General features: G+C 41.4%; 2 protein-coding genes, 1 long non-coding RNA gene and 1 pseudogene across 6 annotated transcripts; 3 read left to right on the forward strand and 1 right to left on the reverse strand.

The window, feature by feature from the left end:
* The first annotated feature begins 34,011 nt into the window (after window positions 1-34,011).
* Window positions 34,012-156,588, forward strand: MFSD14B (major facilitator superfamily domain containing 14B). 4 transcript variants are annotated; one of them, XM_065908300.1, is made up of 13 exons: window positions 34,013-34,488; window positions 34,810-34,999; window positions 70,001-70,096; window positions 104,306-104,368; window positions 125,125-125,252; window positions 127,543-127,657; window positions 131,558-131,776; window positions 132,638-132,751; window positions 136,954-137,025; window positions 150,530-150,642; window positions 152,114-152,211; window positions 153,961-154,103; window positions 154,815-156,588. In XM_065908300.1, the coding sequence occupies exons 3-13, from the start codon at window positions 70,088-70,090 to the stop codon at window positions 155,064-155,066; spliced, it is 1,326 nt and encodes a 441-aa protein (XP_065764372.1). In that variant the 5' UTR covers window positions 34,013-34,488; window positions 34,810-34,999; window positions 70,001-70,087; the 3' UTR covers window positions 155,067-156,588. The 4 variants fall into 4 exon arrangements, with proteins under 4 accessions (XP_065764369.1, XP_065764370.1, XP_065764372.1 ...); XM_065908297.1 differs by lacking the exon at window positions 34,810-34,999 and having other exon boundaries at window positions 34,012-34,488; XM_065908301.1 differs by lacking the exons at window positions 34,013-34,488; window positions 34,810-34,999 and adding an exon at window positions 60,647-60,831.
* An 8,551-nt stretch (window positions 156,589-165,139) lies between these two features.
* LOC136148736 (coenzyme Q-binding protein COQ10 homolog B, mitochondrial pseudogene) lies at window positions 165,140-167,004 on the forward strand (annotated as a pseudogene).
* A 189-nt stretch (window positions 167,005-167,193) lies between these two features.
* LOC136148640 (uncharacterized) lies at window positions 167,194-234,741 on the reverse strand. The gene is made up of 4 exons (XR_010659534.1): window positions 234,560-234,741; window positions 229,429-229,509; window positions 228,839-228,935; window positions 167,194-167,305 (listed from the first exon to the last, which is right to left on the reverse strand). It is a non-coding gene; the product is annotated as an uncharacterized lncRNA (long non-coding RNA).
* Window positions 176,384-252,061, forward strand: ANXA10 (annexin A10). Its single transcript, XM_065908302.1, has 12 exons — window positions 176,384-176,512; window positions 211,675-211,756; window positions 220,773-220,867; window positions 230,790-230,903; window positions 232,747-232,837; window positions 233,807-233,886; window positions 241,721-241,774; window positions 241,863-241,956; window positions 243,860-243,955; window positions 244,460-244,518; window positions 249,344-249,466; window positions 251,993-252,061. The coding sequence occupies exons 1-12, from the start codon at window positions 176,495-176,497 to the stop codon at window positions 252,059-252,061; spliced, it is 975 nt and encodes a 324-aa protein (XP_065764374.1). The 5' UTR covers window positions 176,384-176,494.
* Window positions 252,062-288,358: the final 36,297 nt, after the last annotated feature.

Below are 288,358 nucleotides of genomic sequence, written 5' to 3' on the forward strand. Positions count from 1 at the left end.
TGGACAGGGAGGCCTGGCATGCTGCGGTTCATGGGGTCACAAAGAGTCGGACACGACTGAGAGACTGAACTGAACTGAACTGAGTCTCAGTTTGGTCTTCCATGATAAATATCAATTTGGATATTTTAGAGGTAATTAGAAACTTTGATACTAAGTTACTTTTCTTTGAGCATACATTGAGATCAAGCTTATTTTCTTATATTTCTTCTTTGTAATAAAAGGAAAAAGAAGACAAATTCACACAGCCTCATCAATTTTGAAAAAAAAAAAAACAAACCCTCCCTATTTTGTGAATTACTTTCAGCCACAAATGTCTCTTTTGACATTTTTTTTTTAAAGACCAAAAGTTTCTCCTGAGAGAAAGACAACACTCGTACATACAAATGCTCTTCTTCCTTAGGAGTTGACTTCCACAGTTTCATCAACAAGTGTTTTCTTCTAAAGGAAACCCAAGTCTTGGGCAGACATCAAAGAGGATATTTCATTTGGTGTGGGCTAAGAAAGTATTTCATTATTGTGTATACATGTCAGCTTCATCCAGTTGGAGCAGAGTTAGACAGGGTCCTCTACTTTCCTTTAAATTGTAAAAAGTGTAGAGGCTTGGAAAAGGAGGGTTATGGAAATGACCGACAGTACCTCTTAACCTATTTGGTTGTAGAAATCTTCCCCTGAAAGTTGGAAGACCCAGAGTACCTGAATGAGTGAAGCAGACCTTCAAAAGTGCAGTCTCTATTCCTTGGGGAGTTAATTCCTAATATTCCCCAGACATGACTCTTCCAGGTTCACTGACCCTCAAGGGTGCAACTGTGATTATAAAGCTTCAATTAGAAAAAAAAAAATAGCCTATAAAGTCAAAGGTAACATTAGGTATTATTTTAAACTAGATAATGTTGTGAAGTAATTAGCCTTCAATTAAAATAGATAACTTAATTTTTAAAAATAAGAAAAAATAAACTAAAATGATGTCATCATGAAAACACTAATCCTTGATTCAGTTCAGCTCAGTCACTCAGTTGTGTTCAACCCTTTGCAGCCCTATGGACTGCATGATGCCAGGCTTCTCCTATCTGTCACCAACTCCTGGAGCTTACTCAAACTCATGTCCATCCAGTCGGTAATGCCATCCAACCATCGGATACTCTGTTGGTCCCTTCTCCTCCCACCTTCAATTTTTCCCAGCATCAGGGTCTTTTCTAGTGAGTCAGGTCTTAGCATTAAGTGACCAAAGTATTGGAGTTTCAGCTTCGCCATCGGTCCTTCCAATGAATATTCAGAACTGATATAATTTAGGATAGACTGGGTGGATCTCCTTGCTGGCCAAGGGATTCTCAAGAGTCTTCTCCAACACCAGAGTTCAAAAGCATCAATTCTTCAGCTCTCAGCTTTTTTTATACTCTAACTCTCACATCCACATATCACTACTGGAAAAACCATAGCTTTGACTAGAAGGACCTTTGTTGGCAAAGTAATGTCTCTGCTTTTTAATAAGCTGTCTAGGTTGATAATAGCTTTTCTTCCAAGGAACAAGGGTCTTTTAATTTCATGGCTGCAGTCACCATCAGCAGTGATTTGGGAGCCCCCAAAATAAAGTCTCTCACTGTTTCCATTGTTTCCCCATCTATTTGCATGAAGTGACTGGACCAGATGCCATGATCTTAGTTTTCTGAATGTTGAGCTTTAAGCCAACTTTTCACTCTCATCTTTCACTTTCATCAAGAGGCTGTTTAGTTCTTCTTCACTTTCTGCCATAAGGGTGGTATCATCTGCATACCTGAGGTTATTGATGCTACTCCCAACAATCTTGATTCCAGCTTGTGTTTCATCCAGCCTAGCATTTCTCATGATTTACTCTGCATAGAAGTTAAATAAACAGGGTGACAATATACAGCCTTGACGTACTCAATTCCTGTTTTGGAACCAGTGTGTTGTTCCATGTCCAGTTCTAACTGATGCTTCCAGACCCGCACACATGTTTCTCAGGATGCAGTTCAGGTGGTCTGGTATTCCCATCTCTTTAAGAATTTCCACAGTTTGCTGTGATCCACACAGTCAAAGGCATTGGCATAGTCAGTAAAACAGAAGTAGATGTATTTCTAGAACTCTCTTGCTTTTTCTATGATCCAATGGATGTTGGCAGTTTGAACTCTGGTTCCTCTGCCTTTTCTAAATCTAGTTTGAACATCTGAAAGTTCACAGTTCACAAATATTTGAAGCCTTGCTAGGAGAATTTTGATCATTACTTTACTAGCGTGTGAGGTGAGTGCAACTGTGTGGTAGTTTGAACTTTCATTGACATTGTCATTCTTTGGGATTGGAATGAAAACGGACATTTTCCAGTTCTGTGGCCTCTGCTGACTTTTCCAAATTTGCTGGCATATTGAGTGCAGCACTCTCACAGCATCATCTTTTAGGATTTGAAATAGCTCAATTGGAATTCCGTCACCTCCATTAGCTCTGTTCGTAGTGACACTTTCTAAGGCCCACTTGATCTCACTTTCTAAGATGTCTGGCTCTAGGTGAGAGATCATGCCATCATGATTATCTGAGTCATGAAGAACTTTTTTGTATAGTGCTTCTGTGTATTCTTTCCACCTCTTCTTAGTGTCTTCTGCTTCTGTTAGGGCCATACAATTTCTGTCCTTTATTGAGCCCATCTTTGCATGAAACTTTCTCTTGGTATCTCTAATTTTCTTAAAGGGATCTCTAATCTTTCCCATTCTAATGTTTTCCTCTATTTCTTTGCACCTATCACTGAAGAAGTCTTTCTTATCTCTCCTTGCTATTCTTTGGAACTCCGCATTCAAAGTGATGCATGTTCCATTTCTCCTTTGCCTTTAGCCTCTCTTCTTTTCACAGCTATTTGTAAGACCTCCTCAGAAAACCATTTTGCTTTTTTGCATTTTGTTTTCTTGTGGATGGTCTTGATCCCTGCCTCCTGTACAATGTTACAAACCTCCACCCACAGTTCTTCAGGTACTCTGTCTATCAGATCTAATCCCTTGAATCTATTTGTCACTTCTGCTGTATAATTGTAAGGGATTTGACTTAGGTCATACCTGGTCTGGTGGTTATCCCTACTTTCGTCTATTTAAGTATGGATTTGCTAACAAGGAGTTCACGATCTGAGCCACAGTCAGCTCCCAGTCTTGTTTTTGCTGACTGTATAGAGCTTCTCCATCTTCCACTACAAAGAATATAATCAATCTGATTTCGGTATTGACCATCTGGTGATATCCAAGTGTAGAGTCTTCTCTTGTGTAGTTGGAAGAGGGTGTTTGCTATGACCAGTGTGTTCTCTTGGCAAAACTGTATTAGCCTTTGCCCAGCTTCATTCTGTACTCCAAGGCCAAATTTGCCTGTTACTCTAGGTATCTCTTGACTTCCTACTTTTGCATTCCAGTCTCCTATAATGAAAAGGACATCTTTTGGGGGTGTTAGTTTTAGAAGGTCTTATAGTCTTCATCAGTTCAGTTCAGTCAGTCATGTCAGACTCTTTGCGACCCCATGAGTCGCAGCATGCCAGACCACCCTGTCCATCACCAACTGCCAGAGTCTACCCAAACACATATCCATTGAGTTGGTGATGCCATCCAACCATCTCATCATCTGTAGTCCCCTTCTCCTCTTGCCTCAATCTTTCCCAGCATCAGGGTCTTTTCAAATGAGTCAGCTCTTTGCATCAGGTGGCCAGAGTATTGGCGTTTCAGCTTCAACATCAGTCCTTCCAATGAACACCCAGGATTGATCTCCTTCAGGATGGACTGGTTGGATCTCCTTGCAGTCCAAGGGACTCTCAAGAGTCTTCTGCAACACCACAGTTCAAAGACATCAATTTTTCGGTGCTCAGCTTGTTTTATAGCCAAATTTTCACATTCATACATGACCACTGGAAAAACCATAGCCTTGACTATACAGACCTTTGTTGACAAAGTAATGTCTTTGCTTTTAAAAATGCTGTCTAGGTTGGTCATAACTTTCCTTCCAAGGAGTAAGCATCTTTTAATTTCATAGCTGCAGTCACCATCTTCAGTGATTTTGAAGCCCAGGAAAATAAAGTCATCCACTGTTTCCACTGTTTCCCCATCTATTTGCCATGAAGTGATGGGACCAGATGCCATGATCTTAGTTTTCTGAATGTTGAACTTTAAGCCTTCATAGAACCATTCAACTTCAGCTTCTTCAGCATGACTGGTCGGGGCATAGACTTGGTTGTTTTTTTTTTAATTGTGATATTGAATCATTTGCCTTGGAAGCAAACAGAGATCATTCTGTCATTTTTTGAGATTGCATCAAATACTGAACTTTGGACTCTTGTGGAGTATGATGGCTACTCCATTTCTTCTAGGGATTCTTGCCCACAGTAGTAGATATAATGGTCATCTGAGTTAAATTCACCCATTCCAGTCCATTCTAGTTCACTGATTCCTAAAATGTCGATGTTCACTCTTGCCATCTCCTGTTTGACCACTTCCAATTTGCCTTGATTTATGGACCTAACATTCCAGTTCCTATGCAATATTGCTCTCTACAGAATCGGACTTAAATTCCATCACCAGTTACGTCCACAACTGGGTGTTGTTTTTGCTTTGGCTCCGTCTCTTCATTCTTTCTGGAGTTATTTCTCTACCAATCTCCAGTAGCATATTGAGTACCTCCAACCTGGGGAGTTCATCTTCAGTGTCCTATCCATTTGCCTTTTCACACTGTTTATGGGGTTCTCAGAGCAAGAATATTAAAGTGGTTATCCTTGATTGTGCATGTCCAATTCAGTTCCTTGAAACAAAGCAAGCAAAAGAAAAAAAAAAAAGGTAAACTATTTAAATATCCCAACTGTTTCTGATGCATTGTCATCATTTGTTTACATCTGTCTCTTCCATTCCCTGTGACCTTCCTAGTTGAAAATTATTTGTTTTATATATACTAACTGTGTTTTTCACCTAGATATTGTAAATCATAAGTTGTTTTCTTTATTCTTTGCTATGTGTAGACTTAAGAACAATAAATACCCTCTGTCTACATCATGTACCATTAAAATTCAACTTTTAAAATTACATCACATTAATTGGTTGTGTGACCTGTAGCAAGAATCTAAGCTATTATTTTTCCACACAGAGAGCTAATTTCTCTAATACTATTAATTAAATAATTCATCTCTTTCTTATTAATTTATAATTAACAAGACTTTAAAAATATCACTTTATTTACTAAAATATCTTAATAAAATTCATGAGTTTAGAGTTTTAGAAAACTTGATAGGTATTGGGCATTTTTATATATGCTTTACTTTATGAAAAGAAAAAATTTTTTAGAACATAAATAAAGTATAATTGACACCTGAACAACACGGGTTTGAATTGCATGGATCCGCTTGTATGCCATTTTCTTTTCAATAAATACTACTACAGTCCTACTCTATCCAAAGTTGGTTGACTCTTCAGATGAAGAACTGCATATCTAATGCAAAGTTAAGGCAAATTCTCCAACCAGTGGGGTTCATGTCCCTAATCCTACATTGCTCAAGGGTCAAATGTATATGTATGCATCATAAAATTTGATATAAGAAAAATATGAAAAATATACAGTATAAGTCATCCACTACAGGTTTGTACTCTTTAAGTTTGAAGACAATTCATTTTCCTTCATATTTTATGTACTTTATTAAAATATGCTCTTATAGTATATGACAATTTACTACTCATACTGCCTGTCCGCCTTTTTTTTCCAGCAAGTCAGTAGTTCATCAACATTCAGGGGGGAATGGTTCTAGGACACCTCTCCTCCCTCCCCACCAAATGCAGGGGTGATAAATTCCCTTATACAAAACAGCATAGCATGCACAGTTGTCCTTCCAATTCAGAAGTTCTGCATCAGTGGATTCACTAACCATGGCTCCTGGATGAATTGCCAAATTCAGGGCCCACAAATATAAAAGCCTGATGATATATCAGGATTCTGGGCTTCCTTGGTGGCTCAGATGGTAAAGAATCTGCCTGTAATGCAGAAGACCTGGGTTGAATCCCTGGGTCAGGAAGATCCCATGGAAAAGGGAATAGCTACCCATTCCAGTATTCTTGCTTGGAGAATCCCATGGGCAGAGTAACCTGGCAGACTATAGTTCACAGAGTTGCAAAGAGTTAGACACCAGATACTAACACTACTATTACTACAATATCAGGATTTTATATACCATGTAAGATTATTTCCAAAATATGTTTTTAATACTCTGTAATATATCCAATTTTAATATTCTGTAACTTTTTCTAATTAGTAAAATGCTTCCCTGGTGGCTCGGTAGTAAAGAATCCACCTGTCAATACAGGAGATGCAAGTTCTATCCCTGGGATCGATCCCAAGGAAAAGGGAGTGGCAGGAAGACCCACTGGGGAAGGTAATGGCAATCCACACTGGGATTCTTGCCTGGAAAATTCCATGGACAGAGGTTACTAGCTGACTACAGTCCATGTACATGATTTGTGACCAAAAGAGTCAGACATGACATAGTGACTAAACAACAACAAATTAGAAAATACTAATCCTATCATAAATTCTCTTACTGAAGATTAGCTTAGAATGACCCAATATTTTTAAGATTAAGTACTGAAAAATAGAAATGTTGAGTAAGACAGTAAGTCTACTTTAGCATTTTTGATGCTGTTGTTCAGTCACTAAGTTGTGTCTGACTCTTTTCAACCCCATGGACAGCAGCATGCCAGTCTTCCTTGTCCTTCACTATCTCCAAGATTTTGCTCAAACTCATGTGCATTCAGTCAGTGATGCCATCCAACCATCTCATCCTCTGTCACCTCCTTCTCCTCCTGCCCTCAAACTTTCTCAGCATCAAGGTCTTTTCCAATGAGTTGGCTCTTCACATCAGGTGGCCAAGGTATTGGAGCTTCAGATTAAGCATCAGTTCTTCCAAAGAATATTCAGGGTTAATTCCCTTTAGGATTAACTGGTTTGATCTCCTTGCAGTCCAAGGACTCTCAAGAATCTTCCCCAGCATTACAATTTGAAAGAATAAATTCTTTGATCCTCAGTCTTCTTTATAGTCCAACCATCTCATCCGTACATAACTACTGGAAAAAACAAACAAACAAACAAACAAACATAGCCTTATACTTACTTTACTGCAAAATTATCTTTTTTGCAGCACTATTCTTTGCAAAGTTGTTTGTATTTGTATGCTACCTCCAGTGTATGTCCTCCCACTCCTCATGAAATCATTCCAGTCATCCTTTTATTCCCATTATTCAATATAAAGTCCACTTAATAAGATCATGCTATTTAATCTATCACCATATTTGCCATAGTTTTTCATTCCTTGATGAATTTTCTCACATTTGAATTTTCATGCCCCCCCCCCCCCGAATTTCTTCCTGAATGTTCATCCTGTCTCATTGCTGGTTTCTCTTCATTGCCTTGACCTCTAAATGTTGGACAGACACAAGTTCAAGTCCTTGTCAATTTCATCTGATTATATATACACATTTTCCTTTACTTGTTAATTTCATTCAGTCTTATTCCATTTAACAGTGTCCATATGCAAATTGGTCCCAATGTAATTCTTCACCTATGTGCATTCTGAATTCTAAACTCTCATATTCAACATCAGATTGAAGTCTTTACTTGGTGGTACACTAAGCATCTTAGATTTAGTGTCCAAAACTGAGTTTCTAATACCATTCCCTTTCCTTTCTCAAGTCTGTTCCTCTCAGACTCCTCTGAATCCTAGGCAAATACCTTGAGTCGCTCTTGACTTGGAGGAATTCAGATTGGTGTTTTGGCATTCAACTTATTTTGCCAGCTAGACTGCTACTCCATGTTTTTATCCATCATCCTTTCAGCGAGGTTCCCTGTTTCCATCCTTTCTCTCTTCAGTCGATTGTAAAGCAGAGTAATTTGTTTAAAGACTAAATTAGGTTATCTCACTCCCTGGCACAGAATCCTCCAGCAGTTTCCCATTTCACCCAGTATAGGAATCAGATTCTTTTTTATGGCTTTTTCAAATTTATTTTGAATTGGAATATAGTTGCTTTACAATGGTGTCTATTTCTGCTGTACAAAATGTGACTCAGCTTTAAGTAGACATGTATCTCCTTCTCTTGCGTTTCCCTCCAGTTCCCCTCCATCCCATCCCTCTCGGTCATCACAGAGCACCAAATGAACTCCCTGCCCTCTACAGCAGTTTCCCACTAGCTATCTATTATACACATGGTGGTGTGTACATGTCAATGACACACTCTCAATCTGCCCGCTCTCTCAGATATGCAGATGACACTGTTCTAACGGCAGAAAGCAAAGAGAAACTAAAGAATCTTCTGATGAAGGTGAATGAGGAGAGTGAAAAGGCTGGCTTAATACTCAATAATTAAAAAACTAAGGTCATGGCATCCAATCCCATCACTTCATGGCAAATAGATGGGGGGAAAGTGCTCGATTTTATTTTCTTGGGCTCCAAAATTTCTGCAGACTGTGGCTGTAGTCACACAATTAAAAGATATTTACTCCTTGGAAGAAAAGATAATAAATCTAGACAACTTCCTAAAAAGCAGAGACAAAGGTCCGTATAATCAAAGCTATGATTTTTTTCAGTAGTCATGTAAGGATGTGACAGTTGAACCATAAAGAAGGCTGAGTGCTAAAGAATTGATGCCTTAAAATTTGGGAGCTGCAGCAGATTCTTGAGAGTCCCTTGGACTGCAAGAACATCAAACCAGTCAATCCTAAAGGAAATCAACATTGAGTATTAATTGGAAGGACCAAGGAAGAAGCTCCAATGATTTGGCCCCCTGATATGAAGAACAGACTCACTGGAAAAGACCCTAATGCTGGGAAAGATTGAGGGCAGGAAGAGAAAAGGGTGACAGAGGATGAGATGGCTGGATGGCATTACTGACAATGGACATGAGTTTGAGCAAACTCCAAGAGATGGTGAAAGACTGGGAAGCCCGGCATGCTGCAGTCCACGGGTCTGAAAAGAGCCGGACATGCTGAGGGGCTGATCGACAATGCCTTCCCTTCCTGTGTCCACAAGTCCCTTCTCTGTGTCTGTGTCTCTGTTCCTGCCCTGCAGTTAGGTTCATCAGCACCACTTTTCTAGATTCCATATATATGCAGTAATACATGATATTTATTTTTCTTTTTCTGTCTTACTTCATTCTGTGTAACAGGATTTAGGTTAATCAATATCACTTCAAAAATTTTACAGGGGTCAACAGAACTGAGAACAATTAGGCTGTTTATGGCTTTCTGACTACATTTATCTTAATTCTCCCCCTTCCCCCCATTCCCTTCTTTCTATCCATATATATATATTTTAATAGTTCTTGGCATGCCAGCTTGTGTGTATGTGTTCTAGGCTCCTCTGTCCATTGGATAATCCAGACAAGAATGCTGGAGTGGGTTGTCATGCCCTCCCTCAGGGGAATCTTCCCAACCCAGGGATTAAGCCCATGTCTCTTATATCTCCTGCATTGGCAAACTTGTTCTTTACCACTAGCGCCACCTGGGAGACCCCATGTTTGCATTTGCTCCCTCTGCCTAGGATACCTTTCTTTGACATCTCAATCTTTCACCCCCTGGACACTTTCACAGTGTGAAAGATGAGAACTCTAGAGTTAGATTATCTAGGCCCAAATTCTAGCTTTGTTGGTATGAGCCATGACAATACTTATTCACATAACACCCTATGTTTTGCTTTCAACATCTTTGAAACAAAAATGGACAAACTGCCTCTGGTGTGGCTTTGAGGATTGAATGTGTGTGTAAACTATGCAAATATAAAGGATGTAAACTGTGTAAAAGATCTAGAATCATGTCTGTTTTATCATAAATACCACATCAGCATTAATTGCTAGTACACTACTTCTCTTCCCTAACTTACTTTTTTTTCCCCAATATCATTCATCATTACACCAAACTTTTATGGTTTGTTCCTTTGTCTTCTCTGTTATATATCATATGGGAAGAAGTTTTGGTCGCTTATCAGCCTCTTTATATGTGTTTGTTGATACAAACTGGAGACTCAATAAAGATTCTCAACAGAGTTGTAAGAGTTTACATTTTTTCTGCATTAACATTAATAATTATATATATAGTTTTCACTTGCCAAGCTCATTCTTTAAAAATATTTTTTCTTTTATGCCTATTAAATCATTGTTTGTTGTTTAGTTACTATGTCATTTCAAACTCTTTTGCAACCACAAGGACTGTAACCCACTAGGCTCCTGTGTTCATGGGATTTTCCAGATAAAAATATGGAGTGGGTTGCCATTTCTTTCTGCAGAAGGTCCTCCTGACCCAGGGATAGAACTTGTGTCTCCTTCATTGGCAGGCAGATTCTTTATCACTGAGCCACCAGGGTAGCATTAAATCTTTAGTAAATTGTATGTTAATTATTAGTAAAATTTAAATTTTACTAATAATTAACTAAATTAACATAAAAGAGGAAACATCTTTTGAAAATAATAAGATTGGTACTTTTGGGAGTCAAACTGCCAAAACTTTTTGAGAAATTCATTTATTGTTCAACAATAATTTATTAAGACCCCAGTTGTGTCAGGAAATACAGATAAAGTGGCTAAAAAATGACTCCATTTAATTATGTTTTCTTTTTCGTTGTTGTTATTTTTTTAATTCCTAAATCAAGTTACATAAGGCTTTTTATTTTCTTTACCCAATTTTTGGTACTTAATTTCTAATATACCTAGTTTCAATCTTTCTTACTTAACTATGAAGGAGGATACAGCTATTCGTGATTAATTTTCTACATATACCTTCATTTGTATTCTTTTAGCTTTTATTTGGGCTTCCCTGGTAGCTCAGATGGTAAAGCCTCTGCCTGCAGTGTAGGGGACCCTGGTATTAAACACACACACATACACAATTATTTCTCTGATACTTTTAAGCTGAAAATTTGACTTATTCCTTGAAGCAAGTTTTTTATTTATTTTCACAGAGTAAGTTAATTTGAGGACTTCCCAGGTAATGATAAAGAATCTTCCTGCCAGTGCAGGAGACGCAACAGACACAGCCTCAATCCCTGGGCTGGGAAGATTCCCTGGATTAGGAAATGGTAACCTACTCCAGTATTCTTGCTCGGAAAAGTCCATGGACAGAGGAGCTTGGCAGGTTACAATTCATGCAGTAATGAAGAGCAGGACACAACTGGATGCTGGGCACTGGTGCTGACTGGACTTCATTTGATGCCTTCATATCTTGTTTCCATCGTGATGAGATTTTTGTGCCCTGTCTAATTTCTAGAAAATGATCAAACCATAAATATGAGCATTTAAATCATATTCTGGTTCATAATTTTTATTCTAGAGTTATGAAGAAACCAAAACCTTGTCTAATTATTGCAGCTCACACACTATCACCAAATCCAAACTATGCACAAATGGTATATGGCATCTCACTTTGGTAGTACATATATTTTACATTAGCTATTTCAATCTTATCTCCATCTGAGTTAGCTTTTACCTAGCTGACTCTTTGGGACTTTTTTCTTAATTCAGGGAAATATTAAACCCAATGGTATCCTTTAATGCATTCTAGCAATACCTTCCCTCATATGTTAAAAATCTGAATTATGAAAAAAAAATAGTAGCAGCATTGAATTTGAAAAAAATTAACCAGTAATTCTATTACCAAAGTATTTGATGTTAGTGAATATGAAGTATCTCTCCAGAAAATTTAAAAGTTCCCCAGTGCCTATTGCTTGCCCATAATATATAATATGAAAGAAATTAGGTTAATATTTTCATTTCTAGTCAGGTTGCAAAAATTCAGAATATCTGGGAAAACTAAGAAAAATATAATTTTTTGTAGCCACCATTCTTTACTTATCTATTTTAATTGAATAATTGCTGATCATTAAGTAAAGAGAAACTGAAGTGAGAGTGTGCTTACGTGTCAGTGATGAAACTGTCTCTCTGGGTCTTATTACAAAACTCTTCCCTGCAAACAGAATTCCCTACTGTAATTGCTAAAGGTAGATTTACCTTTTAATCAGTTTCAAGGAGACTTACTAAAATGATGTTTCTCAGCTTTTTCTTGGGGATATATTAACAGAAACCAATTTCAACAAACAAAGTTTCAACTCAGGATTAATGAATATGGGGTGCAGTTTGAGTGTGTTGAAGTAATCATCTGATTCCTCAGGAATGACTCTGTTCTCAGCCTTGAAGCATCTTCCTTTGGGAGATCAAACTGCAGACTGCAGTGGGAAGATTAGAGGTTTTGGAGCAGGATGTAGCTGTGACTCAAGCTCATCAATTACCTCCCCACATACACAGTTGGGAAATCATAAACTCTGAGTCCCAATTAAGAAAGAAAAATATTACTTATAACACCACGCACTTTTGATGAGTAAACCTTTAATGGACAGTAAATGAATTTGCAAACTGCAAATTGATGCTGCTATAATAATTGCAAGTAGAATGATAGTAATGATAACTGTGACTAAGATTTATTGGGTCCTAATTGTGTGCCAAGAAAGGTACTAAAAAGATCCACATACTTTATATTGTTATTCCTTACAAAACACAATAGTACAGGAAAAATACTCACATATTTTAGATAAGAGAAACTCAGATAATTTAAATAATTTGTCTCAAGTCACAGCTGATTAAATCATTAGCTAGTATCAAGAATCAAGGTCTAACTGCAGAAGGGCTATATATTTCAAAATTAATGCAATCTAAAATTCTCAAGAACGTACTATTATTGTGTCCCTTTCAGAATGTCTAACAAAATTCTTGTATACTTTTGTCATTTGTAGTAGTAGTATAATAGATGATAGATAGACAAATACATACTTGCATATATACATATGTATATCATTAAATTGTTTTAAATATCTCAACCAAAGAAATTATTTTTCTTTCCTCAAATAAGAATCCCACTATAGAATCCCTTATCATACCAACATAAACCAAAGAGCAATAAACTATGAAAGTACATCTCTAAATTCATTTGTTTTTGAAGTACACACACATCATCTATAATATATATTTTTTACTTTTTGAATTCCATTTTTTCTATCACATTCAGAGGTAGCAACTGTAAAGGACAGTTTGAAGGTATATAAGTATATTTTTTTTTCTCATGTAAAGATTTGCTGACCTGTATGATAGTAGTTTTAATAAAGACATATTAGTATTTCAAACCACAAGCTGAAACAACTACTTACAGACTTTCAACGATTTTTATCTTTTTATTAAAAAAAACTAATTTTCAGGTAATCAGGTTTTTTACTATGGAAATTTTCAAACCTATACAAAATTACAAGATTTGATACAATAATGTCCTCCATAAAACCTGCCAGCTTTAACATGTCTCATTGTCAGATATGTTCCAGCCATACTTCTTGTGGTTCAGTGACTCAGTTCATCTCTAGGTCAATTCATGTTGCTGCAAATGGCATTATTTCATTTTTTATTTATGGCTCAGTAGTAGTATTCTATTGTATATGTTTTCATTGCAAGGACATATAAGATGGATAAACAATAAGGTCCCACTGTAGAGCACAGGGAACTATATTCAATATTCTGTGATAAACCACAATAGAAATGAATATGAAGAATATATATGTATATATATAATGCATGCTCAGTCACTCAGTCATGTCATTGTAACCCCATGGACTGTAGCCCTCCAGGCATTATATATATATACATATATATATAATGTATATATATGTATACACAGAGATATGAATCTCTTTGCAGAAATGTCAACTATCCTTTAATAAAAAAATTTAAAAAAAGAAAAGGTGGCATATACATATGTAGGAATATTAGCCTTAAAAAGAAAGAAATTCTGCCATATGTGACAACATAAATGAGCCTGGAGGATATTATAAGTAAAATAAGCCAGTTAGAGTGGGATAAATTGCTCATTACTCCACTTATATAATGTATCTAAAATAGTCCTTAAAAGAATTAAATTTTCTTGAAAGTATGATTTATTAATTTAACAAAATAAATTGTAGAAGTACTAGATTTTCAAGAATATGCTTAGAATGTAAATATTCTGATGAGTTTAATTTTTTTGATGCTTATGTATAAGTACCTCATATTCCCTCAATTATATTTCTTATTTACATATTAGTTCATAGAAGTCCATATTTTAATATAGTTTGACTGCTTCATAGTAACATTACAGTGTTATCTATGAAGAAAAACCATTAGTGATTATATATTTATACACAGATTTTTTTCCCTCAGACCTTCTTCTTGTTACTTAATTTGGTTTTTAGATAATTAATAAGCATAGATATTGATATTTTACTGTATAATTAATAACCCAGGCTGAGGACCATTAGAGTTCATTTTTCCTGAATATCTTTTCCTGAATAGCTTTTCCCCAATGTGGTGACTTTTCCCTTCATTTTCTTTTCCAGAGTATGTGAGCCCCATGAAAGATTCATTCACTTTGCCAGATTCAGGCTCATCTATCTTTCAAATTATTTTTCTAATTAAACAAATAATTTTCCCAGCACTGCCCACGTGAGAGTCGCTAAGCTATTCTGTGATGACTGCACAGAGAGAATACTTGTTCACTCGCCCCTCCCAGGATACATGGTTCTTATGGGCAGGTGCCTCCCAGGATATGGGGCTCACCTGGGCAGGTATTCTGCAGGGCTCAGCCCCCAGGAACTGTGCACAGAGCCCTCATTGCAAAGAGCCCCCAGCTCCTCTGTTGGATAGATCTGACTTTGAGCCCCTCAGAGCAGGACCTGAGATAACAGACAGCAGCTTCTGGACAGGTCTGCGACCCTGGGCTTCACTGTGTGCGGCCTCCTTCCAGCAGGTTTTCCAGAGGCTTCCATAGTACCTGGGCATTGAGCCTGTCTCCACCCCCACCCCTCCTCTCGCTGACCCCTGGGTCTCTCTCGTTAGAAGAAGGCCTTCCTGAAATTCTCTCCCACTTGTGGGCCAGATAAAATGATTAGAAAACAAGTCAGAGCAGCAGCCCCATATCCATCCTGACCCGCAGGACCCACACCTGTTCCTGGAACTTTGGCCAGCACAACGAAGCCCATTTTCTGAAACCACAAGCCCAGATGGACAACAATTGGCTGACCTGGCTGGCCCACCCTTTGCATGTGTGCCTGGGTTGAGGTCTATATAAACCTCTTCAAGGCAGCAAGAGGGCCTGAAGCTGTAGTTGATGCTGTCTCCTCTGCCTAGAAGTTGCGGAGCTGGCCTGGCAAAAGAAAGCAAGGGGCCCTGGTGTTTCAGGGGATCCCGTCTGTGTGGGGCTCTGCTGGACCTTCTGCAGGAAGTGTGAGGCTGCCACTTGCTAAGGATGGGCCGTGTCACCTGTTTCTGCTGTTGGAAGTCTTCCCAGGCAGAAGTGAGGAAGCAAGAAAATAGGCAGTGGGAGCAAAACAGGAGGGGAAACTCAGGTAGGAAACTGGAAAGCTTCCAGAGGATCACCCAGGCCAGGCCCATCATGCCTGGCCTACAATAGCCAACTCAGCAAATGTGCTGTCGCTGGAGTGGCTCTGAACACTTTTCTCCAGCCTGTGAAGTCTTTGCACATATTCAAGTGTTTTACCTGGGAAGGGTGGATGAGGTTCGGAAGTAGTTAGCCTGGTTTGGGGGTCAGCCAGCATTTACTTAGAGATGCCTCCATGGGGTCTCCCACTTTCCCACTGAGGACCCTCCTTGTGAGGACTGCTGGCTGCACGTGACTAAGTTCCCACCACTAACCATCTTCAGAATTGCTCATCCCTGTAGCAAGCGTCCCAGTTGGGTTTTCACCTGTGTAATTAGTGGCTTCTTAATTAGCAATGTGAACATTGATATTAAATGTCCTCAGTCAGGACTGAGATGTTACACCACATGCACTGGTGTAAGAACCTGGGGAGGCATGTGCAGCCAAGTACCCCTAGAGACAGGCTTCAGACTTGACCCCTCAACATTCTGGAGCCCAGCCACTGCTTTAGCATTTCTGAGGGTCCAGTGCTGATTTTAAGGGTTCTGTAATACCCCCTCCATCTGCCTTTACTGAGACCCACACTTCTAGGATCCTACAGAGCAGGGTCTGTGTGGCTTCTCTGTGGCTTCTCTAACAAATGATCACAAACTGGGTGGTTTAAAACAACAGGAGTTCATCCTCCCCCAGTCCTGGAGACCAGACACCTGAGATCAAGGTGGAGCAGGCCTGAGGTCCCTCCAGAGGCTCCAGGATAGGATCCTTCCTGCCTTTTCCAGTTTCAGGGACTCCAGGGGTCCCTGGGCTTCTGGCCCCCTCCCTCCCATGTCTGCCTCCACCTTTAAGAGGCTTCTCTTCTGTGTCCTCTTTCATCTCTTCTAAGGATTCTTGTCAATGGGATTGAAGGTCACCCTAACCCTAAATGACCTAACTACATCTACAAAGACCCTTTTCTCAGATATGGTCCTGTCCCCATGTTCTGGGGGGACACATCTTTGGGGGCCACCATTCACCCCATTCTCTGTGTGTAAAATAACCCTCATTTTAGGAGATCACCACAGGCCCATATAGACCGGCACAGACAGCAGCCACACCAGTGGAGTCTGGAGAGAATGAAGCCCTTGGAGTCACCTGGAATGGATGACGGCCTGGCTTCATCAGGTGAGGGAACCACAGGGAGGAGAGGGGCATGGTCTTGGTTATGTTTCAGAAAGGCCATGTTGGGGTGGGATGTGAGATGCCCCGAGGAGGCAGGGAGCTTTGTCAGGGCCTGATGGAGGGGCTAGGCCTGGGCCAGGGCTGTGGGTGTAGAGGGGAATTAGTGTGGGGCTTGGCCGTATTCCCTGGAGGAGGAGCTGACAGTCACTGGGACCCAAGGAACTGGGAACCTGGGGGGCCTCTGTGTTACTGAACCTGAAGAAAAAAGGTAAAATTTTACATCACCTCCTGCTCCTTCTGCTCCTGTAACTCAGCTTGCTCCTGCAGAGTCTGGATCACATAGATCACATAGCCAGAAAGTGGGGGCTTACAATACTCGGAACTGGAGCTTATCTCACCCACTATTGTCCTCTGCTTTGCAATTGCCCGGCCCCTGCAAACCTGCTTAATCATGCCTGTCCTATGTGCAAAGTTCAGATATCCCCTCCCCATCTTGACTGCTGTCCTGCACATATGTTCCCTTAGTTTAAACCAGCCTATAAACAACTAGTGTTGCCCACTGTAATCTGTCTATAAAAACTCTGTAATTCCTTTGTTCAGGGCTCAGAGCTTGGAGTGTTAACTCCTGGGCCCGTCAGTGTAATAAATCTGAGTTCTCCAGCTCTCCAAGTGCAGTGCTTGGTTGCTCAATTACTGGTTTCTGCAACAAACCGAACTTGAGTCTACACACCTGAGCTCAGTAAAGCCAGTCGCCTGATACCAGTTGTGACAAAGGAAAGTGCAGCATTAATTGTAAAGGCACCAATACGTGGAGAACCATTGGCTCCTGCTCTAAACCCTGAAATCCCTGAAGGGTTTCTGCGAAGCAACTATACAGGCCACATGAGGGAGCGGGTCACAGAGTGTGTGATCCCCTGGTGCATGGTTCTCTGGTTGGTGAGGTAACAGGCAGCTAACCTCACAAATCCTCAGGCACTAGAAGCTCTGGGGACTATGTGTTCATGCTAATCAAATAGTTAACTTCTTCCATTCAGTGAGGGTTTTCGTATCTGTAAAAGAACTCAGGGAGTGTGCATCAGGTACACTCCATACGTCAAAGAGGAGCTACAGCAGATGATATGGGATGGGGTCTGTCCTGGGATGCCCCATAGGCTCCTGCTTGATTACACCAGGTGTCTGGGCTCAGCAGCTGGGAATGGTGGGGTTGCCTCCTGGGTGTGGGGAGCCGCAGGAGTTCAGTCCTCTAAGGGGCCTGTTAGCCCACAGTGTGAGATGGGGAGGCAGTGGATGGACAGATGCATCTGGCCTGGGAGAAGGGTCCAGGCTAGAAATGTCACTGGAGTCATCACCAGGAGGAAGAGGGAAGGCCAGGAGGGGGCAGTGGGTCACAGCTGACCCCACACAGGTGATGGTGGTCTTTTGGAAGCAACTCAGAGCTGGAAGGACTGGCCCTTAGGAGCCCAGCTTCATCTCTTGTTCGTTTGTAAAATACAGTCTCAGAGTTTGAGACACCATCAGGAGACCTCTGAGCCCAGTGCTGCTGTGGCTTCATCAGAGGGGCTCAGCCCTGCCCACATCCCCAGTGGGGATGCAGCCCATCAGGGCACTGGGGTTCACAGACTTCAGGGAACCCTCTGCCCTCAGGACTGGTCTCCCTTCTTTCAACCAGCTGCTGGTCAGAGGTCCACATTCTCCCATCCTGATTCCAACCCCCAGAGCCAGAGGAGTAGTCCAGCGTATAGATGGGCCACTCAGTCTTCATGTTTCCGTTGCTGGACATTTTGGTGGGCTCTCTGTCTTGGCTATTGTAAATAGTGCTTCCCTGAAAATGGGTGCACGTGTCATTTCAACCTGTGATGTTCTCCAGATCAGAGCCCAGGAGTGGGGTTCCTGGATCCCACGGCTCCTCTGTTTTTTTTCCAGGCCCCTCCATGCTGTTCTGCATCATGACTGCACCCTTGTGCATCCCCACTCAAGAGTGCAGGGGGATTCTGTTTTCCCTATGTCCTCTGCAGCATTTATTCTTTGGAGATCTTTCCAATGATGGCTGTTCTGACCAGTGGGAGGGGATTCTTCAGGATAGATTTGATTAGCTTTGATTTAATAATGAGTGGGTCTCCCCTGGTGTGGCTCAGCAGTAAAGAATCTGCCTGCAAGGTGGGAGATGTGAGAGATGCAGGTTCAGTCCCTGAGTTGGGAAGATCCCCTGGAGAAGGAAATGGCAACGTTTTACAGTATTCTTTCCTGGAAAATTCCATGGGCAGAGGACACTAGCAGGCTACAGTTCATGGGGTTGCAAAGAGTCAGACACGACTGAACAACTGAGCACAGTAATGAGTGAGGGAGATGTCTTTGCAGGTGTTTGATTCATGTATGCTGCTGCTGATTCATGCATAGCTAGACATATATATGTTCTTTTTCAGGTTCTCTTCCCATATAAGTTGTTATGGAGTGTTGAGGGTTCCTTGCGCTATGCAGGGGGTCCTCATGGATGATTTCATAGAGTGGTGTGTGTATGCTAATCTGAACCAGCTCATTTCTCCTTGCCCTCCTCTTTTCTTCCTTGGGTGTTTCTCTCCCCCCCCCCCCCGCCATTGATTTTTATTAGTTGGAGGCTAATTACTTTACAATATTGTAGTGGTTTTTGTCATACATTGACATGAATCAGCCATGGATCCATATGTGTTCCCCATCCCGATCCCCCCTTCCACCTCCCTCTCCATCCCATCCCTCTGGGTCATCCCAGTGCACCAGGCCCGAGCACTTGTCTCATGCATCCAACCTGGGCTGATGATCTGTTTGACCCTTGATAGTATACTTGTTTCAATGCTGTTCTCTCAAAACATCCCACCCTCGCCTTCTCCCACAGAGTCTAAAAGTCTGTTCTGTACATCTGTGTCTCTTTTTCTGTTTTGCATATAGGGCTATCATTACCATCTTTTTAAATTCCATATGTATGTGTTAGTATACTGTATTGGTCTTTATCTTTCTGGCCTACTTCACTCTGTATAACGGGTTCCAGTTTCATCCATCTCATTAGAACTGATTCAAATGAATTCTTTTTAACAGCTGAGTAATATTCCATGGTGTATATGTACCACAGCTTCCTTATCCATTTGTCTGCTGATGGGCATCTAGGTTGCCTCCATGTCCTGGCTATTATAAATAGTGCTGTGATGAACACTGGGGTGCATGTGTCTCTTTCAGATCTGGTTTCCTAGGTGTGTATGCCCAGAAGTGGGATTGCTGGGTCATATGGCAGTTCTATTTCCAGTTTTTTAAGGAATCTCCACACTGCTCTCCATAGTGGCTGTATTAGTTTGCATTCCCACCAACAGTGTAAGAAGATTCCCTTTTCTCCACACCCTCTCCAGCGCTTATTGCTTATAAACTTTTGGATAGCAACCATTCTGACTGGTGTGTAATGGTACCTCATTGAGGTTTTGATTGGCATTTCTCTGATAATGAGTGGTGTTGAGCATCTTTTCATGTGTTTGTTAGCCATCTGTATGTCTTCTTTGGATAAATGTCTGTTTAGATCTTTGGCCCATTTTTTGATTGGGTCATTTACTTTTCTGGAATTGAACTGCAGGAGTTGCTTGTATATTTTTGAGATTCTCCTTGGGCGTTTCTCTTCGGTAAGGAAGTTCATCTCCATTTTTAGATTCCCCCTAGAAGTGATACCATATGATTCTTGTCTTGCCCTGTCTCCCCTACTTCACTTACTTTCCTCCCTGTGGCTATAATATCATTATTTGATCCTTTTTAATGGCTGAATAATATTGTATTATGTCTAGGGACCCCATCTTTACCTGTTCATCTGTGTTCTGCCCTTAGAGTGCTGCCGTGTCTTGTTTATGGTCCTAGAGCAGCTGTGATCATAAGGTTGCAGGCGTAGTTTCAAATTTTGTTTTTTTCCGTATCTATACCCAGATGTGGGATTGCTGGATCCTATGGTACTTCTATGTTTAGTTTTTTAAAAGAAACTTCATACTCTTTGCCTAATGGATGTACTGATCTATATTCCCACCAAGAGTGCAGGGGCATTCCCTTCTCTCCTCATCCTCTGCAATATGTATTGTTGGAAATTCTCTGAGACAGACATTCTAACTGGCGTGAGGTGATAGCTCACTGGATTTTTTATTTGCCTGCCCCTAACTATTAGTGATACTGGGCATCTTTTCAAGTGCTTAACGGCATGTGTATGACTTCATGAAATGTCCATTGAGGTCTTTGGCCCATTTCCTATTGGGTATTTTTTTTAAATTGAGCTGCTGGAGCTCTCTGTATGTTTTAGAGATGAATTCTTTGTGGGGATCTTTGTTTTAAAATATTTTTTTTATGGTTTTTCCAGTGGTCGTGTATTGATGTGAGAGTTGGACTATAAAGAAAGCTGAGCGCGGAAGAATTGATGCTGTTGAAGTGTGGTGTTGGAGAAGACTCTTGAGAGTCCCCTGGACTGCAAAGAGATCCAACCAGTCCATCCTAAAGGAGATCAGTCCTGGGTGTTCATTGGAAGGACGATGTTGAAGCTGAGACTCCAATACTTTGGCCACCTGATGTGAAGAGCTGACTCGTTGGAAAAGACCCTGATGCTGGGAAAGATTAAGGGCAGAGGAGAAGGGGATGACAGGATGAGATGGCTGGATGGCATCATTGACTCGATGGACATGGGTTCGGGTGGACTCTGGGAGTTGGTGATGGACAGGGAGGCCTGATATGCTGCGGTTCATGGGGTCGCAAAGAGTCGGACACGACTGAGTGACTGAACTGAACTCTTAAGCTTGTCTTTTTCATTTAGTTTCCTTTGCTGTGAAGATGCTAAGGTTATGTCCTTTGGCCTATTTTTATTTTATTTTCTGTTACTCTAAGATGTGGATCCAAAAAGAACTTGCTGTAGTTTACAACAAAGCATATTCTGCCTAAACTTTCCACAAGGGTTTTAGATTGTCCATCCTCACACTGAGATCTGTAAATTATTTACAGTTAATTTTTGTGTATGGTGTTAGTGAGAAATGGACTGTTTCCTGCTGTATCAGTTAACAAGGATGTCCTAGTCATCAGCAATTGCAGCCCTCCAGTGTGAGCTGGTGAGCCCTCAGAGAACTCATGAAGGAGAATATCTGCTCTCTAGCAGCCATCAGACTGCGGCTGCTGCTAAGTGGCTTCAGTCGTGTCCGACTCTGCGACCCCATAGATGGCAGTCCACCAGGCTCCCCTGTCCCTGGGATTCTCCAGGCAAGATCACTGGAGTGGGTTGCCATTTCCTTCTCCAATGCATGAAAGTGAAAAGGGAAAATGAAGTCGCTCAGTCGTATCCGACTCTTCGCGACCCCATGGACTGCAGCCTACCAGGCTCCTCCGTCCATGGGTCCATGGGATTTTCCAGGCAAGAGGACTGGTGTGCGGTGCCATCACCTTCTCCATAGACTGCAGATATGCCCTAACGTGAGCCCTGAGGAAAGGAAGCTCAAGATGTGAAAACAGGATGCTGGTCCCACATAGGCGAGGTGCATATGAAAGGAATGATTTCAGTGAACCCCGACTCTTGCATCTTCCAGTACACAGAAAAGCACTAAATTCCTTGACTCAGGACATCTGGTTTTCTCTAACAATAATCTTTTGATATTCAGACTACCTGCTCTTTGTTACAAAGTTCTCTGTAACCTGGCCCCTCCCCTTCACCTCCTGGGAGCAGTTCCCAGGGTTACTTGAGATGGTGTCTCCTGGGCTTAAAGCCCTAAAAATTCCCACCAAATAAAACATAAATCTCAACTTTTAGGTCGACTTTTAAGTCAACAGAAATATTTTAATTTCGTTCCCAGTTTCATTGTTTAAGGAACCTCCACACTGTCTCCATGGGCTTCCCAGGTGGCGCTAGTGGGCAAGAACCTGTTTGCCAAAACAGGAAACGTGAGAGCCCGGGCTTTGTTCCCTGGATGGGGAAGATCCCCTAGAGGAGGGCACGGCAACCCACTCCAGTATTCTTGCCTGAAGAATCCCAAGGACAGAGGGGCCTGGCAGGTCCATAGCGTTGAAAAGAGTCAGGCACGACTGAAGTGACTTAGCATGCACACACACTGTCTCCACAGTGGCTCTTCCCAACTGACATTCAAGCATTGATGGAGGAGGGTTCTTATTTCGCCACACCGTCGTCTCCAGCCTTGGCTCTTTGTAGAGTATTGACAATAGCCATTCTGACTAGTGTGAGGTGATAACTTCATTGTAGTTTTGATTTGGATTTCTCTAATATTTAGCAAGGTTGACATCATTTCCTGTGATTTTTTTTGAAGGATATGAGTGAAACATCTTGCAAGGGACTCTTGAATGTCTGTGCTGTGTCTTGATGAACACTCCTAGAACATTCCTTGAAGACAGGTGTTATTCACTCGAAATGTTGCAGAAACCAGTACTTGAGAAACCAAACACCACACTCGGAGAGCTGGAGAAACTCGGGTTTATCACGCCCGTGGGCCCAGAGGAGTTAACACTCCAAGCTCTGAGCCCTGAACAAAGGGGTTACAGAGTTTTTATAGACCTACTATAGTGGGCAATACTGGCTGCTAATAGGCTAGTTTAAACTAAGGGGTTTCCCACACGTGGGAACAGTGGTCAAGGTGGGGAGGGGGATGCCTGACCTTTACATGGACAGGCATGATTAAGCAGGTTTGCAGGGGCTGGGCAATTGCAAAGAGCAGGACAAGGGTGAGTGAGATAAGCTCCTGTTCCTAGTATTGTGAGTCCCCACTTTCTGAGACTGTGGGACCTACATGATCCAGACTTTGCAAGGAGCAAGCTGAGTTACAGAGGCAGAAGGAGCAGGAGGTGATGTAAAATATTAACTTTCCTCTTCATTCCCCACTCTTGATGCCTCTATTACTTGTAGAAAGCATCATCTCATGTTTTGGTAGGACATTCAGAGCTCCCCATCATTTAGGGGGCTATATTGAGCTATTAATATTTGTAACTTTATGGATTCAATCTGAGAGGTTATGAACCAGGTAACTGCTTTGAGAAAACAAGAGCCCAACAAGAGTGCTGTCAAGAACATGGAGAGGACCTGTCAAAGGGAGAAGCCACGATTCCAGTTCCAGATATTATTCCATTTATGCCAGGAATTAGCTAGTTTCTCCTCCTTTTTGTGATTTGTCCCCTTAGCTTTTGGGCCATGTCCCTGACTATTTCTGATTGGCTTATATAAAAGCAGCATTCTTTGTTTAAGAAGAGGCAGAGCCCTCCCTTTTCAGCTGTCAGTAGGTCTAGCCCTCTCCTATTCTGCAAAAACACCTCAGCCAGCGAGTCTAGCTGTCCTGTGAGGCCACTAAGGATTTGGTTACTCTCTCAATATCATCTGTGAAGTCCTTGGATAGTGTATGCTAAAAGGTGGCTGATGAAGCAATTCCTCCTATTCCCATACCTACCCCAGCCATAATTCCCAGACCAACGAGTAGGGGTATAAACTGGATGGCTCTTTTTGACCACAATGTGCAGCCAAAAGTAGGGTGAGATTCTGGTTGTTAGGGACAGTGTGTGTCTGGGGAGTGAGGAAAGCTAAGGTCCATTCATTTGACTGGTAGACATAAGTAAGCATCTGTCCCACAAACAAGGAAAAGGCCTTGAAGGGGGCAGCACCATATTGTTTGTGGGAAGAAGAATGGGCCACTCACCTTTTAAAGTTTTATTCCATTGGTCCCTGGCTAAATTGCCTACAGGTTTGGACTTCCCTGGTGGCTCAGATGGTAAAGCGCCTGCCTGAAATGCGGGAGACCTGGGTTCGATCCCTGGGTCGGGAAGATGATTTGGAGAAGGAAATGGCAATCCACTACAGTATTCTTGCCTGGAAAATCCCATGGATTGAGGAGCCTGGTAGGCTACAGTCCATGGGGTCGCAAAGAGTCGGACACGACTCAGCAACTGAACTGAACCACAGCTTCTGACCCAAATCCCAGTCTCAGGGTGTGACTGAAGATAGTCCTGTAGTGACAAACACAGCAATAATACCAATCAGGGAAAGAGGCCAGGGTGGACAATGAAAATCCATTGCTGTTTTCATAGCTGGGTCCTCAAGCTCCTGCCATGTGTTGGTTACTCAGCTTCTGGAGTGACTGGAGCATGGCTCAGCATCCTTCGTGGGTGGGGGCTGTTCTTTTTGGAACCAGACCTTGAGGAGGTTTTCGGGGCCCCAAAATGTTTTCCAGGTGTCCTCATCACAGGAAGCTGCTGCCTCCTTGACTCTGGTGTGGTGGATCCAAGGGGTGACACCTATAACTTTAACAGCAGTAGGGGTTCCTAGGACAACCACGTGAGGGCCTGTCCAAACTGGCTTAAGTGGTTCCCTTTTCTAGTCCTTAACCCATGTCTCATCTCCTGGCTGATAAGGATGAACCCCGTTGCCCAAAGGAATGGCTGTCCTTTCTGAGGTTTCTCTGGCGATATGGTGGAAGACTTTTCCCAGGACCTGGAGGTGTCAGGACATCTCCAGGTCAGTTAGTTTCTGGGGGGTTTCCCTTGAGTTTTCCTATCACTGGGGGTGTTCTCCCATATAAGATCTCAAAGGGAGAATAGCCTGAGGACCTTGGGGTGCATCAGACTCTGAGTAAGGCTAGGGATAACGTGTTGACCCAAGATAACTGCGTCTCCTGACAGAGTTTAGCTAATGTAGTCTTGAGGGTCCAATTCACGCATTCAGCTTTCCCTGAGCTCTGTGGTCTGTAAGCAATGTGAAGCTTCCATTTGATTCCCGGTATCCTGGGTAAAGTTTGGATTCTCTGAGACACAAAACCTGGCCCATTGTCAGATCATATGGAGAGAGGCAGCCCATATCTCAGGATCATGTCTCTTAGTAAGGCCTTGGCCACTTCTTGTGCCTGTTCAGTGCGTGTGGGGTAGGCTTCAGCCTGTCCCGAGTAGGTGGAGACTACCACAAGTAAATACTTAGAGTCCCTGCAGGGATTGACTTCACTAAGTCCACTTCTAGATCTTCAAAGGGCAGTGCCCCAACTGCCCCCCTGGGTTGGGTCTTGATCCTTGGCTGGCATTGCTTTGTGCACAAGTCACACATGTAGCATGGTTCTGGGCACACAGGGCTGGGAGCCTAGGAATGAAATAGTAGCGGCTCAGTAAGCTCTCCAGGCAGTTTTTCCTGAATGAGTTGTGTCATGATGCTGTTTTACCAGCTGGACTGCATTATTGCTGGGGACAAAGAGTCTCTGGTCTGGGAGCTTCCACCAGCCCTCCTTTTCTTTTATTCCTCCCTCATTTAGAGCCCACTGATCTTCTTCCTTGGTATACCTTGGGGATGGAGGCAATTCTGGCGCCAAGAGGACCTTAAAGATTGACTCGGGGCCCACCGTGGGGCTTGGTTGGGTCTCCACCTCCTTGGCTGCCTGGTCAGCCAACCAATTCCCTTTGCTGACTGTTCAGTTCCTCGCTGATGGCCTTTACAATGGATGACTGCCATTTGGGAAGGCTTCCAGGCTGCTTCTAACAGCTGAAGGACTTATTTTCTGTTTTTAATCTCCTTTCCCCCTACTGTCAATAGTGCCCTTTCTTTATAAATGGCTCCATGAACATGTAAGGTGGCAAAGGCATACCTTGAATCAGTATAAATGTTGACTCGCTTCCCTTCAGCGTGCCTTAGCGCCTGGGTGAATGCCCACAGCTCAGCCCGCTGTGCTGACCACCCTTGTGGCAAGGCCTCAGCCTTCACTGTCTCGTCAGTTGTTATGGCAGAGCCTGCTTTGCCCTACCCGTCTTAGATGAAACTGCTTCCATCAGTGAACAGTTCCCGTTCTGGGTTCTGGAGGGGAACATCTGTCAAATCCAGCCTGCTCAAGTAAATTTCATCTATGACCTCCTCCCACTTATGATCCCACTTCCGTAGGTAAAGTGTTGGTGGGGTTCAGTGCCCACACAGTCTTGAGTTGGGTCCGTGGGTTTTTGCAAAGCAGTCCTTGCTAGTGAGTCATCCTGGAGTTGGTCAGCCACTTATGTTCATCAGGGCAATAACAGTATGGGAAACCTTTACATTTATATTTTGTCCTAGAGTAAGCTTATCTGCTTTTCTGACCAAAACCACAGTGGCAGCTAATGCCTGGAGGCCTGGCAGCCACCCCACGGCCACTGGATCCAGTTGTTTGGACAGGTATGTGGCTGGGCGCTGCCACGGCCCAGCTGTTTGTGGACAGGTATGTGACCAGGCGCTGCCGTGGCCCAGTTGTTTGTGTGAGAAGCCCCAGTGCAGTGGGGCCGTACATTTTTCTCATGTACAAAGAGGTTAAAGTCCCATGTCACACCTGGCAGCGCTAATGCTGGAGCGCTGGTCAAGAGTCTCTATCTCCTCGAAGGTCTTTCCCTGTTGAGGTCCCCACTCTAGGGGTCCTTATCAGACCCTGCTGTGGCTTTAAACAAAGGCTTGGCAATTTCAGAGAAACCTGGTATCCAGATACAGCAGAATCTGGCAGCCCCAAGCAACTCACAGACTTCTTTCTTGGTGTTCCGCTGAGGTAGTGAACAGATGGCTTGCTTCCTCTTGATGCCCTTTTGAGATGACAAACTCCAAGTACTTGACCTCCTGTCTACAGATCCGAGCCTTTTTCCACGACACCTTGTACCCTGTGGTGGAGAGTAGAGCCAGCTCTGGCAGTTTGGGGTCTCCAGCAGTCCCCCTGGGTGGGACTGGTGAGCAACAGGTCATCACGTACTGAAGTGGGGTGCAGTTTAAAGTTTCTCTGGGAAAGGCAGCAGGGTCCGCAGCCAGGGCTTCACCAAACAGGGTAGGTGAGTTTTTGAAGCCTTGTGGCAGTCAAGTCCAAGTCAGCTGTGTCTTTCCCCCAGTGTGTGGATCTTTCCATTCAAAGGCAAACAAGGGCAGCTGGAGGCAGACGAATGCATCCTTGAGATCAAGGCAGGTGAACCAGCTTGCCTGAGCAGGTAAAAGACTCAGGAGAGTGTAGGGATTTGGGATCACTGGATGGGGGTGATCAATGAACTGTTAATAGCACAGAGGTCCTGGACAGGGCAGTAATCATTCCCTCCAGACTTCCCCCCCCCCCAATTACTTTTATTAGTTGGAGGCTAATTACTTTATAATATTGTAGTGGTTTTTGCCATACATTGACATGAATCAGCCACGGATTTACATGTGTTCCCCATCCTGAACCCCCCTCCACCGTCCCTCCCCATCCCATCCCTCTGGGTCATCCCAGTGCACCAGCCCCGAGCACTTGTCTCATGCATCCAACCTCCCTCCAGACTTTTTGACTGGTAAGAGCAGAGTGTTCCAGGGAGACTGGCATTAGGGTCTGATATTAGGATCTCAGCATCTCGTAGGTGCTGGATGTGGTCCGGAATTCCCAGGCATGCCTCCCGTGGTACTGGATATTGTTTCTGTCCAACAGGAGTGGCTCCTGGCCTCAGGTCCACGACAATGGGGGCATGGTTTTTGGCCGAACCAGGGGGTCCCTTCTCTGCCCAGACATTAGGGAATTAATTAGCAGGCTGGGAGGATTTATTTGTTCCCTCCCTGCGGAATAGATAAGCCATTCAACTTCCCTGGGCATGGGCACAGCCATCATCAGAGCTGATTGGCTCCCCAGGGTGAGGCTCGCAGGCTTTCTGGGGGCAAGGGTGACTTGTGCCCCCAGTTTTGTCAGTAAGTCTCTACCCAGCAGGTAATGGGGCATTCTGGTGAGAACCTAAATTCAGAAGTCACCAGATGGCTCCCCGGCTGACATGAACGGGCCTTGCAAAACGAGCGGGCTGCCATGTCCCCCGTGGCCCCAACAATGGTCGCTGTTCGGCCTGTGAAGGAGCCACAGCTGTGGTTACCACGGAGTGTTCAGCTCCAGGATCCACCATAAAATTTGTTGACTGACCCCCTACTTTCATCGTGACCATGGGCTCCCAGGGTCCCAGGATCAGGGAGCCCTGTCTTCCCTGGTCTGATTCTGCTCCGGCCAGGTCGATGAGGTTCTGGACAGCGAGATTTCTTTGTTGGGTTGACTGGACCTCTTTGACCCTTTAGATGTCCCTCTTCGATGGGGGCACTCATCTCTCCAGGGCCCGGTCTCCTTGCAGCAGGCCCACTCGTCATAGCGTAGTGGTGGTCTCTGCTTAGCTTCCCCTTCCCGCGTGGGAACAGTCTGCCTCTCTGGATCTGAGCTCCTCAGTGCCGCTGCTAGCAGGGCTGCTTTCGGTTTCATCTTCTCATCTGTTTCTTGTTGGGCTTCACGATCTCAGTTCATGAAGACTTTATTTGCTACCTCCAGGAGCTGTGTAGCATTCATCCCAGTGAAGCCTTCTAGCTTTTGGAGCTTCTGTTGGATGTCTGCACCGGATTGAGCCACAAAGGCAGTGTTAATCATCCATTGATTATCGGCCGTCCCAGGGTCAAACGGGGTGTATGTCCGGAACACTTCACATAGTCTTTCATAGAAATCACTGAGGGTCTCACCTGCTTTTTGGATTATTGTTCTAACTTTGGACATATGGCTGGGTTTTTTGGCTCCCGCTCGAAGTCCATGTAGAAGGGCATCATGGTAGCGACTCAGGGTTTCTTGTCCTTCTCTGGTTTGAAACCCCAATTAGGTCTTCTGGTGCCCATTCTTCCACATCTAAGACCTCTGTGGGGCTTGTCCTCAGAGCCATTTTGGGGCTTCTGTTGAGAGGCATCACCTTTCCTCAGTGAAGAGAGACATAAGGAGCTGGCGACAGATGTCCCATGGGGCTGATGGGTGTGGAAAGTGGACTCTAGGAGGTTAGTCATAGGCTATGGTTTATCAGAGTATACTGGGTTACACTGTTTCCAGTTTAGGAGATCAGTAGTCCTGAAGGGCTGGTAATAGAGGATGGAGCGACCAGGCTGGACTGAGCTGTCCTTGTTCACTTGTTGAGGACCTTGAGTTTCTTGCAGTGGCATCTGATGGGCTGTGGCGAGCTGGTTAAATTGTTTGGCTGAGCAGAGCTGCTTCCCTACTGACTTGGGGCTGGAGTCTTGCTCATGAGGTGGTGCAGGGGACACGGGGGTGGGGGGTGGGGTGGACTGTCTCGCAGTGAGTCTGGCGCTGGCTGTGCCAGGGCTTGTGGAGTCAGGGTAACATATGGCGGGGGCAGTAGTGGGTCTTCCACTGGATCTCCCTGGAATATGGGGTTTTTTCCCTTCTTCTTTCTTTTTCTGAGTGATTGTGCCACAAATATCCTACTCTGTCCCTGTCTGTTCGTGCAAAATCTTACCCATAGGGGAAGGGTCTGTGCTATTAGAAGCCGAGTCTATGTATGGAAACTGATCTGGATGTCCTGGAGTCCCAGCGACTACCTGGCACACTGCTTGGACAGCGGCAGGTGGAGGGCGCCCTCTGGCGGCCACCCAACGTTAATGGACAACCAGTGGAGCTCACGGAAGTTAGGAAGCTTCCGGGGGGGTCATTCTGACTCCGTAGTCTCCTACAAAGCCCTTCTTAAAGTTCTTTATCATGCGATCTAAAACTGTTGGCTTAAGGAACTCCCCCCCTCCATCATGTTGACAAATGTAATCTACCTGGCAGGGTTTTGAGGAAAACCTAATCTCTTAGATGTCAGCTCAGTCAGTCAGTCCACAGAAGAATAACGGATAACCAGTAATTTCTCCCTCCCTGCGTATCCCGCCCTGAGTCGGTGACAGACAGACAAGGGTAGGGCCCCCTCAAAACAGGAGACCACTCAGGTGCCCACTCGGCCGCGCTCCCCGCGTGAACTAAGGCGCCTCTTAGCATTGGCGGATCAGTATAAACCCCTGATCCAGATCTGTCTCGCAGGGAGGGACTGGGTCCCCCAGAGGCAGACACCACCTTGAGCTGTATGAAGTCACCAGGGAACCGCAAGCTAAGGCCCATAGCTTAGCTTGGGCCCATAGCTACGGACTCCGTAGCCATGAAGGCCGTGAAGCCACACAATCGAGCCTGAAGCGCAAGCCAATCAAGCCGCACACTCATTCACGTTCATTTTTCTTCCACCTGGCCGCTCTCCAGAGGGAGATCTAAGACACCTCTTAGCTTTGGCAGTTTGGTATAAACCCCCGACCCGGACCAGCCTCACTGGGAGGGATCGAGTCCCCCAGAGACTGACACCATCTTTCAGTCTTATGAGGTCATCACAGAACCGCATGTTTTGGACCCTCTCAGGCTCCCTAGTCTGAGGACTGTGGACCTCACTGTTATTTCCTTCAAAATCGGCAATCATGTATACACAATCACTCGGAGGTTATCACAATACCTCCCTTTTCCAGAGTCCCCAGGTCTCCCTATCTGATTCTCCCTTCCTGGGAGCTCCAAGGAGGTGATCAGTCTCCTCTTCTACCCGGTAGGGTAGGATTTCCTGCTTGGGGATGGGCCCTGGGGTCTTACCTTTTCCTGTGGCCAATCCTGGTCAGTTGGCCGGGTCCTCCAGTGAGTCTGGTCGGGGCTCAGCCCTCCGGAGAGTCAGAATGCCAATCCAAAAGAGAACCCAGAATACCGTCAGGTGGTGCGCCTCCTCGTTCATCTTGGGGCTCCTCTGCTGAGCCACCAGTCCTGCGGCTCAAGGGGCCAGCATGGGTGGAATCTCGCTGGGGCCTCCAGAAATGTTTCAGAAACCAGTGCTCAAGAAACCAAGCACCGCACTCAGAGAGCTGGAGACTTCAGGTTTATTACGCTGGCAGGTCCAGAGGAGCTAACAATCCAAGCTCTGAGCCCCAAACACAGGGGTTACAGAGTTTTTATACATGGACAGGCATGATTAAGCAGGTTTGCAGGTTAGCAAGGGCTAGAGCAATTGCAAAGAGCAGGACAAAGGTGAGTGAGATAAGCTCCAGTTCCCAGTACTGTGAGTCCCCACTTTCTAAGACCTACGTGATTCTGGACGTTGCAAGGAGCAAGCTGAGTTAGAGAGGCAGAAGGAGAAGGAGGTAAAATTTTAACTTTTCCTCTTCACTAAAAGAGACTTCAGTCAAGGATTTTTTGTTGTTGTTGTTTTGTTGACTCTTTGTGACCCCATGGACTGTAGCACACCAGGCTCCTTCATCCATGGATTTCCCAAGCAAGAATACTGGAGTGGGTTGCCATTTCCATCTCCAGGGGGTCTTCCCAACCAGAGAGAGATACAATTGGTGTCTCTTCCAAGTCTCCTGCATTTCAAGCAGATTCTTTACTACTGAGCCACCTGGGAAGTCAAGTTAATGGATACACTATAGCAAATCAAACAAAAATCTTTTTACTATTGATTTGCATCTTATATTGTTAGTGTTTCAAATAGGTTTTCTACAATCCTAAAGATTTTTGTTTGATTTGCTATAGTGTATCCATTGACTTGGCTTCCCTGGTGGCTCAATAATAAGGAGAAAGATGTAAGTTCTTCAGAGTCAAAGTTTTTGTCTTCATTCAAGGAGGCATTGAATGCAGGCGACTAAAAAATATTTTCACAACCTGAAAGTAGAGTGTTATTTTAATTGGTGGAAATGTTTAGGACTCCAAAACTGGGAGATGACACCTCAGTAACTCTGAGAAAACTGCTCAAATGAGGCAGGAGGGAAAGTCAAGCTGTATACAAGTTTGCACCAATGGGAGCAGGCAGTCTGAATATCAAAGACCAGGTATCAAATTAAGGAATTTAGCATTCTCTGTATTGGAAGAGGCAAACCTCTGGGCTCACTGAATTCATTCCTTTCACGTACACCTCAGCTGTCTGGGGTCAATCATGTTTCCTTGTTCACCTTGTTTTTTTGCATTCTCCCAGCTCCTCAGCAGTCACCATGGGTGGAGCAATCACCCACGTTGGCAGCATTCACTGGATTGCAGTTTGGGGAGCCCTCATTCACACTTGGAGGCCAGAAATCACTGATGCCTGTGACATTTGTTGCTTACTGATATTCAGGAGATATTTTCATTTCACTGCTCAAATAGCTAATAAAAATATTCTGACTATATTTGTACCCCAAATTTGTGGAGATTTTGTCTGTTACATTAGCTCTTTAACTAACCAAGCCACTTTGCTTTTGAAACTTGGGTTGGCATCTGCAAAGTAGGATGTAATATCTCACAAGGTCCTTTCCAGCCAGTAATCATAACAATAGCATTTATGGAATCACAATTAGTGTTACCTGGTCTCTGTACATCAGCATTTTATCCAAAGAGGATCTGAGACTTTGAGTAATTGTTTCAGTGGGAAAAAAAAGAGATGAAATAAGTTTTTTGTTTCCTCTCCTAAGAATAATGAAGATAAAGAGAACAGTGAGCAGGCCTGAATATTCTTTCTTTTCTTACTTTAACTGATCCTAACTCTTCATGCCTGTAAGTAAGTTTGCTTTTCTGTCCCCTAACTCTGCAGGAGCTACATTTTGCACCTATTATCCTTTGACTGTATGCTAAATACAAACTGTATCTGGTGCTCATCTTTATAGCACACTCTTCCCCTTGTAGTTCTTCTTTCTTACGTATCAGAAAGAAGGCCACAGAGCCACAAATTGTCAGACTCGATTACTGGGTTACTGACACCAGCCTATGACTGATTATGAAACAAAGCAAGAGGAAGAAAACAAGCTCCTCTTTAATGGCTGAGCATTAAAGCCATTTTTCTGTTTCCTTCAAACTCCGTCTCTGTATTTTTTATTCGGCTTCAGTGGGTAAAGAAAGCCGAGTGTTTGGCCAGCAAAATAATCAGTTCATATTCAAAGTGTTGGTACCATCAAGTAGCTCTGAACTGGAACAGGGACCTGTATGTCCTCCCATGAATCCCACAGTCCAGGTAAGCTCTTGTCAGCTTCAGATTCTGAACAGGAACAAAATATGGTAGTTATAGTTCCCATTTCAGGATTTCAGAATCAGCAGATAGTTCCATATTGGAATGATCAAATCAGCGAATCCTAAGGGAAATCAGTCCTAAATATTTGTTGGAAGGACGGATAGTGAAGTTCCAATACTTTGGCCACCTGATGAGAACTGACTCATTGGAAAAGACCCTGGTGCTGGAAAAGTTTGAAAGCAGGAGGAGAAAGAGGAGACAGAGGATGAAATGGTTGGCTAGCATCACCGACTGTATGGACATGAGTTTAAGCAAGCTCTAGGAGTTGGTGATGGACAGGGAAGCCTGGCTGTGCAGTCCATAGGGGTCGCAAAGAGTCGGATACGACTCAGCGACTGAACTGAACTGAGAACGTGCCCATCCACATAACTGTTGGCGGCATCAGAAAAAAATTAGCTCGGCGGTTTGGTTTCCAAACCAAGAACAAAAGTGCAGTCACTAACAATAATTCACCTGACACTCTCACTTGCCCAACCAGTTCAGGAAAAAGAAAATACGATTGGAGGCCTTAGGAGATGACGCATTTCCGGCGCGCTGCGGAATCCGGAAGACAAGGAGGCCCCGGAAGCGTGGAGGCGGGGCCTGAGGTGGGCCGGCGCCGCTGAGGCTTCGGGCGCTGGCGCCGAACTTCTGCGGGGAGCTGAGATCTGGGGCGAGGCCTCCTTCCCCGCGGCGGCCTGTGGGGAAGCGGGGGTCGGGCGGGGCGGGCGTTCGGCCTTCTGACTACCCAGGCCCGCCGAGGAAGAGGTGGGCAGCTACCTGAGTTGTGTTCGGTTCGGCGGCTGTGGTTGCGGCCGCTGCAGTCGCGCTCTTGCTGCCTCAGCATCCCTCACGGCCAGCGGAGGCCGCTGGCCTGCCGCTTGACCTGCGGCCGTTTTGGGCCGCAGAGCCCATGAGAGCGCGGGCCCCGCCGCCGCATTTGCAGCTGAGCTGTAATCCCGGGGCGCCCGGGGCCGACGGAGGCATGACCGCAGCATGAACGCGGAACCTCCGGAGGAGAAAGCAGCGTCGGAGGCGGAGGCAGGAGCCATGCCAGAGAAGCGTGCGGGCTCGCGGGCTGCGGGCGGCAACTCGGTGAGCGTGGGCTTGGAGGCTGGTCGCGTTGCTCATCCCGAAACCCGGAGTCAGGGGAGGTAGGGTCGTGTTGCGGCCGGAGTCCAGGGCCGCCCAGTGCGGGACTGGGGTCTGGTTCCCCTGGGGATGAGACAGTGACCGTCGGCTCGGCGCAGGGGCTCTGGCTCTCGGAAAGCTTTTCCTTTTCCGACTCAGCCAGCCGACTTCATCACTGCTAGGCTTTCCTAGCGTTGCTCACCGCTAGATTAAAATTTAGGCGACTGGTTGTTTCAGAAGACGCCCGATGTGGGATTGTGAATATAAGTAATTTGATTTTTTCAGAGTTCTCCATACACGTGACAGCCGGTACTGCTTTCATGGTGCATTTCTGGCTTGAGCCAACTTAGAAGATGTGCGGAGAGCATTCAGAATCTGCCTTGGGCCCTGGATCCTGGACCCGGAAGGTGGCGTGGAGGCTGGGCAGCTCCTTCCTGTTCCTTCTTGATTCTCTAGGCTGTCGCTGCAGCGTTTGGTGAGCAGGATTTCGGAGGGAGCTGCCGATCCCAGGGCCCGGCTGAGGAGTTTATTCAGGCCAATCCCTTTAACCGTTTCACGTGAGATTCAGATGACTTCTGAAGCACTGGTTTTATTGGCCTGGGTTGGCAGAACAGGCTATGTCCGTGGCATTTAGATGACTGATGGTGGAACTCTGAGCATACAGTGTTATTTCTTAAAATATTTTTTTGGAGTCTATTTTAGACAGGAAACATAGAAATGGTACAATGAATACAAACTAATGCCAACGAGACTTTTTTCCAAAGAAAAATAGAAACTTTAGGAAAATTAAATTATATGCAATCGGCTTCGGGTTTAATTTGCTTTCAAAAAATGCTAAATGATGTTGAAGACCCCTTCCTACCCAAATGACTTTTTATTTTTGGAAAAACAAAAATCCTTAAGGGTTCCTCATTTCAAAGATAAGATTTCTGAAAAGTGGAAAGATTTTTTGGTAGGAGGAGGGAAATTCTTTGGAATTGGGTTTTCTCGTTTTGTTTTTGATTACATAAAAAGTAAGCTTGTCTTCCTGCCACTTAAAGGAGACCACATTGCCGGCCCCTCCTCCTGTCTTTGAATCAGTGGACATAATGGACATAATTACTGACCATTGGCCAAGGTACTAACCTTGGAGGTAGCCTCCTTCATCCTTTTCCATCTTTTCATCTAATACATTAATAAGTCTATCTAAATTTACCAGGTAAAGATTTTAGGTTTGTTTGTTTGTTTATCCTTTCTGCATTCCTGTGGTTCAATTCCTCAGCATTTTTGAGCTAGATTTTGACTTCAATACTATTGCTTTACCATCAGGTTGCTCTCCACCTTATTGATTAGTGGAATCAAGAATGTAAATATGATCATTACTGCTGTCCTTAAATAGACTTCTTGTATAAAAAAATAACCTGACAAGTTGACACATTATAGCATAATGATTAGGTGAGTATGCTTGGAATTTCCCTTTCCATCTTTTATTACCTATATAAATTACGGCAAGTTATACAACCTTTCTCAATATTTTGGACATAAATGATTGGTCAGAATGTGTAAATGATCCCTGACTGATAAAAAACGTTCACTTCTCTCCCATGTACTAATCTATACAGGAACTAGACCCCAACCTAAAAATTAAAATTGCTAAGTTTATGTGCTTAGAGCAGAAACTTTTGAGAGATGTGTATTCAATGAAACTGAGACAGTTGATTCCCTGATAGGAGTCTTGATGCTAATTAGGAATAAATTGATTCCTGTCCAGTCTTTCCCTGTCTCTGAGGGTGCATCTAGTCAGTGTTGATACACTGCAGTGAATACTGACAATGAGTGTTGGTGCTTGCTCTGTTTAGTGAGATCAGTAGAATGGGCAGGTAACAGAGTTCATCACGTTTTGTAATGTGTGTGGCCTGGGAAAGAAGCGTATGCCTTTAATATGCTTGTGTCATATGCCAGTACCCCCAAATCATGAGTCTTTCCTGCTTGTAGTTTCTTTCTAGTGTTGCTAACTGGTGCTACATTCTTTGCCTCCACCCCCCACCCCCAGTTGTTTAGCAACTAAATAACAACAAGAATTGATTCATTTTAATATGTTGGCACTTCCTTATACCTTGATTCTATAATAGTGTATTCATCATTTCAGGTTCTTAGATGCTACTAATAATCACAAGCAAGACTGCCCATGTCCAGGGATTTGGTTGAACCGTTTTCTATCTTGTTTGACAAAGAGATGTATTGACGTGGATAATAGAAGGGAATCGAGTGTTCTTTCTGAGAGATTCGGAATCGAGTGTTCATTCTGAGAGATTCTAGAAAAGGGAGGTCTGTGTGTAGCGAACAAGTCCTTGTTTTAGGGTCCTTTCTTTGCTCTTTGTCTCTCCTCCGTTGGGTGTGTATCTAACACCTTGAAACATTGTGTCAGAATTATTTGCATTATCTTTGAAAGCATATTTCCTATTACCAGGTAAAGGCAAATTCCTTTTGGAGTCATTTACCTTTGAGCATCTAATGAGAAAGATCTGCGGCAAAGAAAATACAACTGAATTTAGCATACTAGGTATTTCACAGTGTTCATGAACTACATAGACGAAACCTTTATGTCTACTGACAGATGAATGGATATAGAAATTATACATATGTATGATGGAATATTACTCAGCTGTAAAAGAACACATTTGAGTCAGTCCTCATGAGGTGAATGAACCAAAAGCCTGTTGTGCAGAGTGAAGTAAGTCAGAAAGAGAAAGAAATATTGTATATTAACATATGTGTATGGGATCTAGAAAGATGGTACTGATGAACCTATTTGCAGAGCAGCAGTGGAGATGCAGACATAGAGAACAGACTGGTGAACACAGTGGGGGAAGGAGAGGATGGGATGAATTGAGAGAGCGGCGTGGAAACACGTGCATCCCCATATGTAAGATAGATGGCCAGTGGGAATGTGCCGTGTGACACAGGGAGCTCAACCCGGTGTTCTGGGACAGCTAGAGGGGTGGGAGGTGGGAGGCAGGGAACACACGTATACCTGTGGCTGATTCATGGTGATGTACCAGTACAATGTTATAAAGCAATTATCCTCTAATTAAACTTAAAAAAAAAAAGCCAGTACTAGGATACCACTTAAGATCCCTGATGGACAGCTTCCTAGGATCCGTGCCGTTCTGGTTAAATTTGATGTCTGTTTACTTGATTTTCCTCAGATTGTTTCAGAGAGGCCCCTGTAAGGACTAATTTTGATTTATAGGAACAACGATGTCATATGGGCAAAATGGAAATAATATCAAAGAGCAGTTTGTTACCAAAACAAACAAACAACAACAACAAAAAAAGGCTGACATCACTAGATATGTTTTGTTTGTAAAAAATTAAAGAGGGGACTTCCCTGGTGGTCCAGTGGTTAAGACCCCTCGCTTCCACTGTAGCACTGGTTTGATCCTTAATCAGGGAACTAGGATCCTGTATCCCACATGCTGAGTGGTACAGGCCAAAAAACAAAAAGTGAAAGAGGTCCTAGGGACATTTTAGGGGAAATTTATTTTAAAATTAGCCTTCAGTTCTTAACACTATTAGGAATCCGTATGTCATTTCAGTAATAAAACAGTACTGGGACAGTGGTGCAACCAAACTCTGTTGAATAAATGACAACAGAGAAAAGATTAAAAGCATTCATGAGTAGCTGATCTATTGTGATTTATGAGTAACCACATCATGCTTTCATAGCAGAGACATTTATATTTCATACTTAGAATTATGCAGATGTCTAGATAGCTTTCAGTTATTAAGCCGTCTTTTTCAGAACACAGACTTACAGTTGTTTTGTTGTTCTTAGGCATGGTAAAGGCAGGATTTTTCCGAATTTGCTTCTTTGAGTATCTGAGCATCCTTTCCCTCTGTTTGTCTTACCAGATTAAGTCTTCGAAGACAGGGACTACAGCAGTGTATCTTTTAATCTAAATATTTAGGCAATCATCAGTAAATGTATTAGAGAAGTAAATCAGTCAAGTTTAAACCAATAATTGTGATTGTCAGTGAAATTAACTTGTTGCTGTTATATGATGTTTTGGTTGACCTTATAAAAGATTGGAGGGTTCTGTTTCATTCTCTGAAGAGTTTGTGTAAGATTGATAATACAGTTATAGAACTTTGTAGTTCTTCACTTATTTGGACTAACGTAGTTTTAGAACAATTCAGACTTTCTGTTTGGTTTTTTATTTTTTTCTGTCAGTTTTAGTAAGTTGTATTTTGCTAAGAACTTGTCCATTTCATCTAAAATTTCAGATTAATTGACATAAAGTTGTTCCTAACAGCCTCTTAGGCTCTTTTTAATTACTATTGGATCTTTAGTCTTTTTTTTTCTTGCTGACATTGGTAATTTTTAGCTTTAAAGTACATTAATTCTCTGATGTCTTCTGGATAGTCACAAGTTTTCTAAATGGCAGTAAATTCATATCTTATTCTTATATTTCTATATTATATGAACTAGACTATGGAGGAAAACATTCAATAGTAATGACAAAAGTGTACAACCTTCTCTGCTTAACCGGTGTATATATATTTTTCCACTGTCATGTATGGATATGAGAGTCAGACCATAAAGAAGGCTGAACACTGAAGAATTGATGCTTTAGGTCTGTGGTGTTGGGGAAGACTCTTGAGAGTCCCTTGAACTGCAAGGAGATGAAGTCAGTCCCAAAGGAAATCAGTCCTGAATATTCATTAGAAAGACCAATGCTGAAGCTCCAATACTTTGGCCACCTGATGTGAAGAGCTGACTCATTAGAAAATACCCTGATGCTGGGAAAGATTGTAGGCAGGATGAGAAAGGGGTGACAGAGGACAAGATGGCTGGATGGCATCATTGACTCAATGGATATGAGTTTGAGCAAGCTCTGGGAGATGGTGAAGAACAGGGCAGCCTGGCGTGCTGCAGTCCATGGGTGCACAAAGAGTTCGACATGACTGCATGACGGAACAACAACTACAAAGTGTTCAGTTATATGGATATGTCACAGTTTGGTGTTTCGTTTAGCCCTTGTTCAACACTTGGTTTATCAGTTTTGGGCAGTTACACATAAAACTGCACTGAGCAGTCATCAACCAATCTTTGTATGAACTATACCTTATTTTCTTTTAAGTAAATATCATACTTAGGAGTAGAATGGCTAGAACATATGGTAGGTGTATTGTTTAACATTTTAAGGAACTACCAAACTTTTTAAAATTTAAAATTTTAATTTAAAATTTTCTATTGCCACCAGCACCATGAGAGTTCATCTGCATCCTCATCAACCCTTGGTCAGTCAATTTTCACCCTTCTGTTAGATCTGTAGTAGTGTGCTTTTATTTTGCATCTGTCGATGGCTAATTTTGTTTAGCATCTTTCCATAAGCTTACTTGCCATCTGTATATCCTCTTGGTGAAGTGTTTATTCACCTCTTTTGCCTTTTTATTTGTTATTTTTGTGTTATTATCTTATAATTGAGATATATTATAAGGTAATATTTATTTTTTTTTATTTACTTGGATTACAAGTCTTTTATCAGATATATGTTTGCAAATATTCTGAGCAGAAGTTTTAATTTTGATGAAGTTTTAATTTTATCAGTATGTTCTTTTAAGGATTGTTTTTGGTTTCATATCTAAGAAATCCTAACTCAATATCACAATTATTTTCTTTTATATTTTTAGAATCTTTTTAGATTTTACAGTTAGTTTTATGACCCATTTTGAGTTAATTTTTATATGGTGCAATGTATGGATGGGAGTTCTTTTTTTGTATATGGCAACGAATTATTGTATCATCTGTTGAAAAGACTTATTCATTGAATTGCCTTTGTACCTTTGTCAAAATTCAGTTTTCCCATATATGTGTCAGTCTGTTCTGGATTCTCTATTTTGTTTCATTGATCTGTTTGTCTTTATATCAATACCATTCAGTCTCTATTACTGGAGATTCATAATAAGATTTGAAACAAGTTGAGTTTGTCCTACATCCTTGTTCTTCTCTTTTAAAATGATCTTGGCTATTCTCTTGTCATGTCTGACTCTTGCGACCCCGTGGACTGCATGCCAGGCTTGTCTGTCCTTCACTGTCTCCCAGAGTTTGCTCAAACTCATGTCCATTGAGTTGATGATGCCATCTAACTATCTCATCCTCTGTTACAGTCTCCTTGTCCTCCTGCCCTCAATATTTCCCAGCATCAGGGTCTTTTCTAATGATCAGGCTCTTTGAATCAGGTAGTCAAAGTATTGGAGCTTCAGCATCAGTCCTTCCAGTGAATATTTAGGGCTGATTTACTTTAGGATTGACTAGTTTGGTCTCCTTGCTGTCCAAGAGTCTGTCAAAGTCTTCTACAGTGCCACAGTTCGAAAGTATCACTTCTTCGGGGCTTGGCCTTCTTGATGGGCCAGCTCTCACATTCGGACGTGACTACTGGAAAAACTGTAGCTTTGACTATATGGCCCTATGTCAACAAAGTGATGTCTCTGCTTTTTAATATGCTGTCAAGATTTGTCATAGCTTTTCTTCCAAGGAGTAAATGTCTTTTAATCTCATGGCTGCTATTCTGAGTCCTTTGCATTTTAGAATTATAAAATCAGCTTGTCAATTTCTACAAAAAAGTTGGCTGATATTTTCATTGGGATTGTGGCGATCCAGAAGATCAGTTTAGAAAGAGTTGAAAAAGTATAGATCCATAAACAAGGTATCTCTGCATTTGTTTTATATCTTTCTCAGCTGTGCTTTATAATTTTTAACAGTTCTTTTGTGTGACTTGTCACACTCATACCTTACATGTAATATAAATGTACTATGAAAGTGAAGTGAAAGTCGATCAGTTGTGTCTGACTCTGCAACTCCATGGACTATACAGTCCATGGAATTTTCCAGTCCAGAATACTGGAGTGGGTAGCTGGTCCCTTTTCCAGGGGATCTTCCCAACCCAGGGATCAAACCCAGGTATCCCACATTGCGGGTGGATTCTTTACTAGCTGAGCCACCAGGGAAGCCCAAACGTACTATAAATGTAAATTATTAAGAAATTTAAAGTTCACGGTTGTTTTTTACCAACATATAAATACAGTTGATTTTTTTTTTAATTTAATTGTGATATATGTGACAAACTTTACAATTCAGTTATTTTGATGGTACAGTTAAAACTATAAAGCAGATGACCTGATTGACAAAAGTCAAATGTCCTCATTCATCTGAACTTTTCAGGTCATGTTGGGAAAGCAGTTGAAGGGGTTGGTGGAAGTAATCCTTCACCTAGGTACACACTGCCTAGGGCAGACTTCTTAGTGCTGGGAAGGAAATGGGTGAGTAAGTAAAGGTCTATGCCTTACTTTGCCTGAGAAACTACCTTTGACTTCTATTACCCCTTAACTGAAGTTGTAATCCAGGCTACCTGCTATATGTATGTCCTGATTCTATTTGTGGAGAAAGAAAGGCAGTATAAGTAATAGAAATGTAGCACATATTCTGGAGGTATCTGACTCTCCAGATGTAATACCAGCTTTGGCACTTACTAATCATGTGAATTGGGAAAGTATTCATCTGAGCTTTGTCATCTATGAAATGGGGATAAAAATAATTCCTATCTCAAAAGATTATAGTTAGGATAAAATGATAGTAATGTGCTTTTATCAGGGTGTCTGTTACTGTAAAAGGATAATTTTTGCCTGTTTATATCTCAGGACCTTTTGTAATAGACTGTCCCTGACCTGTGCTCCTGTCCTTCAGAGTGTTTATTTCCATTTTAAATTGTATATTACATGAAATGGGAGCAGGGATAGTTTCTTCTATTGCTGCTATTATTCTAAGAATCTAGCTGACATATAGCAGAACTCAACAAACATGTGTTGAATGAATTGATCTCTTGGAGATTGATGTTTTTCTTTTGGCTGTGGCGCTTGGCTTATGAAATCTTAGTTCCCCAAACTGACTAAGGGCAATAAAAGTACCAGGTCCTGGACTGGGGCAATAAAAGTGCCAAATACTGGACTGCCAGGGAACACCCTGGAGTTGAATATTTTTATTGTTAAAGAGTGCTGGTGGAGGTGGGTAGGAGGGAGGCTCAAGAGGGAGGGGATATATGTATATTTAATAACTGATACACATTGTACAACAGACGCCAACTCAACAATGTAAAGCAATTATCCTCCAATTAAAACTAAATATTTTCAAATTAAAAAAAAAGAATCCTGATAGAGGTAGAATATTTACAAAAGAGTTCTTGGGATCTTTGTTTGCTTTAAGTTGGGTGGCAGTTGGTAAATTAAGTTTGAAAACTTGAATGAGGAAATAGTTATTTTATAAATATTATGACTTCTTGATCTTACCAGCGTAATAGCTATGTCATTTATTCAGCTGTTTAATGTAGGACCAAGAAAATTTTTATAATTTCTGTGGAAGTTATTTCAGTTGAAGAAATAGGCAGTAAAACTGCTTTTCCAACTTGCATTCCGATATTATTAGGTAGGAGAAAGAAAAGCACACTTTTAGGTAATAGTCATTTATTTGTTTTTTAAAACCATTTGCGTTCTTCTCCTTGTGTTTGTATTTTAAAAGCTTTCTAATAAAAATTTTATTTTTGATAGGGCATTTTACTAACCAGGTAGGTATAAATACAAAGCACATGTAAAAATTATTAAAATATTGAAGGTTCATGGTGAAACATACTTTTCACATATGTCTTTTATAGTGATGCAGAGATGGCTGACCAAATCTTATGGCAGTAATTTCCAACAATGGAGTACCAACTTTTAATTAGAATATATTTGTTTAGAACTATAATAGAGACAATAGTTTACGTAGTTACAGACTTGGTTCAAACTCAAATATTTTCATTTTTAACAGGTTAACTGTGCATGATGCAATAATGTATTTGATAAAGGGATTTATTATTGAACATAAGTCCAGGAACAGTGTGCTTAGCTTAGCAGTTTAATATCACCCCTTGGTGTGCCTCGAAGGCTCGTTACTTTCACAGACTTTGCTTTTCTCAATATGTTGACTTCTGGTCTTTAGGATCAACTCGTTGTGGTTTCAAGATGGCTAACTGCTCAGGTAACATATCCTTACACAATAATGCCCCTAAACTGGGTGTGAAGAGGTATTTCACTATGGTTTTGATTTGCCTTTCCCTGATGGTTAAGGAGTTGAACATCTTTTCATGTGCTTATTGACCACTCATTTGTCTTCTTTTGCCCGTTTTTAAATTGGGTTGTCATTTTATTAGTGAGCTCTAAGAGCTCTTTACATATTCTTACTTTAGGTCCCTTATCACAGGAATCCCCAGCCTTCTGACATCTAATAATGCCTGATAATCTGAGGTGGAGCTGATATAGTATTAATAGCAATAAAGTACACAATAAATGTAATGGTGCTTGAATCATTCCAAGATCAACCCCCCCACCATGGAAAAATTGTCTTGGTCCCTGATGCCAGAAAGACTGAGTACTGCTGCCTTATCAGATAGGAGTTTTGCAAATATTTACTTCCATTCCATTTTCATTTTATAGAGCACAAGTTTTAATTTTGCTTCAAAATTTTTTCTTCTAGTTTTATTGAGATATAATTGACATACCTCTGGGGTAGGGTAGTTCCTCTTGGCCGCAGCCCCTGACCTCAGGCGTGTGGTAGCTCTTCTCCACCTCCCTGCTTATTTAACTTATATGTAGAGTACATCATGAGAAACGCTGGGCTGGAAGAAACACAAGCTGGAATTAAGATTGCTGGGAGAAATATCAATAACCTCAGATATGCAGATGACACCATCCTTATGGCAGAAAATGAAGAGGAACTAAAAAGCCTCTTGATGAAAGTGAAAGAGGAGAGAGAAAAAGTTGGCTTAAAGCTCAACATTCAGAAAACTAAGGTCATGGCATCTGGTCCCATCACCTCATGGGAAATAGATGGGGAGACAGTGAAAACAGTGTCAGACTTAATTTTTCTGGGCTCCAAAATCACTGCAGATGGTGACTGCAGCCATGAAATTAAAAGACGCTTACTCCTTGGAAGGAAAGTGATGACTGACCTAGATAGCATATTAAAAAGCAGAGACATTACTTTGCCAACAAAGGTCCGTCTGGTCAAGGCTATGGTTTTTCCAGTGGTCATGTATGGATGTGAGAGTTGGACTATGAAGAAAGCTGAGCACCGAAAAATTGATGCTTTTGAACTATGGTGTTGGAGAAGACTCTTAAGAGTCCCGTGGACTGCAAGGAGATCCAACCAGTTCATCCTGAAGGAGATCAGTCCTGGGTGTTCATTGTAAGGACTGATGCTGAATCTGAAACTCCAATACTTTGGCCACCTCATGCGAAGAGTTGACTCATTGGTAAAGACCCTGATGCTGTGAGGGATTGGGGACAGGAGGAGAAGGGGACAACAGAGGATGAGATGGCTGGATGACATCACCGACTCGATGGGCATGAATTTGAGTAAACTCTGGGAGTTTGTGATGGACAGGGAGGCCTGGCGTTCTGCGATTCATGGGGTTGCAAAGAGTCGGACACAACTGAGTGACTGAACTGACTGAATTGACATACAGCATCTATAAGTTTAAGGTGTACAGCATAATGATTTGACTTATATATGTATCATGAAATAGTTATCACAGTAAACTTAATGAGCATCCATCATCTCATGGATACAAAATTAAAGAAAAAAAATTTTTTTTTGTGATGAGAACTCTTAGGACTTACTGTCTTAACTTTCATATATAACATACAGTGGTGTTCATTATATGTATCATATTGTACATTGTATTCCTAGTCCTTATAACTGGAAATTCATACCTTTTGACCTCCTTCATGCAATCCCTCTGCTCAATCTCTGGTAACCACAGATCAGATCTCTTTTCCTATGAGCTTGTTTCTTTGTTTTTGAAGTAAAACTGACCTGCAAAACTGTGGAAAGATCCCCTGGAGAAGGGAATGGCCACCCACTTCAATATTCTTGCCTGGAGAATCCCACAGTCAGAGGAGCCTGGCAGGCTACAGTCCATGGAGTTGTAGAGTTGGAACAACTGAGTGACTAACGCTTTCTTTCTGTATTTAAGTTGCTGATCTCTTGAGTTCAAATGCATCTTAACAACCCTGCATTTTTACTCCTGCTACCCTACACTTAACCATTTCTGACATTCTATTTTACATCTTTTTGTTTTCTATATCTCTTAACTGCTTATTGTAGATAGAGATGATTTTGCTAATTATTGCTACCTAATTTTGCTAATTATCCCTACTGGCTTTATACATGGTTTATTTATTAGCTGTTGTGTGTTGGTCTTTACAGATGAGATTTTTCCTTTTACATTTTCTTGTTTCTAGTTGTGGCCTTTGTTTTCTCGCTTAGAGAAGTCCCTTTTAACATTCTTGTAAAGTTGATTTGGTGGTGCTGAACAAGCTTTTGATTCTCTGTAAAACTTTTGTTCTCACCATCAAATCTGAATGAAATTCTTTGTAGGTCTTTTTCCTTTCATCATTTTAAATATTGTGCCACTCCCTTCTCATCTGCACAGTTTATGCTGAGATGTCAGCTGATAGATAGCCTTATGATAGTTCACTTGTACTTGTAGCTTTCAGTATTCTCTCTTTATTTTTGCCATTTTAATTACTACTTATCTTGGTGTGGTCCTCTTTGGGTTGACCATGTTTCAGATGTCCATGATTTCTGGACTGTTTGGGATGTCTGTTTCCTTTCCCCAGTTAAGGAAATTTTCAGCTATTGTGTCTTCAAGTAAGTTCTTTCTTTTCTCCTTCTGGGGCCCCTGTAATACTTGTGTTATAGTATGCTTGATGTTGTCCTAAAGGTCTTTTACATTATGCTCCTTTCTTTTTGTTCTTCTTCCTTTTTTCAGTTGTGCTTTAGTTTTTTCTATTTCTCTTTCAGCTTGCTGATCCATTCCTCTGTACCATTCAGTCTATTGTTGACTCCTTCTAGTGGGTTTTTCATTTCATGCATTGTATTCTTCATCTCAGGTTGGCTCTTCTTTATATTTACTTGCTGTTATATATGCATAAAAGTTTAACTCTTTGTTAAACACAAATTTTTTATTTTAATGGAGTCCACCATAACTTTTTCTTGCATGGATGGTGATGATAGTGTTATGTATACAAGCTCATCATGAAACTAAGGAACCTAATTTTGAGGTCTGTGATCTATTCTGAATGACTTTTTTAAAAAAATTAATATTATATATATACATAACATAAAAATACTGTGTTGGCCATTTTTAAATGTATGGTTCAGTGGCATTTGAGTACATTAGAATGGTTGTGCAACCATTACTATTGTCAATCTCCAGAACTTTTCATTATCCCAAACTGAACTCAATCAGTACCCATTAAACTATTAACTCCCCATTTCCCTCTCCTCCCAGCCCCTGGCAACCACTATCTACTTTCTGTCTTTATGAATCTGACTACTTTAGGTATCTAGTATAAATAGAATCATACAGCATCTGTCCTTTTATAACTGGCTTATTTCATTTGGCATAGTCTCTTCGAGGTTTATCCGTGTTGTAACATGTCAGAATTTCCTGTCTTTATTGCTGAAAAATATTCCATTCCATTAATATAGCATATTTTGTTCGTACATTCATACACCAGTGGACACTTGGGTGGCTTCTACCTTTTGGCTGTTGTGAATAACACTACTATGAGTGTAGGTGTAAATACCTCTTTGAGACCCTGCATTCAGTTCTTTTGCATATAGAAAATAGAATTACTGGATCTATTATAGGAACCCCATACTGTTTTTCACAATGGCCATAGCATATTACATTCTCACTAACAGTACACCAGGGTTCCAATTTCTCTATATCTTTGTCAGCACTTGTTGTTTTCTGGTTTTAATTTTTGTTTTTCAATCATAGGCATCCTAATAAACACAAAGTAATATCACATTTTTCTTTTGGTTTTCATTTCCCTAATGATTAGTGATACTGAGCATCCCTTCATGTATTTATTTCTTCTTGACCAATTTTTAATTTGTGTTTGTGTGTGTGTGTCCTTGAGTTGTATGACTTTTAAAAAAAAATATGCTCTGGATATTAATCTCTTATCAGATATGTGATTTGCAGATTCTCCTATGAGTGTCTTTTCTGTTAATAATGTCCTTTGATACAAGGACACTAAATTCAAGAGGTTTGTTTTTGATTTTTTTTGAGCATAGTTGTTTAGAGTTGTAGGTGAGGCTATCAGCATATGGATTTCTTATATTACTGTTTAAAAAAATTTTAATTGAACAATAATTACTTTATAGCATTGTGATGGTTTTTGCCATACATGAATTGGCCACACGCACACGTATGTCCCCTCCCTCCTGAACCCCCCACTTCCCACCTTCTTCCCCATCTTGTCCCTCCAGATTGTCACAGAGCAGTGTGGAGAGGTTTGTGTTTTGATCAAGTTGAGTGTATCTGTTTTTCCTTTTTTTGCTTTTTCTTTTCGTGTTCCTATCCAAGAAATCATGACCAAGTCCAGTGTCATGAAGCTTTTGTTTTGTGTTGTCATCTAAGTTTTATAGTCTTAGCTCTTATGTTCAAGGCATTGATCCATTTTGAGTTTGTTTTCTGCACATGAGAAAGTGAAAGTCAAAGTCACTCAGTCGTGTCCAACTCTTTGGAATTCTCCAGGCCAGGATACTGGAGTGGGTAGCGTTTCCCTTCTCCAGGGGAATCTTCCCAACCCAGGGATTGAACCCTGGTCTCCCGCCTTGCGGGCAGATTCTTTACCAGCTGAGCCACCAGGGAAGCCCTTTCTGTACATGGTGTAAAGTAAAAAGGTCTCCTTCATTCTTGTGCGTGTGAATATCCCACTTCCCTAGCACTGTTCATTGAAGACACTGTTCTTTCTCCATTGAATGGTCTTAGCACCCTTGTTGCAAATTATTTGACCATTGTGCAAGTGATTATTTCTGGATTCTTTTATACTGATTTGGTCTACATGTCTGTCTTTATCCCAGCACCACACTGTTTTGATTATTTTTTGTATTGGGTTGGCAAAAAAGTTCATTCTGGTTTTTCCTAAGATGGCTTTAGTAGTGCTTAGTTGTCTTTAAGTTCATTTAGAACAAGTTTATTAGATTTTATTGTGACAGCTGTTGTATCAGCGTGCATTTAATAAGAAAGCAAAATCGGTGAATTTTTGTGTAGCCATTTTAATATTGAAGATGGGAAAAACAACATTTTGGGCATATTATGCTTTATTATTTCATGAAAGGTAAAAATGCAACTGAAATGCAAAAGAAGAAAACAAAAACGTGTGCAGTGTATGGAGAGGGTGTGGCAACTGACTGAATACGCCAGAAGCAGTTTCCAGAGTTTTGTGCTGGAGATTTCTTGCTGGACAATGCTCCACAGTCCGGTAAAGCAGTTGAAGTTGATAGCAATTAAATCAAGACATTAATCGAGAACAATCAATGTTATGTCATGCAGGAGATAGCTGACATACTCAAATATCCAAATCAAGTGTTGAAAACCATTTGTACCAGCTTGGTTATCTTAATCACTTTGATGGTTGAGTTCCACCTAAATTAAGCCAAAAAAATCTTGACTATATTTCTGCACATGATTCTCTACTTAAACATAATGAAAACACTCTGTTTTAAAACAAATTGTTATGGGTGATGAAAAGTGGATAGTGTACAATAATGTAGAAGTGAAGAGATTATGGGGCAAGCAAAATGAACCACCACCAAGCAAAATGAACCACCGGCACCAAAGATGGTGACATTGTGTGTATGGTGGGATTGGAGGGAGTCTTCTATTATGAGCTCCTTCTGGAAAAGCAATCGATTATTTCCAACAAGTCCTGCTCCCAGTTAGACAAACTAAAAGCAATACTTGACCAAAAAGCATCCGGCATTAGTCAACAGAAAACACATACTCTTCCATCATGATAACGCAAGACTGCATGTTTCCTTGATGACCAGGCAGAAACTGTTACATCTTGGCTAGGAAGTTCTGATTTATCTGCTGTATTAGCCAGACATTGCACCTCCAGATTTCCATTTATTTCAGTATTTATAAAATTCTTTTAATGGAAAAAGTTTCAATTCCCTGGCAGACTGTAGAAAGCACCTAGAGCAGTTCTTTGCTCAAAAAGATAAAAGCGTTGGATGGTGGAGTTTTGAAGTTGCCTGAAAAATGGCAGAAGGTAGTGGAGCAAAATGGTGAATATGCTATTCAATAAAGTTCATGGTGAAAATTAAGAATATGTCTTTTTATTTTTTAATTTAAAAGCCAAAGGAACTTTTTAGCTAACCCAGTAACATGTTTTCAAATCAGGAAATCTGTGAGAACTACAGGTTTGTTCTAATTTTTCTTTTGGCTATTCAAGGTTCTTTGAAATTTCCATATATGATCATGACATCTTACATAGAAGTAATTTTGCTCCTTCCTTTCCAGTATGGATTTTTTTTTTTTCTTCTCTAATTTCTCTGGCTAGAACTTTCACTACTGTGTTGAATATAAACTGTGAAAGTGGGCATCTTCCTGATCTTGGATAAAAAGTTTTTTCCCTTTTTCCCACCTTTGACTGTTTTGATGTTAGGTATGGATTTTGCATATGTGCCCTTTATTATATTGAGATACTTTCCTTAGATGCTTGTTTTTTGGAATTTTTTGTTTTTAACCATAGAAAGGTGTTAATTTTGTCGAATGCTTTTTCTGCATCATTTGAGGTTGAGCATGTGAGATTTTTCCCCCTTCATTTTGATGTGGTGTATTTCATTGGTTGCTTTTCATATATGAACTGTTTTTGCATTCTGGGAATACATCTCACTTGGTTGTGGTATATAGCTCTTTTAGTATGCTGCTGCATTTGGTTTGCTAGTATTTTGTTAAATACTATTGCATCAACAACGTAGGAAAACTAGTCTCTAGTTGTCTTTTCTTGAAGTGTGTTTGTCTGACTTTATACAGGTAATGCTGTCATCATAGAGAGGCTTCATAACATGTGTTCAGTTGTGAGAAGAGTTTGAGAGGGATTGGTGTTCTTTAAATGTTTGGTTTGAAGTGAAGCCATCAGATTCAGGGCTTTCCTTTGTCAGGAGGTTTTTGATCACTGATTCAGTCTTCTTACTAGTTCTAGGTCTGTTATTATATTCTGTTCTTGATTCAGCCCTAGTAGATTTTGTGTTTCTAGGAATTTGTCCCCTTACAACTCGTTTATCCAATTTATTGGCATACATGTGCCTGAGTGCTGAGTAAATCCCTTGTGACATTTCTTTCATTTCTGATTTTATCAATTTAAGTCTTCCCTCTATTTTTCTTGTTAGTTTTGCTAAAGATTTGTCAATATTTTGATATTTTCATAAATATCAACTTTTTATTTTGTTGCTTTTCTATATTGCATTTACTTTTTCTATAATCTATTCTTTCTTGCTTTTTTTTTTTTTGCTTTGTGTTTGCTCTTTTCTAATATCTTAAAGTGAAAAGTTAGATTATTGACTTCAAATCTTCGCTTATCAGGCATTTATAGCTATAAGTTTGCCTCTAAACACTGCTTTAGCTGCACTCAAGGAGGTTTGATATGTTATGTTTTCCTTTTCCTTCATCTGATAGTTTGGTAACTTGCCTTGTGAATTCTTCTTTGACCCATCATCATTTTTAGGCATACGTTGATTAATATTCACATTTATGAATTTTCCAAATGTTTGTATGGTACTGATTTCTGGTTTCATTGTGGTCAAGAATATACTTTGTGTGATTTTTAATTCTTTAAAATTTATTCAGACTTGTTTTTTAGTCTTTTCATGTGCACAAGAAAAGAATGTGTATTCTGCTGTAGTGGGGTAGGATACTCAGTATCTGTCATGTCTAGTTAGTGTACAGTGTTGGTGAAATCTGTTTATTTGTCAATCTTATCTAATTGTTCTATCCATTATTGAAAGTGGATATTGAAGTCTCCAATGAATTGTTGATTTCTCTGTTTGTGTCTTTTTTAAAGGGTCTGGGTGCCAGTGGATGAGGGGTATTGACTTAATGTTGCACAATATAAATATCTTTGATATTGATTGTTAGTGAAATTGCTCAGTGATGTCCAACTCTTTGCGACCCTGTGGACTGTGACGTGCCAGGCTCCACCATCCATGGGATTTTCCAGGCAATAATACTGGAGTGGGTTGCCATTTGCTCCTGCAGGGGATCTGCCCAACCCGGGAATCAAACTCTGGTTTCCCGCATTGCAGGCAGAATCTTTACTATCTGAACCACCAGGAAAACTGTTTATATTGATCATAAAGGGGTCCTGTAAATAAATATGACATATTGCACTTTTAATGAAAAGTATAGAAGGTAAACAACTCATAGAAAAAAAATACAAATGCCTAGTAACCATAGGAAAGAAGCTCAATTTCATTTGTAATCAGGGAAATCCAAAATAAAATGAGATAATCATTTTTAAAAATCTAACAAAACTGTGAAACTTACTTGTAATATTAGAATATGAGGAGACAGGTATTCTCAAGCACTGTTGATGTGGCAAGTTGTTTTTTTAAATTTTGGTAGCAATAAATTTTTGGTGTTTTTACTATTTTGTTATGAATATACCCATGTATTCATCACCTTATTCTACATGAAACACTATCTCTTTTTTTTTTTTAGCTATAAATTTATTTAACTTTTTAGTTGAAGGATAATTGCTTTACAGAATTTTGTTGTTTTCTGTCAGTCCTCAATATGAATCAGCCATAGGTATACATATATCCCCTCCCTTTTGAGCCTCCCTCCCATCTCCCTCCTCATCCCACCCCTCTAGGTTGATACAGAGCCCCTGTTTGAATTCCCTGAGCCACACAGGAAATTCCCATTGACTATCTGTTTTACATGCAGTAATGTAAGTTTCCATGTTACTCTCCATACATCTCACCCTCTCCTCCCCTCTCCCCAAATTCATAAGTCTATTCTCTATGTCTGTTTCTCCACTGCTGCCCTGTAAATAAATTCTTCAGTACCATTTTTCTAAATTCCATATATTTGCATTAGTATATGATATTTATCTTTCTCTTTCTGACTTCCTTCACTCTGTATGATAGACTCTAGGTCCATCCACTTCATTAGAACTGACTCAAATGCATTCTTTTTATGACTGAGTAATATTCCATTGTGTATACGTACCACAACTTCTTTATCCATTCATCTGTCGATGGACATCTAGGTTGCTTCCATGTTCTAGCTATTGTAAATAGTGCTGCAGTGAACAATGGGATACATGGTTCTTTTTCAGTTTAGGTTTCCTCAGGGTATATGCCTAGGAGTGGAATTGCTGGGTCATATGGTGGTTTTATTCCTAGATTTTTAAGGAATCTCCATACCATCTTCCATAGTGGCTATATCAATTTACATTCCCACCAACAGTGCAGGAGCATTCCCTTTTCTCCACACCCTCTCCAGCATTTATTGTTTGTAGACTTTTTTATGATAGCCATTCTGATCAGTGTGAGGTGATATCTCATTGTAGTTTCAGTTTGCATTTCTCTAATAATGAGCAGTGTTGAGCATCTTTTCATGTGTTTATTAGTCATCTGTATGTCTTCTTTGTAGAAATGTCTGTATAGGTCTTTTCCCACTTTTTGATTGGGTTGTTTGCTTTTCTGGTATTGAGTTGTATGAGCTGCTTGTATGTTTTGGAAACTGATCCTTTGTCAGTTGTTTCACTTGCTATTATTTTCTCCCATTCTGAGGGTTGTCTTTTCACCTTGCTTATAACTTCCTTAGCTGTACAAAAACTTTTAAGTTTAATCAGGCCCCAGACAAATGGCAGTTGCAAATCAGGCAAATAAAAATTAAAATAATGAAATAGAAACATATTCATTCAAAAGCAAAATCAAAACAGTTCAACAAAAATAAAGTACAACAAATTGACCCAGCAAAGAAAGGAAACCAAAAATTTTATCTACCAATTAAGAATGAAACTAACTAAGGACAAACTGGAAAACAAAACTAAAGCAAGGTGCCAAGTCGGGAATAAAGCAATGAAAACAAAACTAACAAATATGTTCAGGGAAAAGGAAAGAAAGAAAAGAAAGAATAGACTTGTAAAGTTAAATAGAACTAGATTAAGAATATTTATATACATTAAAGAATAACCGCAAGAGGAAAAGATCAGTGGGAAAAGGGAACAAGGGAATAAGTGTAGAAAAAAATAATAGGTTTTTAAAAAGTTAAAATTAAAATTTAAAAAAGAGAAAAGAAAATAAAAAACTCCACAGAACTGCAAAAGCCCAATATAGAGGCAGAGGTTTATAAGAACACTAAAAAGTGTAATCTAACAAAAAAAAAAAAACCTCAAACACTTAAGTAGATCTCATCATGCCAATAAAATCAACAACTATAATGGGGGGGGGGGGGAGAAAAAGAAGAAAGAATCCAAAAGAAACTATGGAACAAGTCAAAACATAAGAAGAATAAATATATTTCTAGAGTCACTGCTGTCAGAGCCCTTTCCCTCGCTGGGAGTCACGTCCATCTCCCCTCCCTAGGATGCCCTGTGCTGATCTCTGCACCTGCTGTGGGGGCAGCTCAGATTCTAATCTGGCCCTGCCCCTTTGTGTTCTTGCCAGCAGCGTCTGCAGCTATCAGAACTAGTGCGTTTTCTTGTGTGGGAGTTCGCAATGTTCTTGTATATCACAGACACAGAGTCTGCCTAGCTGATCATGTGGATTTATCTGTAGCTTATACAGCTGGTGGGAAGGTTTTGGCTCTTCTTTCTTAGCCACAGTGCACCTGGGTTTCAACTGGTTTTATTTCCACCTCTGCATGTGGGTCGTCCACTGGGGTTTGTTCCTGAGGCTGCCCTGGAGGACCTGGGTGTGCCCCAGTGAGGGCCAGGTGTGAAGGTGGTGCCAGTGCTTGGGTCGCGGGGACCCTGGCCACGCCAAGTGTGCTGGGACGAGGACTGCCTCTGCCTCAGGAGCTATGGCTCTGTCAGAGTCTTTTTTCGCACCTCTGGTAGCTAGTGATCAGAAGGCCTCTTTGGTGAGCCTTCTCTGCAGCCCTGCCCGTTCAGGTAATTAGAGGGCTCCCTTGCTAGGGATCCTTCTGTGTTTTTTGTCGGTCAGGCACATAGAGGGATCCCCCTGGCTGGAGTCCTCCTCTGTAGACTGACATGTCAGGTACTTAACGGGGCATGCTGGGTGGGGTCCTACTCTGTGGTTCGTCCTATCAGACAGTTGATGGGCCAGCCTCTGTGTTGTTCAACTGCCGATGCTGGTGTTTGCAGGGAGAGAGGCTATGGTGATGGCTCCACGCCCAGCGCGTGACTCAGCATTATTGCCTTGCTTCCATGGCTGCATGGTTTTCCTCTGCAGGCATGTCCCACCAGTCTCCTTCCTCACATCCCCGCTATCCATCTCTGCGCAGTCAACAGCATCGCTTTCCCTGGATTGCTCCACAATCCCTAAACTCCAGCCCCCAGCCACTGTGCTTTCTAGGGCACCTGCTTCCCTGTCCAGGGTATGAATGGCTGTGGCAAGGACAGTCTGATTCTCATTCCATTTAGGCTGCCACAGATCAGGTTTTCACTCTCAGCCCTAATTGTTTATCCTCTGACTCAGACAGTTACCCTGATGTGGTGTTCGAATCCCTGCTTCAGTTCCCCCACCCGCCGAAGGCAGGTCCAGTCCTACTAACACTCCTGTTTTTCCCCCTAGTTCATTCATTCTACTGATTTTTGCATAGTTTTATATATTCTTTTCTGCTGGTCAGGTACTCCTGTCCCCTCTCAGCTGGTGTTCTGCATGCACTTCTGTGTCGAAGGTGTATTCCTAATGTATCCGTGGAGAGAGATGTACTCCACGCCTTCCTCCTTCTCTGCCATCTTGTTCCTAAAACATTATCTCTTTTTCACCTAAATTTTGTGTAAACAGGCCTTTAAATATCACCTGAATTGCTTCCAAGCTTTTGTTTGTTTCATTTGATTTTGGAAAGAATAATTTATAAGTTGTAATATTTCTTGTTCTATCACATCATGCGAGAAATAATCTTTGACTCTCTTAGTGATGTTATGAATGGTCAGGTTTCAGGTATTAGTCTGTTTCTTCCCCTGTGAAATGCTTTATTTACTTTTACCAGATGACTCTGTTGTTGTTGTTGCTCAGTCATGTCCAACCCTGGCAACCCCGTGGACTGCAGCACGCCAGGCCTCCCTGTCCTTCATTATCTTCCGGAGTTTGCTCAGACTCATGTCCATTGAGTTAGTGATGCCGACTCATCCTCTGCTGTTCGCTTCTCCTGCTGCCTTCAGTCTTTCCCAGCATCAGGCGTCTTTTCCAATGAATCGCCTCTTTGCTTTGAGTGATCAATGTATTGGACCTTCAGCGTCAGCATCAGTCCTTCCAGTGAATATTTAGAGTTGATTTCCTTTAGGAGTGTCTGGTTTGATCTCCTTGCAGTCCAAGGGCCTCTCAAGATTCTTCTCTAGCACTACAATTTGAAATCACAGAAATCATCAATTCTTTAGCACTCAGTCTTCTTTATGGACCAACACTTACATTCATACATGACTACTGAGAAAACCATAGCTTTGACTGTACTGATCTTTGTAGGCAAAGTGATGTATCTGCTTTCTGATACTCTGTCTAGATTTGTTGTAGCTTTCCTTTCAAGAAGCAAAGGTCTTTTAATTTCATGGCTGAAGTAACCATGTGCAGTGATTTTGGAGCCCAAGGAAATAAAGATAAAAACTATCACTATTTTTACTTTTTCCCCATCTATTTGCCGTGAAGTGATGGGACTGGATGCCATGATGTTAGGTTTTTGAACATTGAGTTTTAGGCCAGCTTTTTCTACTCTCTGCTTTCACCCTTGTCAAGAGCCCTTCACTTCCTCTTCACTTTCTGCCATCACAGTGGTATCATCTGCCTATCTGAGGTTATTGATATTTCTCCCAGCAATCTTGATTCACCCAGCCCAGCATTTCTCATGATATGCTCCTCATATAAGTTAAATAAACAGGGTGACAATAAACAACCTTGTAGTACTCTTTTCCTAATTTCAAGCCAGTCCATTGTTCCATGTACAGGTCTGACTGTCGCTTCTTCACTGGCATACAGATTTCTCAGGAGACATGTAATGTGGTCTGATATTCCATCTCTTTAAGAATTTTCCACAGTTTATTGTGATCCACACAGTCAAAGACTATCATAGTCAATGAAGCAGAAGTAGATGATTTTCTGAAATTTCTTTGCTTTCTCTGTGAGCCAATGAATGTTGGCAATTTGATTTCTGGTTACTCTGCCTTTTCTAAACCCAGCCTGTACATCTGAAAACTCTTGGTTCACCTACTGCTGAAGCCTGGCTTGCAAGATTCTGAGCATAACCTAACTCCTCTGAAATGAGTGTGTCTGTAAGGTAGTTTGTTCATTCTTTGGCATTGCCCTTCTTTGGGGTTGAAATGAAAACTGACCTTTTCCAGTGGCCCCTGGTAAGTTTTCCACATTTGCTGACATACTGAGCCTAACACTTTTAATAGCATCATCTTTTAGTATTTGAAATAGTTCAGCTGGAATTCTAATACCTCTACTATCCTTAGCCTTGTTTGTAGTAATGCATCCTTAGGCCCACTTGACTTCATACTCCAAGGTGTCAGGCTCTAGATGAACGACCACAGCTTCATGGTTATCTGGGTCATTAAGACCTTATTTGTATAGTTCTTCTGTATATTCTTGCCATCTCTTTTTAATCTCTTCTGCTTCTGCTAGTTCCTTACCATTCCTATCCTTTATCATACCCACCATTGCATGATCTATTCCCTTGATATCTCCAGTTTTCTTGAGGAGATATCTAGTCTTTCCTGTTTTATCATTTTCCTCTGTTCTTGCACTGTTCCTGTGAGAAGTCCTTGTTATCTGTCCTTGGTGTACTCTGGAACTCTGTATTCAGTTGGGTAGATCTTTCCCTTTTTCCCTTGCTTTTTCACTTCTCTTCTTTCCTCAACTATTTGTAAAGCCTCTTCAGATAACCACTTTGCCTTGTTGCATTTCTTTTTCTTTGGGATGTTTTGGTCAGTGACTCCTGTACAACATTATGACTCAACATCACTCATTATCAGAGAAATGCAAATCAAAACCACAATGAGGTACCATTACACGCCAGTCAGGATGGCTGCTATCCAAAAGTCTACAAGCAATAAATGCTGGAGAGGGTGTGGAGAAAAGGGAACCCTCTTACACTGCTGGTGGGAATGCAAACTAGTACAGCCACTATGGAAAACAGTGTGGAGATTTCTTAAAAAACTGGAAATAGAACTACCATATGACCCAGCAATACCACTTCTGGGTATACACACTGAGGAATCCAGATCTGAAAGAGACACGTGCACCCCAATGTTCATCGCAGCACTGTTTATAATAGCCAGGACATGGAAGCAACCTAGATGCCCATCAGCAGATGAATGGATAAGGAAGCTGTCCACAGTTCTTAATGCACCCTGGTCACCAGGGCTAATCCCTTTATTCATCACTTCCATGTATAATCATAAGGAATTTGATTTAGGTTGTACCTGAATGGCCTACTGGTTTTCCCTACTTTCTTCAATTTAAGATCTGAGCCACAGTCAGCTCCAGGCCTTGATTTTGCTGACTGTACAGAGCTTCTCCATCTTTGGCTGCAAAGAATATAATCAATCTGATTTCGGTATTGACCATTTGGTGGTGTCCTTGTGTAGGGTTGTATCTCGTTTTGTTGGAAGAGGTGTTTGTTATGACCAGTGTGTTCTCTTGACAAAAGTCTGTTAGCCTCTGCCCTTCTTCATTTTTTACTCCAAGGCCAAGTAAGTGACTGAAGTGAAGTCACTCAGTCATGTCCGACTCTTTGCGACCCCATGGACTGTAGCCTACCAGGCTCCTCCGTCCGTGGGATTCTCCAGGCAAGAATACTGGAGTGGGTTGCCATTCCCTTCTCCAGGAGATCTTCCCAACCCAGGGATCAAACCCGGGTCTCCTGCATTGCAGGCAGACGCTTTACCATCTGAACCACCAGGGAAGCTCTCCTATAATTCTGGGTATCTCTTGACTTCCTACTTTTGCATTCCAGTCCCTTTTGATGAAAAGGACATCTTCTTTGGTGTTAGTTCTAGAAGGTCTTATAGGTCTTCATAGAACCATTCAGTTTTAACTTCTTCAACATCCTTGGTTGGAGCATAGACTTGGATTACTGTGATGATGAATGATTTGCCTTGGAAATGAACTGAGACCATTCCATTATTTTTGAGATTGCAGCCAAGTACTGTATTTTGGACTCTTGTTGACTAACCTAATGTTCCAGGTTCCTCTGTGTACTGCTGATCCTGCTCACAGTGCCAGCTGTCTTGCTTATCTTGTTCATACTGTCTGCATTGTTCGCTGAACCCATGGTAGGCAAGGTGCATGCTAAGAGGCTGGAAGAAAATGCTAGGGTCCATGGGAACTGCAGATGCATTTATTCTCTCCTGGCTGGTGCAGCAGCCATAGCATTAGACAGAACACAGCGTAACTGCACACAACCCTTCAGGGCTTTCCCAAGTAAAGTTTTTACTGGTGTACCACACAGAATAGCCCATGACCAAGCAAGTACCTCGTGATGCACATGTGCAGTCTGTAAGTGATCTCAGATGTTCCATAATTGTGCAGGGTCATTGTTTACAGAACATGGGCCGATAACGTGTGAGGGAGCATGGGGCAAGAGAGCCTGACCACACCATCTTGGCTAATTTGCTCTTTCCCCACACTATGCAGTATTGTTCTTTACAGCATTGGGGTTTACACTCACCACCAGCCACCATCACAGCTGAGCATTATTTCTGCTTTGGCCCAACCACTTCATTCTTTTTGGAGCTATTTGTAATTGTCTTCCACTCTTTCCCAGTAGTATATTGGACACAATCTGACCTGGCGGGCTCATCATCTGGTATCATATCTTTTTGCCTTATATTGTTCATGGGGTTCTCGTGGCAAAAATACTGGAACGGTTTGCCATTCCCTCCTTCAGTGGACCACATTTAATCAGAACTCTCCGCTATGACCCATCCATATTGCATGGCCTTGCATGACATAAGCCCCATTGCCATGACAAGGCTGTGATTCATGAAGGGACGTAATGACTTTAAGGCCATTAGTAGTTATTGCCTGGATTTACTATTTCATTCAGCTTACAAAGTGTGAAGATAATAAGTTAATCATTCCTTTTTCATTCATTATCAGAATTCTTAAAAAGAACTTTAGCTAATCAGTGTTTGGTTATCCTAAAATGTAGAAAAGGGGGGTACATGCTTCTCTCTCACTTTTTCCCACATTTCCCAGTTTTCAGAATAATAGCTTAGTTTTCCAACATCCAACAAAGATCTTACATTTCAGCTCTGCAGATTCTGCTCTTCTTACTCAGTCCTTTCCCGGCTGGGGGGGTTGGGGGGGGAGCCCTTTAGATTGGTTCCTGAATCCTTCTGATATGACCGTAGTTGTCTACAGCATCTTTGCTTTTGGCAAAATATGTTCCAAGATCATGTATGTTTTTTGACCGAAAACCTTTAATCAACTTATTGTCCAAAAATTTCACTTTTCTTTTAGTGGGAAATGATGTTTCCAGACCATAATCTGTACTCTAGGAGGTGTTCACTCCTGTTAGGTTGCTCATTTTCTTTGTAGACCTTTTCAGTGAATAGAATTAGGAAAACTTATTTTCCTTTAAGGTAATTATACCACAATCTATATTGATACTTTTAAACCAAATTTAAGATTTCAAATTTTTACTTCTTTCATTTTACATTTGTATCTTTTTCTCTTACAATGAAAATCTTGGTTCCTAGAGATAATAGCATAGTAACTTATTTACTCTGTGCTACTAGATACATTTGAAGTTTCAGAAAATAAAACAATGTTCCTAGTACCGACATGATTACCTTAAAACAGCTTAGTTTTGTTTTTTTTTTTTTTTTTAATTTTTTTTTATCCTTAGGACCTACATTCAAATTCTGTATTTTAAAGCAACTAAAAAACACCTTGATACACAAGTTGATTTATTTCATTTGGATTTAATTTTGTTTTATGTTCAGATGGTAAAGAATCTACCTGCAGTACAGGAGACCCAGGTTCGATCCCTGGGTTGAGAAGATCCCCTGGAGAAGGGAATGGCTACTCACTCCAGTATTCTTGCCTGGAGAATTCCAGGGACAGAGAAGCCAGGCAGGCTCCATTGGATCCCAAAGAGTAGGATGTGACTGAGTGACTTTCACTTTCACTTTCAAAGCATCAATAATCCTTTGTTCCAAAAGCAATTATGTAAAACAAGATATGAAATCTAACTGCCATCTGTCACCTCCACTTCTCTCCCTCCTCATGTATGTAACTGGTTTTCTTTGGATACTGCTTTGGATGCTTCCTTCCATCTGTGTTTTGTTTTTTATTATAAGCAAATGTATGTGTGTGCATAGGTATTGATAGTATTTGATCTCTTAGATTAAAAATTACTGTACGTGCCTTGCTTTTTTTACTTAACAGCGTATTCTGATCATTGCTCTGAAGCAATATGTCGACAGCTTTTTAAAATCACTTTATAATACTCTAGTGTGTGGATTTACTATGGTCTATTCTGGTAGTTCTTTACTGAATGAACTGAGTCCCTTGAGGGGGAAGCCCTATTGAAGTGTTCCAGAGCCCTGTCTATATGACACCTCATATCATTCCTGTTTTGTCTATGGGACAAATCCCTAAAGTGGAATTGTTGCTTTGAAGGATAAATATGTAAGTAATTTTGCTAGATGTTGCCACATTGTACGATTTTTCATGCCATTAGCAGTATGAGGGAATATTGCCAAACTTTGGAAGATTTGCCTGATCTGACAATGAGAAATTATCTGAGTAAAGCTCAATTTGCAGTTTTCTTATTATGAATGAAGTTGTTGAAGGGCTATTTGATATAATGCCTTATTCTATGAACAGTTTGTCTTTTGCCCATCTTACTCTTGGGTTTTTAGTCTTTTCCTTGATTTTTTTTTTTTTTTTAAAGAAGCATTGTGTGTGTTAGAGACATTGTTGATTAGCTTATGTAATCTGAAGTGGTTTGTTTTCTTTTTTTCCCACTCACAGTTTGTATTGCTTTTTTATTTTAATTGTTTCTTATTGATTATAATTTAAAGTATGTTTAACCTTTGGCCCTACAATTCCACTTTTAGGAATTTATCCTAGAATACTGTACATTTGTATATATAAGAGGATATTAATTGTCCCAGCAGTTCTCCTTAATTCTTAGCCAAGAGAATCATGGTCTACAAAAATTGTACATCAGAGTTTATACTAGCATTATTTGTAATAGCCAAAGGTAGAAAGACCTCAAGTGTCTATTAAACTGATAAATGAATAAGCAGAATGCAGTACATTCACACAATGGAATATTATTTGGCCATAGAATTGAATAATGAACATTGATGAACTTTGAAAATATTATGCTGAATGGAAGCAGCAAGACACAATAAGACAGATGTTGTATGATTCCATTTGTGAATTCTGTTTATATATGATTCTAGAATAGGCAAATCTGTAGAGACAGATTTAGAAGTTAGATTGTTAGCAGGGGTGGGTGAAGAGAAAATGGGGAGTGACTGATCATGGCTATGGGACTTCTTTTTGGGTGATGGTTTTAAAACTTTGTGAATATATGGAAAGGTGAATTTTATGAGATATGTATTATATCTCAGTAAACATTTTTAGTGATTATCATTAACCTAATCATGAGAGAACATTAGACAAATTCAAATTGAAGGACATTCTACAAAAGAACTGGTAAAGTGTATACCAATACTTCTTAAAAGTGTCAAGATCATGAAAATATAAAATAAAAATCTTAGGAATCATCTCAGATTGGAAAAGTCTAAGGAAACATGAGAACTAAATGCAGTGTGAAATCCTTGATTAGATCCTAAACTAGGAAAAATAAATTAGTGGGAAAAAAGTGCATTCAAATAAGATTCGTGAATTAGCCAAAAGTAGTGTAGTGATGTTAGCTTCCAGGTTTGAATAATTATACCATAGTCATTTAATATGTTAACATTTGGGGAAGCACATAAGGGATATACAAAGACTCTACTGGTTTCTGTAGGTTTAAAATTATCTTTAAAATGAAAATTATTATTTCAACAACATTAAAAAAGACAAAACTCCATTGATATCCATCAACATAGAATAGTTAAAATAATGGTATTTTCATACAGTGGAATATAGTGTATTGGTTACAGAGAACAAGAATTTGTATACAGTGACATGGAAAAATAGGTTAAGGTAGTCATTAAAGGGAAAGAAAGAAGATACATATTCTGTTACCATTTATGTAAAAGAATGTTTTTACCTATAATGTACATGTGTGAAAATATTGATGCATTTCTAGCATTGTGATTGCCTATGGAGAGTAGAACATATATTAATTAATATATTCCCTTAAGGTTTTATGACTTTCGTATGTTCATGTAATAGTTGTAATGTTTTTATGTATGTCTTTTCCATAAAGAGGAATGCAGAAAGATAGTTAACTCATTAGTGATAGCTTATGGTGAATGGTGTTGAATTTGTGGTCTTCGAAGGAGAAGAATTCACTCTGGGACCAAAGATGGGGCCTCTGTCATTCAGAGCTTTGTGTAGCAGAAATTTTGCTGAAGTGAAAGAATAGAGAGGAGCTTTCAGAGAAAGGCACTGGGAGGGGGTGGGAGTAGCCACCCTCATGCTCTAGCGGGGCATTCTGTGTACCTCAAGGTATGTGTAGCTCAAAGCTGGGAAGGTTTTACCAGCCTCCTCTCCCTTCACATATGTCTTGAGATAGCATCAAAACAAGATTAACCAAGGGAAACAAGTGTCTGAACAAGATGTTGGGATATATTGTATCCATATAATCAAAGGCATAGGTTTTTGAAGAAAAACAGGTTTCTGAGTAAGATACATTGTTTTGTTGTATAATCATTAGCTCTGGGGTTAGAGTTAGTCTTAGGCAAAATAGATTGTTGCCATAGCAACTCAGAGGCCTAAGGGGAAAGAATGTAAAAAAAAAAGAAGGGTTGCCTCCTCCTCTTCCTGAAGGGCCCTGGACTCTATCAACCTACCTAAAAGTTAACTCTTATTAGTCTCTACTGTTATATAAAACATTAAGATAGAAGTACTAAGTCCAAGTATGTAATTCCCTTAATAACACCTTTCATGTATTTGATATTTTGGCTCTTTGTGTTAAGCTCATTAGGTAACTTTTAGGATTATATGTACAGTGATTCATTGGTTGATTGCTGTGTCTGGCTTTGAATGAAGTCCAGGGAGTACTTGTTTTGCATTGTGTATTGTTTTGATGACTAGTTTACAAACTCCTGTGGTCAGAAGCTAAAGAATCTGCCTGCAGTACTGGAGACCCAGGTTTGATCTCTGGGCCGGGAACATCCCCTGCAGAAGGGAGTTGCTACCCACTCCAGTATTCTTGCCTGAAGAGTTCCATGGATAGAGAAGCCTGGCAGGCTGCAGTCCATGGGGTCGCAAAGAGTTGGACATGACTGAGCAAATAACACACATACACACATACTGGACTAATGGGATGAGATTTGTGTTTTAGAATGATCACTCTTGAGTGGAGTGTCGAGAAAGATTTTGGAGGGGGTAGTGAGTTAAGAGTAGTCGAGGCAGGATCATCATCTGTGGGAGAGATGTGAATGTGTAAAGACATCACGTACTTTTCATCCTGTGCTTCAAAATATCTCAAGATGTTCCATACTAATTTATAAAGGGGCAAAATGGAGAGGGATTTAAGTTTCATTAAAACTCAACATTCAGAAAACTAAGATCCTGGCATCTGGTTCCATCACTTCATGGCAAATAGATGAGGAAACAGTGGAATCAGTGAGAGACTTTATTCCTGGGGACTCCAGAATCACTGCAGATGGTGACTGCAGCTGTGAAATTAAAAGACGCTTGCTCTTTGGGAGAAAAGCGGTGACCAACCTAGACAGCATATTAAAAAACAGAGTTTGCCAACAAAGTTCCATCTAGTCCAGCTGTGGTTTTTACAATAGTCATGTATGGATGTGAGAGCTGGGCTATAAAGAAAGCTGAGTGTCAAAGAATTAATGCTTTTGAACTGTGGTGTTGGAGAAGACTCTTGAGAGTCCCTTGGGCTGCAAGGAGATCCAATCAGTCAATCCTAAAGAAAATCAGTCCTGAATATTTTTTGGAAGGACTGATGCTGAAGCTGAAACTCCAATAACTGGCCACCCGATGTGAGGAACTGACTCATTTGAAAAGACCCTGATGTTGGGAAAGATTGAAGGCAGGAGGAGACGGGATGACAAAGGATGAGATGGTTGGATGGCATCACCGACTCTATGGACATGAGTTTGAGCAAGCTCCTGGAGTTGATGATGGACAGGGAAGCCTGGTGTGCTGCAGTCTGTGGGGTCACAAAGAGTTGGACATGACTGAGTGACTGAACTGAACTGACCGATGACTGAAAATGGAGAGGGGAGACATTGAACTGACCCAGAAAGGCTTTGCTACATCATGCTCAACTGGAAATAATTAGTTAAAAGTTTAGTAAATTGTTTCTAATTAGCTCATAATTTAAAGAAGCACGTGCTCCTTTTTTCATTAGCTTACTAGCCACGGAGAACTTAAGGAAGAATTGGAAGGAAAGCAGATTTATTTTTGTCACCATCTCCTATACAGTTGCCCATACAAAATTCCCACTATATCAAGGCCTGGCTGTCAAGCCACATTCGTATTTGCTAGACATGAATGATAATTACAGTAGTTTACATAGAGATGAAATAAAGTGTTTGCATTTTAGAAGAGATGTTAATTTAAACAGTTTCTAACTGACAGATATAAACATTTAATATTTGAACAAAAGATGGGTTGTCTTTTTTTGCAAGGTATTAAACATAATATAATTGTCTAATGATATATGCCCACAAACTGAGTGCCTGTTTTTATATTTAATTAGCATTGTAGCCACGAAGATCTCTATCCCAGTGGTCTTCATAAATAGAACTTGCCTGGGGAAAAGTACTACACTAAACCTCGGAAACTGCAAATGAGAAATAGAATGACCCTCCTTTGCTTCCTAGAGTGAGCAGTTTTCAAAGGTTTTGGGGTGTTTTTATTTGCTTTTTTAAAAATTCTTGTGTGCATGATGATTGATAAAATGAATGATTTACAAGGATAGTTGTGCAATTTGTTGACATATTCATCCACATTTTGAGAATAGATTCTTTGCAGTGTGGGAGTGGGTAATTTAAACCTAGATAATTTGGAAATTATTGGTAAATGCATATAAGCTGTTTACTTTTTAAAATTTATTTTTATCATTACTTCTGCTTTTGTTTTCATTCTGTAGATTTTAAAACAGATTACAGATATCTTCTGTTTTAAAAATTTAATACATTAGTTTGTGACTCTAAGATTTAAGGACTTAAAGAACTCTTCAGTACCATTATTATGATGAGTGTAAGTCTTGAGTATCACTTAATAACCTATTCTATTTTCAAATTTGTGTGATTGGGTTGATGGAAAATTAATTGATCTAAGAAAGAAATGAAAATTTTTGTTTGAGCTAAACTTGTTTGGTCCATACACAGTTATATCACTGCACTTCTTCAGAGGTCAAGACACATTTATATCCAGTGTTTTTGAGACAGGGCTATATATCAACTAACATATTATTGACAGCTTACACAATCCATATCTGAGAGCCATGTGACCTCTTTTCAAGAAAGAATGTTATATTTAAGGTGTGGTGTTGTCTTAGGAGAATGTTGCCATTTGTGGATGAGGGGAAATTTCTACTGATGGGAAAGGTTTGTTTGATGCATAAGGCAGATAAACTATCAACAGTGGGGAGAGGGGAGGCCAGAGGGCAGAGAAAATTTTTTATGTTTAAGTTTTTCTTATCTTGGTTTAAATGTGAATTTTACCTCACAGTTGACTCAATTTTTCCCATTAATCAAAACCCAAAGTCCACGTGTTGCTTTTGGTTAGTATTGCTCAAATTTGTTTTACTCCGTATACTAATGTAGCATGTGGTTCTCCTTTTTATCCTCTCCATACCATGTCTTTGAGGAATAGGAGTCATTTTTTCTAAATTCTAGATTTTGTGGTTTAAGAGACCAGAGAACAACCGTTATTTTTCCAAAGAGCTCCTTCTTCCATCTCACCTGCATTTTATTGAGGGCTTGTTATAGTGGGTTGTACTATTTGGAGTACATCTCTGAACAAAACAGATTTTAAAAATCCATTTCCTTCATGGCATTTATATTTCCAGTCTAGGGGAGGTAGACAGTAAACAAAAATGAAGTTTGTTAGACATCTTCTAGAAAACCATAGCAGATAACAAAGGAAATAGGGAAGTGTAGGACCATGTTGGATGCGTCAGATGTGTGACTCAGTGCAATAGGACCCAGGGAGGGTGGAGAAGAGGATCAGTTTACATTTAAATGGTTGCTGTGGCTACCTTGCAAGAGATGAAGGAGCTGGGATGAAAAGCTACTCTATAATTGGTGCAGTTACAATCAGATGGGGCTTGAACCCACCTCTGTTTTAATTGAGATCCCACACCTGGGCTCAGGACTTAATGAAGCTTGGATTCTTAATATTGTGTCACAGAAGGAATTCAGTGACAGACAGACTGAATCATGTCCGAGTCTGTGACCCCATGAACTATAGCTCTCCAGACTTCTCTGTCCTCCACTGTCTCCTGGAGTTGGCTCAGATTCATGTCCATTGAGTCAGTGATACTATCTAACCATCTCATCCTCTGCTGCCCACTTCTCCTTTTGCCTTCATTCTTTCCCAGAATCAGGGTCTTCTCCAGTGAGTCAGCTTTTTGCATCAGATGGCCAAAGTATTAGAACTTCAGCCACAACCCTTCCAATAAATATTCACAGTTGATTTCATTTAAGATTGACTGGTTTGATCTCCTTGCTATCTCAAGAGTCTTCTCTAGCATCACAGCCAGAAAGCATCAATTCTTGGATGCTCAGCCTGCTTTATGGACCAGCTCACATCCTTATATGACTACTGGGAAAACATAGCTTTGACTATACAGATCTTTGTTGGCAAAGTGATGTCTCTGCTCTTTAATATGCTGTCTAGATTTGTCATAGCTTTCTTTCCAGGGAGCAGGCGTCTGTTAATTTCATGGCTGCAGTCACTATCTGCAGTGACTTTCGGACCGAAGAAAATAAAATCTGTCACTACTTCCACTCTATCCCTTTCTATTTGCCATGAAATGATGGGACTGGATGCCTGATCTTAGTATTTTTAATGTTGAGTTTCAAGTTTTACACTCTCCTCTTTCGCCCTCATCAAGAAACTCTTTAGTGCCTCTTCACTTTCTGCCATTAGAGTGGTATCATCTGCATGTCTGAGGTTGTTAGTATTTCTCCCTGCAGTTTTTATTCCAGTTTGTGATTCATCCAGCCTGGCAGTTCACATGGTGTACTCTGTGTGTATGTAAGTTAAATACGCAGGATGACAATATATGGTCTTGTCATGCTCCTTTCCCAATTTGGAACCAGTCATTACATGTCCGGTTCTAACTTGCTTCTTGACCCGCACATAGTTTTCCCAGGAGACCTAGTTGATTCTAACCAGTTTATGTTCTATATATCCTAGGCTATGCCATTCTTCTAAAGGTTGTGCCCTCTACCCTCCTGTTTCAAAACCTGGTTTGAAGGTTGTGTTATAATAAAGATCTTCCTTTGTTTTAATTGTTTGGTGCTTAAATGGTCCTTTTTTGTTTTTAAAATTTTGTAAAGTGCTTTCTGTTTTGCAAATGTCTTATTTAAGTGGCATTTAGAACTACTTATTATTAGTTGTTGCAAAAATCTAGAAATTTACAAGTTTGGATTTTTAATAACAATTGTTCTTGGCCTGAAAATTTTGAAAATTTTCAAAGCAATAAAAAATTAGAAGAATAGTAAAATGAATAGTCATTCCCTTCATCGATGCTCAACAATTAAGAAAATTAAATTTTGTGACATTTGCTTTAGAAAATATATATGTACCTTCTTTTCTGATAAATCATTTGATAGCCATAAGTTGCAGTAACATTAATGCCATATGATTATCTAATATATATTACATATTCAAAGTTTTTCCTCTTGTCTCCTTTTTATCCATGATCCAGTCCAGGATCCCCCATTTGGTTGTCATGACTTGTCTCCTTTAATTTGTACTAGTCTCCTACCTTTACTTTGGTCTTTTACGACATTGACATTTTTAAGGAGACCAGGCCGGTTGTCTTATATATGTCTCATAATCTGAATTTGATCATTTATTCATGGTTTGATTCTAATTAAACAATGCCAGATATGCTTTTACCTTTTGAAGTATGAAAAGCATGAAATAATGGGGATTTTTACAGTCTTTTGTAAATATCACTTCCAGTTATTACAAAATGCTGATAAAGCACTTGACCTTGTAATAACCATTGTCACAGAGTCAAAGAACATTAATCCAGTAGACTTTTAGATTTTATCTCCAGAAGTCATAAATTGAAGAAAATTAGCAGAATAGGCACAGTTTTAAAACAAAAGAGAAACAGAAAGCTAGATTTTGACACCTTTATATATCAAAGTGTATTTTCAGGTTTGACCTAATCCTTATTGTTCCTCCCCCAGCTCCTATCATTTTAAATCATCTATGCTGTCCCTGAAGCTTTTTAGTGTTGACTCCCTGTCTGCCTCTCATGTAACAAGGGCAACTTCAGACTTAGGCCAAATGGCTAAGGAACCCGTAATTAGTGTGTTCAGACAGAATATTCAGGTCCTGGAACCTGAGTCTCTTGAAGAACCAGTTGATTTTCTACCAGAGTTCCAGGGATTTACATTGACAGGCCAAGTAGAAAGTCTGTAATCTTGACATCTTCCGTAAGGGAAGATGAAGATATCAGGGATACCACAGAATGAAGTTTTATCTTAAATAATATCAGTTCAGTTCAGTCGCTCAGTCAAGTCTGACTCTTGGTGACCCTGTGGACTGCAGCATGGCAGTCTTCCCTGTCCGTCACCAACTCCCAGAGCTCGCTCATACTCATGTCCATTGAGTCAGTGATGCCATCCAACCATCCCTTCCTCTGTTGTCCCCTTCTCCTCCTGCCTTCAGTCTTTCCCAGCATCAGGGTCTTTTCTAATGAGTCATCTCTTCCCATCAGGTGACCAAAGTAATGGAGCTTCAGCCTCAGCATCAGTCCTTCCAATAACATTCAGGAGTGATTTCCTTTAAGATTGACTGATTTGGTCTCCTTGCAGTCCAAGGGACTGTCAAGAGTCTTTTCCATCACCACAGTTGAAAATTATCAATTCTTTGGTGCTCAGCTTTCTTTATGGTCCAACTCATGTATCCATACATGACTACTGGAAAATAGGTAGGACCTACCCATATTAAGCAGTACGTTTATACAGTTTGTGTGTGTTAAGTACCGTTTTAGGATAATGGGTTTCTTTTACCTGTTTACTGTTTTTCATAATAATTTTCCTCTTTTTTTAGCTACAAGGCTTTGGCCGACCAAGTGTATACCATGCTGCTATTGTCATCTTCCTTGAATTCTTCGCATGGGGCCTGTTGACAACTTCAATGTTAACTGTAAGTATTGCTGAATCAGGTCCTTGTTTATGAGAGCAGAGACATCCTTAAGCATATAAGCTGTATATCTAGGTATGTGTTTGAGAGTAGCTCTTGACAGTAATTTAAGACTGTGTAATTGTGTTGTTTCCCCTGTAGACTGTGAACCACCTGCAACAAAATATCTGCTTATTAAATATTCTCAGGTAGCAGGACTACTTCCATTGAACCAAAATCTTGGGAGTGCTTGTGTGTGAACTCTAGTCTGCATAGTTAGGGAAATCTTTTAGAAGTCCTAGAGGAAACATTGAAGTTTGTAACTTACTTAGAATGGATGTAACAGCCTTTGAGTTAAGAACATAGTAATAAGAGATTGGTAAGTATTATATAACAGTGACAGTGGTGAATGAAAGAATAAAGAATTTCCATTTTTGGTAGCTGACCTATAGCCATTTATTTGCAGAGACCATCTAATCCCTTAGCAAGAACTTGGAGATTTGATATACGATGTGGTTAGAGGGAAGGAAGATGCTGAAGAAAAGATTGGGGTGCAGACTCTAAGTGCCTAGTAACTACTTAACACTCAGTTTTAATAAAGGTATTTTTTAATTGACCTTAAGAGTTGAGTTGTCTTAAATTGTTTTATAAAAATGATTGTTGGTTATCTCTTCCCGACGACCACTTTGCCTTACCAGAGAATCCTTTTGGATCCAGGTACGCTTTGTTCCCAAATTAGGTTTAGAAAACAGAGACCTTGAGAGGGTGGCTATTACCTTTACGGATTACTTTGTTATACGCTTTTTAAAGTTTCTCATTCTTCTAGCACATTTAAAATTACATCTTGGATGAAATAATAAGGTTAAACTGCCTGTGTTTTTAATCCTCTGTTTTATTCTTTTTCATTGCATTGCCTTTTTCTTCATTAATCTTTTACTGTAGAAGATTATTGGTTAATGAGGGATAAGTGGTCTCCATTTCAAGTTTCATGAGGTCCTGCCTGCTGTGTTCTTCACTATGTCCCTAGTGCCTAGGGGCTGCCTGGGACACAGGTGTAAAATGTGCATTTTCTTTGAACAAATATATGTGTTACAGGCACATGTGTCTTGAATGATTGCTTTTCTAAGACATATTTTTAATATAAATATAGACACACCAGTCTATTCATTTTAACAGAGTGTTATAATTTAATTTTTACCCATGTTTTCTGATTCTTCCCCCCCCCCCCCCCCCAGTGTCTTTAGGTTATAAAGTTCAGAGTTTCAAAATAGTGCTTTTCTGACGCAACTGGTTGTCTATACTTGTAGATGTTCAGCGGGTTTCTCAATGTAGAAGTTATTCTGTAACCATTCTTTATTTGGTAAGAATTCGAATTGAAATGAGGAATACTTTAGTGTTTTTGATATCCTGTGAGGAATTCTAAAACCACCTTCCATACATCTGGGGCATTTTGACCCTGTACCAGATTATCAGTCAGTCAGTCAGTCAATTCAGTCTCTCAGTCGTGTCCTACTCTTTGCGACTCCATGATGAAACACAGCACACCAGGCCTCCCTGTCCATCACTAACTCCTGGAGTTTACCCAGACTCATGTCCATTGAGGTGGTGATGCCATCTAACCATCTCATCCTCTGTCGTCCCCTTCTCTTCCTGCCTTCAGTCTTTCCCAACATCAGGGTCTTTTCAAATGAGCCAGCTCTTTGCATCAGGTAGACAAAATATTGGAGTTTCAGCTTCAATATCAGTCCTCCCAATGAATACCCAGAACTGATTTCCTTTAGGATGGACTGGTTGGATCTCCTTGCAGTCCGAGGGACTCTCAAGAGTCTTTTCAACACCACAGTTCATTCTTTGGCACTCAGCGTTCTTTATGGTCCAACCCTCACATCCATACACGACCACTGGAAAAACCATAGCCGTGACTAGAAGGTCCTTTGCTCGCAAAGTAATGTCTCTGCTTATTAATATGCTGTCTAGGTTGGTTATAACTTTCCTTCCAAGGAGTAAGCGTCTTTTAATTTCATGGCTACAGTCACCAACTGCAGTGATTTTGGAGCCCAGATAAATAAAGTCAGCCACTATTTCCTCATCTATTTGCCAAGAAATGATGGGACCGGATGCCATGATCATAGTTTTCTGAATGTTGAGCTTTAAGCCAACTTTTTCACTCTCCTCCTTCACTTTCATCAAGAGACTCTTTAGTTCTTCACTTTTTGCCATAAGGATGGTGTCATCTGCATATCTGAGGTTATTGATATTTCTCCCGGCAATCTTGATTCCAGCTTGTGCTTCCTCCAGCTCAGCGTTTCTCATGCTGTTCTCTGCGTATAAGTTAAATAAGCAGGGTGACAATATACAGCCTTGATGTACTCCTTTTCCTATTTGGAACCAGTCTGTTGTTCCATGTCCAGTCTAACTGTTGCTTCCTGACCTGCATACAGGTTCCTCAGGAGGCAGGTCAGGTGGTCTGGTATTCCCATCTCTTTCAGAATTTTCCACAATTTATTATGATCCACACAGTCAGTGGCTTTGGCATAGTCAGTAAGGTAGAAATAGATATTTTTCTGGAACTCTCTTGATTTTTCGATGATCCAACGTATGTTGGCAGTTTGATCTCTGGTTCCTCTGCCTTTTCTAAAACCAGCTTGAACATCTGGAAGTTTGCAGTTCACGTATTGCTGAAGCCTGGCTTGGAGAATTTTGAGTATTACTTTACTAGCGTGTGAAAAGAGTGCAATTGTGCGGTAGTTTGAGCATTCTTTGGCATTGGAATGAAAACTGACCTTTTCCAGTCCTGTGGCCACTGATGAGTTTTCCAAATTTGCTGACATATTGAGTACAGCACTTTCACAGCATCATCTTTTAGGATTTAACATAACTCAACTGGAATTCTATCACTTCCACTAGCTTTGTTCGTAGTGATGCTTCCTAAGGCCCGCTTGACTTCACATTCCAGGATGTCTGGCTCTAGGTGAGTGAGCACACCATCGTGATTATCTGGGTCGTGAGGATGGATCTCTTTTTATATAGTTCTTCTGTATATTCTTGCCACCTCCTCTTAATATTTTCTGCTTCTGTTAGGTCCATACCATTTCTGTCCGTCATTGAGCCCATCTTTGCATGAAATGTTCCCTTGGTATCTCTAATTTTCTTGAAGAGTTCTCTAGTCCCTCCTTTTCTATTGTTTTTCTCAATTTCTTTGCATTGATCACTGAGGAAAGATTTCTTATATCTCCTTGCTGTTCTTTGAAACTCTGCATTCAAATGGGAATATCTTTCCTTTTCTCCTTTGCTTTTGCTTCTCTTCTTTTCACAGCTATTTGTGAGACCTCCTCAGACAGCTATTTTGCTTTTTTGCATTTCTTTTTCTCGGGGATGGTCTTGATCCCTGTCTCCTGTACAATGTCATGAACCTCCGACCATAGTTCTTCAGGCACTATCTGACCTAGTCCCTTAAATCTATTTCTCACTTCCACTGTATAGTCATGAGGGATTTGATTTAGGTCATACCTGAAAGGTTTAGTAGTTTTCCCTACTTTCTTCAGTTTAAGTCTGAATTTGGCAATAAGGAGTTCATGATCTGAGCCACAATTAGCTCCTGGTCTTGTTTTTGCTGACTGTATAGAGCTTCTCCATCTTTGGATGCAAAGAATATAAATAGTCTGAATTCAGTGTTGACCATCTGGTGATGTCCATGTGTAGAGTCTTCTCTTGTGTTGTTGGAAGAGGGTGTTTGCTATGACCAGTGTGTTCTCTTTGCAAAACTCTATTAGCCTTTGCCCAGCTTCATTCTGCACTCCAAGGCCAAATTTGCCTATTACTCTAGGTATTTCTTGACTTCCTACTTTTGCATTCCAGTTCCCTATAATATAAAGGACATCTTCTTTTGGTGTTAGTTCTAGAAGGTCTTGTAGGTCTTCATAGAACTGTTCAGCTTCTTCAGTGTTATTGGTTGGGGCATAGACTTGGATTACCATCATATTGCATGGTTTGCCTTGGAAACGAACAGAGATCATTCTGTCATTTTTAAGATTGCATCCAAGTACTGCATTTCGGACTCTCTTGTTGACTATGATGGCTACACCATTTCTTCTAAGGGATTTCTGCCCACAGTAGTAGATACAATGGTCATCTGAGTTTAATTCACCCATTCTAGTCCATCTTAGTTCGCTGATTCCTAGAATGTTGACATTCACTCTTGCCATCTCCTGTTTGACCACTTTCAGTTTGCCTCGATTCATGTACCTAACATTCCAGGTTCCTATGCAATATTGCTTTTTACAGCATTAGACCTTACTTCTGTCACCAGTCACATCCACAACTGGGTGTTGTTTTTGCTTTGGCTCCATCGCTTCATTCTTTTCTGGAGTTACTTCTCCACTGATCTCCAGTAGCATATTGGGTGTCTACCAACCTGGGGAGTTCATCTTTCAGTGTCCTGACTTTTTGCCTTTTCATTCTGTCCATGGGGTTCTCAAGGCAAGAATACTGAAGTGGTTTGCCATTCCCTTCTCCAGTGGACCACATTCTGTCAGACCTGTCCACCATGACCCATCCATCTTGGGTGGCCCCACACGGCATGGCTTAGTTTCATTAAGTTAAGGCTGTGATCCCTGTGATCAGATTGGCTAGTTGTCTGTGATTGTGGTTTCAATCTGTCTGTCCTCTGATTCTCTCTCAGGGCCTACCCTCTTACTTGGGTTTCTCTTGGATGTGGAGTATCTCTTCACAGATGCTCCAGCAAAACACAACTGCTGCTCCTTACCTTGGATGTGGGGTAGCTCCTCTGGGCCGTTGCCCCTGACCTTGGACGTGGGGTAGCTCCTCCCATGCACTCCTTGGACGTGGGGTAGCTCCTCTTGGCCACCCTGACTTGGACGTGGGTAAGCTCCTCTCAGCCACCCCTGACCATGGACGTGTGGTATCTCCTCTCAGCCGCCTCTGCCCACTCGAGCAGCTGCTGCCAGATTATCAAATCCATTTTAAATTTAATTGATTAGCTAATGTGCCCCAGGGGCCTAGTATATCTTCTTTCTTACTGCCCAAAACAATTTTCTTAGGGTTTCTGTGTCCCTGTTAGACCCTGGAATGCAATCTTAGAAGGTAGCTAAAATGCTCTTTTTGCAGATTCTGAGCAGTTTTACTGCTTGCAAAGGTTTGGTTAAAATGACTAGTTATGTGAGGAATACAGATTTGCTAGTGTCACTCTACAGTGTCATAGACGAAGTATTGCTCAGTTAATGAAAATGAAAATCACTCAGTTGTGTCCAATTCTTTGCAACCACATGGGCGATACAGTACATGGAATTCTCCAAACCAGAATACTGGAGTGGGTAGCCTTTCCCTTCTCCAGGGGATCTTCTGGACCCAGGGATCAAGCATTGTGGGCGGATTATTTACCAGCTGAGCCACAAAGGAAGCCCATGTTCTCATGTTTTTTCTAAGCTTTTGGTGTTGCTAAATTAAGCTAAATGTCTTTTACTTTCCTGTCTCCTCCAGATTTTACCATAGTTTGGTAACTTTGTGTCTTTCTTTCTTTCTTTCTTTTTTTTTTTTGATGTGGGAGAATTGGTTTACTCCTTTTTTTGAAAAGAAAGATTTGCTCTGGCATACACCCTTCACTTTCTGCCTTTTCTGGTTGGACAGAGAAGTGATAATATTAGGTTGTTCAAAAAGGAAGGGGCAAATATAGGGTTTGTTTCATGACAGCTGGAGTTTGTTATTCTCTTCCTTTATGATGGAGTTTATTAAAGTCCAGTTTCCAGTTCTTGGAATCTTGAGTCTGTCATCTACCTTGGTATAATTTAAGGATGATGGTTCACACGTATTCCTTCCCCCTGTCCCAACTTCTGCTGTAGCTAGTAGATAGCAAGCACTCTGTTCTGTTTCCAGGGCAAGAAAAAGTCCTGAGATCAGAGTTTGAGATACAGAGCGGTATATACATAATCATATTTTGTACAGTCTGACTGCATTTGGTTTAAGTAGTGCAGAACAATTTACGTCTTTAAAAAAATTTTTTTATTTTGTTTTGGCTACATCTGGTCAAAGTTGTGGCACACGGACTCCTCATTGTGGTGTGTGGCCTTGTCTCTGTTGGTGGCATGGGGGCTGCAGAGCACACGGACTCTGTCGTTGTGACATGTGCATGCATCATCTTAGCTGTCCCATGGCATGTGGGATTTTAATTCCCCGACAGGTATTGAATCTGCATCCCTTGCACTGGAAGGCAGATCCTGAACCACTGGAACACCAGGGAATTCCCAAGAATTTACTTATTATTTTCTCTGTGAGATTTGTTGCCTCTCTCATGTGGCCATGTCCTAGCTTACAGCTTTAGTTTGTTAATTAGGCACCATCAGAAAGGTCTCCACCCCTAGTATACTGAAGCAAAACCACAAAGGTGGCCTTACACAATGGCCTTAACCTTCCAGTAGTACTATTAGCTCATACATAAAAATGACTTCTCTCTTATCTTACATTCCTGTTTGATATTCTACCCTCTCACCAAAGTATGTATCCTTTTAGAGTGCCTGATCTTATTTTAATGTAAATAAAGTACTCTGATTAAATTTCTTTAAATGTCTTAAAGTATATTTAAACAGAGGATGTTTTTCAATAAAGATATGCTTAATATTAGTCCTTATGAATGAAGAATTTTATTTTTTGCAGTTTGCAGATTTTCTTTTGTACGGTCACATTTCAGGAATCCTGCTAAAAATTCAAGGACTCAATATTTCTTCCTACCACCCCATCTTCTCTCTGTATGGTGATTACTAATCCAAAGAATGCTCTTCAAACACTTTGCTGCCACATTCAGTTTTCCTATACCTTCTTACTTACTCTCAACATATATGTTCATATAACAGACATGTAGCCTATCTCATCAGCTCCACAGTCCAGCCCTTCTGCTTCCTTTGCATAACCAGTGTTTTCTCTTGAGAAGTGAGGTGGATAGGTGAATAGAGCTGTTTGTCAGGCATTTTGGGCAGAGTACACAGGCACTTTGAGGCATGATTTGCTCTGCACTTGAAAAGGAAGTAAAGTTCTGACTATAAGCAAATTGACATTGTTTGCTTTCTGGATTTGCACTTGAAAAGGAAGTAAAGTTCTGACCATAAGCATGTTGACATTGTTTGCTTTCTGGATTCATATGGTGTTCCAGACTCATCTTATATGATTTTGACAATTTCCTTATGGTGTTTTTGACCATAGTACCCAGAACCTACTGAAATGTTACAGCTACAAGCCATGAGCTACGCTGCAAATCATGACCTTTGGAGGAGAGGATCTTCATCCAGGGTCAGAGATGAGGCTTGATCACTTGAAGCTTTTGTGTAATAAAGTTTTATTAAAGTATAAAGGTATAGACATAGGCCTCTTCTGGCATAGGCATCAGAAGAGGGCAGAAAATGTGCTGGTTTTAGCTAACAGTTATATGTCTGTTAAAGGATCATCTCAAAACTGAGAGTTGTATCAAGCCCCTCTCCCACAACATGCATTTTGAGATAGCATTTGCACAAAGTGAACATCTCCGGCCATAAAACAATTGACATGAATCTTAAAGGAAGGCAGATTTCCAAGCAAATACATAGTTAAAACTTTTTCATTTTGTATAGAGAAGGAGAAAACAAAAAAAAATCCTCCACTTGCAGTCTATTTCCTCCACTTGGGGTTCCCGAGGCTTCCTACCTGTTACCCTCTCACTACCCTTTTGTGTCATATAATTATTAAAATAAGTACTGCTCACTAAAAGTACCGGTAATACGTGATGTATGTTTGTGTGCTCAGTCCCTCCATCGTGTCCAACGCTTTGCAGTCCCGTGGACTGTAGCCCACCAGGCTCCTCTGTCCATGGAATTGTTGCAGAAACAGGGACCCCTTCCAGGGCCCAGAAGTGGTGTCTTGTCTAACACTTGGAAATGAATTGTCTGAGACACATATGCTGACAGAGAAAGATTTTCATTGGGAAGGGGTGCCTGGGCAGAGAGCAGTTGGGTAAGGGAACCCAGGAGGACTGCTCTGCTGCTTGGCTCGCAGTCTCGGGCTATATGGTGATTAGTTTCCGGGTTGTCCTTGGGTAATCATTCTGACTCAGAGTCCTTCCTGGTGGCACACACATTGCTCAGCTAAGATGGATGCCAGCGAGAAGGATTCTGGGAGGTAGTTGAATATGTGGTGTCACCTTTTGACCTTTCCTGAACTCTTCCGGTGGTTGGTGGTGGCTTCTTGGTTCCGAGTTCCTTACCAGGACCTCCTGTCTTAAAACAACTCATGCAGATGGTTGCTGTGGTACCTGGCCAGGGTGGGTGGTTTCAGTCAGTGTGCTTCCCCTAACAGGATTTTCCAAGCAAGACTACTTGAGTGGGTTGCCATTTCCTACTCCAGGGGATCTTTCTGACCCAGGCATCGAACCTGCATCTCTTGCGTCTCCTGCATTGGCAGGTGGATTCTTTACCACAACATGATCTTAAAGGAAGGCAGATTTCCAAGCAAATACATAGTTAAAAGAAAACTTTTTCATTTTGTTATACATTATATTAAATCTTTACCTTCTTTTGCACAGCTGACGGTTACCACGTCTTAGCTAATCAGATGCAATGACCTTTGTTTGGCATTTATTTCTGTCTTATTATTGTGTGTTGTATGTTGTAATCTGTAGCATGCTTTTGTATGTATAAACTTGTGAATGCTTTAAAAAAATGCTGATTTTCAACTTACCAAGTTAATATAATTTTAAGAAAAGTTGACATGAAAATATCAATGCAGGGTAACTGTTGGTGGGTCTCTTTGTCTTAGAATTTGGTATATAAAATATTTAGTGCGCATTCTAGATTTTTTAATAATTTTTCAGCACTTTTTATATACCATTATATTGCTTTCTGGCATCCATTACATCTGATGGGAAGAGAGTTGTTAGTAAGTATTGTAGTTCATTTGATGTCAGGGGGTCTGTAAACTATGGTCCACAGGCTTAATCTGGCCCACTACCTGTTTTTATGTGGTCTGTGTACTAAAAAATTTTTTTTTTGCATTTCTAAAAACTATGCTTTTGGTCACACATGAAAACTGTATGAAACTCAACTGTAAGAAACTCAACTGTAAAGTTTTCTTGGACCACAGCAGTGCCCAGTGGATGTGAAAGCTTTTGTTCTACAGTGGCAGAGTTGAGTAGTTGTAACACAGACCATCTTACCTAAAATATTTATCTTACATTTATGTTCCTTTACACAGTAAGTTTGTTTGTCCCTACTATAAGTAGTAATTCATTTTCTTTTTCGTGCTGCTTTAGAGATTTTATCTTTGTCTTCAACAGTTTCTGTTATAATGTGTCTAGGTGTGGATCTGTATTTTGTTTGTTTCTTTATTTGTTTTTTAGCCATGTCTTGCAACTTGGAGGATCTTAGTTCCCTGACGAGGGGTTGAACCTGGACTTTGGTAATGAAGGTGCCGAGTCCTAAGCACTGAACCGCCAGGGAATTCTCTTTCTGGGTTATATACTTGGGGCTTGTTTAGCTTCTGAGGTCTATGGATATATATGTATGTATATATGGCTTCCCAGGTGGCACTTTTGAAACCACTGATGCACTTTTGATGCAGCAATTCATTGATGCTTTTGAACTGTGGTGTTGGAGAAAACTCTTGAGAGTCCCTTGGACTGCAAGGAGATCAAACCAGTCAGTCCTAAGGAAATCAGTCCTGAGTATTCATTGGAAGGACTGATGCTGAAGCTTCAATACTTTGATCACTTGATGTGAGGAACTGACTCACTGGAAAAGACTCTAATGCTGGGATAGGTTGAAGGCAGGAGGAGAAGGGGATGACAGAGGATGAGATGGTTGGATGGCATCACCAACTTGGTGGACAGGAGTTTGAGCAAGGTCCAGGAGTTGATGATGGACACTACGTGTGCTACGTTCCATGGAGTCACAAAGAGTCAGACACAACTGAGTGACTGCACTGAACTGAGGTGGCGCTAGTGGTAAGAACCCCACCAGTGCAGTGGATGTAAGATATATGGGTTCATTCCCAGGATAGGAAAGGTGCCCTGGAGAAGGAGCTGGCAACCCACTCCCATATGTGTATGTGTGTGTATGTGTATATATACATATTTTTTTCTAATCCAATTTGGGAAGTTTTGGCCATTATTGTTTGAAATATTTTTGCTGCCCTTTCTATGTTTTCCATTCGGGACTCTAATCATACTTGAATTGTCACAGGTGTCAAGGGACTTGGAAGTGAAGTTCATCCCACCTGCGCCACCAGAATTTTCGCTTTTTTCAGAATTTTACCATCAGAATTTTCACTTTGGTATGACAGAACAGAAGGTCAGCAAATTCTGTCCTAATAAAACTGGACAAAACAATCACAAACAACCATTTCAGTACAACCAGAGGCACGCAACAAACTGAGAAGCACTTACTTATTAAGCTATTCAACTTCAGGCAACAACAGTGGTTTTGCAGTTCTGAGCTGTATCCTTCTGTTAAATTGTAGCTGTGAGTGTAACAGTTTCTGAGTCCTGTGACTCCTTTTGGCAAACCACAGAAATCCATTCTGTTGTTGATGGACATTTGGTTTCCCTGTGTTTGCCTATTACACATATTGGTTTTATGGTATTTCCTGTATATGTCTGTTGGTGAATGTGTATACGTTTTTTTCTTCTTTCTACCTAGAAATAAACTGCAGAGTTTTGTTCAATTTGCTATATACTGCCAAAAGTTTCCAGAGTGGTTGAATCAATTCACCCTCCCGTAAACCAGACTCTACATCTTCACCCACAATTGGTATCTCATTGTTAATGATTCCAATGTGTACAGTGTGGCCTTATTTTCCATCTTCCTGATGATCAATGAAGTTAACGTCCTTTATATATATTTGTCTTGTGACTGTCTTTGTGAAGTGTCAGCTCAAGTATTTCATCCGTTTTAAACAATTGTTTTGTCTTTTCTTTTCTTATTATGTGTAGGATTTCTTTATATATTCTGGATGTAAGTTAGTTGGTTTTTTTTTTACATGTATGTATGTTTGTTTTCCTTCATGGATCACAGCCTTGCTGTGTCAAAGGGGCTTGTGTAACTCCATGAATTTATGGCTCCTCAAGATGGACAGGACATAGTGAAGAGTGCTGACAGGATGTAGTACACTGGAGAAGAAAATTGCAACCCACTACAGTATTCTTGCCTAGAGAACCCCAGGGAAAGTATAAAAAGGCAAAAAGATATGACACAGAAGATGAGCCACCCAAATTGGAAGGTGTCCAATATACTACTGCAGAAGAGTGGAGGGCAAGAGTGCAGTAAGAATGAAGTGGTGGGTTGAAGCGCGAATGACGTTCAGCTTTGAATGTGTCTGGTGCTGAAAGTAAAGTCCAATAAATACAATAAATATTGCATAGGAATCTGGAATGTTAGATTCATGAATTAAGATAAATTGGATGTGGTTAACTAGGAGATGGCAAGATTGACCATTGACATCTTAGGACTCACTGAGTGAATGTGAACAGGAATGGATGGATTTAATTCAGATGACCATCATATCTACTACTGTAGGCAAGAATCCATCAGAAGAAATGGAGTAGCTCTCATTCAACAGAAGAGTCGGAAATGCAGCACTTGGGTGCAGTCTCAAAAACAACAGAATAATATCAGTTTGTTTCCAAGGCAAGCCTTATTCAACATCCCAGTAATCCAAGTGTGTGTCCCAGCCAATGATGTGAAAGAAGCTGAAGTTGACCACTTCTATGAAGATCAAGATCTAAAAGATCCTACAAGATCTTTTAGAACTAACACCAGAAAAAGATGTCTTTTTCATTATGGGAAATTGGAATGCAAAAGGAGCAAGTCAAGAGATACCTGGAGTAACTGGCAAGTTTGGTGTACAAAATGAAACAGGGCAAAGACTAACAGACTTTTGCCAAGAGAACACACTGGTCATAGCAAACACCCTTTCCATCAGCCCAAGAGTTAACTCTACACATGGACATCGCCAAATGGTCAATACCAAAATCAGGTTGATTATGTTCTTTGCAGCCAAAATTGGAGAAGTTCTAACAGTCAGCAAAAACAAAACACGGAGTTGACTGTGGCTCAGATCATGGGTTCTTTATTGCATAATTCAGACTTAAATTGAAGAAAGTAGGGAAAACCACTAGGCCATTAAGTTCAGTTCAGTTGCTCAGTCATGTCTGACTCTTTGTGACCCATGGACTGCAGCAGCCAGGCTTCCCTGTCCATCACCAACTCCCAGAGCTTACTCAGACTCATGTCCATTGAGTCAGTGATGCCATCCAACCATCTCATCCTCTGCCGTACCATTTTCCAATGAGTCAGTGCTTTGCATCAGGTGGCCAAAGTATTGGAGCTTTAGTTTCAGCATCAGTTGTTCCAATGAATATTCAGGACTGATTTCCTTTAGGATTGACTGGTTGGATCTCCTTGCAGTCCAAGGGACTCTCAAGAGTCTTCTCCAACACCACAGTTCAAAAGCATCGTGCTCAGCTTTCTTTATGGTTCAACTCTCACATCCGTACGTGACTACTAGAAAAACCATAGCTTTGTTCAGTCCTTGCTGTTTCTATCCTTTATTGTGCCCATTCTTGCATGAAGTGTTCCCTTGGTATCTCTGATTTTCTTGAAGAGATCTCTAGTCTTTCTCATTCTATTGTTTTTCTCTATTTCCTTGGCATTGATCACTTGGGAAGGCTTTCTTATCTCTCTTTGCTGTTTTTGAAACTCTGCATACAGATGAGTATATCTTTCCTTTTCTGCTTTGCCTTTCACTTCTCTTCTTTTCTCAGCTATTTGTAAGGCCTCAGATGACCATTTTGCTTTTCTGCATTTCTTTTTCTTGGGGATGGTGTTGATCACTGCCTCCTGTATAATGTCACAAACCTCTGTCCATAGTTCTTCAGGCACTTTGTCTACCAGATCTAATCCCTTTAACCTATTTGTCATTTCCACTGTATAACCATAAGGGATTTGATTTAAGTCATACCTGAATGGTCTAGTGGTTTTTCCTACATTCTTCAGTTTAAGTCTGAATTTGGCAATAAGGAGTTCATGATCTGAGCTACAGTCAGCTCCCAGTCTTGTTTTTGCTGATTGTATAGAGCTTCTCCATCTTCAGCTACAAAGAATATAATCAATCTGATTTTGGTATTGACCATCTGGTGATGTCCATGTATATAGTCATCTGTTGTGTAGGTGGAAGAGGGTGTTTGCTATGACTAGTGCATTCTCTTTGCAGAACTCTTGTTAGCCTTTGCCCTGCTTCATTTTGTACTTCCAAGGCCAAATTTGCTTGTTTATTCAGTTATCTCTTGACTTCCAATTTATGTATTCCAGTTCCCTGGGATGAAAAGGGCATCTTTTTTTGGTGTTCGTTCTAGAAGGTCTTGTAGGTCTTCATAAAACTGTTCAACTTCAGTTTCTTCTGCATTATTGGTTGATGCATAGATTGGATTACTGTGATATTGAACGGTTTGCCTTGGAATTGAACAGAGATCATTCTGTCTTTGAGATTGCACCCAGGAACTGCATTTCAGACTCTTTTGTTGACTATGACGGCTATTCTTTTTCTTCTAAGGGATTCTTGGCCACAGTAGTAGATACAATGATCGTCTGAATTAAATTCACCCATTCTAGTCCATTTTAGTTCACTGATTCCTAAAATGTCAATGTTTACTCTTGCCATTAAGTATGACCTAAATCAAATCCCTTATGTTTATACAGTAGAGGTGATGAATAGATTTAAGGGATTAGATCTGTTAACAGAGTGCCTGAAGGACTATAGACAGAGATTTGTAACGTTGTTTAGGAGGCCGTGACCAAAACTATCCCAAAGAAAAAGAAATACAGGAAGGCGAGATTGTTGTCTGAGGAGGCTTACAAATTCCTGAAGAAGGAAGAGAAGCAAAAACAAGAAATAGAGGGAGGATGACACCCAGCTGGATGCAGAGTTCTCTAGAGCAGCAGTGAAAGGAAAGAAGACCTTCTTAAGTGAGCAAACGGTGCAGAGAAAGAGAGGAAATAACAGAGCAGGAAAGACTGAAGATGATCTCAAGAAAACTGGAGCTATCAAAGGAACATTTCATGTTCCTTTGCAACCCCATGGATGGTAACAAAAATGGTAAGGACTTAACAAACAGAAGAGATTAAGAAGAGGTTGCAAGAGTACACACAAGAACTGTACCAAAAAGGTCTTAATGACCTTGATAACCATGATGGTGTGGACACTCACCTAGAGCTAGACATCCTGGAGTCTGAAATCAAATAGACCTTAGGAAGCATTACTACAAAGCTAGTGATTGTGATGGAATTCCAGCTGAGCTATTTATAATCCTGAAAGATGATGCTGTTAAACTGCTGCACTCAATATGTCAGCAAATGTTGAAAACTCAACAGTGATCTCAGGACTGGAAATGGTCAGTTTTCATTCTAGTCCCCCAAAAGGGCAATGCCAAAGAATGTTCAGACTACCATACAATTGAGCTCATTTCACATGCTAGCAAGGTTATGCTCAAAATCCTTCAAGCTAGGCTTCAACAGTATCAACTGAGAACTTCCGGATCTACAAGCTAGATTTAGAAAAGGCAGAGGAACCAGAGATCAAATTGGATCATGGAGAAAGCAAGGGAGTTCCAGAAAAACATGTATTTCTGCTTCATTGACTACACTAAAGCCTTTGACTGTGTAGATCACAATGAACTATGGAAAACTCTTAAAGAAGTGGGAGTACCAGACTACCTTGCCTGTCTCCTGAAAAACCTAAATGTGGGTCAAGAAGCAACAGTTAGAATTGGACATAGAACAACTGATTGGTTCAAAATTGAGAGATGAACAAGGCTGTATAATGTCACCCTGTTTATTTAACTTATATGCACACAGAGTACATCATGGGAAATGCCAGTGTGGATGGAACACAAGCTTTCATCAAGATTGCTGGGAGGAATATCAGCAACTTCAGACATTCAGAGGATGAGTAGTTAGATAGCATCAGCAACTCAGTGGACATCAATTTGAGCAACCTCCATGATATAGTGGAGAAGGAAATGACAACCCACTCCAGTTTTCTTGCCTGGAAAATCCCAGGGAAAGAGGAGCCTGGTAGGCTGCTGTCTATGGGGACAGACAGAGTCGGACACAACTGAAGCAACTTAGCAGCAGCAGCATGATATGATGGAGGACAGAGAAGCCCGGCGTGCTACAATCCATGGGGTTGCAAAGTCAGATACGACTAGGGACTGAACAACAGTAACAGCAAAATGTTTGTTTATTTTTGAACACTCACATGTTTATTGATAATGTCCCTTTTCCCTCCTTGAATTACTTTTTCACTCTCTTAATAGTGTCTTCGGATGAACAGAAGTTCATAATCTTTACACAGTTCAATTTACTGATTTTTTTTTTTCTTCTTATGTTTAGTTGCTTTTTTAAAATCTTGTTCAGGAAACTTTCTTCCATTAATGAGAACCTACTGTATAGCACAGGAAGCTCTACTCAATGCTCTGTGGTGACCTAAATGGAAAGGGAATCAAAAAGACAGGGGGCACATGTGTAGCTAATTGACTTTTTTGTACAGTAGAAACTAACAGAAGATTGTAAAGGAACTATATTCCAAAAAAATTTTTTAAAAAGAAACCTTCTTCCCCCAAGATTTATTTGTTTATTTTTCACGCACACATCTTTTATACCAATTCTCAGTCTGTGATTTTTCTCATAAACCAGTTTCATGATTTTTTCTAGCAAAATCATATTTTATAAGAGTTGATTTATTTTGGTTCATATTAATATATGTTGAACCAGTGTCATTTTATTTAAAAAAATTTTTCCCCACTCCATCTGTCAACTTAATCATAAATCAGACAGTTATATTCACATGGATTTATTTTCTGAATTTTATATTCTATTTTTGTATATATCCTATGTCAGTACTGTGCTGTGTTGATTTCTTTAACATTTTCTTGATATCTTCCATAACTTACGTGACTTGGTTCTTCTTCCTCAGGACTGCCTTGGCTATAGCTGGGAATGGAGGGGAGACTGGGGGAGGACAGATAAATGTATATGTAAAAAATAATAATAATTTATTTTTTATAAAAGATTGCCTTGGCTATTATAAGGCTTTTCTATATCCATGTAAATTGTGTAATCAACTCTTCAATATTCACAAAATGACTTGCTGGAAATTTTGAATATGATTGCATTCAGTTCAGTTCAGTTCAGTTGCTCAGTCGTGTCCGACTCTTTGAGACCCCATGAACCGCAGCACACCAGGCCTCCCTATCCATCACCAACTCCCGGAGTTTACCCAAACTCACGTCCATTGAGTTAGTGATGCCATCCAACCATCTCATCCTCTGTCCTACCCTTCTCCTCCTGCCTTCGATCTTTCCCAACATCAAGGTCTTTTCAAATGAGTCAGCTCTTCGAATCAGGTGGGCAAAATATTGGAGTTTCAGCTTCAACATTAGTCCTTCCAATGAACACCCAGGGCTGATCTCCTTTAGGATGTACTGGTTGGATCTCCATGCAGTCCAAGGGACTCTCAAGAGTCTTCTCCAACACTACAGTTCGAAAGCATCAATTCTTCTGCACTCAGCATTCTTTATAGTCCAACTCTCACATCCATACATGACTATAGGAAAAACCATAGCTTTGACTAGATGGACCTTTGTTGGCAAAGTCATGTCTCTGCTTTTTAATATGCTGTTTAGCTGGCATAGCTTTTCTTGAAAGGAGCAAGCATCTTTTAATTTCATGGCTGCAGTCACCATCTGCAGTGATTTTGGAGCCCAAAAAAAGAAAGTCTCTCACTGTTCCCATTGTTTCCCTATCTGTCCCCCTATCTGTCATGAAGTGATGGGACCTGATGCCATGATCTTAGTTTTCTGAATGTTGAGTTTTAAGCCAACTTTTTTACTGTCATCTTTCACTTTCATCAAGAGGCTCTTTAGTTCTTCTTAGCTTTCTGCCATAAGGGTGGTGTCATCTGCATATCTGAGGTTATTGATATTTCACCCAGCAATCTTGATTCCAGTTTGTTCTTCCTCCAGCCCAGCATTTTGCATAAGGTATCTCCATAACTCTGCCGTTCAAGCACTTAGAGGTCTCCCTTACCTGGAGTCCTCCTCTGTTGTTCGGCACATCAGGCACATAGAGGGGGCCCCCCTGACCGGGGTCCTACTCTGTAGATCGTTTCATCAAGAACTTAAAGGGGTGGCCTGGGTGGAGTCCTCCTCTGTAGTTCGGACCATCAGTCACTTAAAGGAGCACCCTGGGCAGGGCCCTGCTAGTTCAGTGCGCCAGGTGTTTGATTGTCCAATCTCTATCAGAGAGAGGCTATGGGGATGGCTCCCCTCCCTACACGTGACAGCACTGTTACCTTTCTCCCATGGCTGCCTAGCTTTCCCCTGAAGGCATTTCCCACCACAGTCTCCTCCCTCACATCTGCTCGATCTGTCTCTGCACAGTCAACAGCAGCCCTCACCCTGGGATTGCTCCACAATCCCTAAACTCCAGCTCCCAGCCACTGGCCTTCTAGGGGACCTGCGTCCCTGTCCAGGGTGTGTATGGTTGTGGCAAGGACTGTCTGATTCTCATTCCATTTAGGCTGCCACAAATCAGCTGTTTCACTCTCAGCCTTAAATGATTTTCCTCTGACTCAGACAATTGCCCCACTATGGGGATTGGACTCCTACTTCAGTTCCCCCCAGCTGCCGAGTCCTAGTAACACTCCTATTTTTCTCCCTAGTGTCTTGATCCTGTTGAGTTTTGCATGGTTCTGTATATTCTTTTCCACTGGTCAGGTACTCCTGTCTGCTCTCAGCTGGTGTTCTGCATGCAGTTCTGCATCTGAAGATGTATTCCTGATGTATCCGTGGAGAGAGATGTACTCCACATCCACCTACTTCTCTGCCATCTTGTTCTCTCCTTATAATCAGTTCTTTAAGACAGGCTTTCCTTACTTGTTTGATGCTTTGCCTTGTTTTGTGCTGGTCCTTCTGCAACAGATTGTTTTTAATGCATGTGGCATCCCCTTGAATCTTTTGGAGGACACTTAAACTTATTTTAAAGCTTCCTTTTGTTTCCTACTATGATTTGGTTTGGAGAAGGAAATGGCAGCCCACTCCATTATCCTTGCCTGAAAAATTCCATGGATGGAGGAGCCTGGTAGGCTACAGTCCATTGGGTCGCAAAGAGTCGGACACAACTGAGTGACTTCATTGTGTATATATTGTATGATTTGGTTATTTGGCAATGAGGTAGATTATCTTCTATTTTCTGTACTCTTTTTTTTGTGTGTCTTCCCGTGGTTTTCCTCAAATTCTTTTGATGAATTGTATGTATTTTATATTTACAAATGAGAGGGTAGTTCAGGAATTGTGAATAGAAATGTCTTTTGGGACTACGCAAGTGTTGTAAATGTGAGAAGTGGGGTAAGAATAGGTTTGTGTTATTGTTGGAATACATGTTCTTTCTATTGCAGCAGCCACTATCGACTTAGACAGTTGGTGACATGGCAGTTCAGTCCCCATGTTTTGAAACCTTATGCATTCCTATGAAATGCTAGAAAATTATTTATACTTTGGTTAAATTTCCTGTGATTTACATATTGACAGCCAACTCGCTTGGAAGATAATGGTATGAGTGAAAAAGCATATTAGTTTGTCAATTTGCCATCCATGGTCTAGACACCTGGTAGCCAGAGTATTTTCCTCCAGCTCAGGTGGAAACCCCTGCTCTGTAGCACCGCATGCTTGTCGGAGCTCCAAGAGTGTGGGTGCTCTGGGAGCTCCTCTGCAGTACTGAGGTAGTTTCTGAAGTGATGGTAGGCTTATATGCCACTCTTGGAAGCCAGGAGTGACCTGGGAGACTCTAAGTTGTATATCCCACCCCCATTCAATTCTGCATGTATCCCACTTACATGTCCCACTTCAGAGAACTACACCTGTGATTCTTATAGTGGGGACAGATGGAGAGGTCAGCAGCTGTGAGCGCAAAATACCAGGCACTTACTTTGTAACCTTTTATTAACCTATTGAATTATGGATGGCATCCTCCAGTTTTGGTTTTTGGTCCCCTTGAATCCTAAAAAATTTACCTAAAAGATCTTTTTCACCTTAACATGTGACTAGTTTTTCAATTCTAAGGGGTCCATAAAGCCTTTTCCCATCTGTTCTGTGTCATCCAGAAGTGTTTCAGTATTCTTCCAAGTAAATAGAAAATGTTGTAAATTAGATTCATATTTTTTTCTGTTCTGTCAGTGATACTTGATGTGGAAGTAGAAAACAGATATGTGTATGTTTGAATGTAATGTGTTTGTGTATAATATATACATATGTAATATACACATACCATACAGATATTTATTAGCTTCATTGTTCTGGGTGTCAATTCAGTTTTAAGTTTCTAAACTTTTCTTTTATTTTTTTCTTTTAAGTGATAAACAAATGCCATCATATTTTTTGTTTACTGTATTGCTTCTCAAAAATAAAGGCAGTATCTTGAAATTTTTAGCACAGAAAGATATTTAAAAGTAAAACTTTGATCTTATTTGAGATATTTAATGTACTTTGTTAGTTTTTTTTATTTTTAAGTTATATGATAACACATTTACAGAAGACTTGGAAAATACTGGAAAAGGTTACATATAATTCCACTATATATTGCAATTTTTTGTTTTAAGTAGATGAATTAAGATTTTTCATTGGAATTTTTATATCAAACCCTCAGAAATTAATAGAATGAATGTACAGAGGCTTCCCAAATTGTACTAGTGGTAAAGAACCCGCCTGCCAATGCAGGAGATGTGAGAGACTTGGGTTCAATACCTGGGTTGGAAAGGTCCCTTGGAGGAGGGCATGGCAACCCACTCCAGTAATCTTGCCCAGAGAATCCCATGGACAGAGGAGCCTGGTGGGCTGCAGTCTGTGGGTGGCACAGAATCAGACACGACTGAAGTGAGTGAGCACTGCCCTGCACAGAGAAGTGGAAGAAGATAATAGGCCTGAAAAGCATTATGAACCAATTGACATAATTAAGATTTATACAGTTTTCACATAACAGTAGGATCCAAATTGTATCAAGTTCCCATAGACTATAAATTAGGAGACACTGGAACATATCCAGAGACATAAGACCAGGTGCAGAAATTTCATGGTCTTAAAGGTATTGAAATAGAGACTCTGTTTTCTTATTACTGTGAAGTGGCGTTAGTGGTCAATATCAAAAGATATTTTAAAATAAAGCACATATTTTCAAGTCTAATGTGACATTTACTAAGAGAGATCTGACTTATCCATTGAACACCTCAATAAAATTAGAAGACTGAAGAAACATAGAGGGTGATTGTAGAGAAGAAAGCATTTAAATGAGAAATTAATATCACAGATACTTTTAAAAATCCCATATATTTGGAAATTAAATATCTACTTTTAACTGAGGGGTATATCCAAGATGCCATAACAATGAAAACTAGAAAATATTTGTGATAGAATAAAAATAAAAGAAAATTTACCAGAATTTTTTGCATGCAGCTTGAGCTGTTCACTGCAATTAAACACAGTATGGGGTCTTGAATAAGGTATGAAAATAAATAAGGGACACTAACATAGAATTTTGTAAGATTTGAACAAAATCTGTACTTTCGTTAATATTATATCACATGTTAATCTCGTGTTTTTTTTTAAAACAACATAATATTTCTTTACATTCTCAGAATTGGATTAGAAGTTTCAAGCCTCATTCAAAATTATTTTTTAATTACTGCACACAGAAACCTGGCAGGCTACATTCCATGGGGTCACAAAGAGTTGTACATGACTGAGCGACTCACACACACACACAAGACAATAAGTTAAACTTTTAACGGTAATACTAGATGCCAAAATATATAAACAATATCAAAATTTTGAATGAAAATAAATTAGAAGTCTAGCATTTTATTCTTACTAAGTCAAACGAGTGGACTCAAAATATCAAATTTTTTAACTGGGCAAAAATTTGTAAGTTTTCTAAAACATATATATATATACACACACACATATATATATTGTACTATACATACTGTGTGTGTGTGTGTGTGTGTGTATACAAGAGCTTTTCTACTATGATTGGTAACAGCTTGAGAAAGAACATCAAAAAAGATAGATGGAGAAATAGGAAAGCATAAACTAAATGAAATGGGAGCACTGAGCATAAAATAGAAAAAAATGAAACACACTAGATAAAAGTGAAAGATTGTAATATAGTCCAGTTGTTTTTAAGCTTGGCAGCTCATTTGAAACACATCTGAAACTTTGTAGGAAAAAAAGCATTTGAGCATTTGTAGTTTTCAAAAAATTCCAAGATAATTCTGATCTGTATCTGGATTTTTTAAAGTGATTGCAGGTTTTTCTAATAAATTATAGTTTTAGTGATAAAGAATTCTATTATTTTCTGTTAACCAGTCATGTTACAATTATTGTATTAAGCAAAAATCACAATAGTAGAAGACGTTTATCAAGTTTTTAGTATCAATAGCCAGACAAAAATAGAAGATAATTACAGTTGCGAGCCGTAATCGAAACATGATTAACCTAAAAATACTAAATAATTACATACAATTTGGAGTTGAATAGAGTGATTTGTTAAATAGAGGTTGATACATGCACATGTTTTCATCTGCCCAGCCAGCTGTGTCTTTTGGTTGGTGGGTTCAATCCCTTATCATTTAAGGTAATTATTGATATGTATGATCCCATGACAAGCCTATGCAGTGTGTCAAAAAGGCAAGACATCACTCTGCCTACAAATGTCCGTATGATCACGGCTCTGGTCTTCCTAGTGGTCATGTAGAGTTGTCAGAATTGGACCTTAAAGATGGGAGAGCGCCAAAGAACTGATGCCTTCGAGCTGTGGTGCTGGAGAAGACTCCTGAGAGTCCCTTGGACAACAAAGAGATCAAACCAGTCAGTCTTTTTTTTTTTTTATTAGTTGGAGGCCAATTACTTCACAACATTTCAGTGGGTTTTGTCATACATTGACACGAATCAGCCATAGAGTTACACATATTCCCCATTCCGATCCCCCCTCCCACCTCCCTCTCCACCTGATTCCTCTGGGTCTTCCCAGGCCACCAGGCCTGAGCACTCGTCTCATGCATCTCACCTGGGCTAGTGATCTGTTTCACCATAGATAATATACATGCTGTTCTTTTGAAACATCCCACCCTCACCTTCTCCCACAGAATTCAAAAGTCTGTTCTGTACTTCTGTGTCTCTTTTTCTGTTTTGCATATAGGGTTATAATTACCATCTTTCTAAATTCCATATATATGTGTTAGTATGCTGTAATGTTCTTTATCTTTCTGGCTTACTTCACTCTGTATAATGGGCTCCAGTTTCGTCCATCTCATTAGAACTGATTCAAATGCATTCTTTTTAACAGCTGAGTAATATTCCATGGTGTATATGTACCACAGCTTCCTTATCCATTCATCTGCTGATGGGCATCTAGGCTGCTTCCATGTCCTGGCTATTATAAACAGTGCTGCGATGAACATTGGGGTGCCCGTGTCTCTTTCAGATCTGGTTTCCTCGGTGTGTATGCCCAGAAGTGGTATTGCTGGGTCATATGGCAGTTCTATTTCCAGTTTTTTAAGAAATCTCCACACTGTTTTCCATAGTGGCTGTACTAGTTTGCATTCCCACCAACAGTGTAAGAGGGTTCCCTTTTCTCCACACCCTCTCCAGCATTTATTGCTTGTAGACTTTTGGATAGCAGCCATCCTGACTGGCGTGTAATGGTACCTCATTGTGGTTTTGATTTGCATTTCTCTGATAATGAGTGATGTTGAGCATCTTTTCATGTGTTTGTTAGCCATCTGTATGTCTTCTTTGGAGAAATGTCTGTTTAGTTCTTTGGCCCATTTTTTGACTGGGTCATTTCTTTTTCTGAAATTGAGCTTCAGGAGTTGCTTGTATATTTTTGAGATTAATCCTTTGTCTGTTTCTTCATTTGCTATTATTTTCTCCCAATCTGAGGGCTGTCTTTTCACCTTACTTATAGTTTCCTTTGTAGTGCAGAAGCTTTTAAGTTTCATTAGGTCCCATTTGTTTAGTTTTGCTTTTATTTCCAATATTCTGGGAGGTGGGTCATAGAGAACCCTGCTGAGATTTATGTCAGAGAGTGTTTTGCCTATGTTCTCCTCTAGGAGTTTTATAGTTTCTGGTCTTACATTTAGATCTTTAATCCATTTTGAGTTTATTTTTGTGTATGGTGTTAGAAAGTGATCTAGTTTCATTCTTTTACAAGTGGTTGACCAGTTTTCCCAGCACCACTTGTTAAAGAGGTTGTCTTTTTTCCATTGTATATCCTTGCCTCCTTTGTCAAAGATAAGGTGTCCATAGGTTCGTGGATTTATCTCTGGGCTTTCTATTCTGTTCCATTGATCTATATTTCTGTCTTTGTGCCAATACCATACTGTCTTGATGACTGTGGCTTTGTAGTAGAGTCTGAAGTCAGGCAGGTTGATTCCTCCAGTTCCATTCTTCTTTCTCAAGATTACTTTAAACCAGTCAGTCTTAAAGGAAATAAACCCTGAATACTCATTGGAAGGACTGATCCTGAAGCTAAAGCTTCAGTATTTTGGTCACCTGATGTGAAGAGCTGACTCATTTAAAATAAGTCCCTGATACTGGGAAAGATTGAGGACAGAAGGAGAAGAGGGCATCAGAGGATGAGATGGCTGGATGGCATCACTGATGCAGTGGACATGAACTTGGGGAAACTCTGGGAGATGGTGAGGCCCAAGGAGGCCTGGCATGCTGCAGTTCATGGGGTCGCAAAGAGTTGGACATGACTGGGCGACTGAACAACAACATGATCCTATTACCATTTTCTTAATTGTTTGGGGTTTATTTTGTGTTGGTCTTTTCCTTCTGTTTCCTGCCTAGAGAAAAGTTCCTTTAGCATTGGTTGTAAAGCTGGTATGGTGGTGCTGAATTCTTTTGCTTGTCTGGAAAGCTTTTGATTTCTTCATCAAATCTGAATAAGAGTCTTGTTGGGTAGAATATTCTTGGTTGTAGGTTCTTCTCTTTCATCACTTTAAATATATTGTGCCATTCCCTTCTAGCTGGTACAGTTTCTGTTGAGAAACTAGCTTATAACCTTGTGCAAGTTCGCTTGTATGTTATTTGTCATTTTACCCTTGTTGGCTTTAATATTTTGTTTTTAATTTTTGTCATATTAATTGCTGTGTGTCTCAAGTGTTTTCCTCCTTGGGTTTATCCTGCCCTGTGTGCTGCCTGGACTTGACAGTTTCCTTTCCCGTGTTAAGAAAGTTTTCACCTGATATTTCTTCAGATATCTTCTTGGGTCAATTCTCTCTTCTCCTTCTGGGACACCTATAATGTGAATGTTGGTGCGTTTGTTGTTGTCCCAGAAGTCTCTTCATTCTATTTTCTGTAGTCTGTTCTGTGGCAGTGATTTTGACCATTCTGTCCTTCAGGTCATCTATCCATTTTCCTGCCTCAGTTATTTGGCTGTTGGTTCCTTCTAGTTTATTGTTCATCTCTGTTCTTTTGTTCTTCAGTTCTTCCAGGTCTTTGGCAAACACTTCCTGCATCTTCTCCATTGTTTTTCCAAGATCGTGGATTATCTTCACTATCATTATTCTGAATTCTTTCTCTGGAAGGTTCAGTTCAGTTCAGTTGCTTAGTCGTATCTGACTCTGTGACCCCATGGACTGCAGCACACCAGGCCTCCTTGCCTATATTCATTTAATTGTTTTTCTGGAGTTTTATCTTGTCCCTTAATCTGGGACATAATTTTCTGCTTTTTCATGCTGATTAACTTCCTGTAATGTGGTTTTTCTTCTAGCAACCGTGGAATTGTGGTTATTGTTGCTTCTTCTGTCTGCCTTCTGATGGAGGTGGCTAAGAGGCTTGTGTAAGCTTACTGATGGGATAGACTGGTGGGGAAAACTGGGTCTTGCTATGGTGGGCAGGGCCATGCTCAGTAAAACTTGATTCAGTTGTCTCCTGATGGGTGGTGGAGTTGTGGTCCTTCCCTGGTTGTGCTTTAGCCTGAGGCTAGCCACCTCTCTGGTAGGGTTAGTGGCAACCCCCAGGACTGCTGCTGCCGGTGCCCCCATCCCCACGGCGAGCCACTGCTGACCCACGCCTCCACAGGAGGCCCTCCAACACTAGCAGGTTGGTCTAGGTCAGCCTCCAGTGGGATCACTACTCCTTTCCCCGAGGTCTTGGTGCACATAAGGTTTTGTTTGTGCCCTCTCGGGGTGGAGTCTGTTTCCCCCAGTCCAGTGGAAGCCCTGTAATCAAATCCTGCTGGTCTTCAAAGTCAGAATCCCTGCGGATTCTCAGTTCCTTTGCCATATCCCAGGTTGGGAAGCCTGATGTGGAGTTCAGAACCTTCGCAACAGTGGGAGAACTTCCTTGGTATTACTGTCACCAGTTTGTGGGTCACCCACCTGACAGGTATAGGATTTGATTTTACCATGACTGAGCCCCTCCTGACATCTCATTGTGTCTTTTTCTTTGTCTTAAGACATGGGGTATCTTTTTTTGATGGGTTCCAGTTTCCTCCTGTTGATGGTTTTTCAACAGCTAGTTGCAATTTTGGTGCTCTCACAGGAGTTGCATGCTGGTCTTTCTACTCCACCATCTTGACCTGAAAGCCAGTGTACTTTTAAAAAATTAGTTAATTAAAATTATTATTGTTATTTTTGGCTCTGCTGAGTCTTGGTTGCTATGCAGGCCTTTTCTGGTTGCAGTGTGCCAGCTTCTCGTTGCAGCGGCATCTCTGGTTGCAGGGCCTGGGCTCTAGAGCATGCGGGCTCCATCGTTGCGGCACACAGGCTTAGTTTCCTGACAGCATATGCAGTCGCCCTGGATCAGGCATCATACCCAGGTCCCCTGCATTGGCAGGTGGATTCTCAACCACTGGACCACCAGAAAAGTCCTAGCATTAGGTTTGTTGTGATAACAGTTACTGTCTTTTGTAGTATAATTATTCATATACTGAAAAAAATTTTTGAATTGGAAAAGTTTGCTGTTTTCTTTATAACTGCTTTATTTTGAAAAGGTTTAGTCCTTAGCTTAGTAGAAAAGAAATTATTGAGTTTTGTTTTACTTATTTCTTTAATAAAACTTTACTATTTCATTATCTTTTTTTAATAGGAAAAAGTAGAAAAGTTTTAAAAAGCACATATTGAAAAATTTTAGAGGAACTGCCTGCATCATTGCTTTATTACCCAGAAGCAGTTTCTCATACTGCCAGAAATTCCATTGCCCTGCCATGCCTGCTGCTCAGTCATATCTAATTCCTTTAGAGCTATATATTTTAACGTGCAGTTCAGTAAATCCATACTCTGTCATTCATACATGGATATGTTGTTGCTGTTTGGTTTCTCAGTTGTGTCCAGCTCTTTGGGACACCATGGACTACAGCACACCAGGCTTCCCTGTTCTTCACTTTTGCACAAACCCATGTCCATTGAGTCAGTGATACCATCCTACCATCTCATCTTCTTTCACCCCCTTCTCCTCTTGCCCTCAGTCTTTCCCAGCATCAGTCTTTTTCAATGAGTCAGCTCTTTGTATCAGGCGGCCAAAGTACTGGAGTTTAAGCTTCAGCATCAGTTCTTCCAATGAATATTTAGGGTTGATTTCCTTTAAGATTGACATGGATATGGTCTTGCCAAATTAAAGAGTTAATTTCTTAATCCTAGATACATTACCTGCACAAGTGAATGCATAGTTGGATCATCTTGAATGTAGAACTATTTTAGGGGAGACCAGAGGTCTGCAAGGTGAGGATGAAGCTGGGGCAGCAAAGGTGAACAGAATTACTGTCCCTTTGACAGAATGAAGGCAGTCCTGGAGTTACTGGTGTAGTGTTCACCAGCGCTTCCCCAACCCTATTTTTTTCCACTGGCAGAAACTGAGGAAACCCATATACAAGGGGAGTTTGAAAAATACTTGTTAAGCCCTCAGCCTTGGTCTGACAGTGTATAACAGGGAAAACCTGGGGCTAAAAGACTGGATAAGAGAAAAATTTTTCTTATCAGAAAATGTTTTGACACACCAGGGATCAGAGAAACATTTTTTTAAATATACTGACTGTTAGGCTTTGCTGTTTTACCATGTTTCTATGATGCATATGACAAATCATTAAACAGTCCTAATATTGATTAGTATTCCCTTTGAATATTTCTGTATCTCTGTATTCTGTGAAATTTATTAGGAAAGATTTTTCTGAAAACTGATTTTGCACTTGAGTTATTTGTTCTTCATCTTTTCTATTTTTTGTTTGTTTTTCAGTGCAGTGAGTAGAGTTCAAATGGCACTAGCTGCGATAGCAAATCTTTTCTAACCTATAAAAATTATGTGATTAAGGGATAGATTTGAAATCATTTCTGTGGAAACATCTTAATTTCATTTTTTGAAAAACCTATAGAGATAAACTGTCTAAAGTTAGAGGCTAGTCACTCTACCTTTCCCCCTGTTTTTGTAATTCATAGGATTTCAGGTGCATAGAAATAGATTAGTCATAACTGTCTTCATGATACATAGATTTGTTTCACTCATGGAATGAATGAAACATTTAATTAAACATTCATTCTCCCATTTGTTTTATCCTTCTTATTTTGTTTTTAAAATTTATTGCTGCAACATAGTTTTTAAGGATGTGTTAAATACTGGTGAACCCATGCATAACCCAATAACAATTTATTTCTATGTCCTCTTTGCCTATCTCTTTCCCTACTCCCCATCCACAAAGATAACTACAATTCTGAATTTTTTTGTCATTTGCTTGATTATTTTCTAGATTTAGATCACATTATTATATATATAAACACATGGATGTGTCCATGTTATTTGATTCTGGTCATTTTTGAACTTCTAAAAAGAGCATAATGTATAACATTCATGTTGTCTTCTGGGGGTTCCTTTTTTCTATTGTGCACTGTTAGTTTTTCCATTGTTTATATGATACTGCTATAAACATTCTTGTACATGTGTTGATGTTCATGTGCTTGATTTTCTTTTTCATGGGATCATAGTTTATGGAAAAGTTCAGTTTATCCATTTTTATCTAATTGCATTTAGTTGCTTTTAACGTCATTAGAAAGTTTTGTTAAACTGTATTGTGATGGTTGTCATAGCAGCATGAATATTTTAAAAAACATCAAAATTGGTGAATTTTTTTGTAGCCATTTTAATATTGAAGGTGGAAGGAAAAAAGCAACATTTTTTGGACATATTATGCTTTACTATTTCAAGAAAGGTAAAAACACAACTGAAACACAGAAAAAAGACTTGAGCAGTATATGGAAAATGTGCTGTGACTGTTGAATATATCAAAAGTGGCTTGCCAAGTTTCATACGGGAGATTTCTTGCTGGATGGTACTCCAAAGTCAATGTTACACCACGTGGGAGAGAGCCAACATACTCAAAATATCCAAACCAGGTGTTGAAAATCATTTGCACCAGCTTGGTTATGTCAGTCACTTTGATGTTTGGGTTCCACATAAGTTAAGCAAAAGAAAAACCCTTCTTGACTGTATTTTCACACAGGATTCTTTACTTAAATGTAACAAAAATGTACCAGTTTTTAAAATTGTGATGGACAATGAAATGTGGATACTGTGCAATAATGTGAAATGGAAAAGATTGCCGAGCAAATGAAATGAACCACCACCAACCATACTGAAGGCTGGTCTTCATCCAAAGAAGGTGATGTCATGTATATGGCGGAATTGGTAGGAAGTCCTTTCTTAGGGGCTCTATGTGGAAAACCAGACATTTAATTCCAGCAAGTACTGCGCCCAATGAGACCAACTGAAAGCACACAATGAAAAGCATCCAAAGTTAGTCAACAAAAAATGCGTGATCCTCCATCAGGATAATGCATGTTTCTTTGATGACCAGGCAAAAATTGTTATAACTTGGCTGGGAAGTTCTGATTCATCCTCTGTGTTCACCAGACACCGCACTTTCAGATTTTGACTTATTTCAGTCTATACAGAATTCTCTTAATGGAAAACAATTTGAATTCCCTGAAAGACTGTAGAAGCCACCTGGAATAGTTCTTTGCTCAAAAAGATAAAAAGTTTAGGCAAGATCGAATTACGAAGTTGCCTGGGAAAGGGCAGAAGAAAATGGTGAATACATTATTCAATAAAGGTCTTGGCAAAATGAAAAATCTGTCTTTTATTTTTACTTAAAAACTGAAGGAATTTTTTGGCCAACCCAGTATGAGTGATGTGATCTTTTGGTTCCAAATCCTGTGATTCAGATTTTGTCTAAAATTTGGTTTTAGGCTACACTTTTTTTGCCTTTTAACTGGTATATTAAGGCTATGTGAATTCAATTACCTCATTACTTTTTTCTATGTACTGCAGTTCTAAGTTGTCATTTTGTTCCTTTTTGCCTTTATTTGCATTGAATAGTTAGGCTAATTTTTTTTCTATTACATTAGAAGTATTCTACTCTATTCCTGTTATTTTTTTTTTTTTTTTTTTTTTTTTTACATTGTGCATAATTTTTTTTTTTTTTTAATATTATTTTATTAGTTGGAGGCCAATCACTTTACAACATTTCAGTGGGTTTTGTCATACATTGACATGAATCAGCCATATAGTTACATGTATTCCCCATCCCGATCCCCCCTCCCACCTCCCTCCCCTATTCCTGTTATTTTTGTAGTTTCTATAGCGTTACATGTAAACTTATCAAAGTCTACTATTAATCAATATCTTTAATTTTGTATAATATTAACATGTTATTGTTCAGTTTTTAAGTCATGTCCAACTCTTTGCAACCCCATGGACTGCAGCATGCCAGGCCTCCCTGTCTCTCACTGTCTCCCATTGTTTGCCCAAGTTCATTTCCATTGAATCAGTAATGCTGTCCAACCATCTCATTCTCTGCCTCCCCCTTCTCCTTTTCCCTTTCGTCTTTCCCAGCATCAGGATCTTTTCCAGTGAGTTGACTCTTTGCATCAGGTGGCCAAAGTATTGGAGCTTCAGCTTCAGCATCAGTCCTTCCAATGGATATTCAGGGTTGATTTCCTTAAAGATTCCTTTAGGATGTCCTGCATATTAGCATAAATGAGGTAAATGAATATTATTAAGTATTTTGTTTTTGTTGTTTAGTCACAAAGAGTTGTTTGCCTCTTTTTGAGCCCTTGAACTGTATAACCCACCAGGCTCCTCTGCCATGGGATTTAGCAGGCAAGAATACTGGAGTGGGTTGTCATTTCCTTCTCTAAGCTTTTTTTTTTTTTTTTACTTCAAACTTCAAACTTTATTTTGTATTGGCATATAGCCAACTGATTAACAAGGTTCTGGTAGTTTCAGGTGAATAGTGCAAGGATTCAGCCATACATACACGTGTATCCATTCTCCCTCAAAGCTCCCTACCATGCAGGCAAGCACGTAACATTGAGCAGAGTTCCCCGTGCTGTACAACAGGGTAGGTTATCCATTTTACATTGTCATGTACACACTACTCTATGTAAAATCTGATTAAATATTTTACTTCTGTATAGTTGAAAATAAAAACTGTAAGACCCATTATTTTTGTCTTGTATCATCCCTGTCCACTTATATACCATTTTCCATGATCTTTATTTTAATTTGCATCTTGAACCTTAATTATACCTCCATCATTTACCTTCTCCTGGAAGTTTTTTGTTGTTGTTGTTTTTAATATTAGTGGAGTCTATAAGTTAGTAAACTCATTACTATAAGTTGGTAAACTTGTTTTTGCCAAATCTAAAACTATGGATACTTGCCTTTGTGTCAGAGGACATTTTAACTGAGTATACAATTTTAGGTTGGCATTTGTTTTATTTTTCTTACTATACTGATGATAGAATAGCATGCTCCTTGTCTCAGTTCAAAAATGTTAGTCTTAAGAAACAATCTAACTGTTGTTCCTTTAAAAGTAATCTGTTATTTCTGTTTTAAAGAATTTTTTTAAGATTCTCTATATTTTAATTCGATTGCAAATGTGGATTTCTTTTTATACGGCTTAAAATTTGATAGGTTGCTTTAATCTCTTCATTAATGTCTGTCATTGTTTCAAGTACATTCTCAGTCATTGGTTTCTAAAATATTGTCTCTGCCTCACTGTTATTACTGGACTAGATTAAATTGTTAGACTTTCTCATTGGATCCTCTGTGTCTCTTACTTTCTCTCTTATATCCTGTCTATTTGTCTCTGCTACATTCTGGAAATTTCTCTTGACCTACCTTTGGTTCAGTTATTCTCTCTTAAACTGTGTTTCAGTGCAGTTCAGTTCAGTCGCTCAGTCGTGTCTGACTCTGCGACCCCATGAGTCGCAGCATGCCAGTCTTCCCTGTCCATCACCAACTCCCAGAGTTCACCCAGACTCATGTGCATCGAGTTGGTGATGCCATACAGCCGTCTCATCCTCTGTCGTCCCCCTCTCCTCCTGCCCCCAGTCCCTCCCAGGATCAGGCTCTTTTCCAATGAGTCAACTCTTTGCATGAGGTGGCCAAAGTACTGGAGTTTCAGATTCAGCATCAGTCCTTCCAATGAACACCCAGGAATGATTTCCTTTAGGATGACCTGGTTGGATCTCCTTGCAGTCCAAGAGACTCTCAAGAGTCTTCTCCAACACCACAGTTCAAAAGCATCAATTCTTCAGCGCTCAGCTTTCTTTATAGTCCAACTCTCACATCCATACATGACCACTGGAGAAACCATAGCATTGAGAAGACGGACCTTTGTTGGCAAAGTAATGTCTCTACTTTTTAATATGCTGTCTAGGTTGATCATAACTTTCCTTCCAAGGAGTAAGCGTCTTTTAATTTCATGGCTGCAGTCACCCTCTGAAGTGATTTTGGAGCCCAGAAAAATAAAGTCTGACACTGTTTCCCCATCTGTTTCCCATGAAGTGATGGGACCAGATGCCATGATCTTAGTTTTCTGAATGTTGAGCTTTAAGCCAACTTTTTCGCTCTCCTCTTTCACTTTCATCAAGAGGCTTTTTAGTTCTTCTTCACTTTCTGCCATAAGGATGGTGTCATCTGCATATCTGAGGTTATTGATATTTCTCCCAGCAATCTTGATTCCAGCTTGTGCTTCTTCCAACCCAGCGCTTCTCATGATGTACTCTGTATATAAGTTAAATGAGCAGGGTGACAATATACAGCCTTGACGTACTCCTTTTCCTATTTGGAACCAGTCTGTTGTTCCGTGTCCAGTTCTAACTGTTGCTTCCTGACCTGTGTATAGGTTTCTCAAGAGGCAGGTCAGATGGTGTTGTAGTCCCATCTCTTTCAGAATTTTCCACAGTTTATTGTGATTCACACAGTCAAAGGCTTTGGCATAGTCAATAAAGCAGAAATAGATGTTTTTCTGGAACTCTCTTGCTTTTTAATAATCCAACGGATGTTGGCAATTTGATCTCTGGTTCCTCTGCCTTTTCTACAACCAGCTTGAACATCTGGAAGTTCACGGTTCACGTATTGCTGAAGCCTGGCTTAGAGAATTTTGAGCATTACTTTACTAGCGTGTGAGATGAATGCAATTGTGTGATAGTTTGAGCATTCCTTGGGATTGCCTTTCTCTGGGATTGGAATGAAAACTGACCTTTTCCAGTCCTGTGGCCACTGCTGAGTTTTCCAAATTTGCTGGCATATTGAGTGCAGCACTTTCACAGCGTCATCTTTCAGGATTTGAAATAACTCAACTGGAATTCCATCACCTCCACTAGCTTTGTTCGTAGTGATGCTTTCTAAGGCCCACTTGACTTCACTTTCCAGGATGTCTGGCTCTAGGTGAGTGATCACACCACCCTGATTATCTGGGTTGTGAAGTTCTTTTTTGTACAGTTCTTCTGTGTATTCTTGCCACCTCTTCTTAATATCTTCTGCTTCTGTTAGGTCCATACCATCTCTGTCCTTTTATCGAGCCCATCTTTGCATGAAATGTTGCCTTGGTATCTCTAATTTTCTTCAAGAGATCTCTAGTCTTTCCCATTCTGTTGTTTTCCTCTATTTCTTTGCATTGATCACTGAGGAAGGCTTTCTTATCTCTCCTGGCTCTTCTTTGGAACTCTGCATTCAAATGGGAATATCTTTCCTTTTCTCCTTTGCTTTTTGCTTCTCTTCTTTTCACAGCTACTCGTAAGGCCTCCTCAGACAGCCATTTTTCTTTTTTTGCATTTCTTTTCCATGGGGATGGTCTTGATTCCTGTGTCCTGTACAATGTCACGAACCTCCATCCATAGTTCATCACGCACTCCGTCAATCAGATTTAGTCCCTTAAATCTATTTCTCACTTCCACTGTATAATCATAAGGGATCTGATTTAGGCCATACCTGAATGGTCTAGTGGTTTTCCCTACCGTCTTCAATTTAAGTCTGAATTTGGCAGTAAAGAGGTCATAATCTGAGCCACAGTCAGCTCCTGGTCTTGTTTTTGCTGACTGTATAGAGCTTCTCCATCTTTGGCTGCAAAGAATATAATCTTGTTAAACATATGCATTGAGTTTTTAATTTAATTTTTTCTGTTCTAGACTTTCTTTTTGTTCTTTTAATCTGCTACAAAGTTTCAAGCTTACTTTGTATGTCTTGTAACACAGTAAGCATGCTGATTTTAAAGTCTGTTAAATAATTCCAAAACGTGAGGTCTTTGAGTATTTGTTATGTATTGTTTGCTGTTTTCTTTTTCATGGTGTCTTATTTGCTTTTGTATCTGATTGCCTTTGATTATGTCCTTGTCATTATATTTGGGAAAGTACATGTGTGGTTGATGTGAAGCCTTGGGTGATGATTGCCTTTTCAGAAATAACTTTAGATTTTTTTTTCTTCTAAACATCTGGAGAGTCTACCAGTGTGGATCAGTATAATCCAAATTTAACATTTGAGGTTTCCTGGACTATGTACATGACATGAAGCTGGGCTGCAGGTTCATAACTGAGGTTGAGAAACTCTTTGCAGTATACCTTTAAAATGTTTGTGCTTTTGTAGCAAAAGCAGCTGAATCCTGGGCATAGCTTATTAGGTTCTTTATTTAGATTTTTGCGTCACTATCTTGTTACGTTTTCATACCTTTAAGACATTTTCCATGTTTCATTATTCCTTAATATTTTTCATTTCAGGGTTTAGTTACCTAGTCTGCCATTAACAAGAGTCAGAAATCTTCCCTTTCATTTACTTTAGAATTTTTCTTGATGTTTGTTTGCTTTTTGTAGGTTCTACATGAAACATTTCCTCAACACACATTCCTCATGAATGGTCTCATTCAGGGTGTAAAGGTAAGAACAATTTTTGTTTGGTTTACAACAAACCAAAGCCAGGAATCCTTGATAGCTTAACTCTGGAAGTTTAAATAGGATTCTGGAAAACTATTACTATTTGTAAATTTTGTAAATCAAATTTTTAGTCGAATTATCAAAGTCAAAATAAAATACAACCCAAATCCATAAGGCACTGCTTTATTTTTATTAACATGTACAGAGCAGAATATGAAGGGTATAATTATGTGAACTTGTAATTCCTGTATTAACAGAATAAAATCAATCTTAAAAATCAATCAGGTATTAATGTCTTCTTTTGAGATAGACTTTGAGATTGAAGAAGGAATCATTAAGATTTAGTTGGATATAAAGTCTTACAGCAAGGCTGGTGTTCTAGACAACTTTCTGAGCTCTCAACCACTTGACATAATTAGCCTAATTCATTGTTTAAATTTTAATGTGATATTTGTCAGAAAAGCTTATAAATAAGGGGTTAAAATATAATGCTGTGTTCCAGTCCCAATTTGTAATAAAGTATTATGTATTCAGCATCTAATTTGTTCTTTTCAATTTAGGTAATAATCAGTCTACATAATTTTACATTGTGTTGAACAGCACACTTAAAATTATACCATAGTACTTTGCTAAATTCAGTCAGAGGAATTTGCTGAATGCATAGCTTTGAGCAACATTAATTGTAATGAATACTATTTATTCTTTGCCTATTTTCAAAAAGAATTTGAGAATGCTTACAATAATAACGTAAGTAAAACAGGACAATTTAAATAAAGTAAAATAAGACATTTTTAATACTCATTGACAGGAGGAATATTATCAAGAATCTGGTGTGTTTTTATTTAAGCATTAGTTTGTGAGCAGTTTTATCTACATGATCAAAAGAAAAACTAAATGAGAGAGGGCATTGATTACAAATACTACCAAGTTTATCATTATTAGTGCATTCTTTGAAAGTTACTCAGTAGATCTTTTTCTTTTGTCATGTGGTGCTAATAAAATCTATTTTAGTCTGGTTCTACAGAAAAACACCAACTTGGTCTGTGTTTGAAAACCAAGTGGCATGCTTATCATACTTTCACTTAGAGACACCCACAATATTATTGTAAAAAAACATAGAACAAAAAGTATTTAAGTTGATTCAAGGGTGTGGACCAGGACTTATTTAACTTCAGCAACTATTGAACTTCAATTTATTGAACTTAAGGAGTTACATGTTTTAGTAACTGGCTGTTGTTTCTCTGATGAGGATATAATGAGATAACCCTACAGCCAAGCCTGCTGCTGCTGCTAAGTCGCTTCAGTCGTGTCCGACTCTGTGCGACCCCATAGACAGCAGCCCACCAGGCTACCCTGTCCCTGGGATTCTCCAGGCAAGAACACTGGAGTGGGTTGCCAGTTCCTTCTCCAATGCATGAAAGTGAAAAGTGAAAGTGAAGTCGCTCAGTCGTGTCCGACTCTTAGCGACCCTGTGGACTGCAGCCTACCAGGCTCCTCCAATCTGTGGGAGTTTCCAGGCAAGAGTACTGGAGTAGCCAAGCATAGCTCTATTAAAATGTCTTACTATAGATATGAGCACAGTGAAACAAATATGGCTTTATATTGCTTTAGCTTTAAATTTCTGTTCTGCATCTTATTAGCGGTTACCTTAGTCATATAATTTAATCTTCCCTTCATTGGAAACCGATGAGAAAGATAAAAGAACTCTTATAGGGTGATTATGAGGATTCAGGGAGCTAGTTTATGAAAACTATTAGCACTCTGCATTCATGTGTTAAATACTTAGTAAATGTTGCAAAGAAAAATAGAGAACAGAAACTGTTAGAAAGAAAGCTTGATGACCATTTTCTCACCAGTTTGGGGAAAGAGTTTCTTTTTTAGAATAAAAATTATTCATAAATGAAAAGATTGAGTCATTTGCATCAATCTTTTAATTTTGGTAAGTCAAAGCCACCATCATCAAACTTAAAATACAAATGACAAAATGTTATTTATGATAGAAGGAGGAATACATAAAAGCATTCTCAAAGTAAAACTGTAGGAAAATGACTAATATCCCGGAAGAGCAAAGAAGGATGTAACCTGGCAGTTTACAAAAGATGTCAATATGAAAATAAGTTTATCACTATTAAGAAATGTGTCCCAAATTAAATAGGATAATATTTTTTCATGCACATTGGTAAAAAATTTTAAACTGACAAGAACTAGTTCAATTTGTGGTAAATTGTGTCCCCTTGCACTGTTGATGAGAGGATAAATCGGAATAGCTTTTCTGGAAGGCAGTATTTTAAGAGTTAAAAAATATTCACATATTTTAACAAAGTAATTGCATTTCTAGAAATTTGTTCTTCTCAAATTGAGTTATTCGGAGATTCGGCTAAAGGACTGTTTGTAATAGTAAACATGTAGAAACTTTTTAAATTTCTCAAAATTAGAAGAATAGATATGTGTGGTATAGCCATATAGTGTAATATAGTATGGTTTCAGTTTTATTTTGACCAAAATAAATGTAAGTAAGCAAGGGGGGTGGAAATGATTAAAAAGGAATCACCTGAAGTTTGAAAGGATGTGGATTTATGGATAATTTTTAATTTTCTTCCTTATATATTTTGTTCATCTTTGTAGATTTTCTACAGTTAACTTTCACTTTGTAAGTTTACTATCATAATGCATGGAAGAGAAGTTTTAGATTTGGGGTGAGCATCAATAAAGTATACAAGAGTAATCAGTTCTGTTTTGTGAATTCTCCAGTTGGGGGAGGGGGGTGGTTGTTTGTTTGTGGTTTTGGTTATTGCATCAGCTTTATTGACATATAATTCACCTATCATGCAAGTCATCCATTTAAAGTGTATGTATGGTTTTTTCATTATACTCAGGGTCATCCAGTCATCAACACGGTCAATTTTATCACATTTTCATTGCTCCAAAAAGAAATCCTCTACTCCTCATTCCTCCCTAACCTCAAGCATACATCTACTTTATATCTCTATTGGTTTGTCTATTCTGGACATTTCACATAAATGTTGTTTTCAAAGTTCACATAAATGTTGTTTTCAAAGTTCACCTGTAGTACTTGTTAGTACTTTATTCTTTTCACGGCCAAACACTATTTCACTCTGTATCCATACACCAGTTTATCCATTGATCAGTTGGTAGACATTTGGGATTGCTTCTGGTTTTTTATATTATTGTGAATAATGCTGCTGTGAACATTTGTATACAAGTTTTGATATGGACTTTGTTTCCACTTTATCATAGGTACATTAGCTAGTAGAATTTCTGGGTCATACAGTAATTTGAGTTTCTAAAAATTGTGTTTTCAAATTAACTTCTTTCTTAACCCTGTTTCTGACAAGTAGTTTATGTTCCTCATCTCCTACACTTCTGACAGATAAAGTGGCTCAAGCCAGGGACAATTTCTTTTTTCTTTCTATACTTACTCCCTTAATGATGTTATCAAACTTAAGACTGTAAATTCTCAAATAAGGATCTTCCTAGACCTTGGGCTGGAACTTTAGACTTTGTATATTCAGTTACCTAATCGACATCTGTACTTCCTTGCATAATAAGTATTTGAAAGTTAACAGCTCCAAAACTAAGTTCCTGGTCTTCCCCTCCAGCCTGACCAACTCACAGTTCTTCCTCATATTAATTACTTGTCATGCTATTCTTGTTTATGCCAAAAATTCCTGGAATCAGTCTTCTTTCTCTTCCATACGTATCCCAAACCCAGTCCATCAGCAAATTCTGTGATTCTGCTTCAAGATAGAACTATCATCAAACCCTACTTGTTCCCCTTTCGGTGCTGCGTGTACCATGTTTAGTGGCTCATTCGTGTCCGACTCTGCAGCCTGATGGACTGCAGCCTACCAGGCTCCTCTGTCCATGGGGTTCTCCAGGCAAGAATACTGGAGTGGGTAGCCATGCCCTCCTCCAGAGGGTCTTCCTGACCCAGGGATCAAACCCAGGTCTCCTGCATTGCAGGTGGACTCTACAATCTGAGCCACAAGGGAAGTCCAAGAATACTGGAGTGGGTAGCCTTTCTTTTCTCCAAGGGAACTTCTCAACCCAGGAATCAAACCAGGGTCTCCTGCATTGCAGGTATATTCTTTACCAACTGAGCCACCAGGGAAGCCCTTTGGTAGAGATTATGATAAAATATATACCAGTTTGTGGCATTCTTCTTCCTCTCTTTTATATGTGTGTGTATATATATATACACACACACACATATATATATACACACACACACACACGAGCGTGTATGTATATATATGTGTATAGGCTGTGCCAAACAGCGTGTGGAATCTTAATTTCCTGACCAAGGACTGAACTTTTGTTCCCTGTATTGGAGGCACAGAGTCTTAACCACTGGACCTCTGGGAAGTCCCTGTGGCACTCTTCTTAACCAACCCAACCCAAACCCCCATTTTCTCTTGACAGCATCCTTCTACTCTGTTCCACTTCCTACTGACCTTGCTGCAGCCACAACTTCCTCAGCCTATTTCTGCCTGAGGTCTCTGCAGGTACTGTTTTTTTCTGCTTGCTTTTCCCAGGTTTTGATGGACTTTACTCCCTAACCCTCAGCTCCTCACCTGGATATTTTTTCAGTGAAGGCTTCACTGACTGCCATCTTGAGTAGTGTATCCAGTTCTCATCACTCTTAATCCTCCTACTCTGCTCATTCTCCAAAGCATTCTCTCTCCTTTGACATGCTGTATATTTTGCTTTATCTTTATCTTGTTATTATGTTCTCACTCCTCTTTTAGACTGAAAGTTTCTTAAAGACATGCATTTTTGTCCGCTTTGCTCATTGCTATCCCCAGCATAGTTCTTAGCACTAAGCTTCCCTGGTGGCTCAGATGGTAAAGAGTCCACGGGCCAGTGCCGGAGATGTGGGTTTGATCCCTGGGTCTGTAAGATCCCCTGAAGAAGGAAATGACAAGATACTCCAGTATTCTTGCCTGGAGAATCCCGTGGGCAGAAGAGCCTGGTGGGCCACAGTCCATGGGGTCACCAAAGAGTTGGGCACAACTAAGCGACCAAACAACAAGAAATATTGTTGAATTAAAAGTTCTTCCAGTCTTTTTTCTAGTCCTTTTGATAAAGTCAAGATCCAGCTTACTTAGAGACTGTAACTATGTTTCTTTTTTTTCCTTATATCAGCATTTACTAATTATACTAATTACTACTAATTACTTGCTAATTTCCCCATGACATTAAAACTACATGAAGTACAAGCAGCCCTCTCTTTGCGTGTTGTAGTACACACAAATTTCAGTTGCCACAGTTCAGTTAAATGGCATGAGTATCCCAACACACAATTCAGATTTCCATTACCATGTGTATTAACTGTGAGTAGTTGCATAAAATATAAACAACTGCTAACTCCTCAGTCCACAGAACACTATGTCAATAACAGATGCACATCATAACCCGTTGTGACATTTCAAAGTGTTGGTGACCTGGTCAGTGTGCATCTCTTAGTTCATGCGTGTACAGCAAAACGTGTGTTGTGTTGCCTCTTTGATCCAGTGATATGTTGGAATCTGATCCAAACCTAGATAGGCATATGACAATTTTCCAGTTCATAGAAGATATGTGCATCATATATTATAAGACTTTCAAAGAAGACAAGTGCTAGTTTTATGACTCTTAAGGTTTTTTTTTACAAAGAACATTTTAATTATTAATGCTTTAAATTACAGTGTACTGAATAAATACTAGTTTTTCTATTTCTTTCAATTCACTAGACATTTATAAGTGATAGTAAAGGAGTTTTCAGTGTTCTGACAAAAATTTCTGAAAGTCAAAGAATAAATCAGTTTTTCCCATTGATTAAAATAACTACATGGTTTCGGCTTGCAGTCATTTCTTTCAGTTCTGTACTACCATGCAAAGTAAAAACTACATGTATTGTTTGCAATGGTTATATGATACTCCATTGTATGAATATTCCATAATTTATTTATCCATTTCCCTATATAAGTGGTTTGTAATTGCAAACTATTGAAGATAATTCTGAGTAAATTTTTAAAATAAATCTTTATATATTTTTATTGTTTCCTTAGAAATAGAGTTGTAAAACTATAACTAGTGAATAGAAAAGTGTGGGCATTTTAAAAAATCTTGAATATATAGTACCACATTATCTCCTAGAGCAATTGTGCCATTTCACACCCCCATCAGCAGTATGTATATCTGTTTCGCCATGCTGTATTACAAGTATTACTTTTCAGATCTTTACCAATTTGATAGCCTGAGAATGATGTCTCACTGTAATCTTATTTGTATTTCTTTGCTTGCAAGTGAGGTTAGGTATTTTTACATTATTTGCTGGCTACTTTTATGAAGTGCCTTCAAGTTCTTTATTTTTCTAATAAAGATTGTTCAATTCTTTATTTTTCAGTAATGAAATTTATTTTATGTTAATCCTCTCGTTTTAATGATTATTAATTTAGTACCTGTTCATCTTAACAGTTATAAAAAGAAAAACTCATACTTAGTCATACTTCTCAGGTTTTCAAAATCCTACTTAAAAATTTTTTCACTAGCAATTTTTATTTTTATGAAATTGAAATATATGGTGGACATTGTTATATGACTAGCAATAAGTTGTGTTAGGAGTTCTCCAGAGAAATAAGACCAATAGAATATATATAAAGAGGCTTACTTTAAGGAACTAGCTCACATGATTGTGGGGCTAGCACATCTGAAATATGTAAGACAGGCTGGAAATTTGACTGGAGTTGATGCTACAGTCCTGAGGCAGAGTTCTTTCCTCTGGAACCCTCAGATTTTCCTCTTAAGGCCTTCAACTGACTTAAATGAGATTCCCATATTATTGAGGGTACCACCCTTTACTTTGGCTTCCCTGGTGGCTGGCTCATTGGTAAAAAATTTGCCTGCCAATGCCGGAGACATGGATTCAGTCCCTAGGTTGAGAGGAGCCCCTGGAGAAGGAAATCACAACCCATTCCAGTATTCTTACCTGGGAAGTCCCATGGACAGAGGAACCTGGCGGGTTATAGTCCATGGGGTCACAAATAGTTGGACTTGACTTAGCAACTAAACAACAAAAATGCCCTTTAAAGCCAGTTAATTGTAGATGTTAGACCACTTCTACAAATTAGCTTCATGGAAACACCCATGCTAGTGTTTGACTAAATAACTGGGTACTATAGCCTAGCCAAACTGACACATAAAACTAACCACTAAAGTAGTTCTGGCTATACTTCGTTGGAAGTATAACCAGGCTGAGATGCTGTGGTTTGACTTAGTAGATGAAGTCAAGTTATTACTGCTGGATTTAACATGACCAGATGGAGTGACTAATAATATTCTTCATGAAGAGAGTTGGTCTGATTGCCCAGTGTCCACCTTGAAACTTCCTGAAGCTTTCTTCTTTAACTTATTTTATACTTATTAAAAAACTAGATATCTTCGTCAGTGTCCCAAACTAACTAAAACTAAGTGGGCTGGATGTCCAGGATTGGTTTATAGCTGGGTCAATCAGAATGAAGAAAGTGCCTCTAAAGCATGCTGCTTTATTCTTGTCTAGCTTTGACATCACAGCAAGAGGCTGAAAGAGGGGGAAAGTGGAAGACCCAGCAATCCATCCCAGGGCTTGGCCACACAGGGATTCACATGCAGTGCTTCTTCTCAGTCTAGACTGGATGGTTAAGTCTGATCAAGGACATGGTCATATAGATCCTCTGCCTAAACACTCATACAGGGACATTTAATATTCAAGAGTTTATCTGATCCTAGGAATTACTGCTGAATTGTCTTATCCTGTGCTATTTAATGAATTAAATCATCAACCAGTGCATAGCACAAACACACAGAGAAATTGTTGACTGATGTCTCTAAGAATTAAAAAAATAAAAAACAAGATATCTTTAAAGTCCCCCTTTAGCTACTCTTCAGTATTACTAAGTACAGAAGTGTTTTTCGTACACACACATACACAATAATCTTGCTTCCTTCATTTGGACAGGAAGTTGGATAAAAACTATCCTTTTAATTATCTGTAAGCAAAATTGTAAAGCAACCTACTTGAGAGAGATGCTGCTGCTGCTAAGTCGCTTCAGTCATGTCCGACTCTGGGTGACCCCATAGACAGCAGCTCACCAGGCTCCTCTGTCCATGGGATTTTCCAGGTAAGAGTACTGGAGTGGGTTGCCATTGCCTTCTCCTTGAGAGAGATGATGTCATAAATTTTAAATATTGTTTTATAACAGACTGATAATTTATACATTTATTGAAATGTGCTTGAGAGAATTCACAAGTAGGTAAAGTCTAGTACTTTGTGTGCTTCAGGACAGAGACACTAAAATGTTAGTAAGAAAATTAGTGTGATAATTGATTTGAATTATGGTCCGGGTTAGTCTCAGGTCTTAGAGCCACCTCAGCCTGAGCTGAATCCTGCTTCTACTGCTTATGAGCCCTGAGCCTTAGGCTAGTTACTTACCCTAGTAGTGCCCTTCTCTTAGGGTGAGACATGTGTATGAAAGGCACAGAGCAGATTGGCATGTAGAAGTGCTGTTATTGTTTCTTGGAATCAATTTGAAATAATGGCGCTGCTACTTCTAAGATTAAGGGAAAACCTGTGAAAACAGTCTGTTGCTTTGTATTTTAATTAAAATTTTATTTCAGTGAGTCTTCCCTATATCTATCTCCTTTTCTCCCTCAGTCAAAAGGAAGCGTTTCGGCCCTTTCTCCCATGTAGGCCTCTCCCTGAGGTTTCGGGTTACTCACCGTTCTTGGGCCTTCCTCAGGCTTCTCAGCCTCCTTTCCTGGACGTCAGTGTGTCACGTTCGCCCTTTGTCCTATAAGACTGGCTGCTGTGCGCCCTGGGAAGGAAGCCGTGTGCTGTGTGGGGTCTCACGTGTCCTAGGTCTGAAAGGCGACTCTCGCTGTAATACTGTTTTTTATGTGAAAAAATTTGCATTTGTCAGTTATATAAATAAAAACAATTCCATCAGTGTGAAAATTTCTCTTTGATCTCCTTTTAAAATATTAAAGAGATGAAAGTCATTATTAGTAAAATACTATATGAAAAATCAAAGTGAATGAATATAATTTTGGTGTAATCTATGTCTATATGTTGTACATCCTTGTGGCTTATAAAGAATGTCATAAGATGTGAACTTTCTCATGGAAAAATCAAAGTTTTCAGAAGCAGTTAAATGACTATATCTTATTTTTCATGGGTACCATTTTTCTCTCATACTGAGTTGCAGAGTTAATTAAAATACTTGAAGGAAAACAAAACAAATTTTTAGTTTTAAAACTTTTTAATGATATTGATACATTTATTTAGTCAAATATTTGTCAGCTACCTATGTTAAGAAAAGCTTATGCTTAATACTTTTATGATAGCTGTATAAGTATAAAATTCATGTATTTTTGCTTCAAGTGAGTTGTAATTGCCATTCTTTGTATGTTTAAAAAGTTTATTAGATAATTGCATTTAAATCAACAACAAGCTTTAATTGCTATTTTGTCAAAACAGAGCCTATAAGGCCATATCTACCATTATAGCAGAAAGAGAAGAACTAAAGACCCTTTTGGTAAAATGAAAGAGGACAGTGAAAAAGCTGGCTTAAAGCTCAGCATTCAAAAAACTAAGATTGTGGCATCTGGTCCCATTATTTCATGTAAAAGAGATGGGGAACAATGGAAACTGTGAGAGCTTTCTTTTCTTGGGCTCCAAGATCACTGCAGATGGTGAATGCAGCCATGAAATTAAAAGACTCTTGGGCCTTGAAAGAAAAGCTATGACTAACCTAGACAGCATATTAAAAAGCAGAGACGTCACTTTGGCAACAAAGGTCCATCTAGTCAAAGCTATAGTTTTTCCTGTAGTCAGGTATGGATGTGAGAGTTGGATTATAAAGAAAGCTGAGTGCTGAAAAACTGATGCTTTTGAACTGTGGTGTTAGAGAAGACTCTTCAGAGTGCCTTCGACTGCAGGGAGGTCAAACCAGTCAATCCTAAAGGAAATGAGTCCTGAATTTTCATTGGAAGGACTGATGCTGAAGTTGAAACTCCAATACTTTGGTCGCCTGATGCAAAAAACTGACTCATTGGAAAAGACCCTGAAAGATTGAAGGCAGCAATCAGGAGAAGGGGATGACAGAGGATGAGATGGTTGGATGGCATCACCGAATTGGTGGACGTGAGTTTGAGCAACCACTGTGAATTGGTGGTAGATACAGCAGCCTAGTGTGCTGCAGTCCAGAGGGTCACAAGAGTCGGACATGACTGAGCAACTGAAGTGAACTGAAGGCCATGTTAGGATTCAGTTCAGTTCAGTTACTCAGTCGTGTCTGACTCTTTGCAACCCCATGAACTGCAGCACGCCAGGCCTCCCTGTCCATTACCGACTCCTGGAGTCCACGCAAACCCACATCCATCTAGTCGGTGATGCCATCCAACCATCTCATCCTTTGTTGTCCCCTTCTCCTCCTGCCATCAACCTTGCCCAGCATCAGGGTCTTTTCAAATGAGTCAGCTCTTTCCATCAGGTGGCCAAAGTATTGGAGTTTCAGATTCAGCATCAGTTCTTCCAATGAATACCCAGGGCTGAGGTCTGTGAGGATGGATTGGTTGGATCTCCTTGCAGTCCAAGGGACTCTCAAGAATCTTCTCCAACGCCACAGTTCAAAAGCATCAATTCTTTGGTGCTCTCTCACATCCATACATGACCACTGGAAAACCCATATCCTTGATCAGATGGAACTTTGTTGGCAAAGTAAAGTCTCTGCTTTTTAATATGCTGTCTAGGTTGGTCATATCTTTTCTTCCAAGGAGTAAGCGTCTTTTAATTTCATGGCTGCAGTCACCAACTGCAGTGATTTTGGAGCGCAAAAAAATAAAGTCAGCCATTGTTTCCACTGTCTCTCCATCTATTTGCCATGAAGTGATGGGACCAGATGCCATGATCTTAGTTTTCTGAATGTTGAGCTTTAAGCCAACTTTTTTGCTCTCCTCTTTCACTTTCATCAAGAGGCTTTTTAGTTCCTCTTCACTTTCTGCCATAAGGGTGTTGTCATCTGCATATCTGAGGTTATTGGTATTTCTCCCAGCAATCTTGATTCCAGCTTGTGCTTCCTCCAGCCCAGCGTTTCTCATGATGTACTCTGCATAGAAGTTAAATAAGCAGGGTGACAATGTACGGTCTTGATGTACTCCTTTTCCTATTTGGAACCAGTCTGTTGTTCCGTGTCCACTTCTAACTGTTGCTTCCTGACCTGCATACAGGTTTCTCAAGAGGCAGGTCAGATGGTCTCATAGCCCCATCTCTTTCAGAATTTTCCACAGTTTATTGTGATCCACACAGTCAAAGGCTTTGGCATAGTCAATAAAGCAAAAATAAATGTTTTTCTGGAACCCTCTTGCTTTTTAATGATCCAGCGGATGTTGGCAATTTGATCTCTGGTTCCTCTGCCTTTTCTAAAACCAGCTTGAACATCTGGAAGTTCACAGTTCACGTATTGCTGAAGCCTGGCTTAGAGAATTTTGAGCATTACTTTACTAGCGTGTGAGATGAATGCAATTGTGTGGTAGTTTGAGCATTCCTTGGGATTGCCTTTCTCTGGGATTGGAATGAAAACTGACCTTTTCCAGTCCTGTGGCCACTGCTGAGTTTTCCAAATTTGCTGGCATATTGAGTGCAGCACTTTCACAGCGTCATCTTTCAGGATTTGAAATAACTCAACTGGAATTCCATCACCTCCACTAGCTTTGTTCGTAGTGATGCTTTCTAAGGCCCACTTGACTTCACTTTCCAGGATGTCTGGCTCTAGGTGAGTGATCACACCACCCTGATTATCTGGGTTGTGAAGTTCTTTTTTGTACAGTTCTTCTGTGTATTCTTGCCACCTCTTCTTAATATCTTCTGCTTCTGTTAGGTCCATACCATCTCTGTCCTTTTATCGAGCCCATCTTTGCATGAAATGTTGCCTTGGTATCTCTAATTTTCTTCAAGAGATCTCTAGTCTTTCCCATTCTGTTGTTTTCCTCTATTTCTTTGCATTGATCGCTGAGGAAGGCTTTCTTATCTCTCCTGGCTCTTCTTTGGAACTCTGCATTCAAATGGGAATATCTTTCCTTTTCTCCTTTGCTTTTTGCTTCTCTTTTCACAGCTACTTGTAAGGCCTCCTCAGACAGCCATTTTTCTTTTTTTGCATTTCTTTTCCATGGGGATGGTCTTGATTCCTGTGTCCTGTACAGTGTCACGAACCTCCATCCATAGTTCATCACGCACTCCGCCTATCAGATTTAGTCCCTTAAATCTATTTCTCACTTCCACTCTAAAGTCATAAGGATTACTGACCAGTTAATTATGCCACCTTAAAAATCTACTGGACTGGGAAGCTAACTTACAAAGCTGACGTACTAATTCTTGGTCCACACTGGACTCCTGCACCCCATTCTTTATCCAGTAGTCACTGGACCCTGATAGCCTGGCTTAGTACATTCAGCCCTTGTTACTTCCAGATTTCATAGTTGCAAAATCTGCCTACTCACTAAATTCATTTGCAACATTTAAGTCAGTTCAGTGCTTTCCTATTCATGTATGGCATAAGGAGGCAGTCTGAGTTGGCCCAACTGCATGTTTCCAGCTGAGGTTGAACAAAGGACATTCTTTTTGTTTTGGGTCTCATAGTGTAAGCATGTCCATTTTGCAGTCCGTTTAGTGCTATGTATCTTGCATTTTTTTTCCTTTTGTTGACCGTTTCTCTGTTTAAAATGGCCTCAAGTGTAGTGCCAACTTGCTGTTAAGTGTTTCTCAGTGTAGGGGGGTGTTGATATCCATTATGCAGAAAATACTGTGTTAGATAAGCCTCATTCAGACATGAGTTATATTGCTGATGGCTGAGACTTCAGTGTTAATAAATCAGCAGTCTACATATTAAACAAGTCATCTTTAAAGAGAAATATATATAAACCAAGGTTATATATTGATCAGTTAATTAAAATATGTGACCAGAGAATGGTCGGAATACAACCTTGTGTTTCCTCTACAACAGCAGTTCCAGATTCTCTTAATTCAGTGTTCCTGGAAAACTTACAGAACATAACCAGCGTAGATAATGAGAGCTAACTATGTTTATGCTAACAGCTAAGATTCTGATGTCACTTTAGTGGGGTTTTTTTTTTGTGTGTGTGTGTGGTTTTTTTTTTTTTTTTTTTTGGCCCATGCTTTGTGGCATGTGGTATCTTAGTTCCCAGACCAGGGATCAAACCTGTGCCCCCTGCATTTGGAGTATGGTGTCTTAACCACTGGACCACCAGGGAAGTCCCAGTCTGGTTTTAATCTTCAGATATTTTCTCATTTTCAAATCGTGCTCTTCCTCTTTAGGACTGCTGCAGTACTTGCCTACTCAAGGTACAGATATCCCTCTCAGTCTACTATCTTAATAATGTGGCATAATAGGATCTAGGACTGGATTGGGTGGTGAAGAAGTAATTCTGAAACAGAAGAAAGTCTTTGATTTTTGAGAAATACAAGCTTTCCAAAGAGGCAAGTATTTTATTAAGATTGTATTTCAGCATCATAATAAATGTAGGTTCTCCCAGAGGATATTTTCAGTATCAATAGTCACTGAGAATTATTTTTAAAAAATAATTATTTAATGATCTTTTAATGATTTAATGATTGAAAAATTGAGGTCAGGAGAAGGCGGCAACGGAGGATGAGGTAATTGAATGGCATAGTCTTTTCAATGGACATGAGTTTGAGCAAACTCAGGGAGATGGTGTAAAACAGGGGAGCCTGGTGGACTGCAGTCCATGGAGTCACAGAGTCAGAAATGACTGAGCAACTGAACAGCAGTTGTCACTGAGCATCATTTTAATATAATAATTATTTAATGAATAGATTAAATTACAATTGAAATCTAGAATCTAGATAACAGTATCTTTTTTTTTTTAACTGCATTATTTTAAATAAAACTTTAATTCTTGGCCTTTTCATGTCCTTTGTTTTAATGGCATGCATTCCATATCTTATTGTATGAAATCTAAAATCAGAACTGCCCAAAAAATTTTCCAGGGTTCTTTGTGTTTAGATTTTGTTACTGTTTTTGTGGTGATTCTTATTTCTATTCTTTTGTCCTCTTAAATTTATTTCCATGGTTTTCTTGACCAGTTCTATAGTACCCAAGAACTCAGGTGTTTGATATTTTTAGAGAATTTTAAAGCAATGTAAAATGTTTTCTTTTCTAAATTAATAAAGTCGTGAATTTCAGCCCTGCTTCTGCAGTTGTTTAGCTCTTAGTTAGAGAGATCATTTAACTCTTTTGATGCAAAAACAGACCAAATGCTGGAAATCCAATGTGTCTTATAAATTGCAGGGTTTGATGCCTCATTCATTCGCTCAGTCTTGCCCAACTCTTTGCAATCCCATGGACTCCAGCACTCCAGGCTTCCCTGTCCATCACCATCTCCCCGACCTTCCTCAAACTCATGTCCATTGAGTCAGTAATATCATCCAACCATCTAGTCCTCTGTCGTCCCCTTCTCCTCATGCCTTCAATCTTTCCCAGTATCAGGGTCTTTTCTAATGAGTCAGCTCTTCCCATCAGGTGGCCAAAGTATTGGAGCTGCAGCTTCAGTTCTTCCATAGAATATTCAGAATTGTTTCCCTTTAGGATTGATTGGGTTGATCTCCTTGCGGTCCAAGGGACTCTCAAGAGCCTTCTCCAACACCACAGTTCAAAAGCATCAGTTCAGAAACACAAACCTTAAATGACACAATGGACCAGCTAGACCTAACTGATATCTATAGGACATTTCACTCCAAAACAATCAACTTCACCTTTTTCTCAAGTGCACACGGAACCTTCTCCAGAATAGATCACATCCTGGGCCATAAATCTGGTCTTGGAAAATTCAGAAAAATTGAAATCATTCCAGCCATCTTTTCTGACCACAGTGCAGTAAGATTAGATCTCAATTACAGGAAAAAAATTGTTAAAAATTCAAACATATGGAGGCTAAATAACACGCTTCTGAATAACCAACAAATCATAGAAGAAATCAAAAATGAAATCAAAATATGTATAGAAATGAATGAAGATGAAAACACAACAACCCAAAACCTATGGGACACTGTAAAAGCAGTGCTAAGGGGAAGGTTCATAGCATTACAGGCTTACATCAAGAAACAAGAAAAAAGCCAAATAAACAACTCTACACCTAAGGCAACTAGAGAAGGAAGAAATGAAGAACCCCAGGGTTAGCAGAAGGAAAGAAATCTTAAAAATTAGAGCAGAAATAAATGCAAAAGAAACTAAAGAGACCATAGCAAAAATCAACAAAGCTAAAAGCTGGTTTTTTGAAAAAATAAAATTGACAAACCATTAGCAAGACTCATTAAGAAACAAAGAGAGAAGAACCAAATTAACAAAATTAGAAATGAAAATGGAGAGATCACAACAGCAACACTGAAATCCAAAGGATCATAAGAGACTACTACCAGCAGCTCTATGCCAATAAAATTGACAACTTGGATGAAATGGACAAATTCTTAGAAAAGTATAACTTTCCAAAACTGAACCAGGAAGAAATAGAAGATCTTAACAGACCCATCACAAGCAAGGAAATCGAAACTGTAATAAAAAATCTTCCAGCAAACAAAAGCCCAGGACCAGATGGCTTCACAGCTGAATTCTACCAAAAATTTAGAGAAGAGCTAACACCTATCTTACTCAAACTCTTCCAGAAAATTGCAGATGAAGGTAAATTTCCAAACTCATTCTATGAGGCCACCATCACCCTAATTCCAAAACCAGACAAAGATGCCACAGAAAAAGAAAACTACAGGCCAATATCACTGATGAACATAGATGCAAAAATCCTTAACAAAATTCTAGCAAACAGAATCCAACAACATATTAAAAAAATCATACACCATGACCAAGTGGGCTTTATCCCAGGAATGCAAGGATTCTTTAATATCCGCAAATCAATCAACGTAATACACCACATTAACAAATTGGAAGATAAAAACCATATGATTATCTCAATAGATGCAGAGAAAGCCTTTGACAAAATTCAACACTCATTTATGATTAAAACTCTCCAGAAAGCAGGAATAGAAGGAACATACCTCAACATAATAAAAGCTATATATGACAAACCCACAGCAAGCATCACCCTCAATGGGGAAAAATCGAAAGCATTTCCCCTGAAATCAGGAACAAGACAAGGATGCCCACTCTCACCACTACTATTCAACATAGTGTTGGAAGTTTTGGCCACAGCAATCAGAGCAGAAAAAGAAATAAAAGGAATCCAGATAGGAAAAGAAGAAGTGAAACTCTCGCTGTTTGCAGATGACATGATCCTCTACATAGAAAACCCTAAAGACTCTACCAGAAAATTACTAGAGCTAATCAATGAATATAGTAAAGTTGCAGGATATAAAATTAACACACAGAAATCCCTTGCATTCCTATATACTAACAATGAAAAAACAGAAAGAGAAATTAAGGAAACAATACCATTCACCATTGCAACAAAAAGAATAAAATACTTAGGAGTATATGTACCTAAAGAAACGAAAGACCTATACATAGAAAACTATAAAACCCTGATGAAAGAAATCAAAGAGGACACAAACAGATGGAGAAACATACCGTGTTCATGGATTGGAAGAATCAATATTGTCAAAATGGCTATTCTACCCAAAGCAATCTATAGATTCAATGCAATCCCTATCAAGCCACCAACGGTATTTTTCACAGAACTAGAACAAATGATTTCACAATTTGTATGGACATACAAAAAAACTCGAATATCCAAAGTAATCTTGAGAAAGAAGAATGGAACTGGAGGAATCAACCTGCCTGACTTCAGACTCTACTACAAAGCCACAGTCATCAAGACAGTATGATACTGGCACAAAGACAGAAATATAGATCAATGGAACAGAATAGAAAGCCCAGAGATAAATCCACGAACCTATGGACACCTTATCTTTGACAAAGGAGGCAAGGATATACAATGGAAAAAAGACAACCTCTTTAACAAGTGGTGCTGGGAAAACTGGTCAACCACTTGTAAAAGAATGAAACTAGAACACTTCCTAACACCATACACAAAAATAAACTCAAAATGGATTAAAGATCTAAATGTAAGACCAGAAACTATAAAACTCCTAGAGAACATAGGCAAAACACTCTCTGACATAAATCACAGCAAGATCCTTTATGACCCACCTCCCAGAATATTGGAAGTAAAAGCAAAAATAAACAAATGGGACCTAATGAAACTTAAAAGCTTTTGCACAACAAAGGAAACTATAAGGTGAATAGACAGCCCTCAGATTGGGAGAAAATAATAGCAAATGAGGAAACAGACAAAGGCTTAATCTCAAAAATATACAAGCAACTCCTGAAGCTCAATTCCAGAAAAATAAATGACCCAGTCAAAAAATGGGCCAAAGAACTAAACAGACATTTCTCCAAAGAAGACATACAGATGGCTAACAAACACATGAAAAGATGCTCAACATCACTCATTATCAGAGAAATGCAAATCAAAACCACAATGAGGTACCATTACACACCAGTCAGGATGGCTGCTATCCAAAAGTCTACAAGCAATAAATGCTGGAGTGGGTGTGGAGAAAAGGGAACCCTCTTACACTGTTGGTGGGAATGCAAACTAGTACAGCCACTATGGAAAACAGTGTGGAGATTTCTTAAAAAACTGGAAATAGAACTGCCATATGACCCAGCAATACCACTTCTGGGCATACACACCGAGGAAACCAGATCTGAAAGAGACACGGGCACCCCAATGTTCATCGCAGCACTGTTTATAATAGCCAGGACATGGAAGCCACCTAGATGCCCATCAGCAGATGAATGGATAAAGAAGCTGTGGTACATATACACCATGGAATATTACTCAGCTGTTAAAAAGAATTCATTTGAATCAGTTCTAATGAGATGGATGAAACTGGAGCCCATTATACAGAGTGAAGTAAACCAGAAAGATAAAGACCATTACAGTATACTAATGCATATATATGGAATTTAGAAAGATGGTAACGATAACCCTATATGCAAAACAGAAAAAGAGACACAGAAGTACAGAACAGACTTTTGAACTCTGTGGGAGAGGGTGAGGGTGGGATGTTTCAAAAGAACAGCATGTATATTATCTATGGTGAAACAGATCACCAGCCCGGGTGGGATGCATGAGACAAGTGCTCGGGCCTGGTGGCCTGGGAAGACCCAGAGGAATCGGGTGGGGAGGGAGGTGGGAGGGGGGATCGGGATGGGGAATACGTGTAACTCTATGGCTAATTCATATCAATGTATGACAAAACCCACTGGGAAAAAAAAAAAGCATCAGTTCTTCAGCACTCAGCCTTCCTTTGTGGTCCAACCCTCACATCCATACATGACTACTGGAAAAACCATAGCTTTGACTGTAAGGATCTTTGTTGGCAAAGTAATGTCTCTGCTTTTTAATATGCTGCCTAGTTTTGTTATAGCATTTCTTCCAAGGACACCTAGGGATAGATTAATATTTTATTTCAGAGAAGTCAAATGCTTTTCTTCTCTGCTTTCCTCCCCTCCACTGAGTCTTAGTCTTACCTCCCCTTGCAGTCTTAGTCTTACCTCCCCTTGCTTCAGTTTACCCCTCTCCTGGCCCAATGTCTCTGGGTTTGCTAGTTGCTGATAGGGGATTAGAATCCTGTTTTTTTTCTTCTCAGTCTTGGAAACATAGTTGATTTCCTCATAAAAGTTCTATTTAGCTTACCAAACCTCTTTGCAAGCCTTTATATCAGACTGTGTGGTAGGTACCAAGGGTACAGAGATGAAAGGAAACCATTCCTCTGACCTTAATCTCAATTTCTAATCTAATAAAACAGATAGACAAATAACAAGTAATTGTAATAGAGTATTACAGTTACAATAGAAGAGATATGTGCCAGGGTGGGGACAGGAGTTATTTGTTCTGCACCCTTCAAAAACCAGCATTATTAATTGAGTAGCTAAGAAAATAGAGGCAGAGGTACTCTTGGCCCCGAGTTGAAAAGAATGACTAGTAGTTTACCAGGGCCAAGTGTGGAAGATGCCTACAGGCACAGCAGGGGCCTTGCAAATGCCCATTTGCACAAAGGAATGTAGTAGTATGTTCAGAAAACTAAGAAGTATTGCGTATTGCCACAGCATAGGATGTGTGCTGCTGCTGCTGCTGCTAAGTCGCTTCAGTCGTGTCCGACTCTGTGCGACCCCATAGACGGCAGCCCACCAGGCTCCCCCATCCCTGGGATTCTCTAGGTAAGAACACTGGAGTGGGTTGCCATTTCCGTCTCCAGGATGTGTGCTAGGTACTAGATTTTGGAGGGTTCTGTCTGTATGCTGTGCTGAAGAATTTTTTTTTTAATGTATTATGAAAATTCAGATATATAAAAGGAGAGAATAAGAAAATAAACACCCGTGTACTCATCACCTAGTTTCATTATTTATCAACATCTCCCTGCTCTTATCTATCTTGGGTTTCCACCACTCATTTTTAATTTTAGTGTTTAAAAGCAGAGTTCATACACTTGAAGAATTTCAATTCTGCACAGTTGAAATTTTAAACAAGGTATCAAAAAACTGAAGTCTGCTGCCCATCAAGGTTTCTCTTGGGGTTATGTGGAAGACAGATTGAAAAGAAGTAGAACCAGGGGCAGGGAACAGTTAGAAGATAATTTTATTTAAATCCAGGCAAGAAATGCTGAAATGTATCATAGCAAGGGATAGATGGAGAGAAGTCATTATAAGAGAATGGTCTGAAAAATCACCTTAGGGAGTGAAGGAATGATGGGGAAGCTTTGGGCAGCTTCTTAGCCAGGATGGGAAGTGTAGGTGTTTGGTCAGGTTTATAGGGAACAGTGCTCATGTTAAATCTCCAAGTAGGAAAGCACATTTGTCTGTAGACAGAGAAGAGGGATGGGAAAGCTGTTCATAATGTAGGTGATGGTGGCCATGCATATAGGCAGAGCATCTAAAGGGAGGACAGGGGCACCAACAGAATCTGAGAGACAGGCCTGTGGCCTCAAGGGCCCTGACATCAAAAAGGAAATTGATATGGAAGTGGTCAGCCAGCAGAGTGACTGGCAAATTGTGAGGAAGTGATAAATGTGAGTTTTTTTACTTCCTTTGTTTATGTATGGTGGTGCTTTTGCTTCCCTTTAGCCTGCAGCTTTTCATTATCTCTATCCTAAATTCATCAGACAAATAGAATCTACGTCTTTTATGGACATGTAGTATATGCACATTCATCCTGTTTATCCCTATTAACTTACAAGTCCTTTGAGGGCAGAAGGTATGTATTCATCTGAGTGTCTTCATTTCACTACTTAATTCAGAGCTTTGCATGTAATAGATATGTTGTATGTATTTATAAAATGAATTAAGTTTCTGGCTTCTTCCCATACCTTTGGTGCGTGTTCACATTAAGGGCCAGCTGTGAGTATATATATATTTCATATCACCTCACTTTTCCAGTTTCACCCAGAAAACAAGCTTTTATCCTTTTCTTCCTTCTAAAATAGCATGCTTATAAATTTTGTTAGAATATTTTTTAAAAAACAGATTGTATTTAATGTTACAAATTATTCTGTTTCAGAGCCACTAAAATGAATTAGAGCGTTTAGAAATTCATTTAGAAAATGAAAATTATAAGTAATTGGGGGATCACATTATAAATTTGACCCTTGCTTCTGCTTTCTTCTCCAGGGTCTGCTCTCTTTTTTGAGTGCCCCACTCATAGGCGCACTGTCTGATGTGTGGGGAAGGAAGCCCTTTCTTCTTGGCACTGTCTTCTTCACCTGCTTCCCAATTCCACTGATGAGAATCAGTCCATGGTGAGTGACTGGGCCCTCCATCATGACTGTCTGTTTGGGGTCACATATGGACAATACGTCTGCAGAGCACTTTTCAACCTTTGCAGAGCAATTGTACCTGTATTTTCATTTGAACTCTTTGCTAATTCTGAAAACTAGTACGCAGTTGCCATCATGCCCATTTTATAAATGAGGACATGAAATTAAGTCTAAGATAGTTACTTAGGTGAAGAAATAGAAATAAAAGATATCTCTAAGGGCCGTTGTTTTTGTCATGAGGTAAGTTACATGATTGGGTCCTGGGAGGGGGCAGACAGTCTCTGTACTCACTCAGTTGTGGCTCATTTGACTTTGCAGATGTTTAGTTTTTGTCAGCTCATAACAGCGATCCCCAAGCTTTTTGGTACCAGGGACCAGTTTCACAGAAGACAATTTTTTCACAGACAAGGAGGGGTGGGTGTGTGTTTCCGGTTGTAATGTGAGCAGTGGGGAGTCACAGGGAACAGTAGGTGAAGCTTCTCTTGCTCACCTCTCACTGGGTGGCCCGGTTCCTAACAGGCCACAGTCCGCTGCCTGGGGGTGAGGACCCCTGTTCTAGGGCACTGCCATGAACATAGTTTGCATTAAAAGTCAAGAGTCCAGCTTTTCCTGATGGTCCAGTTGGAATTCTGTCTGGCAGTGCACGGGAAGTTAGTTCCATCCCTGGCCCAGGAAGATTCCACATGCCCCTGGGCAAGCAGGCCTGTGTGCCACAACTACTGAAGCCTGCGTGCCCTAGAGCTGCTGCCCCGCAACAAGCCACCGCAGTGAGAAGCCCACCCACCACAGCTGGAGAGTAGCCCCCACTCACCACAACTCGTGAAAGCCTGCCTCCAGCAGCAAAGACCCAGTGCAGACAGAAAGAAATTAATTTTTTAAAAGGGGGCCAGAGTCACTTTAGTGTGTACTGTATTATGACCAGTAGCCTATTCTAAATCATAATGTGAATTTTAATTTGATCTTATTTTTTCATGATAAATGGGGAGAGAATAATTAGCATGTAATAACCAAGGTTATTTAATTAATAAAAATGTGTTGAAATTTGTACCTGAGCTGTAACTTAGTTTTTCTGGAGCCCAAAGAATGATATTTTGGCCAGAATTCCTGTTGCTGAGATGCTATTCCTATGTGAATAACACAGTTTAGAATGAAAGGGTCTTTTGTGTTTCAGTCATTTAGGGTTTAAATGCAATTGACAGATTTGGGGGATACTCAATGTGAATACTCATTTGGTTACCTGATAGGGATTTTATGTCAACATTTGTCATGTTCTAAATGTGTTGGGTACCTATAATGAATCATTTTGGTTCCTACCAGATAAATTTTTATAAAATACTTTTTGGTATTGAATTTTTCTGTTCAAGAACAAGTCATGCTTTTCTGATGCATTAGGTTTTTTGTATTTTCAATGTCCTCTCAATATCTTACAGTTGTTTCCTTTATAATCTTAAAACGATTTTATCTCTTCTCTCCAGTTTTCATGCTGCTGCTTCTGTTCCTTGTATTGACTAATGCATAAAATAAAAATCTTTTATTATTGTTAAATAAAAGTGATGATTATGGACCTATCTTCCTCATGTATATGAAGGAAATTTTATGTTTCATCCTTGAGTATCAAACTAGCTTTTGGGTTGAAAAATACTAGTTCCTATTTTGTTTAGAGATTTTCCTTTTTAAAATCAAGGGAATATCAAGTTTTGATGCCATTAGTATCAGTGGAGATGATTTGAATTTTCTCCTTAAATCTATTACCATGATTAATTATATTAATAGATTTCTAATATTGAAACATCATTACATCCTAGAATTAAAACACTACTTTCTGTTCTATGTGATTCTGTTGGCTAATATTTTAACTAGATTTTTTGTTAAGTGTCTATTTTATATGGTAGAAATTTTTTTGTCTTATTAATTTTTAAAATGCTTCCTGCTTTTGTGTATATGTATTTTTCTCAGCTAAAACTCAGAAATTTAGAAAGGTTTCATTTCTGTTCTGGCTGCCATTAAAACTAACTTTACTGCATACTCCTACTTTTTCATTTTTTTTAACTGTTTGTACTGACACCCCTTGAGCAATGACAATATTGGTATGTTTCTACTTCCTCTCCATCTTGATTATAATTTTATTGGTTGTCCTTTATATCTTTAAATATACATGTATTTTTACAATTTATATTTTGGTTTATAGCCTTTACAGGATATCTTTGGTTTTGATTATAAAAGTGTATATATACTACTTCTCTTATGAATGCTTAAAATAATCTTTTTATAGGTGGTATTTTGCAATGATTTCCATATCTGGAGTCTTCTCAGTCACGTTCTCTGTGATATTTGCCTATGTAGCTGATGTCACTCAGGAACATGAGCGAAGTACTGCTTATGGATGGGTAAGATAATAGATTATGTTTTTTAACCAGAGAAATAATAAACACTCTATTAAAATTTACTAGAAAGTGAGCTTTTATTAAAATAGTGTTAATTATGTAAAGAAAATCCAAAACAGTTGAAATAAAAAAGGAGACTTGTGAGAAACTAAAAATAGCAAGATAGAAATTGCTACTGATTTATCCTTTGGTTTTAGTGTTGGAAGATTGGCAGGATATGTGAGTTGTCACTTGCAAAGTTTTTTTAAATTTGGTTTGATTTGTTTCTTGTTAGCTGATCTCTTGAGGAACCATAAACAGTAAACAGTTGCTACAATCATAGATCTCTGTGCACCTAATGAATTGGAGAGGTGATAAAACCTCAGTTATGTTAATTCATTGTCACTGTATTGCAGGTTGTGTGACTCAGACACTTATTTGAAATGTAGCACTACGGAGAAAGGACTACATTCACTCAGGAAATAATTGTTGAGTCAATAACAAAAGTTATAGGAGACATTTTTGGGATAATTGAATATTAGAAAGTCACTTCTAATTTTCTTAGGCAAGATATTGGCGTTGTGATTATGTAGAAGAAAGACCTATAAAAGATGGCAGTCTGAAGCCATTTAGGTCAGAGTATCACAGCTCAGAATTACTTAAGTGGTTCAAGGGGGAAAAGTGACAGGTGAGCATTTGTGGGCATGTGTTCAATGTGTGAACCTCTTGGGGTATGTGGGTATGAACAGGGAAAGTTTTCCCTTCTTCCCTTTTAGGTTCTTTGAGTTAAGGGAGTGAAAGTTGCTCAGTTATGTCCAACTCTTTGTGACCCCATGGACTATACAGTCCATTGAATTCTCCAGGCCAGAATACTGGAGTGGGGTAACCTTTCCCTTCTCCAGGGGATCTTCCCAAACCCAGGGATCAACCCAGTTCTCCCGCATTGCAAGCGAATTCTTTACCAGCTGAGCCACAAGGGAAGAGTGAGCAAAATAATTAAATTGACATAAAGTTGGGGAGAACCTGCAGAAGAAAATGGCAACCCACTCCAGTATTATTACCTGGGGAATCCTGAGGAGCCTGGTGGGCTACAGTCCATGGGGTTGCAAGAGTGAGACTTAGCAACTAAAACCAAAGACAGATTAATAGGAGAAAAACAAATTTAAGTTCATATGTGTGGGAGTCTGACAAAGATGTGAGAGACTCAAGGACTGTCAGTGGTTGAGGCTTATATACCATCCTGAGCTAAGGAGAAAGACTATAGGGGTCTGGGACTTCAAAGGGAAGGAAGATAATTCACAGGAAGACGAGGAGAGAAAATCAAATGTTTGCCATTACATGTAGATAAGTCTTTCTAATATAAAAAGTTATCTTTAGTACTTAGTATCTTTATCATAGTATTATCTTTCTAATATAAAAAGTTACCTTTAGTATTTAGTATCTAATGTAAAAAGCTATCTTTAGTATTTACCAGTATTTCTTGGTATAGGCCTCCTTTCTAAGTTCTTTTAGGTCATTATCATTTAAGTTCAGTCACTCAGTCGTGTCTGACTCTTAGACGCTATGGACTGCAGTAGGCTATTCTGGGAAAGGTAAAAAGCTTTGCCTGAGTCTCCTGGGTCATAATTGCCTTCTGCTTGAAACAGTCCACGTGCCAAAGTGGCACATTTTGGGGTAGCTTATTTTGCTCCCCTTTAGTGTACATTTTGTTCTTTCAACTCTCCTGTGTTTGAAATGTTTATAGTTAGAAGATGGAAGAAGAAAGATAACCTGACTGGATTGTTGAATGGTTGGAGAGGGACTGAATGCCAAAAACTCAGGTTACTTCTCTCCTGGGTCTTATGCTTTGTTAAATTCCACTTCCTGGAAGACAGTAAGCAGGCATTCAGTGTTGACTGAGTGAATAATTGTATGGAGCAGTGATGGATATATATGCCAGTTACTGTTGTTCCACAAAACACAACAGTCATTTTTAGTTTGTTGACTTTAGACATCAGTAGTTTAAAAATTTCTCCAAGCCACTTGCCCTCTAGCTACTACTTGCTTCTCCTTCCTTCCTTCTTCCCTCCTCCCCTGAATGTTTCTCATGTCATGTCCTAAAACAGGGGCATCTCCTGAGTGCTGTGGAGGAGGACAGAGGGAGAAACAGATAGGAATGCTTCAAAGAAGGCAGGATGTTCAAGGTGGGCTTTTGAGGGTTGGTCAGTGGAGTTGAGGGGTGCCAGAAGCCTCATTTATTGCACTTGTGAAGCTTTTCTCAACATTGCAGGAAACACTCATTCCTTTTCAGTTTTATTAGATTTTTGTTCTTTTGCCTTCATCAGAAAAATCTCTCACAAAACTGTTGTGCTAAGCCATAGTATTTAAGGAAGGATTTCAGAGACAGAGAATTATGGAACCAAAGTGATCATGACTTAGTTTCCCTATCTCTAGCTCAGTTCTTCATCTGTAAAATGCCAGTTTTAATAATGCCTGTTCATAGGTATGTTGAGAGAAGTTAGTTAGAGGAGCGCCCTGCTGAAGTATGTCCTCCAGGCCATAAGGCTGCCTGCACTGGATCATAGGACTCAGGGTTTGGTCAATGACTAACCTTTACATTTAAACTCTATGTGCTAGATGTTGAGATGACAAACTGAAAAAAGAAAAAGGAAAAAAGCTTGCAAGCTACCTTACAGATAGAGAATAGAATTATGATGATAGAATTAAAAATGTCTTTTTGACAAATAATGAGATATTTGTATGCTCTATGATCTTTACTTCTTTACACTTAGAATGCTATGTAATTAAGGGCAGGAGCTCTGTTTTCTTACTTTTCTAGAACGTATAAATACTCAATAATTATTGAACCAGGGAATTCCTATTCCTCAAATTGGAATTCTATGTACTTCCTTTTTTTCCCCCAGAAATTTTTTAACTTTTGGCTTTTATAATTTTGGTATAATACTAATTTCCAGTACATTGTATTTTTACAGTCACTTGGGGGTTATGGATGAAGGAAGAATATCATTGGTTACCTAGGAGTCATAATTTCAGTCATAGTTAATGATTTCTGTAGTTCCTATTAAAATCCATTAGAAGTTTAGATGACCAGCTTATAAATGTGCTTTTTACACTCAGTCTGGTTGTAATTTGGAGACTGTCCACTTAAGCTTCTGAACATTCAGACTACATTTCACAATAGAGAGAGCCTTCTACATGCTTATAGGGAAGCAGTGTGAAGAAGTGTCACATGGATTCAAGTTCTAAGTGTGATCAGTTGACTCAGTGGTCTTTGGTTTTAGGACGTTGGGGGTGACAGTATGACAGAAACTCCTAGCCCAGGGATTTCTCTAATTAAAAAGCTTTTGAGGGCTCCCTCAATAAATCTTTTTGGATTTTTGTTGTTGCTGTTACATAACTTTTTCTAAGACTGCAAGGGATTTCCACCCCTAGTTAATGCTAATGAAGTGGTGAAACAGTGCACAGTTTTGGAAGATGAAATCAAGCCTGGTTTCTGAGTAATTTGTTGATTTTGTTATCAACCCTGCAAAAACTTTTTTTGTTCCTTTCTCTCTATATCCCTGTTCCCTAATTATAGAAGATTAAAATATGTATGGTTTATTTGTGGGGAAGGTTTTACAATTTTTATTTCTAAATAAATCATTTTTTTATTCGTGTAGCTTTCTAGAGTTAACTTTAGAAGTTACTCTAGAAAGCTACAAGAATTAGAAAGTTATTCAAATTAGTTAATAACTTGTGAGCAAATTCTTAAAAGAAAATTACTTTTCATTCTTAAAAGTTGTGTGCAATACAATCCTTTTGTCTTTTTAAAGTTAGAGAAGGGTGGTTTTAGATATGCACCTGTGGGTCCCTGGTTGGAAACAGGAATGTAAGTGTGCACCTGCTGGAGATGCAACCCTGAGTGAGAGTATTCTTTCTCCATAGGTCTCAGCCACTTTTGCAGCCAGTCTGGTCAGCAGCCCAGCCATTGGAGCGTACCTTTCTGCCAGTTATGGAGACAGCCTTGTTGTGCTAGTAGCCACAGTGGTAGCTCTTCTAGACATCTGCTTCATCTTATTGGCTGTTCCGGAATCTTTGCCAGAGAAAATGAGACCTCTCTCCTGGGGAGCCCGGATTTCTTGGAAACAAGCAGACCCTTTTGCGGTAAATAAAAGCATGAAAACACTTTCCTAAATATCTTTCTAAACCATGCAAATAAATGTGCATTTCTGCAGATTCATGCATCCTAGCAGTTGCTGGTTTATTTTTTTCTCTTGTAAAAATAGAAAAAATATAATTGCAAATAAGGGACAGATGTGAACTGTACACCAAAGAATATATAAAACTGGTCATTCTTAAGAGTCGGACACAACTGAGTGACTGAACTGAAGTATGCAGTTACCATGAGAGACAAGAGATGCACCTTTTGGTCTACTCAGACATCCTGTGTAGAAAAGGGTGTAAGGATTTTGGACAAAGGTATAATATTGAAAAAGTTGTCACTAGTCAGAGAATCTTGCCACTGACCCCATGCCTGGAGCACATGTATTTTTCTGCCAATTGTGTGGGCAAATTTATTATTAACATTTTAAAGAATAAATTTATGTGTAATGAAAACCCTGTAATGTTTGTGACTTTAAAGGAGTTGTATTATGAGTGAAAAGAGATGAGATTTTCTTAAAATGTTCTGGAGCAGTGTGTTTTTTAAAATTTTTCAGAGTCTCTTCATAGTATGTTCAGGGTCTGTTTCAGTATGTGAACCAGTATTATTAACAAAGATGAGCAAAAATGTTTTTTATAAAGAAAAGACTGTAATATTTGAAATATGTACCTCTGAAATTAGGACTTGGAATGTCCTTAGAGAGGTGGTAATAGATTTAATGTTAAGGCTCACTTCCTTTTTTAATCCATTCATCTTTTGTTATCCACCTTAAGAAATCAAAAAACAATGAAGCTGATAGCCCAGAATATCAGTGACATCAGTATCTATTTGCTTTTTATGTTTCTGTTTCTGCTTATTTCTAGTCACTGAAGAAAGTTGGAAAAGATTCTACCATTTTATTAATCTGCATCACTGTTTTTCTTTCATATCTTCCTGAAGCTGGACAGTATTCAAGTTTTTTTCTCTATCTCAGGCAGGTGAGTAAGGAATGCCAGAAAATCAGAGATTGGGATGTCTTGAAGTGTTTTATGGAAAAATCCTGGGTAGCTCAGCTGGTAAGAATCCACCTGCTATGCAGGAGACCTCGGTTCAATTCCTGGATTGGGAAGATCCCCTGAGGAGGGCATGGAAACCCACTCCAGTTTTCATGCTTAGAGAATCCCCATGGACAGAGGAGCCTGGTGGACTACAGTCCATGGAGTCACAAAGAGTCGGACATGACTGAGCGGCTAAGCACACAGCACTGTAAGAGGAAAAAATGTGTTAACTTATTTCTAGTTGTAAATGTAGCTGCTGACATATAATTTGTAGTCAGGAGGCCTCTGGTGTGATAATTTTTTAAAATAAAATGTTTACTGTGGGAAAAATTTCCTTGAGAATTATGAGAATTACACAGAAAGAATTAGTAGAAACAGAATTTATTAAATCTTTAATAATACTCATTAAATTTCAGAGAGGTAAAATTTATTTCAGAAGTACCATGACCCCTGGGTCTGATCACATCCAGTTTGCTTAGCCATCTACAGTAGGCCACTGTAGGGACTTTACTGGCAGTCCAGTGGTTAAGATTCCATGCTTCCAATGCAGATGATGTAGGTTCGGTCCCTGGTTGGGGAAGTAAGATCCCGCATGTTGCAAACCATCCCCTCCTCCCCCCAGCACACACACTCCCCACTAAAAACAAAAAAACACCACTGTGGACTTCAAGGTAGGTCACAAATAATGACCAAAGTAATCTTTTCTGTCTTCTGATTTTTCTCCCTTTAAAAGTTTATGCTTCATACTTTCCCCCAAAAGGGAATTGACTTAAGGCAATTAAAAAATGTTTGCTTTTCCCACTGCTGTTTCAGGTCTCTGGGATTACTGAGATCTGAACTGCCTTTCATTGCAATCCTGCCTTGGTCTTTCACTGATTTCACTGGAAGTCTTTCTCCTAATGGTTTACTCCACTTTGTCAGAGCAAGCCTCCTGCTAACACAAATTCCTCTATTTTTAGAGATAATTCAAATAAAATTTGTTAAGTTTGCCACTCATAGTTTTCCTGAGAGTATGAGACTATAATATTTTATATGGTAGCACATTTAAATAAAGCTTTTTTTTCAAGCAGTTCTTTTTTTGTTTTACTCATTTATGGTTGGAGGATGCTGGAGATTTAGCGGGAAAAGTAGAGAGATATTGTGTTTAATGTGTGTGTGTGTGTGTGCACACACATGCTCAGTCAGTCAGTTGTGTCCAACTCTTTGTGGCCCCACGGACTGTAACCTGCCAGGCTCTCTGCCATGGAATTTTCCAGGCAAGAATATTGGAGTGGGGTTTTTCCTAACTCTAGGGAATCTTCCTGACCCAAGGATCAAACCCATGTCTCTTGCATCTCCCACACTTGCAGGTGGATTCTTTACTATTAGCGCCCCCTGGGAAGCCTAGGTGTTAAATGTAGAAAATTACATATGCATCATTAAATGTACATTTAATGTGGGAAATAATGTAGGAAAAATAGGAAAGTCCAGGGAAGAAAGTAAAAAAAGTCTACTTTCTTCACATGTATAGTTAACAATAGTGAATATTTTCTTCTCTATCCATTTTTCCTATACATATGCTTATATCACCATCGACAACAACAGTTAAAACGAATCAGAATAATTCTGTTATTCTGTATTTATGCTCACTTTTTAAAACTCACATATAATTAACATACAGATATATATTTTTAGTTTAAATTGTGTTTACTTATAAATCATCTATTTTATAAGAAACTTCTATCAATATATATTTAAAACTTTATTCAATAATAAAAAGACATATAACTCAACTCAAAAAGTAGGCAAAAGATTTTGAATGCATATTTCTTCAAGGAAAATACACAGGTGGCCAATAAGCACATGAGAGGGTGGCTGACATCATTCCCATCACGGAGATGAAACACACCTGCTGAGAATGCTGTAATGAAAAACAACCTAGGTTATGGAGAAATGGCAGCCCTCACACACGCTGGTGGGAATGTAAAAGGGGGTAGCTACTGTGGAAAACAGCCTGGTGCTTCCTCCAAGCGGCCAACATAGGGTTCCCAGCAAATCTACTTCTAGGTATATAGCCAAGAGAATTGAAAACACATATCTGTACAAAAACTCTTAACACAAATTATTATTCACACATCAAAAAAAGTAGAAGCAAAATAGAAACAGCTTATCTGCCTATTAGCTGATGAAATAGATCAACAAACATGATGCATCTGTACAATGCAATGTACAGATTTTCTTTGGCAATAAAAAGCGATGAAGCACCGATGCATGCTACAACATTGGTGAACTCTGAAAACGTCATGCCAAGTGAAAGAAGCCAGAACCGTGTATAGTACGATTCCCTTTGTAGGAGATGCTCTGAATAAATAAACACAGAGAGGCAGGAAGTGGATTACTGACTGGGTGGTGGTGTGGGTTGTGGGAATGAGACTCCTAATGGGGTGCTGTGTTCCTTTGAAGAGTGGTGAGATCTTCTGAAGTTGATCATGGTAATAATCGCCCAGCTCGGCATCAATACTGTCCTGTGCTTAGTTGCGCAGTCATGTCCAGCTCTTTGGTACCCCATGGACTGTAGCCCACCCGTCTCCCCTGTCCGTGGGGATTCTCCAGGCAAGAACACTAGAGTGGGTTGCTGTGCCCTCCTCCAGGGGATCTTCCCAGCCCAGGGATCGAGCCCAGGTCTCCCACATTGCAGACGGATTCTTTACCATATGAGCCACCAGGGAAGCCCATGTCAATACTAAAACCATTGATTGAATTGTGCACTTGTAATGGGTGGATTGTATGTTATTTTTAATTCTACCTCAGTAAAGCTGTTTTAGAAATATATTTATTGGGGGAGTGAGGGGAGATGGGCTAGGTTTTGGGGGTTAGTGGACACAAACTTTTACATATAGAATGAATGGACAACAAAGTCCTACTGTATAGCACAGTGTACACAGCACACTGTATATTCAGTGTCCTGGGAAAAGAATATAAGAAAGAATGTATAGCATGTATAACTGAGTCACTTTGCTATATAGCACAAATTAACACAACATTGTAAGTCAACTGTACTTCAATTAAAAAATACATATATGGGCTTCCCTGGTGGCTCATCAGTAAGGACTCTGCAGTACAGGAGACGTGGGTTCTATCCTGATTTGGGAAGATCCCCTAGGGAAGGAAATGGCAACCCCCTCTAGTATTCTTGTCTGAGAAGTCCCATGGACAGAGGAGCCTGGTGGGCTACATACAGTCTATGGGGTCGCAAAAGTCAACATGACTTAGCAACTAAACCACCACCACCATAGATTCCAATTTTTTAAATTGCGTTCAATTGGAGAGTAATAGAATAGTGTTAATGCCAACAGCACTGGTTTGGGAACCAGAAGTTCTGGCTCTCTTTCATTAGCTAATTGTGTGATTTGAAGCAGGATAATCATTTATGAAGTGTGAAGATTATTTATAATAGTTTATAAAGTTTTTTTTTCTGGATTTTGTAGTTTCAATAGATGGCAAACTAACTTTAAAAACTTGATGTTTAAAACTTAAATGTTTCAGGCATTTCATAGCTACTCTTAAGATTAATAGGCTTAGAAATCATTGCTAACTAACTTCGGCTGCTCATTGGAATAACCATGGGAGCTTTTTAAAACATACCTGTGTCTGGGCCCAGAGAGTCTGATTTAATTGATATCAAGTGAGTTCCAGCATCTCTCTTCTCCCCTCTCCCTTTCTCTGTTGCCCACATGATTTTAATGTGCAGCCAAAGTTGAGAGCCACTTAACTTGCCAAGTGAACATATTCAAGTTGACAGCATCAAAAATCAAATTTTTCTTTTCTTCATTTTTTTCCCTAGTAGTGGATAATGTTACATAGCTCTTGGTGGATTGTAGGGAGGAAAGCATATGAAAACAGTAGGGAGACCTGTAATAGAAAATATTGTACTAGTAGCTAATCTTATTTATATTAAGTTGTGCCTGCTTACAGTGATTTCTCATGACAGATTTAGCTATAAATTATTGATTAAGTAGGTTTAGCTTTCAGCACTGCCTAAATTTCCATTGTCAAGGTTTCATGAACTTTCCTCAACTGTTTTATTCTATAGCTTTAATGGAACATAACATTTCTTATTATTTATATAATGTCTATATTGCAAAATGTGTTCATTTTCACAGGTCATAGGATTTGGATCTGTTAAAATTGCAGCTTTCATAGCTATGGTAGGAATTCTGTCTATTGTGGCTCAGGTAAGTGTTATTTTACCCATCCGCCCCACTTTTTTTTTTTTTTTTAACATTTTTAATCTGAAATAACTATAGATTCACAGGAAGCTGCAAAGAAATGTTCATGAAGATCTCTTGCACCCCTACGTCAGTTCCGCTCCTTCCCTGCCATGGTATCATGTTACATAGCTATGAACAATATCATACCCACTGTATCCACTAATGTGGATACAGATCATAGAATTATTCTCTTTTTAATAAAATCTGGAGGTTGTGATTTAGGAGGAATTTAATATACATTTTTTAAAAATTAATTTTTTAATTGAAGGATAATTGCTTTACAGAATTATATTGTTTTCTGTCAAACATCAACTTGAATCAGCCATAGGTATACATATGTTCCCTTACTCTTAAACCTCACTCCCATCTCCCTCCCAGTCCCACCCCTCTAGTTGATGCAGAGACCCTGTTTGATTTCCCTGAGATATACAGCAAATTCCCATTGGCTATCTATGTTACATATGGTAATGTAAGTTTCCATGTTACTCTCTCCCTACATCTCACCCTCTACAGCCCTCTCCCCATGTCCATAAGTCTATTCTCTATGTCTGTTTCTTCTTTGCTGCCCTCTAAATAAATTCTTTGGTACCATCTTTCTAGATTCTGTTTATGTGTGTTAGTGTACAATATTTATCTTTCTCATTCTGACTTACCTCACTCTGTATAATAGGCTCTAGGTTCATCCATCTCATTACAACTGACTCAAATACATTCCTTTATATGGCTGAGTAATATTTCATTATGTATATGTACCATAACTTCTTTATCCATTCCTTTGTCAATGAACATCTAGGTTGTTTCCATGTTCTTCTAACTATTGTAAATAGTGCTGCAGTGAACACTGGAGTACATGGGGTTTTTTTTTCAGTTTTGGTTTCCTCAAGGTATATGCCCAAGAGTGGGATTGCTGAATCACATGGTGGTTTTAGTCCTAGTTTTTTCTTCCTACCGTCTTCCATCGTGGCTATGTCACTTTCCATTAACATCAACAGTGCAAGAGGGTTCCCTTTTCTCCACACCCTCTCCAGCATTTATTGTTAGACTTTTTGATGATGACCATTCTGACCTGTATGAGGTGATATCTCATTGTAGTTTTGATTTGCATTTCTCTAAAAATGAGTGATACTGAGAATCTTTTAATATGTTTGTTAACCATCGGTGTGTCTTCTTTGGAGAAATGTCTGTTTAGGTCTTTTCCCTACGTTTTGATTGAGTTGTTTGTTTTTCTGGTATTGAGTTGTATGAGCTGCTTGTATATTTTGAAAATTAATCTTTTGTCAGTTGTTTCATTTGCTATTATTTTCTCACATTCTGAAGTTTGTCTTTTCACCTTGCTTGTAGTTTCCTTTCCTGTACAAAAGCTTTTAAGTTTAACCACTTGTTTACTTTTGTTTTTATTTCCATTACTCTAGCAGGTGGGTCATAGAGGATCTTGCTTTGACTTATGTTCTCGAGTGTTCTGCCTATGTTTTCCTCTAAGAGTTTTATAGTTTCTGGTGTTACATTTAGGTCTTTAATCCATTTAGTGTTTATCTTTGTGTATGGTGTTAGTTCAGTTCAGTTCAGTCTCTCAGTCGTGTCCGACTCTTTGTGACCCCATGAATCACAGCACACCAGGCCTCCCTGTTCATCACCAACTCCTGAAGTCTACCCAAACCCATGTCCATTGAGTCAGTGAGTCCCCTTCTCCTCCTGCCATCAATCTTTCCACATCAGGGTCCTTTTCAAATGAGTCAGCTCTTCGCATCAGGTGGCCAAAGTATTGGAGTTTCAGCTTCAGCATCAGTCCCTCTGATGAACACCCAGGACTGATCTCCTGTAGGATGGACTGGTTGGATCTCCTTGCAGTCCAAGGGACTCTCAAGAATCTTCTCCAACACCACAATTCAAAAGCATCAATTTTTTGGCTTTCAGCTTTCTTCGCAGTCCAACTCTCACATCCATACATGACTACTGGAAAAACCATAGCCTTGACTAGATGAACCTTTGTTGACAAAGTAACGTCTCTGCTTTTTAATAATGCTGTCTAAGTTGGTCATAACTTTCCTTCCAAGGAGTAAGCATCTTTTAATTTCATGACTGCAATCACCATCTGCAGTGATTTTGGATCCCCAAAAAATAAAGTCAGCCATTGTTTCCACTGTTTCCCCATCTATTTGCCATGAAGTGATGGGACCAGATGCCATTAGGAAGTGTTCTAATTTCATTCTTTTGCATGTAGCTGTCCAGTTTTCCCAGCACCACTTTTCATGAAGACACTGTTTTTGCCTCATTGTATGTTCTTGCCTCCTTTGTCAAAAATAAAGTACCCACAGATGCATGGGTTTATTTCTGGGCTTTCTATCTTCTTCCATTGGTCTGTCTTTCTGTTTTGGTGCCAATACCATACTGTCTTGATGACTGTAGCTTTGTAGTATAATCTGAAGTTAGGAATGTGGATTCCTCTAGCTCCATTTTTCTTTCTTAAGACTGCTTTAGCTACTCGGGGTCTTTTGTGTTTCCATATGAATTGTGAAATTTTCTGTTCTAGTTCTGTTAAAAATACCATTGATAATTTGATAGGGATCACATTGAATCTGTATATTGCATTTGGTAGTATAGTCATTTTCACAATATTGATTTGGCTTATCCAGGAACATAGAATATCTCTCCATCTGTTTATGTCGTCTTTGATTTCTTTAATCCGTGTCTGGTTTTCTGTGTACAGTTCTTTTGTCTCCTTAGGTAGGTTTATTCCTAGATGTTTTATTCTTTTTGTTATAATGGTGAATGGGATTGATCCCTTTATTTCTTGTTCTGATTTTTCATTATTAGTATATACAAATACAAGTGATTTTATTGTATTGATTTTTTTCCCTGCAACATTGCTAAATGCACTGTCTAGCTAGAGTAATTTTCTTGTAGTATCTTTAGGGTTTTCTGTTTATACTATCATGTCATCTGCAGTGAGAGCTTTTACTTCTTTTCCAACCTGGATTTATTTTATTCCTTTTTCTTCTCTGAGTGCTGTACCTAAGGCTTAAAAAATACAAATAATAGTGGTGAAAGTGGACACCCTTTTCTTGTTCCTGATATTACAGGGAATGCTTTCAGTTTTTCACCATTGAGAATCATGTTTGCTGTGGGCTTATCATATGTAACCTTTAATATATTGAGGTAGATTCCTTCTGTGCTCATTTTTTTTGAAGAATTTTAATCATTAATGGGTGCTGAATTTTGTCAAAGACTTTCTCTGCTTCAAAGACTTTCTTTGCACCTGTTGATATGATCATATGGTTTTTATCTTTCAATTTGTTGATATGGTGTATCATATTGATTGATTTGCATATATTGAAGAATCCTTGCATCCCTGGAATAAACCCAACTTGATCATGGTGTATGAGCTTTTTAATGTGTTCTTGAATTCTGTTTGCTAAAATTTTTTTGAGGATTTTTGCATCTATGTTCATCAGTGATATTGCCCTGTAGGTTTCTTTTTTGTGTATTGTCTTTGTCTGGTTTTGGTATCAGGGTGATGGTGGCCTCGAAGAGTGAGTTTGGAAGTGTTCCTTCCTCTGGAATTTTTTGAAAGAGTTTTAGGAGGATAGGCATTAGCTCTTCTCTAACATTTGATGGAATTCACCTATGAGGCCATCTGGTCTTGGGCTTTTGGTTTTTGGGAGATTTTTTTATCACATTTTCGATTTCAGTGCTTGTATTGGGTTGTTCATAATTTCTTTCTTTCTGGTTCATTCTTGGAAGATTGAACTTTTCTAAGAATCTGTCCATTTCCTCCAGGTTATCCATTTCATTGCCATTTGTTTGTTCATAATAGTGTCTTACAGTCCTTTGTATTTCTGCATTGTCTGTTGTAACCTCCTTTTTCATTTCAAATTTTGTTGATTTGATATTTCTCTCTTTTGTTCTTGATGAGTCTGGCTAAAGGTTTGTCAACTTTGTTTATCCTCTCAAAGAACCAGCTTTCAGTTTTATTAATCATTACTATTGTTTCTTTCATTTCTTTTTCATTTACTTCTGCTCTGATCTTTTATTATTTCTTTCCTTCTGCTACTTTTGGGGGATTCTCTTTTTGTTCTTGCTCCAGTTGTTTTAGGTGTAACATTAGGTTGTCTATATGATGTTTTTGTTTCTTGAGGTAGGATTGTATTGCTATAAACTTTGCTCTTAGAACTACTTTAGCTGCATCCTATAGGTTTTGAGTTGTCATGTTTTCATTGTCATTTGTTTCTATGAATGTTTTGATTTCCCTTTTGATTTCTTTAGTAACATGTTGCTTATTTAGAAATGTATTGTTTAATCTCCGTGTGTTTGTGTTTTTTACAGTATTTTTCTTTAATTGAAATCTAGTCTCATAGCACTGTGGTCAGAGAAGACACTGATATGATTTCAGTTTTCTTGAATTTACTGAGGTTTGATATGTGACCCAAGATATGGTCTGTCCTGGAGAATGTTCCATGTGCACTTGAGAAGAAGGTGTATTCGTCTGCATTTGGATGGAATGTCCTGAAGATATCAATGAGGTCCATCTCATTTAATGTATCATTTCAGATTTGTGTTTCCTTATTAATTTTCTGTTTTGTTGATCTGTCCATTTTGTAAGTTGAGTGTTAAAGTCTCCCACTTTATTATGTTACTGTCAATTTCTCCTTTTATGTCTGTTTGTGTTTGTCTTACGTATTGAGGTATTCCTATGTTGGGTGCATAGATATTAAAAATTGTTATGTCTTCCTCTTGGATTGATCCCTTGATTTATCTGTAGTGTCCTTTCTTATCTCTTGTAATATTCTTTAAAGACTGCTTTGTCTTATATAAGGATTTCTACTCCAGCTTTGTTTTGTTTTACATTTGCATGGAATATATTTTCCATCCTCTCACTTTCAGTCTATATGTGTCTTCAGGTCTGAAGTGGGTTTCTTGTAGACAGCATATATTTGGGTCTTATTTTTATATCCATTCAGCCAGTCTGTGTCTTTTGGTTGGAGTATTTAATCCATTTACTTTTAAAGTAATTGTTGATATATTTGTTCCTATTGCCATTTTCTTAATTGTTTGGGGTTTGTTTTTGCGGTTCCTTATCTTCTCTTACATTTCCTGACTATATAAGTATATGTTTAATATATGTTGTAAAACTGGTTTGGTGGTTCTGAATTCTCTTAACTTTTACTTGTCTGAAAAGCTTTTGATTTCTCCGTCAATTTTGAATGAGATCCTTACCGGACAGAGTGGTCTTGGTTGTAGATTTTTCCTTCTTAGCACTTTAAATATATCCTGCCATTCTCTTCTGGCCTGCAGAGTTTCTGCTGAAAGATCAGTTGTTAAAACGTATGGAGTTTCACTTGTATGTTACTTGTTGCTTCTCCCTTGCTGCTTTTAATATTCTTTCCTTGTGTTTAATCAATTTTAGTTTGATTAGTATGTCTCTAGGTGTGTTTCTCCTTGGTTTATCCTGTATGGGACTCTTTGCACCTCTTCTTGAATTTGATTATTTCCCTTTCCATGTTGGGGAAATTTTCCAAATTTTCTCATCCCGTTTATTTTTCTCTTCTTTTGAGACTCCTATAATTTGAATGTTGGTGTGTTTGATATTGTCCCAGAAGTTTCTGTGACTATCCTCAGTTCTTTTCATTCTTTTTACTTTTCTGCTCTTCAGAAGTTATTTCCTCCATTTTCTCTTCCAACTCACTGATCCAGTCTTCTACTTCAGATATCCTGCTATTGATTCCTTCTAAAGTGTTTTTAATTTCAGTAGTTGTGTAGTTTGTCTCTGTATGTGTATTCTTTAATTCTTCTGGGTCTTTGTTAATTGATTCTTGCATTTTCTCCATTCTGTTTTCAAAGTTTTTGATTATCTTTGCTATCATTATTCTGAATTCTTTTCTTTTCTGATGGGCAAGGCTGAGTGAGTTGGTACTCCTATCTGCTGATGATTGGGTTTGTATTGTTTCGTTTGTTGTTTGGATCAGGTGTCCTGCACAGAATGCTACTGGTGGTTGGGTGATGCTGGTTCTTGTATTCAAGTGGTTTCCTTTGTGGGAATTCTTACTATTTGATACACCCTAGGGTTAGGAGCTCTCCGGTAGTCTAGGGTCTTGGAGTCAGTGCTCCCGCTCCGAAGGCACAAGGCTCGATCTCTGACCAGAACAGAGATTCCATAGGTGGGTTTTTATGGTGCTAAATGGTATTAAAACAAATGCCACAAATGATATACCAAAGATGAACCCCACACAAATGCCTGTTACAAGATCAAGCAAAGATTAATTAGCATAATGGAGTATACACATATACATATACACGCATGAGCAAAATCAAAAACATCCAATAGAAATAAATTACAGTAGATTGACCTGGTGAACAAAGGAAACCAAAAATGATATCTACCAGTTAAGAACAAAACTAACTAGAGCACAAACTGGACAACAAAACTAAAGCAAGATACCAACTGGGGAATAAAGCAATAAGAACAAAACTAACAAATATGGTCAGAAAAAGAAAGAAACAAAGAATAGAAAGGTAAAGTTAAATAGAGGTAGATAAAAAAGATTTATATATATAGTAAAGGTTAAGTTCAAGGGGAAAAGAACAGTAGGAAAAGCAAACAAAGGAATGAATGTAGAAAAGATAATAGGTTTAAAAATTTTTTAAGCTAAAATTATAAAAAGAGGAAAAAGAGAAGAAAAAAAAAAAAAAAAACACCACAAAAGTGCAAAAGGCCAATGTAGACCCAGACGTTTATAACAGCAATAAAAAAGTGTGATTAAGTGTGATTGAAAGAAAAACTCAAAAACTTAATTAGGTTTCATATTGCTAATAAAATTGACAACTACAATAGAGGGAGGGAAAGAAGGGAGGGGGGAATCCAAAAGAAACTACAGAGCTAATCAAAATATAAGAATAATAAATGTATCCATTGAGTACCTGCTGTCAGCATCCTTTCCCTTGCTGGGAGTCATAGTTCACTTCACCTCTGTGAGATGCCCTCAACATTGCTCTGGTCTCTGAACCTGCTGTGGGGCAGCTCAGACTCTAATCTGGTCCTACTGCTGTGTATTCTTGCCTCAAATGTTCACAGCTGTCAGAACTAGTGCGTTATTTTTTGTGGGAGCTCTCAGTGACCTTTTTTATATTCCATAGGCACAGAATCTGCCTAGTTGATCATGTGGATTTAATCTGCAGCTTATACAGCTGGTGGGAAGGTTTTGGGTCTTCCGCCTTAGCCACACTTCCCCCCGTTTCAATTGTGGTTTTATTTCCACCACTGCGAATGGGTCTTCCACTGGGGTTTGCTCCTGAGGCTGCCCTGGAGGACTTGGGTTTGCCCCTGTGAGGGCCAGGTGTGGAGGTGGTGCAGCTGCTTGGGTCTTAGGGGCTCTGGCAGCACCAGGTACTCAGGGGAGTTGGTGTGTAGGGCAGCAGGAATATAGTGCTCTAGAAGGATATGACAACCAGTATAGGCCAATACACTCCAGTATTCTCACTTGGAGAACCCCCCTGACAGAGAAGCCCACAGTCCACAGGGTCAAAAAGAGTTGGACACAACCAAAGCAATCCCATGTTCATAGATGCAAGACAACTCGGCCCATTGAGGGTTGAGCATGAAGGTGGCTCATCTGCCCAGTTCCCATGGACCTTGGCAGCGCCAGTGTGCAAGGATATGGACTGCCTCAGTCACAGGAGTTATGACCCTATCAGAGTCTCTCTTCAAGCCTCTGGCAGCTGGTGATCAGAAGGCTGCTTTAGATATTCTTTCTCTGTAGCTCCATCCATTCGTGCACTTAGAGGGCTCCCTTGCCTGGGGTCCTTCTCTGTTCTACACATCAGGCACACTGAGGGGCCCCTTGGTGGGGTCCTACTCTGTAGTTCAGTGCGTCAGGCACTTGATGGGCCAGCCTCTCTATTGTTCTGTGCTGATGCTGGTGTGTGGGGAGAGAGGGCTTTGGTGATGGCTTCACCCTGTAGGCGTAACTCAGCATCCATGGCTGCCTGCTTTCCTCCACAGGCATTTCCCACCACAGACTCCTCCCTCACAGCCCCTCAGCCTGTGTCTCTGCCGTCAATAGCAGCGCTTGCCCTGGGATTGCTCTGCAATCCCTTAACTCCAACTCCCAGCTGCTGTGCCTTCCAGGGGACCTGCATCCCTGTCCAGGGTATATATGGCTGCAGCAAGGACAGTCTGATTCTCATTCCATTTAGGCTGCCACAGATCAGCTGCTTCACTCTCAGCCTTAAATGTTTCTCCTCTGACTCAGATAATTGCCCTGATGTGGGGATCGGACTCCTGCTTCAGTTCCCCACCTGCCGAGGACAGATCTAGTCCTACTAACACTCCAGTTTTCCCCGATAGTTGCTTTGTCCTGCTGAGTTTTGTGTGGTTCTATATGTTCTTTTCCATTGGTCAGGTCCTCCTGTCTGCTCTCAGCTGGTGTTCTGCAAGTACTTCTGTGTCTGAAGGTGTGTTCCTGATGTATCCATGAAGAGAGATGTACTCCACATACACCTACTCCTCCACCATCTTGTTCCTTTTGGAATTTAATAGAAATTTCTAGTGGTTTTTAGAATATGTGTGGTTACCCCTAATGCATTGGTTTGGCACATAAAAATTTGCTTTTACAGCCACCAACCACAGTCTTTCTCCACTATTCTGAAATTAACCAGAAGAATGTTTCAATATTATTTTAATACTGAAAAATAGTGAAAGGGAAAAACAGAAGTGAAAATTTGTAAATATTACAATTTTTGCTATCCACAAAACTGAAGAAGTGTGGTAAGTCAGTACATTAGGATAATATGTAATTACTTCATGGCAATTAGAGGGGGAAAAGGTGGAAGTAGTGAGAGATTTCCTCTTCCTGGGCTCTAAAATCACTGCAGATGGTGACTGCAGCCATGAAATCAGAAGACGTTTGCTTCTTGGCAGGAAAGCAGTGACAAATGTAGACAGCATGTTGAAAAGCAGAGACATCACCCTGCTGGCAAAGGTCCGTATAGTCAAGGCTGTGGACTCCCCAGTGATCATGTACAGTTGTGAGAGCTAGACTGTAAAGAAGACAGAGCACCAAATAACTGATACCTTCCAACTATGGTGCTGAAAAAGACTCCTAAGAGTCCCTTGAACAGCAAGGAAATCAAACAAATCAATCTTAAGGGAAATCAACCCTGAATCCTCTTTGGAAGGACTGGTGCCGAAGCTGAAACTCCAGTATTTGCTTATCTGATGTGCCCAGCAGACTCATTGGAAAAAGTCCCTCATGCTGGGAAAGATTGAGTGCAGAAGTAAAAGACGGCATCAGAGGATGGATGGCTGGATGGCATCACCAATGCAGTGGACATGAACTTGGGCAAATTCAGGAGATGGTGGGGGGCAGGGAGGCTAGTGTGCTGTAGTCCATGAGGTTGCAAAGAGTGTGACCATGACTAGGCAACTGAACAACAATTAAATATTCCCCCATCTTTTATAAATACAGGACCACAAAAAGGGCATATGTGCTTCGAGTTAATTCACTGATATGCATGGGTACATTCACTGTATTGTATGGGACTGCAGAGAGGCTGTTTCCCTGAAATAGCTATGTTGTTCAGTTGCTAAGTCATGTCCAACCTTTTATGACCCTGTGGACTGCAGCATGCAAGCTCCTCTGTCCTCCACTATTTCCAAGAGTTTGATCAAATTCATGTCCATTGAGTCAGTGATGCTATCTAATCATCTCATGCTCTGCAGCCCCCTTTTCCTTTTGCCTTCAGTCTTCCCAGTATCTGGATCTTTTCCAGTGAGTTGACTCTTCCTATCAGGGGTCCAAAGTATTGGAGCTTCAACCTCAGCATCGGTCCTTCCGATGAATATCCAGGGTTGATGTCCTTTAGGATTGACTGGTTTGATCTCCTTGCAGTTCAAGCGACTCTGAAGAGTTTTCTCCAGCACCAAATTTGAAAGCATCAATTCTTCAGTGCCCAGTCTTCTTTATGACACAACTTACATCCATATGTGACTACAGAAAAACCATAGCATTGACTATACGGACCTTTGTCAGCAAAGCATTGTCTCTGCTTTTTAAAACGCTGTCTAGGGTTGTCATAGCTTTCCTTCCAAGGAGCAAATGTGTTTTAATTTCATGGCTACAGTCACTGTCCGCAGTGATTTTGAAGCCCAAAAAAATAAAATCTGTCACTGTTTCCATTTTTTCCCCTTTTATTTGCTGTGAAATGATGGGACTGGATGGCTTGATCTTAGTTTTTTTAATGTTGAGTTTCAGGCCAACTTTTTCACTCTCATCAAGAGGCTCTTTAGTCCCTCTTTGCTTTCCTACCATTAGAGTGGTATCTTCTGCATATCTGAGGTTGTTGATATTTCTCCTAGCAGTCTTGATTCCAGCTTGTGATTCATCAAGCTCAGCATTTCTCATGATATACTTGGCATATAAATTAAATGAGCAGGGTGACAAACTTCTTTGCCAATTTGGAACCAGTCAGTTGTTCCCTGTCTGATTCTAAATTTGCTTCTTGACTTTCATACAGGTTTCTTGGGAGACAGGTAAGGTGATCTGGTATTCCCATCTCTTTAAGAATTTTCCACAGTTTGCTGTTTTCCACACAATCAAAGGCTTTAGAATAGTCAGTAAAGCAGAAGTAAATGTTTTTCTGGAAGTCCCTTGCTTTCTCTATAATCCATCAAGTATTGGCGATTTGATCTCTCATTCCTCTGCCTTTTCTGATCCCAGCTTGAACATCTGGAAGTTCTTGATTCATGTACTGCTGAAGCCTCGCTTGAAGGATTTTAAGCCTAACCTTGCAGGCATGTGAAATGAGTGCAATTGTATGGTCGTTTGAACATTATTCGACATTGCCCTTCTTTGGGATTGGAATGAAAATTGACCTTTTCCAGTCCTGTGGCCACTGCTCAGTTTTCCAAATTTGCTGATGTACTGAGACAAAGACTTCTTATCTCTCCTTGCTATTTTCTGCATTCAATTGGTTATATCTCTCCCTTTCTCCCTTGCCTTTCATTTCTCTCCTTTCCTCAGCTATTTGTAAAGCCCCCTCAGACAACCACTTTGCCTTCTTGCATTTCTTTTTCTGTTGAGATGGTTTTGGTCATTGACTCCTGCACAGTGTTACAAACCTCCATCCATAGTTCTGTAGTCACTCTATCAGATCTGTTGAATCTATTCATTATCTTCATTGTATAATCATAAGGGATTCGATTCAGATCTTACCTGAATGGCTCAGTGGTTTTCCCTACTTTCTTCAGTTTAAGCCTGAATTTTACAATAAGGAGATGATGATCTGAGTCACAGCCCACTCCAGGTCTTGTTTTTGCTAAGTGTATAAAGTTTCTCCATCTTTGGCTGCAAAGAATATAATCAGTCTGATTTCAATATTGACTCTTTGGTGAAATCCATGTGTAGAGCCATCCCTTATATTGTTGGAAGAGGGTATTTGCTATGACCAGTGTGTTCTTTTAGCAAAAGTCTGTTAGCTTTTGCCCTGCTTCATTTTGTACTCCCAAAGCCAAACTTGCCTGTTACTCCAGATATCTCTTGACTTCCTACTTTTGCATTCCAGTCCCCTGTAATGAAAAGGACATCTTTTTTTTGTGTTAGTTCTAGAAGGCCTTATAAGTCTTCAGAGAACTGTTTGACTCCAGTTTCTTCAGCATTAGTGGTTGGGGCATAGACTTGGATTACTGTGATATTGGAATGGTTTGCCTTGAAAATGAACTGAGATCATTTTATTGTTTTTATGATTGCACCCAAGTACTGCATCTTGGATTCATTTGTTGACTGTAAGGTCTACCCCGTTTCATCTAGGGGGTTCTTGCCCACAGTAGTAGATATAATGGTCATCTGAATTAAATTCACCCATTCCTGTCCGTTTTAGTTTACTGATTCCTAAAATGTCGATGTTCACTCTTCCATCTTGTGCTTGACTACGTCCAACTTGATTCATAAACATAACATTCCAGGTTCCTATGCAGTATTGTTCTTTATAGCATCAGACTTTTCTTTGATCACCAGATACATCCACAGCTAAGTGTCATTCCTGTTTTGTCCAACCAACTTAATCCTTTTTGCAGCTATTCATAATTGCCCTCTGATCTTCCCCAGTAGCATACTGCATTCCTTCCAACTTGGGGGGAGCTCATCTGCTGGTGTCATATCTTTTTGCCTTTTCATACTGCTCATGAGGTTCTCCAGGCAAAAATACTGAAGGGGTTTGCCATTCCTTCCTCTAGTGGACCATGTTCTGTCAGAACTCTTCACTATGACCCATCCATGTTGGGTGGCCCTGCAGGGCATGGCTTATAGCTTCACTGAGTTATGCAGGCCCCTTCACCACAAGGCTGGGATTCATGATGAGGCTGTATGCTGTTTTAAAGCAGGGTAGGCCATGTGGAACGCTCTTCTGTGATAAGTCTGTCTGGAAGAGAAATGAGAATGCCACAAAATTGTTTTCCCAAAATACTAGAACAGATATACCTCATAGGAATACATTCAGATAAACGCCTTTTACTTTTTAACTGTATCAGTCAATGTAAATTATGTTAAACTTTCAAGTTCCTTATGATTTTGTTTTTTGTTTTTTAATATTAACTCTGGTTAGTTAGCCCAGATTCATCTTTTATCTTATCCCCTTTCAGTCTATCTCACTACTTTTTTAGCAGAGTGGTGGCTCAGACAGTAAGGAATCTGCCTGCAGTGCAAGAGACCGAGTTCAATTCCTGGGTTAGGAAAGTTCCCTGGAGAAGGGAATGGCAACTCACTCTGGTATTCTTTGCCTGAAGAATTCCATGGATAGAGGAGGCTGGCAGACTATAGTCCATGGGGTTGCAAAGACTCGGATAGGACTGAGTGACTAACACATTTTATATTTGTTAAAATCATATTTGTATCAATCCAACTTTGTGAAACTGTTAACTCCCACCAATTGAACTACAAGGAGGTCAAAGCAGTCAATCCTAAAGGAAATCAACCCTGAATATTCATTGGAAGGAGTGAAGCTGAAACTCTAATACTTTGGCCACCTGATAACAAAGAGCCAACTCATTGTAAAAGACCCTGATACTGGGAAACATTGAAGACAGGAGGAGAATGGGGCAACAGAGGATGAGATGGTTCAATGGCATCACAGACTCAGTGGACATGAGTTTGACCAAACTCCGGGATGTAGTGGAGGACAGGGAAGTCTGATGTGCTGCAGTTCATGGGGTCGAAAAGTTAGTGACTGAACAACAAGAAGCAACACATAAACAGATTCTTTGGGAGGAGGCTGGAGGCCCTGAGCCCAAGTCAGTTTGGGAAGTCCTTGAAGTTTCACTGCTTTTAGAGCTGCATCAGTTCTATGTGGTTTCCAAGGTCTCAGGTCAAGTGGGCTACAATTAGAGGTTCTTGGTCACCATTAATGGGCTTTTTCACAGAGCTTGCATCAAATCTCTGTGCTTATATGATTTTTAATGATTATCCCCTTTGCTTTGCAGACGGTCTTTCTTACTAGCTTGATGAGAGCATTAGGGAATAAGAACACTGTTCTCCTTGGTTTGGGCTTCCAGATGTTCCAGCTAGCCTGGTACGGTTTTGGATCTCAAGCATGGTAAGTCTCTCCGATAGATTCTCATGACAGATTTATCTTTTAGAGGAGCTTCAATTAGCTGAGTGTTCATGCAAAAGAAGCAGGAGTTATTTTACTAGCATAGTGTATTCAAAATTTCAAAAACTCTTTAGCCTTAGTTTGAGGAAGGGTACAGCTAGATAATTCCACTTTATTCAGACAGATTGCCTTCACCCACCTCAGCAAGCTTTCAGTGAGATGTTACTTAACAATGTTTCTCTTTCTCCAACCCTCCAAAAAAAAGTTTAATGCCTAATTGTTAAACATATTTGTCAGTTTTTGGTGACAGCAGGTATAGTCAAAAACAAAACAAGAAAACAAGGGAAAATGACTGATTATGGCAGGATTTACTGCTATAATTAGCTGAGTAACATTGGACAGTGACATAATCTTTATAATATAAAGTATGTGAGTTGGATGAACACTAAGATCTCCTCCAAAACCTTCTGTACCCAGAGGCAGTCTTATTACTTCTAACAATTAGATTCCTGTTAATAGGACAGCAAGTCAAATTAAGCCCTATGGAATAAGAAAAAGTAAAAAGAAGTGAGTGCTGTTTTGTTGTGTGGCAAGTTTTCTTATGTGCCTGTTACCAAATACTGCGGTTCATACCTTCATTTAAAATGTTTGACTTGGTCCTTATTTTACAACCAAAAACGAAGGACACAGTTTAGAACTTGAAATGCTTTAGGTGGTTAGTGGTAGATTCTTCTTGTTCTTGGAAACCTTAATTTTAGTCCTATGAACTTTGGTTCAGCAGCTGATTCTATCAACCTAAAGGGTTTTTCCTTTTAAGTAAGGTTATTCTTGTCATCCCCAAGACAGTCTGGCCAAACAGGTTTCTAGCTCAGTTGGCACTGGACTTTGCTCACACTCACGCTTAATACTAACACACACATAAGTTCAAAGGAACATAGTCTCCTTTCACTGAGATGCAGGTCTAAAGGAAGCAGACTTGGAAGTTTGCAAGATGTCATCCTGAACTTCAGGCCTCCGTTTTTTTCTGTTGGTCGCACACAACACTTTATTGAGGGTGAAAAACTGAACAGCCTAAGGGCAGTTTGGAGGTCAGCCTTTGAAAAGTACAAAGAGAAAAGTGGGAAATTGGTGAGAAAAAATGTGGATTTATAGAAACAAGAAATCCTTTTGAATTTCATTGAGCTTGCATTTAAAGATGGCAATAGAGAAACCAGGAAGAAAAACATATTTTGACAGGTAAGATAAAGAAATGAAGCTTTCCCAGCTCATGAAGTGATCAGTATTAGTATTAACAGTGTGCTGTGTAACTTTCTAGGTTTAAAAAAAAAAAAAACAATTTTCAAAGAGGAAAAATATAAATACAACTTAATGCAAGACAACAGAAAGCATTTTGTGCTTTTGCCACTTGTACTCTGAACAGCACTGTCACTGGGGCTGGCCTGCCCCCTGACCACAGCCTGACCTGTCATTGCAGGATGATGTGGGCAGCAGGGATTGTGGCCGCCGTGTCCAGCATTACGTTTCCAGCAGTCAGTACCCTCGTCTCTCAGAATGCAGAGTCAAATCAGCAAGGTGAGGCCACTGTCCCCCTCACTGTTTCTTTCCCTCAGTGGGGATGTACCTGCCAGGAGCATGAGCATCTCTGAGCCTCTTTCCACATCAGCATAGAAACACGTTACAGCTGTGTGGTCCCTGCTGAACAACCATACCTCTTTACATTGGCAAATAGGAAAATTCTCTTTTCCTTCCTGCTTTGATTTTATACTCGTTTTTGAAATCTGGACACAGCAAGTCAGAATACTTAGAAATATAACTATCTAATTTCTCTTTTCAGTTTTGACTCTTCTTTTATGTTACCATCAGAATTTACTAGGCTGTACTCATATTTTAACAAATATCTGTTCAATAATGATAGACTAGCTAGAAAAACCATGAGTCCTTTATTTAATCACTTGTAATCACTGAAGTTTCTTTAATTTGGAATCACTCAAAGTCCATTATTTACTCCGTTTAGAAAATTATTCTTTGAGCTGATAAAGAGCAGATAAATCTGTGTAGTTCTTGGTAATTGGATGCAGAGTAAGAGACAAAAGTAAGATGATTATGTAGAGTAGCACTGTAAATATCTAGACTCTTCATCCTTCTTGTGCCTCTGGCTTCCCTGTCAGGTACTTCTTACTGCTAAAATTATTTTCCTTCTCCATCACTTAGTGGTTTACCTGACTATTTTTAGAAGAAAAAAAATTTTATGTCTTGGAGATCTTTATAAAGTTTCAATTAAAAAAAACTAGATTGGAAAGGATAGTTTATTGGTTGCACTTATTTTTTTCACATTGGAAATTAGCCATTTTACTCATATCTACTTTTGTTTTTTAATTTTTTTTTTTTACAACAGATCTATGCTGGTTATCTATTTTAAATATAGCAGTATCATTTGAAGACCTCAAATCTGTGTGTTACCCTGGTTATGGTAACTTAGTTGACTGCATCCTTGAGAGATGTGGTTGAAGTAAAGGCATGAGCTAAGGATGGGCATTGCCTTGGCTCTAAGAGACTCTTATCTTTGTCTCTCACTGCATGAATTTTCTTTGGGTTTTTTTATGCTTACATGGTATTATACAGATGTTTCTAAATGTCAGCATATAAACTTATTAGAACACAGTATATTAGGTTGAATTATATTTGACCGTTTTTGACTTACAGAAACATCCATCTCATGATTCAAGCTAATTTTTTACCTGCCACATGAGACACCAGAGATACCTAGAAATTGACACTTCTGGGATTTTTCAGTATGGGTGTACTTGGAGTACAGCGATCACTGTGAGGAACAGGATCTGTCAGGAGGTGCTGGAAGCGCACAGATTCAGGACCCCTATGGACTGACACTTGGGCAGGGATACAAGAGGCAAAGGACAGATTTTTATTGTAAAAGCACCATTAAATAAGTAGAAGAGGAAACTCTCAATCCACAAAAAAGTAGAAATTGCCTATAAATTGAGAGTATTAAAATTTTTCATTTTATCATTCCCTGTTTATAGAAGGATCTGTTTTTCAGGGGGAATTCAGCCTCAAAGGGATTTTTAGAAACATCAGTGTCATTTCATATCCTTGTAGATCCTTAGGACAGATAGTGAGGACAGCATTATAAGGGCATAGAAAAGGACAAGGAAACATTTGTACGATGAATGGATATCAGTATGATGGGTACTCAGTCCAGTTTAATCAGTATTTTATAGTTTGAAAGAAAGGGCTCTTAAGTCTCCAATCTTGAGATGCTTTTCTGAGAAGACTGGCTCCCTTCTCTTTGTTCTGACTTAGGAGTTGCCCAGGGTATCATAACTGGAATAAGAGGACTCTGTAATGGGCTGGGACCAGCCTTGTATGGCTTCATATTCTACATGTTCCATGTGGAACTGACTGAGTTGGAACCAGAATTGATGTCTAACAATGCTGCCCTACAGGTAATTTGGTAATAAGCCTAGTTTTTAACAGTTGTATCTGATTAGAGCAAAATCTTGTGACCTTAAATTTGGAAAGTGTTCTTAGTTTTATAATACTACTATTGTGTTTGACAACAGTAAGTGTTGTGTTCATTGCTTCTTGGGACTAGGGAGGGATCATTTCAGTGATAATGTCTTATGTGAAATATTTGTCCTGCCTTTGTTCAGATTCTATTTTCACCTACATCATTTCTCTGGTCAAAATGCTATCCTCTGGTGAAACTCAGGCCAAATAAAAGATGAAATGGCCTAAACTTCCAGCTACAAATGGAGCTAAAGTGCTCTTTCTACCTTTTACTTGCTGTTACTTCCCTCCTTCCAGTCTATGTATAATATAGATTTCTGTACAAAACTGGAGTTAATGTTCTTATGTATACAGGCTGCATGATCTCATACATGTACAGGCAAGATTAAACAGCTGTTGCTTACATGTTTGGTTAAGCTGTCAGAAAGTGGTACACAAAGCAGTGATTAATTACCCTCCATTATATTCCAGACACCAGACTTTGTTAGAATTTGCCATGACAGTTAATGAACACTTGCTAATGAGAAAATAACTCACTTTTCAATGGTGTGGTTTTTATTTTTTTATTTTTTTTGTTTATCCAGTACTAATTTCACTTTGAAAGGCTAACCAAATTCTTCATCTTCATTTGCTTCCACACCCACCAGGGAGCTGTCATCCCAGGCCCGCCATTTTTGTTTGGGGCGTGTATAGTTTTTATGTCTTTCCTGGTTGCTGTATTCATCCCTGAGTACAGTAAAGGCAGTGGAATTCAAAAACACAGTAACAGTATCAGTGGCAGCCTGGCCAACACTCCAGAACGGGGCGGTGATGAGGACATTGAGCCACTGCTTCAGGACAGCAGCATCTGGGAGCTCTCTTCCCTTGAAGAGCCTGGGCATCAGTGCACTGAGCTGTAAATTCTGCAGAAAGGATTCTGTGGACGCCACCTCTGAGAGTCATGGGGGAGCCACACCACATGGAGACTTCATGGTGCTGGAGGGGAGATACTAGTGGCTTCCTTCAGGGCTGAGTTTGAGAAGCAACCACCTCCATCCCTCCGTCTTCCTCCCCTTCCTCCTCCTGTTCCTTTTCCACCATTCTTTTCCTTTTCCTTTCATTATATGTTAGAACTAATTAAGATTTGAAATGTTATACTTTCCTGCAAATAATATGCAACTCTTAAAGTTATCTGGGATCCACATTCAGAGACTCAAATAGAAGAAGTCATCTGTGGTAGAAATGATGGCTTTCCTTTAGTAATGTCAGTGTTGGAGTGATCATATCCTTTTCAAAAGGTGCAGGATTGTAATACAACTGCTGTCTCTGACAAAATTTAAGATAAAAAATCCCCTATTTTCTCCTCTTCTGTTCCTCTGAACTGTGTGCATTTATCCCATAGCTGTTTATAAGTGGCTGCTTCAGGAGTCACTCAGTCAGGGATCTGTTGCCTTTGTTCTAAGATCAGCAAAAATCTAGTCTTACTCTCCTTTCCTTCTCTGCTTCCTATTCTTGGCTAGAATGAAATTCAGCATATATACCTCTGGATAGTAACAATACTGATTAGTATTATTTAATACCTTTACCAGAGGAAGGAAAAATTTTTAATAAATCTAAATCATGAAGAACTAGCAGTTCAGATTCCTGGACCTAATGTCTTGGTTAGATCCATGGTGATTTTACAGAAGAAAAACATACATCAAGCATTCTGGTGGCAACATAGAAATTGGAGGGTGCTTGTAAGAACGTTTTCAACAATGTAAACATTCCTAAGTGAAGATGAGAGTTAGCAACTGGATACCAGTGGGGTTAATATCCAAATTTAGACTCAGGTCATGTTTTATTACTGTTTACTCCCACCCACATATCCTGTGTCCTGCTTTTCGGTGTTTCTCATTCATCACATCCCCACCTTAACTGTTTTATGTAGGCATTTGTTTTCAGCCTTTGTTTTCATCTGTTACCTGCCTTTTGAATCTCATAGGAAATATGCACAGCAAATCCCTTTCTAAAATATGGGTTTAAGAAGCTCAGTTTCACAAGTGTCTTGCTAATTTTTCAGATGTTTTATGGACAAAGAAAACTTTAGATTTATGTGTGTTCTGCTGCACGAGTAAGTGGAGCATTAACTGGGGCCCAACTTTAACGTAGCACTCCTCTGAAAGTTTTATAGGTATGAAATATACGTAGCTATAGCATAAAGAGTTTTAATTTTTTTTGATGGGGTGCTGTGTAAATCTTGTATTTATAAATATAATGAAAGTATTGACAGAAAAAATATATATACAACTTTTATAAAGGATTGTGTACTGACTGAATACATTTAAAAGAAAATATATTTTGAAACCTGTTCTGCTATGAACAAAGATAACATATCTTTTTTTACTATGCTGTTGGTTTTTAAGTTAAGCTTCTTAATGCATAATAAATTTGCAATGGATACTTTTATGTGTTTTGTATTTCTTTAAAGCAAATGGTACCATTGATCTTTAGGTTCTCCTTTGGGTGACTTTCAGCTAAAATAAGTTTTTAGTCCTTAAGCTAATGCAAACATATGTGTATTTTCAAAATTAGTTTCATTTCAAAATCTTCAAAATGAGTTCACAACTTTTTAAAAATTTTTTAAAAAGCAGGGATACAAACAGTTACTTATACACCCATGTTTATTAGCAGCATTATTCACAGTAGCCAAAAGGTGAAGAACTCAAGTGTCCATTGTTGTGTGAGTGGATAAATAAAATATGGTATATACACAGATGAATATTATTCAGCCTTTCAAAGGATTGTAACACATGTTACAACATGGATGAACCTTGAAGATGTTATGCTAAGTGAAATAAGCGGGACTCATTTTTGTCACAAAAGGACAAATACTGTATGATTCCACTTATATGAAATATCTAGTCAAATTCACATAGAAAGTAGAATAGTGGTTGCCAGGACTTGGAGGAAACGGAAGTGGGAAGTTATTATATAATGGATAGAGTTTCAGTTTTGGGCTTTCCACGTGACTCCATGGTAAAGAATCTGTCTGCACTTCAGGAGATTCAGGAACTATGGGTTTGATCTCTGGGTCGGGTAGATCTCCTGGGGAAGGAAATGGCAACCCACTCCACTATTCTTGGCTGGAAAATCCCATGGACAGAGAAGCCTAGTGGGCTACAGTCCATGGAGTTGCAAAGATTTGCAAGAAAAATTCTGGAGATGGATAGTGAGGCTGGTTGCACAACAATGTAAATATACTCAGTGCCATTGAACTAACCTAAAAATGGTTAAAATGATCCATTTAATTAGGTATATCTTGTTACAATTTTTTTTAAACTTAGGTAGATTTTTTATATTGAGATACAAGTCACCATTTTAACTATTCCACAGTGTACAATTCAGTGATGTTTAGTTTGTTCACAAAATTGTACAACAATTAACATCAATTCTAGAACATTTCCATCATCCCAAAAGATAGACCCCATCACCATTAGCAATCACTACCAATTTCCCCATCCCCATCCCCTGGAAACCAGTAATATACTTTCCCTGTCTGTAGATTTGCCTATTTTGAATATTTCATATAAATGGAATCATACAGTATGTGACATTTTGTGTCTGGCTTCTTTCACATAGCATGTTTTCAAGGTTCATCCATGTTGTATCATGTGTCAAATTTTATTCCTTTTTAAGGGTGAATATTCTATTTTGTGCATATACAAAATGCACAAAATGGAATTTTCCTTTATTCACTTATCAGTTGATAATATCATTTGGTATTGGGATGGTTTTCACTTTTAGGTTAATATGAATATTAACCTGTTGTGAACATTCTTGTCCATGTTTTGTGGTGAGCATGTCCTCTTAGGTATATAATAGAATTGCTAGGTCACGTAATACTGTTTAACCATTTGAGGAACTGACACAGCAGCTCCTCATTTTACCGTCCTATCTGTAATGTCGGAGAGCTTCACTTCTGTGTGTCTTTGCCAATACTTGTTAATTTCTGTTTTGTTGCCTGTTGTTTGTAGACATCCTAGTGGGTTTAGAGTGGTATCTTATGGTTTTGATTTGCATTTCCATAATGACTAATCGTATAGAGCATCTTTTTGCATCCTTATTTGCCATTTATATATACTTTTTTTTTAAGAAATGTCTATGCAAATCCTTTGCCTATTTTTGAATCAGGATGACTGTTCTGTTATTGAGTTGTAAGAGTTCTTTATAAATTCTGGACACAGTACTCTTGATCAAATGTATAATTTGCAAATTTCTGCCATTCTGTGGGCTCTTTTCACTTTCGTGATTGTGTCTTGATGCACAAAAGTTTTAGTGTTAATGAAGTCCAGTTTATCAGGTTTTTTTTGTTGTTGTTGTTGTTTTTTGGTGCTTTGTTTGGTGTCCTATCCAAGCATTTAGTATCAAGTCCAAGGTTATGAATTGACAATATGTTTTCTTCTTCTAAAAGTTTTATAGTTGCACTTTCACATTTAGTTCTTTGGCCTTTCTTGAACTTACTTTTGTATGTGGTGTGAGGTAAGATTTCAGTGTCATTTTTTGCATATGAGTATTTAGTGACTGAGCATCATATTCTTTCCCCACTGAATTGTCTTGGCACCCCCTATTGAAAATTCAGTGAACAATGACGTATGGGTCTGTTTTTGAGCTTTCTCGTCCGTTGGTCTATTTTTCTATCCTAATGGCAGTAGCACACAGTTTTGATTACTGTAGCTTTATCATATTGAGTTTTTAGATCAGAATGTATGAGTTCTCCAACTTTGTTCTTTTTAAAGGTTTATTGACTAGTCAGGGTCCCTTGGAATTCCTCACGAATTTTAAGACCGGCTTTTCCATTTCAGGCAGGGGACGGCAGGGGAAGGTAGTTGGTATTGAAAGAGTTAATTCTTAGGTACATTGATAAGAAGTCTGGGGGTCCGCAGGAGGAGAAAAGGACAAACTTTTTTCTACATTCCTTCATGTTAGTCACATAAAACATTTTTTTGTTTAAGCCCACAGCTGATGATTATACAACAAAACAATTCATCTTGCTCTCAGATACATTTTTCGTTAAACTCTGTACCAATGATTATATAACAACAAGGTGTCTTGCTTGAGGACATGTTTCTCTTAAGAACCTTCTGACTAATCCTGCCATCTTAAAATGTAAATTGTGGGAGTGGGTCTGGTAGGACCTTTACAAACTTGAGACATTCTTTTGATTTATTGTTAATAACCAATTGAGAAAGTATATAGCTCTCTTGCTAACAGTAGTGAGGGGCATTCTCCATCCCCTTTCTGATGTCTATGTCAGAAGCTTTCTGCCCTTTTTCACTGTAGTAAAACTTTCGCACACAAAAGCTCTGAGTAATCAAGCCTGGAAGCTAAATCTTTAGAGATCACCACCATAAACTATCAGTGTCTTGCTAAGGATTGCACTGAACTTTTAGATCATTTTGGGTGTAGTAAGAGGCATTACTTTGCCAACAAACGTTCGTCTGGTCAAGGTTATGGTTTTTCCAGTGGTCCTGTATGGATGTGAGAGTTGGACTGTGAGGAAAGCTGAGTGCCGAAAAATTGATACTTTTGAACTATGGTGTTGGAGAAGACTCTTGAGAGTCCCTTGGACTGCAAGGAGATCCAACCAGTCCATCCTAAAGGAGATCAGTCCTGGGTGTTCATTGGAAGGACTGATGCTGAAGTTGAAACTCCAATACTTTGGCCACCTGATGCAAAGAGTTGACTCATTGGAAAAGACCCTGATGCTGGGAGGGACTGGGGGCAGGAGGAGAAGGGGACTACAGAGGATGAGATGGCTGGATGGCATCACCTACTCGATGGGCATGAGTTTGAGTAATCTCTGGGTGTTGATGATGGACAGGGAGGCCTGGCGTGCTGCGATTCATGGGGTCGCAAAGAGTCGGACACGACTGAGCGACTGAACTGAACTGAACTGAAGACGATAATCTTAATAACATTAAGCCTTTTCTACCCATGAATATGGGGTTTCTTTACATTTAATTTCACTCTTAGACTATTCATTTCTCATGTATAAAATGCATCTGATTTTTGTGTGTTGATTGTGTATCCTGAAACTTTGTTGAATTTATTGGCTCTAGTAGTTTTGTTTTGTTTTGGGTGTGTGTGTGTGTGTGTGTGTGTGTGTGTGTGTTACTCTTAAGAATTTTCTGTCTTAAGGATCATGTCATCTCCAGGTAGATAGTTTTCCTTTCCAGTTTGGATGTCTTTTATTTATTTTTCTTGCCTGATTTTCTGACTAGAACTTCCAGTATATCTTTGCTTTCTGTCTTCTTAGGAGGAAAGCTTTCAGCTCTTCACCTTTGAGTATATTAGTTACAGATTTTTCATAGACAACCTTTATCATGTTGTGGGATGTTCCCCTTTGTTTGCTGAGTGGAGTTTTTGTTTGTTATTTGTTTAGTTTTGTTTTATCATAAAAGGATGTTGGATTCTGTCAAATGTTTTTTTCTTCATTGAGATGATTATGGTATTTTATTCTTCATTCTATTATTGTAGTGTATTACATTGGTTGGTTTTCATATGTCAGTCCACTCTTGAATTACTGGGATAATTCCCACTTGGTCATGTTGCATAATCTCTTTACTATGTTGCTGGATACAGTGTACATATTTTACTTAAAAGATTTTTTCATCTTTATTCATAAAGAATATTGGACTTTTCTAATTATGTCTTTCCAGCTTTGATAATGCTGTTCTCATAGAAAATGTTTCCTTCTCTTCTATTTTTGAAAGAGTTTAAAAAGAATTAGTGTTGATACTACATTAAACATTTGATAGAACACTACAGTATTAGGTTATTCCACACCAGGTATTTGAACAGAGAATATAATAAAAGGAATAGTTAACTATAGTGTTAACTAGGCAACCAAAAGAGTGAAGTGAGAACTCTAAGGCAGTGGATAGTGGCTCTCAAATTTAGATATGTGTCAAGGTCAGCTGGACTGCTTATTAAACACAGATTTCTGCTCACACCATCTGAGTCACTGACTCAGTAGGTTGGATGGTGCTAGGAAATCTGCATTTCTAACCGGTTCCCAAGACATGCCGATGTTGCTGATTCTGGGACCACAGTCTGAGAACCATGTATCATGGGAGTAAAAACTATAGTTTATATAGGATGAGGGAACAAAGGGAACAAAAGTGAATTATTAAAATCTTAGGGAAGGTTCTCCATGTGGTTGGGTCTCAGACTTCTTCAAAGAATGACTGATGGTGTTTCTAGGCCTGGAAGTAAGGTATGTAGGGATGGTGTATGGAGGTGATATAGTATACCCAGGGTTCTGCCCATGATGGGTAAACTGCAAACTGGATTCAACTGCTGCTATGGGAAGGAACTACCTTTGTCAGGGTAAAGACATTTTTGGAATGAAGCTATGAAAAATGAGAAGACAGGACGGAGTCAGTCAGTCCCTCTTCCTCTTCAGTTTGCAGCTTCCCTCTAGCACCCTTCATTGGTAGAGCTAACGTATGAGCTGACAAAAACAGAATGGGCATGCCAACTAAATAGCAAGTTGGAACTGAAAGACAATAACTGAATCACCAGCTGCTACTACTGGTGTGAGCTCCTGTGTGGCCACCAACAAACTCCGTTCTTCTATTTGATGAAATATAACTATCTTATTTGCAAGTGATGCGTCCGCCCTCTCCACAAAATTAGGAGGCACAAAATCTTAATAGTCAGTTATCTGTCACTGGACTATGCTGATTACTCCTTAATCCCCAAACAGTCATAGTCCCATTTGAAAATTCTCTTACCAAAAGGTATAATTAACCTGCAATAAAACTTGTATAAAATCAGAAGAGAAGAAAATGCTAACTCTACATGTATACACACAACAGCAAAAGGAAGGAGATGATAGTCACCTGCTCTGTCCTCTCTTCTGTGACTGGTCACGTGACCTTCAGTTCAGGTCAGTCGCTTAGTCATGTCTGACTGCAATCCCATGGACTGCAGCACACCAGACTTCCCTGTCCATCATCAATTCCCGGAGCTTGCTCAAACTCATGTCCATCGAGTCACTGATGCCATCCAACCATCTCATCCTCTGTCATCCCCTTCTCCTCCTGCCCCCAATCCCTCCCAGCATCAGGGTCTTTTCCAATGAGTCAACTCTTTGCATCAGGTGGCCAAAGTATTGGAGTTTCAACTTCAGCATCAGTCCTTCCAATGAACACCCAGGACTGATCTCCTTTAGGATGGACTGGTTGGATCTCCTTGCAGTCCAAGGGACTCTCAAGAGTCTTCTCTAACACCACAGTTCTAAAGCATCAATTTCGGTGCTCAGCTTTCATTATGGTTCAACTCTCACATCCATAGCTTTGACTAGATGGACGTTTGTTGGCAAAGTAACGTCTCTGCTTTTTAATATGCTGTCTAGGTTAGTCATAGCTTTTCTTCCAAGGAGCAAGCGTCTTAATTTCATGGCTGCAGTCACCATCTGCAGTGATTTTGGAGCCCAAGAAAATGAAATCTGTCACTGTTTCCATTGTTTCCCTATCTATTTGCCATGAAGTGATGGGACCAGATGCCATGATCTTTGTTTTTTGAATGTTATGTTTTAAGCCAACTTTTTCACTGTCCTCTTTCACCTTCATCAAGAGGCTCTCTAGTTCCTCTTTGCTTTCTGCCATAAGAGTGGTGTCATCTGCATATCTGAGGTTGTTGATATTTCTCCCAGCAATCTTGTTACTAGCTTGTGCTTCATCCAGCCTGGCATTTTGCTGATGTACTCTGCATGTAAGTTAAATAAGCAAGGTAACAATATACAGCCTCAATGTACTCCTTGCCTCAATGTATTCCTTTCCCAATTTTGAACCAGTCCCTTGTTCCATGTCCGGTTCTAACTGTTGCTTCTTGACCTGCATACAGATTTCTCAGGAGGCAGGTAAGATGGTCTGGTAGTCCCACCTCTTTAAGAATTTCCCACAGTTTGTTGTGATCCACTCAGTCAAAGGTTTTGGCATAGTCAATGATGCAGAAGTAGATCTTTTTCTGGAATTGGCTAATATCTAAAACTTCTGTTTCTACCCATTCCGTTTCCTTGACCTTCAGTAGACCTTCAGCTTGTTGGGGTTTTCTGACAGACGACCAAGATCTGAATTACTAATGGGTCTGTACCCTCAGTAGTTGTACCATCATCATCATCATCATTATTATGATTGGTACCTGTAATTTTTCAGTAATCTTGCTACTAGGCATGGAGTACTAAGAAATATCTCAGAGAATCCCTGGAGTTCTGGACAGAGCGGTCCTTTCCCCTCACTGGCAGCACAGTCCATTTGTCTCCTGCCTCAGTGGCATGAGGAGGCCAAGTAGGAGTCCAGTGCAATGAAACCTCATAGCAGCATTATCCACTTCTCTCTGACCAGCACCTCTCAGAATTGCAAAGAGGGTTAATGTTCTTAGGTGTGATGGAAAGAGAAGCCCCTTCACTTCCTCCCTTGCGTCTTAATTTCTTATATTCAGGCTCTGAGAGTATGCTATATCATTTCCCATGCAAAGCTATGGAGCTTGGATTTTATTCTTTTTAGCTTTTTTCTTTCTCAGTTCTCTGATTAAGTCAGAGGGAATGACCATCTTGGCTAGGTCTCCCTGTCTCTTTCTAGCTTGCTTGTGTTTGAAAACCTTTCCTTCTGTCTTTTTATTTTTAATGCTTATGTGTTTGCCTGATCCTCCTTGATGTTGAGCCCAGAAATCTGGTATCTCACTCTTATTACCAGTGCAGCTCCCCTGGGATGGCCTGAGCTGTGAGGTTCCCTGCAGTGACTCTCACATGGCTTATGTGTCAACTAAGAATAACTGTGCATGTTTGTCTTTGGGATACTAAAATACGTGGATCTCTAATACTGGTTGTTAGCATTTTAGTTCCAATAACTTGATTTTATATTTTGGTCATTTGGGCTAAGAAGAATAAAAAGGATAAAACATTTTCTAAAATTTTAAAAAGGAGCATAACTTGTAAAAATGTTATGAACAACCCCATGAGATTTGAGGGGCAGAGGTGAGGTGACATGGAGATTATTAGTCTGTTCATACTTAAGTATGAATTGAAATTTTCAACTCTGCCTGAGATTAGCATCATTAAGTTGAATCATTTATAATGCTCAAGAACATGAAGAGGTAAAGATAAATGTTTTACAAAATATTAAGATGCATTGATGTATTGGGCTGGTTCAGTATGTTAGCTATTTGGGGATTTTTTTTTTTTATGGGTTATGTGTGTATAGCTGCTTTAATGGTCATCACAGCCATTTTTAAAAAGCTGTTACTTGTCTTAGAAAGAGGGTAATGATGATTAGAGTCATGGTGTTCTAAAATATGACCACTAGATGACAGTGGTTAGACAGTGGTTTTCAAGGTTAGGCCTAATGCAGAGCATTGCATGATTCTATCAGAATTTCCACTTTAAAAAAAAGAAAGAATTTTGTGACAGTGGGCATTTTTAAATAGCTGCATACCAAAATTCTTGCGCAGTACATAAAAAGAGGAGTAAAAGAGAAGAGTGGTAACAGCATAAAAAGTACATTCATTATTTTCTGGCCGTAGTAATTTTAGAAGACAGCATTGTCCTCTTCTGTCATGTAAAAGTACTTGAGTCTTCCTTGTTCTGGTCTGACTTTTCTATCTGTGTGACAAGCTGCCAAAATTTCACTTAGGGAAGTTCTAAGTCTCGCCAATTGCTATTTTCAAACTTGAGAGTTTAGGATATCAGCAAAGATAATTGTGAATTTTCTGTTGTATGGCTGTTGCTTTGTAATTATATAAAAAATTACATAATTTAATTATATTAAAAATTATATATGTAACTACATTTAAAAAGCCTTTGTCTAAATAGATTTAAAATCTACTTTCCTGCAGTTAAAAACACAAGAAATATTCTTTCCTTCAGAGTTTTTAAGAGACCAAAATTCACTTGAAAAGATGATGATTGGGGCCTGGTCCCAGCTTACTGGTGGCAGGCTTCACTAAGATGATCGTGGCAGCTCATCAGGTAATAGAGCCCAAAGGCGGTCTCGGGACGCCGTCCAAAGTCAGCGGCAGCCACCAGAACCCTCACAGGTGCCTGTGAGGCATGTCATTCAGCTCCCTCTGGTATACTGATGGCAGAACTCTTCCACTGCATACCTCAAGTTTGTCTAAGAAGATACACACAAGAACCTTCTTCAGAATTGCTGCACCATTAATAAACAAAAGAAAGGAATATTCAGAAAGGAGAATTGTAGGTTATTCTCTTCAGGCAATGTATGATGGAATGGAGAATTACAAGCATTTTGTTTTTTGGTGCAAAAAATCAGATATAATGTCAAGGAGATCTGAATACTGCAAAACACGATTAGAAATTGGATTTCCACCTGTATTAAAGTGCAGTACACCAGTAGTAACCTTAGTGAAACCACATTTGGTGAAGGTATCCTGTACTGATGGGAAGCTCTTCATTTGGAGACTATTTGGCATGTTCACCCAGGTCTTCCTGGCTACCCAATAACTTGTACTTTGGATTTTTCAATTTCTTTTGAATGTTGCTCACTTCTACACTCTCAGCTTGCCACAGTGTTTTTCAGTGAAGTTGTAAAGCAGATGGTGGCTGACTTTGAAAGCAACGCATGTAAGCTGTATGTTCCAGAAACAAACATATCTCGGGAATTGATGCTTCATGAAGTTCATCCAGTGGTCATGTATGGATGTGAGAGTTGGACTACAAAGAAAGCTGAGCACCAAATAATTGATGCCTTTGAACTGTGTTGTTGGAGAAGACTCTTGAGAGTCCCTTGGACTGTAAGGAGATCCAACCAGTCCATCCTAAAGGAGATCAGTCCTGGGTGTTCACGGGAAGGACTGATGCTGAAGTTGAAACTCCAATACTTTGGCCACCTGATGTGAAGAGCTGACTCATTGGGAAAGCCCCTGATACTGGGAAAGATTGAGGGCAGATGGAGAAGGGGATGACAGAGGATGAGATGGTTGGATGGCATCACCGACTCGATGGACATAGGTTTGGGTGAACTCCAAGAGTTGGTGATGGACAGGGAGGCCTGGTGTGCTGCAGTTCATGGGGTCGCAAAGAGGTGGACAACGACTGAGCGACTGAACTTAACTGAACTGAAGTTCATCACATGTAAAGAAAATATGAAATGGTCACCTACTTGTATCTAGTTTATTCACTTTTAGGAAGTGCTTTCATCATTTGCTTTCAGAAACCCAGCTTTAATTATAAGCCCATAACATTGAAATTTTACACTTGGAATATGGAACCACATGTACATAGAATTCAATCAAGTATAATTCAGAGAAGTGTGTATGTTAGCATATTTACAATAATAAGATGTCATCACTGTTGCTAGAATACTGACATCACTCTTTTGAGCAGAAGTTGAAACTGTAAATTTAAACCTTTTGTCACCTCACCTGAGAGAGGTTGGCTGAGATACTCAGGTAGTGTGTGCTGTGTTAACCATGTCACGCTTAAGTTATTAATTTCAGACTCTTTATAATTTATTGCCTTAGGGCCTGCCTCATGGCTTAGGATATTTGAGTAATAATCAGATATTTAAAGTAAAAACTGACTTAAAAATACTGTTAATGAAGTTTTCCTGGCACTTTTCTTATTTTTTAAATTTTCCCTATGGGTAGTAGTAGATAATTCAGTATTATAGTGAGGTTAACTTCCAGATAAACAACAATTATTGTATTTTTTCTTTTGGTGGGTGATCCAGAGGGTTTTTTTGTTCCAGAGTTCTAAGCTAATTTTCTCATAGTTCGCAACCCTGATACTCTGACTGCTGTGTCAGTAATGCTGAATTTGTGTCAGATTTTGTCTACAGCAGTGGGCGTTAGATCAAGATAAGTTGGTTGATATGTCTGCAGCACCATGCATCCTTATTTTCTATTTATTGTGTGTATTCACTTTCAATAATGTATTTCAAACTGTTATTTTTATAAACAATCAACGTAAGGACTGAAGTGGTAACTTAAGTTAATTTGTTTATTTTTTGTACAGTTAAAAAAAAAGATGAGGGGAACAGACGGTGGAGGAGTAGGTGACAGTGGGATACATCTCTCTCCATGGATACGTCAGGAATACACCTTCAGACACAGAAGTGCATACAGAACACCAGCTGAGAGCATACAGGAGGACCTGACCAGTGGAAAAGCATATATAGAACCACTCAAAACTCAGTAGGATGAAGGAACTGGGGGAAAAACAGGAGTATTAGTAGGCGTGGACATACCCTTGGCAGGTGGGGGAATAGCAGCAGGGGTCCGATCGCCACAGCAGGGCAATTGTCTGAGTCAGAGGATATATGAAATTGACAGTGACATTTAGAGTTGGACAAATGTGGTTTATACAATGAAAATCTATTGTTATAATTGATAAGCAACACAATTCAGGAAAGCTAACATTTCCTATTTTGCTTTGGAGAGAGTCTTGAGGTTTACAAAGATGGAGGTTTCAGGGACTGCTAGCTAGGATGACCAATGATAACATTTTTAAAGTCCTGGAAAAGAAAATTCCTGAAAAGTAGATGAATTTGGATGACCTGTAACTTTGGTCTTTACACTAACAGGTGACCCGAATGCACCGTACATGGAGAGAGCATGGCCACACGGGGACGCCCAGCGGCTGCCAACACGACCGGCTGCCTTGCCCTCGGTTTCCAACCCTTAGAAAAGCAAATTCATGCCTTCAAAAATATTTTGGGTGCTTTATATATATCATATATAAATATGTATGAGCTTGCTTTGTGGCTCAGATGGTGAAGCGTCTGCTTGCAATCACCTGGAGAATCCCCATGGACAGAGGAGCCTGGACGGCTACAGTCCACGTGGTCACAAAGAGTCAGGCATGTCACAGCGACTAAGCCGAGCACAGGGCAAGCTTTACATAGAGGATGGATAAACAACAAAGTCCTACTGCACAGCAAGGGATTGCATTTCATACCCTGTGATAAGCCATAATGGAATAGAATATAAATAAAAGGTATACGTGTGTGTATATATATGTACATATAACAATCACTTTTCTGTACAGAAGTAATTAACACAACACTATAAACCAACTGAAAAGTGAAAGTGTTAGTCGTTCAGTCATGGCTGACTCTTTGGGATCCCATGGACTATAGCCTGACAGGCTCCACTGTTTCATGGGCTTTTTCAGACTAGAATACTGGAGTGGGTTGCCATTTCTTTCTCCAGGGGATCTTCCCAACCCAGGGATTGAACCTGGGTCTCCTGCATTGCAGGCAGAGTCTTTACGATCTGAATTGTACTCATTATTATACTACTTCAGTTTTTAAAAATCAAATTAAAAAAAAAAAAGGACAGGTTGGCCAGGTTAAGATATTATAAGGAAGCAATGTTCAAGCAGAGGTCTCAATAAGAAGAAAGAGCCACACTTGCCAAATATGGGCACAGGGGTCCACATAAATGAAGAGCAGGTTTACATGTCAAGTTAAGGTTCTGAGCAGGAGCCGCATTTGGTGGCCACAAGCCCTCCACGAGACGGCTTTGGTCTGGAAGGAAAGACAGATGAGCAGGCAGAAAGGCTCAGGGCAAGGCCATGCACAGCCTGGCAAGACGGGGGCAGAAGATGGGTTTCATTTGAACTGTCAGTCAGGGAAGGATGTTAGAGGGGTGACAGGGGGATCTGACTATCTGGTTCAGCATGGAGACCGGACCCTGCCGCTCTGTGCGGATGAGGGAGCAGAGGTCTGGCTGGTGTGAGGGGAGACGCCGACCCAGGTCAGGACACAGCGCAAGGTGTGTCAACAGGGCTTGCTGGTGAGCCAGGGCACACAAAGGCTCTGAGGGTGAGACCCAGCTCCTGGTTTGAACAGCTGGCTGGGTCGTGGGAGGAATGTGGTGGCTTTGCCTCACATGGGAGGGTGGGCTGCATTGAGGTGAATAAAAATGTCTGGTCCTTCTTGATACATTAAAAAAATGTTATTGGGGTATAGTTGCTTTACAGTGTCATGCTGGTCTTTGCCATACAGCAAAGTGAATCAGCTGCACGTATACGCATCCCCTCTGTTTAATCGCCTTCCCTTTCAGGTCTCCACGGGCGCCCTGCTGGCTCTGACGGTGAAGACTCTGCCTGCAGTGCCGGAAACCCGGGTTAAATCCTGTGTCGGGAAGGTCCCTGGAGAAGGGAATGGCAACCCACTCCAGCATGCTTGCCTGGAGAGTCCCATGGACAGGGGAGCCAGGGGCGCTGCAGTCCACGGGGCTGCACCGCATCGGACACGACCGAGTGACTGACACTTTTGCTGGGTCGCAGGGCACTGAGTGCAGCCCCCTGAGCTACGCCGGCCCTGCTCATCGGCTCCCCCCAGTGTCAACAGCGCATGTGCGCCAGCCCCGGCCCCCCAGTCCATCCTCTCCCTTCTCGGTGTCTGTGCATTTGTTCCTTCGTTCTCTATGTCTGAATATATATTTCCCCTTTGTAAATAAGATAATCTATATCAAGTTTTTCAGCTTCCATATATATGCATTAACACATGGTATTTGTTTTTCTCTTTTTTAAACATTCAAGTGAGGGTGTTGAATAAACATTTTGGAACTCAGGGTCAATCCGAAAATTGGGACTCCTAAGTAGATAGATGGTTTCAAAGCTCAGGAATTAAATGAGATAAATTAGGGCAAGTGTTTACACAGAAACAGAAAAGGACCTAATACTAATCAGGGGACATTTCCAAACAGGAAGGTGGGGAAGAGGAGGCATTCATAGAGCAGGAGACTGAGACAGTGCAACCCCTGCAGTCAGAGTAAGGCGAAGCATCCCTCACTGCAGTCAGGGAGTGGTGCCTAGGACCTTGGAAAACCAGCTGCATTGGGTTAACATTAATTACTTTCTTGCAGATGTTCACTGCTGTTCTAATTCTGCAAAAGTCTAAATATATACTTCAGTTCAGCTCAGTACAGTTCAGTCGCTCAGTCATGTCCGACCCTTTGGGAACCCATGAATTGCAGCACACCAGGCCTCCCTGTCCATCAATTGTTTTCAAATATTGTATTTAGCTACTAATACATCTGGTATTTCCACAGTGTCCAATTTCTGCCCAATTTTCAAGTACTTTCAGGGGATTTAAAGATAACTGAGAAAATTAAGCGTTGTTATATAGGTCTTTGATACCAGCTGACAATTTGAGTAAAAATTTTCCTACTTTTCCTATTTGTAGCATTGTGTTTCCCCAGTTATGTTTGATTTTAACTCTGACAACAAGATGTATCTAAGAAAGAAAGAAGAGCAAAATTAATAGTCATCAGGGAGTTGGTGCTTTTCTGTGTATTTATTAGAAACTGAGATGATGATAATAATGATTCAAGAGCAAATCCTTCTGAACCAAATTTGTCAACTGGTAAATATTTCAATGAGACATTCACAATGTTCATATTACTCAGAGCTTCACAGAACTGAATTACGTTCTTGTGAAAAACCAAACAAACAAACAAACTTCTCTTGTTCCTACCACAATACTGATCTGAATATGCTTTGCAAAGCTTACCCCCTTTTAAAACACTAGAATGCTTTCTGGTTTACTATTACTCTCTCATTCCAGCTACCAGCAGCATTCACCCACAGGAATTTGAGAAAATCATTTATTTATCTCATTATGATACAATATACCTGAAAAATATTTATATTTTTTACCAATTGTGCACTAATACTCTAAGGAAATCTCTTTAAAGAAAGAAAATTTTAATACTTAGAAGATTATGTTCACAGGATTTTTACTAATTACATTTCATGCATAAAGAGAGAACATCCAGGACTTCCCTGGTGGTCCAGTGGTTAAGAATCCACCTGCCAATGCAGCAGACACAGGCTCAATCCTTGGTCTGGAAGGATTCCACATGCTTCAGAGCAACTAAACCTGGGAGCCACAACCACTAAGCCTGTGCTCTAGAGCCCAGGAGCCACAACAAGAGAAGCCACTGAAATGAGGATCTCACACACCACAACTTCAGAGTAGACCCTGCTTACCACAGTTAGAGAAAAGCCTATGCAGCCACAAAGACCCAGAACAGCCAAACATAAATAAATAAATGTTTGGTTTTTTTTTTAACAGAGAGACACAGAGAGAGAATGTCCAGGAATGTTGTCAAAGTCAAATGGCTGTGTAGACTCAACCACTGTAGATAAAAAATTATAGTAGATAACAATTATAGAGCCAGATGAAATAAAAAGTTGAAAATGTAAAGGCAATAGAAATTATCCAAAATCAGATAGAGGCTACAGGAAATTTTGCTCTTTAAAAAAAAAAACAAAAAACTGTTCTTAAGAGGAAGAAATGTGTTTGAAACAAAAAGAAAATACCCAGGAATAAGCCTACCTAAAGACACATAAGACCTGTATGCAGAAAACAGTAAGACTCTGATGAAAGAAACCAAAGAAGACACAAACAGATGGAAAGACATACCACGTTCCCGGACTGGAAGAATAAACATTGTGAAAATGACTATACTACCTAAAGCAAACTACAGATTCAATGCAGTCCCTATAAATTACCAAAGACATTTTTTTTTCACAGACCTAGAACAAATAATTTTACAATTTGTTTGGAAGCATAAAAGACCCCAAGTAGCCAAAGCAATCTTAAGAAAGAAAAACAGAGCTAGAGGAATCAACCTTCCTGGCTTCAGATACACTACAAAGCTACAGTCATTGAAACAGCATGGCTCTGGCACAAAACCAGAAATACACATCAATGGAACAAGGCAGAAAGCCCAGAGATAAACTCATGCACATATTGGCACCTTATCTTTGACAAAGGAGACAAGAACATACAATGAGGAAACGATAGACTCTTCAATAAGTGGTGCTGAGAAAACTGGACAGCTATGTGTAAAAGAATGAAATTAGAACACTTCCTAACACCATACACAAAAATAAACTCAACACGGATGAAAGGTCTAAATGTAAGACCAGAAACAATAAAACTTTTAGAGTTAAACATAGGTAGTATTCTGTATGACATAAATCACAGTAAGATTCTCTATGACCCACCTCACAGAATAATGGAAATAAAAACAAAAATAAACATATGGAGCCTAATTAAACTTAAAAGCTTTTGCACAGCAAGGGAAACTACAAACAAGATGAAAAGGGAACCCTCAGAATGAGAGAAAATAATTGCAAATGAAGCAACTGACAAAGGATTTATCTCCAAAATATATAAGCAGCTCGTGCAGCTCAATATCGGAAAAACAAGCAACACAATCAAAACATGGGCAGAAGACCTAAACAGACATTTGTCCAAGGAAGATGTACAGATGACCAATAAACACATGAAAAGATGCTCAACATCACTCATTATTAAAGCAATTAAAATTAAAACTATATGAGGTATCACTTCACATGGTTAGAATAAAAGTTTTAGTCACTCAGTCAGGTCCAACTGCAACTCCGTGGACCCCTAACCCACCAGGTTTCTCTGTCCATGGAATTTTCCAGGCAAGAATACTGGAATGGATTGTCATTTCCTTCTCCAAGGGATCTTCCCAACCCAGGGACTGAACTTGGGACTCCTGAACTGCAGGGCCACCAGGGAAGCCCTCGGTTAGAAAGAAGTGAAGTGAAGCGAAAGTTGATTGGTCATGTCTGACTCTTTGCAACCCCATGGACTATACAGTCCGTGGAATTCTCCAGGCCAGAATACTGGAGTGCGTAGCCTTTCCCTTCTTCAGGAGATCTTCCCAAGCCAGGGATCAAACCCAGGTCTCCCTCATTGCAGGCAGATTCTTTACCAGCTGAGCCACAAGGGAAGCCCAAGAATACTGGAGTGGGTAGCCCACCCCTTCTCCAGTGGATCTTCCTAACCCAGAAATCGAACTGGGCCTTCTGCATTGCAGGCAGATTCTTACCAATGGAGCTATCAGGGAAGCCCTCAATTAGAATGGCCATCAACAACAGCAAAAGAAACCAAAGCAAAAATCTACAAACAATAAATGCTGGAGAGGATGTGGAGAAAAGGGAACCCTCTTGCACTGTTAAAAGGAATGTAAATTCATACAGCTACTATGAAGAACAGTATGGAGATTCCTTAAAAAATTAGGAATAAATCAACAATATGACCCAGCAATCCCTGGGCATATACCCTGAGAAAACCACAGTTCAAAAATACACATGTACCTCAGTGTTCACTGCATCTTTATTTATAATAATGCTGGACATAGAAGCAACCTAGATGTCCTTCAACAGCTGAATGGATAAAGAAGATGTGTTACATCCATACAATGGAATATTCCTCAGTCATGAAAAGGAATGACTTTGAGTCAGTGAGGTGGATGAACACAGAGTTTGTTATACAGAGTGAAGTAAGTCAAAAGAAGTATTGTATATGTGTGTGTCAATCAGTTGTGTCTGACCATCTGTGACCCAATGGTCTGTATGTAGCCTGCCAGGCTTCCCTCTCCATGAGATTTCTCCAGCCACAATACTGGAGTGGGTTGCCATATCCTACTCAAGGGTATCTTCCTGACCCAGGAATCACACTTGGTCTCTTACATCAGCAGGCAGATTCTGAGCCACCTGGGAATACTAAAGCATATGTAGAGAATCTAGAATGGTCCTGATGAGCCTAGAGGAGAGCAGACTTGTGGATGCGGGGAGGAAGGAGAGGGTGGGGCAGGCTGGGAGGCCGCACTGACGTGTACACACTGCTGTGTGTGAGACAGCTAGTGGGAAGCTGCTGTGAGCGCAGGGAGCTCTGCCCCACGCTCTGTGATGACCCAGCGGGGCGGGGTGTGGGGGTGGGAGGGAGGCCCGAGCGGGAGGGTGTATATATAATTATCAGTGATTCGCGTTGTTCTAAAACCAACAAAACATTATAAAGCAATTTCCGCCATGAAAAAAAAAGTGTGACTTTGAGGCTTTCAGACCTGAATTTGTGGCTTTTTGATTCCTGATCTTCTCAACCCCCATGGCTACAATGATGCAAATCAGCAGAAGAAAACTATGGTATCAAGGGACACCAAGGGAATTCCAGAAAAACATTTACCTCTGCTTCACTGACTAAAGCCTTACACTAAAGCCTTTGACTGCATGGATCACAACAAACTGTGGAAAGTTCTTAAAGAGATGGGAATACCAGACCATCTTATCTGTCTCCTAAGAAACCTGTATTCAGGGCAAGAAACAACAGCTAGAATCTTGTATGGAAAAACTGACCAGTTCAGGTTGAGAAAGGAGTATTCCAAGGATGTTTATTGCCACCCTGTTTACTTAACTTAGATGTCAAGTACATCATGTGAAATGCCAGGCTGGATGAGTTACAAGCTGGAAACAAGATTGCTGGGAGAAATATCAACAACCTCAGATATGTGTATGATACTACTCTAAAGGCAGAAAGTGAAGAGGAACTAAAGAGCTTATTGATGAGGATGGAGGAGAGTGAAAAAGCTGGCTTAAAACTCATTATTAAAAAAACTAAGATCATGGCATCTAGTCCCATCACTTAATGGCAAATAGAAGGGGGAAAGGTGGAAACAATAACAGATTTCCTCTTCTTAGGCTTTAAAATCACTGCCGCTGATGACTGCAGCCAAGAAATTAGAAGACAATTGCTTCTTGGCAGGAAAGTTGTTAACAAACCTAGACAGTGTCTTAAAGAGCAAAGATGTCACTTTGCCGACAAAGGTCCGACTAGTTAAAGCTATGATCTTTCCAGTAGTCATGTACAGGTGTGAGAGTTGGACCATAAAGAAAGTTGAGCCCTGAAAAATTGATGCTTTTGAACTGTGGTGCTGGAGAAGACTCTTGAGAGTCCCTTTGACAGCAAGGATATCAAACCAGTCAATCCTTTAAAGGAAATCAACCCTGAATATTTATTGGAAATACTGATACTGAAGCTCCAACATGTGTGCCACCTGATGGGAAGAGCTGACTCATTTGAAAAGATCCTGATGCTAGGAAAAAGATTGAAGGCAGAAGGAGAAGGGGGGCGACAGCGGATGAGATGGTTGGATGGTATCACCGATGCAATGTACATGAACTCGGGTAAACTCCAGGAGATGGCAGGGGACAGGGAAGCCTGCAGTTCATGGGGTCTCAAAGAGCCAGACAGGACTTGGTGACTGACCCACAACAACAACAAATGAACACTGGATTGTTCACTAACTGGCAAGTAGCAGTAAAATGCTATAATACACACTTATTTTGTGATTTGGGAAATAACGTATGAAAACATACACTTACAGATATTTCCTAACAATATATTGGACTTTGAAGCTGTCTTTAAAATATTTCCTCAAAATGTAATAAGGTTAAATCCTAAAATAATGTATATACATAGGAAAGTGTACAAATGAAAGTGAAAGTCACTCAGTCGTGTGTGACTCTTTGTGACCCCATGGATTATAGATGGAATTCTCCAGGCCAGAATACTGTAGTGGGTAGCCTTTCTCTTCTCCAGGGACCGAACCCAGGTCTCCCACATTGCAGGCGGATTCTTTACTAGCTGAGCCGCCAGAGAAGCCCAAGAATACCAGATTGGGTAGCCTATCCCTTCTCCAGCAGATCTTCCCAACCCAGGAATCAAACCAGGGTCTCCTGCATTGCAAGCGGATTCTTTACCAACCGAGCTGTGAGGGAAGCCCAAGTGTACAAATGATGGTGCACATATATGATTTCTCCAAAGCTTCTCCTGTTGGGTAATCATTTCTTTCCTAAATAAACTATTTTGTAACATAAGATACATAACAGTTTAATATATTTAGTGAGTGGTATGTGTGTTAGTCGCTCAGTCGTGTGGAACTCTTTGCAACCCCATTGACCATAGCCTGCCAGGCTCCACCATCCACGGGATTTTCCAGGGAAGAATACTGGAGCAGGTTGCCATTTCCTTTTCCAAGTGAATGGTATAGATGCACATAAAACCTAGCCATGTGAAGCATGAAGCTAGAGGCTGGAGGAACTGAAAAAGTCTGAGTGTTAAAAACGACAAAGCAGAAAATAAATCATTAACTATGTGGTTAATCAACCCACTTTCCATAAGTCACCAGCTTTCTCAAAAGATTACACTGCTTTGATTGGTTCGATAATTAATGTTTCTTAAGTCAACACAGAGCCAGGGGTTAGGCTACCGGTTCTGTTTGTTTTGTGCATTAATTCTGCCTGTGACTGGTGGCTCAGTATATTAATAAATGCTTGTCCATAAATGACCCTGTGTTTTGTTGCTTGAGAAACCAAAGTGGACAGTGGACATACTTAAATTGGATTGAGCAGTGAACTTCAGTTCTTTCTAGGGACACGGTGAAACAAGTCTATTCAACTGACCACACACTAAACACCTTTTGATCTGCCCTGAAGTTAAACCCTATCATCAAAATGTTTTGCGGAGACTATGTGAGTATAATGGCTATTTTCATAAAACTTTACAGTTTTTTGAGATGTGAACCTTGTTTACAAAATTTCATTTGTGGTTCTTGGCATTTTCATCAAGAAATATTGGTGTTTTAATTTATCTTCATTAAAGTTTTAATGAGTCAGTGTTCAATGTAACTATTAAACAGAGTTTGTGTTATTAAATATCAAATTCATGCTAATTTTGAAATAATGTATTATTCTCTAGAGGCAATTCAGTGGTCCCTACTTTCTAAAGTTACCTGACTCAGAATTCTAGCTGAAGTAGTAATAAGCTATTTTTGTCTCCATACTTACTTCTCTCTATAAGAAACCAAAAGTAAACCTGATTGCTAATTTTTATTTAAAATCTATGTTATGTTCAGAAAATACAGTTTATTTTTTAACAATTATTTTGAATTTAAACAAATGTAAGACTTAGTTTAGTCATTTTATTTTTTTCCTTGTCTGAGTAACTTTGATCCAATTGCTCTAACAGTCCATGAACTTTGGAAGAACCCATAGAGACACTGAGTTATTTAAATGTACATCATTTGAAAAGAGATCCACTTCACACAGCCTTGGAAATCATACATACATTTGTTAAGGATTTTCTAAAAATCTGTATCATTAAAAATTCTTTCCAGAAGCCTTTTATTTTTAGTGCAAAAATTTTATGCAAGAAAAGAAAACACCTATTTGGTTAAACTTTGGCACAAAAATGATGTTATTTACCCATTTACAAGGTATTAATCCCTAGAAATTTTTATTTACTTATATTGTTTTTCAAATTAAATATTGAATGGGACCTAAAAAGTAGCTACTTTCCATCACTGTTGGTTCATGAATCTCAATTTTATCTTGAGATTTCAGGATCTTATTTGCAGTTGAAACTTCCTTTATCATCTTATTAATTGTAAGGCAGTTACATTCTACTATAGAAACAGAAGTTGTTACATAATTTAGACTAGCACAGTAAATGATTTAATTTGTAAAAGAAGCTGTTTTCTCCCAGTTATTACTTTCAAATAATTGTACGTGGACGAATGGAAAATTTCTCCCTTTTTGTTCATTCAAGTACAATTATTTGGAAGTAATTAAAACTATATTCTGTGTGGTACATATGGTTTTATATTAACATTTACATGTCAATCTATCAAAAGATATATTCATAGATTATTTAAATTACATTTCAGAGACTACTCAAAGTTACCAATGATAACAAGCTTTTAAAGAAATACAACAGTTTGCCATGCTTCTGTAGATAAAGAATATCAGAGATTAAAGAGTTAGATTTCAGCAGACTTAAACTTTCATTTAAAGTGTTCTGATCATCTATTTCAGAGATAAACATTAGGTTTTATAAATTATCTCAGAAAATTTTGATGATAAATGGTTTTACATAATAATGTTATCATATTTTAATATTTATATTCTTTAGGATTTATATTTATAAATCCAGTTTTTTATATATATATATATATATATATCCTTAAGATTTATGGGCTAACTGGGAAGAATTGGATATTAAAGAGGCCAATATATGAAGTCAAGTTCACCTGTTTAATCTCCATTCTGGGTGTGTGTCCTTCAGCTAAAGGCAGGCTTTTGCATAATAAGCCAAAGTCCTCAAGTCATAGGGGAGATCATTACTGACTGGGTTGCTTGTCAAACTATTAAGTTTAAATTAAAGTTAAATTATTGACTGAGCCTTCTTCTCAGCAGCTCTGACTGAATGACATCTGAATTCATCCCCTTGGTATAAACACATGACTATCTTTAGGGCCACCAAAATAAAGCATTATGTCAGTTACAAAACAGAAATTTAACCAGAAATCAAGCAAGAGGCAAGAATTAGAGTAAAGCAGTTGTATTTCTATAGGAAAGAAGCATATGCACTCCTTGAAAATTACTTCCCAGAATTTTGGAGTTAGATGACCCTCGGGGATTAAAGTAATTCAAGTGGGTTAATTACATCAAGAAGGTAAATTCACCTTCCTGTAAGTATTTTACAGGTGTAAGTATTTTATAGGTGTGCTTGACTGTAAAACTGTCAAAAGCAAGATTTAATGAAATGACTTGGCAAGCTTGGAATTGTTTCAATTTACTACCTAGCCAGATATAAATCACCCGTCAGGAAGATGGTATCATAATATGTCTCTTAGAGTGGAAGAAATTTCACTGCAGAGCGTTACCAAAACCCTGCCCAAATCAGTATCTAAACCAAGGCTCTCTCTGACCTGTAACTCAAGCTCTTATCCACAGAAAAGCACTGTCTCTTCCACGTACATCGCCCTGACTCTTCTACCAAAACTGTGGGCTGTTTTGGTCCTGTTTTGTCATCAACTGATTCCCCTTTTTGTATGCGTGCTCAGTCACTAGTCGTGTCTGACTTCTGTGACTCCATGGACTGTAGCCCACCAGGCTCCCCTCTCCACGGGATTTCCAAGGCAAGAATAGTGGATTGGGTTATCATTTCCTCCTCCATCATTTTGTACAGTAGCATTTTATTTGTTATAGACTCCTTTATTTGGTAACACTCTTCCTTTTTGCCTCAAAGGAAATTTTAGTCCTTTTCGTTTCCTTTTGACAACTTCCCTATTTCTACCACATTTACTGACTCTGAAAAAAGTTAATCATAGGAAGATTACAAGCAATATATGTCGAGCACACATTCCATACCTGAATTCACATTTTATTTTACACAGAGAGAAGTTATCACTATTAAAATTTCCTGAGTCTGTGATAAACAGCAGGAGCTTTGCATGCCTTGTCTGATGGGACAGTCACTGTGAATCTTTTTACAAGAATACTCCTGGACATGCAAAGGTCCTTCCATTCTTCTTAGAGGCTCTAGACATTCTGCTCAGTGGCTTTAAATATATTGTTTTTAGGTTTCACAACCTTCAAGGAATATTTTATCTACCAGTTTCCATATGAATATACTGAGGCTTAGAGAAGTTAAATAATTTTTCCAGGAATGAAAAGGCAGGAAGTGGTAAAACAGAATGTAACTCCAAAACTGTATCCATCACAGTTAGAGGTTAAACACATCTAAGTGAGACTGCTGTGTGTTAGTCGTTCAGTCGTGTCCGACTCTTTGCACCCCATGGACTGTGGCCATCCAGGCCCCTCTGTCCGTGGGATTCTCCAGGCAAGAATACTGGAGTGGGTTGCTATGCCCTCCTCCAGGGGATCTTCCCGACCCAGGGCTCCTGCACTGCAGGCGGATTCTTTACCAGCTGAGTTACCAGGGAAGCCCCTAAGTGTGATTATCCTACATAATAAGAGGTTATGTTATGAAGGAAAGAGCAGACCCTTTGTCAGTCCAACTGAGAGTGGAAATTAGCAACAGTATTTTCACAGAGATGCTGTTACTCATAGCTTTGCTTCCAGAATGGCCTGAGAACAGTCTGACAATAGCAGCTGAGCTAACGTCTAGAATGGGCAACCAGGCATTCTGCATTTCAGGCCCAACTAACACGAAACAAGGCTCAGTATTAAAGAATCGAACTGTCAATGCAGGAGGCACTGACTTGGGTTGGATCCCTGGGTGGAGAAGATCCCCTGGAGGAGGAAATGGCAACCCACACCAGTGTTCTTGCCTGGGAAATCCGATGGACAGGGAAGCCTGGATGGTGACAGTCCATGGGGTCGAAAACAGTCAGACATGACTGAGGACTGAATAACAGCAACATGAATTAAATGCACGGCTGCTTGGGTGTGAATGGAGGTGAGGAGGGCAGACAGGCAGTAAATCAGAACCAAGTCCGGGCTTTCAATCCCGGAGGGCCTGCAGGCTGAGAAGGCCTCCCTCACCTGGGGGCAGAAACTGGGAGAGACAAGATCTTTTTAAAAAAATTTTTATTGGAGTATAGTTGATTCAAAGGCAAGATCATTTTAAAAGCAGATTTTTCCTATAGAAAGGGGTTCCTGAGAGAACCATTCCAAGCTAGAAATGTGATTTTGATAGCTTATCTACAGTATGACTCACTGAACAAATAATAAGAAAAGGTTATTCGTACTGCGATTGCATTGTACTATCACAGGACTGCACTGTCTGAACTTGACATGCTAGGATTTAACAAGACTCATGACTCATGTGGGTGAGGGCCTCCACTGCAACTGAAGCTTCTGTTGAACTCATGCATACTGGGCTGGAAAATTTGATGCAGTCACGTTTTCCTTGTAGTCATATATAAGCATATTGCTAATAATATTTCAAAACTCCTTTAACAGCTGTGGATTGCTTTATTGTGAGAGCAGGGCAAACATAACTGCGCAAAGCACTCGGGGCCTGCTTCACCTCCAGGGTTCTGTGCTGAGGACCAGTTACCCAAGCTTTGTTGTTGTTTAGTCACTCAGTTTGTCCAACTCTTTTCGACCCCATGAACTGTAGCCCGCCAGGCTTCTCTGTTCATGGGACTTCCCAGGCAAGAATACTAGAGTCGGTTGCTCCAGGGGATCTTCCCCACCAAGGGACTGAACCCGCATCTCCTGTTTTGGCAGGCGGGTTCTTTACCACTGAGCATCACCTGGGAAGCCCTTACTTAAGCTTTCTGCATCTCAATTTTCCTACCTGTGAGATGGGTGATATGGGCTTCCCAGGTGGTGCAAGTGGTGAAGAACCCACCTGCTAATACAGATTAGACATAAGAGATGTGGATTCATTCCTTGGGTCAGGAAGATCTCCTGGAGGACGCCATGGTAACCCCCTTCAGTATTCTTGCCTGGAGAATCCCATGGACAGAGGACAGAATCCCGTGGCTGCAGTCAATGGGATTGCAAAGAGTTGGATATGACTAAGCAACTTAGCACAGAACACAGCACAGTGAAAATAGCACCTGTATTATATGAGTCTCTCGAGAATTACTTGGCAGGTAAAGCTCCGAGAAGACCTGGAGCACAAACACACCTGGGAAAGAGAACTCTTATTAGCAGCTTTATTAAGTAGCTGTGCCAGAGTTTGAACCCAACTAATGCAGAAGCCCTGGCTCTCAGCATCCTAGCACACGGCTTCTAGAGAGGAGGTTAAGTCTGCACCATTACTAATGCGTTCATGCACATAGACACACACATGTATGTATATTCATATATGTGTGTGTACATATTCATAACATTTAGGAGCAAATTTGAATACCAGAAAAAGCTCCATGGGTGGAAATAGAAATATATTCTCTTATATGAATAAATTCTCTTTATCTGTAAATAGCTTCTACCATGCTAAAGAGTTTTTCACAATCCCACTTCCTTCGCCAGTTATTGCAAACTCTACTTTTCATGGCACAAGTCCTCCAAAGTGTGTTGTACTTGTGTTATCCAGCTCCTCGCCTCTGAATCTCCCTGGCTCCATCCTACCTGGGCTGTCACCCACCCCCTCCACCAGCAGGGTCCTGTGGAGGTTGGCAGTGACCTCCATGACCTGACCTATACCCCATTCTCTGCCTTCTCTTGCAGACATATGGGTGAGGTCTAACTCAGACTCTTTGCCAGGGAAAGCCCCAGCACTAAATCCTTGACCTTCTCTCTTTCCTACTTATAGCCACTCCTTTGGTCATAGCATCCAATCTACTGGTTTCAATTACAATCCAATCTACACACAGAGCCTTCTTGGAATGTACATCTCAACTCAGCACCTGTGTCTGAATCCAAGATTCATACAAGCAGGTGTCTACTCAGGAAGTGAAAACTTGCTCCATCCTTGGTTTAGGTCAGAGGGAAAGAAAGGTAAAACCTTGAAAATCAGAGTTACTCCTGCCTCCTCTGATTCTCATGAGCCTGTGTGTGCTCAGTCGTGTCCGACTCACTGTGACCCCATGGACTGTCGCCCACCAGCCTGCTCTGTCCATGGGATTCTCCAGCCAAGAACACTGGAGTGGGTTGCTATTTCCTTCTCCAGGGGATCTTCCCGACCAGGGACCAAACCTGAGTCTCCGGCACTGCAGGCGGATTCTTCAGCACTGAGCCACCTGGGAAGCCCCTCGGTCTCCCTCACACCTCACAAGGATCCACCAGCAGAACCTGTAGGCTCCACACTCACATGCTCACTACACGACCCCTCTCGCCGCTCCTCTGCAGCCAGCCGCCCACACCAGCAACACCGTTACTGGTGTTCCTGCAGCTGCCTCCTACCTGGGCTCCCGCTTCTCTCTCTGCTCTAACTTCTGGGTCTTGGGGACACAGCAGTGAGTACAACTGTCAAAAACACGAATTCCACTGCTGGCAAATTCCACTGATGATTGTGTAGGGTCCACCAGCATTCGGGAGTGAGTTACAGAGGAGGAGGTAAAAACGTTAAAGAGGAGCATGGGAACAAGCTTCTGGTCTTGGTCTACAAGTTATTATTCACCGTGACAACAAGGATGAAACCCGGTTTCATGTTGTAGTATCATTTTCATCTTCCAAAGTGCTTACAGTGTACAGACTACAGGGTCCATAGAAGATAAGACACCTTTCTCACATACCTCTCTGGATATGCTGACTTCTTGTAAATGCTCAAGGTTTCCAGGTGATTGCAAATTATCAGGAAAGATATTTTGACATTATACATCTACTCTCATTAACACACAGTGCTCATTTCCATAGCATCAGGGCAAAGCCAGAACCAACTGCAAATGTAAACAGCACTAGGAGTTGTAAAACCCAAGGAACAAGAAAAATATGATTGATGATAACTTTATGTTTTCTAATTAATCAACCCACTTAACAAACAGTACAAGGACGTCATCAGATTATCACAAATCACTTTCAAAAACTATACTTCTTTTGTTAAGTCTTGAGATTAAATTCTGAAGCAGTGATGACTGAGCAATGAGACTTACGGTTACTCTAATGAATCATGCATTCCCAAGATAACAGGAAGTGGGGAAAGCAGATAGAGAGACGGTTCAGAGGGCGTTACCTGCTGATACTACATTGCTGTAGCACTACCTTTAGACCAACACCCAGCCCTCTACCTACCACTAATTTCTGCTATCAGTGCAAACTTCTTATAATCATTCATCAAAAGCAAAAAGATTACGGGAATTTTTAAAATGTATTTCAGAGTTCACATCATCAATCTCCCTCCTTTAGCCTCTCTGGAATTGTCTTCAAGACAATTGTCTGCTTATAGCCTGTGGACATGCCTTTCTCATCCAAGGAGTAGAAAAGACTGCTTCTTAAGACTCATCTTCTTTGTCAGCATCCCGTCTTATTGACACAGGAAAGAAAGTGGGTCACGTCCGAGTCCCTGGGACGGCCGCCAAGTGTGGCTTCTTGGCTTAAAGCAAGAAAGAATTCAAGAGTGAGTGATGGTGCTCTGTGTGTGTGTGTGTGTGTGTGTGCATGCGTGTGTCTGTGCTCAGTCATGTAAAGAAGGTTTACTCAGAGATACACACTCCATAGACAGCGTGTGGGTCATCTCAGAAGGCAAGAGCAGGCCCCTGGGCATGGGGAGTCAGTTTTTATAGCAGTGGGAAATTTCATAGGCTAATGAGTGGGAGGAGTATTCCAGTTATTCTGGGGGAAGGGGCTGTGATTTCCAGGAATTGGGTCACTGCCCACTTTCTGACCTTGGGGTCATGGTGCCTGGGGTGTGTCACTCAGCTTGCTGGTGTATTCCAGTGAGTGCTACTGAGGCTCAAGGTCCAGTGGAGGTCAACCCATCTGCCACTGTATACCTATTCGGGTCTAACCAGTTTATGTCATGTCTTTGGGCTATGTCATTCCTTCAAAGGTTATGCCCTGCACCCTTCCTGTCTCATTATCACTGTGCAGAGTTGTGAATACAGTCTTTCTAAATTATACTTTGATGTATATAACCTTCAGACATTCTGATAACTACACTTGAAGGAACCAGGAAAATAAAATGCTAATAGACCATGACATGTATGATGTACAAAACAGTGATTCTAGGCTATTTGTGCATACGATACTGTGTGTTATATGGTCCTGTTAGAGAGAAAATGGGAATCATTTTCACTCATAGGCCACTCTGGATTATCTTTTCAGTTTATTTTGTGGCACTTTGTAATAAAGCAACAAGATATCAATGTATTTTATCATTCTGTTTATCAATTACAACCTTCACTTCAGTCGCTCAGTCGTGTCTGACTCTCTGTGACCCCATGAATCACAGCACTCCAGGCCTCCCTGTCCATCACCAACTCCCGGAGTCTACTCAAACTCAAGTTCATCGAGTCAGTGATACCATCTCGCCATCTCATCCTCTATTGTCCCCTTCTCCTCCTGCCCCCAGTCCCTCCCAGCATCAGGGTCTTTTCCAATGAGTCAACTCTTCGCATGAGGTGGCCAGAGTATTGGAGTTTCAGCTTCAGCATCAGTCCTTCCAATGAATATTCAGGGCTGATTTCCTTTAGGATGGACAGGTTGAATCTCCTTGCAGTCCAAGGAACTCTCAAGAGTCTTCTCCAACACCACACTTCAAAAGCATCAGTTTTTCGGCACTCAGATCTCTTCACAGTCCAACTCTCACATCCATACATGACCGCTGGAAAAACCATAGCCTTGACTAGACAGACCTTTGTTGGCAAAGTAATGTCTCTGCTTTTTAATACACTGTCTAGGTTGGTCATAACTACCCTTCCAAGAAGTAAGTGTCTTTTAATTTCATGGCCTTAGTGCTATTTAATTTTTAAGTGAGAAGGATTAAAAGCATGGAAGAAATATTTTTTCAAGTTATAAAAAAAGCACATTAATCCCAGTAGACGTATTGTTCTAAGAAATGTGTATTAGTTATGGTTTTAAAAATATATGAATCCTATTGTATTTTAGAGTTGGATGACTCCTGTTCTTGTCATCACTATAAAAGTAATCTGCTTGAATTATTGTTCAATTCTTTAGAGGTACTGAATATACATATACATTCTACTAAGCTTTCATTTAGTTGCCAGTCTCAAAATGTCATTGTTTTAAAGGGTAAATAAAAAAACCAACAAGGGTGCATAAAGATAGAGGCCCTGGGTCACACACCTGTGTACCTTTCATCACCTGTGTACCGACTGCTGTGTGTTTAATCAAGCATGTAGCTCATATTTTAAAAAGGCAAATATTCACAGTGAGTACAGTAGCCCCTTCAAAGCAAAGATGGGTCAGATTTATGAACCCTCAATGACACATGAATTACTGGTTTTGAAGTGGGAATTTTTGGTGCAGCCAAGGTCACAACTGAACCTAAGACAATGTAATGACCTACAAAAGCTCCCGGAGACCTGTCCCTGCAGTTCTTCTCTGTGTCATTTCAGACACATTCCCAACACCATAGGGTGACCATATGGGATGTGTCAAGTTCTCCTTCAAGAGGAGGTCAGTGACTTCTGATGGCCTCCCTTACTGAGCTTGGTCTTTCTCTCACATATAATACTGATTTTGAGTAATTTGAATGCTTCAGAGACTGGAAATGGTTTTGGAAAATGTTACTTTAGATTTTACAGGCCAAAATAAGTACAAATAATAAGCAGGGAGGAAGCAATTTTCCATCTGTCTAGGTTCTTCTGGCTGGTGTAAGAATTAAATGGGCATGAGACAGATGAACAGGAGAAAATCACACCAAAGTTGAAAAGCATATATACATGGGAGAGGCCCAAGAAAACTGACTCTCTCACCAAAATGGCTGAGACCCTCAGCTTAAACCACATCTCAGCTAAAGACAGAGGATGCTGGGGGTAGGGGTTGGGACCTCAGAGGAGGAAAGGCAATTCACATGGAGACGGAAAAGCACGTGTTTGGTAGACACGTGTTAGCTGGGCCAGCAGAGACAGAGGGACAGAAAGGAATGCTAACAGACTTTGCAGGCACCTCCTTGTCCACACAGCTGGTTCACAGTATGGTTACCTATGGTGACTGTTCTCTCTCTAGCTATCTATCATCTGTCTTCATATTGATACATTCGATCTAATTCAGGCTCTACATGTTAACTTCTCCATTATTTATAACTGAAACTACCTAAATTGCACAAGCTCATTTCTTTAACTCTATTGCACATGCACATGATGACTTCCCTGGTGGCTCAGAGGAAACAATCTGCCTGCAATCCAGGAGATGCAGCTTCGATCCCTGGGTCAGGAAGATCCCCTGGTGAAGGAAATGGCAATCCACTCCAATATTCTTGCCTGGAGGATCCCATGAACAGAGAAGCTTGGCGGGCTACAGTCCATGGGGTTGCAAAGAGTTGGACATGATTGAGCGACTGAGCACACACGCATGCAAACACATGTCCATGAAGTTTAATGCATGTGAAACTGCCAGGGAGAGGAGACTATCTGGGTTCTTTTCATCCTCAGGGCCAGTTTCCGGTCAAAGACTATTTCCTCAAGTTCCTTGGGGCTCGCCCCTTCTCCCAATCCACTGGACTGTGGTTGCAAGGCTCACCCGCAATTTAAACAGCTTTGCTACCATCGGTGTTCCCTGCCAGGTTTCTCTCCGTCCTAGCTGATTTTGTTAACTTCATGTGTGGTAAGATACGTTCTTTGCAGCACACAGTTGTAAGAGTTTTGAGTTATGGATCCAATATACTTCCTTGCAGACACTCCCATCACCTCAAACACTATACACACTTACGGTCAGGAGTCAACAAAGACCCCAGCCCTCAAACCCTGACAAACCTGGCCTACTTACCATTACCCTAGTTCTACTTTTTCCAGATTTTCACATAAATGGAATCACAGACTATAAAACCTTTTGGATTTTGCTTCTTTCTCTTAGTGGAATGCATTTAACATGTATCCAATTTGCTGAATTAGTCACAGGTTGTCTTTTATGGCTGAAAAGTAGTATTGAAGGGTGTTCTGCAGCCTCTTTATTCAGTTTGAAGGACATCTGGCTTGTTTCCAACTTTTAGCAATTACAAATAAAGCTTCTAAGAACACTTAAATTAAGGTTTTTGAATAAAGATAGGGTTCCATTGCTTTTAGACAAATACCTAGGATTGAGATCATCGGGTCGTATGGTAAGACTGTGTTTAAACTTTATAAGAAACTGCCCAGCTGTCATTTCTCGCTGGCCCACAGTTTGCCTTCCACCCAGCAACGTATGCAGCAATATCTCACTGTAGTTTTACACTGAACTTTTTAATGTAAAGGATGTCAATATTTTTTCATATACTTATTTACCGTACCTTCATTGAAAATGTGTCTGCTTATCTCTTAATATCTTTAAGTGTTAGTCGCTCAGTTGTGCTGACTTCTTGTGATCCCATGGACTGTAACCCGCCAGGCACCTCTATCCATGGGATTCTCCAGGCAAGAACACTGGAGTGGGTAGCCAGTCCCTTCTCCAGGGGATCTTGCCAACCCAGGGATTGAACCTAGGCCTCCTGTATTGCTTGCAGATTCTTTACCACTGACGCATCAGGGAATGATTTACAAATATTTTCTCCAATTCTGCGACTTGTCCTTTTCTTCCTTCACCAAACCACATGGCTTGTGGAATCTTAGGTCCCCAAGCAGGTTTCAAACCCACGCTCCCTGCAATGGAAGCATGGAGTCCTAACCACTGAACAACCAGGGAATTCCCTGTCTTCATTTTTTACAGAGCAAGTTTTCAATTTTGACAAAGTTCAACTTATCTTTTTGTTTTTATAGATTACATTTTTGTTGTCGTGACTGAAAACTTTTGACTAATCCAAGGTCATGTAGATTTTCTTCTATATTTTCTTCCAGATATTTCTATTTAGGCCTATTAACATTTCTATTTCTATTTAGGCCTAAGATAAAGTGGGGGTTAATTTTTGTATAAGATGGGAGGTATAAGTCAAGCTTAAATTTTTAGCATATGGATGTTCACTTTCTATAGGCCCATTTCTTGGGAAAACTATTCTTTCTCCATTGAATTGCTTTTACAACTTACCCAATACTATTTGTCTGTATTTATGTGGATCTGTTGCTTCATTCTCTCTTCTGTACCACTCATCTTATTTTCTAGAACATTAGCCAATATCACAGTCTCATTCTTACTGTGACTTCATAATAATTCTTAAAATCAGCATTATTCCTCTAATTATGTTTTTCAAATCTGTTTCAGCTGTTTTAGTTCCTTTGATGTCTGGTATTATAAATAAGCTGATTGATTTTTTTTTCTTTTTTTTTTTTTATTTTTCAGTGGGTTTTGTCATACATTGATATGAATCAGCCATAGAGTTACACGTATTCCCCATCCCAATCCCCCCCAAGCTGATTGATTTTTGAACATCAAATCAGCCTTGCATTCTTGGAATAATCCTTACTTGGTCATGCTACTTACTGTTTTTACATATTGCTGCACTGGACTTTCTTAGGTTGGGCACTTCTGCATCTATGTTACTATGAGTTGTTGTTGTTCACTCATTAAGTCGTGTTTGACTCTTTGTGACCCCATGCTCTGCAGCATGCCAGGCTTCCCTGTCCTTCACTATCTCCAGTGTTTGCTCAAATTCAAGTCCATTGAGTCAATGATGCCATCCAACCATTTAATCCTCTGCCGCCCCGTTCTCCTCCTGCCTTCAATCTTTCCCAGCATCAGGGTCATTTTCAATGAGTCAGTTCTTCGTATCAGGTGGCCAAAGTATTGAAGCTTCAGCTTCAGCATCAGTCCTTCCAATGAATATTCAGGGTTGATTTCCTTCAGGGTTGACTGGTTGGATCTCCTAGCTGTCCAAAGGACTTGAAAAAGTCCTCTCCACCACCACCGTTCAAAAGCATCAATTCTTTGGCACTCAGCGTTGTTTATGGTCCAACTCTCACATACATACAAGACTACTGGAAAACCATAGCTTTGACTAGATGGACCTTGGTAGGCAAAATGATGTCTCTTCTTTTTAACAAGCTGTCTAGGTTTGTCATAGCTTTTCTTCCAAGGAGCAATTGTCTTTTAATTTCATGGCTGCAATCACCTACTAAGTTCAGTTCAGTTCAGTTCAGTTGCTCAGTCGTGTCCGACTCTTTGTGACCCCGTGAATCACAGCACGCCAGGACTCCCTGTCCATCACCAACTCCCGGAGCTTACTCAAACTCACGTCCATCGAGTCAGTGATGCCATCCAGCCATCTCATCCTCTGTCGTCGCCTTCTCCTCCTGCCCCCAATCCCTCCCAGCATCAGGGTCTTTTCCAATGAGTCAACCCTTCGCATGAGTTTCAGCTTCAGCATCAGTCTTTCCAATGAACACCCAGGCAGATCTCCTTTAGGAGAGACTGGTTGGATCTCCCTGCAGTCCAAGGGACTCTCAAGAGTCTTCAGTTACTATTCTGTAATTTTCTTTTCTTGTAATGGTTAGGTTAGGGGTTAGTGCAATTCTGGCTCCACAGAATGAGGTAGAAAGTGTTCTCTTCTATTTCTTATAAGAGAGTTTGTGAAATTGGCTATTATGTATTCCTCGAATGACTGATAAAAATCTCCAGTGAAACTATGTGCCTGAAGTTCTTCCTCTTGATGCAATGCTAACTATGAATTCGGGAAACTGAATAGGATCTGGCTATTCATAGTATTTGTTTTTCTTGAGTAAAACTTGACAGTTTTTGTCTGGCAAGGAAAAGGAATTTAAATTATCATACTTATGGGCATGGAATTGTTTTTAGCATTCCTTTTTCGTAATGATGTCTCAGCTATTTTCATATTTATAGTTTGTATCTTTTCTGTTTTTGTCAGCCTGGCTGGAGTTTTACCAATTCTATTGTTGTTCAGAATACAAGCTTATGATATCATTTCTTGCATTTCATTTCTTTCATGTTTTTTTCTCTTCAGTTTTATTGATTTCTACTTTGTCTTTTTCATTTCCTACCTTCTGTTACTTTTAGTGTAATCTTCCACTATCTTTCCCATTTTTTATCATGAAATCTTAAAATTTTAACTTGATAATTTTTTTTTCTAACATCTGCATTTAATGCTATAAGTGTTCCTTTAATAACAGAAAGAAACTGAGGAGACAGTTGACTTTGTTTATCCTGCCTGGTTTTGATCAGAAAAGTTCCATAAAGTCTTCAAAACTGTTATGTTCAGTGATCGACTTTTAATGTTACATGGTAGAAACGATTACAGATCAACAATATTTTGAAGCACTTATTATGAATTTCTGAGATAAAAAATGGAAAGTACTACAAATTTATCTGTGGATACCTATAAGACTTACAGTGATCATTTTACATCTCAACAAAGTTAACATTTCTAATTTTATATGAAATTGATTCTTGAAAATGATAGAGTCCCACGAAACTCTCAGAAGAACAGTGAAGACCTAAGTGGAGTTACAGGCTGAAGCTAATGGCTATAATGAGAAATAGGATACACCCCCAGGGTTCACAGCGGCACTACTTACAACAGCCAAGACGTGAGAACAACCTAAGCCTTCATCCACAGAGGAGTGGATAGAGGAGATGCGGTGCACACACAGTGGAGTATTACTCGGCTGTAAAAAGAATAACGTGGTGCTATTTGCTGGAACACGGGTGGACCCAGAGTTTATCACACTAAGTCAGACAGAGAAAGACAAATAATAAATGGTATCACTATATGTGTAATCGAAAATGAATTTTTTTACAAAACAGAAACAGACTCACAGACATGAAAACTAACTTATGGTTACTGGGGGCAAAGGAGGAAGGAGGGACAAATTAGGAGATTGGGATTAACATACACACACTACTATATGTAAAATAGGTAACCAAGAAGAACATACTGTATAGCACAAGCAACTACACTCAATAATTTGTAATAACCAATAAAGGAAAGGCGAAAAGGAAAGATATTCCCATTTGAATGCAGAGTTCCAAAGAAGAGCCAGGAGAGATTAAAAAAAAAAAAAAAGCCTTCCTCAGCGATCAATGTAAAGGAAAAGAGGAAAACAACAGAATGGGAAAGACTAGAGATATCTTCAAGAAAATTAGAGATACCAAGGGAACATTTCAGGCAAGGATGTGATCGATATAGGATAGAAATGGTATGGACCTAACACAAGCAGAAGCTATTAAGAAGAGGTGGCAAGAATACACAGAGGACCTGTACAAAAAAGATCTTCATGACCCAGATAATCACAATGGTGTGATCACTGACCTAGAGCCAGACATCCTGGAATATGAAGTCAAATGGGCCTTAGAAAGCATCACTATGAACAAAGCTAGTGGAGGTGATGGGATTCCAGTTGAGCCATTTCAAATCCTGAAAGATGATGCTGTGAAAGTGCTACACTCAATATTTCAGCAAATTTGGAAAACTCAGCAGTGACCACAGGACTGGAAAAGGTAAGTTTTCATTCCAATCCCAAAGAAAGGCTATGCCAAAGAATGCTCAAACAACTGCACAATTGCACTCATCTCACACGCTAGTTAAGTAATGCTCAAAATTCTCCAAGCCAGACTTCAACAGTACGTGAACCGTGAACTTCCAGATGTTCAAGCTGCATTTAGGAAAGGCAGAGGAATCAGAGATCAAATTGCCAAATTCTGTTGGATCATCGAATATGCAAGAGAGTTCCAGAAAGACATCTACTTGTGCTTTATTGACTATGCCAAAGTCTTTGACTTCGTGGGTCACAACAAACTGTGGAAAATTCTTAAAGAGATGGGAATACCATTCACCTGACCTGCCTTTTGAGAAATCTATATGAAGGTCAGGAAGCAATAGTTAGAACTAGACATGGAACAACAGACTGGTTACAAATAGGGAAAGGAGTACATCAAACCTGTATCCTGTCACCTTGCTTATTTAACTTCTATGCAGAGTACATCGTGAGAAATGCTGGGCTTGATGAAGCACAAGCTGGAATCAAGATTGATAGGAGAAATATCAATAACCTCAGATATGCAGATGACACCACCCTTATGGCAGAAAGCAAAGAGAAACTAAAAAGCCTCTTAATGAAAGTGAAAGAAGAGAGTGAAAAAGTTGGCTTAAAACTCAACATTCAGAAAACTAAGCTCATGGCATCTGGTCCCATCACTTCATAGCAAATAGATGGGGAAACAATGGAAACAGTGACAGACTTTATTTGGGGGGGCTCCAAAATCACTGCAGCTGTTGACTACAGTCATGAAATTAAAAGACGATTGCTCCTTGGAAGAAAAGCTATGACCAACCTAGACAGTATATTAAAAAGCAGAGACATTACTTTGCAAACAAAGGTCCATCTAGTCAAAGCTATAGTTTTTCCAGTAGTCATGTATGCATGTGAGAGTTGGCTCATAAAGAAGTCTGAGGGCCAAAGAATTGATGGTTTTAAACTGTGGTGTTGGAGAGGACTCTTGAGAATCCCTTGGACTGCAAGGAGATCCAACCAGTCCATCCTAAAGGAAATCAATTCTGAATTTTCATTGGAAGGACTGATGATGAAGCTGAAATCCCAATACTTTGGCCACCTGATGTGAAGAACTGACTCATTGGAAAAGACCCTGATTCTGGGAAAGATTGAAGGTGGGAGGAGACGGGGACGGCAGAGATGAGATGGTTGGATGGCATCACCAGCTCAATGGACATGAGTTTGAATAAACTCCAGGAGTTGGTGATGAACAGGGAGGCCTGGCGTGCTGCAATTCATGGGGTTGCAAAGAGTCAGACACGACTTAGTGACTGAACTGAACTGATAAGGGAAAGGAATCTTAAAAAAAAAAAAAAAAAAGACATATGTGTACTTATAAATGAATTACTTTGCTGTACAACTGAAACACAAAGTTGTAAATCAGCTACAATCAATACAATCAGCTATACTTCAATAAAAAAGCAACTACCTGACTGACATGATACCTCATTCTTCAAAATAACTCAGGTGAACACAACGTCCACGGTGTTACGGATCAAGCTCCACGGTGTATGGATCAAGAGTGTTTAAGTAATGTGCAGTCAAGGTGCCCTGTGGCCTTGGAGGATGCCTCTGGGACCACTGTGGTTTCAGGACGCCTCTCCCTCTAGGAATCCTCTCCTTAGGTTTGTTTATCTGTCTGCTTTCAAAGTTCCTGTTACCCCCTCAAGGAAGACATGGAGCCAGAGCCCTTCAGATTTACTTGGGATCAACGCGCCTGCTTTGTGGCTCTCACCCGGCTGGTGGTAAACACACACATGCCTACCTCCCCTCCAACTCCAGATGAAATAAACACTTGGAGCTGCAGTCCCAGGAAAGCAGCCCTCCACACCTCAGGCAGCTGGGCAGTCTCAGCTTTAGGCTTTGTCCAGTGTGAGTCGCTGTCTACCCAGGAGTCCATGGTCACATTCAAGTTCTGTAGCGGCTCCCTATAAAGACACCCCCACCCTGGAACCGTTCACCTTGGTTCCCATGGCAGCGCAGAGGGTCTCAGGACACTGTCACCTCCAACCAAGTAACCCCATCTCTAATTTAGAGCCTCTTCCCCTCTCCTAGGCTGCTGAATGGCTGAGTTAGAAAACGGGCATCTAGAACCTTCTCTGCAGCCCCAGCCAGGTGCTCTACTTCACTCTGCAGTGTGAATGCCAGCGGTGGCCACTGCATTGCCAGAAAACTGCACGATGAAGCAACCAATGTTAAAATCCTGCTATCATATTGCTGTGGTTTAATTGCTAAGCTGTGTCTGACTCTTTGTGAGTCTGTGGACTATAGCCGACCAGGGTCCTCTGTCCATGGGCTTCTCCAGGCAAGAATACTGGAGTGAATTTCCAGTTCCTTCTCCAAGGGATCCTTCAGACCCAGGCATTGAACTTTAATCTCCTACAATGACAGGCGGGTTCTTTACCATTGAGCCACCAGAGAAGCCCCAAATCCCACTATTAGTGTTATATAAACATCTTGACTGTTTTCTACTTTTTCTCCATAATTTGTCTATAAAATGAGTATCTATCTCTACCAACCTTCACTTTCCAGAAAGAAAGTGAAAGAAAGTTTCTTCTGTGGTGCAGCCCACACCACAGACTCTTATCCAACACACCCATATTCATGTGGTAGAAATCTTTCCTTTAATATAAGACATCACATGAATGTTAATGGATTTTGGTCTCCTCAACACATGTTCTCAAGTTTTGCAAATTATCTGAATACTAGTACTGCTTTAACACTTACATTTCTGTAGCTATTACATTTTTAAAGTAAGAAAAGTAACATAAAACATGCTAAAATGCAATTTATAGCAGAAAAGAGCACTGCACTTAAGCACCTATAAGGAAAACTATAGGTGCATTACCAACACTTCAAAGTGTAAAAGTAACCAATTGAGTATTATTTTGAAAAATGAAATAAAACTGGATCCCCCATTGAAGCAGGTGGCTGTCATTTTCTGAGTAGATCCTAGTATCACTGTGGGGTTTGACACCTGGCTGACAGGTTACTATGAAGATTAAAAATAGGGGCAAATTTACCATAAAATTAGATTCTGAATTATCTTTTCCTTCCTAAACATTTGAGAGTTCTGAGATCTTTTCTTCACAATGAGATCACTTATATTGACTGCTATTTATCAGAACATTGATCAACTTTTTCAATTAAAAGCATAACACTATTTAAATCCAATTAAACCAGGTATTCTTGAGAAATTAAAAAGATTACCTTTAAATACTTTAAACAATTCAGTTCAGTTCAGTTGCTCAGTTGTGTCCAACTCTTTGTGACCCCATGGACTGCAGCACGTCAGGCTTCCCTGTCCATCACCAACTCCCAGAGCTTGCTCAAACTCATGTCCGTCAAGTCAGTGATGCCATCCAACCATCTCATCCTCTGTCATCCCTTTCTCCTCCTACCTTCAATCTTCCCCAGCATCAGGGTCTTTTCCAATGAGTCAGTTCCTTGCATCAGATGGCCAAAGTATTAGAATTTTCAGCTTCAGCATCAGTCTTCCAAAAAATATTCAGGACTGATTTCCTTTAGGATGGACTGGTTGGATCTCCTTGCAGTCCAAGGGATTCTCAAGAGTCTTCTCCAACACCACAGTTCAAAAGCATCACTTCTTCAGTGCTCAGCTTTCTTTGTAGTCCAACTCTCACATGCATACATGACTACTGGAAAAACCATAGCTTTGACTAGATGTACCTTTGTTGGCAAAGTAATGTCTCTGCTTTTTAATATGCTGTCTAGGTTGGTCAAAGCTTTTCTTCCAAGGAGCAATTGTCTTTTAATTTCATGGCTGCAGTCATCAGCTGCAGTGATTTTGGAGCCCCCAAAAATAAAGTCTCTCAATCTTGATTCTAGTTTTGCTTCATCCAGCCCAGCATTTCGCATATAAGTTAAAACAGGGTGACAATATACAGCCTTGACATGCTCCTTTCCTGATTTGGAACCAGTCTTTTGTTCCAAGTACAGTTCTAACTGTTGCTTCTTGACCTGCATACACATTTCTCAGGATGCAGGTAAGGTGGTCTGTTATTCCCATCTCTTTCAGAATTTTCCACAGTTTGTTGTGATTCACATAGTGAAAGTCTTTGGAGTAATCAATAAAGCAGAAGTAGATGTTTTTCTGGAACTCTCTTGCTTTTTTACACAATTTAAAGGTACTTTATCTAACCATAAAGTTAACTAATGTCTCCCTGATCCCTTACTATGAGACCGTCATGCCTTTCATCTGGGAAATAGAGACCTGTGAACCAACTGGTATAAAACCAGTCAAGGTACCAAGTGGTCCTTTCGTCTTCTTCATCCTTGGCACAATGATGGCAGAAGCACAGTCAATATCTGTAAGGAAATCTTGTAGTAATGAATGCCTTCCACCTTTACTATGACTCCATATTTTATCTTCACTAATATTCTCTGCTTTTGTGTTTGTGTGTTTGTTTTGCTTTGTTTTAGGTGTACACATCTTCATTCACAGAATGAGACAGAATTGCTCTGCAGGATATTTATTTAAAATAATTCAAAGCAAAAATTGCCCTAAACTGGCCATTGCTTTAACTGTGTAAAATGTATGAGTCATATGTTGTATCTGTCTAAATTATTGTGAAATCCTAAAATCTTTGCATTAAATTTTCCTTAGTAAAGAAATATAAATTTCCTTCATTTTATAGCTAAACAACTTATTTACAGATTATCCATCCAGAATTTTATTTAGCTGATAATTCTTTAAAAACTATATTCTCTTGCTTTAGTTAATATTAACTCAGAAAAAAGAAAAAAAATGTCAACCCAGCTAGAATCAAGCATCGATATAAAGGTAAAATCTGGTGGGAAAAGAGTATCATGATTCTTTTTCCACAACAGACTTTCAGGTTTTAAAAGGAAGCAAAACAGTAGCCCAGAAAAGCCACTCTTTTTCTCATTAACGTCTCAAGAACAGGCAGTTCACCTAATAAAGTTATCACTGATCTCTGTTACAAAGGTAAGGGATTTCTAATCACCAGGAGCCTGTTTATATTTGTGAAACAGATTACTGTGCTTTGAGACTGCTGATTACCAACCTCTAAAAATATAAAATTAGAGTAGAGTGGCTGAAATCACCATTCATCTATGAGTAGCCTCCTTTTGTAGAAACTGTTGTAATAAATTCATGAAATGCAATTCTTCACTCATTAATTGCAACATAATCTCTGTCTTAAGATTGAAATTCAGGACTCCACATGTTCCTTGATTTTGAACTATGGATCCTATATTGAATTTGCTTCCCAATTAACCTTTAAAAATTTGAAGTTATGATATCTCTTACTCCCTCTATACTGTGTTATGGGCACTAGGGTTTTTTAATCTTTTTAAAAGAGACACAAACAAATATGAAAGCAGCATTAATTTTTTGAAATATAAGAATAATAATGAACAAAGGGTAAAAAAAAAAAAGAGAGAGAGAAGAGGAATGAGAAGTAAGATACACGGGGAAAGCACTGGGTTTAAATCAGAACACTATTATTCTGGTTTGCCAATTATTAAGCCAAGGATGTTATGCAAATATTGAGTCATCATTTTCATAAGTATTGTAGAAATAAGAACACTTGCCTTGCCTGCTACAACCTTGTTGATAACGTTGAATCAAACAAAGACCATAAAGGCACTGTTTAAATTGCAGAGTAGGCAGGCAGAGAGCAAGAGGTACAGAGGACTCCTTCACCTCAGAACACCAGGGTCTGCAAACCCACACATACACTTGGTTCCCTTTGGGATGTGCATTTCAGGTCTCTTTGGGCTTCCCAGGTGGCGCTAGTAGTAAAGAACCTGCCTGCCAATGCAGGAGACATAAGAGATGCAGATTCGATCCCCAGGTCAGAAAAATCCTCTGAAGAAGGAAAGGGCAACCCACTCGAGTATTCTTGCCTGGGAAATCCCATGGATAGAAGAGCCTGGTGGGCTACAGCCCATAGGGCTCAGCACACATGTATGAGTCAGGTCTCTTTAAATGATATAGATGAGAACTAAAAGAGTGTTAGGATACCTTATTACTAACTGGATTATTTGTAAGTCAGGTTGAGTAGTATTTTTAGAGCTGCTGCATAATTTTACCTTCAAAGAAAAGAGCAGAAGAGACTGTAAGCTGTCTCCTATAGACTGGTGCACTAGCAAAAGGAATTCTCCAGGCAAGAACACTGGAGCCGGTTGCCACGCCCTCCTCCAGGGGAGCCTCCCGACACAAGGATTGAACCCAGGTCTCCCCCGCTCCGGGCAGATTCTTTACCGTCTGAGCCACCAGGGAAGCCCATAGGAAAAGGCAAATTACCACATACGTAAAACATGCTTCCATTTGGACAAACACAATTATATGTAAAGATACAACGAGCACAAGAAGAGGACTTGGCAGATATTTCCTTTTGTTGTTGCCACTAAATATTTACCAATAATTTGTAGACAATGAGATCACAAATGATGTTTTAACTTGTCAGAGATGTTCTGTTTTTATTTGCTAACATGACTATACTAACTGTAGGTTAATTATTTAATGATAAAATATTCCCATCGGAATCTGTTCCATGTATGGAAGGAAGTATGGGGGCTGGTTTTCAAAGTCTGTGACTCAATGTTTTGTTTAAGTTCATTTGTATCATTTTTTCAGATTCCATATGAGTGATATCACACAATATTTGTCTTTCTCTGACTTACTTCACTCAGTATGACAGTCTCAAACTCCAACCATGTTGCAGAAAATGCCATCATCTCACTCTTTTTATATGGCTGAGTAATATTGAACTATATATATGTACTACATCTTAGAAAATAAAGCCTAGGGTTAGGGCTAGGGTTAGAAAACAAAGCCTGTATATATTGTACATATGTATAATATTCCATTCACACATTAAATGCAGTCTCTATCTTATAATATCATACAGATATCATAATATCTATGAATATTCCATTGTATATAGGTACCACATCTTAGAAAACAAAGCTTATTTCTTTCTGAAGTAAGTGAGAAAGAGAAAGACAAATACTATATATTAATGCACATATGTGGAATTAGAAAGACAGTACTGACCATCCTACATACAGGGCAGCAAAGGAGACACAGATGTAAGGAACAGACTTTTGGACTCAGTGGGAGAAGGCGAGGGTGGGATGATTTGAGAGAACAGCACTGAAACATGTACATTACCATGTGTAAAATACATGACCAGTGTGAGTTCAGTGAATGACACAGGACACCGAAAGCCAGTGCGTTGAGACAACCTAGAGGGAGGGGGTGGAAGGAAGGTGGGAGGGCATTCAGGATGGGGGACACATGTGTACCTGGGGCCGATTCCTAATGATATATGGCAAAAGCCATCACAATATTATACTTATCCTTCAGTTAAAATAAATCAGTTCAGTTCAGTTCAATCACTCAGTCTTGTCCAACTCTTTGTGACTCCATGGACCACAGCACGCCAGGTCTCCCTGTCCATCATATGAGTCTACCCAAACTCATGTACATTGTGTCAGTGACGCCATCTAACCACCTTATCCTTTGTCGTCCCCTTCTCCTCCTGCCCCCAATCCCTCCCAGCATCAGGATCTTTTCCAATGAGTCAACTCTTCGCTTGAGGTGGCCAAAGTATTAGAGCTTCAGCTTCAACATCAGTCCTTCCAATGAACACCCAGGACTGATCTCCCTCAGGATGGACTGGTTGGATTTCTTTGCAGTCCAAGGGACTCTTAAGAGTCTTCTCCAACACCACAGTTCAATACAGAACAGTAAACTACTGCACAATTGCACTCATCTCACACGCTAGTAAAGTAAGGCTCAAAATTCTCCAAGCCAGGCTTCAGCAATACGTGAACCGTGAACTTCCAGATGTTCAAGATGGTTGTAGAAAAGGCAGAGGAATCAGAGATCAAATTGCCAACATCCGCTGGATCATCAAAAAAGCAAGAGAGTTCTAGAAAAACATCTATTTCTGCTTTATTGACTATGCCAAAGCCTTTGACTGTGTGAATCACAATGAACTGTGGAAAATTCTGAAAGAGATGGGAATACCAGGCCACCTGACCTGCCTCTTGAGAAACCTGTTTGCAGGTCAGGAAGCAACAGTTAGAACTGGACATGGACCAACAGACTGGTTCCAAATAGGAAAAGGAGTACATCAATGCTGTATATTGTCACCCTGCTTATTTAACTTCTATGCAGAGTACATCATGAGAAACGCTGGGCTAGAAGAAGCACAAGCTGGAATCAAGATTGCTGGGAGAAATATCAATAACCTCAAATATGCAGATGACACCACCCTTATGGCAGAAAGTGAAGGGGCACTAAAAAGCCTCTTGATGAAAGTGAAAGAGGAGAGCGAAAAAGTTGACTTAAAGCTCAACATTCAGAAAACTAAGATCATGGCATCTGATCCCATCACTTCATGGGAAATAGATGGGGAAACAGTGGAAACAGTGTCAGACTTTATTTTTTTGGGCTCCAAAATCACTGCAGATGGCGATTGCAGCCATGAAATTAAAAGACGCTTACTCCTTGGAAGGAAAGTTATGACCAACCTAGATAGCATATTAAAAAGCAGAGACATTACTTTGCCAACAACGATCCATCTAGTCAAGGCTATGGTTTGTCCAGTGGTCATGTATGGATGTGAGAGTTGGACTGTGAAGAAAGCTGAGCACTGAAGAATTGATGCTTTTTGAAGTGTGGTGTTGGAGAAGACTCTTGAGAGTCCCTTGGACTGCAAGGAGATCCAACCAGTCCATCCTAAAGGAGATCAGTCCTGGGTGTTCATTGGAAGGACTGATGCTGAAGCTGAAACTCCAGTACTTTGGCCACCTCATGCGAAGAGTTGACTCATTGGAAAAGACCCTGATGCTGGGAGGGATTGGGGGCAGGAGGAGAAGGGGATGACAGGAGATGAGATGGCTGGATGGAGTCACCGACTTAATGAACATGAGTTTGAGTAGACTCCGGGAGTTGGTGATGGACAGGGAGGCCTGGCGTGCTGCAATTCATGGGGTCGCAGAGTCAGACACAGCTGAGCGACTGAACTGAACTGACTGAATTGAATAACCCATTGCCTTTTATTCATCCAGACAGAATGTTATTTCAGATTTCCTCATTGTATCATATCAAATGCGAGCTTCCTAGAAATGGCACCAAAGCACTCCAACAATAAAGCAGATTGAAAAGAAGGTGAAGTTCTACCTTGACAGTCTTAACAGCGTCTCGGGGTGCGGGGGGAGGCTGGATATTTATGAATGCGGGGGCTGGCTTAAGCGTGTCATGTGATGAGGGGGTGGGGTTCCTGATGGATTGAGCAAGTCGGTGAGCTAAGAGTTCAGGCTGGGAGAAAACAGGGAGAGGAGTATTCCAAGGTGAAGGGTTCATTTTCTGTTACTTCTGTAACAAAGTATCAGAAAGGTAGAGACAATACCAGTGTATCCTCTGACAGCCCTGAACTCAGGAACCTGAATTAGTCTCACCAGGCTGCTGTGCCCAGGGCTGGGTCCTCCTGGAGCCTCTGGGAAGGGGGTTTCTTCGCCCTTTCAACAGCTAGAAGTCGCCTACCTCCCTGCACAAGTGTCCTTCTTTCATCCTCACAGCCTGCATCATGGCAGCTTGCTGTCAGCTTCACATCACCTGCTGTAGTCAAATCTCCCTCTGCCTCAATAGGTAGGACTATACTCAGGGCTCCCAGATAATCCAGGATACTCTCCACCTCAAACCCCTTCACTTAATCACACCTACAAATATGGGAGCATCTTAGATTCCTGGGATTAGGAATTGAATATTTTGAGGCTTCAAGAGAAAGCAGTCATTTGATGCCATCAATTCATTCTGAAGAGGGTAAGTTTTATAGCGTTGTACTGCATATTATTAAGATAATGTTCACAGTAACTGTTATTCAGATAAAGTTATCTTCAGTTACATCTTCCTTCATAACTGTTTCCTCAAAATATAAAGTCCTGTGAGGGAAGACACTCTTGGACCACAATCATTAGAGACCGTGTGGTTGAATCCAGCCAGGTTCCTCCATCCTTTTCTTTTTTTTTTCATCCTTTTCTTAAACTCCTTAACATCCATCTACTAAGTTGTAAAGATCTTACAGAAACTAATTTAGTAATTGGTTCATAGTCATAAACACTTCCGCATCAATTTGAGAATATAACTCAGCCTATCTTAATATCAGGGAAGATCCTTTCGAGGAGAGCATGGTGACCCACTCCAGCATTCCTGCCTGGCGAATCCCACGAACAGAGGAGTCTGGCGGGTTACAGTTCATAGTGTCACAGTCAGACACCACTGAAATGACTTAGCACATCTTAATATCAGTAGCTATGGTAGTCATCAGACCACTAAGCTTTATTTTTATTACATGCTAGATGCATATTTCCTTGGGTTTCCCAGGTGAGTTCAGTGGTCAGTTCTGATGAGGTGGATGAACACAGAACCTATTATACAAACTGAAGTGAGTCAGTAAGAGAAAGATAAATACTGTATTCTAATGCACATATATGAAATATAGAAAAATGGTACTGAAGAATTTATTTACAGGGCAGCAATGGAGAAACAGACATAGAGAATGAACTTATGGACTTGGGGAGAAGGGAGGAAAGGGTGAGATGTATGGAAAGAGTAACATGCAAACATGGAAACTATGTAAAATAGACAGCCAACAGCCACACAGCTGTGTGGCTCAGGAAACTCACACAGGGGTTCTGTAGCAAACTAGCGCAGTAGGATGGGGTGGGAGATGGGAGGGAGGTTCAAAAGGGAGGGGATATACCTATGGTTGATTCATGTTGAGGTTTGACAGAAAACAACAAAATTCTGTAAAGCAATTATTCTTCAATAAAAAAAAGAATCCACCTACCAATACAGGAGACCCAGGAGACCCAGGAGACCCAGGTTCAATCTCTGGGTTGGGAAGATCCCCTGGAGGAGGGCATGGCAACCCACTCCAGTATTCTTGCCTGGAGAACCCCATGGGCAGAGGAACCTGGTGGGTTACAGTCAGGTTTCAAAAGAGTTAGACACGACTGAGTTAACCTCTTTGTGAGGCTAACTATTAGACATTCTGTTCTTTTTTTTTTTTAGTTCATTTTATTTAATTTTTTTTTCCAGTGGGTTTTGTCATACATTGATATGAATCAGCCATAGAGTTACACATATTCCCCATCCCGGTCCCCCATCCCACCTCCCTCTCCACCCGATTCCTCTGGGTCTTCCCAGCCCACCAGGCCCAAGCACTTGACTCATGCATCCCACCTGGGCTGGTGGTCTGTTTCACCACAGATAATATACATGCTGTTCTTTCGAAACATCCCACCCTCACCTTCTCCCACAGAGTTCAAAAGTCTGTTCTGTACTTCTGTGTCTCTTCTTCTGCCCTGCAGATAGGGCCATCGTTACCATCTTTCTAAATTCTGTATATATATGTGTTAGTATACTGTAATGTTCTTTATCTTTCTGGCTTACTTCACTCTGTATAATGGGCTCCAGTTTCATCCATCTCATTAGAACTGATTCAAATGAATTCTTTTTAACGGCTGAGTAATATTCTATGGTGTATATGTACCACAGCTTCCTTATCCACTCATCTGCTGATGGGCATCTAGGTTGCTTCCATGTCCTGGCTATTATAAACAGTGCTGCGATGAACATTGGGGTGCACGTGTCTCTTTCAGATCTGGATTCCTCAGTGTCTATGCCCAGAAGTGGTATTGCTGGGTCATATGGTAGTTCTATTTCCAGTTTTTTAAGAAATCTCCACACTGTTTTCCATAGTGGCTGTACTAGTTTGCATTCCCACCAACAGTGTAAGAGGGTTCCCTTTTCTCCACACCCTCTCCAGCATTTATTGCTTGTAGACTTTTGGATAGCAGCCATCCTGACTGGCGTGTAATGGTACCTCATTGTGGTTTTGATTTGCATTTCTCTGATAATGAGTGATGTTGAGCATCTTTTCATGTGTTTGTTAGCCATCTGTATGTCTTCTTTGGAGAAATGTCTGTTTAGTTCTTTGGCCCATTTTTTGATTGGGTCATTTATTTTTCTGGAATTGAGCTTCAGGAGTTGCTTGTATATTTTTGAGATTAACCCTTTGTCTGTTTCCTCATTTGCTATTATTTTCTCCCAATCTGAGGGCTAGACATTCTGTTTTTGAATGCACTTCAGTGGCCTAGCCACTGGATCTATTTTTTACTGTCTTTCTCTAATTTCCTCAACCCCTCCTTCACACACACACATACACACACACACACCTTTCTTGTTCTATTAGAACTGGCTTAAAGAGTAAGAATTTATGCTTTTGGAGTTTTGGTTTTACTTACAGGAACCTTTGCAAATAGGGACATTTTCCCTGGCAAAAAGAAATGAATAAGGGGCCTCAACAGTACATGTTATTTTGTTTTACATCAACTCCAGCTCTAATGGAAAAAGCACCAGCCAGGAAGGTAAATTTGGAGCTGAGTGTGGGCTTCCTGACATACCACTCACTCAGCCCCAGCGCCTCCTCACCTGTGAAATACACTTGACACCCCAGCCTCATGAGACGGCTGCGGCGACTGCCCAGGAAGCCCAGGTGAAGGCGTGCCGAGCACAGTCCGCTTGTGTAAAAAGCAGATTCTGAAGTTGGGGGATGCATGCAGAGGCCTTTGGGTCCATACACTTTTCTAATTAGCATTTTACAAACATCCTCAGGGCCCACTTCCTGAATAAGGTGCTGCCCTAAATGCTCTGAAAAGCAGGAAGTGTCACTGCCCTGCAGAAACTGAAAATTTGGAGGAAAAGGTAAATGCAAAAAATGCAAGTCCATGTTTAATAAGCAATGTCAGCCACAGGTAATAAACGATAAAATCAGGGAAGACTCCACAGAACAGGTACAATCTGAGCTGACTCCAGAGTCTGGGAAGAAAGAGTGTAATCCTGGGTTACTTCCATTCTCGTGACTTGTGTCTCTTCCTAAACTGATGCCTGGAAATCCAAATATTCTTCCTTTATTCCTGAGAATGTTCAGTCTCCATCCTTGCATGACCAGTCACATTCAGGTCCATCCTCAGCGAAATGCAGGAAGCCCAGTTAAGGAGACTGCGTGCTCTGGAAGCCCCGGGAAAGCTGGGAGGAACATTCCCCTCTGTGCGTGGTGCTCCGGCCCACTGATCCAGCCCGTGTGTATTCCTCCATCCCTCTGAGTGTCTGGGAGGTGCCTGGGGTCCTGCACAGCGCTGCAGGGGCGGCTTTCTGTTGGTATTTTGAAGAAAGGAGGGAAGTAGGGTCGTTTCCTGATGGGGTACCAACCACTGGCAAGGGATGGCACACGACTGCACTCTGGAAGGGCGCAGACAATCCTGGGGTGGGGGGACGTCAGGAGGGACTCCTGCACACGTGGCCTTGGAGCCATCAGTCAAACCCGGAGTGGATGCTCCCCAGAATCACGGAGGAGTCTGGAGGTGGGCACGGGTGGGCGACAGCAGTGCCCTGGGGCTGGAGCGTGGGGCTGTAGTGTGCGGGAGCCGAGGGGTTCAGGAGAGAGGAAGTCAGGAACCCACTCAGACAGCCGGGGATGGTGCGAGAGCTCTGCTCACACGGTTGAAACCTCTGGACTGCGGTGAATCCTCAGTCATGGGCAGAGTCGACGTGGACACTGACCGCTGCGCTGAGGTTCAGGCTCTTGCTCTACCCCACTTACTCCTGCTCTGCCCCCGGGGTGTGAGTACGGCTCTGTTGACGCCCTGCAGCGTCCTCAAGGCCAGGCCCCGGGATGTGCACATAAATCCCGGTGTCCCGGGATGTTTCTCTCACATGAACAGTATCGCCCCTGTGCACCAGAGCAGAAAACCAGCATGGGGAGCCCGGCTCTGGGCAGGGGCACTTGAGGGAAGGAGAAGTGCTGTGTCTGACCCAGGAGGAACCTCTCTGGCTGCGGGGACAGTTCGCTGGGTGTAGGGGGGCTGGGGGAGGGAGGAGCATCAAGGAAGCAGGAGCAGCGGCTGAGATAAGGGGACCCGAGGAAGGTGTTGCGGGGAGCAGATGGACTGAAGGACAGGCTCCTGGAAGCTGGGAGAGGGTGGGTTAATCACCCCCACGGTGCTGTGTCTCCAAGTCACTGAAATCCTTCAGGACGTTCTTGCAGACAGGCATGAGAGGTGAGTGGGTGCAGGGTGTTCAGAACGGAGTCAGCGGAGACCAGGGGCCAGTGCCCCAAAGGTGACAATATGCTCATGAATGAAGGCCCAGGACCCCTGGAGGGATTCCTCACAGGGCTCCAAAACTCCTCAGTTCCCTGGAGATCTTGGAATCCCCATGACACGGAAACTAAGCTGAGGCATTCTCTGAAACCCAGCCGCTGGCAGGCACCAGTCAGGCCGGCTGACTTTTTACTATCGGAACTCTTGAGGTTCCCACGTGGTTAATGTGTGAGTGACGCAAAAGGCAGAGGAGATAAAGGACTTAAGAGTGGGCGCTGAATGGGATTACGGACCTTGGCCCCTAGGTCAGCTATGAAGAGATGAAATATACACTGATCCATGTGCCTATTGATATGAGATAATTAAGATTTTTTTTATCAACTTCATGAACAATCTATGAGTCTTCCAGTCTGTATTCAGTTCCAGAAAATAATTCTGAAATTTTTCTGTCAGTTAAAGAAATCCATTCATTATTCACTCAGGGGAGTAGCTTTTGGAACCAATTTTAAATTTACAAATTACTCATAACCTTCTGCATAGTAAATTGATGAGACAGTTTATTCTGTCTCTTTAAAAGGGAGTATGTTTCATTCCTCTATGAAAATCTAAACTCACAAATGAGTAGAAGTGAAGATCATATTCTGCTTACCTTATGGTAAGAATTCAAGTGGAAATGACAGGTATTAGAACTTTTATTTTTCCTGTAACAAGTGACACTATGACTAAATCTGTCAATTTTCAAGGCCAAAAATTTTTTTTTATCATAGATGCATTTTTTATGTCACATTGGAAAGGGTCCACTTTTTCAAAATTTCCATCTTGCTCTAAGATGTGAGCAAACTAGGAACACATATATAAAAAGGGACTTCGCTTTAAGAGGCATACATGCTGAAAAATACCTAACATAACAGTCTCTCACTCTTTCAAAAGGTTAAATTACAGTGACTGGGTTAACTAAATATAGACCTCGAAAATCAGTAAGTAAAATTACACTGTCAGACAAGCGATCTGTATTCATCGAGAACACGCCATCTGCTTCAGTTGAGGTGCGCATTATACCTGCCAGAGGACTCAGAATGAGACACCCCTACAGTCTCTATGGGGCTTCCCAGCTGGCGCGAGTGGCAAAGAACCCGCCTGCCAATGCAGGAGATATTAGAGACGCAGGTTCGATCCCTGGGTGGGGAAGGTCCCCTGGAGGAGGGCATGGCAGCCCACTCCAATATTCTTGCCTGGAGGGTCCTATGGACAGAGGAGTCTGGTGGGCTACAGTCCATGGGGTCACAAAGTCTGACATAACTGAAGCAACTAAACAACAACAACAACTAAGAGAGAGGTCTCAAGTGTCCTCATCAGAAGAAAGCCAGACCACGTGAGGCGGCAGCCGTGCCAACTGGCCGCACTGAGGGGGGCACTCACAGCACACACCGGCATCATATCGCATTTGCCCAGCACTACACGCCAATTACTTCTGAGGGACACATGGAAATATGGCCGTTAAACGACGGGGTCAACATTCCAAGGAGCCCGAAGTAGGTACCTTACATGGAACAGCGTTGCTGACTCCAGCTTAACTGAAACATAATGACTGATGTGAAGTGAATATGATGATTTAACATGCTATGTAAATGGGCATGAATGACAAGAGCTCACTAGAAAAGTGTTGTTTAAATTACTGATTATTCACAATATTTTTTACTTTTACTGTTGAATTTACTTCTAAAACATTTTTACTGATTTATTCTAAGACAAATAGATAAGGAGAGAACTTTAAGTAACAAAAGAGATGGGAAGTGTAAAAAGAAAGAAAGAATTTTTGCATTATATTGTAAAAATACATTGTATTAGTAGTCTGTGTGACGATTTAAAAAAAAACTATGAAGAAAAAACTGTGGATTTTTATTTCACATACAAATTTTGTCTAATAAATCACTGTAGACAGTTCAAGAGGAGAAGGGGGCGACAGAGGGTGAGATGGCTGGATGGCATCACTGACTCAATGGATGTGAGTTTGAGCAAAATCCAGGAGATAGTGGAGTACAGGGAACTCTGGCGTGCTGCGGTCTATGGGGTCACAAAGAGTCAAGACACAACTTAGCGACTGAACAACTTTCCTTATGTATTACTTTTAGAGCTTTGTGTGTGTGTCTTTTTTTTTTTTCTTTTTGCAAAATATATGAACGGTTTCATTTTATAGCACTTACTCCAGTCGGAATTCTGGAGGACCCTAGTCCAGCCAAGAATGAAATGCTCTATTTTGTGACAGACATTTGCACATTCAGAGACGAGACTGCCTAGGCTATTTACATGTATGCAACAATATGTCTCACTGTTTTCAAACACATTTTCTCTCTTACGCTTTTAAGACAGGGACAAACGGGGAGACTGGGACCGACATATGTGCACCAGCATGTGTAAAACAGATGGCCGGTGGGAAGCTTCCACAAAGCACGGAGAACTTAGCTCGGCGCTCTGTGATGGTCTAGAAGGGTGCGCTGGGGGCTGGGAGGGAAGTTCAAGAGGATATATATATATATATATATATATAGCTAATTTACTTCATGGTACAACAAAACTAACAAGACATTGTAAAGCAATTATACTCCCATGAATTAAAAAATAAATAAATAAGATTGCCCTTTGTCAAAGAGCTTGCAGCAAGACCAAGGTCAGCAGGCAATGAATGGCACCATCACCCAAGACCTGTGCAACAGCCTTCTCACTCCTACAATGAACATGCTTCAAAGAGCCTTTAGTTTTCTCAACGAAAAAACTGAGAAAAAGCTACACAGACAAAAGGGACTTAGTAAAAGACAGTGACAAAGAGCAGAGAATAAATTTCACATTTGAAGGCAGGGCTTGTCTTTCAAAAGTTTAAATCTTAAATTGCTCTAGGATTATAACATTCCAAAGAAAACAACTGAGGTGAAGAGAACTCAGTCTAGGAGTTTACCTTAGAGTCTACTTTCTGAACTCAGTTTAGTGACTGAAAGAAAAATCAAAGTCTATTTTCTTAATAGAGTCTCACTCAAGGGGATGATAGTGAATAGGCAAACAAAACTCATATCGTCTCCCATGCAATAGTGTATAGAAATGGGGGTTGGCTCAAGAAAACTAAGTTCTGGCTCATTGCCAATAAGCGTGAGATATCCCTCATAGCTCAGCTGGTAAAGAGTCCGGCGGCAATGCAGGAGACCCCAGTTCAATTCCTAGGTCGTGAAGATCCGCTGGAGAAGGGATAGGCTACCCACTGCAGTATTCTTGGGCTTCCCTTGTGGCTCAGCTGGTAAAGAATCCGCCTGCAGTGCGGGTGACCTGGGTTTGATCCCTGGGTTGGGAAGATCCCCTGGAGAAGGCAAAGGCTACCCACTACAGTATTCTGGCCTGGAGAATTCCATGGACTGTATAGTCCTTGGGGTCGCAAAGAGTCGGACATGACTGAGCAACTTTCACTTTCACTTTATCAGAAGTGAACTAGACACTGGCTTGCAGACACACGTGTGGGCATCCTAAGATCCTAAACTGTGTCCATATTTTAATCACACATCTGTCCATCTACGATTTAAAAAGAACGTTTCACGAACACGTTTGTGCCTCTGAGTATAAAAACTTATTAATGTTGGCCAAGTGGAACACAAATTGAATTTAATTCTTAGCTTTAACACAAATGAACAATGTTCTTACTTCCCCTAAAATTTTTTTCATTAATCTTTTGGCAGTGGTATATGCATGTTTCTTAAGACCAGAAACCAGGCTCATCTATTAATTAATTTTCTGCTGTTATAACATGGGCCCCAGAATGCTGTGTGTTCAGCAGCATTGCTCTGCGAAGCTGCCTGCTCAAGGGCCCAAGACCTGTCGCCATGGGAAGGCTCTCTCCCCATCATCTCTGGGCATCTCTGGGCATCTTCCCATCCTGCTCTGCATGTGATCCTACCCAGCCCAGTGCTGCTGGCTCGGGCTCAAGTAAGAGATGCAGGACCACTCTACTATTGGTACACCACAGAGTGTAAAAGGAGGGGCTTCGGAAGCTCATGTCTTCCTCTGTACTTCCAAGCTTCTGCCAAAAACCCTCCACCCTACCTGCATCATCTAGATTTTTGTTAATTTTGATTCTGGATTCAATATTTCAACTTTCTATATGACTTTAGGGCCCCTGAATGTTTTTTTAAAGCTGTGGTGGTAACTGCCACTTCTAAGTCATTGTTTATTCTTTACTGGGGTACAGTTGCTTTACAGTGTTGCGTAGGTTTCTTCTGTACAGTGAAGGAATCAGCCACCTGTATACATGTACCCCCCGGGACCTCCCCCCACCCGTCCTGCCCTCTGGGTCATCACAGAGCCCCGAGATGAGCTCCCCGTGCCACACCGCAGCTTCCCACTGGCTATCCGTGTTACATGTGGAACTTGAAGCTCCGATACTGTGGCCAACTGATGTGAAGAGCCAACTCATTGGAAAAGACTCTGATACTGGGAAAAATTGAAAGCAAAAGGAGAAGAGAGCAGCAGGGGATGAGATGGTTGGATGGTGTCACTGATTCAATGGACATGAACTTGGGCAAACTCCAGAGATGGTGGACAAGGAGGCCTGACGTGCTGCAGTCCATTGAGGTCACAAAGAGGCAGACGCAACTTAGTGACTGAACAACAAACAACAATTTATACACGTCAATGCTATTCTCTCAACTTGTCCCCCTTCCCCTCACCCCCACGCCCACAAGGCGATCCTCTACATCTGTGTCTCTATTTCTGCTCTGGAAATACGTACATCTGCATCATTTTTCTAGATTCCACATATATGTGTCAATATACAATATTTATTTTTCTCTCTCTGGCTTAGACCTAAATATAAGACCAGACACTATAAAACTATTAGAGAAAAACCTAGGAAAAACATGCTTTGACATAAACCACAGCAAGATCTTTTTTGACCCACCTCCTAGAGAAATGAAAAGAAAAGCAAAAGTAAACAAGCGGGACCTAGGTAAACTTAAGAGCTCTTGCACAGCAAAGGAAATCATGAGCAAGAGGGAAAGACATCAGTCAGAAAGGGAGAAAATATTTGCAAATGAAGCAACAGACAAAGGATTAATCTGTAACTCATTTAAATGGCGGAGCAGGCAGTGGCACCCCGCCCCAGTCCTCTTGCCTGGAGAATCCCATGGATGAAGGAGCCTGATGGGCTGCAGTCCATGGGGTTGAGTCAGACACAACTGAGCGACTTCACTTTCACGCTTTGGAGAAGGAAATGGCAACCCACTCCAGTGTTCTTGCCTGGAGAATCCCAGGGACGGTGGAGCCTGGTGGACTGCCCTCTATGGGGTCGCACAGAGTCAGACACGACTGAAGCAACTTAGCAGCAGCAGCAGCAGCATTTAAATGGGATGAAGCCCCATAATAGTTCTTTTCAGTTTCTAAGTAGTCTCCAATTCCTAAGAAAATGCTTACTATTTACTAAGAAGACATGTATTTATCTGATTCTTATACTTTTCTACTATCAGTTCTAGTTTCTCAGTTTCTAGATCCCAATACGGGAGAGAACAGGGGATTAAAAAGAACACAACTAAGTCACCGCAACTGACATACAATTAACACATCTGTTTAAAATACCTGTGTGTGTGTCTTAGAGTAATTCAAACATATAGAATGTACTTTTGTTTTATTTATATGAAAAACACACTGAAGTCTTTGGTGAGAATTACCAAACTCCTCTCTCTCTTTGCCCCTTCCCACCAGGTTCAGGGTACCATCTTCCCAGCTCCGAATTTCAACCCTGTGATGGATGCCGAGTTGCTGGGAGGCGCACTCCAGGGATTCGGTAAGCCTGGGGATGTCTAGCTCCTTTGGGGTTATTTTTTCTGTGTTTTTACCTTGTTTTATGATTGTGTGTGCATGCTCATTCAGTTGTGTCTGACTCTGCAACCCCATGGACTGTAGCCCACCAGGCTCCTCTATCCCTGGATCCTCCAGGCAAGAATACTGGAGTGGGTTGCCATTCCTTCTCCAGGGGATCTTCCCAACTCAGGGATTGAACCTGGCTCTCCTGCACCGCAGGCAGATTCTTTACCATCTGAGCCATCAGGGAAGCCCTACAGAAGGCAAACACAGATTCAAACAAAAAGTTGGGCAAAGAAGTAGAATTAAAAAAAATAGACAAGATGAACAAAATTGCCTCTCACCATTGCACATCTGATTGATATGTTCTTGCCTTAAATTCTTAATTGTCTCACCACTACTCCTAAATGAAATTCTTAAGTCAAAAACTTTATCTGGGATAAGCATCCTTTCTCACCATGTCTGTTTTCTAGCCTGTTTCCTTTGCGACCTCCATATCTGGCTAAACCAGCCCTCTTCCTGCTGTTTCCGGGGGGCAGCTCCTCTACATCCTGCAAACTGGCCCAGAACCCCCCAACTGCTCCGCCACCCCACCTGGAAGGCTGTTTTCTTCTCCCATCCACTTGGCATCCAAACTCTCATCTCTCAGGAACCCCCTCATGTGAGCCTTCCTCTTGGAACCCTTCTCTGTCCTCCAAACTCATCAGGCCAGACGCCTCCTTCTGCACGGTCCTGTCCCCGCCCCCTGCACCCAGCCTGTCCACCTCTGTCAACTGCAGACCAGTCTGTGAGCTCCCAGCGTGGGGAGGCTGGGTCACCCGCCTTAGACGTGGATGTCCAATGAACGAACAAGAGTTTAGGAAAGAAATGTAGAGAGGAGGGGGAAGTTGTTGAGTTTTTTTTAAAAAAAGATTTAATCTTTAAGACTCAATACAGAGCTGTGAGACGTCAATCTGTGCTAAGGAGGCTGCTGGTGAGCAGGGAGATAAACACTGACACCAGAACATTCACACCAAACATACAAAGCCTTTCAGGAGAAAGCGAACCGTCAGCTTGGAAGACAAGGTCACTTTTATGAGAGCGATACTATGTGTATGTGTGTGTGTGTGTGTATTTGTGTGTGTGTGTGTGTCCCCACTAGCAGGACCCCAGAGGAAAACAATAAAGAACTTAAATATGCTCTGAAGTCCACTTTAAGAATCTGCACTGTTCCATGCCTTTTGAAATATCAATCATCACTAGAAAAATCTAAAGGGAGGGTAATGGAAAGTTATGGATGAACTCTTCCTTCTGGAGAATATTTTGCTTTACAACTATAGATCAGAGCAATCTACTCATTGAAAATAAGTTTTTTTCTTTGCACCAGCTTCAGTTTTCTTGTCATTGCAATTTTAGGGTCAGAATTCAGATTCACTTCTCACCCTTGCAGCCTTTTGCTTGTCAGTGTTTTAGCTGAAGGCTTCCAGGAGGTTCTGCTGTGACAGAACAGGCATGCTTCAGTGTGACAGAGAAAGGACACAGGTCAACATGCTTGGAAAGTCAAGCCATCTTGATGCTCCTGGCAAAGTTCAACCAAAAATGACAATTACGAGTGTTCTCCTTGGCTACTGTGGGTTCTTTCCAGCTTTGCTGAGACATAACTGACATCCAACACTGTAAGTTCAAGGTGCATGTACATGTGACGATTTGACATGGATGCCACTAAATGTTTAACCCAGTAAGGTTAGCTTACACATCCTTCTCATCCCATAATTTCCGTTTTTGTTATTATGCTGAGAACATTCACTGATTACTCTCTCAGCAGCTTTGAACTATGCAATGCAGTACTGTTAACTCTAGTCTTTTCCTTTGCAGAAGCTTTTGAGTTTGATGTAATCCTACTTGTTGATTTTTGACTTGGCTCTGTATTTTATTAATACTTAGAAAAATCAGAAAGCAAAAATATGTGCTGATGCAAATGAAAGGGAGTTGATTTAATAAAACTTGTCTTACAGTGTATAACAGTTCACCAAGGAAAAGCAGTAACTCCCAGGTAACGGTCTCGAACCTTCCACTTGCCAATCCCAACTGTGACCAGCTGCTTCTCCTGCCCATGCACTCTTAGAGCACAGACACCTGTGTTTATTTTGTCTCACTTAGCATATATAATTTCCAGACCATCCCTGTCAGATTCTGAACAACGGGAACTATCTTTGACCTACACGCCTAAATCACAGCAAAGCTGCCTGCAAGACAAAACGAATCTTTGTGGGACCCTCAGTGCTACTTAAGTTAGATCCTCCACCACCTGCCCTTGACCTTACTCAGCAATAATATGGTGTGAGCTGTAGGGTGTGCGTAGACGCTATTTATACAAGTGGAGGAAGTATCTCTTTACACCTAGTGGCTGAGTTTTCCTGTATCTCCCCTGGAAGCAAACATTCAGCATCTACCAATTCATGTTCATGGTGACTTTGTAGAAACACATCACGAATAACAAGAATCAACCATACATCATGCAAGCCCATAAAATTGCTAAGGATCATTACGCTATGCTTTTCTGTTAAACCATCAAGTGGGAATTATTTAGAAATTCCTGGCCCTAATGCAATAGGACAAGAAAGAGAAAAAGACACAATGTCTAAAGAATAAGTCAAAATTATTTGTTTCTGCAGCAGACATTATCAGCAAATTTCAAAATCCAAGGTAATCCAGTAAAAAATTATTAGAAGTATGAGAGTTCAGGAGAAGGAAATGGCATCCACTCCAGTATTCTTGCCTAGAGAATCCTGTGGACAGAGGAGCCCGGTGGGCTGCTGTCCATAGGGTCGCACAGAGTTGGACATGACTGAAGTGACTTAGCATACATGTGTGCATTGGAGAAGGAAATGGCAACTCACTCCAGTGTCCTTGCTTGGAGACACCCAGGGACAGAGGAGCCTGGTGGGCTGCCGTCTATGCCATCTATGGGGTCTCGCAGAGTCGGACACGACTGAGCGACTTAGCAGCAGCAGCAGCAGCAGCAGCATACAGATGTTTACTAAGTCTTTTAGAAAAGAAAAACACATAAATAGTTCAACAGATATGTCATGTTAGTGACTTCTCTAAATTGATTCCTAAGTTTATAGTTATTTTAATTGATATTTGAATAACATTTTTTGAGATCCATATGAAAATATTTTGAAATACTTCTAGAAGAATAAATGAACCAGAATTGCTATGAACTTTGAAAAATGGAGAGTAATTCAGAGAGGTGTATTGTGGATAATCCCAAAAGAATAACAACAAAAATCACATTATAATAATTATGTGTGATGATAGAAAAATCAATATGTATATATAACTGAAAAATCTTATTTGTTGTTGTTCAGTTGCTTAGTTGTGTCTGACTTTTTGCCACCCTATGGACTGCAGCACACCAGGCTTCACTGTCCATTACCATCTCCTGGAGCTTGCTCAAACTCATGTGCATTGAATCAGTGATGTCATCCAACCATCTCATTCTCTGTTGTTCCCTTCTCCTCCTGCTCTCAATCTTTCCCAGCATCAGGATCTTTTCCAATGAGTCTGCTCTTCACATCAGGTGGCCAAAGTATAGGAGCTTCAGCATCAGTCCTTCCAATGAATATTCAGGATTGATTTCCTTTAGGACTGACTGGATTGATCTCCTTGCAGTCCAAGGGACTCTCAAGAGTCTTTTCAACACCACAGTTCAAAAGTTTCAATTCTTTTTTTTTTCATTTATTTTTATTAGTTGGAGGTTAATTACTTTACAATATTGTAGTGGGTTTCGTCATACATTGACATGAATCAGCCATGGTTTTACATATATTCCCCATCCCGATCCCCCCGCCCACCTCCCTCTCTACCCGCTCCCTCTGGGTCTTCTCAGTGCACCAGGCCCAAGCACTTGTCTCATGCATCCAACCTGGGCTGGTGATCTGTTTCACCCTAGATAATATACATGTTTCGATGCTGTTCTCTCGAAACATCCCACCCTCGCCTTCTCCCACAGAGTCCAAAAGTCTGTTCTGTACATCTGTCTCTTTTTCTGTTTTGCATATAGGGTTATCATTACCATCTTTCTAAATCCCATATATATGTGTTAGTATGCTGTAATGTTCTTTATCTTTCTGGCTTACTTCACTCTGTATAATGGGCTCCAGTTTCATCCATCTCATTAGAACTGATTCAAATGAATTCTTTTTAAGGGCTGAGTAATATTCCATGGTGTATATGTACCACAGCTTCCTTATCCATTCGTCTGCTGGTGGGCATCTAGGTTGCTTCCATGTCCTGGCTATTATAAACAGTGCAAAAGCTTCAATTCTTCAGTGCTCAGCCTTCCTTATAGTCCAACTCTCACATCCATACATGACTACTGGAAAAACCATAGCTTTGACTAGATGGACCTCTGTTGGCAAAGTAATGTCTCTGCTTTTTAACATTCTGTCTAGGCTTGTCATAGCTTTTCTTCCAAGGAGCAATTGTCTTTTAATTTCATGGCTGCAGTCACCATAAGCAGTGGTTTTGGAGCCCAAGAAAATAAAGTCAGCCACTGTTTCCACTGTTTCCCCATCTATTTGCCATGAAGTGATGGGACCAGATGACATGATCTTAGTTTTCTTAATGTTGAGTTTTAAGCCAGCTTTTTCACTCTCCTCTTTCACCTTCATCAAGAGGCTCTTTAGTTCCTCTTCCATTTCCACCATTAGGGTGGTATCATCTGCATATATGCGGTTATTGATATTTCTCCCAGCAGTCTTTATTTCAGCTTGTGCTTCATCCAGCCTGGCATTTTGCATGATATACTCTGTCTCAAGGAAATCAGTTCTGAATATTCATTGGAAGGACTGATACTGAAGATGAAGCTCCAATACTTTGGCCACCAGATGCGAAGAACTGACTTATTGGAAAAGACCCTGACACTGGGAAAGATTGAAAGCAGGTGGAGAAGCAGACGACAGAGGATGAGATGGTTGGATGGCATCACCGACTTGATGGACATGCATTTAAGCAAGGTCTGGGAGTTGGTGATGGACAGGGAGGTCCATGGGGTCGCCAAGAGTCAGACACAACTAAGGGCTGAACTGAACTCTACATATAAGTTAAATAAGCAGGGTGACAATATACAGCCTTGATACACTCCTTTCCCAATTTGGAACCAGTCTGTTGTTCTATGTCCAGTTGTAACTGTTGCTTCTTGACCTGCATACAAGTTTCTCAGGAGGCAGGTAAGGAGATCTGATACTCCCATCTTTTTAAGAATTTTCCACAGTTTGTTGTGAGCCACACAGGCAAAGGCTTTGGCATAGTCAATAAAGCAGAAATAGATGTTTTTCTGGAATTCTCTTGCTTTTCTATGATCCAATGGATGTTGGCAATTTGATATCTGGTTCCCCTGCCTTTTCTAAATCCAGCTGAAACACCTGGGAGTTCTAGGGTCACTATGTGAAGCCTAGCTTGCAGAATTTTGAGCATAACCTTGTTAGCATGTGAAATAAGTGCAATTGTGCGGTAGTTTGAACACACTTTGGCATTGACCTTCTTTGCAATTGGAATGAAAACTGACCTTTTTCAGTCCTGTGGCCACTGCTGAGTTTTCCAAATTTGCTGGCATATTGAGTGCAACACTTTCACAGCATCATCTTTTAGGATTTGAAATAGCTCAGCTGGAATTCCATCACCTCCACTAGCTCTGTTCATAGTAATGCTTCGTGAGGCCCAACAGGGATATTTTAGGAATCAGTGAATTAAACAGACTGGAATACGTGAATTTAATTCAGATAACGATCATTTTACTACTATGGACAAAAGTCCCTTAGAAGAAATGGAGTAGCCCTCACAGTCATCAAATGAGTCCAAAATGCAGTACTTGGGTACAATCTCAAAAACTACAGAATGATCTCTGTTCATTTCCAAGGTAAACAATCCAATATCACAGTAACATAAGTCTATGCACCAAACACTAACGCCAAAGAGGCTGAAGTCTATGAAGACCTACAAGACCTTCTAGAACTAACACCAAAAAAAAAAAAAAAAGATGTCCTTTCATCATAGGGGACTAGAATGCAAAAGTAGGACGTCAAGAGATACTTGGAGTAACAGGCAAGTTTGGCCTTGGAGTGCAAAATGAAACTAACAGAGTTTTGCCAAGAGAACACACTGGTCATAGTAAACACCCTCTTCCAACAACACTAGAGACAACTCTACACATGGACACCACCAGATGGTCCATACCAAAAAGCCTTCTACTTATTATTAAAGCCACATTCATTTTGGATCACGCAGTCAACAGACTCCTCTGGAACCATCTCGTGTCCCTTGGGTCGAGGACTTAACCCCGGAGCCTGGGCACCCTGCCGCTCGGTTCCACTTTACCGCAGTCTACCTTTCTGTCACAAATCTGAAATTCCAGTCTTTGTAGAAGATTCTCTGCCTCCCCACCTCCACTCTGCAGCTGCCAGACCATCTCTCTCACATGAATAGACACCCTGCCCCACACTGGGTCTTCAGAGATACACTCATCCACCTTTACCCAATCCTCACCCTTACTCACTGCATGTTTCCACACCCAACTCATTGCCTTCCTATGAGCCCAACATTTCCAGGATGGCTTTAAATCCCCAAAATATGATCTGCTTAACATCCTAGTGCTTCAACTCGCTTTTCTACTCATCTCCATAATGTGTCAGAGAAAAACTGTACCACACACAACTCAACAGGCCAGGATGCCCTTACAAAAGGAGAGAGACTGACCCCAGCTCCTCTGGGACACAGGCAGGCGAGGTTTGAGCCCTGTGCTGAGCTAGTGAGTAGTTCAGAGGACACAGGGTGGGGGCCTGGTCAAAGCAATGAGGACATCTGAGTCTGCCCACTGGTACTGAGGGTTCTGCCTGCCACAGAGCCCAGGGACAGCAAGTGTCTTACTCAGTTTAAAGGGGTGCATCCTAAACCCTGGAGAAAGGCATTTCTAGCCTTCTAGCAAGTGGTTGGGAGAAGATTTACATCTCAAAGGGGTAAAGAAAGAATTTACAACCACAAGTTTTCCAAAGTAAATGCTCTCAGAAAAAGAAAAGAGATCAAAGGCTTATGATAAGGAGAAGTTTATCTAAATATTGGTCAAGCTGAGGGGCGGCTGAGGTCTTCCTGGTGACTGTGTGACTGCATGTGTGCATGCTAATCTGCCCAGTCGTGTCCGACTCTTTGCGACCCCATGAACTACAGACCGCCAGGCTCCTCTGTCCATGGATTCTCCAGGCAAGAAAACTGGGTTACCATTTCCTTCTCCAGGAGATCTTTCTAACCCAGGGATTGAACCTGTGTCTTTTATGTCTCCTGCACTGGCAGGCTGTGGCTTTTTTTTTGGCAGGCTGTTCTGTATGACCACAATTATAGCTGAATCTCCCTGCAGTGATTGTGCACCCAGGCATTTTACCAGGTCGATGGGCTGGTGGAGGAGGAAGAGCGGGCCCCAGAGCCGAGGGGCAGGGCCTCTGTTACAGGCAGGGGCCTGGTTCCCTCCTCTCACAGCTCCCTCTACCAAGGCTCTACCTCCTCTGCAGGGTCTGTGCTGAGTAAGGGGCAGACGGGCCCCTGAGCTGAGCAGCTGGGGTTTGTCAGGTGGATTAAACTGGACCTGAGTCTTCCCTGATACTACACGGACAGAGTCATTGGCAGGAGCTGAGCTCTGCAGGGGTAAGTGAGAGGACGAGCACATCTGTCACTCTTGAGGTCAGGGAGGCTAGACCCCACCCCACCAGGCACAAGTGTGCAAGAAGGCTCCTCAGGGGTCACAGAGGGAGGGGGCACCATCCCATAAGGTTGCTGTTCAGTCACTCGGTCATGTTCGACTCTTTGCGACCCCTAGGACACACGCCAGGCTTCCTTGTCCTTCACCCACTCCTGGAGCTTACTCAAACTCACGTCCATTGGGTCAGTGATGCCACCCAACCATCTCATCCTCTGTCGTCCCCTTCTCCTCCTGCCTTCAATCTTTCCCAGCATCAGGGTCTTTTTCAATGAGTTGACTCTTTGCACCAGGTGGCCAAAGTATTGGAGCTTCAGCTCCAGTATCAGCCCTTCCAATGAATATTCAAGGTTGATTTCCTTTAGGATTGACTAGTTTGATCTCCGTGCTCTCCAAGGGACTCTCGAGAGTCTTCTCCAGCACCACAGTTCAAAAGCATCAATTCTTCATACCCATCCTTCTTTATGGTCCAGCTCTCACATCATAATAAGTGCTGTCAAACCTCCCAGTCTTCTGTGCTAGAATCCATCTTGGCTAAATGATGAGCATATATATGGGGAGGGCCCTGGGACAGGTCAGATTTGGGGAAAGAGGCGCGATAACCTGCCAGGGCGGAACAGAGCCCTGGAAGAAGGGTCCCACGTAAGTGGTTTAAACCACGCCTCGGGCACACTCGTTAGGGACCTTGCCTGCTCTCTTCTCTGGGTCTGTGTTTCTGCTTTGCTCCAGCTCTACACGAACTGCTTCTTTGTTCCCATTGCACGAACTGTGCTGCCAATAAACTGCACCTGCTTCACCCCGTTTCTGTGGGGAATGCTTCCTCCAAAAAAGACAAGGGCCCTGGTGGTCTCGCCTGCTGTCAGCAGGACCAGAGCAGTGACTTTTCTCTCAATGCACATCTGTTGTAAGTCATTCAGAGCTGTGTGGTGAGAAGGACATGGGGTCTGTTCAAACCAGATCAGTGTGGTGTTCAGGGAAGCCTTTTGCTGGTGGGGTAGGAGGGAGATGGAAGAAAGGCCACATTCTCTCCTTCCCTCTATTTTTATTGAATCTTTTAAAAGAAAAGTCTGTAGCACCAGGAGAGGGGGAGAGAGAGGCACCTCGGCCACAGCAGGGGTACCCGCACCCTTCCACTCAAGCTGGGCCTCCTCCCTCCACTGGGAGCAGCGGGGGACGAGCTGGCCCACCGGCCTGACCCCTGCACCGTGGGCTCTCCATACCTGCAATGCGGCACTCACGGCACTGCCTCTCCAACACAACTCTCTTCCAGGCTGTGACAAGGACCTGCTGATCGACATTCTGACCCAGCGCTGCAACACCCAGAGGCTGCTGATCGCCGAGGCTTACCTGGGTGCCTTTGGCCGGGTGAGTCCTCCCAACCCCTCCCGTTTCCAGGCAAACTTCTGAGTCACCTCCGAACAGGGTCCGGCACGCTCTGCAGTCTCTGATCCCAAAGGTGTCTGACTTCACCAAGCATCAGAGACAGTTCCTCTGCCTCAAACGTGTTGCACAGAATGTGGGGGAGAGACACATCAGAAGTGCCTGTACGTGATGTGTGACCCCACCAGTCCTTCCTTAGAAATCATTCAGCTTCATAACATAGAAGCTTTCACAGTCCGACACCACCAGCTGGTCCAATTAGGCACTGCCTGGGAACACCCCGTGTTCAGCTCCAGGGAAGGCACACAGGAACCAATGATCCAAGCCCCCAAATAAGATCTTTTCCTGCAGTTCTTCTGAGGTCCTCACCTGCATCTCTATCCAAGTGGCTTCCCCACTAGCTTTTCTTCCCAAAGCTATAGTTAGAGACCATTAGAAAAGAATGGTGCTCAAAAATAGTTTCAAGCAATAGAACCGTCCAGAGTACTTTACATAATCATGCACTGGTTTCGAAGCAGGTGCCATTAAGGATTTCTCTCCTTTTTTGTGCAGTTAAACCATAGATTAAGAATGAAAACTCTTCAGTCCAAAAGGACCTGGAATAGCAATTCCTTTTTGTCAACTGACCATTATCGATGAAATACCATCATAACTCTTTCTCTCTAAGACTAGTTCTTAAAGATTTACTCCATCTCCAAACCCCAGGCTCTGAACAACCACAGTACACAAAACAAAGGTGTTCTCTGCTTTAGAATGAATGACCTCTAAAAAGCCACCACTGCTCATGAAATTAGCTGAATTAAGCCGTAGTAGGAAACCAGTTGTTTTTTTTCCCAGGTGAAACTGTTCCTTTCCTTATGTTCCTATGACACCCGGAGTATTTTTCCTTTGAAAGAGACATAAAAGCTATACGAGTTGCAGTATCAGTCACCCAACATTGCTGCAATATGCATACTGCCGTAAGAGAGGTCATTCTCAGTAACTTCTTATCCCAAAAGTTTACATACATCTGTGCTTTTCATAGATGAGGTTAAAAAACTTAGGTAAAAGCAATACTTTAACAATCTCTACAAAATGGCCCTAAAACAGACCAAGGAAAAACTAAGAATGAGGCATTTGCACCTTCTCAGACACTGGATCCTCCAGGAAGAGGCCTTACCACACGCCCAAGGTCTCAGAGCGGGCAGACCCCCTGTGCTAGGGCCCCAGGCCTCCAGGGAGCTTGAGGACCCTCAGAGGAGCCTAGTGGGGCCCCTCGGCTCTGAGAGACCCCATCAGGTCAGTTACCCAGTCTCCCAGTCATTTTTACTGCTGCGGGTCCCTGGCTCTCACGGTCCTGATATGGGCATCGCCACGTGGCACCCAGATGGATGTGGAAATGGGCCCCCCAAGCTGCTACCCCAGGACCTTACCCTGGGTATCCCTAAACTGAAGGCAGGAGGAGTCCAAACCTAAATCTCCACTGTCTAGCTTTAATACCGGAGCATTAATCTCAATTCCCCCCTAAAATACCCATCTGTGCATCGAATTCAATCCATCCTCCCACCCCTCTCACCCCTCTCACCACATCCCCAGCATCTGCACTCTGACCCTCAAGCTGGGCTGGCCACCTCCTGCTCTGCCCACTGCATCAACAGAAGGCCCAGCAGGTCTGCAAACTGCCCAGGGCTCTGTGCACTCCCCCAGGGACTTGCACACTCAGGACACCCCAGACACACCTCCCAAGACTACACCACATCCTCTCCTGCCGCGCACAGGCCTGGCTCCCTGCCCCTCCCTCCTCACCAGGTGTGAGGACTGACTTCACCTCCCGCTCCTCAGCCTTCACCTCCTGGAGTCAGGGACCAGGTCCAGCCAGGGTCTGACACAGAACAGGAACTGCATTCACAGAAGTCCACTCTGCCTGCAAATAAAAAGGAGGGAAAAATCCCATTAGGGTACACTTAACAGTTAAAAAAACACTGACAAACTCCCTAAATTTCCCTTTTCCTTCATTTTTTCCTCTGGCCACCCCCAGTCACCCTGCTGGACCCTGGGGATGGCTTCCTGACCGCCCCCACTGCTCACGTTCAGAATGACTTATTCCACCTGGACAAGGCTAGCTTCCCCTTCCTGCGGGAGAGCTGATAGATTTCCTGTATGTCATCATTGATTTTTATTAACATGGATAATAAAGATGAGAGGAAATTACTTTCTTAGCTGCTGAATAAGGTACAGTTCTGGGCACATTCCATAAATACTTCTTACAATTTGATACTTTACATTAGAGATGAGCTGGGGACACTAGTCCTGAGACACACGAGAGAAGCCTTGGAACACTGCTGACACCCTGGTCAGTATAAGGAATGCAGTCACTCCAGACCCTGACCCAAAGCAGTTCTCCCCAGGGCAGTGGAGGCTGGGACCCAAGATGCCCCTGGGCTCGGGGGGACTGTCCCAGATGAAGGGCTGGGCAATCTGACAGTGGTTCCTAGAGGAGGCAGATTCACCTGAAGTAATACTCCAGCATACAAACTGGTGCAGCCACTATGGAGAGCAGTATAGAGATTCCTTAAAAACAGTTACCATGTGATCCAGTAACTACACTCCTGGGCATGTATCCCAGTGTCCACAGCAGCATATAATAGCCAAGATGTGACTATTACATGTAAGACAACCTAAATGTCCAATGACAGACGAATGGAGAGCAGTATGGAGATTCCTTAAAAAAAAAAGTTATCATATGATCCAGTAACCCCACTCCTGGGCATGCATCCCAGTGTCCCTACCAGCATATAATAGCCAAGATGTGACTATTACATGTAAGACAACCTAAATGTCCAATGACAGACGAATGGAGAGCAGTATGGAGATTCCTTAAAAAAAAAAAAGGTTATCATATGATCCACTAATCCCACTCCTGGGCATACATCTAGAGAAAACTCTAATTTGAAAAGATACATGCATCCCAGTGTCCATAGCAGCATATAATAGCCAAGATGTGACTATTACATGTAAGACAACCTAAATGTCCGATGACAGAAGGATGGATAAAGAAGATGTGAAACGTATATACATACAATGGAATATTGCTCAGCCATTAAAAAAAATGAAATAATGCCATTTGGAGCAACATGGATGGACTTAGAGATATTATCATACCAAATGAAGTCACAGAGAAAGATAGATACCATGTGATATCACTTAAACATAGAATCTTTAAAAATAATACAGATGAATCTACACAGAAAACAGAAACAGACTCACAGACATAGAAAACAAACATATGGTATCAAAGGGGAAAGGTGTGGGGGGATAAATTAGGAGTTCGGGATTAACAGATAGATACCACAGTAAATAAAATAGATAAACAACAATGGTTTACTGTATAGCACAGGGAACTCTACTTAATATCTTGTAGCAACCTATAACGAATCACTCTGCTGTGTACTCAAAACTAAATACAACATGGTAAGTCAACAATATGTCACTACAAGTAAATACATTTTTTAAAGATTTTCTTACCACAGCACAGTGACAAAGCAACTCGCAGGGTGTTTTTATAAAGTAATGTGAAATCTTCCGCACGTTTACACGACGAGCATTGGGGTGGGCAGAGTTAAGACAGCTTCTAAGTCACATTCATACAGGTCTACAACATGGCTTCAACAGCAAGTATGTTTTTACACAGCAGGAAAAGTGATAGAAGCTAAAAACATATTCCAGCAAGCAGAGTGCTGGCCATCCTCCTGTGTCTTGCCCTGAGTGCACACAATTAGGTGAAGGCGAAAGGAAGAAAGAAAAGGGAACCGCCACGGCACTTTTAGTTTAAGTGGAGCTGAGGGAGCCGCTGCGAATTGGCCCACCTGTGGCTCCAGCAGCTCCACTTGCACAGCACCTGCTCACCAGCCGAGTTCAGGCCGTGGGCCCACGGAGCCCCTTTGGGGTGAGTCTTTGGCAGACAGGAAAGAGCGGCTGGCCGTCAGGCTGGGGGGAGGCACCCTGCGAAGACTGCATCTGCAGAGCTGCGTCTGCCCCTCCAGAGAGCGTTTAAGACGCTGACTAGACAACGCAGTTGAAGGCTCCGCTGTGAGCTTGACAAGTTGGCTACTTCACATGTTACTCAATATCTATTTTCCCTAATGAAAATACTGTCTCATGACGTCCTGAAAAACGAGCCACCACCCGTTTTTACAGTGAGCTTCCCAGGTGGTGCTAGTGGCCAAGAACCCGCCTGCCAATGCGGGAGACTTCAGAGATCCAGGTCCGATCCCTGGGTCAGGAAGATCCCCTGGAGAAGGAAAGGGCAACCCCCTTCATTATTCTTGCCTGGAAAATTCCAGGGACAGAGGAGACTGGCGGGCTACTGTCTGTAGGTCACAAAGAGTCAGACACGACTGAAACAACACACACACGCACGCATATCATGTTAGAGTAAACTAGCGCTCTGGAGAAAAGATGAAGCCTGGTGATAAACAGAGTGCCGGGGCTGGGGCATATTGTAAACGGTGACAGCAGGCTCTGTGAAGGAGGCTGAGGCCACAGACAGCAAAGGAACGCGCAGGTGACAGGAATCCAAGCCGGGTCCTGAGGGAGGGGCCTGCAGACCCAGGAGCTGCAGGAAGCCGGCAGGGTGGAGCGGGTGGGGAGCAGGGATAGCAGCGGAGGGAGGTGAGGGCAGGGATGTGACCACCGCGGGCCCATCGAGGCCCTGGAGACCGTCACATAAAACACCTGCATGTTTGCTATATTCTGAGCTGAGCTGCACAAAAGTAGCTGTAAATCATCCTGCAGTTTGGAGTGGGGAAGGGCCTTTCTGCGGAGAAGTGACTAGCTGACATGCACGGTCCAGGGTCACCTGTTCAGTGTGCTGGGAGGGAAACGGAAGGGCAGAAGGGGGCGCCCTGGAGGCCTGAGCACTGACCACAGGAGCGATGACCACGAGAGATCGGCTGCCGCGGTAACGGGGCATGAAATCATCAGTGTTGGATGCATTCATAAGTCAGAGGCCATGGAATTACTGACAACTGGATACTGTGAAGGCTGCGAGAAACGCAAGGGAACAAAGTAATGAGGTGTAGAGGACACAGCTAGTACCCGCCACTTTAACCTACAGCAAATCACCTAATATTTTGGGGGAAAAGAGACATTTTGCATGCCTCATACCAGCCAGAAAACATGTTAAGGACTTCACCTGAGCAGACATTGTCCAGTAAGGTCAACGCTGAGGTGGGAGCTGTCCTCGCTGGACAGACCGGACGCACACACAGGGGAGCCACCCACCTCACAGTTGATGCTCGGCCCGGACTGAACTCAAGCCACCTCCCGCCCGGGCGCCACCGGCAGTCTTTCTCCCAGAAGTGCTCCAGCTTCCTCGAGGTCCCTTATCAAATGCGCCTGCTACAGCCATGCGCACACACGCACCGCGCTCCGGCGCGCAGCTCCCCAGGCCGTCTAGCGGCTGCGCCGAGCCCCACCGGGCAGTGGAACCGACTCAGGTGTTCAGGATCAGAGCCCACAGCAATCACAGGGGAAGTAAGGGGAAGATGCTGTTACGAATTTTCGGGAGGGATAGGGACCCCAGAAGTGACTGAAGATCAAATGGAGGATTTTGCCATGTCCAAGCCATTGCCTGTATGTTTTACGTTTAATCAGTAAATTCAGGGCTTTCTCCTCCCACGTCATTCCTTCATTCTCCAACTTGTTACGGGTTCGTTTATACAGGGTATACACCATAAACTCTGCACACCTGACCACTCAGCACTCGGCCAGATTTGGGAACATTTGTGACAAGGCCGTTTGCTGTTGTTTAGTCGCTCAGTCATCTCTGACTCTTTTTACCCCATGGACTGTAGCCCGCCAGACGCCTCTGTCCATGGGCTTTCCCAGGCAAGAAGACTGGAGTGGGCTGTCATTTCCTTCTCCGGGGGCATTTTCTCGACCCAGGGATCAACCCCACTTCTCCTGCATTGCCAGGAAGATTCTGTACCGCTGAGCCACCTGGGAAGCCTGAGAAAGACTGCAGGGGTCGGGGCGGAGGGGCTTAAATTCATGTAATGTGGTCATTCATCTAGTGTAATAAACTCAAGGGTGGAGCTGCAGTGGCAGAGAATCAATCAGCTGCCCTGGGGGCCGGCGGAAGGCTCGCAGAGAGTTGCTGATTCTACCCTTTCCATCTACTGCCCTTTAAACCTTCCAGGCACAGCACTGGACTTAATTTTTTTTAATTGTGGTATTAGGAGAATATTAATTGCATAAATTGAGAAGTCTTCTTTCACCTTCTGCTTTCTACACAATATTGTGTAGAGTTGATTTTACTTCTACATTGAAATGTGCTGTGGATTTTATGAAGTGACTCCGCTTGGGTCTAGAGATTAAAGAGGGTGGGTTACTTGTGAGTCCAGTTTTGTTTTGTTTTGTTTTGTTAATATAAGGAAATTTAGATTGAGTTCAAAATTTTCCTTGACTCTATTTTGGTAATTTGTGGCTGTCAGCAAATTTATACTTTTCAACTAAATTTTAAAATATAGTAGTGTATCTTTACGTTTTTCTCCAGATATATGCTCAGGAGTGGGATCACAGGGTCATATGGTAGTTGTATGTTTAGTTTTCTGAGGCACTTCCATGCTGTTCTCCAAAGAGGCTGCAGCAAGTCCTATTCCCAGCAGGAGTGCAGAAGGGCTCCCTTGCCCCCACACCCCCTCCAGCAAACTGAGCCTGGCTCTGGGGACACAGCCACAGGGGATAGGAATGACCTACAGGTGCTGAGTGCAGCCTCTCCAGCAGGTATTGTTTTAGGCTTTATGATGCTGGTGTAATTCAAAAAGACACGTGCACCCCAGGGTTCACAGCAGCACTGGAAGCAGCCTAGATGTCCATGGACAAAGGAATGGGTAAAGAAGATGTGGTGTGTATATGTGGTATGTATGTGGAATATTGCTCAGCCATAAACAACAAGGAAATAATGCCACTTGCAGCAACATAGAGAGGCCCAGAGAACGTTATGCTTAGTGAAACCAGTCAGATAGAGAAAGACAGACACTGCATGATATCACTCATATGTAGAATCTAAAATATGACACAAATGAACTTATCTACAAAGCAGAAACAGACTCACACACACAGAGAACAGACTTGTGGTTGCCAAGAGTAAATGCAGGGGAGGGACGGATAAATTAGCAGGATGGATTAACATATACACATCACTATATATAAAATAGGTAAACAACAAGGACCTATTGTACAGCACAGGGAAATTTAGTCAATATTTTGTAATAACCTCAGAGATAGATTATGAAAAAGAACATATAAACATATTATATATATATATATATATATCTGAATCACCTGAAACTAACTCAACATTGTAAATAAATTATATTTCAACTAAAAATATATATAGTGGTATAAATGTGTTCATAATATTCTCTTTTTTCCTTTAATATCTGTACTATTTGTGTATGTTACTCTTACATTGCTAATATTTTTGCATTTTCTTTTTTCTTGTCAATCTAATTAGCATTTTATTAACATTCAGAAAATTAGGTTTTGGTTTCATTGAAAGTTTTAGTATTTATTAATTTTCTATTTCATTTAATTAGGTTCTTATTCTGATTTCCTCCCTTTTTTAAAATTTAAACTATATGAATATATATTTCATACATGTGTAATACAGTTACATTAATCCATCACAGTCTGCATTCCATCCTGTCATTTCCTCCCTTGTTATACTGAATTTAATGTATTCTTCTCTTTCTAGTTATCTTGAGGTGGAAGATTAGGTCATTGTCTGTCTGTTTCCCTTCTAACATAAATATTTAAAGCTCAAATGGATGTTCAATCACTGTCTCAGCTGCATGTCACGAATTTTGACATGTTACATTTTCAGGTTCATTAAATAAAGCATCTGGGATTCCCCAGATACATGTTCACTATTAGTGTGCAGTTGATTTTGCTGCAGCGGGAGAACACACTCACCGAGAGACAAGTCACGAGCCATGCTAAAGGAAGCATGTCACGCTCGTGCCGCTCTGGCTACGCAAGGTCCTCGCGTAGGAAGGCTGCCCACAGGCACCTAGACGCAGGGAGATGTCAGGGATTAGCCACATGACGGTGGAGGCGGACAGGCCAAAACCCACAGGGCAGGCCAGCCGAGACTCAGGCAAACTGGAGGCTCAGAGCAGGTAGGAGCCTGCTGTCAAGGACCGGCTGCCGGCAGAACTCTTGAGGTGAAGTCTTCAGCTGACTGAAGGAGCCTCGCCCATATTGTGGAGGGCAATCCACTTAACTGGAAGTCCACTGATTTAAATGTTAATCATCTAAAAAAGTAAATCATCTAAAAACACCTTCACAGAAACATCTAGAACAATGTTAATGGCCCAGAAAAAGTGAATAAAGTTAACTATCAGAAGCAACTTCTGAACGCCCATCCCAAAGCAACTTCTTCCTTGTCTGACTGTCTCGCGTCCCTGAATTTTTAGAACCCTCTTAAACTACTGTTTAGGATCTTATGATGTGAAAAATGGCTATCAGAGCCTTCCAAAGCATTAGCTCGCATTTTCACTTACATTATGTCTGGGATGTTTACGGATGTGGGTCCTCTTGAAAACAGACTGTGTGTTGTTTTTCTTCAGCTCTTACCATCTTGTCTGAGAAAAAGTAGAAATAAAAACCCACTGAGTCCACTGCTGTCTTTCCTTCAAAACGATGTGCTGAGCTCACGTGGGCAGAACAGTCTTCACAAGCTCACGTGTTCACCATGGCTTTATCATTGCTTTTGCCTGCCTCCTGACAGCACACAGAACTGTTTGTTACAGAAATTAGAAACAATTGATGGCAAAAGACAAGGGAATTGACTGGAATACCAGCTCCGTGAGGAGGTGATCTTATAAGTCTTATATACACTCCAAGACCAGTCACAACTCCAAACATTAAACAAACTGCCTTGACCTGAGCAACAATTCAATAGATTCTCTGTGTTGCCAATTACTCACCTTGTGGGTGATGTTTTTCTTTGCTCAAAAAGAAACACAGGAAATATACTGCCAGATTATACCAAATAAAATGAAAATTATGACCATTTTGTTTTTTACTGTAACAAAGCTTATTGTGCCTTATTGAATTATCTTATTGAATCATCTCATAACTAAACTGCTGCATATTTTAGCATATAATTGAATATATACTGTATATTTTAACAAGAAATGGTACATTTAAAAAATCTTTCAGATATCTTTGTAACCCTAGAAAACATAAATTGTGCATATCTTATGTTTTTAAACATCTACTGTATATGAGTAAAATGAAAACTCAATTAAAACCATCAGTTTCATGCCTTTATGCCTGTATTTCAAGGGCAAAAATATAGCATGCTTGTTTTTCTTTTTCAGGTGACTATTTGAAGAAAGTTCCAAGACTGCTTACTTAACTTATTTACACAAACTTTTTGGCAACAGTATAACCAGAAACTCTTTACTAAAAGACACTGCTTTAATGATAAAACAAAATGAATATTTTCTTTAAGGACTAATATTTCATTAATTCCAGACAAAACTATTATACTCACTACTGAAATGCTTTCAGTTTCAACTTTTATTTATTTTAAGCTTTTCAGATTTTAACTTTTATTTATGAGCTCAGAAGAGGAGTTGTGTTGGGATTAAAGAAGGATCATGGTTCCATGTTTATGTAACTAGAATATCCATATAGATGACATCTGAGTGGAGATATGACCACATCACTCATTTTCAAACCCTCAAGTCCATCATCTTGTGTAACCCACATACACACGTGTGAACCCAAACCAAACTAGCTATTATGTGAAGGGGCAAGGAGAGGGGAATCCTGCTAGGAGACTTTCTGCAATTATCCCATTTTCCCCGCAAACTTGGGAAGTGATGTAATGCAAGTATTTGCTTTCCCTGAACAGGACCTGGTTGGGGACTTGAAGGAGAAGCTTTCCAATCACTTCAAGGACGTCATGGTCGGCCTCATGTACCCCCCACCCTCGTATGATGCCCACGAGCTGTGGCATGCCATGAAGGTAGAGCGGGTCACCCTGTGATACTGACACTTGTGATCAGGGAGGGAGGGGGCATGTCAGCAAAGAAGAAACAAGAGAAACACTTGAGGAGAGGGGGTTGTCATGAAAGGGGTGGGGGGCCTTCATAGCCCAGCAACAGGATCACTTGACTCTTCTTTTGAGCAAACTCAGATCCATGACCCGGCCCTGTGCAGAACTGCCAAGAGGAAAGAGGAAATGAGCTCCTTTTGGGGCTGTTTGCGTTTATCTCTTCCCCAGTATGGCTTTCGGCTTCCCTGATGGCTCAGGGGTAAAGAATTCACCTGCCAATGAAGCAGGCACATGTTCGATTTCTGGATCAGGAAGAACTCCTGGAGAAGGGCATGGCAACCCACTCCAGTATTCTTGCCTTGAGAATCCCATGGACAGAGGAGCCTGGTGGCTACAGTACATGGGGTCACAGAGTCGGACACAGCTTAGTGACTAAACAGCAGCATCAGTCCTTTTGTCTTCCTATGTTAAGTGGAAATGTTAGCATTCTTGTGAATCTCTTTATTGTATACATTGGGCTCATAAAGTAATGAGTCAGTAATGCTGAGGCAGAGGCAAAACATAGATGGCATCTATATTTTTGTGACCCTAAATTAGTCCTTTACCAAAACTACTGCTCAAATGTAGCAAAATCTTGCTTCTAAAGGATCAGAACAATTCTTTCTTACATGCAAGTCATGAGAGAAACTGACTACAGATTTGTCAGAGGTTTGTTGGCTAGGGAAGGGGGACAGATGACTTTTCACATCTTTCCAGATCTTTCCAAATGCTAAATGAGACACCTACAGAGATGCTGCAATCATTCCAGGGGGATGCCTGCCAATGACCTGATTTCCCGCATCTGGGAACAACATGAAAAGGGAGAGGGGGAAAATTAGGGAACCTGGGTCACGGCAATCGTATTCACAAATCAGCATTGTTGTTTGTTTTAGTCGCTAACTCATGTCCAACTCTTTGTGACCCCATGGACTGTAGCCCTCCAGGCTCTTCTGTCCATGTGATTTCCCAGGCAAGAATGCTGGAATGGGTTGCTATTTCCTTCTCCAATGGATCTTCCCAACCCAGGGATCAAACCAACATCTCCTACTTGGCAGGTGGTTTCTTTACCGCCAAGCCACCAGGGAAGACAGGGAGATCAGCACAGGCCTTATATAAAATATGAATTTCAACTAATGTCTTTTTAAGGGTTGCATATGTCAGTCTGTACCTCTTGCAAAATGATGTAACTAAAAACCTAAGGAGAAAGTCCTATATCGATGTTTAGATGAAACTGTTATATTTTTTCAGTGTCTCATAAAATAGTATAGATTTCTGAAGCTCTCTGAAAAAGGTGTGTTGTCTTTCAAATCACCATCAGGGAGGAATATCCTATGACTGGAAGAGGCTGCAGAGAGTACCCAGTCCAAATATTCAGGCAAATGGTACAAAACTCCACACCTGGGGAGAGGTGGGGTGAGGTCTCTGCACCATCCTTGGGGAATTAGGGACCCAGAATCAAGTACCAGTTTGCCCAAGAATTGACATTCTAGCAGCAAAGAAAAGGAGTGTCATGAGTGCTGTTTAAACGTCTTTTCCCACATGATTTAGAGATGCCTGTGCTGTTTTGTTTTATGAAGGAGCTCATTTCAGATGATACCATCTTCTTGAGTACCACGCACCTAGTCGATACCAAAGCCAGACCGAAGCAGGCCCGTCTTGACCCTGAGCACACGCCCGCCCTCAGCTCCTCCCGGAGCAGCAGGGCCGCATCCGTTCACTACAGGGCTACTCCCCATGGAGGTACCTTCATGTGTCTCTTGCTCTGTCTTTCCAGGGAGCAGGCACTGATGAGAACTGCCTCATTGACATATTGGCTTCGAGAACAAACAGAGAAATTTTCCAGATGCGAGAAGCCTACTATTTGCGTAAGGAAATACACATTTGTACATATGTTTTATACACGTTATAAACTTCATATTTTTCAAATAACAGGAAAAATATTCCAGTTTATGTATTTTAAAGAATTATCTAAGACACTCACATGTGAGATAGTAGTTACTCAAGACTAATGAATTGTCTAAGTAGAGTTGGTGATTAGGGCACTAAAAACAAAGCAATCCCAAGATAATTGAGTGAAGCAAAGTTTCCAGGAAAATAATGATGAGTTTCTACGAGGTGGACTCTAGTTTAGGACTGCGAGCGCTCAGGTCAGTGGCTCAGGGAGGACCTTGTCCCTCACCCCAGAGGGACAGTTATGAAGACAGAACAAAGCAAAGTGTAATGACCACTCAGTGAGTTCTACAAATACAGGCAACAACTTCACTTTTCATAAACCTCATAATCACTGAATCCACCTCAGAATCTGATTTTTATGCATTTTAAAAGCTGAAAGGTTAACTACTTTCATATTCAAAAAAGCTTTAAGACCTTAAATTCCATTGCATCATGTATCATGTAACAATGATTGTGAACAAAATGTTCCAGTCAGCTGCATTTCACTCAGACAAAAACAAAAATTTCCCGGGGGAGAGAATTAAGACCCTCCACTGAAAATATTAAGACAAGACAAAGACTTGGGGGACCGCTGGGTCAGGCAGTTGTCCAAGGAGAGAGAAGAGTGTCCTGAATCTTAAGGGTTACAGAATGTGAAATGATTCTCAATGTTGGTTTTCAATTTTGGAATAGAGATAGTATTTTTATAAGAAAGTAGACTTGGGCCTGTGTTATTGTTGGGGTCAGTTTTGTTGGGTGGACTGTTCATGGGCCTCATGTGAGTAGAAGGTGGTAGAAGACCAAGAAATGTCACTCGTATAGGAGCAGCTCTGACCTCTGCAAACACAGGGATGTGCGGTTCCGTCGTGACTAACCCTTCCATGTGGGTGTGCCCTCCCCAGAATACAGCCGCGACCTGCAGGAGGACATCTACTCAGAGACCTCAGGACACTTCAGAGACATGCTCGTGAGCTTGGTCCAGGTAGGAGATTCCTAGATTTGCTCCACTTTGCTCTACTGAAAAATAGCTATGTTTCGTTTTCAAAAAATAGGACAGGAAACTCCAGTAATAACAGTTACTGAAAGCCAGTAAATTCAAAGCACTACAATGGAAACTTGGGTTGAATATAGAGACAAACAAGCATGAATAAGACACCATCTCTGTCCTCAAAACAATCTACTCTAAGTAAAATGATCATAGTTATAGATAAATGCATAGTTGATTAAATATTATGAGGGAGTTAACAGACTGACAATATTACAGTTACAATTAGTAAATGTGCACATCATCTAAGGCATCAGAAGCCCAGGACCCACCCATCTGGTGAACAGTCAGAACCACCAGATGAAATACAAGAAACTGGGATCCAGGAGCCTCCCACATGACTTTAAGTTAAGAGATTCTGGTTTATTGAAAACAAAAACTAGTTTTCCCTCCTAGTACAAGTGTTAATCATTCAGTCGTGTCTGACTCTTTGCGACCCCGTGGACTATAGCCCGCGGGCGCTTCTGTCCATGGAATTAACCAGGCAAGAATACTGCAGTGAATTTTCATTTCCCTCTCCAGGGGATCTTTCCGACCCAGGGATCAAACTGTGTCTCCTGCATTGCAGGGAGATTCTTTACCATCTGAGGCACCAGGGAGCCCTCCTTACCAGCTCTTTATGTCGGTAATTCCATCTTCTGCTTGAGTTTGTATTGACCGGATTGTTCAGACACAGCCTCAGTGTCTGATGACACGGCGCAGGAAGCCAGGGGCTTGAATTTGGTCAAGCAAAGTTGCCCCCGTCCCTCTGTGTCATCAGTCAGGTTGCTGACCGGCCACCTTCCAGCAGGGAGCAGCGGGTGGAGTTCCTGATGTTCCAGCCCAGGTTATAGAACTTACCAAACGAAAGAGAGCAAGGGGATATGGGTCAGGGAAGAGCGCAGAAAATCTCCCGCCCATTCTGGAAAATAGTGACAGTGTTACTTGCTCAGTCATGTCCCACTCTTTTGCAACCCCATGGACGGTAGCCTACCAGGCTCCTCTGTCCATGGGATTCTCCAGATAAAAGCACTGAAGTGGGTTGCCATTTCCTCCTCCAGGGGGTCTTCCTACCCAGGTATCAAAACTGTCTCCCACATTGCAGGCATATCCCTCGCTGTCTGAGCCACCAGGAAATCCCACGGTCGACAGACCCACAGCCGTACACTAATTTCTCTTCTGAAACTTCAGGTTCAAATCTTTACCTTGGGAAATTTCTTTTTTTTTAATTCTACAAAACTTTGTTTTTAAAAAATGGGCAGCTTTGTGTAGCACTTTGCATGAGAAAGGTAAAAATTAAGAATTATTTCTACCCTGGCTAGAACTAGTCTGTGCATAGAAAAGAGTTAAAATGAGAAAACAACTATTGATAGTGATTTTTTTCCTTTAAAATACTAATGGCAGTGTGCAAATTTAAATAACTACTTTATTTTCCTTCTTAATCTTCAAATTTTGTCATCTTTCTCATCCAGGGTAGCTTCACATGTCCAATGAAATGTGTGTTTATTGTGATTAAAAGCTTCATGGTACTTCACAATATTTGGTATCATTTAGTTAAAAAGTGAATAAATACATCAGCCCGATTGTAACACCAACTGAGAATTCCATTCATTGCCAAGCACCAAGAATTTTAATTTTTTAAACTTTTTTTTGTGCCCAAGGAATAAAGAAGCCCAAAAGGAAAGGTTTCTGAGGAAGCCAAGTACTAGCTGCTCCAATGGAGGAGAGATTGGTGATGCGCTGGTTGGTTTTTTTCAAATTGTTCAACTGAAAAAAAAAGGCATAGAACTAAGCAAATCCATTGACCTTATAATTAAAGTAAAACTTTCCATTTGTAGAAACAAAATCAAATATTGTTTTAAGTGGATTTGCACAGCATGGCTGTGTACCTCACAAAACTGCCCGTATAATCCATTAAGTCCTATTCTGAGGATTCTACTCTCTGGGATGATAGCATCAATAGAGAACACAGAGCTTGGCTTTACATTGCCCAACAGGAGGCTTCTGTGTAAGCTGCTGTGGAAATAATAAATAGTAATAAGCAGCTCAGTTGTGTCCGACTCTTTGTGACCCCATGGACTTACAGTCCATGGAATTCTCCAGGCCAGAATACTGGAGTGGGTAGCCTTTCCCTTCTCCAGCAGGTCTTTCCAACTCAGAGACCGAATCCAGATCTCCCGCATTGCAGGCAGATTCTTTACCAGCTGAGTCACCAGGGAAACCCAAGAACACTGGAGTGGGTAGCCTATCGCTTCTCCAGGGGATCTTTCTGCCCCAGGAATTGAACCAGGGTCTCCTGCATTGCAGGTGGATTCTTTACCAACTAAGCTATAAGTCTATTTAAATTTGTGACAGAAGTTGAGTCATTACATGAAAAAAGTTTTTAATAATCATTATTAATACTAAAAATAATCTCACTTGGCAAAGCGTCAATTGAATATTTTCTAACTTATAAATGTTGTAAGATTAGCTACAAGATTCTCTCAACTTAGAAGGGTCATCATTTCTTGGCTTTCTAGGACTGACACTCCATAATGTAAATTAAAACGACAGTTTCCAGTCAGAAATTCATATTGGCGATAGTACTGCCCCAACAGAGTAGAGACAACAGTCCTGTTATAAATCCACAAGTTGCATCTTAATAGCAAACATATCTTTATTTTCTTAGTATCCAAACAGAAATGTATTTCAATTTATTAAAGAAAAATAAAAGTAGGATAAAAATTCATTTCATGAGGATTATTTTGTATCCGCTGGGGCTGTATCACAGTCCAGACTCTCCTTCCAAGCCGGGTTTCTTTTCTCTCTGGTCCACAGTTGGTCCCGAGCACTTCCCACAGTTACACGGCCCCTGTTTTGTAAATAAGCTTATTTGTACCATTTTTTTAGATTCCACATATAAGTGATCATGCGATATTTGTCCTTCTCTGACTTAACTTCACTCAGAATGACAATTTCTAGTCCCATCCATGTTGCTGCAAATGGCATTACTTCATTCTTTTTATGGCTGAGTAATATTCCATCACGTGTACGTACCACATCTTCTTTATCCATTCACTGTTGACAGATATTTAGGCTGTTTCCGTGTCCTGGCTCTTGTGACTAGTGCTGCAGTGAACATTAGGGTGCATGTATCTTTTTGATATGTATATAACTGAATCACTTTGCTATACACCTGAAATTAACACAACATTATAAATCAACTAAACACCAACAACAAAAAATTTAAGGCAAAAAAACAAAGATAACTGCTGGTCTGCATCTCAGAATCAGCTCCCCAGGGAAGCGTGCTGACAGCACCTCCTCCCTGGAAGCTCAGACAGGCCCTGTGGCTGGGCCGACACCTCACGTCTGCTGAGTAAGAGCCTAGCCTGAAAACAGGGTAGCACAATTGTAAGTGGGATTGTTTCCACCCCTGCCTGATTCCTCTCCACTTCTGTTTCTATTTGGTGATATTCCAGTGATCAAGTGCTCTGCCTCTCAGAATCTCTGCCTTTCTCCAAACGCTGAGCTACAAACCACCTAAAAGTAGCTGATATCCTAGAATGAGAATTGCAGTGGATTTTTATAAAGCAAACTCTCTGTATTTCAGGAAAAACACACAATTATGAAAATTAAACATGAGAGAAAATAAGTCACAAAGGGAAAAAAATTAGTGCACAATATTTTTCCTTGCAAAACTATAGTTCCTTTTTCCTGAAATTAAACAATAATGCTTTATTTTTTATAGATTATACATGTATATGCAATAATATTATCTGTATAGACATATATATTTTGAAATAACACACAATTTATTTTATCACTGGCTTTCACCTGATTTTGATTATGACTTCACAGGATAAAGTATTACTTCTGAAGTTCAACTTCTAGAGTTGGAACTTAAGTGTGTGTGTGTGTGTTTAACCTTAAAATAGCTTTTCAGAGCATTAAAATTGCCCTTTCAACATAGAATATAAAATATGAGGAGAGTTCTAGATTTTATAAGAAGTCAAGCAAAATTAATAACATGTACTTAAATATTATATATTTAGGAGGTTTCACAGTGTATTTCCCTTAAACTGTAAAACACACCTTGTGAGTATAATATAGATTTTACAGAAATTACTTAACTCGCAATTGAAACTGGATGTAAGAAACTTATAAAAGACATAGTAGAATACCCTTTGTGAATAGTCTTATTCAAGATCAGGAGTCCTGTGCAATGCTTAGTAAAATGTATAATTTCCCATAAATTTTTAAATATTTTGAAATTTGACCACTAGTTTCTGATTTCTACATTAATGACTCATTTTGGAACTCCTAGTTTAGGATTTGAATCAGTAAACTTAGAGGACTGGAAAAACATGAAAAGTGAGTTAGGGAACTGAAGAAGTCCAGCATGTCCGCTGACCACGATCTCTGGTACACCCCATGCCAGAGAATCTGTCTCGATATCTCACAGAAAGGAAATGGAATTGGTCCTACAGGTTTGTTAAACTGAGAGTTGCTAATAAAGGAGACAGCTGAAACAAGCAGCCAACTGAGGGTACTGTCACAGGACCAAGACCGTTCTCTCCCCCAGTTGGGATCCTTGTTCTCTCTGCCCCAAGCTCTCTCTATAGATAGATGATAGATAGACAAATAGATACATCAGGTAGATTCCCTACATAGATGATGATCGATGATAAATGATAGATAGAAGATAGACTCATGCTCAAACTCATGTCCATTGAGTCGATGATGCCATCCAGCCATCTCATCCTCTGTCATCCCCTTATTCCTCCTGCCTTCAATCTTTCCCAGCATCAGGGTCTTTTCCAGTGAGTCAGATCTTCATATCAGGTGACAAAAGTATTGGAGCTTCAGCTTCAGCATCAGTCCTTCCAATGAATCAGTTCAGTTGTTCAGTTCAGTCACTCAGTCATGTCTGACTCTTTGCAGCTCCGTGGACTGCAGCACGCCAGGCCTCCCTGTCCATCACCAACTCCCAGAATTTACTCAAACTCATGTCCATTGAGTCTGTGATGCCATCCAACCATCTCATCCTCTGTTGTCCCCTTCTCCTCCCACCTTCAATCTTTCCCAGCATCAGGGTCTTTTTCAATGAGTCAGTTCTTCGTATGAGGTGGCCAAAAAGTATTGGAGTTTCAGCTTCAGCATCAGTCCTTCCAGCGAATATTCAGGACGGATTTCCTTTAGAATTGACTGGTTTGATCTCCTTGTAGTCCAAGGAACTCTCAGGAGTCTTCTCCAACACCACAGTTCAAAAGCATCAGTTCTTCAGCCCTCAGCCTTCTTTATGGGCCAACTCTCACATGCATACATGACTACTGGAAAAACCATACCTTTGACTCTATGGAGCTTTGTCAGTGAAGTAACGTCTCTGCTTTTTAATATGCTATCTAGGTTTGCCATGGCTTTTCTTCCAAGAAGGAAGCATCTTTTAATTTCTTGGCTACAGTCACCATCTGCAGTGATTTTGGAGCCCACGGGACCATCTGCAGCCACTGTGCTTGTTCCTGACACTTCTGGCTAGACTTGAACCCCGTTAATTTCTTCCTGTCACGTGTTTATTCTATTCCTAAACCAAATACCTGTTTGTGCCATTTCTCTGGCATTTGCATCACCTAACAGGCTACTGTCTTAACCTAGGCTTTTTAATGTGACCAAATCTGCTTGGTGGGAAAAGCTACATCACACGTTAGTTGATTTTCTTAATCTACCTGTCTGTTTAAAGTGCTTTTGGCGATTAATTACACAAAGAAGTACACATATGGGCCCCATTTCAGGTTAAATGTCCAAAATTCTTACCTCTCAAAAAAATATCAGATGCACACAACTGCAGAAAATTCTTAAATATTTCTCACAACTTAGTTACATCGTGTGATCGGAAATCACTAAAATCACTTCAGTGATCCAGAAAATCTTCCCATCTCTACTAACTGATGTTTAACTTCTGTGACATCGAAGGTATTTCTTTATCTTTCTTTTCTTTGTGTAGTATTGATTCCGTGAGTATTCATCAAAAGCCTTCAGTATGCCAAGGATGACTGGGAATTATCAAAAGAGGCAAAGACCCCAGTCTTAAGAAGCTTGCATTTTAGAGGGGAGATTCAGACAGGAGAAAGCTAATAAACTGGTGCATTTCCCAGCATGTTAGCTGATGAAGAATACAGCAGGGGAGGGGATGGTGGGTCAGTTAAGATGTGCCAAAGCTGTCAGAGCAAATTCCACTGAGAAGATGAGCCTCAGCTGGTTAATGGATAGCCCTCTCTCTGTTTCAGTTTGGTCAGAAGCAGGTAACCTCTCCTGATGGTCTGGCCTCACCTTTGCTCTCGCTGAAAATCCCATCATGTCCAGCTGTGTCCCCTACACAGTTCCAGCCTCTGCGGCCTGCCCCATGGCCCTGGGCTGCTGGAGGAGTCTGCCTGCCATGGCCACAAGCCGCTCCACCTGTCAGGCTCCCCCGTGTGCTTCTGAGCCAGCAGTCAGGGTTCTCCATCAGGAACGGTGAGACACTTGGGATCCCTCACGTGACTCCCGGATGGAGATGATGCAGAGAGGTGTCTTCCCCTGCCCTGTCCTGTGTCACTGAGTTCATTTGCAGAGTCCGACAAACAATAAGAGCAAAAGACAGAGTACTCAGTATTTCTGCAAAGTTCAAAAAGCGTGTTTCCTTCAGATCTCCCACAGGAAGCGTGACATAAACTGGGGTATCACATGTCTCTCCCACCTGTCTTTCTTCTGTGTCCTCATGACCTTCAGGGACCAGAGGACCTTGCGCTGGTGAGCCCTCCTTCCATCCTGTTCGAAATGCCCTCTTAGGTCAGCTTGGCCATGTCTGTTCTTTCCTTATAAGATGAAGAGGCAGGAGTGAAACAAAGTACAAAATGCTCTCTTCTCACTGCACAAAATCTGGATTTCATGGTTATTTTCTTGCTGCCTATGTGTGATGTTCCGAGTCAGAGGTCCAGTATTAACTCATGCTTTCTTTGTGCGTTTTTCTCCTGACAACATTAAATCCTGTCTCTACCAGCCGGCCAGGCAGCAGACGCTGTTTGGAGGGAGAAGAAGATACTGCACAGAGGGTTGGCAAAGTGGAAAGCTCATCAACTCCTTTGAAAGATTACCTCAGCTGCAAAGAAAAAACGAAAAGTGCCCACATTTTTTAACAGACCAGCATTTTATAAAGTATCCAAGAAATGTAGACTAACTCTAACTAGTGACAGCACTTTCATAGGCATCTCCACTATGTTTAGTGGTTCAAAGACTTGTCACCCAGTTATCCTACGTTGAACAGGGAGTGCTACATGTATACATGTGGCTGGTTCACTCTGCTTTATAGCAGAGACTAACACATACTCTAACAATAGAGTAAAGCAACTATTGCTGTTGTTCAGTTGCTATGTCATGTCCAACTCTTTGCAAGCCCGTGGACTGTAGCATACCAGGGTCCCCTGTCCTTCACCATCTCCCAGAGTCTGCTCAAACCCATGTCCATTGAGTCGGTGATGCCATCCAACCATCTCATCCTCTGTTGCCCCTTTCCCCTCCTGCCCTGAATCTTTCCCAGCATCAGGGTCTTTTCCAGAGTCGGCTCCTCACATTAGGTGGCCAAAACATTGGAGCTTTATGGACGGATGACAGTGGAGAGTTCAGACAAAATGCGGTCCCCTGGAGGAGGGAATGGCAAAGCACTCCAAGGTTCTTGCTGCAAGAACCCCATGAACATAAACAGTATGAAAACTCAACCATGCTCCGATTTAAAAACAAAGAACACTTACAAGGGAAACCTGTGCTTGCTTCCCAGGGAACCAGGGAGGAAGGATACGCAGACCCAGCCACGGCCACTCAAGACGCGATGGTAACTAGAGCCAGGGCCCAGGGCAGCTGTGGGGCCTTTGTCGGGCAGCCCGGGGCTGCGGTGCTACCGGGCGGCCTGCGTGTTTCAGGTGCTGTGGCAGGCATGCCAGCAGAGGACGGGGGAGCACAAGACGCTTCTGCAAGTGATGCTGTGTAACAAGAGCTGCCAGCAGCTGGGCCTGGGTAATGTCCTCCTTTATAGCTCCTCTCCAACCATGCGGTAAAAAGCAAGCAGGTAACTGGGGGGAAGGGGGGTGTTACAAATAGAGGAAAGCCAGTCCTCTCAAGGCACCTATTTTAGATTACGTTTGTGCAGACACGCCTCATCTATTAACACTGCTCAGGAAGGAACTTTCTGTAGAATTTTATTCTGCCAGTAACTGAATTATAGCAGTTCATGGGGTCTCAAAGAGTCAGACACGACTTAGCGACTGAAGAGCAACAACCTTTCAGTACTAAACCTTTGAGAGCCATCTCTGGTTTGCTGAAGAACTTACAAATATTAGCTGTGTCCGGTTCACTGTGTCACGCGTTGTCTTAAACTGAATATGCTGAACACAGGTTAATAAGTCTGGAAGGAGCCAAGGTCATTGTTACTGAAGTTGTGATTCACGCGAAGCTGGCTTATTGGTTTTAAAGGTGCTTTCTTTGGCTTTCCCCAAGCTGCTGTGTACCTTTCTATTTCTCTTATTTCTTAACTGGTTTTTTTTTTTTTTTTTTTTTTTTTTTTTTTTTTTTTGGCTGCACCACGTGGCATGAGGGATCTTACTACCTTGACCAGGGATCAAACCCGCATCCCATGCAGTGGAAACTGGAGTCCTATCCACTGGACCACCAGGGAAGTCCCTGTTTCTCTTATTTTTTTTTCAGTTCAGTTCAGTTCAGTCACTCAGTCATGTCTGACTCTGCGACTCCATGAACCTCAGCACACCAGGCCTCCCTGTCCATCACCAACTCCCAGAGTCCACCCAAACCCATGTCCATCGAGTCGATGATGCCATCCATCCATCTCATCCTCTGTTGTCCCCTTCTCCTCCTGCTCGCAATCTTTCCCAGCATCAGGGTCCTTTCCAATGAGGCAGCTCTTCACATCAGGTGACCAAAGTATTGGAGTTTCAGTTTCAGCATCAGTCCTTCCAATGAATACCCAGGGCTGATTTCCTTTAGGATGGACTGGTTGGATCTCCTTGCAGTCCAAGGGACTCTCAAGAGTCTTCTCCAGCACCACAGTTCAAAAGCATCAATTCTTTGGTGCTCAGCTTTCTTTACAGTCCAACTCTCACATCCGTACATGACTACTGGAAAAAACATAGCCTTGACTAGATGGACCTTTGTTGACAAAGTGATGTCTCTGCTTTTTAATATGCTATCTAGGTTGGCCATAACTTTCCTTCCAAGGAGTAAGCGTCTTTTAATTTCATTGCTGCAATCACCATCTGCAGTGATTTTGGAGCCCAGAAAAAATGAAGTCAGCCACTGTTTTCACTGTTTCCTCATCTATCTGCCATGAAGTGATGGGACCAGATGCTATGATCTTAGTTTTCTGAATGTTGAGCTTTAAGCCAACTTTTTCACTCTCCTCTTTCACTTTCATCAAGAGACTTTTCAGTTCCTCTTCACCTTCTGCCATAAGGGTGGTGTCATCTGCATATCTGATGTTATTGATATTTCTCCCGGCAATCTTGATTCCAGCTTGTGCTTCCTCCAGCCCAGCATTTCTCATGATGTATTCTGCATATCAGTTAAATAAGCAGGGTGACAATATACAGCCTTGATGTACTCCTTTTCCTATTTGTAACCAGACTGTTGTTCCATGTCCAGTTCTAACTGTTGCTTCCTGACCTGCATACAGGTTTCTCAAGAGGCAGGTCAGGCAGTATTTTTTTTTACAATACTTTTTTATTTTTTTTTCCTACTATCCATAACACACAGAAGTCTATAATAATTTAAAAGGTGGCCCCCTCCACCCCAACACTTATTTGCAGATACCTACACTTTGCCTTCCTGGGTATAACCAATCGAATCAATACCTACATTTTAAATTTATAATATTCATAAAAATCTCCTTTGAATCAATTTGTTAAAGTTTTCCAGGAATTTCAGAATATTTCCGGGCAAGACATAGTAGACGCCATTAATGAGTGTTACGAGGGATACTTCCGAGAGCTGCTGGTAGCTATTGGTGAGTAATCATCTACTTGATCCATCAGTGCCGATTAGCTCTGACTGACATAAAGATGCATTCAGTTGAATTAAAGTGATGGAGTTAGTTTCCCCTGAATTTAATTATTTAGACATTTCTCTGCATTCTCTGTAGAGAAAAAAATGCATCAATTCCTGATACAGTGGCAAGCTGATGTCTTTCATGAGCCTACACTCTTCCTAAGAGCTGTCAGTATTCACAGCAGGAAACCTTGACTTCTCAGGTCATCGGGGTATCACGTCTTTAAATTCATCGTATACCTGCTAATTTCCTTCCCTTGTAAAAAGGTTATGGTTTTACCACTATTTGAAATGTTGACATTGTAATATAGTGTACAATGAGGGATCCCACAGAGAACTCACAAAATATCACTTTTCCAGGATTATAACTGGAAACAAAAATTATTCTCGTTTCTCAAGTTTTGAAAAAAACATATGTCCTGTTACTCTCAAACTTTCTTCTCTTCTCTCTGGTTTTTCCTAGTTCTCTGTGTTCGAGACAAACCAGCCTATTTTGCTTATAGACTGTATAGTGCAATCCATGTAAGTATACCCACATATTTTTAATATTTTTCCAGAAGTCATGTATACTTTCCCAAAGGACTAGTTTTACTTCAATCATTTAAGTATTGATTCTCATTTTTGAATTTGTATGCAAATATATTCCCTTCAAAGTAGATATGCTCAAGTGAAAAGTTATTACACACCAAAATGAGACCCATCAAGTAAAAATAATGCTCTGCCTTCTATATCAAACGGAGGTGTCTTAGAAGTATTTCTTAGTGCCTTTTCCCCCAGGAGGTGTGCTTCAGCATTTTTATTAGCATCTGAACAAACTGAAAGACCAAATGCTTTCACAGCTTCCAAAGACGCCACCCAGCCCCGCCACCTCATACTCAGGCAATCACACGGCATATGGAGTCAAGAAGACAATGTCACAGCACTACACACTTCCAGTAAGAAGTGACTGTTTCTCAACATAGTGGTTTTTTAAAACCACTTAAAAGGCAATGGCCGGACAACAATACACTCTAAAGCTGTATTTGTAATTAAGTACAAATGTCTTTATTTTCAGGTGATAGTCAATTGCACATCCTTTGGTGCATTCATGTTCAAAGAAACAAATGCTTACATGCCTGAGATGATGCATATTGCATCCACAACATGCATGAAACACTGAGAAACTGATAAGGTCTGATGCAAATCGTTATACACATCACAGCCCTGAAAACTCAATGAAAATCATTTTAAAAATTCAGTATTAGAGTAATTTTAATAGAGTGTTTTATCCTCCAAGTGATTTTTAGAGACCAGCTTCTTAGAGGTAGCCAGAAAGCGTGGATAACATGCTAATCATCAAGAATAATTTATTTACTTATACTTATGTACGTATTTTTTATTATGTATAAGAACCTCTGTATCCTTGGAACATAAGAGGAAGATTGATGCTCACAGTCCCCTGCTTCTTTGTTATTCTATTTCCAAGAAGAAAACCTGATTGGATTAAATATCTGTCTAAAAGTATATTGGGCAAGGCTATTGAGTGACTTGAGAAAGGAATGTCTGTCTGCTGTCACCCTGTTTGTTTAACCTATACGCTGAGCACATCATGACAAATGCTGGGCTGGATGAAGCACAAGCTGGAATCAAGACAGGCAGGAGAAACATCAACAACCTCAGATATGCAGATAATACCACTCTGATGGGAGAAGGTGAAGCAGAACTAAACAGCCTCTGGACGAGGGTAAAGGAGGAGAGTGAAAAGAGCCGGCTTAAGACTAAGTATTAAAAAAAAAACTAAGATCATGGCATCCGGCCCCATTACTGCCTGGGAAAAGGTGGAAGTAGTGACAGATTTCCACTTCTTGGTCTCTAAAATCACTGCAGATGGTGACTGCAGCCATGAAATCAGAAGACGATTGCTTCTTGGCAGGAAAGCTATGACAAGCCTAGACAGTGTATTGGAAAGCAGAGACATTACTTTGCCGACGAAGGCCCATATAGTCAAGGCTACAGCCTTCCCAGTGGTCACATACGGTTGTGAGAGCTGGACCATAAAGAAGGCAGAACGTCAAAGAATTGATGCCTTCAAACTGAGGTGCTGGAGAAGAGTCTCGAGAGCCCCTTGGACAGCAAGGAGATCAAACCAGTCAATCTTAAGAGAAATCAACCTGAATACTCTTTGGAAGGACTGATGCTGAAGCTCCTGTATTTTGGTAATTGGATGCAAACCAGATGACTCATTGGAAAAGACCCTGTTGCTGGGAAAGATTGAAGGCAGAAGGAGAAGAGGGCATCAGAGGATGAGATGGCTGGATGGCATCACTGACTCAGTGGACATGAATTTGGGCAAGTTCCAGGAGATAATGAGGGACAGGGAGGCCTGGCATGCTGCAGTCCATGGGATCACAAAGAGTCAGCTGAACAACTGGGCAGCTGAAGAACTGGGTGACTGGATTTACCCCGTGACTCAGCAGTAAAGAATCTGTCTGCCACGCTGGAGCCAAAGGAAATGTAGATTCAATCACTGGGTTAGGAAGATCCCCTGGAGGAGGGCAGGGCAATCCACTCCAGTATTCTTGCTAGGAAAATCCCAGGAACAGAGGAGCCTGGCGGGCTCCAGTCCATAGATTTGCAAGGAGTCAGACATGACTAAAGGGCTTAGCATGTACTTTGGATGACTTCAACTCTTCTTTCTCCAACAAGAGTAAAGGTTTGCTTGTGAGTGACCCTGGGAAGATAATCACATTACTGATTCCAATTATGCGCCAAGTGAGAGCCCCCTAATAATAAATAAAAGCTACTTTGCTGAGGTGTATCAGTGCGAAAAGGAAGGTGTGTGTACTGACAGTCACGGGTATAGAGGAGAGGCCCGTGTTCCAGCAGTCAGAGATCTCATGCACAGGACTATGTCAACACAGGACCCATGACAACACAGGACCCTCCAGTGTCAAGTTCAGGTGAAAGCTGTTTTCACCAGTCCTCACTAAAGAAAGCAGCTCTGATTTTCTCCAGTGCACTCTAATCACACAACTTAAATACAGAAACTTGGTTAATCATTCGTTTTCACCACTTCATCTTACGGCAAAGTTTGTTAGTAGTACATGCGCGTGCGTGCCTGCTCAGATGTGTCCAACTGTTTTCGACCCCCAGGCTCCTCTGTCTGTGCAATTCTCCAAGCAAGAATACTAGAGTGGGTTGCCATGCCCTCCTCCAGGGAATCTTCCCAACCCAGGGATCAAGCCCATGGTTGCTGAATTGGCAGACAGATCACTGAAAAAAATGAAAGTTGCTCAGTCACATCCGATTCTCTGTGACCCCATGGACTATACAGCTCATGGAATTCTCCAGGCCAGAATACTGGAGTGGGTAGCTGTTCCCTTCTCCAGAGGATCTTCCCAGCCCAGGGATCAAACCCGGATCTACTGCATTGCAGGTGGCTTCTTTACCAGCTGAGCCACCGGGGAAACCCAAGAATACTGGAGCCTATACAAAAAACTGGATCTTCCCTGAGTCAGCTCAGACATAAAGGATCTGCCTGCAATGCAAGAGACCTGGGTTTGATCCCTGGGTCGGAAAGATCCTCTGGAGAAGGGAATGGCAATCCACTCCAGTATTCTTGCCTGGAGAATCCCATGGACAGAGGAGCCTGGTGGGCCACAGTCCATGGGGTCGCAAAGAGTCAGACACGACTGAGTGATTAACACCACTACTACTATACATAAAACATTCATACCTCAAAAATTAGCTGATCTTCCTGGCCACCAGGTGTCACCATCACTCCATTTGAACAGGCAATTTGAACTTGCTTTGTGCAGAGGTACTCTTTCTGAAGAAAGTACACAGAAATTAATTTTTGTGTATTTTTCAATACTGGAGGTTAAATCATCAAGTATTTTGAATACCTGGAATTCTTATTTGCACTGTTTACCACAATAAGCAGATGATAAAATAAAAATGTAATAGTTTTTCTTTTGAAGAAAAACACCAATACAGTATACTAACGCATATATATGGAATTTAGAAAGATGGTAACGATGACCCTATGTGCAAGACAGCAAAAGAGACACAAATGTAAAGAACAGTCTTTCGGACTCTGTGGGAGAGGGTGAGGTTGGGATGATTTGAAACATGTATATTACATATGTGAAACAGATCGCCAGTCCAGGTTTGATGCATGGGACAGGGTGCTCAGGGCTGCTGCACTGGAATGACCCTGAGGGATGGGATGGGGAGGTATGTAGGAGGGGGGTTCAGGATGGGGAACACATGTACACCCGTGGCGGATTCATGTCAATGTATGGCAAAAACCACTACAATAGTGTAAAGTAATTAGCCTCCAAATAAAATAAATAAATTCATTTTAAAAATGTAATCATGATCTTAGAGACATACCAATGGTTCATCAACCAGAGCTGGGACCACCTCCCAGCCTAGGAAAAATGTTTACATAGAAAGGGCAAATCTGCATCCTAAAATGCAGCATTTGGGAGACGCTGAGGAGGCTGGCCAGGTTTAAAGGGAGAATTATAGAGTCACAGATGTAGAAAACACTCATGGTTACCAGCGGGTAACAGGAGAGAGGGATAAACATAGGAATTTGAGATCAACATATACACACTACTATGTATAAAATAGATAATCAACAAGTGCCTACTGTATAGCACAAGGAACTCTGCTCAATATTCTGTAATGATAATATGGGAAAAGGATCTAAAAAAGAGTGGAGATATATCTATGCATACATACATATGTGTGTGGGGGGAAAGCTTCCCTAGTGGCTCAGACAGTAAAAACTCTGCCTGCAGTGTAAGAGACCCAGGTTTGATCTCTGGATCAGGAAGACCTCCTGAAGATGGGCATGGCAACCCACTCCAGTATGCTTTCTGGGAGAACCCCATGGACAGAGGAGCCTGGTGGCTACGGCCCATGAGGTCACAGAGTCGGATATGGCTGGGCGACTTAGGTTCTGGTCCAACTGATTCACTTTGCTCTACACCTGAAGCTAACCTTGTGCATCACCTATACTCCAATAAAAATTAATTTAAAAAATAAATAAAAAGAAAAGGGAAGATTATTGCTGAACCTGGTGAAATGAGAAGGGCCAACATCAAGGCTGTGTCCCTGGAAATAGAGATGACAGGGCCTTGGAGAAGCGGAGGAGATGGACCGCTTCACTGTGTGTGCACCGTGGCCAGGGGTGGTCACAGAGCTGAGGCGCAGTCTGAGTCAGTGCTCATGGGTGGGGACACCAGGGTCTGAGGAATTCAGGACACGGTCACGAAAAGGGCTGGGTCCGTTTCAGACAGGCTGTCTTTAAGCTGCTGTTTGCTCACGGTGGTCACCCCCACTTGGCTGTGTCTCTTAGGACTTGGGCTTCCACAATAAAACCGTGATCAGGATTCTGATCTCCAGAAGTGAAATCGACCTGATGAGCATAAGGAAGCGATACAAAGAGAGATATGGGAAGTCCCTTTTCCACGACATCAAGGTAAGTCCCCTCATCATCTACATGCAGCCATATTTCATCCTTTTTGAAACTGAAATGAGAGCCTAACTTTAACTTCATGGTGGAATCTAAAAAGTTCAATCAAGCTTCCGGCAGGGGTCGTCTACGTTAATGGGTCAGGCAGCCTGAGAGCATCAGTAGGGGAGAAAACCCCTTCACCTCACTTACTCCTCTTTGATGTGTTTTAAGCAAAAGTCAGTGGTCTGGTCATGCACACTATTCATCCCTGATCGTGTGATGAGGCCTTACCACCAGCACCAGAAGACTGCATTCTGCAATGAGAGCACGTTAACTGCAGAGCACCTTCTGAGATCAGTTGCCTTGTGCCACCAGAGGGGAGGGCAGCCTGTCGGGTCCCCGCACATGGTGGGGCCGTAACATTCTGCACATGTGCACCCATGAGCCCTGGAGGGTGCTGATGCAATGACTCCAAAATCTGCAGCCTGGAGTCTTCACTCTGACACATATAGACTCTACCCCGGATCCTGATAAAGCCCAGCCAAGAACTGTCAGCATATGGAGGCCCATCTGTGTAACTTGGGGACACAGTGGAAAATGATAATGTTTGACCCGTGGTTCAAAAAAGTATAAAGAACTCCAAGACGGGGCCTGGAATGTATCTTAAGGTGTATTTTAAGAACAGTTGAGTCCTCTGTGCTTCCCAGGCGGCTCAGTGGGAAAGAATCCACCTGCCAAGCAGGAGACCTGGGTTCCATCCCTGAGCTGGGAAGATTCCCCTGGAGAAGGGAATGGAAATCCACTCCAGTATTCTTGCCTGGGAAATCCCATGAACAGAGGAGCCTTGAGGGCTACAGTCCATGGGGTTGGAAAGAGTCGGACATGACTCAGCCACTAAACAAGTCCTGTTACCTTGTCCACATTGTTTCCATTGAAAATTTTAATTGCATAAAATAGTTTTTTAGTATACTGAAAGATCCAGGAGAAACTTGACAACCAGAGGACCAAAAGACCATATAACCCAGGAGATCCTGTGGACCTCAGGAAGTCGAGATGGTTTCAGAGGAAGGATTATTGGAGCACTTAAGAGACATCTTCCTCATTTGTCTCTGGTAAAACTCTTCTCACATCCACCTTCAAAGTTCTAAACCTTTAGTGAAGATGAACGTTTCTCACTGAGAAGTCCTTAACTCATTTTCTCAATGAATAAACTAGCTCAATGCTATACAGCAGTTAACTGGCCACCTCAAAATCTACTAATATTCACAAATAATTAATGCAACTTTGTGCACTTAAAGCAGTGAATTATAAGTAACCACTGTGTAAGAGAACGTGAATGTGAGAGTTGACTTTTAACAAAGATAAGTTTTATAATACTTTTATTACTATCACTTTTGAAAACAATGTAGAAACTATAGAAGATGATAAAAGGGTTTAAATTGCCCTAATGTGGCACTGGAGAAGACTCTTCAGAGTCCCTTGGACTGCAAGGAAACCAAACCAGTCAATCCTAAAGGAAATCAGTCCTGAATTTTCATTGGAAGGACTGATGCTGAAACTGAAACTCCAATACTTTGACCACCTGATGTGAAGAACTGACTCATTGGGAAAAACCCTGATGCTGGGAAGGATTGAAGGCAGGAGAAGAGGACAACAGAGGAAGATATGGTTGGATGGCATCACTGACTCAAAGGACACGAGTTTGAACAAACTCTTGAGAGATGGTGAAGGATAGGGAAGCCTGGCGTGCTGCAGTCCATAGGGTTGCAGACAGTTGGACATGACAGCGTGGCTGAGCAACAACAACAAATTATTCACCAGAGATAACCAACAGTAAAATTTTGTTGTATGTGTTTTCTTTATAGAACTATATGTAAATATCAAAGTTTTACTACTTAAAGAAATATTTCTTTAAATCATGGATCCCATTGTATAAGTTATAAAGGGCATAAACTGCCCTATATTATTATATATTATCTTTTACTTTTTCATTATTGTACACAATTATAATGACATATATTTTGGAGCACAAATCTTGGGCTCATCAACAATTGATCGTTATTTCCTTAGGATAGACTTCTTGAAGTAGAATGACTGCATTAATGAGTATAAACATCTTTAAACCTTTTGAGACATATTGTCCAGTGTGCCCTCTACACTCTACACTAATTTGTAACAACATTAGGACACCTCTTTATCTAAAGGTGAGGAGAAGAATTAATTCTACTGCTAAGCATTCTTCTTTATAAAAACATACTCAGGCCCACATGCAACAATGATGACCAAGCACAGCCAAAAATAAATAAATAAATAAAAGCCATTAGGGTTCCATCAGCTTTATATAAACCCCATTTTATTGACTGTGACCAAGGCATTACTTTTCAATAGCCTCCACTGGGAAGAGTCCCCGGGACATGTTACATCAGGATGGAAAAAACAAATACTTTTTGAGATGCTAATGGCCCATGGTGTCTCACTGTATAGTTTAGAGGAATTATGCTTCTTTTTATGACATTGTGTTTCAAATATCGTATATTTGCTCCTTTTCAGAATTTCGCGTCAGGGCATTATGAGAAGGCTCTGCTGGCCATCTGTGCGGGTGACACTGATGACTACTAAGTGAAAAGGAGAATCTGGAGTACACCCTCATCTTCACAGACACGTCACATATAGGCTGTGATTAATTTGCCTTGTTAGGAGCATTACGATAAAACTATAGAATCATATTTTCTTTTCTATCTTTTAAGGTATTTTAAGAATAATTAGTATCAATAGGCTCTTCAAGAAAAACCTATTGATGAAAGTATATGGGATTTGAGATATCTAAATCTGCAATTTGTTAAATTGTACATATACTGGAATAATAAAGGAAATCATTGTATTGAAATATACGTTATTGAATGTGAAGGGTCAATTCCTACAAGAAGTGGGTTGGCTTATGTCTGTCCCAGCAGGAGACCAGGACAACCTGTGGGTGGCCATCCCCTCGCCCATTCAAGACTCTGGGCAAAATAAAGTTAAGTGAGCATTTAAAGCCCCTTTAAATGAAAGCAAAGATATCACTTAAAGAACCTGCCTGCAATGCATGAAATGCAAAAGATGCAGGTTTAATCCCTGGGTCAGGAAGATCCCCTGGAGAAGGGAATGGCAACCCACTCCAGTATTCTTCTCTGGAGAATCCCACGGACAGAGGAGCCTGGTGGGCTACAGTTCAAGGGGTCACAAAGAGTTGGACACGACTGAAGGGACGAAACCACCACCACAAAGACATGAAACAGCAGAATGCAGCCAGCTTTATGCCTGTCAAGCTGAGCTGTGTGAGAGACATAAACACAGGCATGCGTGTGTGTATCTGACAGCCGCCCTCATGACAGAAGCTCATCCCGGGTTCTGTTCTCCTTGGCGTTGAACCAGCCGCTCAGAGGAGTCCTCGCTCCTGGTTTCCTCGCTCCTGGTTTCCATCTTCACTGCTCAGCAGCAGCAGCAAGGTGTCTCTGGGAGCAAGCGCATGGTTAGCACCATCAGTGAGGCCGATCCCTTTGGTGTCTAGAGATTTGGTAAATTAGGGGAAGCAGAGACAATGTACTCAGAGTCAGATTTGGGGAGAATGGAGCTTGAAGCCACAGTGTAGCCAAGAACAGAATCGGGGACAGCGATGGGTGAGCCCACGACAGAGGGGTGCAGTCCCAGGATGCACAGAGCCGGGGGCGGGGGTGAGCGCACAAACGAGACCCTGGAGGCAGCGGGTGAGGAAGGCCAGAAGGGAGATAAGGACAGGCAGACAGAAACCTAAGCGACGGTCAAAGGGGTGCGCTGTTCCCCAGGGAGCACTGCGCAGGCTCACAGCACAGTCCCGGGAGACCGGGCCCCTGGGCTCAGGGACGCAGTGCGCATGCTCAGAACTGGGGTCTGCCTGGGGGGACGGTGCAGGACATGTAGAAACAGGTCATAATTAGACTTCTGAAACTTTCAAGACTTCAGCTGATTGTCTTGATGCATATGATGTTATATAATTTCAACTTGGGTTTTATTTCCATTTTTTAAAAAAATCATTAGCATTTCAAGCCAAAGTAGTAACTGTTTGAGATGTTTAACATAGCTGTTATACAAGCCAAAACTCTTAGAAGAAAAATATTGTTAGAATTCCCGATGAGAACTTAAAAACTTTCCACCTTATGGGAGAAAATAATAGGAAATGAAACAACTGACAAAGGATTGGTTTCCAAAATATACAAGCAGCTCATACAACTCAATACCAGAAAAACAACAATCCAATCAAAAAGTGGGAAATAGACCTAAACAGACATTTCTCCAAAGAAGACATACAGATGGCTAACAAACGTATGAAAAGATGCTCAACATCACTCATTATTGGAGAAATGCAAATCAAAGCCACAATGAGATATCACCTCACACAGGTCAGAATGGCCCTCATCAAAAAGTCTACAAACAATAAATACTGGAGAGGGTGTGGAGAAAAGGGAGCACTCTTGCACTGTTGGTGGGAATGTAAATTGATACAGCCACTATGGAAGACAGTATGGAGATTCCTTAAAAAACTAGGAATAAAACCATCATGTGACACAGCAATCCCACTCCTAGGCATATACCCTGAGGAAACCAAAACTGAAAGAGACACATGTATCCCATTGTTCATTGAAGCACTATTGACAGTAGCTAGAACATGGAAGCAACCTAGGTGTCCATCAACAGATGAATGTATAAAGAAGTTGTGGCACATATACACAATGGAATATTACTCAGCCATAAAAAAGGAACACATGAGTCAGTTCTAAGGAGGTGGATGAACCTAGAACCTGTTATACGACTGAAGTAAGTCAGAAAGAGCAAGATAAATATCATATTCTAATGCATATATACGGAATATAGAAAAATGGTACTGAAGAATTTACTTACAGGGCAGCAATGGAGAAATAGACATAGAGAATAGTCTTGCGGACATGGGGAGAGGGGAGGAGAGGGTGAGATGTATGGAAAAGAGTAGCATGGAAACTTACATTACCACATGTAAAACAGACAGCCAATGGGAACTTGCTCAATGGCTCAGGGAACTCAAACAGGGGCTCTGTATCAACCTAAGGGGTGGAGCGGGGAGGGAGATGGGAGGGAGGTTAAAAGAGAGGGGATATGTGTGTGCCTATGGCTGATTCATGTCGATGTTTGACGGAAAACAGCAAAAGTCTGTAAAGCAATTATCCTTCAATAAAAAATTTAATTAAAAAAACTCCTTGGAAAAAAACTTTTCACCTTAAGACATCTTTATATACATTGTTCAAGGAATTGTGAAACTTATACTTCGGCTAAGCAATATCTTTTGTGTCTTTGGCATAGTGTGGGGAAAAAAAACCCTCTGGACTTAGGTAAGATTTTATTGCAATAAGTGGAGGAGGCAAACACGAAGGGAAGACGCTGACCTTGGGTGTGCAGGGTCTCAAAGGTCAGCAGGAAACAGCTTCGATTCATAGGGTTAGTACAGGAGGCTGGAGAGGATCAGTGTGGGAGTGGGGGACGTGGTGTGATGGTACCGTTGACCTCACAGTGACCCTCACAGGGGCTGGGTGGGGACAGATCTGGGGGCCCCTCCAGGAAGCTTTTCAGAGGAGCCTGAAGGTGGGTTATATAGTTTAGGGACCTGTGGGGTGGACAGGAGAAACCTAACATCTGGTCAAGCTAGCAAATGTTTGTCCAGTTGGTCAGCAGGGGAAACCAGTCCAGCTCATCCCACATGAGATGAAGCAGAAGAGTGTGGAGGGCATGTTGAGGATGGTCGTGGGTAAGGAGGAGTCACTACAAGCCCATCTTAGCCATGTGGGAAGGGGTGGTGACCGCATCCTGACACGCAAGGGGGCATCTGGGCCAGCTGAGTTTCCCAGGTGCCCAGGGTTCAGGAAAACTGGACACAGTCAGGGCCTTTCTTTTCTCCCAAGTTTTATGTTGAAAGCGTCACCTAGTTGTTTAAATGCCAGCACAACACGGCCATCCTCGTCTTCGCATAACTCACTCACTGAGGTCCTGTGCTAGAGGACGCGTTATGTTAGGGCCGTGGCTGTTTGTGCGTACTGACCTGCAGTGGTCACGGGAACCCCAAACACAGGGAGGTGTATCTACCCGATGGCCCAAGTGACCAGCGCGAGGCCTCCGATGAACTGAAACCCATCACCCGTGTTTAATCTACAGAAAAGAGCCAGCAGCGTAAAAGGCATGTGCTTTGTTTGGGTGTGTTCTTAGTCTACAGCTGAGGCAAAGATAAATTAGCACTGAATTGCTGGCATTTCCAGAGACAAAATAAAACCTTAAATGGACTGAATCAGAAAGGAGGCTAGTTGTTTGGCTAAGAAAAAGTGACTTTTAGTGCTCTTATATTGTAGAACTTTATTATGACCAAAGTTGTCATTGTACATGTTAAAACAGTGCCAAACTGGGATGTCTCAGAAGATGGAAGAGAAGGCAGAGTGAGGGCCCTTCCCTGCAGAAAAACATCAGAAACGCAAGCAAAAGTTGCCAGAATCAGCTGAGAAGTGTGGGAAATAAGGTGGGATTTAACTCAGTCAAGAACACAGTGGGGAAAGCAGGAAACCACTGAGACATTTTTATTCACCATCTCCCTGCCCTCCAACCAGCTTAGCATCAGACTTGGAAGACAGAGCCTGTGTCCGCCCGTGGGATACTGGCCCCTGACTCCCAAATATGTCTGTCCTAACCTGCCGGGAGCTGCAGCAAGGACTGAGGTGAGGTGCTTGTCTCTGTCCTTCTGAGCTCAGAGCTGTCCCAGCTGCCAAGGGAGAAATGTGACAGGCGAGGCCAAACAACTGAGCAACGAACACCTTGGAGGAATACCGTCTGCTTCCATCGCTGCTCAATGTTCTCCTGGAAGTACTAGCCAGAGCCCTCAGGTAAGAAGAAAAAGAAGGAAAGGAAGAAATAAACTCCTCTATTCACAGATGGCATGATCCCTTATGTAGAAAATGCTGAAGGATTTACAGAGTAACTATCAGAGCTAATAAACAACTTTGGCAAAGTTACATAGAGTACAAGCAAAAAAAGGTGAAAGTGTTAATCAGTCCTTCAGTGGTGTCTGACCCCGAAACCCCATGAACTGTAGCCCACCAGGCTCCTCTGTCCATGGAATTCTCTAGGCAGGAATACTGGAGTGGGTTGCCATTTTCTTCTCCAGGGGATCTTCCTGACCCAAGGATTGAACCCCGGTCTCCTGAATTGGCAGGCAGGGAGGCCCCATAGAGTACAAGAACAACACTCAAAACCAATTGTATCTCTTCCTGAAAACAAGGTATTAATACATTCTGAAAAGACTATTAAGGGGAAAATTTCAACTGCAATAGCATGCAAGAGAATGAAATACCTAGGAATAAATTTAACAGAAGAGGTCAAAGACTTGTGCCCTGAAAACTATGACATTGCTGAAAGAAATTAAGGAAGACCTAAAAATGGAAAGCTATCTTGCCTTTATGGATTGAATGGTTTGACATTGTTAAGATGCCAGTGCTCCTAAATGTGATCTACAGATTCACTGCAGTCTTTGTGGAAACGTGTACAGCTGTTTTTGCTGTACACGTGGAAGTGGAAAGACAATCCTCAAATTCATGTGGAATTACATTGGACCTGAAACAGCCAAAACCATGTTAGACACAAAGAAAGTTGGAAGACCCACGCATTTCACAAGCTATAATTATTAAACAGGGTGTTGAAAGTGTTAGTTGCTCAGTTGTATCCGACTCTTTGCGGCCCCATGGACTGTATACAGCTCCTCTGTCCACGGAATTTCCCAGGCCAGAATACTGGAGTGGGTTGCCATGCCCTGCTCCAGGGGATCTTCCTGACCCAGGAATTGAACCCGGGTCTCCTGCATTGCAGGCAGATTCTTCACCGTCTGAGCTACCAGGGAAGCTCCAGCAGGGTGTAACTGGCATGAGGACAGACAGCTGGACTAATGGAAGAGCACCAGGAATTCGGAAAGAAGGGCACAGATATCTGTTGGCTGAGTCCTGACGGGGGTCATCACCATTCCGTGGAGAAAGGACTGAACAGACTTTTCTGGGGCCACTGCGTATCCACATGAAAATGAATGAGGTCGGAACCTTCTCTTACACCACACACCAAAATCTATCCAAAATGGACCGACAACTCAGATAGAAAAGCTCTTAGAGTAAACACAGGGTTAAGTCTGCATGACCTTGGATCTGGGCAAAGGACTTGAACACACATTTCTCCAAAGACTACATGCATCTCTTTTATAGTATAAGATCAAGTTCAAAATTTTAGTGTTTAGGGAAATGTAAATTAAAATCACAGTGAGATGTGGATCACTTCACACACTAGAATGGCTATAATTTTTTTTTAAAGGAAAACAAGAGTAGTGTGGTTATAGAGAAGGTAGAACCCTTGTACAGTACAGATGGTGGTGTAAAATGGTTCAGTTGTGGAAAATATTTCAGCAATTTTACAAAAGTTGAATATGGAGTTAATGCATGACCCAGCAATTCTATGTCTGGGGATACACACAAAAGAATTGGAAACATGCACTGAAATAAATCCATGTTCACATATGTTCATGGCAGCACCATTCACAGCAGGCAAAAGTTGAAGCAACTCAAATGTTCATCCACCAGATAAACAATCTGTATATACACAAACTCAATTCTAAAGGAAATCAACCCTGAATATTCATTGCAAGAACTGATGCTGAAGCTCCAATACTTTGGTCACCTGATGCAAAGAGCCAGCTCATTTGAAAAGACCCTGATGTCGGGAAAGACTGAAGGCAGGAGGAGAAGGGGGCGACAGAGGATGAGATGGTTGGATGGCATTACCAACTCAATGGACATGAATTTGAGCAAGCTCTGGGAGTTGGTAATGGACAAGGAAGCCTGGCATGCTGCAGTCCATGGGGTCGCAAAGAGTCAGACACGACCTGGCGACTGAACAATAACAACTGATAATGTTACAACATGGTGAACCTCAAAAATGCCCAGTGAGAGAAGTCTGACCCAAAAAGTCACATAACTGAAAGAGCATTCATGTTAACCGCCCAGATGAGCTAAATCCACAAGATGGAAAGCAGACAGAACAGCAGCTGCCAGAAGGGAAGGGAGGAGAGAGAGAGAGCTTCTGCTTCACGGATGCAGACTTCCCCCTTGGGCTACTGACAGTACTTAACGCCCCGATGGAGACGGTGGTTGCTCATTCTGAATGCATCAAACATCCTCAAGTTGTTAACTTTAAAATAGTCAATTTTATACGTGACCGTCACCTCAATCATAATTTGAAAAAGCATCGTTTAAACCATTTGAAATAAATTGCATCTTAGTGATTCTTTTTAAATCAGTGTATCTTAAAACTAATCTCATACGTCATGATGAAACAACCCTCATTACACAAACACATGTGCATGTCTGTAGAACATATTTACACAGGAAAGCTCATACCAGTTATCCTCAGTCAGGGCAGGGAGTGAGCTGTGTTTGTAGAAGTTCAGTACATAACCGTTCAAAGGGAATGCTCTTCCAATGTTGTTGCATTTACTTAAGTGAAGGAGAGGAATATTTTTTGCATTCACATCAATTGTTCATAACGTAACATGAGGACATGCAGAGATTTTAAACTGTTACCAACTTTTTTTTAAGATGCACCTTTGTCTATTATTGGAGAAGGAAATGGCAACCACTCCAGTATTCTTGCCTGGAGAATCCCATGGACAGAGGAGCCTGGTGGGCTACAGTCCATGGCGTCACAAAAGAGTCAAACACGACTGAGCTCCTAACACTTCCCCTTTAGCCTGTTATAAACTTTGACTGTCCTGGCTCCTCACATCTATCATCTAAACAGTAACATGTTTTAATTAAGTATTGTCAGGTGTTGCAGCCACGTATTAAGGTTTTCTTCACTTTAATATAAGTGACCAACATCAGTTAAAAAAAAATCAATATCCAAAATGTTGAGTCTTAGAAATCATAGAAACCAGGTCACCGCTCACCGTATCTGACTCGTTGTGACCCCATGGACTGCAGCACGCCAGGCTCCCTGTCCTTCACTAACTCCCGGAGCTGGAAGTGTGCGGTCAGAGTCACTTTTATCACATTGGTATACTACAAATATTTTTTTGAAATCCGTTTTTCCTGAAAAAATATTCATGACTTTATAAACTGATATTGTACCAGCTACACATAAGAGAAGTAGCATTCCCCTCTCCATACATACCTATTTTTTTCTTAAACTGCCTTTCAGAATATAACTACCTGACTTTGTCCTCAGTCTTTAGAACGTACTGCCCATTAAACATGCCTACACTGCTGGGGGAAGTGGGTGCAATCACCGCAGAGCACAGTATGAAGGCTCCTCAGGAAGCTAGAAACAGAAACACCATATGACCCAGCAGCCCCACTCTGGCCAGAAGGCTGCTCCAATAAGCACACGACCCTTAGGTTCAGAGCGGCACCGTTCACAACAGCCAAGACACGGGAGCAACCTAGCTGTCCATGGACAGATGAACAGATACAGAAGACGTGGTACATAAACGCAAGGGAATCGTACTCAGTCAAAAAAGGAGGGAAATAATGCCACTTGCAGCAACGTGGATGAACTTAGAGATGATCGAAGTAGCTGAGGTAAGTCAAACAGAAAGGAAAGCATACCAGATCAGCTACGTGCAGAGCAAAACTGGACACAAGGAACCATCTGCAAAACAGACGCGCCTCACAAACACAGAGCCCTGGCGGGCGGTCGCCCAGGTGTAAGAGCGGGCGAGGGGAGGACTGGGAGGTCGGGGTGAGCAGGTGCAAACTCGCCCCTGCAGGAGTGAACAGCCAGGCCCCGCCGTGGGGCACGGGAGCTGCACTCGCTCTCCCGGGAGAGACCACAGTGGAAAAGGACACTCGGAGCATGTGGAGCCGGGTCGGCGCACAGCACAGCCCGGCTGTGCTGGCTTACATCACAACGCTGCAAACCGACTGGACTCCAGCGCAGGGAGCTTAAGAAGCTCCCTGTGACGCAGATCGTCCTTCTGGCTCCTGTGGGCCCTGAGGGGCTCTGCTCTACGCCTCTGAGATGATGCCAGGCGCGGGCACAGTGTCCAGAGCCGGGCCCACTGCGGTTTTAACCTTCACCATCTGACCCAGACTTACATGAAGGGGTGACTTACACTGACCCAGGGCCTTCCCAGAGCCGGGCTCAGGCAGGGAGTGGGGTGGCTGGCGGTACTCTGACTCCCTAAGGCTGCCAGGCCTGAGAAAAAGATCCTGATGACGAGAAGAGGCCAGGCCCCAGATATAGACGTAGATATGCGTCTACTATATGTCTATGAATCACTGAATCAGACTCCATACACCTCAAAGAAACACAACATTGAAAATCAACTCAAATCCAATAGACTAAATTGTAGGGAAAAGAGTGGGGCATGAAATGATGCTGCCCCCTTGTGGCCGTGTTTTGGAACAACCACTTGGAAGCCGGTGGTCATGGGTTCCTCATATTCACAAGGCCTGTGGGGCTGTAAAGGGCTCCTGCCCTCAAGGAATGTGCCGGGATAAATCATCTGAGAACTCAAAACAGGTCAGACTTACAAGAAGCCAGTTTCAAGCAGAAAGTTGGAGTCACACTGTATAAGGTAAAAAAGCACATGGAACGATACTCCACAACACTCATCGGTAAATCTATGCAAATCAACATTATGATAAGCAATCCCCTCCCACCGGTCAGAAGGACCATCATCTGAAGGATCTGTGAAGAATAAGTGCTGCTCAGGGCATCGGGAAAAAGGCATCCTCCATCACTCTGGGTGGAGATGGAAATGGGTGCAGCCAGGATGGAATAGCATGGAGGTTCCTTAAGTTTTTAAGTTTTAAAGTTTAAGGAACTTTAGTTCCTTAGAAACTAAAGTTCCTTTAAACAGGAGTACCACATGATCCAGCAATTGCACTCCTATGCCAACACCTGGCTAGCATAATTCCAAATGGCTTGTGCATCCCTATTTTCTCAGCACCACTATTTATCACAGTCAAGACACAGAATCCACCAAAATGTCCATCCAGAGAAAATGAATACTGCTACATCTATAAATGGAATACTATTCAGCCATAAAGTGGAACAAAACAGTGTCACTGGAAGCAGCACAGACAAAGAGATAACATTACTAAGTGAAGTAAATCAGAGATAGAAAGAATAATATTATACAGCATACTTAAAGGGGGAATCTATATATTCATACAAAAAACCAATTTTCACAACAGACACAGACTGACAGAATTAAAAAAACAATTTATAAATAGAAAAAAAGAGGAAAGGAATAAATGAAGTGCTTGGAATTCACATATACACACTAACATTTATCAAATAGATATCAAAAATGACAGAGAAGTGCACAGGCGACTCTCTTGAACATACTTTAATAACCTAAGTGGGAAAAAGAATACAGTAAAGAATAGATACACATCTGAGTATAACTGCATCAAGTTCTCATGCACTTAAGACAACCACAACACCGGAAATCTTTGTTGTTGTAGTTGTTCAGTCACTCAGTCGTGTCCGACTCTTTGCGACCCCATGGACTGCAGCATGCCAGGCTTCCTTGTCCTTCACCATCTCCCGGAGTTTGCTCAAACTCAGGTCCATTGAGTCGGTGATGCCATCCAACAACCTCATCCTCTGTCGTCCCCTTCTCCTCCTGCCCTCAGTCTTTCCTAGCATCAGGGTCTTTTCTAATGAGCCGGCTCTTGGCATCAGGTGGCCAAAGTAGAGGAGTTTCAGCTTCAGCATCAATCCTTCCAATGAATATTCAGAACTAATTTCCTTTAGGATGGACTAGTTGGATCTCCTTGCAGTCCAAGGGACTCTCAAGAGTCTTCTCCAACACCACACTTCAAAAGCATCAATTCTTTGGTGCTCAACCTTCTTTATGGGCCAACTCTCACTTCCATACATGACCACTGGAAAAACCAAAGCTTTGACTAGACAGACCTTTATCGGCAAAGTGATGTCTCTGCTTTTTTAATATGCTGTCTAGGTTTATCATAGCTTTTCTTCCAACTAGCAAACATCTTTTAATTTCTTGGCTGAAGTCACCAGCTGCAGTGATTTTGGAGCCCCAAAAAATAAAGTCTGTCACTGTTTCAATTGTTTCCCCATCTATTTGCCATGCAGTGATGGGACCAGATGCCATGATCTTCATTTTCTGACTGTTGAGCTTTAAGCCAGCTTTTTCACTCTCCTCTTTTACCTTCATCAAGAGGCTCTTTAGTTCCTCTTCACTTTCTGCCATAAGGGTGGTGTCATCTGCACATCTGAGGTTATTGGTGTTTCTCCCAGCAACCTTGATTCCAGCCTGTGCCTCCTCCAGCCCAGTGTTTCTCATGATGTACTCTGCATAGACGTTAAATAAGCAATATACAGCCTTGACGTACTCCTTTCTCAATTTTGAATCAGTTTGTTGTTCCATGTCTGTTCTAACTGTTGCTTCTTGACCTGCATACATGTTTCTCAGGAGGCAGTAGGGTAAAGTAAATTAACTTTACTTCAGTATAAAAGAAAAATGAAATCCTCTACAGCCCACCCCGCCACCGAAGAAAGAAGTGCAGCATGGAGAAATGCTGCCGCTTTGTGGCCATTCTGATGAACTACAACTATAAAACCTCTGCTAACAGGCACTTAATATACACACAAGGAAAGGTCTGTAGGGTTGCAAGTAAAAATCTTCTTCTGCCCTCAAGAAATGTCCTAACGAAGGTCATCAAAAAGAACTCCAAATAGGGCAGTACTTCAAGAAACCAATTTCAAGAGGTAAATTTACCTCACACTGTTTATAAAGAATCGCATGAAAAGATATCAACATCAACTAAAAATTAGAAAAATCCAAATCAAAACTACAAAAAGGGTTCACCTTGCCTCGGTCAGGATGACCACTGTCACAGACTCTACAGACAATCAGTGTTGGAGATGGTGTTAGGAATGTTACTTGGGGACAACCACTATGGAGGACAGGTTCCTGAAACGATGAAAATGAGGGTGAAATCAGAATACTCCCTAACAGCATACAAAAAAATCAACCCCAAAGAGATTAAAGATGTCCATGTAAGGATACTAGGAAACTCTGGAGGAAAATACAGGCAGAATCCACTTTGACATAAATCATTGCAAGTTCTATTTTCCTATCTCTTAGAAATGATGGAAAACAAGACAAAAATAAAGAAATGGTATGTAATTAACCTGAAAAGCTTGAGCATAGCAAAGAAAACCAAGCCAAAGAAAAAGATCACCCTCAGAGTGGAATAAAAATATTTGCAAGCAAAGATACCCACAAACTATTCATCTCCAAAGCGTACAAATGGCTTGTGCCACTCTATATCAAAACAAGCAACCCAATAAAAATGGTGCAATAATATAAATGCACATTTCTCCAAAGAAGGCACACACATGGCCATGAAGCCCATGAAAGCCCATGAGTCAGCATCACTCATTACCAGAGAAATGCAAATCAAAAGTCCAATGACATTACCTCACACCACTCAGCAGGGCCATTTCAAAACATCTACAACAGTAAATGCTGGAGAGAGTGCAGACAGAAGGGAGCCCTCCTACACTGTTGGTGGGATGGAAATCGGAACATCTACTAGGGGGAACAGCACGGGGGTTCTTTCAAACATTAGACATACAAGTATCGTGTGGCCCATCAACTCGTGCCTGGGCACAGATCTGGAGAAAACCACGATTTTATGAGACAGCTGCAGCCTGAAGGTCGGGGCAGCACCAAGGTCAGGGCAACAGCCAAGGTGCGGAGGCGACCTGAGGGAACAGGGACGGTGAGTGGACCCAGTAGACAGGGGACACAGACACAGTGCATGCTAACGGCTCGGCCATCATAACGCCGGTGCAAGCCCCAGGGAAGAGAGCGCAGATGATCACAGCAAGGGGAGCGAGCCAGAAGGGAAAGACGAACACCATGTGATCCTGCCGCGTGTAGACTCTCAGATACGGCACAGACGTATCCAGGAAACAGAGACGGAATCACAGAGAACAGACGTGGTGGCCAAGGGGGGCAGGGCTGAGGGCGGTGTGGAGTGGGAGGCTAGGGTCCGCACATGTAAATGTCTGTGTGCAGAGTGGATAAGTAACAAGGCCCTACTGTACAGCACAGAGACCTGTACCCAGCATCCTGTGATAAACCGTAACAGACAATTTGTGAAAAACGGACACATACGTATATGTGTGTGTAACTGAATTGCTTTCCTCTGCTGCAGTAATTAACACAACGTGTAAATCAGCTATGTGGCGGTTTAGTTGCTCAGTCATGTATGACTCTTCGCGACCCGATGGACTGCAGCTGACCAGGCTCCTCTCTCCATGGGATTTTCAGGCAAGAACACTGGAGTGGGTTCCCATTCCCTTCTCCAAGGGATCTTCCTGACTCCAGGATCAATCCTGCATCTCCTGCATTGCATGTGGATTCTTATCATCTGAGCCAGCAGGGAAGCTCAAATCAACTATAATTCAATTAAAAAAGCATGAGGAACTATTTCCCAGAAACTTCCATCTTCTCCATGCTTCTTCATGTGTCATGGATAAGGTGCCAGGGTTTTGCCCAGGGCCGGCCAGCAGGCTCATTACTCTCATCACCTGGGGCAGGAAACAGCGGCTCATGTGTTCATCTTAAAAATTAAAGTGTGTGTTGTATATCTGCTGTTTCCCCTCTATCCCACACCATCTTAGGGGCCAGGATCACAAGAATGAGGACACATAAACAGTACCTACTGCAGGGGCCCCATTTGACGTGCGCCTGCTCAGGGCCCGTGGGGTGGGGTCTCTGGCCGGGGTGCTGGCCTCTGGTCCACACAGGAGCAGCCAGGGCCTCTGGGGAGACCATCCTCACAGGCAGGCATAATCCACAAGTGCTGAGAAGCTGAGAATGTGACATTCTCTTCCTTACCTCATTTAGCTTTCTATTTTAAAACACTCAAGTATTTTTAAAAGATTTGTTTTTACACTTCAGTGAAAAGCTTGAATTCTTATTTTGGAATAAGAGTAAGGTATATTTGCTCTTGTTGTTCAGTTGCTCCCCCAGTCATGTCCAACTCCTTGCGACCCCATGGACTGTAGCCCACCAGGCTCCTCTGTCCATGGGATTCTCCAGGCAAGAATACAGGAGTGGCCATTTCCTTCTCCAGGGGATCTTCCCAACCCAGGGATCGAGCCTGACACTCTTGCATCTCCTGCATCGGCAGGCAGGTTCTTTACCACTAGCACTACTGGGAAGCCCCAGTTTATTCCATTGTTACCAGGCAACTGACTGAGTGTTTTCAAGAGGAAAACGTTTAAGATGAACAGTTAAGGACGGTACTGCTGGACTAGCTGGGCAGGCCTTCTTCCCGCACTGCAGCCGCTGTGGTCTGTGTCATGGGCACTGTTGTCTGTCCTCATCGACGGGCCCCGGGGGGCTGCTGCGTCCCCACCCGGGAACTGGATGAACACCGCTGACAAAGCAACGGAGGCCAGTGATCCAACAGTCTCAGGTCAAACCCCAAGACCACCAACCAGTCCTTTAAAATGCATTTCATCATTGGTTAATTGCTTTTAATGTGCTGACACAACATTGTAAATCATTGTATTTCAAATAAAAAGTTGTTTTAAAAGATGCCCCAGAACTACAAAAGCTGCAAGATTTCTTGTAAGTGTTAAAATTGGCCTCACTGCCCAGTTAGGCTAGGTTTCCTCTTGATAACCCAGCAGGGCAGGGAATGGCGGCCTCACCCACCTCCCTGTACTCCACCAGCTATGATTGAGCTCCCCCTACCCAGGCCTGAGAGGTGAGTGTGAGTGGAGGAGAGGTACAGCAGTGTCTCATGTGATCTCGCTCTGTCTGCACTCTGCCCTCCCCCTACCCCCTTCCCCCGCCCCAGACTTGTTCTCTGAGATCAGCAGGCCAGAGAATATCTCTTGACCATATCACCCACTCAGGGGGTCCCAGGACCAGGGCCCCACTGCCCTGCGGGGAGGGGGCATTAGCCTGCCCATAGACATCACCCCAGAGAAAGTCAGAAGACAGATAAGTGTACTGAGCCTTCGTCAGAAATGCAAGTGGTTTCCTGGAAACAGTGACATTCTTTCCTGTGAAGTGCCTCACTGCTATCTAATTTCATATCCCATGACTGAATGAACCCACCCTTTCCTATTGGTCGCTCCCGACCCTCCCACACTCCAATAGAACAGTCTATCCAGAAATATGAATGAACCTAGGCGGAGCTGACGGCTCCTCTTCCCGGCCTGATTCTTCCAGAAGTGAAGGAAGGACACTGCCCCTTCTGACATCCCTCTCAGTCCCTCTCCTCTCCTCCTCCTCCTCTTCGTCCTGAACACGGAGTGTATTCTCTACTTCCTAAGCCTTTACTTCATTTGGCACAGATGTGTGCACTTTCCTTATATTATTTTTTTTCATTTACTCTATCCTTTCCTCAAAGGCATGCGCAATGCCAGGACTTCCCTGTTCCCTTCATAGTGTACTCAAGCAAGTTCGCATATACTGATGAGCCCCATAAATGTGCCAATGGTCCTTTTCTTACATTTCCAAAGTTATTCAGATTTGAAAGCTTAACTAGTGAGGACATCAGTATTGACCAAAAGACAAACAACATCAAGAGCAAAAGGGATATTATGGACTAAATTGTATGGATGTGAGAGTTGGACTATAAATAAAGGTAAGCGCTGAAGAATTGATGCTTTTGAACTGTGGTGTTGGAGAAGACTCTTGAGAGTCCCTTGGACTGCAAGGAGATCCAACCAGTCCATCCTAAAGGAGATCAGTCCTGGGTGTTCATTGGAAGGACTGATGCTGAAGCTGAAACTCCAATACTTTGGCCACCTGATTCGAAGTACTGACTCATCTGAAAAGATGCTGATGCTGGGAAAGATTGAAGATGGGAGAAGAAGGGGACAACAGAGGATGAGATGGTTGGATGGCATCACCGACTCAATGGACATGAGCTTGAGTAAACTCCGGGAGTTGGTGATGGACAGGCAAGTTTGGCGTGCTACAGCCCATGGGGTCACAAAGAGTTGGACACGACTAAGTGACTGAACTGAACTGATGGTCTGTTAGCTTATCGTAATGCCAGAAAATGTAGAGATGTTTTAAGCATTTAGTGTCAAATCAAATCCATGGTGGTTTAGCTAATTCCAAATAACATAGTGTAGGAGCACCGTTGCATGGCAAAAGTCTGGAGGATGATGTGTGTTTCCTAAGTGTTCTTTCTGCCTGAGTTTTCTCCTTGTATTCTAATGTTTAATTTTATCTCAAGATTTTGACATTTATCTTTTGCTCTTGACTACACAGCATGGACATTCTCAGCCTTACCAACCTCTGAGAGCGGTTGCTGGCAATCTTTTCTCATGCCAGCCAGCTTAGAAATTGTCAGGAGGAAGGAATCAGCGTTCTTCTGGACGCTGTCATTGCGTTCCTCTACCTTGGTGGTGAAGTCCTCAGGCTGGCCCTTCAGAACTACCTGGGGATGGGAAAGGGATGGGTGTGGCCAATCGAAGTCCAGGCAGGGGAGACCAGGGTCCGGGAGACACAGGGTCACAAGAATTTTACAAGTCTGGATGGGACTATGTTTCTAAGTGTAAGTTTCATTATTTACAGCAAAGTATTAAAAAAACACACACTAAAGTTGCTTGTGATCTTACAACCCAGGTATACAGGTTATAAAGGTTTTGGTATATGTTATTTCCTTCCCGTCTTTTACACACAAACTGATGTTGCAGGATTTTTGTTTGACTTTTATACCCAACATTGCATCTGGAGCACTTTTCCACGTCACAGGATACTTTCTGAAAGGATGAATTTTAGTGGCTATATAATATTGCCACATATGAGGTATGTTAGAATTCACCTAACCATTTCCTTCTTGTTGACATGTGAGTGGCATTCAATTTTCAATGATGAATAATTACTCTACATTAGGTTTAATTGTGTCCCTCAATAAATCCTATCCTGAAATCCTGAGCCCCAGTACCTACAAATGTAACTTTATTAAAAAATGGGGTCAGGGCTTCCCTGGTGGCTCAGTGGCAAAGATCTGCCTGCCAATGTAGGGATCATGGGTTTCATCCATGTTCAGGAAGATCCCACATGCCAAAGCAACTAAGCCTGTGCACCCAACTACTGAGCGTGCGCCCTGGGAGCCACACCAAGTCAGGCCACTGCCGTGAGAAGCCTGCACACCACTAGAGAGCGTCCCCCCACTTGCCACAACCAGAGAAAAGCCCACGCAGCAAGGAAGACTCGGCACAGCCAGAAACCAATTAACTAATTAATTAAAAATAGAATAGACATAGGGCCAGAATGTCCCTGGTGGTCCGGTGGTCAGGAGCCCAGCTGCTGGTGCAGGGACATGGGTTCAGTCCTTGCAGAGCAGCTGAGCCCAGCTCCCCACCTCCTGTGCCCACGTGCCCGAGAACCCATGCTCCATGACAGACTAGCCCCTGCTCTCTGCAGCTGGAGAAGGCCTGAACAGCAGCAAAGACTCAGCTCAGCCAAAAATAAATAAATTAAAATTTAAAAGGGGAAAGAAAAGAAAGAGGTCACTGCACACCCAGTCAGCTAGGATGAGGCAGGGCGGGCTTCTAACCTAGTGGCCAGTGCCACATACCGGGGAAGATGTGGACTGTATTCAGGCACACAGAGGCAGAGATGATGGTGATGTGTCCACAAGCCGAGGAGGGCGGAGGGAGGCGGACAGCAGGCCCTCCCTCACTGCCTGCGGAGGGACCAGTCCGGCCTGGACCCACCTCCAGCGATGAGAAGGCAACCCTCCGTGTCTAACCCACCCCGTGTCTGACAGCAGCCTGAGGAAACGAATGACACAGTTTACATCCCTGTATTTGTATTTCTGATTGCATCACTACTGTAAATTTCAAGAAGTAGATACTATATTAACATTTGCAAAGGAGCTACCTATGTATAATCCTATCAACATAACTGTTCATTGTAATCGTTGCCAGATTTACAAGAGAGTTGTGGTGTCTTGTTAATTTCCATTTTCTACTCAATTATTTTATACTTTATTTCCTTCATCACTTTAGCGTATGGGAAAGCTGTCATTTTGTATCTGAAGACATACTAAACTGCTATGAATTGTAATTATTTTTCTGCCAAGTCTTCTGCCTTTTTCAGGGGCCATTTTGTCCATAAACAACAATAATTATGAAATGAGATCAAACACTTACTGTTCCTTTGTGCCACGCGCTGTTCTACGCCACTACACACATCCATTCATTCAGTCCTCCCAGCAAAGGCTGACAGATGAAGAAAGTGCTTACAGCCACCCACGTGCTAAGTGGCTCGGCCAGGACAGAACCCAGTTTTACATCAGTTGACCCTGCTCCCTACTTGCTCTGCCCACCCACCCAAGGCATCCATCCTAGTTTTGTTTCGTGCCATTTGGCAGTCACTAAAATTTCCATAATGACATTTGCAAATGACCACTAAACTGAACGTTCACATCTTCTCGTTTCAGATATAAATGTCCCTGTGGCTATGATTTCTCTATTTTGAATGTGATGTTGTTTGAAATTGATTTCAATGTAACAAAAAACTCCTCTCTTCTAGCTTGCTAAGAATCTCTGTCAGGAATAAAGTCTTCCATATTGAAACAGAAGCTTGAGCTTAGCTTTGTCTGAGAAGTTCTGGCAAACGCCCAGAACTGGCTGAGGCAGGGTGAAGAAGTGATTCTAGTGAGCAAAAGCAAAGTTTTTGTCATTATAAGAATACAATTTCACTGCATGTTACAACGGGAAGAGTTCTGATAAAATCACAAGGTTGTGGTATATTTTTTTCTTACCACTGAATGAAAAAAATCTCTTTCAAAGTTTTTCACACACTGAAGAAAATATTGTCGCCCAAAAAGATTTGCTAACACCACCACTAAAGTCTCCATTATGTCTTCAGAAAATGTCTTTTGGCCTGTTTAAAACAAAGAATGTAATTTTTCAAAACTTTACAGAACAAAAGTCATCATTTTAGAAATATGTTTGATCAGTTCTTAATACCTAAACTTAAAATTTCAAGGTAAGAAGGACTTGAAGTCACTTTTCAGATGTTTGGTGAATTCTAAATAAATAAAATTAATTACAAATAAATTAATTACTTTATATATACAAATAAACTATATTACTTTATATATACTTTATATTTGCTGTTAATATAATGATATATTATTAATTATATTATTCTATTTTATTATATTATTAATATTCCAATATTATATATAATGCACACAATGCACATTCATGTGCCTGTATGTACTCACATATGTGTATGTGCGTGTATGTGTATGTGTGTGGGGGTATGTGTGTGTGCACACGCATGCACATGTGGTCACAAAGATATGAGAGTCTCACCTGGAAGGGCAGTGGTTACTTCTGACTGCTGGCATAGCTTCTATTATTACTAATTTGTATTTCAAATTTGTCTAGCAAACGCATGCATTACTTGCATTAAGAAACATTTTGAAGAAGAAATGGCATACCATATTTATATATGTCAATGTCTTTTTGGTGACATGTGTTGACTATAATACAGAAAAAGCTACAGCATTTGAAAAACTGTGTATATATTAATTATTTCCAGTGTATTGGATCCACATACTGAAATATTCGGTGGAGGCAAGTGAGAGCGGAGTGTAGAATTTGGACTATGAAAAGCAGTATCACAGAAAGAGGGAAGGGAAGGGCAGGCACCGGCAGGGTTAACAGTTAACAAGCAAGAACTCATCTGTAAAGCTCACCCTGTCCTTTCAGACAAGCTCTGCAAGGCCCGTGGGCTCAGGTGCAGCCAGAGGGTGTGCTCAGGGAGCTCTGCTCTGGAAAGGTGGGCGCTGAGGGACCACACCCAGCCTGTCCAGATGGAGCAGCAGCAGGAAGAGTGTGGCGTGACCTCCCCGAGAATTGTTCCACCAGGGCTGACCTCAGCATCGATGGCCTTCTGGTCGGCGTACGTGCAGTCCTGAGGGATATCCAAGTTCTTCTCAAGAACCTTGAGTAGGTTATCATGCTCAGCTTCATGGAGTAGGCTTTGATTCCTTCTTCTGGGATTCTTCTGGCTTCACAATCTTAAGTAATGAACGGTCGGATCTGGCCATCACAGGACGCCCAAGAAATCCCGGATCTCTCTCATTGCTGAGACACCAGTCCTCTCCCTCAGCAGCCTCTGGAACTTGTGTCCATCGTCAGAAAAGTCCTCTGTTGTCTCTAGCTGTCCCCTCCTTCCTCCTGGTATAGCAGGCTTCATGCCAGCCCAGTTCTCCCAGTATGACCCCCATTCTTGTCAGTCCAGTTCTGCCAGTATGGCGCCCCCTTCAGTTCTCTCAGTATGGCCCCCCTTCTTGTCAGCCCAGTTCTCCCAATATGACTCCCTTCTTGTCAGCCCAGTTCTCCCAGTATGGCCCCCTTCTTGCCAGCCCAGTTCTCCCAGTATGGTGCCCCTTCTTGCCAGCCCAGTTCTCCCAGTATGGCGCCCCTTCTTGCCAGCCCAGTTCTCCCAGTATGGCCCCCGTACTTGTCAGCCCAGTTCTCCCAGTATGGCCCCCTTCTTGCCAGCCCAGTTCTCCCAGTATGGCCCCCGTACTTGCCAGCCCAGTTCTCCCAGTATGGCCCCCTTCTTGCCAGCCCAGTTCTCCCAGTATGGCCCCCCTTCTTGCCAGCCCAGTTCTCCCAGTATGGCCCCCCGCCCCTTGCTACACTGATGACTGCTGCCTCTTTCGAAGCCCTTTGACAACAGGCTTGCAGGAAGGTAGGTGCCTCCAGGCTCCACAGGCGGAGTGCAGACCCCTCCTCCCCTACTGCAGATGCCACAGAGGTTCTGAACTTGGATTTCAAGGGCTCCTGGTGACAATACTGTCCTCCACTTGACAAAAGCCTTGAGCAGCACCTGGAAGGTACAACGGCTCCTGGGGGGGGAGGTGGCACAAATCAGCCACCTCGCCCAAGGCTAGCGTGATTCTGCAGCACCCCCAGCCCTCCATGCTGGCCAGGGTCGGCAGCCTTCCAGCAACAGGCACACCCTCATGCACCCCCCTCAGTTCCCCGCTCTGCCCCTCACAAGCACCCCCGCTCTGCCCCTCACTTTCCTGTGGGTTCCTCACAAGCACACCCCTCAACAGATCACTTGCATGAGGTCCAGATCCCCGTGGGGACCAGACCTAAGACACTGCCCCCAACACACTGGCTTGGATTCCGGTGTCAGACTACGTCACCCACCACTCCTCATGGGAACCACCATTCACAGACACACACATCTCTGGTCCTTCTTTGGTTTGTTTCTTGTGAAGGAGAGAAACTGCTGCCCACTGCAAACCCTCAGCTGCTGCAGTCAGCCCCCCGTCGGTGAGCCCTGAGGGGACTCAGGACAGGAAAGCACTCGACACTGGCCCCAGAGAGCTGAGTGCACGTCACAGGAGTGACTTCATGGGGCCCAGCCTCTTGCATCTTCATACCCAGAGAAGCCCTACATTCATCAACTAGAGAGGTCTGGTTTTCTCTAATGAACTTTAATCTTGTGATGTTTACTGGTCTTTGTTGCAAAAACTCCTATGTATCCTGGCCCCTGCCCTCCCTCTTCAGGCAGCCCCTCAGAGCTAACTGAGATGCTGTGTCCTGGGTCTAAGTCCCCAGAATGTCTACCAAATGAATAAATTCTCAGCTTGTAGCCTGTGCTTTATTTTTCAGCCAACACTCTTGACTGTGCTCATGGCTCCTACTATGAGAATATGTGCTCACGAGTGTCCGATTTGACCCTGTGTCATGGGTGAGACCAAGCAGCAGAGCCACCAACTCCCTTCCGCTGATATTCCCCTCACCCCCGCGGCAGTGCCAGCATGAGCAGGCCTGGCCTGACTGTCAGCAAAGCACAGGCAGACGATTAACGGAGGCCCCCATGTGGTGTCTCAGATAGCTCTGAGGGGCCGCTCCAAAGAGGGGAGGGAGGAGTCAGGATACAGGTAGTCAGAACATCAGAAGATCACTGTTAAAGAAAGCCAGACATCTCAAGTTAGGGAATTTAGCGCCCTTTTACATACAGAAAGATGCAAGAGTCTGGGGTCTCTGAAGTTACTTCTCTGATGTGCCCTCAGCTAACATCTGGGCCTGTGTCCTGGGCTTGCCCATCCCGAGTCCCCTCAAGTGCCCAGTCGGGGGATTGGACGGCTGCAGTGGCTGAGAGCTGCAACACCCTCTGTGTACCAAGATGGCAAGCAGCATTCCTAGTTCCCAAAAACATTCTCCTTATTTTTGTAGTCGGAATTGTTGGCCACTAATCCATCTTGAAACCATGACTCCTAGAGCCCAGAAGAAAAACTGTTGGAAGACTAGAGACTGAAAAGGCCGACACCTGCTGTCATGACCAAGGAAACAACCACAGCCGGTAGAAGGAAGACACACAGGAGTGTCAGAAGGAAATCCTAACTTGCTCTAGAACGTGAGAAATCGGAGTCAGAGGAGGTCTGAAAACTGTTTCCACTTTCAAGGAAGTAACTACCGTTCACTGCAAAATACTTACGGATGGCTGTGACCCACCCAGCAGTGCATTGGGCCTGTGGATGCAGCTCTCTGCAGGAAGCCCTCCTCAGCACAAAGTCCTGTCCTTGTCACTTAGCAGAGCTACACTGGCTCAGACTTTTAACCAGGCGCCCCAGGCTCTACTCATCTCTGCCCAAGCACACCTCTCAAGTCTTGACACACGATATGTTGCCTGACTGGTTGGTTCTCTACAGAGATCAGAGAAGAAGAAATGAGAATTAGTAATTAATAGGTGACCAGACCTCTTCCCGAGCTTCCCCTTCAGTAATCGTGCAAACTGCGTGACCAAACCCTGTGAACAAGAGAACATCCAGAGGAAGATTGTGAGGCATCCTCAAGCCCGGAGGGGACGGTAACTGACCCCCTCATCTCAATGATTCACTGAGACGACTCCCCTCCTTCCCTTTAAAACGTTCATGGCCAGGCAGGATCTCAGAGGTGTTTCTAGCAGATGCTCAGCCAGCCCTCTTCCCAGATGGCCGGCATCCTGATTAAAACATTTGTGAGAATGTAATTGATTTTGTAAGCGGTGGGAAGCAGGACCCCACATAAAATAACAGCTGGAGATAAAAAGAGGAAAATGCATGGTCCCCGCTGTGAGGGAGTGACAATTTAGAAGAAAGAGAGCGATGCATCACAACTGACCCACCAAGCACTGCAGTGTGGCATGAGCCTGGGAGAAAGGGGCAAGTCCAGGCAGGGGTGGGGGAGGGAGGCGGGCTGCTGCGCAGAAGCTCTGGGGCATGGGACGCAGGGCCCGAGATTCCGGGACAGTACAGGGGAACGTGGCCCCAGGGAGAAGCATGTGTGCAGTCCTGTCGGATGAGAGCAGTAGGTAGTGCGCCTGAAGCGGTGAGGGCAAAGCCCCCACGTGCTGGCCCGTGGACAGCAGTCCAGAAGAAGGAAGAGCGAGTGAGGTGAGCTTATCAGGCTGAATGTCAGCTGCAATATAGGAGGGAGCCTCAAGGGCAGGTTCCAAGAAGAAGGACTTTGTGATCAACCAAGGAAGATGTGGACACTTCGAGACCAGGACATCACTGAGGACATGAGGATGGGGGCGGGGGGGATGCACCTCAGACCCAGAGGAGTCAGAATTAGACCCCAGGATGAGGGCCCCGGAGGGGCCCACCGCACACACAGTTCTCCAAGTACAGAACTGGCCAGCAAACAAGTCCAAGCAACAGCTACCTGGTCCGTGCAGCCAGCGGCCGCCCTGCTGGGACGCGACTATCTCGGGCTTCCCGGCACGATGTGCTGAGCTGCATTCTCACACTGTCTTATATTTCTCCATGGATTTTTTTTTTCACTTTGCGCAGTTTGTTCACTATATCGTGGGCCTCTTTATCTGCCCTGGGGGGGCCTTCTGCGCTCCGGCTTTTGCTCTAGAAATTTTTTCACACTTTCAGCCCTTCTCGCCACAGCCCCTAAATCAAACTTGGAAACCAAGGAAAAGACGTGCCTTGAAAGTGATGTGATAAAGACAATTCAACAATCCAGGCAGCCACTGCTGCCCCTGACACAGGCAGGGGCATGACAGGAGGGCATGACAACCCACTCCAGTATTCTTGCCGGGAGAATCCCATGAACAGAGGAGCCTGGCAGGATACAGTCCATAGGGTTGCACAGAGTCGGACGTGACTGAAGCGACAGCACGCACACAAGGGTCTTTGATTCTGTTAAAAGACAGATGTAAAGGCCATTGGAATTAAATACAGGAACAGCTGTAATAACAATAAAAATAAATTTTAAAATAGTAGAAAAGTTTTTTGTTAATTTTTTCCCCTCTCTTAAGAGTACACGGGGGCGCACCCCTCTACTGTAGACAGAGAGGGCGCACTGGGGCCGGCGCCTGGCCTGTGGGTGCCCGACCCCGCCTACAGCAACATTCTCCAGGGGCGCGGCTTGCTGCTGCCTCAGAAGGGGACTTCTGGTCTCCCAGAGGTGGTTAGTGATGGGTCTGTGCCCTCCTCCGGGGGAGCTTCCCCACCCAGGGACGGAACCCGTGTCTCTTACGTCTCCTGCATTGGCAGGCGGCTTCTTCACCACTAGTGCCATCTGGGAAGCCCCTAGAGACCCTTAGTATGAGCTAAGTCCTGACTTTATTTTTCACTGAGGTATAGTTGATTTGTAATATCACGTTAGTTTCAGTTGTACAACATAGTAATTCAGTGTTTTTGAAGATTCTACTCCATTACAGGTTATCACAAGACCATGATTACAATTCCCCGTGCTGCACAGGAGGTCCTTGTTGGCTATCTAATATATAGTACTAATAGTTTGTGTCTGTGAATCCCAAGCTGCCAGTTTGTCCCTCCCCACCTTCCCTCTTCCCTTTGGTAACCATAAGCTTGTTTCCTATGTCTATGGGACCATTTCTGTTTCCCATGTACACTCATTTGTATGACTATTTAGATTTCACACTTAAGGGGGATCACAGAGTATATGTCTTTCTCTGTTTGACATTTCACCAGAGAATATTATGCCTAGTGAAGTAAGTTAGATTTCTTGATGGTCAAATCTTCTGTGAATTGTAGTGCCTCCTTTGCTTTTTTCTGTGTTTTTTGTTTTCAGTTTTATTAAGACAAAATTGACATATAACACTGTACACATTTAAGGTAAAGAAAACATGATAATTTGATACAGGTATATATAGCAAAATGATGACCATAAAAAGGTTAGTTAACAAAACCATTACCTCCCAAAGTTATCTTTTTTTCCTTTTGTGGTGAGAACATTTAAAGTTGAACTGGAAAGGTGTAGTTTTAAATATGTACTCTGATAACAAAAGGGAACCAAAACTCATATTGAACACTACAACAGTCAAGTTTGAATAACTCTTACCTTAAAGGAAGGCATCTAATAAAAACAAAGTGACTCACAGAAAAACAGGGCAGGTGACTTCTCCACTTCCCTTCACTTTTCAGGAGAAGTGGAGACGTAATTGCCATGTTTTCTGAGCTAACAACCATGGGACGCAGACTGAAGGAGGACCAACACTCCTCAGGACCATTCCAGCCTGCAGCAGGAAAATAAAATTATTTTAAGTTCTGCATAATGAAGACACGAGTGCCTACTTCTCGATAAAACATATTCATCGCTATCTAATCTATATGCCTCTGACTCTTAATAGAGTATGTAACAAAAATATTAAGATGAAAGTATAAGATAAAACACTGCAAAAGAACTAAAGAAATACACTAGAGAACAAAAAGATAAAAAGTAATAACCATGCACACAGGTGCAACTTAACATGCGACTTTTTAAGGCAACACAAATCAGTCAGGAAAAGGATTATTTGATAAATAATGCTACTTTCACTGTGGCAGCAGATGGGGTGAATCAGTTTCTCTCTTTATCATGTAAAAATCTCTTATAAATATATTTTAAAGGCTTTTCTTGGCAAAATAAGTGGAATAAAATAAAACTATGTTTCTGAGCAGGAGGAGATAATCTAAGTTAAAAGATAATGGGAAAAGCTCACCTGAGAAGTCTAATATGTGTCACAACCTAAAAACCAGAAACTTCAACATATGACAACAAAGCAAACACCAAAATAAAAAAGATCATCAACTTACTTAAATATGCATAACTCACATGACCCCGGGTGAAGGTTTTAACACAAACATAGTTTCTGCAAATTAAAACAAAAGTCATAAAAGAAAAAAAAAAAAACCTTTCTGAAAAAGAGATAAAGAAGTCAAAAGCTCTTTTCAGCTATTATCACTGTAACTCCAGTCCCACACTGTCTGGGCATCACTATCTGGTCCACAGGAAGGGCTCCCAGCATCCGTCAGAACTCAGAGCACCCATGGGGGGTGGGGATAGGGGACAAGTCAAGGACCAACATCCTTTCTCTCTGGTCTATCTCAGAACCACTGGACTTCACGCTCAACTGAAAATCCTAAAATGGAAGTTGAAGATCAAAAAGTCCAGACAATAGTCATGACTGCACAGTATAACTCAAGGAAACAAGAACACAGAGATGCTTCACCCAAAACATGTGTGAAAATTATCTCATTGGTGTGACCGTTCTTCACCCAGCTTGCCAATTCTGCCTTTAAGCTCTCTTCATTCTTTCTAGCATCCATCTTCCTAATGACTATTTTATTCTTAAATGAATGAATTCCTCTGAACACAACTCCTTGAAAAGGAATGCCACAGAGTTTAGTAAAATCATCCAAGAAAATCCAAGGGCTTCTCAACGATATGTCTCATTAACAGAGTTACAAGTGTCTTGCTAACAGGGGGCGAACTATCTCCCAATCACTCCTGGTGCATAAACCTAATAGGATGGTGAACCCTTAGAGAAGAGTGTGCCGCAAAACCAACCAGGAGGTGAACACAGATGGGCAGACAGAAGGAAGGGGCATGAGAGGAGAGGCAGGCAAGAATAGAACCCAGGACTCGGCACACAGTGGGGGAGATGGAAGGGTGGTCCTGTCCCAGAAAGCAAAAGAGGAAGCAAGGTCAGGAGTTGAGGGGCTTTCCGCCCAGTTACAGGGAAACACAGATCGTGAGCAGGAAGGCTGTCAGGAGAGGAGCAACCTTATTTTGTAAAGAATCTACTGGTGATTTTCAAAGATCAGATGCAGACAGTTAGGAAGGGTGATAGCTCCTCTCTGTGACTGGCAGTTACCATCCACTGTAATCAATTCAAAAACATTACAGAATTACTGTTTACCTGAGCCCTGAGACAACTTTTCCAGAATTCAAACATGGTATCATAAAGCTGGACCATTTCTTGAGGTGAAAGGGTAAGATCAGAAGGGAATCCAAACTTTTCAATCTACATTTAAAATAAAATTGAAAAATTTAATATTCTTTCTATTTCATTGGAAGTTCTATCCTTTGCTTCAGAGTCACTATCATGAACCCAGACACTGAAGCTATCCCTGATCTAAAATGCTTGATGCAAACACAGTACTAACCAAGAGTGTCCCTGATTTACTGAGAGGGAAAAACCCAAAAGCCCGCCACTGGGTTCTTATATTTCCTGAGATCCTGCAGCCAGGCCCGTTCTCTATAAGGGCAGAGGTGAGGGGGTGTCTAAAAGATCGGCGAACTCAGTTCAGACAAGAACACACAGCCTCCACCCTGGCGAAAGGTTGTTGCTGAACAATAAAACGCCGGGATTCTTGGCCTCCAGAGGAGATGAATTCAATCCAGGGCCAGAGACGAGACTGGATTGCTCAGAGCTTTTGTGTAATAAAGTTTTATTAAAGTATAAAGGAAAAATTTCTCTATATGTCAGAGAAAGCTTCTGACGTAGGCATCAGAAGGGGGCAGAAAGAGTACCCCCCTGCTAGTCTTCAGCGGATGTTATATAGTTACTAGTAGTCTGCTAATGAAAAGAAAGGAATGTCTTAAAACTCAGAATGGCACCAGGCCCCTCATCCATAAGATGCATTTTGGGATAATCTTGGCACCAGATGATTCATCCCAGGCCATAAAACGATTGACTTGAATCTTGTAGAAGGGCAGATTACCATACAAATAGTTTCGTTTACATAGATTAGGGGAACACTACCTGAGTATAACATACTGGTTTGTCAAGTAGGTTCTGAGCCATTAGGCAGAACCGAGTTGAAGACAGAGCCTGGGGTAAATGCACAGCACATTAACATAGCTTAAGACAAACATGTCCAAAAGAAAAACACATTGATTAACTCAAGGTTTGAGAATAGTTAACTGCAAGAGCAACCACGTGTCATTATGGCAACACAGTATTTTAAGAGAAACCTCCTTTTAAATTTGTATAGAGAAGGAAAAAAATATAGCTAGTTTGTTTCCTCGGGCTGCTTAAGAGAGAGAAAAATGTCTGACACTTGCAGCCTATTTCCTCCACTTGGAGACCCCTGGCCTTCCTGCCTGTTACCCTCTCACTGGCGCCAGAAGTGAAACTGATTTCATTATGAATATGGTTCCCGGCTTTTGAGCACCAGCCTGAAAGGGGCAAGTCTGACTTTCTCAAGTCCTAGGGTCACTTGAAGGTCACCTTCGCAACACTCAAGGAAACTTCTCCCCAGGTCACTGACATGGTTCTGCTTTAAGACTTCTGATATCCATGTCATTCATTTTTCCTCAGATATTTTAAAATATAAATTTAAAAGTCCTGTTCTCCAAAAGCCTGTATTGTAGTAAGTTCTGTTGGATTCAACCACTATTGCTATGAATCCACTGCCTGTGAAACTATGATCCCTGAAATGCTGGTAGATTTCCTTCAAAAGAAAAGGTTGGGATAGTGGGGACTGGTTTATGAATAGGCTTCCTCAAGGTTTCTCATTGGAAAGGTTATGAGAAGGGGCTATGTACACAGATTTCTCCAAAGTTATTTAACAATAGGGAATGAGTTTTAACAAATAGCTACTAAGTTATGAAACTCGGGTTTGGAAATTCAGGGCTAAAAAAAAGCCACTTCAAATAATACAGTTGAAAAAAAATTGTTTGTTAGACTGGAAAGTACAGTCAAGTTTGAATCAGAAGATCTAACTCTAATTCCACCTCTAAATTCCACCTCATCTACAACATAGGATCCAAGTATCTCTCTTGCCACCTTACAGACCGCTGCTGCTGCTGCTGCTAAGTCACTTCAGTCGTGTCCAACTCTGTGTGATCCCATAGATGGCAGCCCACCAGGCTCCCCCGTCCCTGGGATTCTCCAGGCAAGAACACTGGAGTGGGTTGCCATTTCCGTCTCCAATGTGTGAAAGTGAAAAGTGAAAGTGAAGTTGCTCAGTCATGGTAAAAGCAAATAAGACAAACACCTCAGCACAAGGTTTTGGGCTCTTTAAACTAGGAGATAAGTAAGACTTGAAGAGCTAATGCCCAGTACAGTGATTACAGCAACAAAGCCGTATTATGAACACCAACCATTCTGAAGATGTATGCACTCAGTCACTCAGTCAGATCTGACTCTTTGCATCCCCAAGGACTGTGGCCCACCAGGCTTCTCTGTCCATGAGATGTCCCAGGCAAGATTGTTGGAGTGGGTTGCCACTTCCTCCTCCAGGGGACCTTCGCGACTCGGGATCAAACCTGCATTGGCAGGATGGTTCTTTACCATTGAGCGACCTGGGGAGCCCTACATGTGCTGGGACTAGATCTTACTTGTCCCACCACAAAAAAAAAAAAAAAAAGGATGAGGCCTCAGACTTGACACAGGTGGCTGTCATACTGAAAAATAAATATACCAAATCAACATGCTGAACCCCTTAAACTTACACAAGGTTTTATGCCAAACATACTTCAATTAAAATAATCAATCAGGCTTTGACTGAGCTTGTAAAGATCAACAGAACGTAGGTGAGTGCCTGGACCACAGTTTAGCATGTCAACCTGAGCAGTAAACTAGCTGAAGAGAAAAAATTGCTTTTTACCAAATAGTACTTGAATATGTTACTTTGAAATGTTAGCATTTGTTCTCTTATTATTACTATATAAAAGTGGCAACTTGCAGTCCATGGGGTCTCAAAGAGACCACAGCAGAGCCACAGCACAGACACCTATGGGGATAACTCTTCTGTTCATGTGGCCTCACCACCCAACCTCCTCACGTCTACCTGAGGTCTACTACTCAAGATCAGGGATCATCTCCTTGTTCAGGGAGGCTGCCATGCCTTTTACCATTGATGCTTTAGGAAACACTCCATATGAACACATGCTACACACACACTGTCAGCATACACATTTAATGCCATCCAAGCAGGGTTCCTACTGCAAAAGGAGATTCATGCAGCAGCATGACCTTTGCAGGAGTCACATGGGGTTAGAGTAGCTGGAGCCACTTCCCAGCCATCCCATTAATAGCCACTGAGATAGCAGGCAGGCACTTGGAGCAAGATGCCAACCTCACCAAGTTCTCCCAATCCCTGTGCTCACTGCCACCTAAAGACAGCCTGCCCTGAACCATCTACACAGAACAGAGGACTGTGCAAATGCTGCACTGAAACGCCTGGTGACAAGGTGGAAAGACAAGAGAAAAGGAGATGGACACAGAGAAAGGGGCTTGTTATCTATGTGTGGGTTATCATCACTACTCCAGTTTTGGGGTGTGAGTTAGGTCACAGGAATTTCACCCACATTTCAGTTTTCTTTAGATGTAGATGGAGCCATTGCCACACGAAAAAGAAAGTCCCGTAAGAAAATCCTATTGGAAAATTACTGCACTGAACTCATTCTGTTGCCTTTAGAAGCTACTGCGTCACAGCCCAAAGGCCACAATGTGATTCTCAGTCAGTCCCTCCCTCACGCGCCTGTCCACCAGGCTGTTCAGAACACAGCGATGAATCTGCATGCTCTGGAGTCATCCATCTGAGACAGCACCTCAGCCCCACCACTTCCTCAGCAGCATAGGTTCTCTCTACCCTACCTCCCTCGCTTGTCAAATGGGAGTATCGGGAAGGCATCCATCCTGTTCTTACAAAGCTTAAAGGAGGCAAGGTACATAAAATCCTTAGAGCCCAAAGTATGTGCTCACTCTGGGTGTCTATATTCATGGAACAAACATTTCAATCCAGTTAATTACAAACCACAAGGGCACAAAATCTGTCTTCAAGGAATTACTCCAATAAGAAGACAAGTCGTTAAGGAACTTCAGCAGCAAGCCAACCACGACTGTTGTCAGACAGAAAATACAGACCAGGTGTGTGGGGAGAAGACTCCCTCCAGCTAAGCAGGTCACAGAGGATTCTGAAGAGATCTCCCACGAGCAGAGCCATCAGAGATGAACAGGGTCTGGACGACCGGTACTGTGCATCTGTGGTGAAACACTCCAGTTTACAGATAAACCAAGAGGGCATCCAGTAAAATCCATCAAGTGAATGAGCAGGAAGCACTCGGGGCTGGGTCCTGGAAGACCTTAGAAGCCTGACCGAGGAGCTGTGCCTTTGGCTGTTTGCAAAAGAAAGCCATCAGAGGCTCAGCAGGATCCGAATTATCCTATTTATTTACCTAAGCTGGGTTTCTGATCCAGATACACCATTCAGGCAGTGTGTCTGGAGAGAAGTGAGCGCACGAAGGGAAGGGGGCTGGAATGCCGCTGGAGAGCCGGCTGGTGGGGGTGCTGACCCCCAACACAACGTTTGCACTGTTCGGGAGCTTGTATTTTGTGCCACATGTAGTGGGAAGGTGTTGAGAAAAAGTGATGGGGTGTATCTTTGCCCACTTTTCTTCTTCTCAGCACCCATGTCCATCTATCCACCTTTTTGGACACTGGACACTGTCTCTTCTCTCAGTGCAGTGACAACTTTGGGTGGGCAGTGTCTTATACCCATGAGAATTTGATCACTGTGAATTAGGTTAGACAAGGCAAAGATGCTTTTCACTGACATAGCAATCACAGCGAGATGTAAAGGAGACCTCATTTGGGGCTCCGGGGTTTGAGTAGGGAGAGATTTCTTAATTTTCCTTCCATTTTTTTTCCTTTTCCATTCTATTCTCAGGATGGCCCATTAAAGCTTTGGTTGCCTCTCAAAGAGATAATTAGGCAACAGTTTTCCTTCCTTCCAAGACTGAACAAGTTAAATATAGCCTAAATTCTGTTGTCAGATGAAGCCTTCTAGTCTGACAGGTTTTAAGCACCATGCAGTTTTCTTTAGTTGTTGATGTTTAGTTTTAGTTTAGTTAGTTTTCTTCAGTAGTTGATGTCATAGGGAGTAGTTCCACAGGCCTCCCTCTGGCCTGGAAGCTCCCTTATATCCCTTCAAAGCAGGAGATATGTTGCTGAAAGTGTTAAAAAGAGCAGGGTTCTGAGCAGCAACTTGAAGACAAATGAAAGGGTTGCTATGCTCCTCAAGGTTGAGGAGTTTCAAAGTTTCGAAAGGGAGACTGATGCCAAGGAGGGCACTGTGGGGCTCTGGGCCTTTCTGTCCCCCATTTCTTGTAGGCAAGACTCCAGTCTCCATGACCTTCCTGAGTTCCAAGGGGCAGCTTTGAACAGTTGCTCATTGAGAGGAGCAGCTAGGAAACCACCTGAAGCAAGATTAAAAGGACCAGAGATGCCCCTCAAGAGGAGGAGACTCCCTAAGACCCTGCACACACTCTAATCTCATCAGCAACCCCATATTCTTGAAACTCTGCAAGAAAGCATACACGACTGCTACTGCCTTGATCCTTATCACATTCCCCTCCTGACTATATAACCCCTGCCTCATCCCCAGGGAGGGGGTACCATTCTAGAGTTGCTGGCCTACTGTGCTCCCCCTCTGACTGGCAAAGTAACAGAGCCACTCTTCCCTCCTCCTCCAAGACTCTGTCTCTGTATTTCTGTCTGGCACTGGTGCACAGAGAGCCAAGAGTTTGGCAACAGGGAGACTTCTGAGCTGAGTATATGATGGGTTACCTACCATCACAGAAGGTCCTTACTAGAGGGAGGCGGGAGCCAGGTGCCAAGAAGGCTCTGTGATGATATCAGCATCTGTGGCAGTGAGGCAGGAGACAGATGGCCCCAGGCTGAACAGTTTCTCCCCTGTGGACAGAAACTCAGCAGCAAGATGGAGGAGGCTGGGCCCTGCCCAGATAAGAGATAAAAGACCATGTAGTGGTCGCATAGTCAAGGAGAACTCCCCAACTACACAGGGGCAGAGAGGCTCCTTGGAGGTCAAAAGGGAGGGAATGCCACGCCATAGTAAGTGATGGCAGCAACCCATAGGCTTCTTCGCTAGAATCCGTCCTGGCTGAGAGATGCTTGTGCACACAGCGGCTGGTCCTGAGATGAATTAAACAGGGTCTCAGAGGAGCAAGATGACTGGTGAAAGGAAACCCAGAAGACAGGCCCCATAAATGTGATCCAAACCACCATGAGGGCATGACCATCACTGAGCCCACCCATGTGTCTACACGGGTACTCTTTTTCCTCCTAACAGACACTTTACTAGTTTCACCACTTTCCATCTCTGTGAGGAAACTCATCTCTGCACAGCCGACAGGCCAAATCTGGCCCCTGGTCCTGGTGGTGTAACGGCTCAGACTCAGCACTGTCCCTGCACTGGCCGACCACAGGCTCTGGTGGGGAAGCAAACCCTGCTCCAAGCCACTGCAGGCCAAGGCCCACTGAGATCAGCAGCCCAGGGGGTCACACTGTTGCGTCGGGAGGAGGGCAGGCCACAGTGTAAGGAGTCTGGTGTCTCTACGAGCTGGCGAAGCAAGGAAACGGATTCTCCTGGAGCGCCTCCGGGGACCAGCACTCCTGCATCTTGACTTTAGCCCCATGGGACTGACCTGCGGAACTGTAAAGAAGTGCATGGGTGCTGTTTCAAACCACTAAGTCTGTTGAACTTTACCACAATATTGTAAATTAATATGGTCAGAAAGTAATAACGCATTTGTCAACAGCAGAAATATGGACTTTGCATTATAAGAGGTAGCATTAGCCAAAGCCACTGTGTGTTCAAAATATGCTGACCTCTTTACATTTATTCCCACAGTAACCTTCATAACAATACCATGAGATATGCACTATTATTTTTATAATTTCATAAATGAGAGAAATAAAACTTAGAGGGGTAACACAGCAGTAAATGGTGCCAAGATCCTGTAACACCCTGTCTGGCCCACAGGTCTACCCACAGCTTTCTCTGTGACCTGATCCACCCTTCAAGCTCCTCAACTGAGAGCCTTTCACTGAAGGACAGCTGACTTCACTCTGGTTTCTCCTTCGGGTCACTTGTTGAGACAGGAAGTGTTTCGGTATGTGTGGTGTTTTGTGGTTGCTCAGGGTTTTTAAGGAGTTGAGGAAGTGAAACCTCGGCATCCCCTGACCCAGTCCTTCCCCTCCTCCACCCAGCATATTTCAGCAGCACTGGAAGTTCTAGTCTTGCTTTCCACTTCAACAACCTACTCCTGTGACCACACCTGGACCGCGTCCAGCATGTCGACGGTCACAAACCCCCTCTCTGTGCATCAGACCCCCCCTCCAGCTACCTCCCCGGGGACCTCCCAGAAGCAGGTCCTATTGGTGAGCTCCGAGTCAGCACCTCTCCATTCCACTGCTGGCTCTCCTCCATACCTTGCCCGCAGCTGATGATCTGAATCCGCTTTCCCCAGTGTTCTCTGGACACAGGGGAAGTTAACCCTGCTCGTGTCCCATCAAACTGTTTGTAGACATAGCTAATGCCTTTCCCCCAAGACTTCTGCATGTTCTCCAGTGATGGTAGAACTGATGGTACAACTCCACAGCCCTTGACATTCTTCTCCAGTCCTTTCTGATAACAGGATATCTCTGTTTTCAGTTCTCTCTCAACATTGTGATGAACGGTGAATGAGGGTGTGATGAACACCCTCTTGGTCTTAGAGTCTGCGAATACACCAGGCACCACCAGACCCAACACTAGCTCCCTATGATGGGACCAGGCACCACCTCAAACATCCCAGTTCCTTCTTCATCAGCCTGTTGTACTTCCCCTTGACCCAGGCAACTGGAAGGCACCGCTGATCATTACACTAGCAGACTGAGGTCACTTTCACTGAAAACATCACCGAGACCCATCTCCTGCGCCACTTCCTACCTCCTTTTTGGCATGGCTTCCCCTTGTGGTCTACACACATTGTCTGCACCTCCTCCCCTTCCTCTGCGTTCTTGGGACCCTTCAGTCCTTGACACTGCTCTTCAAACACCAGTGACGCTTCAGTGATAGAGCAATCCAGACGATGCTCCTCTGGCCCACAGTGCACTGACTTCTCTCTGAAACATGTGGAAGATTCCTGCCAGTCTCTCCTTTCCTAAGAGCTTCTTCTCCCTGGGTTTCAGTTACAGTATTATTCCTTAGATCTATTTCTCTTCCTCTCTTCTCTTGGGATTAATGCAATCACCATGTAATCACTGCTCAAATTAGAAGCCTGAAGCTCACTGGGCATCTTCACTCAAATCCCAGTGAACCTGAGCTCCTAGCACCAAGAGAATCTGGCACCTCTGTGCTCCCGTTCTCCACAGATTGGTGCGAGCATCACCATGCTCACCTAGATGGCTGAAACAAGTGCTTCCCTGCCAGACTGCTGGCCATCTCTCCATCCCATTTCCACCTGCTGCCAGGGCCACCGGTGAGCATGTCAGATGGAGGCTAACTGACCCTGTTGAACACACTCCAACACTTTCTCTTGCTTCTGAATTAAATCAACCTCATTAGGGCTTCCTTTCTGGGACCTGCCAACCATTTGATAAGCCTCCTTCCACTGATGAATCTAAAAAAGTGAATATATGTGAATGCATAACTGATTCACTGTGCTGTACATCTGAAACACACAACCACAAAACATTGTAAATCAACTTTATTCCAATAAAAAATTTTTTTTAATTTTCTGCTCAGTTCTTTGAGATTTCATTCTATTTTGAAAGGTCCCAAGTGTGTGTAAAATATCAGTAAGATGTGTATGCTTTCCTCCTGCTCATCTGTCTTATGTCAGTTTAATGCTTAGGCTCAGCCACACACCCTAAGAGACCAGAGGAGGTCTGTCCTCTCTACAGCTTCCCAGGTGGCTCAGTGGTAAAGAACCTGCCTGCCAATGCAGGAGACACAAGAGATGCAGGTTCAATCCCTGGGTTGGGAAGATCCCCTGGAGGAGGGCATGACAACAAACTTCAGGATTCTTGTCTGGAGAATTCCATGGACAGAGGAGCCTGGCGGGATACAGTCCACAGGACTGCAGAGTCAGACACGACTGAGCACACACAGAGTACACATGGGATTTCAGGTCTTGCAATACCTCGACATCCTTTTAAACCTTGGTGATGACTCGTAGGGAGCAGGACAAATCCTCCTCAGGAAGCAAAGTAGGCCCCTGACCAGGTGGGACAGGGTCAGGTGGGGAGGGGGCCACTGGAAATGAGACCCTCAGAGGTTCCTGCCCTCGTGGCCACTAAAGGTGGTTGGGGTGTCTGTGTGGTGGGGGCAGGGATGTTGGGGGAAGTGCAGTCCCCGGGGCAGAAAGTTCGCTTGATTGGTGCCTGTAGTAATGGTGACACTCACAGCAGGTGGGAGGGGGGCATGTGCTACTATTTAACTTAAATCAGAGCTCTGGAAGAGTCCCTCGGTTGTGTAACTAAGCCAGCTTGACTGGCTGCCGGGGGTGTATGTGGAAGACAGGTGCCCGAGCACTGCCTTCAGGCCTAGCAATGTCTTCTGAGATGGGTCCGGAGTCCTTGCTGTGCGTGACATCTGGATGACATCTAGCACTCCCAACGGGACGAGGCATGTCCCAGGAGGGCTGTCTGGGGGTTAGCAGATGTAGACAAGTCTGCTACTGGCTCTCTGTTTGGGTATTTGCAAAGCAAAGATCTCTGGACTCCTTCCACCCAAAGGGAGAGCCTTCCAGGCCAGGGGCAGGCACACG

The sequence above is a fragment of the Muntiacus reevesi genome, chromosome 17, assembly GCF_963930625.1.
Source record: "Muntiacus reevesi chromosome 17, mMunRee1.1, whole genome shotgun sequence".
Taxonomy (NCBI): domain Eukaryota; kingdom Metazoa; phylum Chordata; class Mammalia; order Artiodactyla; family Cervidae; genus Muntiacus; species Muntiacus reevesi.

Excerpts from the sequence above, each read along its gene's own strand:
- MFSD14B (XM_065908297.1), top strand. The coding sequence starts at position 34,390 with ATGAACGCGGAACCTCCGGAGGAGAAAGCAGCGTCGGAGGCGGAGGCA. Across the intron at positions 104,369-125,124 it reads GTCTCATTCAGGGTGTAAAG|GGTCTGCTCTCTTTTTTGAG; the intron begins GTAAGAACAATT and ends TTTCTTCTCCAG. Across the intron at positions 152,212-153,960 it reads TGCAGAGTCAAATCAGCAAG|GAGTTGCCCAGGGTATCATA; the intron begins GTGAGGCCACTG and ends GTTCTGACTTAG.
- ANXA10 (XM_065908302.1), top strand. Across the intron at positions 211,757-220,772 it reads AGGCGCACTCCAGGGATTCG|GCTGTGACAAGGACCTGCTG; the intron begins GTAAGCCTGGGG and ends ACTCTCTTCCAG. Across the intron at positions 232,838-233,806 it reads GCGAGAAGCCTACTATTTGC|AATACAGCCGCGACCTGCAG; the intron begins GTAAGGAAATAC and ends TGCCCTCCCCAG.